The sequence below is a fragment of the Fistularia commersonii genome, chromosome 1, assembly GCF_037954325.1.
Source record: "Fistularia commersonii isolate RoL2024-O1a breed Wild chromosome 1, RoL_Fcom_v1.0, whole genome shotgun sequence".
Taxonomy (NCBI): domain Eukaryota; kingdom Metazoa; phylum Chordata; class Actinopteri; order Syngnathiformes; family Fistulariidae; genus Fistularia; species Fistularia commersonii.
This window is the reverse complement of record NC_141284.1, coordinates 1,669,176-1,949,278: the sequence shown is the minus strand read 5'-3', so window position 1 is coordinate 1,949,278 and position 280,103 is coordinate 1,669,176. Positions and strand designations below refer to the sequence as shown.

At 47.7% G+C, this 280,103-nt stretch overlaps 17 protein-coding genes and 1 long non-coding RNA gene across 31 annotated transcripts in view; 12 read left to right on the top strand and 6 right to left on the bottom strand.

Moving 5' to 3' along the window:
* Positions 1–4,796, bottom strand: part of cdc14ab (cell division cycle 14Ab) — an 8,511-nt gene extending 3,715 nt beyond the window's left edge. For all 3 annotated transcript variants that reach the window (XM_086140732.1, XM_086140898.1, XM_086140812.1), the window contains exons 1-9: positions 4,549–4,796; positions 3,126–3,216; positions 2,964–3,039; positions 1,620–1,712; positions 1,394–1,473; positions 668–734; positions 427–489; positions 265–352; positions 1–96 (exon numbers count right to left, since the gene is read on the bottom strand). The exon at positions 1–96 is cut by the window's left edge and continues 135 nt beyond it. In XM_086140732.1, coding sequence (XP_085996858.1) covers positions 1–96; positions 265–352; positions 427–489; positions 668–734; positions 1,394–1,473; positions 1,620–1,712; positions 2,964–3,039; positions 3,126–3,216; positions 4,549–4,645 — 751 coding nt within the window. In that variant the 5' untranslated portion in view covers positions 4,646–4,796. The remainder of the gene's footprint in view (positions 97–264; positions 353–426; positions 490–667; positions 735–1,393; positions 1,474–1,619; positions 1,713–2,963; positions 3,040–3,125; positions 3,217–4,548) is intronic.
* A 3,432-nt stretch (positions 4,797–8,228) lies between these two features.
* On the bottom strand, positions 8,229–11,815 carry rtca (RNA 3'-terminal phosphate cyclase). The gene is made up of 11 exons (XM_086140479.1): positions 11,654–11,815; positions 11,391–11,491; positions 10,702–10,845; positions 10,330–10,453; positions 10,195–10,253; positions 9,970–10,111; positions 9,562–9,683; positions 9,271–9,329; positions 8,858–8,952; positions 8,673–8,777; positions 8,229–8,558 (listed from the first exon to the last, which is right to left on the bottom strand). The coding sequence occupies exons 1-11, from the start codon at positions 11,696–11,698 to the stop codon at positions 8,460–8,462; spliced, it is 1,095 nt and encodes a 364-aa protein (XP_085996605.1). The 5' UTR covers positions 11,699–11,815; the 3' UTR covers positions 8,229–8,459.
* A 990-nt stretch (positions 11,816–12,805) lies between these two features.
* Positions 12,806–17,582, top strand: dbt (dihydrolipoamide branched chain transacylase E2). Its single transcript, XM_086143543.1, has 11 exons — positions 12,806–12,868; positions 13,925–14,054; positions 14,134–14,209; positions 14,304–14,485; positions 14,574–14,701; positions 14,781–15,027; positions 15,811–15,977; positions 16,052–16,129; positions 16,248–16,439; positions 16,558–16,629; positions 16,748–17,582. Exons 1-11 carry the CDS (start codon positions 12,824–12,826, stop codon positions 16,913–16,915), a joined length of 1,485 nt encoding a protein of 494 aa, XP_085999669.1. The 5' UTR covers positions 12,806–12,823; the 3' UTR covers positions 16,916–17,582.
* On the top strand, positions 17,561–20,937 carry lrrc39 (leucine rich repeat containing 39). 3 transcript variants are annotated; one of them, XM_086143568.1, is made up of 8 exons: positions 17,561–17,773; positions 19,019–19,225; positions 19,399–19,507; positions 19,586–19,742; positions 19,823–19,959; positions 20,042–20,187; positions 20,256–20,408; positions 20,597–20,937. In XM_086143568.1, the coding sequence occupies exons 1-8, from the start codon at positions 17,700–17,702 to the stop codon at positions 20,775–20,777; spliced, it is 1,164 nt and encodes a 387-aa protein (XP_085999694.1). In that variant the 5' UTR covers positions 17,561–17,699; the 3' UTR covers positions 20,778–20,937. The 3 variants fall into 3 exon arrangements, with proteins under 3 accessions (XP_085999694.1, XP_085999702.1, XP_085999711.1); XM_086143576.1 differs by having other exon boundaries at positions 17,707–17,771; positions 19,013–19,225; XM_086143585.1 differs by having other exon boundaries at positions 17,707–17,772; positions 19,025–19,225.
* On the bottom strand, positions 20,913–26,077 carry trmt13 (tRNA methyltransferase 13). The gene is made up of 12 exons (XM_086143555.1): positions 25,730–26,077; positions 24,188–24,328; positions 23,579–23,625; positions 23,318–23,384; positions 23,107–23,163; positions 22,933–23,002; positions 22,755–22,861; positions 22,475–22,678; positions 22,315–22,387; positions 22,175–22,246; positions 21,252–21,603; positions 20,913–21,184 (listed from the first exon to the last, which is right to left on the bottom strand). Exons 2-12 carry the CDS (start codon positions 24,296–24,298, stop codon positions 20,992–20,994), a joined length of 1,353 nt encoding a protein of 450 aa, XP_085999681.1. The 5' UTR covers positions 24,299–24,328; positions 25,730–26,077; the 3' UTR covers positions 20,913–20,991.
* On the top strand, positions 25,837–36,341 carry map1sa (microtubule-associated protein 1Sa). The gene is made up of 8 exons (XM_086143528.1): positions 25,837–25,978; positions 29,142–29,243; positions 30,022–30,104; positions 30,186–30,326; positions 30,824–32,666; positions 32,777–33,661; positions 35,120–35,343; positions 35,421–36,341. Exons 1-8 carry the CDS (start codon positions 25,837–25,839, stop codon positions 35,574–35,576), a joined length of 3,576 nt encoding a protein of 1,191 aa, XP_085999654.1. The 3' UTR covers positions 35,577–36,341.
* A 654-nt stretch (positions 36,342–36,995) lies between these two features.
* Positions 36,996–41,259, top strand: palm1a (paralemmin 1a). 2 transcript variants are annotated; one of them, XM_086143505.1, is made up of 10 exons: positions 36,996–37,049; positions 38,306–38,351; positions 38,476–38,556; positions 38,823–38,947; positions 39,016–39,079; positions 39,384–39,405; positions 39,481–39,549; positions 39,636–39,701; positions 39,994–40,125; positions 40,272–41,259. In XM_086143505.1, the coding sequence occupies exons 1-10, from the start codon at positions 37,045–37,047 to the stop codon at positions 40,895–40,897; spliced, it is 1,236 nt and encodes a 411-aa protein (XP_085999631.1). In that variant the 5' UTR covers positions 36,996–37,044; the 3' UTR covers positions 40,898–41,259. The 2 variants fall into 2 exon arrangements, with proteins under 2 accessions (XP_085999631.1, XP_085999641.1); XM_086143515.1 differs by lacking the exon at positions 39,994–40,125.
* Positions 41,260–43,935: 2,676 nt separating this feature from the next.
* misp (mitotic spindle positioning) lies at positions 43,936–47,646 on the top strand. 5 transcript variants are annotated; one of them, XM_086143492.1, is made up of 5 exons: positions 43,936–44,089; positions 44,907–46,236; positions 46,306–46,496; positions 46,567–46,605; positions 46,682–47,646. In XM_086143492.1, exons 2-5 carry the CDS (start codon positions 44,958–44,960, stop codon positions 46,769–46,771), a joined length of 1,599 nt encoding a protein of 532 aa, XP_085999618.1. In that variant the 5' UTR covers positions 43,936–44,089; positions 44,907–44,957; the 3' UTR covers positions 46,772–47,646. The 5 variants fall into 5 exon arrangements, with proteins under 5 accessions (XP_085999618.1, XP_085999584.1, XP_085999599.1 ...); XM_086143458.1 differs by having other exon boundaries at positions 46,567–47,646; XM_086143473.1 differs by having other exon boundaries at positions 44,067–44,103; positions 46,567–47,646.
* A 443-nt stretch (positions 47,647–48,089) lies between these two features.
* Positions 48,090–54,612, top strand: tmem259 (transmembrane protein 259). The gene is made up of 12 exons (XM_086143379.1): positions 48,090–48,199; positions 50,035–50,417; positions 50,636–50,923; positions 50,987–51,092; positions 51,154–51,264; positions 51,357–51,479; positions 51,548–51,648; positions 51,723–51,780; positions 51,860–51,943; positions 52,025–52,157; positions 52,231–52,330; positions 52,408–54,612. The coding sequence occupies exons 2-12, from the start codon at positions 50,199–50,201 to the stop codon at positions 53,086–53,088; spliced, it is 2,004 nt and encodes a 667-aa protein (XP_085999505.1). The 5' UTR covers positions 48,090–48,199; positions 50,035–50,198; the 3' UTR covers positions 53,089–54,612.
* Positions 54,613–55,814: 1,202 nt separating this feature from the next.
* plppr3b (phospholipid phosphatase related 3b) lies at positions 55,815–62,509 on the top strand. Of its 2 annotated transcripts, none has more exons than XM_086171699.1 (8): positions 55,815–55,951; positions 57,571–57,670; positions 58,637–58,822; positions 58,901–59,027; positions 59,105–59,300; positions 59,386–59,443; positions 60,895–61,068; positions 61,187–62,509. In XM_086171699.1, exons 1-8 carry the CDS (start codon positions 55,947–55,949, stop codon positions 62,486–62,488), a joined length of 2,148 nt encoding a protein of 715 aa, XP_086027825.1. In that variant the 5' UTR covers positions 55,815–55,946; the 3' UTR covers positions 62,489–62,509. The 2 variants fall into 2 exon arrangements, with proteins under 2 accessions (XP_086027825.1, XP_086028177.1); XM_086172051.1 differs by lacking the exon at positions 55,815–55,951 and adding an exon at positions 56,881–57,354.
* A 2,163-nt stretch (positions 62,510–64,672) lies between these two features.
* On the top strand, positions 64,673–71,295 carry med16 (mediator complex subunit 16). Its single transcript, XM_086140356.1, has 16 exons — positions 64,673–64,951; positions 65,310–65,526; positions 65,596–65,703; positions 65,773–65,942; positions 66,014–66,295; positions 66,358–66,507; positions 66,606–66,711; positions 66,931–67,086; positions 67,174–67,400; positions 69,020–69,226; positions 69,297–69,507; positions 69,577–69,710; positions 70,236–70,428; positions 70,509–70,722; positions 70,798–70,881; positions 71,048–71,295. The coding sequence occupies exons 2-16, from the start codon at positions 65,388–65,390 to the stop codon at positions 71,172–71,174; spliced, it is 2,508 nt and encodes an 835-aa protein (XP_085996482.1). The 5' UTR covers positions 64,673–64,951; positions 65,310–65,387; the 3' UTR covers positions 71,175–71,295.
* Positions 71,296–73,005: 1,710 nt separating this feature from the next.
* Positions 73,006–84,889, bottom strand: grin3bb (glutamate receptor, ionotropic, N-methyl-D-aspartate 3Bb). The gene is made up of 9 exons (XM_086164789.1): positions 84,410–84,889; positions 78,419–78,972; positions 76,991–78,086; positions 76,499–76,644; positions 76,291–76,406; positions 75,867–76,018; positions 75,632–75,796; positions 74,978–75,036; positions 73,006–74,898 (listed from the first exon to the last, which is right to left on the bottom strand). Exons 1-9 carry the CDS (start codon positions 84,887–84,889, stop codon positions 74,223–74,225), a joined length of 3,444 nt encoding a protein of 1,147 aa, XP_086020915.1. The 3' UTR covers positions 73,006–74,222.
* A 344-nt stretch (positions 84,890–85,233) lies between these two features.
* On the bottom strand, positions 85,234–92,769 carry wdr18 (WD repeat domain 18). The gene is made up of 10 exons (XM_086140190.1): positions 91,821–92,769; positions 91,500–91,610; positions 91,275–91,408; positions 89,419–89,560; positions 89,194–89,337; positions 89,039–89,103; positions 88,373–88,497; positions 87,174–87,337; positions 85,482–85,550; positions 85,234–85,402 (listed from the first exon to the last, which is right to left on the bottom strand). Exons 1-10 carry the CDS (start codon positions 92,064–92,066, stop codon positions 85,274–85,276), a joined length of 1,329 nt encoding a protein of 442 aa, XP_085996316.1. The 5' UTR covers positions 92,067–92,769; the 3' UTR covers positions 85,234–85,273.
* LOC147237038 (uncharacterized) lies at positions 87,365–90,919 on the top strand. The gene is made up of 2 exons (XR_015104282.1): positions 87,365–87,713; positions 89,151–90,919. It is a non-coding gene; the product is annotated as an uncharacterized LOC147237038 (long non-coding RNA).
* Positions 92,770–93,631: 862 nt separating the features above from the next.
* kiaa1614 (KIAA1614 ortholog) lies at positions 93,632–100,057 on the top strand. Of its 3 annotated transcripts, none has more exons than XM_086139657.1 (8): positions 93,632–93,726; positions 93,811–94,937; positions 95,518–95,637; positions 96,986–97,644; positions 97,716–97,788; positions 98,481–98,682; positions 98,770–98,858; positions 99,162–100,057. In XM_086139657.1, exons 2-7 carry the CDS (start codon positions 94,879–94,881, stop codon positions 98,854–98,856), a joined length of 1,200 nt encoding a protein of 399 aa, XP_085995783.1. In that variant the 5' UTR covers positions 93,632–93,726; positions 93,811–94,878; the 3' UTR covers positions 98,857–98,858; positions 99,162–100,057. The 3 variants fall into 3 exon arrangements, with proteins under 3 accessions (XP_085995783.1, XP_085995868.1, XP_085995691.1); XM_086139742.1 differs by having other exon boundaries at positions 93,669–94,063; positions 94,837–94,937; XM_086139565.1 differs by having other exon boundaries at positions 93,669–94,937.
* stx6 (syntaxin 6) lies at positions 99,366–102,540 on the bottom strand. The gene is made up of 8 exons (XM_086140071.1): positions 102,356–102,540; positions 101,655–101,824; positions 101,481–101,575; positions 101,322–101,378; positions 101,120–101,227; positions 100,923–101,029; positions 100,757–100,851; positions 99,366–100,275 (listed from the first exon to the last, which is right to left on the bottom strand). Exons 1-8 carry the CDS (start codon positions 102,388–102,390, stop codon positions 100,199–100,201), a joined length of 744 nt encoding a protein of 247 aa, XP_085996197.1. The 5' UTR covers positions 102,391–102,540; the 3' UTR covers positions 99,366–100,198.
* A 617-nt stretch (positions 102,541–103,157) lies between these two features.
* LOC147237034 (ELAV-like protein 1) lies at positions 103,158–110,074 on the top strand. Of its 2 annotated transcripts, XM_086139946.1 has the most exons (8): positions 103,158–103,308; positions 104,272–104,325; positions 104,398–104,463; positions 104,552–104,717; positions 106,981–107,084; positions 107,734–107,887; positions 107,984–108,209; positions 108,869–110,074. In XM_086139946.1, the coding sequence occupies exons 2-8, from the start codon at positions 104,290–104,292 to the stop codon at positions 109,185–109,187; spliced, it is 1,071 nt and encodes a 356-aa protein (XP_085996072.1). In that variant the 5' UTR covers positions 103,158–103,308; positions 104,272–104,289; the 3' UTR covers positions 109,188–110,074. The 2 variants fall into 2 exon arrangements, with proteins under 2 accessions (XP_085996072.1, XP_085995989.1); XM_086139863.1 differs by having other exon boundaries at positions 107,734–108,209.
* Positions 110,075–151,315: 41,241 nt separating this feature from the next.
* Positions 151,316–276,757, top strand: LOC147237033 (contactin-associated protein-like 4). Its single transcript, XM_086139442.1, has 24 exons — positions 151,316–151,565; positions 175,769–175,879; positions 192,977–193,170; positions 197,261–197,408; positions 202,353–202,547; positions 217,580–217,755; positions 218,801–218,947; positions 220,998–221,265; positions 224,018–224,164; positions 228,805–228,976; positions 239,893–239,999; positions 243,691–243,810; positions 244,728–244,925; positions 247,428–247,590; positions 248,859–248,986; positions 251,104–251,274; positions 253,273–253,491; positions 259,174–259,413; positions 264,588–264,812; positions 266,752–266,885; positions 269,232–269,319; positions 273,981–274,196; positions 275,252–275,323; positions 276,415–276,757. Exons 1-24 carry the CDS (start codon positions 151,481–151,483, stop codon positions 276,609–276,611), a joined length of 3,921 nt encoding a protein of 1,306 aa, XP_085995568.1. The 5' UTR covers positions 151,316–151,480; the 3' UTR covers positions 276,612–276,757.
* Positions 276,758–280,103: the final 3,346 nt, after the last annotated feature.

Here is a 280,103-nt window from a genome sequence, read left to right as displayed (position 1 = left end):
GCGCGTCGTAGATCTTCTTGTTCAGTCGAATGATGGCCTCGATGTTATGCTTCCGGAAGTAGGGGAAGTAAGCTTCGGGGGAATGGAGGGGGTAGCCTGCAGGGAGGGGGCGGAGCCACAGGTCAGGTGGTCACTGACATAAACCTGCAGCTTCCTGCAGGCTGGTTATCCCTGAAGCTCCAATCACTTCTGATCTGCAGGATGTTTCTTCTACTACTTGGTTCTCTGGATAGCACAGCACCAGGGGGATCCTGTCCCACTCACCGTTCTCTATCTTGGTCTTGGGATGGGGTCCACTGAAGGCCAGGAACTTTCCCGGGACGATCCAGTTCAGGTCTCCGTTCTCCACACGCTGCAGACACGAGAGCAGGCTGGAGTTTCACCCAACTCAACCAGGTTACAATAACCCAATGTACCTCCGCTGACCTCGTAGTGCTCGTACTCGTCCACGTCGAAGGTCTCGAAGTCGAAGAACCCGTGCTGCAGCGCCTGCAGGACGGACAGTCCCGCCGGGGAGTGTAAAATAACCTTCCTCTTTCATTCGTAGAAGAGTATAACCACCAAAATTATTTCATTTTAAGAAACGAATGAAAAGCAGAAACATCTGACGAGCCACATCACACCAGGAGTCCATTTCAGCCGCCGGCTGATCATCGAACCCGCTTACCTTCCTGATGCCCTGCAGACAGTCCAGCACAGTCAGGTTGAAGGTGCAATTCCCGAAGGAGGCGTCCCTGCAGGATCAATGACATGATGTCACCTGGGCTGGATTGCGTCTCATTAACTAAATGATTGGCTCTTGGAGCTTCGGCCATCAAGAGGCCGAAGCTCAACCACCAAAGATGTTCATTGCATCAGCGGCGTCGGTCTCGGACAGGCGATGAACTTCTCGCCTCCCTGCCAGCTTCATCGAGAACATCACACCCTCCTTTATAGCCCCCGACTGGACACAAGGTCAGGCCCGGTGACCGACGCCGAAAGAGCTCCGGCTTTAGCACAAAGATGTTTTCCCTAAAAATTGACGCTCATCTCTGTATCTGTGTCAGTCAGACAGTGGGTGAGGGCGTCCGTGGGGGCACGGCCTCGGGCACCATGTTTAGTCCAACAGACACAGCAGTTGCATAACAGTCTGGACAACAAAAGGCCCTTTATCCCTGAAGACACACACACACACACTCACACAAACACAGTGGCAGGAAGAAGTCCTTCAACTGGACAAACTTAAGGAAATGTCCAAAACATTTCATATCTATTGCAACAGGAGTAGTACCTAAATAGCAGGTCGTAACTGCAGATGTGCTAATGGTGGTACAGGGTCAGCAGTAACTGAAGGATGGGTATTACTAGTGCAGTAGTAGTGATACTACTACAGTCGCAGTAGTAGCGGTGGTACCTGAAGGGCAGGTAGGCGGCGTTAGAGCCTGAGATCAGTGCTCTGTAAGCTTCCTCTGGAGTTTTCTTCAGGTAGATCACCTGACACATAGACAGGACAACGTCAGGAGCTCCAAACACAGCATCCCAGCAAAGGTTCATCATACTGAGGATGCTGTGTGTGTGTGTGTGTGTGTGTGTGTGTGTGTGTGTGTGTGTGTGTGTGTGTGTGTGTGTGTGTGTCTTACCGCGTAGCCTCCAATCAGCACTGCAGCATTGGATCTCTTCCTCTGGTCAAAGCTGGTATAATGGACAATCCTTTTCCTGGTCAAAGTGAATGACTGCACACACACACACACACACATACACACACACACACACACATACATCAGTGACAGGGAATGTGTGTGAAGAGGATGAGGGTCTAACAGGGACCTGACAGGGTGACGCAGACAGTGACAGAGAGCTGAGAGTCCTCCAGATCTCATTATCGAGGGTCTGGAACATGTCACCCTGCAGGATGAAGCTTCTTCTCTGCTTCTGAGTCTCTCCTATTGTTCAGCCATCATTTGTCACAGGAACATTCTGGACATCAGCACTGATTATCTTCTTTGTTGATAACTTGAACCCACCATGAAGTATTTATACTTTGATACATTTAATAAAAGTAATATAGTCGGACATGTTTGTGAATACATATATTTGTTCTAAATTCCAGATACTTTGGTGTATCTTCACTGTGTTATTTATAACTAGGTAAATTGGCGATCTGAAATATTAAGAGTCTGAATTATGACGTCTCAACAAATGACACTGATTACACTGCAATGCCATTAATGTTGATATCTATCCAAGTCAAAAGTTTAGCTTTTTTTTTTTTTTTTTAATCCATTTCTCTGGTCTTGGGCAGAAATTCAGTGAAAATCAGTATCCATTTGAGGGTCAGTCACAAACTAATGTATCCTAGCTCATTGCACTAGAGGCTGCCAATATGGGACATTTCACCGCAGCATTCACATGACCTCGGAATAATCAGCTAAATCAATTTCCAAATTCTCGTGTCGGAAAAGTATTTGCTGCATGAGGTCGGACTCGCACAAACATCGGGCACGTGACCGCACTGCAGCAGGAAGAACAACTCCTCACCTCTGGAAAGGGAAGCATCCCAGAAGCGTGTGAACGCAGCAAAAATGTCCCACCGTATCGATAATAAGAACACGGGGAAGAGATGGTCTGGACGGCGCCCCCTACAACCATCACCTTGGAGGTGGTGATGATTCACTTCACAACCCAGGACGCAGGTGAGGAAACCTCCGACCCCTTGTGCTGTCAGCCAGGCAGGGTGTTACACAACAGCCGAAACTTGCATTCGAGATACTTAAGGGAATCCAGACCGGTTGGTCGAGCTGTCCCCATGGCAACGGACAACACTACAGCTGAGGAATGTAATCACCGCAGTGACACAACCCACAGGCGCATACATCTGGAGGTGTGACAATGCCACCGTGTAGTACATCATGAGTTTACACACTGGGGTTCACATTGTAACTCCTCCAGCACGAGGGGTGAGAGGACGCTGTATCTATGTGTACCTTCAGCTTCTTGTTGAGCTTGCAGCAGTATCTGAACAACATGGCCAGGTTCAGGGGTCCAAAATCTGCATAGAAACTGGACACAAAAAAAAAGAGCATCTGATAGCCAGTAGCAGACAGGAAGTGATGTTACATTCTGTTTTCCTGCTGCACAACACTTACTTTTCGTAGACAAACTCGTCGTCGGTGCAGAAGTAGTGCGTGTTGGCCGTGCTTTTGGGTTTGCTGCGTAACGTGGCGAAGTATAGCCGCTCTGCGGTGGGCATACAGGTTTAGTCAGACCAGTGTCAGGTCAGGGATGACCAAGAGCCCCGAGGGGGGAGAACCACATGGAAAAGACACATTTACAAGATTTATTTAACTGCATTTCAATCACAGGCTCGGTAAAGCCTCTGATGGCCAAAAGTAGCATTACATGTAGGGATTAGACCAAAGCAGATCTTGACTGTGACTACCAGCTGAATATAACAGGCTGGAGGATCAGTCCCCGTCTGGCTGTCACACCGCGAGCTCGGTCGTGTCGGGGCAAACCGGAATACTAGTCGGGAAAGCCACGTCTACTGAAATAAAACCCAATTATGACTGCGGGACAGTAAATGAAATACAGCAGAAAATGAGAGGACAACACTGGAAAATTAGAAAAGGACAAAGAGGAATAAGAAATAACATAGAAAATAGATGCTACAAGACACTGAACCCCTGACCGCTCCCTGCGACTCAGGTGACTGCACCCTGATCAGGGTCAAGCCTTGCCGGGTCAATGGATAATTTGCTGCAAGGATTTACAAGTATTCAACCCCCCCTTCAAAAAATAGGGAAGTAAAGCAGTGAGCAGTCTTCCTCACTGCTCAGATCCACCGGGAACATTTAATTATTTTAAATCAAAATTAGAGCCTCATCGCGTCTTTTTTTCTCTTTATTCCTACCATTCAGTTTCAGTCAAAAGCCGAAACATATGAATTTGAAGACATTGATCATGATTGGTGTAAAAATGTATTTTCTGCCGTGGCATTATAAAAATTGATTATTAAATCCCACAGGTTTGCTAGAATTTGAAACTTCTGGCTTTTTGTCACTGGCTTTTGACCAGGTCATCGCTCGATCCCTGATCAATCGTCAAATCATCCAGTTTGCTTCTGATATTGATGATGCTTTGAATCCCTGCTATGATTCAGATCAGGCAGTTAACGATCAATCAACTAATAGGTTTATGATAACAACTGCATGAAAATAAGAAAAAAGAAACGACTGCCTGCAATCAGTTATTTTTTGATAGTTTATTTAGTTTTACTTAACGCTTTACTCATTTAATGTTTGAAAATGTGAACTGAACTATAGTCTCTTGCTATAACAGAAAATGAGGGTTTCTCCAACAAATTCTTATCCGACCCATTTTTTTTACTTTTTAATTTCAAATAACTGATGAATTAGCATAAACAACTTTAACGACTAACCCAAACTAGCCATGTTTAACCACCCAGTAATACTGAAACTTCCCCCCCACCGTTCACTTCTCGCTGGATTTTTTTTAAATTCCGGATTAAATCCCGCGGCGCTGTAACGCTTTTTCTCCGGCTTTCCGTACCTCGGATAAACTCCGCGGCCGCCAGCGGCTCGACGTCCTCGGCCATCCTGAACAAGGCGGACAAGATCGGCGAATGTCTGACTCCCTCCACCGTCATGGATCCGTCTAATTCCTGGAAGCCGCGGAACTTTTCCACCTGCTCGGCAACCCAATTAGCCGTTAGCCGGCTAGGAGGCAGCTAGCGGGCGGCCGAGCGGACACTCGTTTAAAAAGTTGAAAAACTTGGTCCTCAGTTTCCCATTTTCTTCCGCGACGGCTGCTCCGGCGCGGTGGGTTTGTTCTCTACCGCTTTCGTCGGTTAATTTGACGGTATTTAACCGGTAAATGGTCCCGGTTTAGCATGTTAGCACCCCACCGCCACGGGCGGCTTGACGACGCTCCGAAAGTCTGAAACTCTGATTGAGTAAGTCCCTCCTTGAGAAACGTTGCCATGGCGACGGGCGCGTAGCAACCGCAGCCAATCGCGGGGCAGCTCGGGCGGCGCTGCCCTCACGCGCCGCTCAGGCACGAGCTCGCGCACACAAACCAGGAAGTGAAAACGAACAACAACAAAACCGACTTGTCCGGAGATGGAATCATGGATGCAACAAACAAACAAACAAATAAACAAACAAACCCAACCTGAAATTTGTGGATTCTCTACGTGCGATCGAGTCCAAGTCAACTTTATTGTCAATACTGCCATATGTTAACACATACAGAGCATTGAAATTGACCCAAAAGTACAAAGAATTATACTTAATATGTCACAGAGATGTGACTGGCCAGGGGGTGCGGTATGTGATTGAGGAAAGGACTGTGGGATGTTGGATGCAGACTGGGGGTGTTTTATTTGTTTATTTTTTGTTTATCATATCTCAGTAGAAGCAGTCGGACAGCTCTGCCAAGCGGCCACTATTTGTCTCTCATATGAAAATTAAAGCTATTTTTGTATCAGGTCGTCCATTAACGCGTAACTGTTGCCGCTTCTGCTATTATTAGTATGAGATTGTTTGGTCCTGTTCCTCACAACCCTCATACCCACCTCTGCCTCAGTCACACTCTTGCACTTTTACCTCTGTCCTCTCTTTCTACCCCAACCGGTCGAGACAGAAGGCGGCCCACATTGCGCTTGGATCCGTCCAACTTTTCCATCCCGTTAAAAGCAGTATTGCCAGTTCATGGGGCGGTGCTGGGTTTCTGTAGAATATCTCAAGAGTGCGATCCCGACCCGCTCTATGTGAAAAGTGTCATCAGACGACTGGATTGTGATTCGGCGCCATGTAAATAAAACCTGACTCCACATGACTTGATAGTTTAATCGGATTCAGCCGTAGTCATGCAGTCCGTGTTCATCTTAAAATTCAGACTGAATTGCCCCGTTGCTGCAAAAGAGCATTAACCCATACCTTTTTGGCATATTATATCAATGGATTAGGAACAGAAATATATGAATTACAAGAAAATAACTGAGACAAAATAAATCCAAGTATTTTTCTTGATTGTTTCACAGTCAATCTTTTAAATAGAAGTATAACTGATATGAATGACAAGTATAATGTTGTTTCAACAAAGTTAAAAATATATATTTTTTTAAAATGTACTCTCTTATATAAACCGATATATATTTAATCCAGTCAAAGTTGTGATTCACTGAACTTTTCAGCTAATTTCCTGATTACTTAGGCCTGCAACTGCAATTTCCTGATTACTGAGACCTGCAACTGCACGGGATCCTTTTCAAAACTCCATGAGCGACAAATGACATGGAAACTAAACAGCTGTTTCAAGAAAAGGAAACAAAAAAAAGAAAACAAAAAAATCTAAATAAAAAATACTTTTGTTATCAATCCCAAATAAGGTGTGGACATTAAAAAAAAAACATTTAGACATTAAATTTTGTGATTTATCTATTGACATGTAATATAAGTGTCACGGTAGCGAGAGGCAGGGCTCAACCAGGGCGGGTCGGCTGTCAATCATGAAGACATCCAGCCATTCAGTCTTGCATCCACAGACAAAGACATTTTAAAGTCTTCAGTTAACCTACTGACCAATTTTGAACTGTGGGAAGAAGACTGAGAACCTGGAGAGAACCCCGGCAGGAGAAAATGGAGAAAGCACACAGGGAGAAGCCAGTCCATCACTGAATCAGAACCTGGAAGATTTCCTCTGTGAGGCAGGAGCTCGACCACTGATGTGCCATGTTGACCCTCTGTTGATATTGGAGGAGTGCAACAGTCCAGGAGGTCAAAGGTCACTCATTCTATCGGCCCAGTGGTTTAATTCTAAATTATATTTTTAGTTTTCCGTTTGTTTTATAGTTCCAGTCAGTCAATAACATTTTCCAACAAATAAACATTTTTGACCAACGGACGTTTTTTTTTCATCATGGCGGTCCGTCCAGGTGGACTGGGACGCTTTTAAACATGAGACAGCGAGCCATTACCTGTCCGCGGGGGGGTTGATGCCACACTCACCCGCAATCAAGGAGATCCAAACACAGTTCTGTACTGGTCCAGGTGCGAGTGCAGGTCCCGGTCCCCGGTCCTGCTGCAGCCTCCAGGCCCCGTCCTCCATGCTGCAGGGCCAGCGGCGGACTGCGGGACCAGGACCTGGCCTGGGTGTCAGGTGACCCAGCTCGGGTTTCTCTTGGCTCCAGGTGTGACTTTACAGACACTCGGGTTTCAACACACTTCCAGGTCACAAGTCTGTGATGTCACGGAAAAAGGGAGGGGCCAAACCAGAGGTCACCTGGTTAACTCACGCAGACTACAAAGCATTGACTTGAACATGTGGACGGAAAGATGGAGAGAAAGAGAGGACCGTCTTTATGGACCTGTTTTCAAAATATGAGGTTTATCTTATTTACTGGGTGATTTCATGAACAGTGCCCCCTCAAGATACAAATCATTCTATACACAATTTTATTTTAAGACACAAAGCACAATTCAAACAAACTTTATTCTTGAAATACAATAAAAAGTGTCATGATACAAATACTAAAGTGAAAAAAAAATCAAAATTGGAAATCCGCATGGTACATGCCAAGTAAACTTGAGTACGCTTCATGACACCAGTGCAGCTTCTGAATTGGCGCCACTCATCCCTCTCCTTGAAGAACTTGGTCCAGGTAGTTGGTACAGTATGCAGATCTCGTGTTGTCTTCCTCTCCCTAGTGTGGCATCATTTTATATCTTTTGTGGTTATTTTTTTTTTTAATAATGATCACAGGCCCTAAGAAAGAGTGATGAACCTGGAAAGAAGATGCTTTCTATGGAAATTAAGCACAAAATAATGGTGAAGCACAAACATGGTGTACAAATGATTGATATTGCGCGTGAATATAATTGCTGGTTGGAACAAATTAGTTTGTTTTGTTACTTTAAACAGGGAAAAATCATTCAAAATATGAAAACAAATGAATAATAAATTACCAAACATACAAACCCACTTCTGGAAGGAATTAAATTCATATCTTATGGGACCACTGTATTTCCATTTAAAAAATAAAGGTTTGTTCATATTTGTATTTCTACAGATTCCAGTTTTCCAGTTTGCACTTTCCCTTGTATTTCTTTTTTTTTGTTTTAAAGAAAGTAGACGGAAGTCACTAAACAAAAATAACCTGAAGGAAACAAAGAAACTGTAGAGACAGAAATATAATTGTGAGATCAGAAATGAAGCAACACACACAGATCCATTAATTGATCAGTTTATTGATTATTACACTTGGAAAAAAAAACCCTGAGACACAGAGGCTGAGAGGGTCAGTTATGTCGGAGCAGCTTCCAAGGGTGTGTGTGTGTGTGTGTGTGTTCCTGTTTGACGAAACAGTGGAGACTGAAGAACAGGAGTACCTTTAAGGGAGTCGAACATGCTTTAATGGTGTGTTTGAGGCATTGTTTGTGTGTGTGTGTGCATGTAAACATCTACAGGTTAGGGTTGACCACACCTGACCCTTGACACTCGATAATGTAGGTGACGTTGCTGCTCAGCTCGTCCTCACACTTCGTTATTGAGAACTTTGCCTTAAAACAGAAAAAAAAACCAATGAAAGTTGATGACATTAGACAAGGACACACACACACACACACACACACACACACGTAAACATCAGACCCAGACAGCCTTGAATCACAAACCTCCGTCAGCTGCTCCGCCATGTGGATGGCCGTCTGCGTGTGCAGCGTCACGGCTCCTGTCCGGATCCGAGACGTCCCCTTCGCCAACGCCATGAAGACGATGAGCTGCGAGGGGTGGGAGCGGGAGGTCAAAGGTCAGGTACTGCTGGAAAAGTAATCGTCTAGTCCGAGTCTCCGAAACACACCTGGTCCTGCAGGAACTCGTCCACGCAGCCGTGATGTCGGATGTTCCTCAGTAGCATCTCGGCAGCTTCTATCCCCACCTTGTCTGCATACACACCTGACACACACACAGGGTTAGAGATGGGAGCCGCCTGCTGCCAAACACTGATGATGGAATGCCGAGTAGAAGCTGATTCCGATCGATCAGCAGGTAGAGTTCCCTGATGGAGATCTGACTGATAACAGGAACGTCCGGTGAGAAGCTAAACTACCACTAGAGGGCGCCGATGCTCTTCTTCAACCCAGAAACAAAGCGTTCCGATGGGAACTTGGAGTTTGTTTTGGTGCTCACGCTCTAGAACCAGTTATTGTGTGTGTGTGTGTGTGGCCGATTACTGGAAAGCCACGATGCTGAAGCAAGGAGACTCTCGCTCACCTTTCTTCCCGAGAGCTGAGCCAGCGAAGAGACATCCTGTGGACGACTCAGCAATAATTCTAGAAAAAAAACACACACACACCTCGTCAACACAATGAAACAAGATGGTCGCACCTCCAACGGACCCATGCGTAGAGGCCGAGCCACACGAGCCGAAATGATTTCATGGTGATTTTCCTTTCAATAACGTGAAATCTCTCCTTCCGAACACAAGACCGATCTTTCTCATGAACAGATTAGCATGTTAGCTTTAGCGCCATGATGTCAGGAAGTGCTGTGGGCGGAGCTTACATGATACCGTTGCCGTTCCCGTAGGCCTTTTCCTTCTCCTGCAGAGGCTGAATATTGATGTACAGCTCTTTGATTTCCTTCCTGATGGTTCTCACGGCGGCCGCCGACATGTCCTTCGCCAGCTGGAGAAAACAACCGGCGTCAAGCTTTCCCCGTCTACAACGCTCCCAGACGGACTGGGGGGCTTCTATCTCAACATCAGAGGGGTTCTGCTCTACATGGAAAGTGAAGCTGACAACATCTTGACCTGACACTAATCTGGGCTCTGATGAGGTTCTGCTCATTCAAAATGTCACCCGCCGCAGGAAATCAGAAGGTGTGAATGTCACGAGGTCCCGGATCACCATTGGCTCAATCTGCCCGTGATGTCACAGAACGCCGAGATAAAGGAATGAGAAGGAACTTTACTTTGAAGGGCAGGACGCCGGCCACAAAGGCCCGACCGTGGATCTTTGTGATGGTTCCCCTGTCTGTCAGCGAGATGGGCTGCAGCTCTTTGACCGGGGTTACTGTCACCATCAACTCACCCCCGCCTTTGGGGTAGAACCCCCTGAAAACACACACACACAGTCGCAACATTAACACACACACACAGATGTGTATGACTATATTGCGCAATGACTTTTTGCTGACCTCATTCTGATGTCACAGTCAAAGTGGACTCCAAACTTCTCCACTATGGGTTTGAAGACCTGAAGAAGGAACCGAAATGAATCACCGCGGCGATCGTGTTTGGTGTCACCGTGGAAACGGCAGAACGCGCAGTACCTTCACAGTGTAGTCGATCTGTGGCGCCATCTCGGCGTTGGTGCCACCTTTCAGGCACAGTTGTGACGAGGCGTCGGCATACAGAGCACACGGTAGGGCGACCTGTAGTAGTAGACACACACTCCTGACACACACACACACACACACACACCACAGTTAGTGTTTTAGGTCGACAATGTTTGCTCATCACTTCCTTTTAGGTCGATTTACGACAAATACATCTTGGAGGAATGAACAGGTAACGCTCTGAACTCCTTTCTCATGAAAGTAACACTCGTCCTTTCAAGTGTTTCCTGCTCTGATGTGATTGATGATTTTTCTGAGATATGAAGCAGATTAAATTTGGTTTTAATAACAGACGCTCCCACTCACCCTGCCGTCTGCGTATCAGCCGTGTGGTTCCCGGATCTGATCTTCCCGGGCGTCAGGCTGACATCGGTGGAGCCAATGGTGGCACCCTGCAGGCTACCTGAGCACAAGTCTGAGACCAGCTGCAGGCCACTCAGGTGCTGCGGTCTAAACACACACATTCACCCCATTATCAGCAAGTTTCGGGGTGAAAACTCTGCAAGAATTCAGAAACTAACCAACTAAATTCAGATAACAGACAAACATTAACTACACATTTGATTTACAAGACAAAGAGGGAAAGTGCTCAGTCATTACCAGAGATGTACGAGCCAGGGTGTTTGGCGTTTTGAAGGTAGCCTTTCAAATAAACTCTTTTACAAATGATGTTTAAATTCCAGGCATTAATAAGCGGAGCCATTTAGAGCTTTATTGGAAGTGCAGTGAGCCACGAGTGGGAAGGGGTGAGACTTGTGATGCTAACAAAAGTCTGTAGTAGTTGTGACTAGGCTGTTTGCAGGTCAGAGAGAATCCCTTCATCGTGGGTGGGGAGATGTTTTCACACTTTCTCTTGCTCCTTTTCTCATTTTCACGCTCTTTCCGAGATCATGTGTTCGTTCAGCCTCGGTGAAACCAGGTGGCTCCCCATTAGCAGCTCCGTAATGAATAGGCTAATGACCGTTAGCCTGCTAGCCGGGGTACCGCTAACTCACCTCAGTCCCGGCGTGCTTCTGCCGGCTCGGATTTTGGAGATTTTAACAGCAGACCCAGTGATGCAGCTGAGCGCCGCGGAGACTCGCAGGATCTGCCCGCCCTGTGGGAGGGTAGAGGGGAGGGGACGCCGGTCGGAGAGCCGACAACAGTGAGCTCGGAGCCGGCTGGTCGCGGCTAGCCTGTCTTAGCATGTTAGCATCGCGGAGCAGCACGTAGTTAAAGTGCCTTCGCCCCGGTGGCTAAAGTGTGATGGGGTACTCACTCCTTCCATCACGCTGCCGTCGAGCTCCACCGCCGCGGACTCCATGTTCCCTCGGAACCGTTGCTGTGTCGTACCGGTGTGTTTCCTCGTCGCCTGCTGCCGCCGGCACTTTGTTTTTGCTTCTTCTTTGCAGGCAACTTCGTCAAGTCAAGCTACGTGACGAAGCCGAAATACTTCCGGTCCCCTTCAAAATAAACCCTACGTCACCGCCACCATTATCATCATGCCAACTTTCTTTCTATTTATGTCGAGTCATCTATTGTTTTCCATCTGACAAATCATCCAAAATTGCATGCATGTTTGAATTATTAAATTAGATTAAGGTTTGGTTTCATTGCACATGGACATGTGTAGGGCAACGTAATGCAGTCAAGCATCTAACCAGAAGTGCACAAGAGCAGCAGGTGCAGATCTAAAAATATATTAACATATTTAATAACATTCTTTGAAATAACATTCTATTCTTTGCAACTATACACCTACGATCTGTCTATATATATTCCGATTACTTGTTTATGTCTGCTTATCTTACAGCACATTGCACTAAGTGGATTGCACATCACCTTAATTGTGAACAGAAAAATGAGGATATTTGACGGTGCAGTTAAACACGTTTCCACGTTTACATATGACAAGGAATCTTCTAATCTTGAATTAAACACAAAAAATGTATTGAGAAAATTAATTTCTATAAAAAAATGTATTTTTTTAAACCAAAATAATATGCCTTTAAGGGCTTTTTAAACTTGATCCATAAATCTAGTCAATGAAGAAAAAAATCCCCAGCTTGTTTATTTATAAAGAAATACAGACCATATTTCTTGTTGTATCAGTTCTGGTGACCTGAGTGAGGTGGCAGCACAGTTGCTTGTTTTTCCCTGAGAAAATGATCTTATTCATTTATTCATCTGTAAATTAAACAATTCAACGCCATACTTCTACGACTGATTTGTGTTTTTCACTAAAATAAACTGCAGAGTGTATTACTGACAAGAGTGAGAGATGAAGTCCCTCCAGTGCAAGCTATGATTGGCTGGGATTGAAGTGCATGCTGCTAATCCTCAATTGGCCGCTAGAGGGCGCTGTCCACAAGTTGCAATCCGCCTGGAGGTATCTGCGCGCTGATTGGCTGCTCCCAGGGGCGTACAGGCGCCGCGTCACAGAGGAAAGATGGCGGCGGTCACCAGAGCCTCCTTCGCCGTGTTCCGCCGGCTGGTGAGAAAACAAACACTTTCTCATCCTTTAGCTTGAATCTGCGGTAGTGTTCGGCGCGGAGGTCGTTGTCCTATCAGAGTGCGGCCGCGGCCGGCCTGACGTCACTCTACTTGTCTCAAATCCACGCTAGCTTAGCCGTGTTAGCCATAGTAACTTTCTTTGCTAGCGCTTTCTGTGCAAAGCGAGCCCCGTTCAAAACAACGAGCTGGTGGAGTGTTAGCGTGAGGCTAGTTCCGGTTAGCTCCTGCAGGAGCAAACCTGCTAACAGCAGGGCTAACAATAGGTGGTTGCCAACTCTTATCGTGGCAAGTGGACTTAGTTTTGCCTCTTGAAGACTTTGCACATCTCAACCTCCAGTTGTCACCATAAGATTTGCAAACCATCATCCATGACCTGGATGACCGAGAACCTTTATAAATATCTAACAGGAGATGCACGAATAAAAAACCTCACAGAGAAAAAAAATTGAGTGACATCTGGTCTCAATAACCAAAGATGAACAGACCAGACTGGACAGATGGTCGATGAATATCTACACTGCGTTATGGATGGACTGCAGCTCCAGGAAACAATTCGGATTTTCAAATTCACCTGAAACTAGAGTTTCCAGGTGTTCTTCCAAGATTGTCACCCCTCACTTCCTCATACAGGAGCAGGCCTGAGCAAATAGCTCCAAGAGCAATGAATGCCAGTGTTGCTGCTTTTGAGCATATGGAACCCAGACTAGAGCAATACATTATAGTTCATTATATATATTATACCCAGTGCCTGTCCAGAACAGCGAGGCGGCGCTGTGGTGTAGCCCAAGCCCATTTCAGACCAGCCAAACATGTTCTGTTACCAAGGATAAAAAACATATAAAAAAATATCCACTTTTGCATCAAGTGAAGATAGTTCATTGGATTTGGTTGGTGGGTGTGAGAGAGAGGGAGCTTGCAAATATAGGCTCAGGGTTATTTTGGATTTTCTGTTCCGAAAAAAGGTCAAAACAACAACTTAGGGTGGTTGCAGTTGTATCGTGGCTGCAGGATGTGTTTAACTTACGTGTTCTCTCAGCTCAGCCAGCAGCCTCGCCGCCGCTGTTTACGGCTGCTGAGTGTCCGCGGCGACCGGCGTCCGCAGCCACTCCCCGTCCGGTGGGACCGAACCCTGGCGCTCCGCAACCGAGCCCTTCACACCGCCATCGGTGAGTCTTGCCCCGTCATGTCCCAGCTTCGGTTTGACGGCGTCACTGATGACGTTGCTCTTCGTGTTTTGTCCCACAGCGAGTCATGGACCAATCGTCCAGTTCAAGCTTTCCGACATCGGAGAAGGGATCATGGAGGTGACGGTCAAAGAGTGGTACGTAGCGCAGGACTGTGTCTATCAAGAGACTTCTGGAGTCCTGCATGCCGACCTTGAGACACCCGAGACCTGTTTGCGCGTTCTCTGGCAGGTACGTCAAGGAGGGTGACAAGGTGTCTCAGTTCGACAGTATCTGCGAAGTCCAGAGCGACAAAGCGTCCGTCACCATCACCAGCCGCTACGATGGCGTGATCAGAAAGCTGTACTACGACGTGGACGCCACCGCCCTGGTGGGCAAGCCACTGGTGGACATTGAGACGGAGTCAAGCACAGGTGGAGAAGTACAAACCGACACGTCTCGGGTCGGGCGGTGACAAGTGACCGCCGACCGCTGATGAGCCGCTTGTCTCTGATTGGTTAGAGGTCATCCAGGAGGAGGATGTGGTGGAGACGCCCGCCATGGCGCGCGAGGAGCACACCCACCAGGAGATCAAGGGCCACAAAACCCAGGCAACACCCGCTGTGCGACGCCTTGCCATGGAGAACAACGTGAGTCTGCATCCCGTCTGTTCTCCGGCCTGATCACCCCAGCCTCTGTCCGACCCGCCCGTTTGACCTCTGACCTCAGATTAAGCTCAGCGAGGTCGTGGGTTCTGGAAAAGACGGACGGATCCTGAAGGAGGACATCTTGAATTTCCTGGCCAAACAAACGGGCGCCATCTTACCGCCGGCGCCCTTCCAGGAGGTGCAGCCTCCGCCGCCCGCCGCTCCGCCGTCTGCCGTCAAGCCCGTGAGCGCACCGCCTGTCCTGAAGGCCCCGCCCATAATGCCCAGGCCCGTCTTTACCGGCAAGGATGTGACCGAGCCCCTGAAAGGTCAAAGTTCACTGAAATCACAGATTACATTCAGTCTTACTACATCAATAAGCGTTAGCATCAAAACATGCCATTACCACTTCAAGGCACATACTAGCATATTAGCATAATGACATTCTCACAGATGTAATGTGTGATATTAGCGTGTCATGGTAGCCTGTTAGCATTAGTGTTCACATGAAATTTGTGACCGAGCCTCTGAAAGGTCAAACTTCACCAGAATAACAGATTTCATTCTGAGTAATGTAATAATAAAGAGTTAGCATTGAAACGTGTTATTACCACTTATAGGCATATGCTAGCATATTAGCATTATGACATTCTAACAGATGATATAGACGAAGTGGGCTAATATCACCAAATAGGTGATATTAGCATGTCATGGTAGCCTGCTAGCATTAGTGTTCACGTGTTGTTAATAATGCCACAAATTAGGCATTTTAATACAACAAGGATGTGACAGAGCCTCTGAAAGGTCCAAGTTCACATTAATAACAGATTACGTTTTACGTAATGTAACGATAACCCGTTAGCATTAACATTCACATGTTTTGTTAAAAATGCCACGTGAAAGTTAACATAAATAACACTCTGAAAGGGCTATCATTGAAACATGCTATCAATACTAGCGTATTAGCATTTCACCATTCTAATTGATGTGACGCGTGATTAGCATGTCATCGTGGCCTGTTAGCATAAATGCGCATGTGCTTTGTTCAAATGTCACACTAGCGCGTGTGTCACGTTAGCCTGACCAGATGTCACGTTTATCCTGGCTCACAGGCTTCCACAAGGCCATGGTGAAGACCATGACGGCGGCGCTGGCCATCCCTCACTTTGGCTACTGTGACGAGGTGGACCTGAGTCGCCTGGTGACCCTGCGGAAACAACTCCGGCCCATTACCGACAGCCGCGGGGTCAAACTGAGCTTCATGCCCTTCTTCATCAAGGTAGGGGGAGCCGGCACGGCGGGCGGGTTGTTGACGGATTTGTCGGCGCTAACGCCGTGCTCCTATTGGCTCAGGCCGCCTCCCTCGGTCTCCTCCACTTCCCCATCCTCAACGCCTCCGTGGACCAAGGCTGTCAGAACATCACGTACAAGGTAGAGACGATTCCCCGGCACACACACACACACACCTAAAATTCATATCAAACCTACATCTATCATCTAGATGGAAGCAGATGGACACACTGTCTCGATGTCACCCCCCCCCCCGCAGGCATCACACAACATCGGCCTGGCGATGGACACCAGCCAGGGGCTGCTGGTTCCTAACGTGAAGAACGTCCAGCTGCTGAGCGTGTTTGAAATCGCCGTGGAGCTGAACCGGCTGCAGGCGCTGGGGGCCGCCGGCCAGCTGGGGACGGCCGACCTGAGCGGAGGGACCTTCAGCCTGTCCAACATCGGCTCGGTCGGTCCAATCGAACCTTGATTTTGTCAATGAAAAATATTGTATCTCAGCCAAATGCTCGAATTACAATCATGCATAAAAGGGGAAACACAATATTTGATCTGATAAACCGAAACAGATCGGCGGGACGTACGCCAAGCCGGTCATCCTGCCGCCGGAGGTCGCCATTGGGGCGCTGGGGAAGATCCAGGTGGGTTTGCTTCCTGTCTGCCATAACACTGACCTTTGACCTCCACCTTGATGAAGTTTCTAGTTTGTTTTTTTTTTTTTAAATATCCAAAATATCTGCGGTAACACCCCTCCCTCAGGTGTTGCCTCGGTTTGACGCCGCCGGCCAGGTGGTCCCCGCCCACATCATGAACGTCAGCTGGTCGGCGGACCACCGCGTCATCGACGGCGCCACCATGTGCCGCTTCTCCAACATGTGGAAGGATTACCTGGAGAACCCGTCCAGCATGGTGCTGGACCTCAAGTAACTGACCCGCCAACCCCCTCCCCCCCCCACCACCATCCCCACTTCCACGCTGCCTTCCAGCTGGACGACGAGCCAGTTAAAATCACGAGGTGATTCGATTTTCATGCTTCCGCGCCAAAAAAAAAAAAAAAAAAAAAAAAAAGAGGCCCGGGACGCCGCCACAGCAAGCTCACGACGGACGGATCTCCGAGCGACGACGTCACGCCGTGTCGGCCGGGGTGTGAGCTCTGATTGGCCGCGGACGCAGGAAGTCTCATCGGTCGTAAAGCCATGAGAATTGAATCATCTCGGATGTTTACTAAATGAAGAGAGAAGGCCGGGGGGGTGACGTAGTTCCGTTTGTGGCGCTGCTGACTCGATCACTACAAGCAGATGAAACGATGACATCGTGGCGGGCGATGGCGTGGTGGGGGGGAGGGGGGGGAGCGTCGAACCGGCCGCCATTATTGACATCTTCTCTGTCTTCTCACCGACTGTACTGTACCAAGTGAAATCTTAGTGAAAAGTTGAAATATGGAGGAGGAGGAGGCTCCGAACCGCTCATTAACAACCGAACCATCTTTTGCCGACTGTTACTGACCTTCCTCTTTACTTTGGTCACCTGTTTCTTTTTTTCTTTTTTTTTTTCTGGTGTTGGTTTTCTTTTGATTAAAATGAGAAAAGTCCTGCTTTTTCCCTCCCGTCATTTTGGATTTGATAGTTCTTCGGTTTTATTATAAGTGTGTGTGTGTGTGAGAGACTGGAGATCATGTGACCGCGGTGTCAGCAAAGGTCATGTGACTTGTATGCTAAATTTACCATTGGATTTGAGGTCAGATTTCAGCTCCAGACACAAAGGACGGGACCCCAAGGAGCAAGTGAGTACTATTACAGTAACACCAACTAGTACTACAATGAGCAGGAGGAAGCCGGGTAAAAGTTAGTACTTCTACTAGAATACAGAGATCTGCTGCTGAAGTGTTACGACTCACATGGTGTGGATTTGCAATCCTGCGGGTACTTTTTGTTGTGTTTCGTCATTAGAACGCGGTAAATGAATGCGACTACTATAACTGCTGAAGTACTGCGACACGGGCAGAGCAAAGCACTGAAATACTGAGGTAGTACTCCGTTTCTGGTCTGTAGTACTGCAGAAGTGGAAGCAGCACCTTCTGCTGGACACCATAAGTATTATTTGATGAATCAGTCCAAGTATGAATATGAATAACTTGATTTATCCCGAAGGAAATTGTTGTGCCAGAGTTTCAAAACATAACAATAATAAATAATAGTAGGAAATTGTATAAACAGTAAAAAAAAAAAAAAAAGGGCGGGGGGGGTAAGAAATACAAATAAAACTATAAAGTGTCAAAGTCAAGGCTATAAAGTGTTTTAAGGTCTTAAGTGCAAAGATTTGAAGATTCCCTGCAGCTGAAGGAAGAGGAATTAAGTACAATACCTTGATTGTCAAATCCTGAGCTTTTAAATAAGAAAAATAATAACAAAAAATATATGAAATATATAATTATGATAGTTACCTGCCAGTTTCATTCAGGGCTCCGTCGCTAGGCTTACTGGTTACACACCTAATGCTACAATGTGTTGCTAAACGCACACTTTGCTGCACTTTATAGCTAAACTTCATTTATAGTCGAAGTGAAGCCGCACCTCTTTTTTAAAAACCATGTCACCTTCTCCGACCCGCTTTGCACGACTCGTCCGTCGATGTTCCTTCCGTCCAACACACCAAATCCCCATAAAAGACTCCTGCTTTCTCACAGTTATCCATCAACGTATCTCACAACTTCTCCATCCGAGAGAAGTTCCACAACATGCACACCTCGCTCATGTTTTTCCATGATTCCCTCCGGGCTAGCTAGCGGCGGGCAGCACGGGCAAACGCTCGTCCCGCTCGCTCCTAACTTAGATCTCGGCTCAAATCGCAAAGCTAGAGATCCACCGAGCGACGGCTGGGATCTCGGGAAACACTCGAGGTTCTCCTGAAATGAACGCCCTCGCTCGGGATGGAAACAGGAGGATACCGGATCGTCACCGTCTCAAACGGGAAACCAGTGAGATCCGAACTGATGGTAACTAAATCCCGGATTTGATTCATCTGATGGGTTTTTGGATGCCGTGGCCCCTGGCGAAACGGATGGCGCCGCGGGAGCCGCAGGTCAGAGGTCGCCGGGCGCGTCCGTCCCGATCCCTGTGAGGCGATGGCGGTCGTGGTGGCGAGCGGCTCGGTCCGCTCCATCAAGGCTCTGTGGGAGACCAGGATCCGGAGGGTTCGCGAGGAGGACGAGGAGCAGAGGCGGAGGACCCCGGGCAGGTCAGGCTCCGCCCCCTCGGTGAGGCTCCGCCCCCTCGGCGAGGCCCCGCCTTGTTTACATCAGCTGACTCTTCGACGTCAACGACATATGAGGGAGGGCTGGCGGCGCCCCCTAGTGGTCGCTGTGGAACCTCAGGCTCTGTGTGTGTGGGTCTCTTGTGGTTCTGATCCAGACTGGGCCTGGGGGTCTGGGAGGACCGGGCTCTTCTGGCCCGACTCAAGGAGAAGCTCAAGACCGAAGAGGGCCGTCTGATCCTCCTCATCGAGCAGGAGGAGTGGAAGGTGGGGAGGTCTCTCTTGCCGGACCGGAACCTGACGGGTCCATCAGAGTGTTCTGATGAAAGTTCTGACCCGCCGCAGGTCCTGCCTGGCTGTCTGATCCAGCTCAGCCAAGTCCAGGAGTGGCAGATCCACCGGACCGGACTGCAGAAGATCCCTCACTTCATTTCCAGCTTCCAGAACCTCCTGATCCTGGATGTGTCCCGTAACGGCTTGACGGATATTCCCGAGCAGATCGGTCGGAACCGCCGCCCTCGATGCGTCTCCAGGACGAATCCAGCAGCTCTGAGCCCGGTCTCCTGATTCTGGTCTTCTCAGGAAAGCTGACCCACCTCAGAGAGCTGCTGCTGAGCTGCAACCGAATCCGGCGGGTTCCCGAAGAGCTGGGCTGCTGCCAGAGCCTGGAGCGGCTGGACCTGGCCATGAACCGGGACCTGGACCGCCTCCCGGACCAGGTGACCCCCCGACTCCCCCCCCCCCCCCCCCGTGCAGATTACCTGGGTTCTTCCATCTCACGCCGCGTGGATGTTCTCCCAGCTCCGGGGTCTCCAGCGCCTCCAGCGCCTCGATCTGTCCATGAACGATTTCCAGGACGTCCCTTCCCTCCTGCTGGACCTGCCGGCGCTGGAGTGGCTCGACATGGGCGGGAACCGCCTGCGGGCCCTGCCGGAGGACATCCACAGGTCAGCCGTCACCCGACACACACACACACGCAGGCAAACACACACCGACTCGCCATCTGCGCCCTCAGGATGGCGGCCTTACGCGCCCTCTGGCTGCAGAGGAACCTTCTGGAGCAACTTCCTGCCACCATAACCAGGATGGCGGCGCTGGACACGCTGGTGCTGAGCAGCAACCGGCTGAGGGACGTCCCGCCGCTGATGGAGGCCATGACGGGCCTCAGGTGCGTCCAACAACCTCCCTGACGTCCCACACACACACACACACACAGGATCTCATGATGGAGGTTTTCATTCCTAATTCCCAGAACTGATTATTATCAGATCACTGCGTCGAAGCCTCGACTTCCCGCGTGTAATCAGATTACACCCAGCTCCGCACAAGCCCCGAATCGGATTTTTTGTTTCACAGGTTCGTGAATTTCCGGGACAACCCCCTGACTCTGGACGTCACGCTGGCGCCGACGGAAGCCGAGGACGAGGAAGGAGAGCGCGAGATGTTCGGACTGGAGTTCATGCTGGCGTACATCCGAGAGGCGCGGCGGCGAACGCGCGGCGCCGGCCAGGACGCTCGCACGGACGCCGAAATGTAACCGCTGGAGGCTGATCTGAGAAGAATACTTGGACATTTGAAGCGTGGACTGAAAGGGACAAAAATGAAATGATTAAATCGATGAGAGCCTCATTGGCTGAGGAGTGGGTCTGTAAATGAACGGAAACATAGATGGAATCAATAAAAGGAGTTTATTTGACAGGAAGTGAGTAAACGCAGCTCGGTTCGTCCGCAAAAGAGGAGGAACCCGCGAGTCAGAGCGGGACGGGTTTTAGGTCGGAGGAGGGGACGGCCGTCAGCAGGACGTTCTCCAGCGTCACCTTGCTGTCGACGTAGCGCCTCAGCCGCCCGTCGAAGCCTCGGCCCCGGAGGAAGTCCAGCCGGCCGCGGTCGATCAGCAGCTTGCAGAGGCGGCCGACGTGCCGGCGCTCCGACGGGGACAGGAAACTGCGGGGACGACGGGTGGCGGGTCAGCGGGTCGATCGGAACTTACAACGATAACGTTTTTGTTCACCTGTTGACGGCGTCCGTCTCCTTCGCCGGCTCGTGCTCCTCCTCCACGCCGTCTTCTCGCCTCTGGTCGGCGGGCCGGGCGCCACATGTGGCCCAGCTGGACATGCGGCAGAAGGCGGAGAACTCGGCGGCTCCCAGGTTCTTCTGCTCGAAGAACCGCCGCCCGACGTAGTGACGCCAGTCGCAGCGGTGGTGACAGCACAGAGCCACCGCCAGGCCCAGAACCGGAGAGCGACCCGGATCCAGATCCGGACCTTCAGGCGGTGCGGCGGTGGCGGCGGAGGGTTTCAGGCGCTTTCTCGACGGCTCGTCCGGAAGTTCTCGTGTCTCCAACAAGCAGCGCAGAGCCAGATCTGACACACAGCATGGGTAGCATTGTAAGTTAGCATCTCAGCTCATCTGGGAGTCAGCGCATAGATGCTGATGCTAATGCTAACTGCGTGCAGTAATACCTTGACTTAAGAGTGCAAGCCTTATCAAATTAAATTTCTGCATTGAAATGAAATGAAACTATTAATCTGATCCAGAACCATGGTTTTGTTGTGTGTTTTGAATAAGAAATATGTGTTATATAAATCGCAAATAGTGTATAAAAATGATTATACATATGTGATATATATGATTATACTAGACTGAGGGAGTTTTTCATGTGGTGCTCTGTCGCTTAGCTTAGCTTAGCTTACTGGCTACACACTTCATGCTAAAATGTCTAACTTTGCAACACTTTACGTCTACACTTAATTTATAGACAGATTGAAGCCGCTCCTCTTTTTAAAACCATCAAGGGCTTTGAATGATTCTTCCAGTCCCTCATCCCTCGATATTCCCGTCGTCCGCCGCATCAAATCCCCGCAAGGTCCCACTACACGCTATCATTTGTTTGCGTTCAGCTTAAACACAATCTCCTCTGTCGGCGACTCTCACCTGTCGCCGCCCCGCACAGGTGCTTCCCGACGCCCACGAGCGGTAGCTGCCGCTCAAGCAGCTGGACTTTACCTGAAGACAGAAAAGCGATCAGCTGACAGCCGCGGTAGAAACATGAGGCCGCGAGACCGGTCCCTTACGTAAATCCAGGTGCTGGATGTCCACCTGCAGTCGCCGGAGCTCCACGCCGCCGTCCTGCTGCTTCCCGTCCACCTGCTCGCCGTCGCACAGAGACATTCACTTTCCATGGGGAGGGAACTCGCTGAGCGGGGGCGTGTTTTGCCGAAGGCGGCGCTGCACCTTGAAGCGCGTGCTGCAACGCTCCACCAGCAGAAGCTGCAGTGGCTCCGGAGCCTCGGCGCCACCCGCCGCCGCCGACGCCTCCCTCCCCTTCAGGGCCTCGTGGATCCAGTGGGACAGTTTCCCGCGGCCCGCTCCGAATTCCACGAAGCACCGGCTCCTTGCCAGCAGCCCCAGGGCCTCCAGGTTAGCGAGGATAGAGGACTGGAGGAGGTGGGACGGGTGAGACACCGGGGGGGACAGAGATCTCCCAATCTCTACGGGGGTCGGGTTTGTTTACCTGCTGCCTCAGGTGTTTGTGGGCGGAGTCTCCGTTCTTTGGGTTATTGAGTTCCTCCTGGAAGACGGGGTGAGACAGGAAGCTGTCCTCCAGCTCGGACTCGAGCTCTGAGACAGTCGGGCGGTCAGATGGATGGACAGACGGACGGGTACACAGATGGATGGACGGACATACAGACCTGCCGTCAGCGTCTTTAGTTTGTCCACCAGGCTCTCCAGGTGACTCCGGCTGCATTCAGACAGACTCACCTGTTGAATTTAAACACACTTGAGTGAAAGGCCAGAATCTGACTGGCGAAGGCATTTCCTGTCAGGTGACCCTCTTCCATCCAATCGGGGGGGGGGGGGATTACCTGCGGCGTCTCGTCTCCATCAGCGGATCCTGCGTTTATATCGTCCACGTAGTAGGCCTGCCGATCAGACAGCGGAAGTCGCAAATCTTTTACGGGAGGTTGATGGACTGACATTTACTAACATTCACATCTGGTTCCCGGCGATGTTCTGATTAGCTGTTATTTAAACTTTTAAATCCAATGGCTAGACAGTTCAGGAAGTAGAACTCACGGGTTTGGGTTTCTGTCTGGAGTTGCATTTCTTCAGGTGTTTGTCCAGTTTGTCCTCACACACAGTGCTGGAAATACACACACACACACACACAATCATGAATGCTAAACACTACCTCAGTTGGCTAATACTAACCGCTAACACAGTGTGAACTTGTATAAGTGGAACGACAATGCAGGTGAATGTAATCTAAATTTATGATTATTGGACTGTTTATAACTAACGTGTAAATTAATTATCCACTGATGCATAATGCCTTACTGTTTGGGGTCGAGAGGACAGGCGATCCTTTTGCAGCTGCCTTCCTCCTGAAACAGGAAACAGGAAGCGGTCAGTCATATATATCACATGCATTACTGCAGTCAGAAATGAACTAACAACAAACCAAACTTCATAGTCTTTTTACAGGAAATGCATCGATACAGCAGCGACAAAAATGGACTTCAAAACCCGAAGGCAGTAAAAAAACGCTTGTGTAAAATACTTGCGTGTATGTGTATACGTGCAAAGAAATTATTTCAGTTATACTTTCTACATGGCTTTTTTGTTGTGTATATAAAAAACAACAACAAACAAAAAACTGCAGTCAGCTAGCTAGTTAGCTAAGCCGCTGCCTGACTGTGTTTAGATGAGAAATTCATGTCCGGACCTGAATGATTAATTACAAACATAACATGCAGGGGAGCAGAAGCAAACAATAATGACATTAAAATTAAAAATATAATAATAACGGGAATTATTTTTCCCTTGCTGGATGCACGCGTCAAGGGAAGACGCCCCCTGGTGGCTAACGATTGACTCGATTTTTCTCCTTCCCGTCCTCCTTTCTCCTTCTCGCCGTTCATCCATCGCCGGTAACCAGGCACTTACCATGTGTCCGTGTTCCCCGCAAAACCGGTTCCCTCTGGCGACGATCATTTTGCAAAACCGCTTCTTCTTCTCCACGAAAAAGCCACATCTCCCGGGCACCGGCGCCGCCATGTTTAGCGGAGCTGTTGCGTTCAGGAACACCTGGAAATGTGGGAATATTCATTCTCAGTGGGAGGATCTGATCTCATGCTCCAGGGTCCGAAATTATTTTGACAGCAAAACGGATTTAGTTGTAAAAATGTGTTTTTTTCGGTGCTGCTGAAGTGTATGGCAAATCAAGACGCTAAAAAGACTTTCAAACTGGATTTAAAAAGCAAGAAATAAAAGACAGGTTTATTTTCTCTGCAGGATTTCAAGTGAGAAAGGCGTCGGTGGTGGGTTGTAAATCTGAACATTTTCATTGTAACATATTTGCACAGGAAAAATAACAAGTCCAAGCTATTAAAATGTTTAAAAAGAAACAAAATCGCAGCAGTTATCAGCGATAAATGTTTTTTCTGCATAGACAAATATATATATATATATGTATAAATAAACATGGCAAGGTAGAATCGAATGTCAATGAAACAACCGGGGATGAGGAAGCAATCTGTATGTAATCAGAAGTTAACATTGTTAAAGGTTTGTGAGAAATGTTTAATGCTAGAAAAAAATGAAAGTAAAAGAAAATAATTATTTCTTTTTTTTTTTTTTTTTTTTTAATTAAAAAAAACCTGCAAGGGGAATATAACATGTATTTAACTTGGTGGTTCACAAGGAATCTCAGACATCAAACTGTATATTTTTTTGGTTTATGGATTTTTCCATAAGTTTTAAGGATTTTTTTATAATTCATAATCGTTTATAAAGAACGTAAAATTGGGGGAACACTTTTGGATTCTGTTTTTGTGAATGAAGAACTTGGCCAGGCCTAAAATAACATTGACACAAAGTTCATCTCTTTTGTTGCTTAAAAGCAAACCAAATGTTATATCATCTCTTGAGAAGGAAACTGGTGACGATGGAAAATTGTCTTTAACCCATTTTTGAGTTTTAGCCCAAAAGCCCTGTACTTTTTTGCATAAGAAAAATACATGATCAGCGGTTTCAACGTTGTCTTCATAAAGGTACGAATATTATCTTCAATATTAAAGTGTATCCTCAATAATTCCTTAGATGGGTAGATGTCATTCATAATTTTGAAGTGTGTTTCTTTTGCCTTGGGGGGGATGGGTAGTAAGTATTGGCAATAATTATACATTTATATAATTTAATTTATATAATTTAATTCCTCTTCCCTCAGCCGCAGGGAATCTTCAATCTTTGTAGTTAAGACAATTCATATTTCATTATATTTCTTATTCTTCCTCCTTTCTACTATTATCTATTACTGTTTTTTTTTTTGTTTTGTTTTTTTTACTTGAAACTCTGGCACAACAACTTCCTTCGGGATTAATAAAGTTGTTCTCATCTCATCTCATATAAATATACTCGTCTTCAGCAGGACGCGAACGCATCCTTGTGCTCTGATTGGCTGACTTTACTTCCTGCTGGACATCTTACCGATCTGATTGGCCAGCCTCCGTTCGTCTACCAGCCGCTTGTGGAGGGGGAAGGGGGCGTGGCTTGTGAGACTGTCCCCGTGACGTCACCTGCGGACAGTCCATGCCATGATGGCGGCGGAACGGGGCGGCGGTCCCGGTCCCTCTCCCGGTTCCCAGCAGGAGGCCGCTGACTACTCGGTGCTTGTGGTGGTGGGAGCGCGGCGGCCGGCCGGGCTGTTGGAGTGGCTGCTACGGCAGGTCGAGTCCGGTGAGTTCGCCGAGCCGCAGGGGCGGGAAGTCCGCGGCGGGGTCTTTCACAATAAAACCCGGGTCGAAGCGTGGTGGCGCCGCTACTTCCCCCCCCACCTCTCCCCCGGACAGTTTCTCCCCTTTCCCAGTCCCTCTCGTCCGGTAATCACGTCAAAGCGAATCAGGTGGTATCTGTATCGTTAGCGGTCACGGAATTACTGAGGTTAGCGGGCTAACGGTACCGACTCGTTTCCTCTTTTGGACTTTTTTTCGGCGGTTCCGGTTTGAGCACGAGGAGCGCGCGCTTCCTCAAGGGCTCACATGGGAACAACATCCGGTTGCGTCCCCCCCCTCCCGCCCGCCGGTGGCAGCTGCTCGGCTTTAGCGGTTAAATTTAGCGGTGAGATCACCGAAAAGTCAAATCTGTGAGGTCTTCCAAGCCCCTGTCCGTTTTCCCCACCCGTTTCAGCCGAAGCTCAAGTTTCAGGGGACATTTGGTCACCCCGAAGTTCCCAAATAACGGCTTTTTGGGGCTTTTATTTTGATAAGCGTCCCCCTTCCCGGAAGTGTAAACACCGTTAGCTTGACATGTTTTCATGTGGCTGCAAGGAAAGTAGGTTAGCGGCGGAAAAAGAAACAAAGCTGCATGAAAGTTTAATTTCAGCTCCATTCTATCCTGGATATTGCGATTCAGCGAGTCTGTTTAGAAGAATTCGACAAAAACACTGCAAAAATGAAGTGTTATTTCTATCTTGGGCCTGTCAGGGCCTGTCATGTCACAAAATTTGAACATTTGTAAGAAATGAGTTTAAAAAGGGACCAATGATCCTCAATCTTAAAACAAATTCATCCTCGCACCTGTGGGGTGAAAACAGGAAAGAGAGGAAATGTGATCATTAGCCTCAAACTGGAGTGTTTGCTGGTCCCCCTGTGCCTTCCCCCCCGGACGGAGGCAGAGGTGCGAGGAAGTGGAAGCTGGACTACAAACATGGCCGACAGCGTCGCCTCACCAGATCAGCAGCGGGCCAGTCGTCCCACGGCGCCCCTCCCGGCCTCACATGCACCCTGGTGTGTGAAATTACATCGAGTCAATTTACATTAGACCTTTTAAATGCTCGATTCAGATGTCTGAGCAAAACTTTTCGGTTTGAATTGGAATCGGAGATAAACTTCACCCAGGATGTGCATGTTTGTTTGTCTTGAATCCAAGGAATTGTAGGTTCTGTAGCGAATGGTAACGTCATGTGTCTGATCAGCCGTGTCACGGATATCCGTTCCCTCTCCACGCCTCTGTCCCGTGTCATTGATCGGTTTTGGCCCGAGGCGTTGACGCGTTACTCTTTGCTTCTTAATACTTCCACCGCTGGCGAGACCGGAACAACAACAACAACAACGCCGCCTACTGGCCAGTCTGGTTTCGTCAAGGGAAACACCCTGATTTCACGTCTGATGATTGTGAACTTCAAAAAGGTCTCAGGGGAGAAGATCTGGTTCGAGTGACGGATTATAAAGGGGTTTTGTCACCGTCTACCAGGAGCTCAGATCAGAATTGAAAAATAAAAACTGAGAACGAATAGAACTGCCGCCCTGTTCAGAAGCATCTAGAATATTTTTTTTTCTTGACTACAGCACTGGACGTGAACCTGAACCTAAACTAAATCTAAAGCTGCTAAAGTGTCCAGCTTGAATCCCGTTCCAGGAAATAGCCTCCTCCCACGGGGTCCTTGTCGCTTTTTCATTCCCTCTGTTATTAAGGTCGACCTTACTCAAACCACTGAAGAAGAAGAGGAAGAAACACGAAGGACTCGGAGGTGGAAGACGCCACAGCGCTCGTGGAATAATAACCATGGACTGTCAGATGGTTGAAGTGTTTTTATCCTCCTGCACCGCTTCGCCCGGTGAAGAACAGCGTTAGCCGTTAGCTAAAGCTAACTCCGCACTTGTTCTGGTCCAAACTGTAGATGTTCCTCTGCCCTGGAAACCCCTCTGAGGCGCAGCAGAGCTCGGACCACTCGGTCACTCCATTTCTTTTCATGACTTTCCATTTTGGAGAATTCAAAAATGGTGCGCTGCAGTCTGCAAGTATCTGTATGGACTTAGCAGTCCCACCAAGCAACTACCTTACACGAGTTCCCATGGATCGGAGAAGACCATGCCTCGGAGCAGGCGCTCCAGAGCTTCTCGGATTTTAAGGTCCACCTGACGCCTCTTTCCCACAAAGGTTCTAGCTCAGTGGTTCTTAACATTGTTGGGGTGCCGAACTCCAACAGTTTCATATGCACATTCACCGAAAACTGAAACGTGATTTTTATTTTTATTTTATTATTTTTTTCAAATTCAAGACATAGATATGTTTTACTGGTGCACAAAATGAGCCGTGCATCAACATCCCCGTGTTAATATCAGCCGCTTTTCCTAGCATGATATTCGCCATCTTTAACACAACTGATTTTATGCGGGTTTCACCAATGATGTGCGGTTTGGCCCGCTTTGCGATCAGGTACGCAACTTCGTACGATGCCGTGAGGATCGGGTTTGTCGACGGGTACAAACCCGCGAACAGTAGCCTTTTCATCGAATCTGTCTTTCTTCACCTCGAATTCAGCCAGTGTTGTGGTCTTGTACCCTCGTTTCCATGCAGCTTAAGGAAGCGTAACTTTGCATTGAACATGTGAATCTATATAATACATATTTGCCCAACTACTTTTTTTTTTTTTTTTTTTTTTTACGATGATGTGGAGAAGAAGCGGGAAAAGGGTGGATTCGCCGTATCGGCGTCAGGAAGCAAAGTCCGAATGGACTTTGTGTGACGGCGGCGCCTCATCATCGCCGTCACGCGCATTCCGGCCAATCGGACATGATTTGTGGGAACGGATGGATTTCATAATGTTAGTCTTCTCTCTGAACGGCTCAGTCTGGAGTCCCTCCTTTCTCCGAGCTGCTCTGCCGGGTCGTCGTGGTTGCTAGGCAATGGCGTCCGAGAGTCATGTGATTTTAAAGTAACCTAGAATTCGGCCAATCAGCCGCTCCGCTACGGTTTCTTCATCTGATTTTAGGAAATAAACTGGTTTGACTCGCTGATCTTCCATCACACAATAGTCATAAATCAATCACAATGATCCTTGTAATAACGTGTGTGTGTGTGTGTGTGTGTGTGTGTGTGTGTGTGTGTGTGTGTCCAGGTGTGAGATGTTGGCCCATGGACCTGGACGTGTCCCTCCTGGACCAGCAGCTGAAGCTCTTTGTGTCTCGTCACTCGGCCTTTGTGTCGCAGGACGTGCCAGGTGAGTCTTCTGGGGTCAGAGGTCACAGACTGTGGGTCAAAGGTCATAGACAATGAGGGGTCAGGTGTCTGGATTATGTCGGTAAAATGTTTTGACCTTGAATTTGAGAATCAATCCGTCTTTGGTGACGACGTTGGAAAAGGTTGTGATGATGATTGATCAGCTGTTTCAGTCTATTCAGGGGTCAAAGGTCAAGGCTCGGTACGACCTTCTCCGCGGAGAGGTCGTTTTCCCGGCTGAGGTCGGTGAATCGTTTTTATTATCGATCGTCTGGGATCAGCTGATCGATGAGCGCCGTCTCGCCAAAAAGGGTCCAATTGCCATGAAGGTCAAAGGTCACGTCCAGACAGGCCTCGGGTTGTCTGAGTCACACAAACACTGATCAGCTGAGAGTCTGCTGAAGAGCCAGGAGAAACATGCGCGCATGCACACACACAAACACACACACACACACACACACAGATATGCAGTTGATTATCGGTGTGTTTGGTTGTCACGGCAACTCAGAATCCCTTATGGATGCTCGTACTTGAAGGCAGAGAAGGAGGTTGAAAAGCTCTCAGGCTGGAAAAGGTCAGAGGTCAACCGTGAAGGGTTGAGCGTTCCTCCGTCCGTCAGACGTGAGAAGTCTCCCTTTTCCTTTCGCTTGTGTGATGACGGGTTCGATTTGGAGTTTAGTCAAGAAAGTTCTAAGATCTGAGCGACTCCAGTGTGTGTGTGTGTGACAGCCATGTTGAAGCGACTGTGTGTGTGTGTGTGTGTGTGTGTGGATGGACAGGTCAGCGCACGCTCCTGCACCATGGCGACCTCCTGGACACGCAGGTGGTGGTGAACCCCACCCATGAGCTGGTCTGCTCCGAGGTGAGTCGATCTGGAATTGGGGGTCGGGGGGTCACGCGACTTGAGGGGCGACTAACGCCGACTCCCCTTTCCGCCCCGGAGGTGCGGCGGCTGCTGGGCGCCGCGTCCCGCCACAAGCTGCTGGTCCTGGCGGGCCAGTGCGTGGAGGACGGCGGCGACATCGTGCTGCAGACGGGCCGCTTCTCGCCACACGACCTGACCCAGATGCTCTCCGACGACGAGGTGAGACGGCCGGACGGCGGATTTAGCGAAAGGAAACGGGGGCGCGCTAGAACTCGGAGACGATGGAGGAAGTCCCCGTGACCTTTGAGCTGACGCGTTACATCCTGCAGGAGGCGCGTGACCTCACTTCCTGTCCCATGTACGCGAAAACGCTGTGACTTCACAACATCACAGCTGCCCCTCTCGCCCTACAGGGGGGCGCCCCTGTCTGACATCATGACCCCCCCCCCCTCCCCGTGTCGCATCACAGCTTCCGCCCCTCCACACTTCCCCTTATTCACTTCCTGTTTGTTCTCGTTCGTCTCGGTCGCTCTTGTCTCGCTTCGTGCCGGCTGTCGCGATGAAGTCGGAGAAGCTCTAGAAAGAAGAAGAAGGTAGGTTTATGTATTTTTTTTCCCAGCAACGTCGAAGCGGATCCGGAGCAGCGTTGACGGGCATACAAGTCTGGCGCCCGATGCTAGAAGTTCTGCCTTAAAGCAGCGGCGTCTGATCCGCAGGTGGTCGAGGTGCTACGTCCGGCCGACCCGACGGCAAAGGCCCGTCTGACGGTCAGCTGCCCGGACGTGGGGCGCTGGAAGGACGCGGCGCCGGACATTCGGGCCCTGCGAGACGTCCTGGACGTCCAGATCAACCCGCCTCCGGTCCTCCCGGAGATGGAGGGCCTGCAGGAGTTCACCGAGTACCTGTCGGAGGCGCTGGAGCCCGAGTCGCCCTTCGACCTCCTGGAGCCGCCCAGCACCGTCGGCTTCCTCAAGCTCTCTCGGCCGTGCTGCTACATCTTCCCCGGCGGCAGAGGGGACTCGGCCTTCTTCGCCGTGAACGGCTTCAACGTGCTGGTGAACGGCGGCTCGGACCCGAGGTCCTGCTTCTGGAAGCTGGTGCGCCACCTGGACCGGGTGGACTCGGTGCTGCTCACCCACATCGGGGTGGACAACCTCCCCGGCCTCAACAGCCTGCTGTGGAGGAAAGTGGCGGAGCAGGAGGAGGAGGTCGCCGGCTGTCGGGCCGAGGAGGACTGGACCAAGAACCTCGTCTCCCCGGAGATCGGGGTGGTCTTCCTCAACGTCCCCGACAGACTGCGCTCCCACCGGGGGGAGCCGGCCGAGCTGAGGAGCACCGACGAGGTGGCGCTCACGCTGCAGCACCTGCAGAGACTCTCCATCAAACCCGAACCCCTGAGCCGGACCAACGGGCCCGGCATCGAGCCGGTCATCCTGTTTCAGAAGATGGGCGTGGGCCGGCTGGAGCTCTACACCCTGAACCCGGTCAGCGGCAGCAAAGAGCTGGAGGCCTTGATGCAGACCTGGCCCAAGACGACGGGCCCGACGGGCGCCGAGCTTCCCCTCCCCTGCCTGGTCTCCATCTGCGCCCTGCTGGTGTGGCATCCCTGCAGCCCGGAGGAGAAGATCATCCGCGTGGTCTTCCCCGGCTGCACGCCCCAGCCCAAGATCCTGGAAGGGCTGGAGAAGCTCAAACACCTGGACTTCCTCAAGGCACCGGCGGTGTGTCTGAAGGACCTGGAGACGTCCAGGTCGGAGAGGCAACCGAAGCGCACCGAGAGCAGGGAGAGCCTGAAGTCGTCCAAGGAGACCAGGCCCGGCAGCGGAGCGGCGAAGGAGAAGCTCGGGCGAGCGGAGGCCGTCAAGACGGAGGGAAAGGTGAAACCCAAAGCCGCGGGAGACAAGAAGGACGGAGACGAAAAAGCCAAAGCGAAGGACGCCGACCCAAAGTCGAAGCCGCCGAAGCCCGCGGAGAAGCCAAAGAGGGAGCCGGCAAGAGACGAGAAGAAGGACGTGAAGAAGAAGGACGAGAGGGCGCCTGCGGCGAGGAAGGAGGAGAGCTCTGAGAAGAAGGAGGCCGCCAAGAAGGAAACGTCAAGTGCCAAACCAAAGAGAGACCTGAAGCAGGAGCCGAAAAAGGAGGTCAAGAAGGAGGCGAGAGCGGAGGAGAAGAAACCCAAAGCGGCCGTCAAGGAGCCGAAGAAACCCGGCGGCGGCCCGGTGGCGCCCGCCGACGCCAAGAAGCCGCCCGGGAAGGCGGGGATGCTCAAGAAGGACGGGAGTCTGCCCAGGAAGGACGCCGCCGCCGCCGCCGTCGCCAAAGGCGGCAAAAGCAAGCCGGAAAGCCAGAAGGAGGCGGAGCTCTGCAAAGCGTCCTCCCCCGAGGACGCCTCTGCCGACGTGGAGCGGGACGACAACGGGAACCGACGGCCGAACCCGCCCGACGCCGGCGGGAGTCGGCTCTCCAGTCCGAGGAGCGCGGCCGCCAAGCCGCCCAGGGGGGACCTCAGCGTGACCTTTGACCTCTGCGCCCGCCAAACCCCCGGAGGAGACGCCGGAGGTAAAAGAATCGACCCGATGTTTTAACCCCGAAGCAAAAGAACCGTCGGTTTATTACGAACTCGACAACGACGATCATCCGAATCCTCCGAAATGTGTTGTTTTCTCCAGGAGGGGCCGTCAGAGCGTCCGTCCGGAGTTCTGCCGGCGACGGCCCGGACGTGGAGAAGCACCCGGGAGCCCTGAGCCCCGGCGCCTTCAGGGACGTGGCCGACTCCTCGCCGTCGCTGACCTCCATGCCGGCCGAGGTCTGCTCGCCGCATTCCACCGAGGTGGACGAATCGCTGTCGGCCTCGTCGGAGCGCCACTACGCCAACGGGCACGTCGGCGACTCGGACTTCCGCGTGAACGGTCGCTACGACGACGGCATCCGCGTCCTCTCCGAGCTGATCTCGGACGTCCCCCACGACGTGGACCTTTGCCTGGTGTCGCCCTGCGAGTTTCAGCACCCGAAGGTCCCGGAGAGCCGGCAGAACGCCGACGTCGGCGCCGCGCTCGACCCCGGCGGCGGCGACGGCCCGTCGGCCTACAGCCAGGAGACCCCGCCCACCTCGGTCAGCGACTCGTTGCCCACGGCGACCGACTCGGACGTCCCCCCCGGGACCGAGGACTGCCCGTCCCTCACCACCGACTCGGAAGACGACGAGTCGGCCGGCCTCTTCCCGCCCCGCCGCCACGGCCTCCCGTACGCCCACGACCCGCCGCCGGCGCCCATCAAGGACCTCCCGCCGCTGCCGCCCCAGCCGGGAGCCTGCATGGCCGACGCCGACGCCGACCCTCTGAAGAACCCGAAGCTGCCCGCCGCCAAGAGCAAGAAGGCGTTGGGGTCGGGCCTGAAGGCGGCGGGGGCGGGGAGCGCCGCTCTCCAGAACGGGAGGTCCAAAGCGGGCGGCGCCACGGGGTCGCTGAGGACCACCACCAGCCTGGACGCCAAGCCGTCCTCCAGAACCTCCCTGGGCGGGTCCAGGATCGGGACCTCCAAACCCCCCGCGTCAGGTGGGTGACTAAGATCTAGAACGCACGCCGCCGCTAAACATCTCACATTTACATTACATTACATTTGGCAGATGCTTTTATCCAAAGCGACTCACAATAGAGGCCATAAGGACTGCAAATAATACAAGATGCACAGGAAATATACAGAACAGTAAGCTGGGGTTAGTGAGTTTATTCATGTATCTGTTTTTAATTTTTTTAGTTTATTTTATTTTTTTAAATTTATTTTATTATTTTCTTTATTTTTATTTTATTTTTTTTTATTATTATTATTTTTGACAAACACATATACACACTGCATAGCCTAACTTGCTGCCTAACCTGATCTGGGGCATCAGCGCAGTAAAAAGTCCTGAAAGAGAAAAGTTTTTACCTGTTTCTTGAAGGTTGAGAGAGATGATGCTCGTCTCGTTGCTTCCGGAAGTTTGTTCCACCACTGAGGTAGTAGAACTGAGAACAGTTTGGCCTGAGATCGCTTAGAGCGAGCAGAAGGTCCTGCTAGCAGGTTTGTATCAGAGGAACGCAGCTCTCTGCCAGGAACAATACTTTATGATTTTCACATTATTTCCAATGTTAGTGGCCTTTGACATTTTTTGAACTTTTGACATACTTTATAGTTTATTCATGTATATTCATGAAAATATTCATGAAAATTTTGAAAAAAAATTGTCAAAGGTCATCAAATTGGAAAAAAATTTGAAAACTATAAAGTATGACGAAAATTTGTAGACAAAGTGAAAAATATTGGGAAAAGTTTAAAAATTGACAGAATGTGAAAAATATGTATAGTCATTAAAATTTTTACCAAAAAAAGTCAAAAGGTCACTAACATTGGAAAATATGTGAAAATCATAAAACATTGAAAAAATTGTTGACAAAGTGAAAAATGTCTAAGGTCACTAATATTGGAGAAAAAAAAAGTTAAATAATAAAATATTGAAAATATTGTTGACAAAGTGATATTCATGAAAATGTTGGCAAAAAAGTCTAAGGTCACTAATATTGGAAAAAAAATGTTAAATCATAAAGTATTGAAAAAATTGTTGACAAAGTGAAAAATATTGGGAAAAGTGAAAAGTTAGTAAAATGTCACAGTAAATTTATTCATGAAAATGTTGGCAAAAAAGTCTAAGGTCACTAATATTGGAAAAAAAATGTTAAATCATAAAGTATTGAAAATATTGTTGACAAAGTGAAAAATATTGGGAAAAGTGAAAAGTTAGTAATATGTGACAGTACATGTATTCATGAAAATTTTGACCAAAAATGTCCAGGGTCACTTATATTGGAAAAAAAAACCATGAAGTTTGGAAAAAAAATTTGAAAATGTAAAAAACTCTTGGGGAAAAACTAAACCGTTTTGCCTGAGATCGCTTAGAGCGAGCAAAAGGTTCTGCTAGTAGGTTTGTATTAGAGGAACATAAGGTCTTATCATTTCGTTCACATTTAATCCCTCAGCGTCCAGAACCGGAGCGCCGCCCGCCTCGGAGTCCTCGGCCGTGTACGTGGATCTGGCCTACCTGCCGTCGGGCTCGGCCTCGCCCACCGTCACCCCGGACTTCTTCCGGCGGCTGCGCTCGTCGCACTACATCGTCAGCGGCGACGACCCGCTGAAGGAGGCGGTGATGAGGAGCACCTTGGACGCCCTGCTGGAGGGCAAGAGCAGCTGGGCCGACGTGCAGGTGGGCGCCGCCGCCGCCGTTCCCGCCGCCGCCGTCCCTCCCGCCACCCGCTCACCCGCTTCCTCCTCCTCCCCCAGGTGACGCTCATCCCCACCTTCGACTCCCTGGCGATGCACGAGTGGTACCAGAGCACCCACGAGCGCCAGCGCCAGCTGTCCGTCACCGTGCTGGGCAGCAACAGCACCGTGGCCATGCAGGAGGAGACCTTCCCCGCCTGCAAGGTGGAGTTCTGAGCTCCCGTCGCCACGGTTACCGCCAGGTCCAAAATCCCGGGAGCGGCGGACGGTTTTTTGATTATTTTTCCCCCTCGTTCACCTTTTTCCACAATCCGTCGATCTCAAGGATGGAAGAGTTTTAAAACACTAAGCCCCCCTTCGCAATATGGCGGCGACGTCCTCCTCTTCAGCTCCGCCCGTCCCGTTTCCACGGGAACCGCCGTCAAGTCCCGTCACGGACGAATCGCGAAACAGCCGATTGGACGACGGCGCCTTCGGGGGCCGTCCCGCCCCCGCCCCGCCGCTCGCCCGGTAATTTATTGATCCCCGTGAAGCCGCACGTTTTATTTCACTTTTATTCCACTCCCCTCGCCGACCAAGAAGAAGAAAAGCTTTTTTAAGTTATTTAATTTATTCTGAGGGTTTGAGGTCCGTCCGTCCGTCCCCCCGTTTTTCCACCGCTTTGGTACGAGCCAAAAAAAAAAAAAACCTCAACTTTGAAGCGGTTAAAGTGATGCTCGGCGCCCCCTGCTGGCCAATCAGCGTGATTTAAGAAAAAAAAAAATACAGGAAATTCGGTTTCTGTGGAAAATTATTTCCCGTCTCCAATAAAAACCTAAATCGCATAATCAGATTTGTGGATCATCAGAACTCCGGATGGAAGCCATGAACTGTATTTGTGACTGTTTACACTCCAACACACACACACACACATGCACAGCTGTTTTTATTAAAGATTGAAACACTAGTTTTGATTTTCAAAATAAATTTTTCCCTTGTTAATTGTCCCGTGTCATCTCTGCTGAAGGTGCACACACACACGCACACACACACACACTATCATTCATTTGCTACTCTCTTGCTAACGTTCAATCAAATTAAATTAAATGCAAAGGAATGGATGAGCCAATCAGAGCGGCCACCCGGTGCAGGAGGCGGGGCTTAACCTGAAGGGATCAGCTGTCAATCATCACTCCTTCACACCTGTAGAGTCTGGGATGAATGGAGTCTCCATGTTCTCCCTGTATCTGCGTGGGGTTCCTCAGGGTTCCTCAGGGTTCTCCAGGTTCCTCCTGCAGGAGGTCCAGCGGAGACCCTGAATTGTGAACGACTGAATTTTATTAATATTTATATATAAGGGTGAGCCATCTGTCCATGTGACACGGAGTGATTTATTTTTATTTTCATTTTTATCCTCTTATTTCTCATCACCTTTTCTTCCTGCATCCAACTGCAATCCAGCTGTGTGTGTGTGTGTGTGTGTGTGTGTGTGTGTCCTTATCATCATCAGCTCTATCTTTTTTTTTTTAAAATAAACTTCTCCCCCTGCTTCTGTTGGGTTCCTGCGTGAACCTTATTGTGAAAAACTGATCCCTACTTTTATTCTGAAACCCCCCTCCCGCATCCCCCGCACCTCCCGCCCCCTCTGCGGTGGGCGTGGCTCCGGTCCGGTCGGGCATCAGACGATCCGGTGCGGCGGACCGACATGGAGTGAGTCCTTCATCTTCTTCTTCCGTGATTCTGTGTGTGTGTGTGTGTGTGTGTGTGTGTGTGTGTTGTCGGTGACGTAAGCGTGGTGGAACCGCATGCGGTCACCCACGCTGCGGGTCCACGCGGGTCCTCCTTCCTTGCATTAAAAAGTGCGATTGCGGGTTGGGGTGGAGTTGCGGGGTGGGGTCACTGCGGGGGTCTGGGGCCGGGGCGGGGCCGGATCGATCCCGCTATCGATCGGTTTGCGTCACTGATCGATACGGCTGCAGGGCTTCAAAATAAAAGCCTCATTTCTGCTCAGTCATACTGCACGTGTTTCACCAATATATTGATCGGCGTATTGATTCTTCACGGGGTTAAAACATCCACCTGATGAATTTCTCAGATATTGATCCTTTTTTTTTTGTTTTTTTTAATGTCTGTTTAGTTTAAAAAAAAAAAAATCGTTTCTTTGCTTATTTTAAAATGAAGGACATGAAAATTTAAGTGTGTTTGGGGGTCAAAGGTCACAGCTCAGGTGGTCCAAAGGAGAGAGGCGCCCGTCTTTCCTGCAGAAAATCCCCGCCGGCCCGCTGAACCCCTTCCAGAGTTTTTCTCCTCAGATGGTCTGTTTCTGCCTCTGGTCTCCATGGCGACGGGCAGCGGCTTTGTCCTGCGTCCGGCTGAGTCAGCTGGACCGGCGGGAACCCACTGGGACCAGTGTGTCTCGCAGGCCGGAGCCCTATTATCTGCCCCGCTTTCAATTTCAGCAGACAATCAGATCCAGAATCACTTATCTGACTTTTGACCTTTAACCCCCGCCCCGTCCCGCCGGAACCTGCAGCAGCATCGAGCTTCCCCGTATTAAATAGTAAATAAAAATAGGCTAAAAGTTGCAAAAAAAAATTGTTTTGAAGATATAGTCATGTGTAAATATTATATTAAATAATATCCGTCCCGATCAAAATCCAGTCTTTGAATTCAGGTTTAATTAAGCCTGAATTAATCAAAACATATGATTATATCAACCAAATAATTGGAATTCTCAAGGGAAAAGCCCAGTGGGTCGATGGGGTTTGACCCTTTCCATCGCAACGCTCGACGGAGGCAAGTGATTGTGAACAGGAGAGAAAGGGGAGGGTCTCACACACACACACACACACACACACACACACACACACACACACCACGTTATCATGCGCGCCCTACACGTGCATACATGGTGTCCTGCGGTGTCGGATCTGTGAGACGCTCTTCTCGCGCTTGGCTTTCTGCAGGACGGGCAAACACGGCGACCAGCAGGAGCGACGTCAGCTGATCTCCGTGAGTAGTGACATCATCAGCGTGATCGCCTCCACTTCCTGTCGGGGCGAGCTGTCAACCAAATGTTTTAACATTGAGATGGGTGTGCGGAGAAGATGACCTTCTCTTTCCCGTGATGCCCCAGGACAAGAGGAAGTGGCAGATGGAGATGGAGAACAAGCGGCGCCAGTTGGAGGACGACCGGCGGGCCCTGCAGCACCTGAAGGTGAGGCCGTCGTCACGGCGACAGGTCCAATGGCGGGGCGGGGGCCTCCCGAGGGCGTGGCGGCGGCGCGGACAGCTGCAGATTATAAATACCGGGGCGCTTTCAGCCCAGGAACGTCAGAAACGCAGCTGCTTGAAAATAACCTGCGCGCTATTCCGGGCAAACAGCCGTGCGGTCACGCGTTCTGTCTGGAAGGGTCAGAGGTCAAACTGAAATACCGCCGGCGAAGTCGTGATGTCATGGCGGCCGACCCACTTCCTGTTCAGTCCAAGGCGCTGCGGGAGCGATGGCTGCTGGACGGGGCGTCCGCCGGGCCCGAGCAGGACGAGGTGAGGACGCGGCTGGATCTGGATGAGGCCAAGACCAGGACCCTGGAGGACGCCATCCGAAGGTCTCGTCCCGCCTCGGGGGTCCGGGTCGCCGCGCAGAGCGGGTGTAATCCGGTGGTTTGCGTTGCAGGCTGGAGAAAGAGCTGGTCTATCTGGAGTCTGGGGGTGTGTGTCACACCGTAGTACACACCACTGTGAGTACACCGGAACCCACACACACACACATACACACACAATAGCTTTTAGCTAACCGGGGTTTTATTAAAGCACGCACTTAAAGCAAGCAATCGATCGATCTTTAGCGTGCTTAATGCAGTGTGTCAAATAGTTTCTCACAGTAGTCAGACTACCTGCTATATTTAATACTTAAAATACTTTTAAAAATAATGGGTGAAGTGTTTAATTTCATGTGGGTGTGATACCACGTGTGTCCTGAAGGGGGCGCCAGAGGGTCGCAGTCCACATCCTGACGCTTTTTCTGTGTCTTCTTGTTTCCAGGTGACATCCGGACCTGCTGAAGGTACCGCTCTTCCTCTCGATCTCCATTTTCCGTCCCGCCGCTCCCTCCTCCTTCTAACCCCTTGTGTCTGAGCAGGTCTGGAGGTCAAAGGTCACACCCTCCGTCTGCAGGACCAACCCCCGCCGTTAGCTCAGCTCGTGGAAGGTGGGCCTCCAGGATCTTCTACCAAGTCCTCCAGTAATCAGATTACAGTCTCTAATATTCATTTGTCCCCATGATTCCCCCCGCAGAGGTCAAAGTTGAAAAAAGCCTCGGATTCAGTGACGTGACCGAAACTTCGGAGGAAATGAAGCGAGGTGAGTCGTCCGTCAGCCTCCACGGCTAACAGGAAGTAACTCGCTACCCACTTCCTGTCCGTGACGGGAGAGACTCCCAAATTTGGTGAAAGTTTCAGGAAGTAAAAACGAAGCCACCCCGAGGTGGCGTTTCTTTTCCACGCTCTTTAGCGTGAGCTAAAGGAGGAGGGATGGCTTGCATGAACGTCTGCATGAAAAGCCTCCATGTTCACTAACCGGCTAACTAACTAACTAACCGTCTGTCTGACGCTCCCCCTTCCCCGGTGACCTCTGTGTGACCTCTGACCTCCAGCCGTGTACTCTCTGGAGATCACGGTGCAGCGGGACAGAGCCACGGGGGAAACCAAAGTTCTGTCTTCTCACACCAAACTACCGGTCGACCTCTCCTGCCAAGGGGTGAAGGTTTACGAGGACGAGCGCAAAGGTGATGTCGTCACCCCCGAGCCGTGACCTTTGACCCCGATGCAGAACCCCGTCGCGGATCTTGTCCGATAACCTTCGCCTCCCCGGCGTCGCTCTCGCTCTGTCCAGCCGCCCGTCCTGACCTCGGGTTTGGTTCTGTCCCTCCAGTGGTCCACGAGATGAACGGCGAGGACGGCGTCCACCTGCTCAGCTCCTCCGAGGTGGACGACCTCATCCACAAGGCCGAGGAAGCTTCCATGATGACGCAAACCTCTCCCGAGAAGGCGGAGGTGGCCGAGGAGGCGGAGCCGACCCGGCCCGCCGTCCGGATTTCCGAACCCGACGGCGGGCCGGACGTCCCGCCGGGCGTGGCGGAGGCGAGCTCCGACAAACCGGTTACCATGGTGTTCATGGGATACCAGAGCGTGGAGGATGAAGACCAGACCAAGAGAGTGCTGGGCGTAGAGGGGTCGGTGAAGGCGGAGCTGGTGGTCATCCCCGACGCCAACGGCATGGAGGCCGCCGCCTCGCCCGCTCCCACTCCCACTCCCACTCCCACTCCCACTCCCACCGAGGCGCCCGCCGCCGGGAAGACGGCCGGAGTCGTGGTCAAAGCGGGAAGCGGCGAACCTCCAGGGGAAGCGGCGAGCAACGGAGGGAGCGGCGGGGCCGCTAACCTAGCGGAGGGCGAAGCGGCGAGCGGAGGGACGGAAAAAGCGGCCGGAGAACCGGGCGGAGGAGCGGCGGCCTCCAAGAAGGACAAGCAGCCATGTAAGTGCTGCACCATCATGTGATCCCGAGGCAGCACCACTTTGGGATTAAACCATACAGACGGAGAAAAATATCACCCCAAAAAAAAAAAAAACTACAGGAACTAAACTCCGCCCACTGACCGCAGCCCCGCCTCTCATATGACATCACTCTGTTTCTTCACACCGTTTTTATATATATATATATATAAAAAAAAAAAACCCCGATTTCCTTTTTCTATTTTTTCTTGAAGCTTTTTACTTTTGTACCCCTCACTCACCTCAATGGTTTTAGCTTTAGCATTAGCCCAGGCCACCTGTTAACCTTTGACCTCTGCTTCTGTAAGTTCCCTCAGACCCATGTTGACATTTTTGAACGAGCCAATAAAAAGTGAGCTGACGGACAAGGCCTCCGATCTCGTCCTGTGACATCACATGCTGGCAAGGTCAGCTGACCAATCACTACAGAGCGTTAGCACGACAACATTACTTAGCAGAGTATTTGTCAGGAAGGAAAACATCATGTATATAAACAATAAAATGTTGACGTGGCTGTGCTGTGCCGCTAATGTTGCTAATCAGCAGCTATTAGAATCATCAGAGCTAGCTCATCATTAGCAGCTGGATCGACTCATCATTAGCAGCAGTTGCTAGCAGCCTGCTGTTAGCCTTTCGAAGCTAGCTCATCATTACCAGCTTGATCAACTCATCATTAGCAGCTGTTGCTAGCAGCCTGCTGTTAGCCTTTCGAATCTAGCTCATCATTAGCAGCTGGATCGACTCATCATCAGCAGCTGTTGCTAGCAGGCTGCTGTTTGCCTTTCGAAGCTAGCTCACCATTAGCAGCTGGATACTCATCATTAGCAACTGTTACTAGTAGGCTGCTGTTTGCCTCATTTGGAGCTAGCTCATCATTAGCAGCTGGATCGACTCATCATTAGCAGCTGTTGCTAGCAGGCTGCTGTTAGCCTCATTAGAAGACAGCTGCTAATAACAGGACTCATCGAAGTGACCTTAAAATATCCACTGATTCGTCTGCTCCTCTGTCTGAATTCTGATTGGTCAATAAATTATCAGCCAATGAGTGGGGGCTGCAATACCGCCGTCTGCCAGCAGGGGTCTCTGGTTGACCCTTCGACTTATACGAAAGGACAAATATATAAATATTTTATGTCTGCGGTAACTTTACAACAACAGACGCTAAGAAAATCTAAAATTGTTTTTGTACCACTTTCATTTTTTTGAATGAAATTTTAGTGTTAATCCTTTTTAATTGAACTCAATTAAATTTGAATTAATTTATGTATGTTTTCTAAGAACTTACGTTTCTTTTAATTTGTTTTTCAAATCCCCTTTGTGTATGTGTGTGTCACTGTGTGTGTGTTTGTGTGTGTCTTTTCCTAGTTCTTGACATCAAAAAGTAAAGTTTTGCAAAAAATATTAACAACAAGAAACGCACCTTTTAGCAGCTGCAGTAGAAGTAGTAGCGCTAATCACAACATTAGCAATAGTAGTCGTAGTATTAGCAGGGGCAGTAGCAGTAGTAGCAGCAGTTTTACTAACAGTGACAGTAATGGACGCAGTACTAGGAGCAATAGTAGCAGCAATAGCAGTAGTAGTAGTACCAGTATTTGTAGTCGCAGTAGTAGTATTATCCGAAATAGCAGCAGCAGCAGTAGTCGTTCTACTTGTAGTGGTAATAGCGGCAGTAGTAGTAGTAGTAGCAGAATTAGAATTAGCAACAGTTGCAGCAGCAGCTACTAAACAGTAGTAGTAGTAGTAGTTGGCATAGTAGTAGCACCAGTCGTAGTAATACCATAATACCAAAGTCGTACTAACAGTGGTAATAATGGCAGCAGAAGTAGTAGCAGAAGTAGTACCAGTATTTGTTGTAGCAGGAGCAGTAGTATCAGTAGTAGCAGCAGCAGCAGCAGTAGAAGTACTACTCATAGTAGTAATAGCAGCATGAGTAGCAGAAGTAGTAGCAGCAATAATACCAGCACCAACTGTAGCAGCAGCAGCTACTAAGTAGTAGTAGTAGTAGTAGTAGGCATAGTAGTATTCAGTTAAAGGCTGGTGAGGCACTAACTTCATCACAATCAGATTTACGAGTTGCAAGAGGAATCCCTGGTACCACGAGCGCCCCCTACCATGAGGCAGGAGGACTGCGTGCCTCCCTTAGCGACTCTCAGCAGCCATTTTATGATCCGTCAGCACAAGAAACTAGTAACACAACAAAAAACACTGTACATTGGAAATGTACTTCATATAGCAAGTGTTCATAGTTCATAACTGCTTATGTAGTTCATGAAGCAAACGTTTTAATAGCAACATACACAGACATCATTGCGTAACCTACATTGAGGCTCAACAATCCGCAGCCTCACCACACGTCTTCTCTCAGTATTTGAACAGTATATGTGAAAATCCAGCCATTTTGAATGCAAAACAATCTAAAACTAGTGAAGTCAAATGAAAAATACATTTATAGTGCGAATCACTGATACATATAACCATTTAATTCTTTTCATTTGACAGATTTTTCTTTCCAAGATTGGCAAGTGAGGCACGGGGCCCTCCTGCCTCCCCTAACTGCATGTCACCGGTAGTAGAAGTAGTAGTAGCGGTACCAGTAGTTGTACGAGTAGTAGTAGTGGTAGAATCGGATGTTCAAGAAAATGTTATTGTGCCCAGAAGCTCCTCAAGGTCATGTGACTCCCAGCGTGAAGCCTCATTGGTCAGCTGATGTCATCAGTCACATGACTAGTCAGGTTCACAAAACAGACCCGAGTCCCCATCCAAGAACCTGAAACACACACACACACACACACACACACACACACACAAACACACACACACGGCAATATTCGAGACTAAAACAAAATCGAGACGAGACGGTTCATGAAAAAAAAATGATATTAACAGTTGAAAGACAAGAAAGAAAAGCTTCAACAAAGTCCGTTTCCGTGGTGATACATCCATACTGACTGATCAGTCATTGACTCGCAAATTCTGGATTCCCCTGTACTTTGACCTCAGCCACATGCAGAGTCAGTGTGTGTGTGTGTGTGTGTGTGTGTGTGTGTGTGTGTGTGTGTGTGTGTGTGTGTGTGTGTGTGTGTGTGTCAGGATGGGCGGGGCCAAGCCAGGGGTGGGCGGGGCCTCTGAGGGGGGAGAGAAGCTGAACTTTGCCAATGCAAGTCAAGATTTATTGAGCCGCTGCTGGAAACTGATCAGGTAGGAACATGAAGGTGAAGTTCAATATTTTTAATATTTCATAGATTTTATAATTTACTCATCATTATCGCATTAGCCCTGAATGAATAATAATGAATTTGAATGCTAAAACACTGTCATTTATGTTATTCTCTTACATTATAAACATATCAGAATCACAGTGTAATACTTGCGCCGCTTTATTGTTATTGTTGTTATCTTCGATTGATTGGTTTTGGTGTTATTGGTAAACGACGGCGTGCAGACGGTGACCCCTGACCCGCTCGCCGTCATTGCTGCGACGCCGACGAGTGTTATCACCTGACCGCAGGAGGGAGGGGCGGCTTATCACCCGCACACACACATGCACACACTCTCCTCCTGCTAATGCTAACGCTAACAGTTGTCATGCGTTCATTATCGTTGAAGCTAAGGAAAACGACCGTCAGCTGAGCCATTTTTGACCAGCACTTCCTATTTGATCAGGATTCAGTTATCGATTTGACTTTTTTATTTTTTTTAATAGCCAATCGGAACATGTAATAAGGAATGAAAGGGTAATTTCTTCTAATATCGATCGATAAAACGCAGACAAATCAAAATAAGATGGTCCGTCTGTCCGGCCGATTGACGAGCCTCCTGTTCGGGTAAGCTGATCAGCTGATCAGATCAATAAACATATTCAATCGTCAGCAGGAGTCTTTATGGCAGTAGTTAACCTGCCATAAACTTTACTGGTCTTCCCGATGACGCGGCTAAGTTTTTCTTGGCAACCGGACCGGGCCGATCTCTTTGTCGCCATGGTAACAGCTTCCCCCATCTCCACCCCGTCTCCCAGGCCGCATTCTCGCTCTGAAAGTCTCCTCGCCGGAGGCTCCGCCCACACGCCATGGACAGCGTTCCCCGGAGATGGGTGCTGAAGCCGATGTCGCCGCCCCTGCAGCCGTCCGACCTGCGCTCCATCGCAGGCTCCGCCTCCTCCTGGACGGACGAGGTCGTCCGAGCGCAGCGGGTCACCTTGCCGTCGGACGGCGGCAGCAGCAGCAGCGGCGACGAGTTGCGCGCCGTCAGCCCCGTTTCCACCTGCAGCAGCTCGGGCTCCGTCATCGGCTTCTACTCCTTCGTGGAAGACCCGAGCAGCCAGGAGGCGCAGCTCAACGAGGAGTGGATGCTGTCGCCGCTGCGGCGCGCTCAGCTAGCCACGCTAAAGGAGGAAAAAGCCTTCACGCTGCAGACGTACGCCGGCGACAGGAAACCCGGGAGCCTTTTCGACGACCGCGACGACGAGGTCTCCTACCGGGTGGACGGCGCCGGCCTCGTCGCGCAGGAGGCGGAGGAGCAGCAGCTGCGACGCGACATCATCCGAAGCCAAGCGCCGAAGGTGAAAAGCGCGCCGGAGAGCGCGGATTCTCCGGATTCTCGCCGCCTCGCCGACCCCGATGCCGAGGACCAGATCGACTTCAACGCCGCTCGACAACAGTTCCTGCAACTGGAGCGGGACAGACCGAGCTTCGCCTCCACCCTCTCGCCACCGCCGATGAGGTCGACGGCATTCTGGGGCTCCTCCTGGCAGAGCGCCGCCGCCATGTTTGGACCGTCGACTCGAAGCCAGTCCGGCGAGTCGAAGGCGAAGCAATTGTCCGTGGATGTTTCCCCTGCCGATGAGCGCCCGGTGGAGGCCGTCGCTCAAAGGTTAGGCGACGGCTCGGAAACCCCGATAGAGAGGGAGGTCCGGCTGCTTCGGGAACGCGAGAAAAAGCAGCGCCGCTTGCGAAGCCTGGTGCCCGTTGACCAAGACTCCATCTTCAAGATTCCAACCGTACGTCCGCCGAGGTCCATCTGGAGGAACGGGGAGAACGGCGCCGTCCGACAGGAACGCACCCGGAACAACTCCGAGGACGAGACTCTGCCCTGCTGCCCTCACCGCCATGCAGAAAACGGCCCTCTGGGTCACGTGACCCGAAACACGACCTCCTCCTCTGACACGCCCCGACCCTCGTCGCCGTCCTGGCGGGACTCGGCCGGCCTCCAGCCCCGAGGGGGCGGAGCTTGGGATCTGATCGAGCAGGAGATCCAAGAGGCTCTGCAAAGGGAGGCGGAGCTACAGGTGCTGAGAGCGGAGACGCTCGCCTCGGTGACGCTTCCCAAGATGGCCGCCGGCGAACCGGGTTGGTGTTGTTTACAAACAAAATAGCGATTTCAGAGGTCATCAAGGTGACGTCATTTCCCTCCTGTAGTTTCATGTAGACCCGCCAGACCGTCTTCCCTCTCTTCCTCGGATGGTTTATCTCCCGGACCGCCTCTGGCGGCGACGCCCCGCCGACGGACGGACGACGGACGCCCCTCCCCCGCCCTCAGTCGCCCCGCGTCGCGAGACCTGTCCGAGATGCTCCTCCAGGACCGGAGGCTGAAGCTCGGCGAAAGCGCGGTGAGTTCGGACGCTCGGAAAAATTACAACAAAGATCCGCGACTCGAACCGACGCGCTTTTGTCCTTCAGTACGCAGGAATCCAGCCCGTGGACGACATCAACAACCAGGTAAGTCACCCGCTGCTTGAAGGCACGACCCGGTCAGATGGTCCGGGTTCAGCAGAAGCTCCTCCGTCGTTTTCAGGTCGTGGAATCAACTCGGGTCGCTCGACACAAAAGCCAGCGAGCTCTCCGCTGGGAGGCCGGCGTTTTCGCCAACCGGGAGGACCAGTGATGGCAAGAGAACCAGGACCAGAGCCGGGACGAGGAGAACACAACGATCTCCCCCCCTTCCATCGGACTCCGAAATGATTTTCACTCCAGACTCGGTCGTGGACAAAATGAATGATTGAATGAATGACTTTTACTTTATAATGATTGGGACCAAGAAGAAAACTTCTGATTGTTGCGTCCTTCAATAAAATGGACATTTCAAACACCGTATGGACAAGGTCAGGTGTTTTGGAAATTTGGTTTATTTTCGGTTTATGTTTCTATTTTTTAATTAAAAATAGAGCGAAATGACAGACTTCAAATTGATAAAAATAGTGCTAAATAGCTTTATTTACAGCAAAGACAGGCTAAAAAACGAACGACTTTCGGGATTTACTGACATCTTGTGGTCATCTGGTGAACTGCAGTCAACATTCAATTGCAGACTGTGCGGCTAAACACTGACCTCGAGTGGCAAACATGGGTAAGTAAATGGTATCCTGCATAATTATATTAGATGTTCTGGAGATAAAGTCAAAGATGCTTTGGACGTGGACAGTGGAGGGATGCGGAGGTTGGAGATGTGGAGTCTTATGCATGGATGGAAAGAGGACGGGGAGTCCAGAAGATGATGCAGAGGAGAGGGTTTGGTGGAGGATCCTGAAGGGAGCAGCTAAATGGAAAACAACATAATATCAAGAATATCCAAGCTAATATGGCTGCAGGGAGGAGTGTTTATATGTAAACACATTGTCCCGGGGAGTGATTTGATTCCTTCCACCCACACTACATTTAATATATTCTATATTTGTATTTTAATAAAATAAATACTTATCCCCGGGGATGTCGATTTGCAATATTATTTCTGCATTAAACGGACTCGATTTTACATTTAAATGTTGTAAATTGTGTTTTTTTCCCCACAACAACAAGTGCAACATAACAAGACCGTCTCATTGGTATGCGATATTATTTTTTTCCCAAAAAATATATCAAAAATAAGGATAAGGACAGCTTTATTTATGCCGAAGGCAATCGTTGTGCCAGAGTTTCAAGTAAAACATAACAATAATAGATAATAGTAGGAAGGAGGGAGAATAAGAAATACAATAAAATATTGAGTGTCAAAGTTAAGGCTATCAAGTGTTTTAATGTCTTAAAAAGCTCCTGTTTCCACAGAAATTATCCAATGTATAGCTGACCGAGATTGATCATTCAAGTAACAAAAATAAAATAAAACTAAATAAAGATAAATCTGTTGTGGTTCCGTCGCGTTGCCTGCCAGACGGAACTCGGGGTAAAATTCACCCAAGTTCCTTGGGACCCGGATTTCCGGTGTGCTGTTGGGTTCCGTCCGATAGCGATAGCCGTCAGCCAGCCAGCCAGCCAGCCGTCTGCCGCCCCGGAGTTCATGTCGAACCGCCCCGAGGAACCAAACCGAGACCGCCCGGTGAGACGCGACGCCGCGGCCCGCTGTCAGCTTCCCCCCGCCGCCGGTCGGGTCAGCTAGCTTTATCCGTTAGCCCACCGCTTTCCTCTTCTTGAGCGTGGCTAGCCGTGCTAACGGCGCTAGCGGCTAGCTGCTAACTGCTAGCTGTTGCGTTGGAGTCTTCGCTTCGGCTCAAAACATCGCGGCGGTAAAGCGAACCCCCGGTAACGGGATGGAGGGAGGCTGCCGAGCGGACGGCTGAGTCACCCGGGCGCCTGGGAGAAGGGGGTTAGCGTCGGGATGGCGGGGCGTTAGCAGCGGAGCTACCGGGGTTGTTTACAGAAGAACCATTTCGACTGCGGTCACACGACCGTGTCGTCGCTCCCATGTTGTTGTACCGCCGTTTCAGACGAGATGTTCGGACGAGGACATCCTCGAAACTCCTTCTCCATCGACATGAGAAGAGCTAAAACCACCAGGGTTCGACTCTTAAACGGTTAGACTCTGAAAACCTCCACGAAAGGGGTGAAAATGAGCGATGTGTGCAGGGGGGAGGTGAAGAAACAACGAGGCGTGAAGCTGTGAAGCTGCTGGGAGGAGCAGGTGTTGTGGGAGATGGTCACCTCGTCCATCTGATGGACCGGAGATGACCTGCGGATACATCGGCTGACCTCCCTGAGAAGGTCTCTCTCTGTCGGGGTCAGGGGTGCAGAAAGGGGGCGTCAGCCGTGGAGGAAGAGGAAGGGGAGCAGGTACGAGAAGGGGTCCGAATGCATCGGTTCTCCACGTCAGCGTCCAGACGGCTATCGATCTTCTCGGTCCGATCCCTCGGAGAGTGACGTGGGCTGATACCCCGTGGCGTTTATGTGGTTCGACATTTTCAGCGTCCGCTCGGCCGAGATCCACCGGTAAAGGCCTCGGAATAAAGAAATCAGGTTTGAAGAATGATTAGATAGGAGCGCGACAAATCCAGACCGCGCGACACGTTACCCTAAAGATTAAACCCACGGGCTGCGCAGACGAAAACAAAGGTCAGAAGTAATAATAGCTCAGAGCTCCCATTGATTCGGCGCCACGGTGAGTTGCACTTTTATTTGTTCTCATATCGACGTATCGTATTATTCCACCATGTTCATCCGCGACACCTTGAAGCTCAGTGAGAACATTGTTGATGAAACCGGGCGTCCATCTGCAGAACGTCGCCGAACCCCAAGACACGGGTTTCCCACGCACCGTGAAAAAATCCCGGATAACGATGTTATGGTAAACCAGGATAAAGATGTCCTGGAAAATGGGTGCAAAAAGGGGCGGGAGGTGTGGAGGAAGAGGAGAGGGAGCAGGCAACATGGAAAATGATGGACCATTTTCGTCTCCTATAAAAGAAAATCGTCTCTCCTCCTCCTGCCTCTCCCAGCCTTGTGGGAGAACTCCATTCTGTGTGTGTTGTTGCCTTCAGTGCAAGACGTGGACCTGCACCATCTGCACGTCCCCTCAAGTTAGCATGTCCGTCGGACTTTGTCAAAACTAGTAACTCTCAGACAGAAAGCGGCGCTTCTTCCGGTGATGCATTTGTCACAATTATGGGAGTATTTCATCGATAATAAAGAGACAAGTCGGGTTAGCATCATAAAGAGAATTGAAGTGTTTGGAAGAACCAGAACACAACAGACGCAATGTTGTCTGCCACTTCCTGGTTGTTCCTGATTGGCCGACCATTTTGGACAGCGTGGCGGTCACCTTTGACCCTCGCGGATCAAAGTAGAGGAGACACTTTGGACCGTCTGTGCCTCTGCTCGGTCACATGGGTTTGTCATGTGACCTGAATCCCCTGCTGATAGTTTGTTGTTGTCTTTCAGAGCGTGACCTTCACCCCTGTGACCGCCGGAGGTCACCAACGGACAACCCTTCACCCCGAGCGTAGACGGCGGCAGCCATGCTGACCTAGGAACGGCTTTCTGATCGCGCAGTGACCTCTGACCCCCCTCCCCCTCCCCTCCACGGCAGCCGTTAGCCAGAGACCATGTCTGAGAACCAGGTCAACAACAACAACATCCCGCTCAACAACAACAACAACAACATGGCGCCGAACCGACTGCGCAACGCCAACGTCAACCAGAACCCGCTCATCAACGTCCGCGACCGCCTCTTCCACGCGCTCTTCTTCAAGATGGCCGTCACCTACGCCCGCCTCTTCCCGCCTTCCTTCAGGAGAGTCTTCGAGTTCTTCGTTCTGCTCAAGGTGAGCGTCACCCGGGTCCGAAGAGCCGCACCGGCGTCGGGTCTGCGAGCCTCTGCGGTGAAAATTCCCGGCCGCGTTTTTTTCCCGTCTGCGGTTAATCAGATTTAGGGTCCGGTGTTCGGCCGAGGGTCCGTAATCCGCAGCCGACGGGATTAACGGGTCGACCGCGCTCGGATTCAGGACGCCTTCAAAGCGGACCTTCCTCTCCTTCCACCCAGGCTCTTTTCGTCCTCTTCATCCTCGCCTACATCCACATCGCCTTCTCCCGCTCGCCTATCAACTGCCTGGAGGGGGTGAGGGAGCGCTGGCCTCGCGACGGCATCCTGCGGGTGGAGATCCAGAGGAACTCCAGCCGGGCGCCCGTGTCCCTGCAGTTCTACGAGCCGGGGGCCTTCCAGGACGAGGCGGAGCCGGAGGGGGCCGGGCCGGGCCTGAGCCTGGCGGCGCTGCAGGAGGAAGACGAGGAGGAGGTCACCCTGGAGATGTTCGACAACAGCTCGGTGAAGGTGAGCGCGCCGCGGCCGCCTCGGGCCCGCCGCCCGGCCCTGACGTCTCACCGTGTCCTCCAGTTCGAGCTGGACATCGAGCCGCGGCTGAAGCCGTCCCTGATCGGCGGAGGGGTGGGAGTGGGAGGAGCCAACGACAGCCAGGACGTCTCCTTCAGCCAATCCAAAGGTAAGAAGCCCGGAGCCGCCGCGACGTCTTCCGACGCTAACCGGCGACGGTGTGGTTGCAGTGTGGCCCCAGGAGGAGTACATCGTGGAATATTCCCTGGAGTACGGCTTCCTGCGACTGTCTCCGAGCACCAGGCAGCGCCTCAACATCCCCGTTATGGTCGTCACTTTGGGTGAGACGTGGAGGCGTCGAAGGTCACGTGACCCCCGGCGGCGGACGCGCTTCAACTCGGCGCGCGCGCGTGTGTGTGTGTGTGTGTTTCAGATCCGATGAAGGACGAGTGTTTCGGCGACGGCTTCAGCCGCTTCCTGTTGGACGAGTTCCTCGGCTACGACGACATCCTGATGTCCAGCGTCAAGGCGCTGGCCGAGAACGAGGAGAACAAAGGTAGAGGTTCTCGCCGGGTTCAGGCCGCGGGCGTCCCTCAGATCGACCATTTGATCGGTTCTCCGCAGGCTTCCTGAGGAACGTGGTGTCGGGAGAACATTACCGCTTCGTCAGCATGTGGATGGCCAGGACCTCCTATCTGGCCGCCTTCGTGATCATGGTCATCTTTGTAAGTCCAGGTTTGGAGATCGAACACCCGACGGACCGGCGAGGACCTTCTTGAGCTCCGTGTTTGTCTTCCAGACCCTGTCGGTGTCCATGCTGCTCAGATACTCCCATCACCAGATCTTCGTCTTCATCGGTTAGTTTCCTCCCGTCCGATCCGATCGACCGATATCCGTCCGGTATTGATCCGGTCCCGTGTCCTCCCGCCCCCTCAGTGGACCTCCTGCAGATGTTGGAGATGAACATGACCATCGCCTTCCCGGCGGCGCCGCTGCTCACCGTCATCCTGGCGCTCGTCGGTGAGTCACCGGCGCTCTGACGTCGAGTCGGGCCGGGCGCTTCCTAAGCGTTGACCTCGCGGGGTCACTTCCTGCCCGCAGGCATGGAGGCCATCATGTCGGAGTTCTTCAACGACACGACCACCGCCTTCTACATCATCCTCATCGTCTGGTTGGCCGACCAGTACGACGCCATCTGCTGCCACACCAACACCAGCAAACGCCATTGGCTGAGGTGAGTCACCTGACCGGAAGCTCCCGGCAGGACCCGAAGGTGAACCGGCCACCTGAGGTGTTGATGTTTCCAGGTTCTTCTACCTTTATCACTTCGCCTTCTACGCCTACCACTACCGCTTCAACGGCCAGTACAGCAGCCTGGCGCTGGTCACGTCTTGGCTTTTCATCCAGGTAAAGCCGCCGCCGCCGTTGCCGTCGCCGCTCTGGAGACCCGAACCGACCCCGACGTCCTTGTTTCCCCCCCGCAGCACTCCATGATCTACTTCTTCCACCACTACGAGCTGCCCGCCATCCTGCAGCAGATCCGGATCCAGGAGATGCTGCTGCAGAACCAGCAGGCGGGTCAGGCCAACCAGACGGCCCTGCAGGACAGCCTCAACAACAACACCCCCGCCGCGACGCCGCCGGCTGACGCTGCGCCGCCCGCCCCTGGCTCCGCCCCCGCCGCGCCCCCGCTCCTCCTGCAAACGCAACCGGCGCCCGCCGCCGCCGCCGCCGCCGCCGCCGCCGCCGCCGCCCCGGCTAACGGGGATGTGAGGGCAGAGCTGAACTGGGTGGCTCAGACGGCCGCCATCATCACCGAGGCGCTGTCGTCCTCCGCCCAGCAGGGGGCGGCGGTCCTGGACGGCGTCCACGGCGGCGGCGGCCAGCAGGCGGCGGGCGCCGCCGAGATCAGCGTGGTGGCGGAGTTCTGGATGGGAGGCGGAGCCTCCGGAGCCGCGGGGGGCGGAGTCGCCGGACCCGAGGGAGGCGGAGCCACGGGAGAGGGCGATCCCGGAGAAATGATAGCGGCCCGAGAGCTTCCCGCGGAGGGGGCGGGGCCAACTCAGGCTCCGCCCCCCGAGGAACTAGCGGCGTCCCCGCCTTCAGACTGCCTTCCCTCACAGAGCTCAGGCACGGACTGCAGAGAGCAGCAGAACACGTCCTGAGAGGCCCGGTGGCCTCAGCACCCCGACCGCTCTCGCATCAGACTGATTGATTATTGATCGCGCTCCGGGAAAAGGGTGGGGGGGGGGGGAGGGGGTTCTCGTCGATCCACATCACCTGATCGGTTCCGGCCGGACGGGGATTTGGGGGAGAAAGTCTCCAAGCGACCTGTAAAAAGTTCTCTCGAGCTCCAGTCGTCTTTTTTTTTTTTTTTTTTTGCCGTTCCGTTGCTTCTTTGACCTGAATGGCAGCCGCCGCAGGTCATGTCATCACTTCCTGCTCCAAACAGGAAGTGGAACAAACGTGATATATATTCGAGTGGACACGCAGGTCACCAATAATCAATAATCAACATCTCGGGAGTTCCTCTTCGGGTCTCTGATGCGGATCTATATGAACCCTGAACCAGGAGGGACACCCGCCTCTGTATCATCACTGATCAATCAGCCGATTGATCGATCGGCTCGACCACACTGACAATAATCAATGTATTCCCCATGTTTTTAAATAAAAATGGACTCGGTGTCATGCTAGAAGTGAAAGGAGATCACGGATTAATACATTGACGAGTTCACGTGTCGGCCGTCCGTCGGTCCAGCTTTCCAGCGATCAATAATCATCTGCCAGTCATCAATCAATGATTCTTTGTGGCTGTAAAACAACAGCACGTTGGCGAGAAGTTAAATCTGCCGATTAGAAGTATTGATTTCACGGATACATGATTGCTCCGCAGCGTTTTAGAAGAAAACTGATCAGTTTTAGTATCCTATAATGGATTAGTAACAAAAAAAAACAGCAAAATCAATAACGTGATAACTGATTATTGGAGAAAAACTGACTGACCGGCAGCTGCTTGAACTCGACTCGGGCGATCGGTTATTGATTAGACGTTAATCCGTGCGCAGCCTTTGAATTGTGTTGTAGGTGCTTTTATTTTGAAGCGGCGCCCGATAACAGGAAGTGGCCGGAGGCGCCGTCGGACGTTCTGCTCTGAACTTCCTGTTTGGGCGAAGGAGCGAGCCGATGATACGGGCCGCTCAAACTTTGGTTTGACGTGAAGAGTACGACGGAGGGAAAAAAAAAAATCCGGGATTATCCAACGTGATCCCGAATCTCCTCGCTTAATCCGGAACGTCTCCCGTTTAATCACGAATACTCGAACGCTTTGACAGGTTTTGTCTTTTAAAAGTCACGGTGTCTTCGATTATAAGACGCGTATTTTTTTTTATTTTGTTCGTTTTTTTCTTATTTTGGTTTGAGATTAACGGCTTTATAATCCCGGATTACCGCGGCGACTCACTTCCTGTCCTCTGTGATGATGTCATTAATAGCAAATTCAGAAATTGTAAATCTGATTGGCCAAACGCCCCGCCCCGCGCTCTCTCATTGGTTGGGGTTTTGAGGGGGCGGAGCCTGTTTTGACAGACAGGCTTCTTTCTTGGTGCCGATCTGTCGCGCCATTGGCTCATCGAACTGTACTCCGGTGTCAGGATAAACCAATAAAAAAACAACAACAAAGAGGTTGACCTCGGGCCATTTAAGTCTTTTTATTTTGAAAATAATATTTTCTTTCCCCCAGTCACGTCTGGAGGTTGTCAGTCATCCAGGTCGTGGTGAAATCTTGTCCAAATCTTCTTCTCTTGGCAAACGAAGACGTTTCAGCCGCTTCTCCCGGAGTTTCAGAATATTACTTATATTGTTAGTTATATGTTGTTTCCAAAAATAATTTATATTGGTAGTTAAATATATTGTTTCCAAATACAACTGCTATATTGTTAGTTGTATTTAGTTTCCAAAAATAACTGTTATATTGTCAATTATATATCGTTTCCGAGTATAACTAATCTTTTGTTAGATATTTAGAGCTTCCTAATATAACTGTTTGTTATATTGTTAGTTACATACAGTTTTCAAATATAACCATTCTTTTGTTAATTATTTATAGTTTCCGAAAATAACTGTTATATTATTAGTTATATATTGTTTCCGAATACAACCATTATATCGTTAGTTCTATAAAGTATCCGAAGATAACTAATATTTTTAGCTTTATACAGATATATATAATTTCTGAGTATAACTGTTATATTGTTAGTTATATAGTTTCAGAATATAACTTATATTGTTGGTTATATATAGTTTCCAAATATAACTGTTATATTGTTCAGTATGAGATAAGATGATGAGATGAGAACAACTTTATTTATCCCAAAGGAAATTGTTTCTAATTATTATGCTTTATTATACTTAATTATATTTAGTTTCCAAATATAACTATTATTTTGTTCGTCACATAGTTTCCAAATATAACTGTTATATTGTTTAATATATATTGTTTTCTGAATATAACTCTTATATTGTTTTTTAAATATACTTTCCAAATATATCCGCTATATTTGGAAAATATGGTCATGAGAGGTGAAGAAACCTCTCGGAAACATCTTCAAATAAAGAACATCAAGTTTATTTACCACGACAAGAAGATTTTCAACAAGAATCCGCCCCTAGTGATAATTAATAATAATAATAATAATAATAATAATAACAATTAGCACTAATTCTCCTCGCTGCGCCCCCTGGCGGGCGGGCGAGTGGGCGGGGCTTCGAACCCGCGTCGGTGACGTCACCGGCACGAAAACGTGACTCGGGGGTGTCACGTGGTCGCGTCGAACTCATCGATCACGCGGGAGGGGGGGGGCGGGGGGCGGAGCCAGACGGCCACCTGACACCTCGCGCGCGCGCACCTGACGCGCACGCCGTGCGGAAACCTAACGCGCGGCCGCAGCACCCGCACGCACCGCCGCACGCATCCCGCACGTCCGCCGCCCCGCATCCCGCACCGAGGAAGGGACGCGCGCGCATGAGGTGAGAACCGGCGTTTTTTTTTTTTTTTTTTTCCGCGAGACACAAAGACTGCGGTCCCTGCGGTGCGCGTGCGCGGGGGAGAACACACACACACACACACACACACACACGCACACACACACTGCATTCCGTGTAGTCGGGTCTCCTTGCAGCCGTCGAGATCTTCTGCTGGTTGTCAGTGATGGATGGAGGTGGAGGACATCCCATAATGACAGCATCCATCCTGCTTGATTGACATCTCTGTCTTCTGTGGACCTTGTCGCCGCGGCGACGGAGGTCCGTGAAGGTCGTGCCTCCCTGAAGGTCTGGGGCTGATGGAGGCGGTGGGTGGGGAGCACAGGGAGGTTCCTGGTGGTCCAGGGAGAAGATCAGGTTTCTTCTGGTGGTCCAAGTAGAAGATCTCGGGTTTCTCCTGATGGTTAAAGCTTGAAGATCATCTTCGTTTTTTCTGGTGGTCCAGATCATCTTTGGTTTCTTCCGGTGGTCCATGCAGAGGATTGTCTTTGTTTTTTTTCCGGTGGTCCAAGTAGATTTTCTTTGGTTTCTTCTGGTGGTCCAAGCAAAAGACCAGGTTTCTTCTGGTGGTCCAGGGAGAGGATCAGGTCTCGTCTGGTGGTCCAGGCAGAAGATCGTCTCTGGTTTCTCCTGATGGTCAAAGCTTGGAGATCGTCTTCGATTTTTTCTGGTGGTCCAAGTTGGTTATCTTAGGTTTCTTCACCACCAGAAGATCAGGTTTCTCCTGGTGGTCCAACTAATGGTTATCAGGTTTCTTTTGGTGGTCCAAGCAGAAGATCATCTTTGGTTTCTCCTGATGGTCAAAGCTTGAAAATCGTCTTCGATTTTTTTCTCATGGTCCAAGTTGGTTATCTTTGGTTTCTTCTGGTGGTCCAGGGAGAAGATCAGGTCTCGTCTGGTGGTCCAGGGAGAAGATCATCTTTGGTTTCTCCTGATGGTCAAAGCTTGAAAATCGTCTTCGATTTTTTTCTCATGGTCCAAGTTGGTTATCTTTGGTTTCTTCTGGTGGTCCAAGCAGAAGATCAGGTTTCTTCAGGTGGTCCAGGGAGATGATTGTCTCCGGTTTCTCCTGATGGTCAAAGCTTGAAGATCATCTTCGTTTTTTCCAGCGGTCCAAGTAGATTTTCTTTGGTTTCTTCACCAGCAGAAGATCAGGTTTCTTCTGATGGTCCAAGCAGAAGATCGTCTCTGGTTTCTCCTAATGGTTAAAGCCTGAAGATCGTCTTCGTTTTTTCCTGGTGGTCCAAGAAGATCATCTTTGGTTTCTTCTGGTTGTCCAAACAAGAAGATCATCTTCAATCTTGGACATCCTGATTCCAGGTGAAGGAGAGCTGTGAATGCAGGACCAACGTTTGGAGACCTGGACCAGGGCTCGGGTCTGATCTCGGGTAGGTTCGGTCTCCAGGCGTGAAGGTTCTCCTGCAGGTTCTCCAAAGTGAAGATCCTGTCGAATCTGATCGGCAAATAAAATCTTCCTGGTGCTTCTGGTTCCTCTTGATGCTCTGGAATCAACTTTAATTTAATGGAGAAAAAAACCAAAACAACAGTAACAATAACAGCCGTGTGTGTGTGTGTGTGTGTGTGTGTGTGTGTGACTCCACCAGGACGAAGATGATGATGATGATGATGGATTCTCCAGACAAGATGAAGAAGAAACCGGCGAAGGACAGTTTGACGCTGCTGCCTTGCTTCTACTTTGTGGAGGTGAAAGACACACACACACACACACACACACACACACACACACGTACACGCAGTGTTTCCATGGTAACAGCGAGAAGATCTTGTCCGTCTCCGCGTGGAAGATCGTTCAAAACGAGAAATAACCAACATATCTTTTATGGATCAATTAGTTTCAAAATTGATATCAGAATAAAAATCATATCGCGTTTCCATGACGACCGACGTCCGAAGACCGATTCCAAAATAAGCTCTTTCGAAAACCGCGGAAAAAAAAAAAAAAAAAAACCTGCCGGATGCGGCGTCGCCACGGAAACCGGTTACCGGACGGCGTCCCGTTCGGGGAAAAAAAAAAAAAAACGAAAAAAAAAAACCTGCCGGACGCGGCGTCGCCACGGAAACCGGTTACCGGACGGCGTCCCGTTCAGGGAAAAAAAAAAACGAAAAAAAAAACCTACTGGATGCGGTGTCGCCACGGAAACCGGTTACCGGACGGCGTCCCAATCGGGGAAAAAAAAACTAAAAAAAAGAAACCTACCGGATGCGGCGTCGCCATGGAAACCGGTTACCGGACGGCATCCTGATCGGGGAAAAAAAAAAAAACGAAAAAAAAAAAACCTACCGGATGCGGCGTCGCCACGGAAACCGGTTACCGGATGGCGTCCCGATCGGGGAAAAAAAAAAAAAAAACGAAAAAAAAAACCTGCCGGATGCGGCGTCGCCACGGAAACCAGTTACCGGACGGCGTCCCGTTCGGGTAAAAAAAAAAAAACGAAAAAAAAAAACCTGCCGGATGCGGCGTCGCCACGGAAACCGGTTACCGGACGGCGTCCCGATCGGGGAAAAAAAAAAAAACGGAAAAAAAAAAACTTACCGGATGCGGCGTCGCCACGGAAACCGGTTACCGGACGGCGTCCCGATCGGGGAAAAAAAAAAAAAAAAAAAACGGAAAAAATCCGACTTCCCGACGTTGACGTTTTCCGTCCGCAGCTGCCGATCGTGGCGTCCTCCATGGTGTCGCTGTACTTCCTGGAGCTGACGGACGTGGTGCGTCCGGCTCACGTGGGGTTCCGTTGCCACGACCGGCGCCTCAGCATGCCGTACGTGGACGGCGGCGACGAGCTGATCCCCTTGCTGATGCTCCTCAGCCTGGCCTTCGCCGGACCGGCGGCCTCGGTGAGTCCGACCCCCTTCCCGTCGCCGTGGCGATCCCGTCGCCGTCGGGGTCACAACCGTGGTTTTTCGTCCCGTCAGATCATGCTCGGGGAGGGTTTCCTCTACGGCGTCCAATCGCGGCAGCAGCTTCGGCGCTCGGAGAGGAGCATCAACGCCGGAGGTTGCAACTTCAACTCCTTCCTGCGGAGGACGGTGCGCTTCGTGGGTACGCCGACGCCGGTTTGGAACGCCGCCGGGAAGCCGTGACGTGGGGTTGATGTCGTCCGTGATCCTTGTGTGCAGGCGTGCACGTGTTCGGACTTTGCGCGACGGCGCTGGTCACCGACATCATCCAGCTGTCGACGGGTTACCACGCCCCTTTCTTCCTCACCGTCTGCCAGCCCAACTACACCCAGCCGGGCGTCTCCTGCGACACCAACCCCTACATCACTGCCGACATCTGCGCCGGACACGACCAGCACGCCATCATGGTCGCCAGGTAGCCGCGACAAACGCGACGGGAGCGATCGAACGAGCGCTCCCGGTACTTATGGTCTCTTCGCCGGGTTTGTTTTCTTGGACAGGAAAACCTTCCCTTCCCAGCATGCAACGCTGTCAGCCTTCGCTGCTGTCTACGTTTCTGTAAGTTCACGTTTCCGGGGGTTGCTGTGGTGGCGGGGTGGCTGGGTCAATGTTGGGGTCACTACTGGATCACTGGGGTTTGCAGTTTTTGGCAGAGGGTCACTAACAAGCTGTTGGAACATTAGTGGACCGAAAGGGGCTAAAAAAAGTCTGGCAGTGAAGGAGATGGGCTAAATGTTAGCCCCTCACCCTAACTTTTAGATCACCCGTGTCAGGGTAATCACCGGCTCTCTGGGGTTTGCAGTTTCCGGTAGGGGGTCACTAACAAGCTGTTGGAACATTAGTGGACCGAAAGGGGCTAAAAAAAAGTCTGGCAGTGAAGGAGATGGGCTAAATGTTAGCCCCTCACCCTAATTTTATTGAAGGGGAGGGGCTAAACTTTAAACTACAACCCCTCCCTCCACTGCTGGACTTGTTTAGTCCCTCTAACTTCCAGTCTGTCCAATGTTGGAGTCACTGGTTTAGGACATTAGTGGACTGAGAGGGAAATACAAGTCCGGTAGTGAAGGAGATGGGCTAAATGTTAGCCCCTCACCCTAATTTTATTGAAGGGGAGGGACTAAACTTGTTGGGGTCAATGTTGGGGTCACCACCTGGCTCACTAGGGGTTGCAGGTTCAGGCAGGCGGTCACTAGCAGACCGGTTTAGAACATTAGTGGACCGAAAGGGACAAAACAAGTTCGGTAGTGAAGGGGAGTGGCTAAGCTAAGCCCACCCCCTAACTTTAAGACCACCCGTATCAGGGTCATCAGTGGCTCACTGGGGTTTGCAGGTTCTGACGGGGGTTCATCAACGGGCTGTTGTAGAACATTAGTGGACCGGAAGAGGCTAAAAAAAGTCTGGTAGTGAAGCCGAGGGGCATAAGCTTAAGACCCTCCCCCTAAGTTTGTGTCCACCCAATGTCGGGGTCACCGCAGGCTCAATGTGAGGTCACTATTGGGGTTGCAAGCTCTTGCAGGGCCTCCCTATTGGGATGGAAGCCCCCTTCCCCCAACTTTAAGAATGCCCACTGTCAGGGTCATCGTTTGCGCACTATGGTTGCAGGGTCACTTACGGGTAGCACCAGAACACGAGTGGACCGAAAGGGACAAACCAAGCCCAGCAGTGAAGGGGGCTACAATTTAAGCCCATCCCGCTAACATTAAGACCAAACTTCTCAATGTCCCGTCAATCCGCAACAGAAGAGCATCACATGATCTGGATGGAACTCAGGAGTCGAAAAATTCAGGAGAAAAGAAGAGCGAAACCCAGGAAGGTCAATCGATAGTCGGTTTACTTGTGATAGCAGGCAGCCAATCCGAAAGAAGCCGACACCAGAGCTTCCGAGAGGAACAACGAGATGTGAACATTAAATTGGATGTTAAAGTTATGGTGAAACCCGGTCAGGACCCATCCGAGCACCGATTGGTCGGACTCTGGTTCTCCTCTGACCGCCCCTCTCTCGTCTCCAGATGTACTTCAACTCCACCATCTCGGACAGCACCAAGTTGCTGAAGCCCGTCCTGGTGTTCGCCTTCGCCATCGCGGCGGTGCTGACCGGCCTGACTCAGATCACGCAGCACCGCAGCCACCCCGTCGACGTCTACGTGGGCTTCCTCATCGGCGCCTTCATCGCCGCCTACCTGGTCAGTGGATGATGACGTCCGCTAACGCTGCTATCGTGCTAATAGAGAAGGCTAACAGCCGCTAGTCGACGCGCGCCGAGAGTCGCAGACATCTTGTTGACGTCCGGTTCCTCCGCAGGCTTTTCACGCGGTGGCCAATTTCAAGTCGTCGGATAGCGTGGCCATGGCCCCGCCTCCTCCACCCCCGAAGGAGGACCCTCTCCGAGCGCTAACAGAGCGAGGACACGAGTCCGTCTACAACAAGGGCCCGGCCTCCGCATCCGAGAGCAACGACGAAATCGCGGAGGCCCCTGGCCCCACGCGGCCCCTGCAGCGCGAGTCGGGCTCCATGGGGAGCCTGAAAAGGGCGAGCGTGGACGTGGAGCTGCTTGCGCCCAGGAGCCCCATGGGGAAGGAGACCATGTTGACATTCAGTAACACGCTTCCGCGCGCTAGCATGAACGTCACGGGAGCCGGAGAGGGCCCGGGGGACCCGGGGCCGCCGCCCTTGCAGCAACAGCAGCGCCGACTGAAAGCCGTCCAGGTTCCGATGGACCCGGTCCGCTCGCAGCAGCTGGTGTCCGAGTGGAAGCAGAGGTCCACGGAAATGAGGGGCCACGAGGAGCGCGAAACCAGCGAGGACGGTTCAGAAGAAGGGTCGGCGGGGTCGGAGGGCAGGGGGCCCCCGGGGCTAATCTACCCCCCGGCGCTGCAGGGCAACAGATCGGGGGCAAACCGGAACCCGACGCCGCCTCCGGGAGGCGCCAAGGCGGTGGCGATCCCTCGCCCCCCGCAGATCCCCGAAGCCGGACCGCCGCCCGTGTCGCCCAAGAGCGCGCTGACCCGCGCTAAATGGTTAGCCATCCGGGAGAAGACGACCGGTGACGCGTCGGGGCGCGGCGGCGCCGGCCAGCCGAGACTCATGCACGTCATCGCCATGTCCAAGCAGCAGGGCCTCCTGTCCTCCTCCTCCGGCGAGAGGTCGTCCGAGAGCACCTCCGTCTGCTCCGTCTCCTCCTCGGCCGCCGATTCGCCGCGCTATCGCCCCGTGTCGGACGTGTCGGGGATCGTCACGGTGGACGCCCACGCGCCCCACCACCCCGTGGTCCAAGTGCCTCCCCCTCCTCAAGCTCCGCCCCTCACAGCCAATGACAGTTCGTACGAGTGGTTGTCCGGCGGGAGCGACCGGCGGGAAGCCTACGACCTCAACAGCCTCCACCGGGGCGACCTCGCCGCCCGGGGCAGCAGCTTCCGGCCGCGCCGCTCCGCCTCGCCGGACCTGGCCATGCCGCCGCCGCCGCCGCACGACATGGCGGCCGACGCGCAGCGCAGGGAAACGGCCATGAGGCGCAAAACGGCGCTGGTTCTATTAGAGCAGGAGAACGTTTACAAAAACCTCCACGCGCGCAGGTTCAAGGAAGAGGCCTACCTTTCAAAATAAAGCCTTACTTTGAAACTAAAAGCACAATATATGAACAACATGGGGGGGGCAACTTATCGGGATCGGGACGTCCTGACGGCGCTGATGTTTTGTGTGTCTGTGTGTGTGTGTGTGTGTGTGTGTGCGTGTGTGTGTCGTCGCTGCATGTCAGTGTTTCGTCTTCTGAGCTTCTGTGACCGGAGATGTGAAAGCGTGATGAAGATGCAGGCGGCGCGGTGATCAAAACACGCCTTGATGGTGATGAGGAAGAGGAGGGTGATGAAGCTGCATGCTCTGAGGTCGTCTCATCGGATGTAAAAATAAATCTTTTTTTTTTCCCCTCCCGGGTTTCGCCTCTGGTCTGAGATTTCAATCCGTGCTTGCAAAGTCCGACGGAGAAGAAGAAATAAGAACAGGACTTTTCACATGGCGGCTACATGCTAGCCATGTTAGCATTGCATTGATCTCACACACACACACACACACACACACATATAGTTTCGACCAATGATATGAGCTAAACCCATCGGGTTACTGTGTGTGAGAAATAGGGAGTTAATTACCCCTATATTGCATGGCCTCTTCACACACACACACACACACACACACACACACACACACATATACACATGTTAAAATATCCTTTATCTTTTTGCTCCTCACAAAGAAGTTGAGCAAACAAAAAAAAAAAAAAAACAACACACCTTCGGGCTTATTTTGCAGTTTCCATGGCAACAGTGTTGATAATAAGCTTAAACCCACCCACCCATACACACACACACAAACACAGACACACACACACACGTCTGTTGTTTGGCAGTTGTGTGGACCATCTAAAACCATATTTGGCGCGGAAGAAAAACTTTCCCAATGAAGTTACACAAAGACAAACAACACACACACTGAAGGACAACAACACACACACACACACACACACATACGCACAATAATCTGCTCTCCGCTTCCCAGAGGCTTTCCAACAGCACTGTGTTGCCATGGAAACAGGGACCAGAAATATTTGTGTGTGAAGTGATTTATCATTGAAGAAACCTGTGTATGTGTGTGCGTATGTGTGTGTGTGTGTGTGTGTGTGTGTGTGTGTGTGTGAGTGACCCGATCAGTATTCATTGTTTGCATGGAGGATGAAGCTGAAGGGAAGGCTCTGACTGGATGCCAACAGACTCCCGCAGTCTGAGCTTCATCACCATCCTCATCATCATCATCATCAGCATCAGACACACCTTCCTGCAGGCCTCAAACACTTGCGAGGACAACACCGTGGGACGGTCGCTATGGTAACCATCGATCGTAGTAGGCTGGAGGTAGGTGAAACTCTTCGGCTGCTCGGCGCGGATTCGCGATAAATCCAGTGCCCTCCGTCCTGGACCTGCACTCTGCCTTGCAGATCCTTCACATCATCTAATCCCCCTCCCCTGCAGGATGGAGGTGTAAGCCATCACTCTGCTCAACACATTAATCCTCTAAACATCTCACACGCAAACACCTGTGCCGGATCATTACCTCCTCCATTTGGATTACATCGTCAACAGAATACGGGGTTTCTATCATCTCGTGTCAGCACACACTGTCACTATCCGCTGTGCAGACTGTGACACGCACCCCTGATATAAATGACATGTACATACACATAGTTTTGTAGATTTTTATCCCTTTGCTCTGGCATGCTGACAATGTTACGACATTTGCGCTTTGTTTCCTGATGTAGCGTTTTAGGTATGGAAACACCTGGGTGATGGTAAAACGTCTGTTAAATGAGGAGTAGCTGTTGTTGGCAACGGCCACGCCACAGGAGCCTGCAATATAACTAACTGTTCCTGCTCTATTAAAAAAAAAAACGAAAACAGAATTCATTGCACCCTCAAACCACATCGCATCATCAACCCCAAAATCACACAGAAAACAAACATCAACATAAACACCAACATGTGTGACTCGCTACAGAATTGTTTTGTGTGTCGTTGCTGAAGATGGGACTGAAAATCAAAAATTATATTAGTTTTGACTGGCCGTTTCTTCGTCTTATTATTTTTTTAAATATTTCCTTTTGGTATTTTCTAATGATTTGTTTGTATCAAGAGATGCATTGTTGTGACTTGCAGGACTCCATTGCAGGTTTGAGCGTCAGTTCGCAAGGCGGCCACTAGGTGGCGCTAGTGAGCCTCTTCCCGGGTGGCAGCCGCTCATTAAGACCAACGAAGAAGAAGCCGCGGCTTACGTATGTTTGAATTTCGTTCCGCGTTAATTGAAAAGAGCACACCAATTAAAGACTTAACTTTAACCAGACAATTATTATTTTAGAAGCACAGATTTTTACTTTAATTTATACATATTTTTTTTATTTAGCCTTACCAGACCGGAAGCTGGAGCGGGGTAAGCTAATGTTAGCGTTAGCCGACAGCTCAGAGCTACTCTGCGTTGTTGCTTTTTGACAAACACAGAAGAAAACAAGGTTAAAACTCTCGGGTATGATTTTGTTTTCTCCACCAGAAACCTCCGTTGTTAATTATTTTTATTCTATAATCGATTTCCCGACACGGACCTCCGTTTGTATTCGCCGCGGCGGTGGGTCAAATGTTTATTTTATATCTGCAGATGCATGAAAGCATTGACTGTTTTTGTTTTTTTTTTGTTCATCTGTAAAATGCGAAAGAAATGATCAGAAAATTGTTGAAACCGAGTAGAATCTCATTCATGGTGTTCAGCAGCATCGCTTTAAATTAAATTAGGTAGTATCTGTGATCCAGGTCCTGTCAGATGTTATGATGGCTGTTATGATGTTATGATGCTGAAGTTCCTCCTCTCATCCCAAATTCTCCTTCAGTTCCTGAATCCGCCGCTTGCGGTTTAATCCCAGGGCTGCCGCCGCCGCCGCCGCCGCCGTCTTCCTCCGTGTCAGGACATGGAGCTGGCGTACGTGTGCGAGTGGGAGAAACGTCCAAAGAGCACGCACTGTCCATCCATCCCGCTGGTCAGCTCCTGGTCATGTAGGAACCTGGTGGCCTTCACCACGGACCTAAAAAACGACCACGAGGACAAAGGTACGACCACGAGCGTCAGGTGGTCACCCCTGTGTCAGATCCGCCGTTTAACCGTCTCGTCTGTTTCAGATGTCAGTCACATGATCCACATCATCGACACGGAGCACCCATGGGATGTTTACTCCATCAACTCGGGGCACACCGAGGTCATTTCCTGTCTGGAGTGGGACCAATCGGGTGAGATGTTGTATCAGACGAGCGTTTTTACTTTCACTTCCCCGGTCCAATGTGCGTTCTCGCCTCCAGGTTCGCGGCTCTTGTCCGCCGACGGCGACGGGCAGATAAAATGCTGGTCCATGTCGGACCACCTGGTGAACAGCTGGGAGAGCGTTCTGTCCTCCTCCCTGGACGGCGACCCCATCGTGGCCCTGAGTTGGCTGCACAACGGCGTCAAACTGGCGCTGCACGTCGAGATGGTGACCGACTAAACGTCCCCGCGCGTGACCGTCCGTCAACGAGCCGTATCTCACGCCGTTTTTTCTTTCAGTCGGGTTCCACCAACTTCGGGGAGAAGTTCTCGCGGGTGAAGTTCTGCCCGTCGCTCACGTTGTTCGGCGGGAAGCCGATGGAGGGCTGGATGGCGGTGACGGTGAGCGGCCTGGTCACCGTGTCGCTGCTGAAGCCGGGCGGCGCCCTGCTCACGGCGAGCGAGAGCCTGTGCAGGCTGAGGGGACGCGTGGCGCTGGCCGACATCGCCTTCACCGGAGGCGGGAACATCGTGGTGGCGGCGAGCGACGGCAGCAGCTCCTCCCCCGTCCAGTTCTACAAGGTGAGAAATATTTCGGTGACTTCTGACCTGATGAAAAGCTGACCTCTGACCTCCGCGTCCAGGTGGTCGTGAGCGTGGTGAGCGAGAAGTGTCGCATCGACACGGAGCTCCTGCCCTCGCTGTTCCTGCGCTGCACCACCGACCCCCTCAGGAGGGAGAAGTACCCCGCCGTCACACACCTCAAGTTCCTGACGCCGGAGAACTCGGAACAGGTAACCGGACGGATCGCCACGACCGCCAAAATACCGCCACAACCGGAGGAAAGAACCACGGCGGCCTCTGATCGGCTGTCGTGAACCGTGCGCCGCAGGTCCTGCTGTGCGCGTCCAATCAGAACGGCAGCATCGTCGAGTGCTGGTCGCTGAGGAAGGAGGGACTTCCTGTCAACAACATCTTCCAGCATCGATCTCCAGTCGGTGAGCAACGATTCCGTCGATTCGATTTTTTTTTCGATACTTAAAAAGGCCCCGCGATTCGATTCGATACGATTTTTTTTTTTAACCACGAGCAGAGTAAACATAGACGGGTAAAATGCATACATGGATCGATACTCTTGCGGACGTGTCCATGCGATATATCGATATATCGATTTTTTTTTACACCGCTACTGCTGACCCGTGTTTGACCCCGGACAGTCGGGGAGAAGCAGCCCACCATCCTGAAGTGGAGGATCCTGACGACGACCAACGACCTGGAGAGGGTGTCGGCCGTCGCCCTGCCCAAGCTGCCCATCTCCATCTCCAACACGGACCTGAGGGTGGCGACGGACACCAAGTTCTGCCCCGGTCTGGGTGAGAGACCCGAGCGACCTCGGCTTAGTGGCGCCGCCCGATTTTTTTCCCCCCTTCCCCGTCCTGACCCTGGAGGTTCTCCCTCAGGTCTGGCCCTGGCCTTCCACGACGGCAGCATCCAGATCCTCCACCGCCTCTCCCTCCACACGATGGGCGTCTTCTACGGCTCCTCGGCCGCCGCCGGCCCCGGCCAGCGGTCCGGCGAGGACGGCGCCATCAAACGGCAGAGGACCGGAGGCCCCGGCATCTACTTCAAAACCCTGCAGTTCTCCTGGACCTCGCTGGCTCTGGCCGGGGTCGACAACCACGGCAAGGTGACGCACGCAGATGTACAGTGGACCCTCGCTGCTTCGCGGATTGTAATTCGCCTCTCGCGAGTTATCGTTCCTTTTTGCAGCATTTGACGGTTTTCAAAGAAACAGTAAATACAGTAAACCCTTGTTTTTGGCGGGGTTTACGTTCCAAAAAGAACCCATGATAGGCAAAATCTGTGAAGTAGAAACCTTTTTTTTTTTTTTTTTTAATTATTATACAATTAAATACTCTATTATACATTGAAAAGAAAGAACAAATCATTTTACATTTGACGGTTTTCAAAGAAACAGTAAATACAGTAAACCCTTGTTTTTGGCGGGGTTTCGTTCCAAAAAGAACCCATGATAGGCAAAATCTGTGAAGTAGAAACCTTTTTTTTTTTTTTTTTTTAATTATTATACAATTAAATACTCTATTATACATTGAAAAGAAAGAACAAATCATTTTACAGGCTCAATCATTTGTTTCACAAATAAAAGTACTGTACTTTAGAAACGTTGTTTTCAACAAATAACTTCTGTACTGTACTGTCAAATGATAATTTTAATCATCAATGTGAACAGAAGGCTTCAAATTGCGGAGATTAGCGCCGACCACCGCGACCTTATTGCTGCTGCGAAACTTATCGCTGCTGTCGTCCTTATGTTTTTTTCTTCCTTCTTTATGGAACGAACGGAAGATTCATTCATTTCGTAATGCCGACCTACAGCCGCGTAGCTTTTAGCTTCCCTTAGCATGTCCAGAAGTTTAACTTTATCTGCGATAGATAGCATCTTCCTTTTGTCGCTCCAGAGCGTTTTGTCAACATTATGGGTTTTAGAGAAACTCGAAATCGCGAGAGAATTTGCACGTACGTCATGTAAACTTGGCAAGCTGTTTTACGTACGTGTACATATTAAACTGCATCGTTATTGACGCACAGGTAGAGAAGAAGCGGAGTGACTTTTTAGCCAATCAGAATGCAGAACACAATGCACCATGCTAATCCGTCAAGTAGCGAAACCGTGAAAAGTAAACCACGTTATAGCGAGGGATCACTGCGATATAGTAAAATTCAACAAAAATTCATTTTATACCATAAATAAAATACAAGATCTCCTTTGTTAAACACGGATACCAAGCATCGCGAACTCCGCGATACTTCCTAAACGCCCAGCATCTACTCAGAAGTCTGGTAAAGACCCCAAGCGTAGCAGGAAGATGCTGTTTATTGCTCAAAAGATAAAACTTATATGATGTTAAATCGCCATAACTACTGCACAGCAAATTCATCCTTCAGGTTTCGGCACAGCAAAGTATTTTCAATGTGGAGTATTTCAATCTTTATTGTATGTACGATTATCCAAAAGAGTTTAGTGTACTGTATGAGTGTGCGGGACTAGTAATCCAGTCGATTTGGGGTTGATAACAGTTTCCGAGAGGTCGGTAAAGGTCGAGTGAGGTTCGTCGGGGGTTAAAATATCTGTAAATACAGTCAAAATCATCATGTCGCGGAAATTCACTTTTCCGCGTGGGGGTCTTGGAACGTAACTCCCGCGAAAAGTGAGGGTCCACTGCTTTAATACAGCGTTGCCGTGGCAACGATGGGCCCCTAACACGGAGGTTCTCGTCCCGGCAGCTGCACATGCTGCGCGTGTCGCCGTCCATGGGTCAGGTGCTGGAGATGAACACCACGCTGCGCCACCTGCTGTTCCTGCTGGAGTACTGCATGGTGACGGGCTACGACTGGTGGGACGTCCTGCTGCACGTGCAGCCCAGCATGGTCCACAACCTGGTGGAGAAGCTGCACGAGGAGTACATGAGGCAGAACCAGGAGCTGCAGCAGGTCGGAGGGGTTCGCGTCCAAAGCCGAGGGGAACGGCCGAGAAGCGTGTTTTTAAATCCCGTGTCTTCAGGTTCTGGCGAAGAGGATCGTGGCGGTGAAAGCCTCCCTGTGCAAACTGTCGACGGCGACGGCGGCCCGCGCCTGCGACTTCCACGCCAAGCTGCTCCTCATCGCCATCAGCTCCACGCTGAAGTCCCTGCTGAGGCCTCACGTCCTCAACACGCCCGACAAGAGTCCCGGCGACCGCCTGAGCGAGATCTGCTCCAAGAACATCGACACAGGTGAGACGCTCCCGCCCCCGTAGCCGGGCCGGTGTTTCGCTCTTCGCTAAAACGCCGCCGTGTCCGCAGACATCGACAAGGTGATGATCAACCTGAAGACGGAGGAGTTCGTGTTGGACGGGCCCCCCCTGCAGTCTCTGCAGCAGCTCATCCAGTGGGTGGGAGACTTCGTCCTCTACCTTCTGGCCAACCTGCCCAACCAGGTGATCCCATGCTAATGGGTAAACTAAGCTAACGCTAATGTCCTGCTCTTTGTCGTCTCCTTTGGGCTTTTCCCCCTTTTTGTCTGGCCTGACAAACAATTTTCTTTGAATATTTTAGTATAGTATTTTCAATCAATATTGAATTTACAAACTCCTTATTTTTTTCCTTTTGCTCCATTTTGTATGGACGATCACAAACAAAATAGTCTGTACATTTACATGATCACTAATGACTTTAAAGCTGGAATAAAAAAATTACATTTCAATTTTCATTATGTTCAACATGATACCTAAAGGGCCCGCGGATAAAAATTAAATAAGAAGTGTGGCCCGCCAGGCAAAATAATAGCCCGCCCGTGCTGCGGGCTGTTGATGTGGGAGCTAGCGGCAAACCAAATATTAGCACGTCCATTTAAAAAGCTGCACGATCGCAGCAGCGTAGGTTTGTGTCCAGATGAACGACGGTACCTTCTGAGGAGAACCTCCGAGAACCCGTGGGATTGTGACCGCGGCTTGTGTCCGTAGGGCTCCATGGTCCGGCCCGGCTTCGGCTTCATGCGGGACGGGGCGTCCCTGGGGATGCTGCGCGAGATGCTAGTGATGATCCGGATCTGGGGTCTGCTGAAAGCCGGCTGCCTGCCGACCTTCACCGCCACCTCCGACAACCAGGACAGCATGCAGCTGCTGTTCCGCCTGCTCACCAAGCTGTGGCTCTGCTGTAAGAACCCCTTCGCTCCCCTTTCCCCCCTCCGGGCAAAGCGGTCGTGACTCCGACGACCTCCTCCCTTCCTCCGTCAGCCCGGGATGACGGACCTCCCCAGGACCCCGACGAGAGCCTGATCGACGAGTGCTGCCTGCTGCCCAGCCAGCTGCTGGTCCCCGGCATGGACTGGCTGCCCGTCAACGATGGCGTCATCGTGAAGCTGCAGGGCAAACACCCGCTCAGGTTGCAGTTCGGAAAGTCCCTGATGCTACCCGGCCACGGCGCCGCGCCGCTGGACGTCTTCACCAGGTAACGGAAGCTGCTCCGCGACGGCGGTCGGCCCGACAGGGGCGCAAGTCACCGACCGGGTGCGTTTGTCTCCAGGGGGCCCGGATCGCAGAAGATGGACAACCTGCGTTGCGTCCACATGGGCGTCTGTCCGACCGAGGAGAGCAAGGCGTGCACCAGGTGAGCCGGTCTTCTTCCTCGCAGCTGACTCGCCGCTTTTTCAAAACGGAATCGATAAAGCTAGCGGCTCGCTCGGCGAGGGCGACTCCGGAGTTCCTCTCATCAGGACATCGGGTTCTGGCTTCGGCTCGAGCAGGACGTGAGCGATAAATGCGCTTGTGTTCAGGTGCGGCTGCGTCACCATGCTTCGTTCGCCCAACAAGACCAACGCCATGAAGCAGTGGGAGCAGCGCTGGATAAAGAACTGCCTCTGCGGGGGACTCTGGAGGAGGATCCCCCCTACTCACACCTGAAGGCCCCTGGACTGACCGACCCCTCCAGGTCCAGGTCCTGTATGACTCAGTTGAACCAGTAGTTTTTTTTTTTTTTTATTCCGTTTTTTTTAATTAAAATTGTTTTTTAAAAAAAAAAAAAGAGTTTTGTTGTTTATTTTTGTACAAAAGTTGTGGTATCAAGAGAAGCCGCAGGCATTAGTCGTGCGAGTATCTGCATTTTGGCTCCACGGCGACCCTCAAGGTGTCGCCCGTCGTCACCCGGCAACTCGGAAAGGGATTCTTCTTCTTTGGGGTAAGTTTTTAATAAATCTCCTATTTTCCAGACTAATACAAGGAAAAACAAAGGGCCGTAAAATAAACTCTGACTCGAAGGGGCTCAAAACCGAAATCGAATCTGATGTCTCGACCGCCAAGTTCAGTTCCGAACCAGGAGGCGTTTTCCGTCGTCACAATGCAAACATTTGATTCAAAAAAAAAAAAAGAAGCCTCAGAAGTCAATTTCCATGGTCTCGTCCAAGCGGAGCTGGATCTCGATTTCTGCCGGAAACGACGCCAGAAGGTTTTAGAGGAAAGGTGCCAAACTCTGGCCCGCGGGCCAAATGTGGCCCGCAGTGTAATTATATTTGGCCCGTGAAGCTAAATCAAATGACCATTAGAGCTAGCTTGCCAGTATGATAGCCTACAGTGCATGTACCACTAATACTCCAAATCCCAGAATGCTTTGCTGGAGTTTCGGCACAAAAACCACAACAGGACCCATAAAAGCCCTTTCCCCTGTTGACAGTAGTCATAGCGACGTTATGCTAATACTAGCAACATGCTACCCCTCTGAAAAACGGCAAAGAAAGGCAGAAAACAGGCGCATTCCGGACAGGCGGGAGGCAGAATATCCGCATGTTTAAAAGACGAATCTTTTTTTCTTGTATGTGGAGCCAGTTCGGCTCGAACCAAGGAGGACAACAGTAGACGACGCTACGAAACCAAACGCCGAGAAAAGTCCGAGGACCTGGACGTGACTCGAAGGCGCCAGAAAGTAGAAGAGATGGAAAGAGGTTTGGTTTCACGGTTATATAGTGTACAGTATTACTTTATTTTGCGCGGCATAATAGAACATACGGTATTTTAAGCCAAACAAAACAAGTCAGGTCAGTCGAACTTTATTCGCTTCGACCGACTTTTACACGACGTCGCTTCCCAAAGTCGCACGAAAACATCTCGACAGATGTTTGAGCGTAGCGTAGCACATAAAATCGGTCGGCGGTGAGTAAGCACAAGAATTCATACATAAGGCGATTTTTGAGAAGGATCTCGGTATGCTCCGCTTGTTCAGCTTTTAAGCAAAACTTGTTTGGGTTCATTTGAAAAGGTTGATTGTTCTATCCGGAGGAGGATTTTTTTTCAGTAAATATCAATGTTGGCCCGCAGCTTTGTCCCAGTTTTGAATTTTGGCCGACTGTGTATTTGAGTTACTGCCTTACGCGTCCCGCAGATTTAGAGGAAGTAGAAATCACGTGGACGTCTTGTATCCAAAAACGACGTTCCGATGCCGGATCGTCTTGTCATTTCTCGTTAAGTTACAAGAGAGTAGCCTTGGATTTTTAACGAGTTATTTAATTTTTTTAAACATTGTTCAATAAAACATCTCACAGTGTTACAATGGCATCAGGAAGAAGGTTACGACATCATGCGAGATCTTTTTTTTTTTTTTTTTTTTTTTTTTTTCCCGTTTTGAGGGAGCGTTTCCTTTTGGATTAGTGGAACCAAGTCCTCTGCCTGGAACGCGCCTCACTCCTCACCTGAGTTCTGTTGTTATTGCTGATACCAGGACGAGATCCCCCACCCCTCCCCGCGCTCTTTTATTTTGAAATTTCATCACGGCACGACGTCACAATTCTCGCCTCCGATTCCCGTCTCTGAAAAAAAACGAAGTACTTGAGAGAAGGGATTTAGGGAAAACAAGTCCCGGTACTCCTGAGCTACTTCACTAGCTATCAGACGAACACTTTACACAAAACTACAAGGTTCCCCGAAACGTCTTCATCAACATTTTGCACCAAACTATTGAAAACATCAGACAATTTAACGAAGTTTTTAAAAAAAACAGTTTGCTTTCCTGCTCCTGTCATGGTAAACAGCTTTGAATGTCTTTAAATTTACTCACAGGTTCTCACTGCGACCCGTCCGTTAGTGCAAAATAAAACTCGTCACCTCAGGCTTTAGCACGCTCGTCACGTTAGCATAAGCGTTTTTTTTTTTTCTATGTAGCCCACATATGGTAAATAGCATCTTCGCTCACCGATAAGAGGTCGGGCGGGCTCTTTGGGGTCGGACCGGTTCCCCTGCTTCTAGTCTTCATGCTAAGCTAGGACTAAGCTAAGATAGCGTAGGGTTCTCACAATTGTACACAAGATCTCCGCATGGAAAGTCCTTTGGGCCTGTCGCCGTCTTGACATATCGGGCAAAAGAGTAGCGGGTCGGGTCCGCGAGTCCCGCGCTACCTCAGGGTGAACGTCCACCTCGGGGACTCAAATACCTGAAAATCCCCAAAGTCGAAAACAAAAGGAAGACTGATGAGGCCGATAGCCACATTTTTCTGACATCTTCTAAAGCACCTCCGGGGAAACTGGACCGGTCTCTTTGCGACGGATAAGTTGTCGTCTCTCCTCTCTGTGTTAGCCGGAGGCTAGCCTCCTGCTAATTAGCTTGAGGCGCTAAACCGCATCGCTCGTTGATAATCGCGTTGACATCTCGCAGCTTCGCGGCTCTGCTTGTGACGCGAATGTTGACATTTTGTTTTTTTTTTTTTCCCCCAAACGAAACGCCGGCAGCGGTGATGTCACAGTGATGTCACCTTCTCAACCGCCCAGGTCGGACTGCGACAGTGCGACGGTCACGTGGCGGATGGAAAATATCATTATGGTCTGTTTCTGATAGAGACACTTGTTATTCGTCTTTATCTAATTATTAACGCTGTTTTGGTTGTAAGCTCTCGTCGGGGAACGGTGACGAATCGGTGATCGCGTTTCACAAATTCCCTGAAAATGGCGGCGGGTCACGTGACCCGCATCAGCTCCTCTCATTGGTCAGTTTTCGGGGGTAGGGTCGGACTTTGGACAGGACTTTGTGAGGCGGATCAGTCATGGTCGTTACGCACTTTGTATTGGCCGGCAGGGGCATCGCCATGGTGACGGGGGGGGCCGCCGTTGTCGCCGCGTCGGTCGTCGCCATGGCGACAGGATGGTCCAGGAACGTCTGGATCTCCGCCCTCCTGGCGAGCGCCGTCCTCAACTGCTGTCTCATCTCTTTGATCTGCTCCTGCAGCTCCAGCAGCTCGCCAGGTTGGGGCGGTGCCACGGGAACCTGGGCCTCAGGGGGCGGAGCCACCGCCGCCGCCGCCGCCGCCGGGACGTACCCGCCGGAGGAGGAGGAGGCGGGGACGGGCCGAGCCAGGCTGAAAACCGACGCCGGCGGCCCTCCGTTCTCGCATGTCCGACCGGTAAGCCCCTCCCTCTCCGGTTTCGTCCCGCCCGCCTTGGCGTCCGATGCGGAGAGGCGAGCCAGCAGGCGTCGGGTGTTGAGGGTTTCCAAGTAGAAGTGGACTCGTTTGAAGTCCTGGCCCTCCTTGGCGGCCTCCTGCTTGGGTCTGGCGTTTAAGTCTGCGATGGTCTGCGATGCTCGGACAGCCGGCGTGGCGGCGGCGCCGGGGGGGCTCGGAGAAGGCGGAGACTTCACCGGGTCGCCGCTGGAAAGGTCAACAGAAGAACCGGTAAGGACACTGGAAAGACTCATGTGGTCTGACGGTGATCTGGAACGGAACTGGCCTTTTCTCTCGCCGCCGTTTCACGTCTTCGTAAGTCGCGTTCAGCGCGCGGTGGATCTTCTGCCGACACACAGACATGATGGTGTCACTTGGACATCACCGTTTTGCTCAGAGCCTGACGACCCCTGGAGGGTCAAGCACACTTGCCAGAAATGCCCTTTTCTGTCCGGGTATGTCCCGGAAAATGAGTTCGGTCTGGAATATTCCATGACCGTCGGTGGGCTCAAGGGATTGAGTGACCCTAAAGGTCACCGATGATTCCCAGAGGAAGCTAAATAAGATCCAGTGCTTGACATTCCTGAGTGGAAGCCCGTGAAGGGCATACAATACCGTAATTTCTGGACTATTGGGCGCACCTCAATATAAGCCGCACCGGCTAGCCGATCGCTATCTCGGGCTTCCCCCTGCGCGCTAAAACCGTCAAAGTCGTCTTCTTCGGTGTCGGAGTTGGACGGACTGAGAATTTCCCGGTCATTTCATCGGTCCGACATGACGAGGATAAACGTTTTAGCGCCGTGAAGCTCGTTAGCCCCGCCCCCCCCAAAAAAAGTGCATATATTAGCCGCAGCGTTGTTTAGGTGAAAAAAGTCGCGGCTTATCGTCCGGAAATTACGGTACTTCAGTGTTGGCACGGGTGAAAGTTTGTCGGGCTGACCTGCGAGGTGTGCAGCCAGTACTTCAGGTTTTGGCGGCGGCGGATGTGCGGCAGTACGAGTTGGTAAAAGCCGTGTTCGCCCATCAGAGTCAGCAAGGCTCCGCCCACTCCCACACAGAGCAGCACGAAAAGACCGGAAAAATGGTGGACCCCCATCTGAAGAGTCTGAAGGAGAGAGGATGAAGATAGAAGAAGAGGAGACCCACGTACCGTCGATGTCCACGACCCCACTGACCTCGGTGACGGCGAACACTCGCTTCCCACATGGAACCACCTTGTACCACTTGTCGTGCAACAGGTCCATGAAGCCGTCCGACTTGTACCTGCTGATGAACTCAGACAGGTTGGAGGTCAGTGGGGAGTTCTGAGGGACGCCGATCCCATAACCTGGAACACCAACCAACCAGAAAAAATGAACAGCAGCAAGTCAACCAGATAAGGATAGAAGAAGACCAACACTGGGAACGGGCGGCAGTGCCATCAGACTCGCGGGCGTCTCAGAGGTCCAGATGTTGTGACTGCTTTGGACATGAAGGTTCAACAGCACCCTCCATTCCCAAGTCCCACCTCCACATGGAGAACTGAGACCCGACCCAAAGATTCCTCAATCTCCAGCATTAGGTGAGGGGTCCACCTTCAAGACCAGGGCTACCGTGTACCTTCAATGGCAAATGGTTTTCCGATAGTTGCCAGTTTACAGTCGGCGTCGATGGAGACCTCGTAGTCCAGCAGAGCTTTGTCCATGATGAAGGCGTCAAGCTGCGGTGGGTCAGTCCTGCAACAAGAAGACACTGTTTAAACACTACAACCACAGTAACTCCCGCCCCACAACGCAGCCGGGTCGTCCCTTGCGGCCGTCGATCTTACATGAGCATGGCGACCCCTGTCGGCGTCGTCGGCTCATTGAAGCGCCTCATGTAATCGTGCATCTCGGGGAAACTCTTCTTCATGTAATCCTCAGCGCTGCTCTCTCTGACAGTCCCGAAGCGGAAGCCCTGTGAAGGATGCTGTAGCTGGAGGCGCCAAGAAGGAGATCAGGAAAAGGACAGAAATGAAAAGGTGTCAACATGACCTTGTTGGGATACGAAAACTCCGATCCTGTTACGGAATTCGGTTCCCGCTCTAACGCCCCTGATTCCGAGTGCCGTCGGGAACCAGAATCCAAATCAAGAACTGAACAATCGGGAGCATTCATCTTCCCAAGATACGATGTTAAGGTAGTCCTGATCCAAAATGTGGACCCAGGACACCAACGCTGATCCGCTTAATCCTAAGCCCTGATCCTGACCCTGCCGTACGGATGACTGCCTCTGGATTCAGTCGGGAACTACAGAGACGGGAGGCGACGTAGCAGTTGACCTTGGCATCGTGGATTCCCGAGACCTCCTCAAAGGTCTTCTCTCCCACCATGACAGCGGCGAGGTTGGCGGTGTAGCTGGACAACACCAGCAGGCAGAAGATGGCCCACAAGTTCATCAGGAACCGGCCCGTCCAGCATTTGGGCGTTTTGGATGAGACGGTCCGTCCGAACAGGATGGCGTAGCAAAGGTTGAGCGCCGACGAGTAGGAGAAGACCCGCATGCGGTTCCGTCCGTGAGGCGTCATGCCGAACGGACTCTTCCACTCGTACAGCGTGAGGAAGAGGGCAGTGATGTGCAGCGTGAGGAAGATGCCCACCCACATGGACCAGTGTAGCGGCCACATGAAGGCACCGATGGGCGCCGCCGTGTCTTTGCTGCGCACTAGGATTCCCAAGCTGGTGGAGAAGAAGGGCGAGGTGAAGTCGATCACTCGACTGCGAGCCGAGTTGATGCTGAAAGAAGTGACCGCCATGTCCGCTAGACCTCTCAGAAGATCCCCCACCAGCCCCGTCCAGCGCCCGCCTTTCCAGGCTCCGTACTTCCCGTCGCCGACGATGTAAAGGTCAAACTGGAACTCCAGGTCCTCCGACAGCTTCTCCAGCATGTCGATACAGTAACCGTAGCAACACTTGCTGTATTCCGTCGGCAGGAAGCTGCTGTTTCCGCGGCCCACCTCGCTGAAGTAACGCTCCAGCATCTCTGAGCTGTTGGTGCCGGCGTCCAAGCAGAACTGACCCGCCGGGCAGCTGCCGTCTCTGTCCACGTCTCGGGTGAAGACAAACGGATGTTCTACCAGGGTCACCACCCGCAGGCGGCTCCCCGCAACTGGCATCCCTTCCCGCCAGATCCCCCCGGGCCTCTTGCCCCCCGGATGGTCGGTCTTGAAGCGAGGCAGGGGGCCATGCCAGAGGCCGTGGTCCTCCACATGGAGCTCCCCGGCTTCCCAGCTGCCAACGGTCACCCAGGTGGGCTGCCCCACCGCGTCCCGCTGCAGGCTCCAGATGTGGAAGCGCTGGGAGGTTATCACAAGCGAGTGGTCCAGTTGAACCCCGACGGGACCCGTAAGGCCGGGAAATGACACGTTTGAGAGGAACCTGCAAACAAGACGCCAAAGTGAGGGGTGGTGATATCAGCCGGGTGTTTTCGAGACTACTCGCTTACATGTTGACAACCCGTAGCTATAGCGCAAGATCATAATTGCGCTAAACGTGACTTAGCTTACCCTTAGCTCAGTGATCTTTGAGAAAATGTAGAGACGATATGAAAGAAATTTTGGGTGACCAAAAAATGGGACAGTGCACTCCTGTCAAACAATTCTGTGACCCGCGTCACGCCGGTCCAGTTAGCTAAGGGAGCACCATCCAAAGGTTAGCTGCGTCGGAACTGAAGTGAAAAGACACTCGGAAATCTTGGAAATCGCATTTACCTGGGCAGGAAGTGTCCAGGATTAGGCACGAGCTCGGGTCCCTTGTCGTTTGCGGCGGCGGCTGCTTGGACGATGAGCTGCAGGGCGTCCGAGATGTAGTAGTCCAGCGGCTTCCTGTCCACCGGTCCGTAGGCCAGCAGGCCGAGCGGTAGCCCGATGGTATGCAGCGCCTCGGGGCTCAGGGGCTGGCCCAGCACCCAGTGCATCAGGGATGAGCTGAGGCCGAGGTCGTGGGCGCTACGCAGCACCGCCGCCGCGCACAGCGGGTCGGTTCCAAACAGCAGCACCGACTGCGGCAGCTTCAGCCGGAAGTGCCGGGCCAGGATGTCGTGGATTTGCGCGTGGTCTCGCGCCGACCGCGTCAGGTTCAGGAGGCCCTGCAAGTGCCAGACCGGGCTGCTCTCCAGGAACCGCAGGAGACCCCGGGCCTCCTCCCAGCCGCGACACAACACGGCGGTGCCTTCGCTCCAGCCGGACTGTCGCAGCACCGCCAGCAGCAGCTCGGACAGACCGGACTCCGGGACCTCCATCACCATCTGAAGATGGAACTGGTTCTGCACAGAACGGGCAATCGAGCGAACCAGGAAGAAAAAAGGTTAGCGCTTGAGCATTAGTGAAGTTCAACGATGAATAAAGCTGAGTTCTAATTCGTCAGATGACTCTTGACCTTTCGCTCCCCCGGAGGTCCGAGTGGCTTCGTCTGAATGTCAGGAGCACTGAGCGATGCGACCGACAGGACCTACGTCAGCCGGTAAACCATCTCTCACAGGGGGGTTGTTTTCCCTCGGGCTCCTCTGGCCAAGACCTCCGCTAGCTCGTCTGATATTTATCGATTCCGTGACCGTCCGAGTCAGATCTGTTCCGAAATGTGTCCTCGAACCTCGATAAGGTGGTGATCCACATGAGGCTGGAGGTGTTTGCTCCGGACCTCCTGTCCGGTCTCTGCAGCAACTCATCTAGAGGGTGTCGCAGACTTTTGTCCTATGTCTGACAGCCAACCTGCCTGACCGGGTGATTACCAGCAACTAATGCGAAGTTGGTTAATTGCTACTCATGCTAAATTGGTAAAGCTCAGTTTGTTTGGCTACTGTTAATCCCAACTAGGGATGATCAACCACATGCAGTCTGCTTTGTAGATCCAGCACCGACATTGACATCTCCATTCAAAAAGCTGCTGGAGTTCCATTTGTAGCTCATGCTAACCTAACCTCGGTTTTCTCAGCTAGAGCCAATATGAGGCTAAAGTGGATCCCAACGAAGAAGCTGGCTGAAGCTAATGCTAACAAATCGCATGCAGTCTCCTCTGTAGCTCCAGCACAAACATCGACCTCTCCATTTAAAAAGCTGCAGCAGTTCCATTTGCAGCTAATGCTAACTGAAGCTCGGTTGGTTCATGCTAATTTGGAGCTAAAATGGATCTCAAATAGGGAGCTAACTCCAGCTAATGCTAACAAACCACATGCAGTCTCCTCTGTAGCTCCAGCACAAACATCGACCTCTCCATTTAAAAAGCTGCAGCAGTTCCATTTGCAGCTAATGCTAACTGAGGCTCGGTTGGTTCATGCTAATTTGGAGCTAGAAGGGATCTCAAATAGGGAGCTAACTCCAGCTAATGCTAACAAACCACATGCAGTCTCCTCTGTAGCTCCAGCACAAACATCCACATCTCTGTTTAAAAGCATTAGCTGGCTCAGCTAATGCTAATGCTAATGTCAAGCTCAAACGGACCCGCCCAACCCTAACCCCCCCTGCAGCAGAGTGTGGCATCGCAACAGCCATGATGTGTCTTCCTGGAGGTGATGTCGCTGCACACACACACACACACACACACACACACACACACACACACACACACACACACACACACACACACACACACGCCAGTCCTCTTGACAGCTGAATGTTACGGATCAAACTCCTCTACCCTCCACCACCTCCTTCCCCATCCTACAGAGTGGGAATATTTATCTGTTCATTACGAGAATTTAATTGGCAGCAGACTTAACGAGGGGCTTCAAAGGTTCTCCGGTCTCCCCGGATTTCTTTTTCTTCACTTTTTTTTTTATTGATTTCATCTTTCCTGACTTGAAAGTTATTTTTAAATTTTTTAAAGAGTGAGACCCTCAGGTCACAGTTAATTTCTCCTTGTGTGATGGGTTTTACCCTGCTGTCCCTGTCCTCGTTTGTGTGTGTGTGTGTGTGTGTGTGTGTGTGTGTGTGTGTGTGTGTGTGTGTGTGTGTGTGTGTTGGGGTGGAGGGGAGGGTGGGTGCTTTCAGCCTGGCTCCAAATTCCAGTATTATTATTCACGTGAAAACACAGATGAAAAGGTGCAGGCGGTCTCATTTAAAGCTTTATCATTTTGACGTTGCAAATTCATTCATTCATTCATTCATTCACTCACACATTATATAGAGAAATATAACCTTTCACTCATTCATGTGGATCATGTAGACATACAACCATTCACCCTCTCATTCACATGTCATGTAGGGACGCACAGCCATTCACTCATTCATTCATTATTAAAACGTACTATAGAGACATACAATATCCATTCATTCATTCACACATTTGAAAGAGACTTATTATTCACTCACTCATTTGAATCATGTAAATAGACAGACATTCACCCTCTCATTCACATGTCATGTAGGGACGCACAACCATTCACTCATTCATTCATGTTTTTTTCTAGACTCAACCATTCATTCATTCACATGTCATAAAGTCACACAACAGTCATTCATTCACACATTATATACAGACATACAGCATTCATTCATTCATTCATTATTAAAACGTACTATAGAGACTTACAACCATTCACTCATTCACATGTTATGTCGACCCATACAAACATTCCCCCTCTCATTCACATAGAGTCATATAGAGACACACAACATTCAAGCATTCATTCATTCATTCACACATTTTATAGAGACACACAACCTTTTGCTCACTCATTTGCATCCTGTAGACACACAACCCTTCACCTTCATTCACACATCTGGTCTCCCATGAACCTCCTACATGTGTTTGGTCTGCAGGGAGAACATGAAGGCTCCACCTGTGGGACCTTCTCGCGGCACCATTAGAATCACATTCTCACGGATATTGAAATTCGCAAAGCAAAAAGAAACAAGGTGAGCAGGCCCGACCTCTTCTTTGTCTCTTCAGCAGAGCATACATGTCTGCACCAGTGTCCACCTCAACTCCCGGAGCACGACTCAGCGGGAAACAGCTTCTCACCTGCTTCTTCCCACGAATGGAGAACATCTCATCCCATCCCGAGTCTCCACCCCTCCCCGCCAAGAGGTAACGTCTGGATAAGCCCGTCGGGTATCTCCTGCCAGGAACGGCCTCCGCTCGGATTATTTAGTCTCGCCGCTCTGCGCTTGGACCTGAATGCGGCGACGGGTTGGGTTTGGGGTGGGGGGGGGGGGGTGGGGGGGGCTCGGAGCTACCAGCCAATCACGCGGCAGAATTTGGCAGCGGTGTTCGGTTCCGGGCGAACAAATTCAAATCCTTTTCATGGCCTCGTAATCGTGCGTTCTGTGGCTCCGCCCCTTGTCATGTGACATCATCGCCTTGCAACCTCTTCACGACGCTCCTGCAATTTGAGTCTGTCAGTATTCACTTCCCTCCGAGTGTGTGTGTGGGTGTGTGTGTGTGTCCAGTGTTGATACGTTATCAGCTGTCTTGTTTATCAGCCCGCGGGGACCGAAAGCCTCGGCAGCCAATTATCAGCCCATTAAGCGTCACGGCAGGAGGGTCCGCACCGAATTCTCCGCCTCGTCGTCTCGCAATTATTCGCCCCCCGTTTGACGCCGTTTCGGTGATTTAGAAAAAAAAAAAAAATGGCGTCGGGCAACTGTTTTTAGTCTTCTGGAGCGCCGCTGATTTCCTCGCTTCTGATTGGTTCTCCCGCGTCACCTGTTGAGTTGGTACGCCCCGGCCGGGACGTACCACTCTCCACGCCGCCTTCATCTGTTTTAATGTTTGTTTACCCGATCAAAAACATCCGATCCGCCGTCGTCATCCGTGCCTCGGTTCGTGTTGGCATGGCAACAGCGACGGTGCGGTCGGGGGGGCGGAGGGGGGGGGTTCAGGTGTCACATGACGACAAACGCAACCGAACTTTCACCGAGCAGTGGTTTTGACGGGTTTGATGAAAGGGAATCGCTGAGCGGTGTGTGTGTGTGTGTGTGTGTGGGGGGGGGGGGGGGGGGGTTCATAGGGAGAGCCTTCAGATCAGCGCACACACACACACACACACACAGACACACAACACTCAGAGCAGACCTTTAGCAGACACACAATAGATTCACAACACACACACAACAGCGACGCAAAAGACTCACATCACTCAGAACAGACCCTTAGCAGACACACAAAACACACACACATACGCACACAAACACACAAAACAAACGCACAACAGACACACAACACTCAGATATCACTCTCAGAACAGACCCTTAGAAGACACACAATAGCCTGACAACAGACACACAACCGACTCAGTATACAGACCCTTAGTAGACAAACAGCAGACTCACAGTGGACTCACACACACACACACACACACACTTACAACAGATATACAAAAACACAGAACAGACACACAACAGACACACAATAGACTCACAACACTTGGAGCAGATCCTTAGCAGACAGACAAAACACACACACACACACACACACACAACAATCTCACAACAGACACACAACTCTCTCACAGCAGTCAAAACAGACCCTTTGTAGACACACAAAACACACACACACACACACACACACAACAAACTCACAACACTCAGAACAGACCTTTAGCAGACACACAACACACACACAATAGACTCACAACACTCAGAACAGACCCTTAGCAGACACACAAAACACACACCCACACACAACAAACTCACAACAGACACACAACAGACTACCATCACTCAGAACAGACCCTTACTAGACACACAATAAATTCGCAACACACACAACAGCGACACACAACAGACTCACAACATCCAGAGCAGACCCTTAGCAGACACACAAAACACACACACACACACACACACACAACAGACACACAACACTCAGACATCACTCTCAGAACAGACCCTTAGCAGACAAACAGCAGACTCACAGTGGACACACACACACACACACACACTTACAACATACAAAAACACAGAACAGACGCACAACAGACTCAGAAAAGACACACACACGTACCACAACAGACACACAACCGACCCCCTTCAAAGCGGTCCATTCCGAAACCCGGGCGGGAAGAAACGGTCACCTTGAAAAGTCCCCGCCGCGCCGTTAGCTTAGCATCAGTCGCCCAGTTCCTATTGCGAGAAGCCCAAACGGGAAGTGAAGCGGAAGGTTTTAGCCCAATCACGTCGCTGCGAGCTCCAAAGGATTTGCGTCGGCGGATCAAAGAGAAGCTAGGCTCCGCCCACCGAGCCAGACTCCGGCGAGCACCTGTCCGCGATTTACCTCCGCACTCCTGTTCAATAATAGATGAGCGGAAGTCTAACCGGAGCCGCCTTCTCTGCAGGTGTTTCGTCCGACCGGCGGGAGGCCGGAACAGAAACACATCTTCGGCGAATCGCCGTGCGGCCGAGATGCCGAGATCTTCCTCCCGGGAAACGCCAAACTTCTCGCTTTGCCCGTTTCCAGCAGCTTCTGCGACGAAGCATACAACTCCTGCCCCGGAAAAGACACCGGGGAAAGAGTTGTCTGGAGACAGGGGGCGGGGCCTCTGGGTGTGGACCAATCGGCGGAGCCGGAACAGAGCGCGTGACCTCCTCGCAAACAAACAAACAAACAAACAAACAACCTCTGAAGATCAAGAACTTCCGTCTCCGGCAGAGCGGCATCACTTCCGCCTCCAGACAGGTCAAGGTCAAATCGCATCCGACGGCACCGGCGTCCAGAACCGGAACCGGAAGCGGATGGTTCAGGGCGTGCAGCAGGTGACTTACCTGCGCGCGCAGCGGCTCGTCCCGTTCGACGACGCTGAGGAACGGGACCCGCAGGACCGCGGACAGGAAGTCCACCTGGACCAGGTCCCGGCGCGTCTGCGGGAAGGCGAGCACGGCGGGAACTCCCCGCACCAGCACGCCGTCACACACGCACCGCAGCACGGACTCCGGGTCGGCGGCCGCCGGGTGCCCGGGCACGAGCTCCAGGCTCACGTTGGCGGGCGGAAGCGCGGAGCTCGCGGCCGGAAGCCGGCTCGAGGCGCGGCTCAGCGCCGCCTGGACCCGCGCGCGAGCCGCCCGCTGCGCCGGAAGGAGCGCGCCGACGCGCAGCGCGTGTCCGGCGCGCGGCGGCACGCGACACGACTGCGGGTGGAGGAGCAGCAGCGGCGGCGGCGCGAGCAGCAGCACGAGCTGCAGCAGGATCAGACCGGAAGTCCGGGACCCGGACCGGGACCGGGACCAGGACCAGGACGGAGTCATCCCGCCGCCGTGCTGTCCGCATCGCTCCACCGCAAACGCGAGAATGAAGATCGGAGGGGAGGTGTTCCTCCTGCCGGGGAGGAGAGGAGGAGGAGGAGGAGGAGGAGGAGGAGGGAGAAGAAGAAGCGGAGCTGAAAATTAACCAGAAAATGTTGTCAGAGAGAGAGAGAGAGGAAAGAAAGAAAGAAAGAAAGGAGGTGAAGATCCTCCTTATTTCTTCTGGAAATAAAACCAGAAAGGAAGGAGCTTCTCCTGAAAGTCCTTCCATCTCACATCAGCCCGGTTGCAGCCGAAGTTGTTGAAGGTGACCTCGGCGGGAGACGAACGCAACGGACGAGAAGTTCTTTCCTGACGAAACTTTATTTAGAAAAATCAAACGTGCGTCTACGTGTGCTTGGTGAGCAGCTGGCTGGAGAAGTCGTAGAGATCTTTGTTGACCTTCTTCAGAGTTTGCACCTCCTCCTCCAGCTCCGACACCCGCACCTTCGTGTTCTCGCCGTCCCCGAACACCGACTGGGGGCGAGACGGCGTCCGTTAGCCGGCGGTGTCGTCGGAGCGGGGACGACCTCCTCGCTAAGCCCCGCCCACTCACCTTGTCCGTCACGGCGTTCATCAGGGAGTTCAGCCTCTGAGCTTTCTGCAGGTACGTCTCCTCCTCGTCCTGCAACGCCCAAACAAATCGGTGCGTCAAAAAGAAAAACGTCTTTTCTATCTCCTCGTCGTCGATGCTAGGTTGCTAAGCTAAGCCACGCCCCCGATGACGCAGGCTACCCAATCACCGCGCGGCGTTGGACGTCCAAGTCCCGGGGACGCTTTCTTCAAACAAGCTACGTGGAGGTCCTTGCACCCAGATCTGGGAAGCTAGGACTTCAACTGTAAACTGTTGCTAATCTGCGTTAGCTTGCTTAGCTTGGGCTATGTTAGCAAGGACGTTTCCTGCGGAGTCTCCATGTTCTCCCCATTGCTATCGATGTCTTGATGCCCAGCTTTTAGGTATTCACCATTATGGCTTGCCGTCCGCTAACGTTAGTAGCTCTTAGCTAGCTGGCTAAGCTAACAAATCCAGAGCTTGTGAAGCTACGTGGAGGTCCTTGCACCCAGATCTGGGAATAAGAATAAGAACAACTTTATTAATCCCGAAGGAAATTGGAGGGAAGCTAGGACTTCAACTGTAAACTGTTGCTAATCGGTGTTAGCTTGCTTAGCTTGGGCTATGTTAGCAAGGACGTTTCCTGCGGAGTCTCCATGTTCTCCCCATTGCTATCGATGTCTTGATGCCCAGCTTTTAGGTATTCACCATTATGGCTTGCCGTCCGCTAACGTTAGTAGCTCTTAGCTAGCTGGCTAAGCTAACAAATCCAGAGCTTGTGAAGCTACGTGGAGGTCCTTGCACCCAGATCTGGGAATAAGAATAAGAACAACTTTATTAATCCCGAAGGAAATTGGAGGGAAGCTAGGACTTCAACTGTAAACTGTTGCTAATCGGTGTTAGCTTGCTTAGCTTGGGCTACGTTAGCAAGGACGTTTCCTTGCGGTTTCTCCATGTTCTCCCCATAGCTTTCGATGTCTTGATGCCCAACTTTTGCTATTCCCCATTACGGCTTGCCGTCCGCAAACGTTAGTAGCTCTTAGCTAGCTGGCTAAGCTAACAAATCCAGAGCTTGTGAAGCTACGTGGAGGTCCTTGCACCCAGATCTGGGAAGCTAGGACTTCAACTGTAAACTGTTGCTAATCAGCATTAGCTTGCTTAGCTTGGGCTATGTTAGCAAGACGTTTCCTTGCGGAGTCTCCACGTTCTCCCCATAGCTTTCGATGTCTTGATGCCCAACTTTCAGGTATTACAGCTTGCCGTCCGCTAACGTTAGTAGCTCTTAGCTAGCTGGCTAAGCTAACAAATCCAGAGCTTGTGAAGCTACGTGGAGGTCCTTGCACCCAGATCTGGGAAGCTAGGACTTCAACTGTAAACTGTTGCTAATCGGTGTTAGCTTGCTTAGCTTGGGCTATGTTAGCAAGACGTTTCCATGTTCTCCCCATAGCTTTCGATGTCTCGATGCCCAACTTTCAGGTACTACAGCTTGCCGTCCGCTAACGTTAGTAGCCCTTAGCTAGCTGGCTAAGCTAACATAGCCAGGGGGTCTTTGTAAACAATTCCAGATTGCAAGGTTAGATCCAGTTCAGGTAAACCCTGAAACCGGCTGCGGCGAAGGCTCGTCGGCCTTAGCGACGGTAACTAAGGGGGAAGGGGCGGGGCTTATCGAGGGGGGGGGGGGGGGGGCGGCCTCACCTGCGCGTAGAGCCCCAGACGGACGCACACGTCCCCCGAGTCGCCGCCGTCGCCCTCGGAGGCGTGCAGGTTCCGGCTGAAACGCGGCAGCGGGATGGCGGGTCGGCTGTCGGGCAGGAACATGTTCGCCGGCGCCACCATGATGACGGCGTTCGTCACGGGGCCTGCGGAGCACAAACCAGAGGGCCGGCGGTTTCCCGTCACAGTTCAGGTGAGATTCAATAACGTCCCCCCGGTTCCGAGGCCGAAACGATCAACGAAATCGATCGATAACCGTCCGAATCGATCAATGAGATTCCCTTCCAGGCTGGAGGTTGTGCAGAGCGCGGAAGAACAGCCGCTTCCGTCGGGAATCAAACCGGATCAAACCGGAAAACCTGGCAATCAGAAAGTGTGTGTGTGTGTGTGTGTGTGTGGAGGCAAATCACACAAACACACTCGACCCAGAAGCTACGAGAGCCTTCCAGCAGGGACCCTCATCTTCACCGGCATCACGTAGTCGTCGTGATCTTCATCTTCATCATCGTCATCCGCCTCAAGGTAAGAAGCCACTCCAGCTTTCGGAGACGGGGAAGCGATTCCCGACCCGGGTTCGTTGCCGTGGAGACGACCCGGCGGCGGGAATCCGGGTCGCCGAAGACCCCCGATGGTCCCCTGATCCTGGATCTGCGCGGACCCTTTGAAGTGTCGGGGTGGATCAGCCGCGGTCCTTTCAACAACGGTTCGTGTGGAGAAGCTAGGACAGCGCGTGTGCGTGTGTGTGTGTGTGTGTGTGTGTGTGTGTTCGGAGGATGTTTAATTACAAAGTGCCAGTCATGATCACGGCGGCCGCTTCTTCCCCGTGTTCCTGTCAGACCTTCTCTGAACACGGGAGTAATAACTCTTTAATCAAGCGGCGGCGGCGGCGGCGGCGGCGGGGGGAACGCCGCCTGGCCGCGGGTGAACCCGCCACAATAAATCACCGGCCAATCGGCTCGCCGATCCGTGACTGATATACGCCGCCGGCCAATCAGACGCCTGGCACTTTGTCGTTGAATTATTCCTTATTTCGCGGCGAGGGGAACCCCCGGGTGCTCTTATAAAAATTGTCCGTTTGGCTTTTAACGCGCTTTAATTTGTTAAAGCCGTCTTTTATATATTTTTTTTTTTTTTTTTTACCGTCGGAGAGTTTTTAAGTGCAAAGGTGAACGAGCGCTGACCTTTGTGGGAGAGGCAGCGGAGGCTCTGCTTGCTCTGGACGTCCCACAGACGCACAGATTCGTCGTGGGAGCCCGAGAGGAGCAGCGTCCCGTCCATGGAGACCGACAGGCAGGAGACCAGGTTCCTGCAGGGGCGGAAATCGATACGTGAGAGCGATCGGGGAAACAAAACGTGGATTTCTTTCCACGGGTCACCTTGTCCTGAAAGGAAACCCTGGAGTGTGACAGGCTTTAGAGTTGGGAGGACGAACACACACACAGATGGACCTCACGGGTCACTTTGTTCCTCGACCTCTGGAAGTCCTTGAACGCTTCGTCGAGGATGAAATATGGATTTTCCTCCCCTTCTCCCCCCAAAGGGAGTCTTATTTTGGGGATAGGGGATGCGGGAGCCCATCCCGGCTGTCAATCGCAATCGCAGGTCCAAACGACCATTTTTTTCCCTCACTTTTTCAAATGAACCTGCAGATTAAACCGAGAACATGCTAACTCGGCACAGAAATGTCGGAATCGAACCGGCGAGGCCGAAGCGCTGACCACCTGACCTAATCTGTCCATTTTCAGAAAAAAAAAAACAGCAAAAACAAAATCAGCATCCTACCAAATGCATTTCAAGTGGTGGTACCTCTCTGTCGCCATGACAACGGGGATTTCCAGAAGGCTCACCTGTGTCCTCTGAACACCTGGTTTCCGTCGCCGTCGGACTGGAAGGACTTCTCCCGGCCGAGGCTCTGCGTTGGGCGCAAACCGTCAGCCGTTTTTTTTTTTTTTTTTCCAGAATACCTTCTCAAACATCCGAGCAGGACCTGGACCGCACTTGCCTGGTTGCACAGCGAAACCTGGAAGATGTTGCCGTCGCCGCCGCCGCAAAACAGGAAGTACTCGCAAGGGTCGAGGGTCACCGACATGATCTCCACGTCGAACAGGACCGAGACCAGCATCTCGCCGGAGGACACTTCCCACAGCTGGACGGGGACGGAAGAGGGGGAGCAAGAGGGGGTCACGGGAGAGCCGGAAGGAACCCCGAGCAGAAGGGAAGTACTCACCTTGACCGTTTGGTCCAGAGACGCCGTGGCCACACGGGCCTGCGCTCCCATCAGGCCGCAGTGAAGGTCCGTTATTGGCAGCGAGTGACGGGATAGGATGTGACGAGGCTCGGGGGTGTGGCTTAAGTCTAGCTGGATTACACTTACACACACACACACACACACACACACACACGGTACCAACAACGTCAGACAAACATGTGATAAACATGGCCAACAAACATGGCCGTCACAGCTGCCTGCTCTTTCCTCCCTTCAACTAACCACACCCAATGTGCTCGACTAGCTACACCGACTGTCCAACTACTTACGGCCAATTAACCAACTAGCCATGCTCACTGTACCCTTAACTAGCCACACCCACTGTACCCTCAACTACCAATACCGACTGTCCCCTCAACTAGCCGCACCGACTGTCCAACTACTTACGGCTAATGTGACCAACTAGCCATGGTCAATGTACCCTTAACTAGCCACACCCACTGTCCCAAACGAGGCTCGCTGACCGTACCCTCAAAACACCGTGTCAACTTTACCTTCAACTTGCCACATCCGCTGTACCCTTAACTAGCCGCGCTCACTGGCCTCAACTAGCTATTCCAACTGTCCCCAACTAACCATGCTTACTGTACCTTCAACCAGCCACACCCACTGTACTGCCAACTAGCCACTTGCTGTACCCTCAACTAGCTGCGTCCACTGTTCCCAACTAGCCATGACCACTGTGCCCTCAACTAGTCACTTGCTGTGCCCTCAACTAGCCACGCCCACTGTACCCTCAACTAGCCACGCCCACTGTACCCTCAACTAGCTATTCCAACTGTCCCCAACTAACCATGCTTACTGTACCTTCAACCAGCCACACCTACTGCACCGCTGACTAGGCACTTGCTGAACCCTCAACTTGCTGCGTTCACTGTTCCCAACTAGCCACGCTCAATGTACCCTCAACTAGTCACTTGCTGTACCTTCAACTAGCCTTGCCCACTGTACCCTCAACTAGCCACGCCCACTATACCCTCAACTAGCCACCCCTACTATACCCTCAACTAGCCACGTCCACTGTACCCTCAACTAGCCACTTGCTATAGCCACAACTAGCCACGCCCACCGTACCTTCAACTAGCCACGCCCACTATACCCTCAACTAGCCACCCCCACTATACCCTCACCTAGCCACATCCACTGTACCCTCAACTAGCCACTTGCTATAGCCACAACTAGCCACGCCCACCGTACCTTCAACTAGCCACCCCCACTATACCCTCAACTAGCCACGTCCACTGTACCCTCAACTAGCCACTTGCTATAGCCACAACTAGCCACGCCCACCGTACCTTCAACTAGCCACGCCCACTATACCCTCAACTAGCCACCCCCACTATACCCTCAACTAGCCACCCCCACTATACCCTCAACTAGCCACGCCCACTATACCCTCAACTAGCCACCCCCACTATACCCTCAACTAGCCACGTCCACTGTACCCCCAACTAGCCACTTGCTATAGCCACAACTAGCCACGCCCACCGTACCCTCAACTAGCCACGCCCACTGTACCTATAACCTGCCACACTCACTATGCCTCCAACTAGCCACTCACTGTACCTTGAACTGGCAACACCAACTGTCCCAAACTAGCCGTGCCCACTGCTCCAGTAGCCCACTGGCGTAGTTAACCGTTCCCACTGTTCCCAGTTACCCGCGCCTACTGCGGCATCAAAATAGCGACTGGTCTCCCAGAAACAGCGGTACCATCCCTCTCAACCAGTGACCTCCTCGCCAACCGTCGCGATGGACCCCTGTGACATCTGATTGGCTGGTTTTTAGACCCCGCCCCCTTAGGCGTGTCATACCCGGACAGGTTCCAGATGAGTCCTAGGTTGTCTTTCCCTCCGGAAACAAGATGGCTGCTGTCGTCCGTGAACTTCAGACAGGTGATGTCTTGATAGTGACGGCTGAGGACGGACAGGAGCTTACCTGTGGACACCTGACCAATCACAAGGCAGGAGACAGACAATAGATATATATTATCTTGAGATATATATTGTTTTGACGTTTTGAAACGACGTGGCGCTCACCTCCCACAGGTAGATGGCCTCGGCCACCCCTGCAGCCAGGAAGAGCCCATCGGGGGAGGCACTCAGACAGGTGACCACACCCGGACACACGATCTTCTGCTGCAGCTGGTCCTGGTGGGACGTCAAACGGTAAGACTTGCGATCGCACGTCCACGATTCGGAGATACTTCTTAGAAAACTAGTATGTTTTGCTTGTTTGCTTTGTTTTGTAAAGCCTTCTAAGGCCTTCTAAGCTCTTCAAAACTGCTCCCTCATGTAGCCGAAACCTACACAAAGGACTTCCTAAATTCGGGTCTGTGTGTCCCGGTGTTCTCCATCTACCTTCCTCTGGATCTCCCACACGTTGATGAAGTTCTTGCCGAACTGCGCGGACAGCAGGTATCCCCCGCCCAGCACGCACAGCGTGCGGGCACCGCTGTTCCCGCCGCGGTAGGACAGCAGGCTGGAGCCGCTGTGCGGGTCGAACACCGTGCAGTTCCACAGCTGCGAGCCGGAATCGCTGCTCAACACCACCTCCAGGGGCGCCGCCATCTTGGCTCTGATACACAGGAGGGGGCGAGAGCGCATGCGCGGGAGCGGCGTCACTTCCCTCACCCTTCCTATGCGCCTCTGGGAAATGTAGTTTTGATCCGCAGCTCCGGAAGCGGCTCAGAAAGACTAGGAAGACTAACTTTATCGATCACTTCATTTAACTTTATTTGTCTCACCAGCTAAGAGATATAGAATCAATAAATATACATATAGATATAAATAGACATATAAAGACTTGTTAATTCCTCTCCCTTCAGCTGCAGGGAATCTCAAAATCATTGTACTTAAGACCTTAAGACACTTTATAGCCTTGACTTGTTACTTTGACACTTAATAGTTTCATTTGTATTTCTTATTCCCCCCCCCTTTTTTATACTGTTTATACAATTTCCTACTATTATTTATTATTGTTACGTTTTACTTGAAACTCTGGCACAACAATTTCCTTTGGGATAAATAAAGTTATTCTCATTCTTCTTCTTATTCTTATGAAATAAATAGACAAACTTTATTGATTTCCATAGGGGAAATTCTTTTGTCTCACCTGCTGAGAGCTATAGAATCAATACATTTAAATATACATATACATATAAATCTAAATAGAGACAATTAGAAGATAGCAAAAGACATTCACAAATAAATAGGCTGCAGAGAGAACAACAACAACAACAACAACAACAACAACAACAACAACAACAACATCAAGACATCAAGACATCAAGACATCAAGAATGGACAACAGAATTAAAAAAAAAAAAAACAGCCAGGGTGAAAAGAGACAACCAGAACAACTACAAGGATAAGAACATAAACAGGGTGACAAAAGTAAAGAAAAAAATAAGCCAGCCAAAGAAACAGGTAACACACATACCGTTTTTGACCCCAAAAAAAAAGCACTGTACATTGGACATGTAGTTCATATAGCAAAGGTGATTTTAATAGCGCCATTGCGCGATCGACATTGAGGCTCAACAGTCTGATGCTCAGTATTTGAACAGTAAAGGTGAAAATCCAGCCATTTAAAAAACAACAACAATGTAAAGCAGGTGAAGTTAAATGAAAAATACCTTTATAGTGCAAATTACTGATAAATAAACCGTAATTTCTGGACTATTGAGCGCACCTCAATATAAGCCGCTAGCCAATCGCTATCTTGGGCTTCCTTCTGCGCACTAAAACCAAAAAAGTCGTCCTCTTTGGTGTCGGAGTTGAACAGACTCGGTCATTTCATTGGTCAAATGTGACGAGGATAAATGTTTTAGCGTGAAGCTCATCAGCCCACCCCCCCAAAAAATCCATTTATTAGCCGCACCGTTGTTTATCGTCCGGAAATTATGCTAATCACTTAGTTCTTTTTTTTCATTTGACATTTTTTTTCTTTCCAAGCTCTGCAAGTGAGGCACAGTCCCTCCTGCCTCCCCTGACTGCGCCTCACTACTAAAGAATAAAAAATAAAATACGGGGCGAAGGCGGGAGTGCAAGTTGACGGTTGTTGTGCAATTTCCGATACTATCTTCATCGCGGCGTGAATTGTCGGCCAGTTGTTGTTTACCCTAGCGGTGTAGCTGCACGGCAGCTGTTTACGCGGTTCGTGTTTGTTCCAGTTCCAGTTTCTTGGCCTGATTCGGAGCAGCCGAACGCTGCTCTGGGGGGAAAAAGCCGCTCCTCAGTCTTGCTGTGAGGCTGCAGCGGCCGGGTAATGTACTTCGGAGGGGCTCCGCGGGGGGAATGTGACATTTTCTGGTGGATTTGACCATTTTTATTTATTTTTTCCCCACAGATTTGAACGTCTTTAGAGCCGACAGTGCTTCCGCCTCACATCAAGAAGGTCCCCGGTTGGATCCCGTTAGTGTGGAGTTTCCATGTGTTTGCCGGGGGTCCAAAAACATGCAGGAGGTTCATTGGAGACCCCGAATGGTCCTTGTGTGAATGAGTGAATGAGTGGTTGTACGTCTGGGATGGATCCAGTGTGGGACAGCTGGGATAGGCTCCGCGCGATGCAATCGGATTTTCATTGAGCACACAGTAAAAAGGTATGTTTATAAATGGTTGGGTTTTATACAAAACACACTTGTATAAGGCGCACTGCATTATAAGGCGCAATATCAATGAACAGGTCTATTGTCATACATAAGGCGCACTACGTTATAAGGCGCATGATAAAACATATGGTATGTAAAGCCAAACAAAACAGTCAGTTTAGTCGAGCTTTATTCATTTCACTCATACACACAAATGTACAACAGTGGCGGGCTGTGCATTTCACACCTAGGCCTTCAGTAGTGCACCATTTGCCACTCCACTCCTCAATAACTTTTATGGCTATAAAGATGACCTTTCTTAACGTTTTCTTGAAAAGTCCGTCTTGAAAATGGCTCCTTCAGCCATCATGGGTTGACAAATTAGCTATTACATCAACACAACTATATTTGCGTTCATGTAGCGTGCTTTTGATGCATCCTGCTAGCTCTGGCTAGTACATTCTCTGACTATCCAATCAAAAGTGACACGCTGACATTAGCATAGCCTTCTAGAAGGCCTCAGTGTCACAACTCAAAATCGGAGCGGTTGAAGCAACAGTTTCATAGACAGTAGTTTTTGCTTGAGCGCCTGCAAATCGGATTCTGCAGGCCTCCAGGCAGATTTCTTTGACTTTGCCCCTGCCTGGCAACAAGTAATGGCTGAAATGTGATTGGCTAAATCCTTTTACATGAAAATACATGCCTATAAGCAACACAGACAGGGAAAAAAGCTAATCATGGACAAATTATAAAAAAATCAGTCTGTGATTGTGATATTTTTTTAGGCCAGCACAGAAGGCCTTGCAGGCCCTGATGGCCCAACATTGATGTACAGTAATATTCTGCTGAAGCGCAGTACGTACTGGTACGACAAAAAGTGGCGGAGGTAAGGCACTACATACTGTTACCAAAGTCGCACGAAAACATTTTGATGTTTGAGCGTAGCGTAGCATGTAAAATTGGTTTGGAGGTCAGTTAGCACAACAAGAATTCATACATGAGGCGTGCGGCCAATTTTTGAGAAAATTTAAGGATTTTAAGTGCGCCTTAATGTGCGAAAAATTTGGTGTATATCAGCCAATTTGGAGGAAAATGTTGATCTAGCAAATATGCCGTCTCTTTTCAGACACTTTGCATCAAATTAAATTACTTTAACGCGATTTTGAATCCATTTAATTAACACTGACATAATTATTATAAGGCTCACAAGCAGCCAAATAAGGTTATGTAAAAGAGTGGAAATAAACACAATTGCACACACACACACACACACACACACACACACACACACACACATGCGATACTGATGTCACAGTTTACATCAGGTTAATTAATCCTGACAAGTGTCTGCGTTTAATCCTGCTCTCCGTCTCCTCTGCCAATCAGAGCGGCCATTGTTGTCTTTCCCCGCCTCCGCACTGTGTGTGTGTGTGTGTGTGTGTGTGTTGTTATTGGTGTGTGTTCAGACTTTGCGTCAGCCTGTTGCAGCAGCGGCGGCAGCAGCGTGAGGACGGAGCTCGTATGAGGCGTCACTGCGTTCCTGTGCGAGGAAACCACGACCTGCTGACCCCCGACACACACACACAGTGAGTGTATCAACACACACACACACACACACACAGACACAGACACACACACGCGTGCTGAAACGTGGTTGCTATCTCTGCTGGTTGTCCGACTGGAATGTATCCCTGCTGTGATAGGCCGAGAAGTGGGGTTCGCCCTGGACCAATCACAGGGCGGCATGTAGGGACGCTCAACCAATCACTCGCTGGTTCACAGGTTTTTAGAAATATTCGAAGGATTTAACAAAAAACGAAAATATGGTTTTAAGGGTTCATGTAGGGTGGAGATATCCAAGTCCTTTATGTGAAGAACCGTCTGAGATGGTCTTCATGGAAGGTGGACCAACACCTGCTTGGTCTTCGGTGGACTTTCCAACGACACTCGTCCGACTTTCAGTTGGAGGGTCGGGTTCAGCGTCAGGTTTCGGGTTTAGGCGTCGGGTGAGGGTTAGGATTAGGATTAGGGATCAGGTTAAGATTAGGTCTGGTTTTCCATTGATACCACCATCATGTTTGGGGATTTATTACCTTTACACTTTTTATAAACAAGCGTGTCGCCTCTGAAATTCATAAAGAATTACGGAAAAAAATTAAATTTTATTCATGTAATGAACTCATTTTGAGCTTTGGGCTTTCAGAGTGTGTAGCGGAGCCTTGACCTGAATTTTAAAAATAAAAATCACTGTGTCAGTAAACAATAAAAAATAAATATTTGCAAAATATCTTCGTAAATATTTATTTTACCTGGTTTATGGGACTTCTGCTCCTGAACACAGCATCTGCAAATCGGGACTTTACCGGCTTCCACTAGGGTGATGTTATTTTGAGCGGCGAAAAATAATAAATATAATTTCATTTAATATTTCAAGATCACTTATAACTTACAATAAAGTCAAAAAAAGGAATTAAAACAAATGCAATACACTTCAATTTAATATTTATAATTTATAAATATTAATATTATAAATATTAATTTATAATAATAATTTATATAATAATTCATAATAATTTATTTAAGGAACCGAAGTAAAGCGTCTGTTTTGTTTGTTTGTTTGTTTAGAAGTTTATTAGGACGGCGTACAAATCCATTAAGCACAGACGCAGAGATGTTTGTACCAGATTATTGTTCATAGCTAATTTCCATCTGTAGTCCTGGACAATACAAATATAAAACTGTATAAAATAGACAATATATATATAAAATATACAGATAGGCAATAAAATAACTATACAATATATAAACAGGCAATAAAATATGTATTTTGCAAGTTGAAAGTGCTATTGTTGATATTTTTCAAGGTTACTTCTAGACGATCAACATGTGAAATGGCCCTCGGTGAAGAACACGTATCTCTTTGCGCCTCCACAGGTCAGGGGTCAAATCTCGTCCCGTCACCCGGTCGGGGTCGGGTCCGACGGAACCGGAAACCGGACCGCAGAGCCGACAGTCGGCGTCTCTGACTCGTCGGCTTCGGTTCGAGGATGAGACGGAAGTGGAGGCGGAATATCGTTACCTGGAGCGGCAACAGCAGCGGCAGAGGAGATGGATCGGACAAGGGGCGCCAGAAGTTCTGGTCTCCAAACCCATCTTGATCTTGGACACGGGCAGCGGGGCGGAGGCGGGGCCACGGGACGGGACGATGTCGGAGACGGGGAGGACGAAGGCGAAAATGAGGAAGGCGACGGGGACGACACCCGTGACGGGGAAGAAGGTGGAGCAGCAGGACTTCCCGGAGAAGGTCCAAGGACTGGACCGCGACCTCCGTGTCCGTCTGGCCCTTTCAGACCAGCGGCACTCCAGACTCAGCATGTGGACCGAAGCAATCAGAGAAACCTACATCGGCGCCGTCGCGCCGTCTGATGAAGAACTGCCGATCAACCCCTACGCCCCCGAGCGGTGGACCGACCCTAAGCCCATGAAGGTACAGGGTGCCGGACGCACGAAAGAAGACCCGAACAAGCAAGAGCTGAAGGGAACCTGCAGAAACCTGCTCACTGAGAGCGACACGAGGCTGAGGACTCAAACAGGTCAGATGGTTTCAAGTGAGAAACATCGTGACTCGGCAGCTTTGGCTAAAAGCTCTTCTTGTATCATACAGATCCTCAAGGTCAAGGTACACTAAGACAACCGATCGGTGCAGAGCTCCAAGGCGACGCCGATTGTCCTGAACGGTGAGTTGAAGGTAGAGTGAAGAACCGATTGGGTGGACCAGAGCCCGCTGGGAATCCAACGAGGAACCGTCTCGCTGTGAGGTGGAAGCACCGACCCCAAGATCTGGTGTTCTCTTGATCAAATACCTCGACTTGGGAGTGACGGTGTCCCATTTGCTGCTCTTTCGCTTAACTTAGCTTACCGGCTACACACTTAATGCTACAACGGGCTTCTACATGTAACTTACGCTACATTATACGTCTAAACTTCATTGAGCGAACGAGTGAAGTCGCTCCTTTTTTCAAAACCATCCATCCAAAGTGAAGCAGGTGGCTTCATTTGTAGAGTCAGACTTGGGAGTTTCCCCGAGATCCTCTTTAACAGCGTCAAACCGTCCCAGACCGACTTTGGACGCCTTTTCAGGCGCCACGTTCTCGCACCGAATCCCCTGTAAATGTCCTGCCTTCTCACGAAGAAGCTCTCCAACAACTTCTCCATCTCTTCGTGGACGAGACCACGCCTCGCTCATGGTTTTCCGAGATTCTCTTCGGGCGAACTTTGGCCACTTCGCCGACAGAGGTGGCCATGTTTTTGACTCGTATCACAAAGCGACGGCTCGGATCTCGGGAAACTCCGAAATCGATGCGCTCGGACGTCGGCTTAAATTTGGAGGCGTCCACAAGAGGTCCTACCGTATGTCTGTTTCCCGCAGGCTCTCCAGAGATGCTTCTTCTCGTCATTCCCTGCGTCATTTCTTCTCTACCGTGACGCTGAGCAGGACTCGAGCCGGAAGCCTGGACCGTCTCACTTCCCAGCTCCGCGCCTCGGCGCCCGACCTCCTCCCGGGCCGCTCGGGTTCCGGCAAGTTCCCCGGCCGGCGTAGAACCTCCTCGCCTCTCCGGCCGTTCACCACGGTGAGACGTTCTTGGACTTCTTGGTCATTGGCGTGTCAGGGCTCGATGCTCACTGACTGCTAATGGTTTACCTTCGGTGGCCAACAGGGGGCGCCGTTCCCTCAGCTCAGGAAGTCTTTGTCCATCCAAAACTTCTCATCGCAACAAAAAAAGGAGGATAAAGTCGTAATATAAAGGTAAAGTAAGACATTAATACGATGATTATTGATGTGAAAGGACGGGCTAATGTGCTACTGATAAACAAACGTTCCTGCTTGAAAAAAAAAAAAAAACTAGTATAAATACAACCGTATACCTTGTATAACAAGTACCGAATTTCCCCGATTATGAATATAAGACAATAACAAGGTAGTACATTATGGTGAGTACGACCAAATATGGTAATATACAAGCTTCTTTTTTAATGAAATCAAACAGTCGATGGATGATCGGTTCACGTCTGTTTTTTTTTTTTTTTTTCTTTCAAATTCTTTATTTAGATACAAACAGGTCACATGACTCGGCTGTGGACTCGGACAAAGACACATCTCATTCATCGACGCTTTATACTTTATAAAACCGATAGTCATTCGATCGACAGCAAACAGTGTAGCTCTTTCAGTGGTACTCAACCATGGAAGGTCCTACAGCATTGAAACTTTTCAACCGGAGTTTCGTCAAAGTGGTTTCTTCTTTAGTCTTGATTTATTTTATTTTTTTATGTAATTGTTTTTCCAGGTCCTGTTTAAATGAAGGTTAGTGAAACGTGTCAAGACTTGGCCTTCGGTTTGTAACCCGGGGTGTCTTGAAATGTGAGGCGGTTAATACTTAACGGCTCAAATGTAACCAAAACACTGACAGTGTCAAAGAAATGTTGAACTGAAAGAGCCGACGAATTATTATTATCATCATTATTATTATTATTATCACTGGTTTAAGGGCTGCTTGATGGGTTAAAGCTATTGAGCGGCATCATCAGCTGGTCGATGGGACGATGTAACATTTCAGGACAACTCAACTGAAATGTGGAGGAATCCAAATGTGTGTGTGTGTGTGTGTGTGTGTGCGCGCAGAGATCGGTTCAGTCAAAAGGTTGTAAACAACAAAAAGTGGTAGTGTTTTCACGTCGTCAAATATTGTCAGCTCATTTTCACACAAGTAGCGGTTTTTCGGTGCAATAGCAGGGCGTAACATGGGTTTAAATAACGTGAAGCTGAGTTTAAATAGAGTTTAGTTTGTTTAAATAAAGTTAAGCGGGGTTTTATCCAAGTTAAACTAGACTTGATGGGTTAAAAGTGAGTTTAAATAAGGATAAACCGACAGAAAATGATGTCATAGTGAGTTTAAATGACGTTATACTGGATATAACAAACAAGAACAACGATATGTTCGACCCTGCTGACCTTTGACCTCCACGGGATTAAACAGATAAACACTCGAAGAATCAAACAAAGTGCTTTTTTCAGTCTAGTAGAGTTCAGTAGAGTCCGGGAGGGACCAGCAGAGTCCAGCAGGCTTGAAACGCTTCCGGCGTAAATCAGAGGACGATGAGGAGGATAATGACGACGAAGAGGATGGCGAGCAGCACCCCAATCGCACACCACTGCCGGCGATCTGCGGAAAAACACACACACAAACACACACACAGTGTAAAATGGACCTGTACATACATACAGAGCAGAAATATTTAATATTAGCTCCGTAAAAGCCACATAGGACCTTAAATCTGGGTATTTCAATAAACATGGTCTCGATTTTGCATTGTGTTTAACAGTGATTGATGTGTGTGTGTGTGTGTGTGTGTGTGTGTGAAGCCTCTGAGCTGCTTTCTGTTCTTAACTGGTGTTTACATCAACCGTGGCGAACCTTGTGCGCGTGTTGTGTTCTCTCTAGACATCGCAGTTGTGATGGCATGCTAACGTGCTAAGCTAACTTTGCAATGGTGTTCAGAACAGGGAGGAGGTTTCACTGAATTCCCCGTCATTCGCCGACGTGTTACCGTGAGAATAGCTGCGTTTTTAAGTACAGCTGATTTTATATATTTATCTTTTATAAATACGATGGGGGTGATGTCAGGTGTTGCCGGGCAGATTACCACTGTTCATGTGAGACACTTTGGCCAGTTTCTTCATCACGTTGTCCAGTCGGGAGTGGGTGTTGTCCACCTCGTGGCTGAAATCGTCCAGCATCCTGAGGAGAACAGGCCACATGAGGACCCTGAATCTCACAGGAACCTCGGATGGAGAACGATCTGTTCTTACACGGCCTGTTCGTCCAACTCCATGCCGATCCTCTCCGACATGTTCTTCAACACGCCGATGGTTCCCGACACCAGCTCCAGCTGCTCGTCCTGCTGCTCGGCGATCAGCTGACAAACACACACGTCGGAGTCACGCGCCGCGAAACAGCTACTGCTCTGTCCACGGCGACATGTTGCAGGCGTCGTCCGCAGACGTACCTGCTGCTGCACCTGCTGCTCCTCGATCAATTGAGAGTTGGCGTTGTGCAGCTGCTGGTCCAGACGGCTGTATTTATCGGAGCCCGAAGCGCCGACGCCCAGCAAAGACTGATCGGCGTGACAACACGAGCACAAGGTGTGACACATCGCCACCATCGGAGGCCTTCATCCCATCGGTTCCTTCACGGCCATCGCAACTCACCTGTTTGCTCTTCCTCTCAGACGTTACGGCCGGGCTCGACATCTGCTCTTTCATCTCCTGCAAGACAAGAGATGCAAATGAACCCCCTTTCTGGAAACATTTGTCTGACCCCATGGTGGGAAATGGATGGATGGATGGATGGATGGGGTGGTGGTGCACCTTGATGGAGAGGCGGGTGCTTGTGATGAAGGACTTCCTCTTGGACAGCTCAGCTGCATCCAGGTTGAACTTCTTGGGGTTGGACTCCACGATGCCTTCACTGACAGTTAAGAAAACACCACCGCAGCCACGGCGACGGCTGACGCGGCAGCAGTTTTGGACCTCAAAGGATATTGATGGTCTCGTCCAGGTCCTCCAGGTCCCACTCGATGGAGCGCAGACTGTTCCGCAGTTCATTGGTGGTCCAGTCCATCTCCTCCTTGGAGGCTCCGCCGCCCTCCTGCAGCAGCTCCCGCCATCTGTGGTGGAGGCTCTGAGCGGCGTTCACTGCCTTCTGCACCTCGCTGTCAAACCCGCAAACCCATCACTCACAATTATATCAGCGAGTGCAAATCTCCTCGCGTTAAAAGATCTTGAATTTTACGTAAAACAATCCCTCCCTTGGCGTAATATTTACATTCTTGCAAAGACTTTGTAACCCTTAAAAGTGTCTCCTGAAAAGGACAAATTGTGCATTTTTCCCCAATACCCCTGATAGCATGAACTAATATTTGTGACTTATATTTAAAGTCGAGCCTTTTCCTTTCCTAGCGTTATTTCGTGAAGGATGATGACGAGTGAAAGTCATCCTTCGGCGTTCATAACAAAGCAAGCGGGCTGCATGTGTGACTACCCAGCTGTGGACCTATGAAACGCCTGAAACCAGGTGTTACTTGTTTACAATAGTCTTTAAATGTTCAAAATAATCCAATTTAACAAACAAAACACCGCAGTGACGCGGTAATATGTTTGGAATCCGACCGGTTCCGTGCATTCACACCGACAGGCGGCTAGCTCCGCCGGCTAACGCTAGCCGAGCCGGGAGCGGTTCTGACCCTTTCACGACGAAGAACGGGTCTTCCATGGACATGTTGCCGGTTCCGGTTCAGTCCGCGCGGGGCTCCATCACACGGATCGGCAGATCCGGATCCGTTTCGCCGGTCCTGAACGAACCTGGATCCAGATTGAGAAGTTGCTTCCCTGCTTTGTTTACAAGCTGCTCGGGCTTCCGAGGCGGAAACGGGAGTGTGACGTCAGGACCACATGCGCGAGGACAACCGTACACGTCAATCATTCCCGGTATTTTTTTTTTTTAATCCTTATAAAAATCTTTTTAAAGAATACCAATTTCTAAATGTTCTACTTTTATTTAACTCTAGAAATAAAACAAAAAAATAAATCTATGAATGTGATAATCAGTTATTGAGGCATGTAGATAGATAAAAAGTTCTTTATTGATCCCCAAACGGTAACATTATAATTCCATTTCTGAAAAAAACAAAATTGGACGGGAGAGGTAGATAAGAATATTTTCTTAATCTTATTTTTATACATTTTGTTCATTTTCACAATACTTTCGTGAAATTGAATGATAAGGTCCGATGCGTGACTAATATATTTCTGCGTCAATTCACAATTTATAACATAGAAGTAACACTATAGTCCCTTTATTGTCAACTTAACATGAATGAAGCGAATTTAAAATACTTAATTTTATTTTGAGTAAGTGCTTTGTCAGAATGTTTCAATTTTTTAAATCCCCGTCGCTGGAAACGGGTGCACTTCGTCTCCGAGCCGCTAGGGGGCGCCACTTTACCTCCGCGCTGTCTTGTCGTACGTAAACCGCGCAGAAAAAGAAACGGCGCGTCGCCGCGACATTGCTCTTTGTGAACCCCTTTGTGCGAATCCGACGGTTGCTACCAGTTAGCCTTATATCGGATCGACCGACAGCGGCGGATCGTCTTTCGAGAACTTCCCCCCGCTCACCGAGCCGTTCACCACCGAAGAGGTGAGAAATTATAGCCAGTATTTTTAGCCTCGCTAGCAGCGTTAGCTCCCGCCATTAGCGTCTTTGTTCGAGCCGCAAGCTAACAGGCTCTTTGCTAACTGTCGTCACCGCAGCCCGCACGTTACTCGGTTTTCAATTCGTTAACGACCGATTTCCTCCGATTTGCCTCAATATTCAGCTCGGGTTTGATTTAAACACTGATAGTGTTATTTCTACTGGACCCCATATAAGCACAGACAGCTGGAATCGTAACGTCGGGCTGCGGGGAGACAGCCCGGTTAGCTCGCATTTTAGCGGGGCTCCTGTGTTTGGGTGCGGACGCGTGTTCAGGGCCTTTTCGGGTCACTGTTGATTCGTGTGTGTGTGTGTGTGTGTGTGTGTGTGTGTGTGTGTGTGTGTGTTTATAAAATGAGTGGAACGTATTTGTGTACATCTTGAGAAGATACTCAATCATCTCTTCATCTTGGACCTGGCCCATTAACGCACCATTCAAACAAGGCAATATTCCAAAAGAACCCTCATCCTTCACTGGTTTCTGATCAAATTGGAAGTTATTTGAATTTTTTCCAATATTGTATTAAAACTAATCGATGGTGTTTTGTGAGCGTTTTCACTTTCGTGAATCTCATTCACGCTTAAAAGAAGACATCCGAATGCATAAAATTGTGATGAAATGCACAATAAATTAATGACAGTCATCACAACTTAAGTGCTCAAGTGTAGATAAGTCTTTGAATTGCATATCTGTGGAATTTTGCTTTCTTTGTCAAAACCTGACGGGAAATTTTCCTCGGAAACTTTTGACTCTGAGGTGACCGTTAATATCCCCCGCGCAACGTCGCAAACGTGCAACAAACAGCTCAGTAACTTGTTCGGTTTAGACGATCGAGCCTCAGTTACGAACGTGATCACTAACCTATTAGTCGTGACGTCTCAGTAACTTGTGCCACTTGTCTCCTCCAGATACAGGAAACCGTCTCCATGGCGCTACGACGAGGACACATCCGCTACTTGAAGGTAAGATCGTCCGTGACCTTTGGAAACAGCCCCATCGGCAAAGGATGAACAGGAATGTTGTGTGTGTTTCAGGTGTGTGAGGTGCAATCGTCTCACAGTGATGATGGGCAGCATGTTTCCAAGGGAGGTGTCGGAAAGGTGACCGCTGCTGTTCGATCGGCCGCGACTCTCGACGGCGAAACGGCCCGCGCACGTGTGCATGATGGTGTTCCGTGTGTGTGTCCAGGAGCTGTACGACAACGGCTTCGAGCAGATGATGGAGGACGAGGACAGCCGCACCAACCTGATCGTCAACTACCTGCCGCAGAGCATGAGCCAGGACGAGCTGCGCAGCCTCTTCAGCAGCGTCGGGGACGTGGAGTCGGCCAAGCTGATCCGGGACAAAGTGGCAGGTAACGGGTCAGGGTCGCTGCGGTGCAGGACAGCCTTGCTTCTGTCGAGCCCCTGGTGCGAGCGCCACGAGGACTGGTAGCTGTAAAAAAAACCCAAACTGAGAAGGATCTTCGGGATAAAAAGCCACTGTTCTCTTTTGATTGTAGCCGTTTATTTCTTGCTCTCTCCTTCTGGGCCGTCGACCCGATCAGTGTCGGTCATTTAAACACAAGAAATCTGTAGATTAGAGAGATCACGATTGTCAATTTTAATGGTTTTATTTTCCTCTTATTTATTTATTTTTGTACTATTTGTTTCTTTCTCCTTATGTTTGTTGTGTTATTTGTGCTTTTTTTTTGTTGTTTTAATACGCTCTTTTAGGAAAATGGCCTTGTTTCTTTGAAAGACCCTGGAAAAGTTACCGTTAGCATTGGCGTTCCTGAAAATGTCTAGGAAACCGAGCTACCGATTGAGTATTTCAGAATGTTTGATTCATGTTTGTAGTTCGAATCCCACGTCATGTTTGTTGTGTTCAAACTTTCTTTTAATCTGGAACAAAATTTTTTTTTTTTCTCGTTACATCGCGGAAGACCCTGGAAGGACCCCCGGGTCTCCGGGCCCGTCCCCCCCCCCCGCAGGTCCCGCGTCGATTCCGCGATCGAAGAAGAGTTTATGGAGGTGTTAACGCGGGGCGTTTGTGCTCCCGCCCGCCGGCGGGAGTCTTGACAGGAAGCCAAGCCGGAGTCCAGAGCGCCACCAGCAGGTGTCACGCGTGAGCCGCCGTGTCGTAGCGGCTCGAGTCCACCGGGCGGCAGCAAGGCACCTCTGAAAACCAAAGACGTCGTCGAGCGGCTTGTCTTGTCACGTCAGCAGGATCTGTTTACTTTTCTTTTTTAAAATGTAAAACGTTTGGACGCGCGGCCTTCCCTCCGAGTCCGGAGCCTTTGTTTTTCCAGTCGGGACCCCGACACCGACAGATCGGGAGCAATTTGAATTTTAAAGGAGAGTAGAAAGACATATGATAGCCGGGCGGGCGCAGAAAGTGTGAAAACTATCCAGTTCTCGCGCTGAAGTTTGACTTAATTATGGGCGGATTCGACCTCCGCGTCGCCTCCTGGGCCAAACGATCGGAAAAATCAAAATCACATTTCGCTCGGTTTATGGCGTCGGGGGAAAAAAAAAAAAAGAGTCTTTCTAAATTCCACGGCGTTTGAATGCGACCAGGATTTCGGTTTTAGGCTTCAAAACTAGAGTTTGATTTTAAATGTCTTGTTTTCGAAGTGTTCAGACTGCCTTGTTTTCCTGGAGACCAGGGGTTTTCTTTGAATGTTTCCTGAACCCATGTCTTGAAGGGCGCCTGTGATTTTTGTTTCCTGCTTTTATAACTTGTCTGGTTTTTGACTTGTTTATTTGCTTTATTTATTTCACTGACCTCAGCAGGTGTCTGACGATAACTGCGAATCAGGCCGAGCGATATGTAGCTAATCCCGATGTTGTCGCGGTCGCTGGCCGGGGCGAACGAAGAACTCGATGTCCCAGAGTCGGTTTAGACGATAATAACATTTTATCGGTTTGATTCCGAAGAGTGGTAGAAACGTCGGCTAGGATGGGGTGTTTCTGCCCCCCCCCGGCCTTCCAGGTCCGCAGCTCGTTCTGCTTCGAGATGCGAGACAGGAAGTGTTGAGACGGTGTCCGAGTATCCCCCCCCCCCCCCCGCGGCGCTCTGGCTGGACACGAAAGCATCGGCGCCGCTTTTATTCCTGATGTTCTTATTTCCAAACGCCGCGCTCCGGAAGGGCCGGCCCGTGTCACTATGTCAATGTCTCCATGCCTTTTTTTTTCACCTGTTTGTGTTTTTTGATTTCAGGCCTTGAAATGTGTTTGATTTTGAGAAACGCGACTGGAGGTTTTTTTTTGTGCTGATTGATTTTTGTGCAGCCGGGTGTTTCCTCGCCGCCGGGTCGTCGTAAAATCAAACGTCGGATCTGAACGCGAGGGAAGCGGATCCGGGAAGCGAGGTCAACCCCGGCGACCTCGAAATGTGGGGGGTGGGGGGTCGAAGGAAGGATCTGCAAAAACAACCGCGGGTCGGAGACTTGCTCGCTCCGCAGGAACCGTCGGCTTCACGTTAGCCGACGGTCGCGCCGACGCGCCCGGCGGCGAGGACTCACCGGCTGCCTCTCTCCAATGACTGTACAGATTTTGACCTCTGACCTCCAGAATGTGTGGGCTGTAACGGACAGTTTTGTTCTTTTATTTTGTTGTTCCTTTGTGTTTCTCTAGGCCACAGTTTAGGTTACGGCTTTGTTAACTTTGTTAACCCTAGTGATGCAGAGAGGGCTATCAGTACCCTCAATGGCCTGAGGCTACAGTCTAAAACTATCAAGGTAAAGTGCCACAGGTGCTCTGTGATTTTCTGTCTCACCTGTCAGATGTTTGTTGTCCCGGGCAGCAGGGGGCGCTCTCCCCGCGCCCTAGCCGACCAAGGTACTTTTGTTTGTTTTCTTTTGGCGCCTGTTGCCGCTGAGTCTGACCCCCCTCCCCCCCCTTCCCCCCCGCAGCTCAGTGTGACCCAGTCCGTGCTTTTATTTTGACACGGCGATGTCCTTTATTTTTTTTAATTTTTTTTTTTTTTTTTTGGTACAACAGATGTTTTTATTTTGAACAATTGATGCTCTTATTTTAACCAATGGATGCTTTTTAGTATTTATTTATTTATTTTTTATAAAGTGATGCCTTCGTTTATTTATTGATTTATTTATTTTTTAGATGCTTTTATTTTTTGAAAACTGCCCTGTTTTGGCCACTTTTGTTTTTTTCCTTTTTTGTTTGTTTCTTGACAAATCCAAAGAATGTCTTTTATTTTCGTAGTTTTTTTTTTTTTTTTTTTTTTCTTTAAAAAAAAAAAAAAAAAAAAAAATCAAATTTCCTGGATGTCTTTTTTTCTAAAGACTGTTGACTGCTCATTGTCTGTGCCTGACTTGTGACGGCCGTCGTCGTCGGCGACGCACTGAGATGTCGTCCCCTCCCTCGCAGGTCTCCTTCGCCCGTCCGAGCTCGGACTCCATCAAGGACGCTAACCTGTACATCAGCGGGCTGCCGCGGACGCTGAGCCAGCAGGACTTGGAGAACATGTTCTCGCGCTTCGGAAACATCATCAACTCCAGGGTGCTGGTGGACCAGGCATCTGGTGAGGTTGACCCGCCCGGCAGGAAGAAGCGCCGCCGACCCCTTAAAAAACAAAAGCAGACAAATAAACCCTGTGTTGACGCTCCTGGCTACGCAGGTCTTTCCCGGGGCGTGGCGTTCATCCGGTTCGACAAGCGGGCCGAGGCGGAGGACGCCATCAAACACCTCAACGGGCACACGCCGCCCGGCACCTCCGAGCCCATCACCGTCAAGTTCGCCGCCAACCCCAACCAGAACAGGAACTCGCAGGTCTTGTCGCAGATGTACCACGGCCAGTCGCGGCGCTACGGGGGGCCCCTCCACCACCAGGCCCAGAGGTTCAGGTATTTGCCACGCCGAAGCGATCGCCCCACGATTTAGAGCGGGTGCGTCAAACGTACGGCCCGCGGGCCCGTCCTGGTTCGCAAGGGAGCCCGACCCGGCCCGTGGATTAAATCCGCAATATGAAAAAATATGCAGTTCTTAGATTCCTATATTGTCAGCTAGAGGTGGACTGTGCCAGTCGGTGTTAGCAACATGGCTCAACCGTATGTTACTCAGAACCTACAGCAGATGGCAGCAGTGGGGCTTCCTGGTCCACACGTAGCATTTTTACTTATCGTTAGAAATGTAGCCGCTTTTCCGTCGGACCCGCCGCCCTCATCAGCAAGATGTCTTTGTCAAAAAAGAGAAAAGTGGGCATGGAGTGTAGGGTTTTCCAAGGCAAACGGCTCCCGTTTCTCTGTTGAGGTAAATAAGAAACCAGTACAGTCGGTTTGGTTGCAGCAACTATGAGACTCAACGTGGCAAAAATCTTAACAAAATGCACAGAAAATGGCGACGACAGAAGAACTGAGGCATAGTGGTGTTGAAATTGCACGAGTCACATGAAAATATTGGATTAGTGTTACTTCTAGGTATTTGCGCTTCGATTTATCTGATCCAAATGAGTCCGTATGTGACCAAAGTGACGAAGATGTTTGGGGGTTTTTCCCCCATCCAGGTTTTCCCCCATGAGCGTCGACCACATGGGCGGAGGCGGCGGCGTCTCGGGGAGCTCGTCGTCCGGCTGGTGCATCTTCATCTACAACCTGGGGCAGGACGCCGACGAGGCCGTCCTCTGGCAGATGTTCGGGCCGTTCGGCGCCGTGGTCAACGTGAAGGTCATCCGGGATTTCAACACCAACAAATGCAAAGGCTTCGGCTTCGTCACCATGACGAACTACGAGGAGGCGGCCATGGCGATCCACAGTCTCAACGGGTACCGGCTGGGCGACAAAGTCCTGCAGGTGTCATTCAAGACCAGCAAAGGACACAAGTAGAGCCGGGTTGTCGGGCGCCGGCGGGCGGGCGGGCGGGCGGGTGGTGGTGATGGTGGTGTAGCTCAGACTTCTCCTTCTTCATCTTCTGGACAGCGGTCTGAATCAGACACTCATTTTGACGCCATTAAAATCAGGTCCAGAAAACAATCAAAACAAAAAAAAAACAAACAATATTCATTCAATGTCTTTGCTCCGTCAAAATTTTCCAGATGGTGTTTCCCCGGTCGGGTCGGCCTCCTCGGGACCTTTTAAACTCTTCTTTTTTTTTTTTTTTTTTTTTTTTTGGTGGAAAATACAAATAAGGCCAATCACATTGTCTAGTCATGGGTGGGCGGGACGGAGGTTGAGGTTTTCCTCAGCACCTAATAATGGGGTTAATTTACTTAATTAAAAAAAATGCACGCCTTTCCGAAGAACAAAGTGATGCCGGTATGTTTTTTTTTTTTTTTTTTTTTTTGTTTTTGTTTTATTTTAGCACCCGAACAGTCGGTCTTCGGCGCGGTCCAGAGCGTCGGGTTCGGAGGCGCCAGGAAAGGATCACCGACGAGCAGCCGAGTAAATCCGTCAAAATGCGAGGACGAACTGTCATCCTTAAAAAAAAAGAAAAAAAAAACGAACGTAGTTTTAATTATTGAACTTGTGAATCGTGGGAAGGGTTTCTCTGCCCTTCCAGTGAGTGTTGGAACCCGGTGGCCTCTCTGGGTTGGATTTGTTTTTAAGGGTCAAAGTTCACTGAAGTTCAGTTTGCCTCAGTTGGAGATTTATATACTGATTTTTTTTTTTTTTTTTTTTAAAGGTGAAAAGGTCAGCAGTCTTGTTCTGTTTCTGTGATGACGTCACAGTGGGTCCTGTGACGCAATAGAATAAAAAAAAAAAATGCCATTTAAGCCCAACTGTCCCGTGTCTTTGTTTTGTTTTTTTGGGAAAATCACGTAAATCGGCTTTCGGTACAGATTAAAAAGGAAGCGGAAAAAGGAAGATAATGGTATCGCCCATCCCTGGGTCAATATTAGCCATTCGTCATTGGTCACGAAACTACCTGATATCCAATCAAATCGGACGCCCTCCAAGTCCCGCCCCCTTTTGGACACCAATAAGTTAATATCAAACAGTTGTTGCCGTCATGGCCGCCCAGCAGGCGCTCACAAATTAAAACTATTTCACCCGGATTCTGTTCCAGGGCTGGAAATGACAGGTGAGTGTGAGAAATGTGACTGGAAGACGGGATATTTTGTTTGCTAATACTATTAGATATTTTGGGGACGCTACTGCGGAAAGGAGTGTCTGCACCACAATGACTGCACTGCTTTACGATTCAGTGTGAAAGGTGAGGGAACTTAATTCTTTCTGTGGATTCCAGTTTATATAAGTCACCTGGAAAAGGGAGTCAGATTTTTCACTGTCAGTCCTGTTTTCTGTGAAGGGTGGCTACTCTTAAGCTACTGATTCGTTTGTTACGAGGTGAGTCGTTCATTTCGCCAGTGGGTTGGGCTACCCTGAGAAACTTGAGTGATTCTTTTGTGGTGTGACTGGGTGAGTCGTTTGTTTGTAAGTCATGATGGCCGCTGTGAGCAAATGAGTGAGTCGTTCGTTTGTACGTGGGGAGGGCCTGTGTGAGCTCATGGGTGATTCATTGGGTTACTGAGTGATTCGTTCATTAGTAAGTTGCAAGGTCCTCTGTGAGCTATGCAGTGATTCTTTAATTGGGTAACTGAGTGAGTTGTTCATTTGGAAGTGGAGAGGAGCTTTTGAGCTCATGGGTGACTCATTGAGTTACTGAGTGATTCGTTCATTAGTAAGTTGCGAAATCCTCCGTGAGCTACGCAGTGATTCTTTAATGGGGTTACTGAGTGAGTCGTTCATTTGGAAATGGAGAGGGCCTCTTTGAGCTACAGAGTGACTTCTATGATGAGTTACTGAGTGAGTCGTTTATCTTTGAAGTGGAGAGGAGCTCTTTGAGCTCATGGGTGATTCATTGAGTTACAGGGTGATTCGTTCATTTGTAAGTAGGGAAACCTCTGTGAGCTACTGACTGATTCTTTAATTGACTTACTGAGTGAGTCGTTCACATGGAAGTGGCGAGGCCCTCTGTGAGCAAATGAATGACTTCTTCGATGATTCACTGAGTGAGTCGTTTGTTTTGGAGTTGGAAAGGGTTTCTGTGAGCTATTGAGTGATTTGCTAATTGAGTCACTTAGTGAGTCCTTCGTTTTGCAAATGTGGAGGGCGTCTGTGATTCTTTTTATCACAGCTATCAAGGAGGGAAAGGGGAACATGACTTCAACAGCGCTGATCTACCTTTATATATATATATATATATATATAGAGCGGCTACTGGCCCAGCGGCAGCCCGGAGGAGCCACAGCTTCCCGGTAAAAGTTAGCATTATTTCTTCCTTTTGTGTTCTTTCCTTTCTGCAACTGCGAATTATACCTTTTTTTTTTTTGTGATTTATTACAGCGCGTGCATCATCGAAACGCCCCTCACGCTAATTAATGCTAATGCTAATGCTAATTATGCACTGAAGCCTAAATTTTTTTTTTTTTTTTTTTTCTGGGGAGTTTTTAATTCCCACTTCACGACAGACGAATCGTCGCTGGAGCGCAACGGAAGTGTATTTCTCAGTGTTTATGCGAGATAAAATCTAAAGTGTCTGGAGAAACACGGCTGGTAGGGGAGTTTGGTGCGACAAAAAAAGGCGAATTTTAATGTAAAGAGTTGCCCGTTTCAATAATAATGCGATTATTATTCCTTTTTTTTTTTTTTGCTCAATTTGTATTATTTTTTTCTATACATCAACATGACAGGTACATTTAAACCACATATATGTGCCTTGACACTTTATAGTTTTATTTGTATTTCTTATTCCCCCCCCCCCCTTTTTTTTTTTTACTGTTTATACAATTTGCTACTATTATTTATTATTGTTATGTTTTACCTGAAACTCTGGCATAACAATATTCCTTTGGGATAAATAAAATTGTTCTTATTCTTATTTTAATGAGATGTCATGACATGAGGTATGAACAGAAATATGTGGGGGGGTGAAAAAATTATAAAATTATTGAATTATTTGTATTATCATTTTTATTATAATTATTAAAATTATAAAATAAAATAAAATAAATAAAAAAAATCCCACTCCACATAGGTAATCTAAAAGGATATGCTTTTTTTTAGTAAAGTTTTAGTACAAATAGGCCTCTGACGTCTTAATGAATATCTTTCAGATCCATATATTATATTTAGGGGGATCTGGTTTTAACCACCTGATAGCAAAATATTTAGGAGGTATTTTCCACCCTTTCTGTCTGCACACATTAACGTAGGCATTTAAATATCCCATTTGAAGACCGCTTTGACAAAACGTCAAAAACCTCCTTCCAAAATAAACCTACTTTGGGTGCAAAGCCAAAATAGACGTGTATAGTCGCTATTATCTTTACCACAATTCCTCCAGCAAGAACTACAACGTGTCGGTCCCAAATCTAATAATCACTTTCCACTTGAATTTCCCTCCGGGAGTTTAAATTTATGATCCCGGTGTGCCTCAATGCAGATAAGATAAGATAAGATAAGATAAGATAAGAACAACTTTATTAATCCCGAAGGAAATTGTTGTGCCAGAGTTACAGAAAATATAACAGTAATGAATAATAAAAAGAAAAGGCAGAATTAGAAATAAAATAAACTATAAAGTGTCTCAGTGAAACTATAAAGTGTCTTAGTAAACAAGTGATGAAACTATAAGTGTCTTAGTAACAAGTGAGGTAAGGAGTGCACAATAGTATGATAAAGGAAAAATTGTCGTGTAGCTGTTATGAAATGAAATATTGCACAGTTTTTGTTTTTTTAGGTTAAAGATAGGTTTTTATGGTTGCCGGCGGCTGAATGGAGATCTTCTCCCAGGTGTCCACTGATATGTCATTTTGGACCATCTCACTGTGTCCCATGGTTGGTCATCTAAGTGTCCTAACCGGCTGCCGAAGAGTCCGTCCTGGAGTATCAAGTTCTTTGGAGGAAGCCACAATGGACAGACTCTTGCATCCCATCCGGTTTCTTGCGCTCATTGGGGTCTTCAACCGTGAGAAGTTGGACCGAAGTACCGAATCGGGGTAGTCGATGCGATTTCTGGGGGAAAATTCGTCTTTTTCCGACTCTTGGATGAACGAAGCCGCCGTGGGGATAAGGAGTCCACTACATTCATACAGCATACCCATCATTTCCTTTTCCCTTATTAGTTCTTTTAGGAACCTTTCTTTGGAAGTAGAATTGTTTCTCAGGTGTAGCAGCAGACTGCCGGTGGAGGAAATTAAAGGAACCAGGGAAACAGCAGAATTTCAGAATTTCTCGTGACGCTAATTCGTGACATAGCGGGCCACATTCGGCCCGCGGACCTCGAGTTTGACGTGTCCTTCCCTTCTTCTGGCTGATGATCTTCTATCTCATGGAACCCCTGACACTTTTCCCCACCCGTTTAGATGCACCGATGGAAATAGCCGTAGTTTCTTTCTAAAACGTTTAATTTTGACGATGCTTGTCCTTCATCACGTCGTCCCTTGCAGGTTCTGAGGGCGACCACTCGGTGGCAGGAGAGTAGGGGGAGTCCCCGTATCCTCTCGGATTAAACAACTCCCTCCACTTCTTGCCGGAGGCATTACGCTTCCGAGCCGTCCGTCCGTCCAATTCTGGTGAACACGTCCTCTCCGGACCACCTGGGAGATATTTGATTATTTCTGTCCGCTCGGGCTCAAGGGTGAAGCGTCTTATTTTGTAGGTCACCAAGCGTGTTTTTAAAAGCGCAGCGCGGACAAAAGGTTTCACCTGGAAAATGAAATGTAGTTTTTTTTTTTTGTGTGCCTTTGACAGAAGGCCAAGGGAGGCTTGTCAGTCGCCCGCTGGAGACGCTTTTCCCCCGAAACAGCCGGAGTGAATTGAGACCAACGCTACTTCGTCTTCCGTGAAGCTTCCATCCAAAAGCCACGACGGAGTAATTCCACTTTCTGCCGCCGCGGCTGCATTGCTTTCTTTCTTTTGCGCTTTGAGGCTTTAACCACTTGACCCGTTGGAGCCATGCTTTTAGCCGACCAGCGCTAGCGTTCGCCGCTATCCTAATTTGCTAACAACGTCAACGCTAAACTTGCGGTAGAGAGGAAATCAGGGTTTGTCAATCTGTCTTTTGCGCTTTGAGGTTTTAACCACTTGACCCGTTGGAGCCATGCTTTTAGCCGACCAGCGCTAGCGTTCGCCGCTATCCTAATTTGCTAACAATGTCAAAGCTACACCTAAGGTAGAAAGGAAATCAGGGTTCGTCAATCTGTCTTTTGCGCTTTGAGACTTTAACCACTTGACCCGTTGGAGCCATGCTTTTAGCCAACCAGCGCTAGCGTTCGCCGCTATCCTAATTCGCTAACAATGTCAAAGCTACAGTTGAAAGGAAATCAGGGTTTTCATGCTGCAGGTGTCCGAGTCAATGAGCTGTGCGCTGATGGATTTCATCGTGCTCCGAGAACCGTAAACAAAACCTTTTCATAACCTTTTTAGACGACGAATGAATGGATTTACCCCGTGTCCTTGTTACCGAGGAGCCGGGGTTGGAAAAAAAAAAAGGTGAAGTGAGCTTCCTGCCGCCGTCCCGGTTCAAACGAGGTCAAGAGAGAATTAGACGGAGGCAAGGTCGGAGTCGCGGTCGATGAGACGTTATGCTAATGAGAGAGCTGTTCGGTAATAAGGGGGGAGAAACTCCTCCAGATCCCCGGCTTTGTCTCGCTCAGAAACTCATTACCGAGTCGGCGCCGTAGATAACGGCGCGCCATTTCCACCGGCAACGACGGTTGGTCATTGAGTCGACTACAGTGACGTGCGGGGAAGTTCGTGGCCGGTGAGGCGCCGATTTCGTCACGATCGGATTTACGTGTCGCAAGGAGAATCCTTGGAATCGACCAGCGCCCCCTAACTTGAGGCAGGAGGACTGCGTGCCTCACTTAGTAGCTCTTCACAGCTGTTTTACGGTTGTTCAGTTCAACAAACTAGCATCATATCCGGACGATAAGCCGTTTTGTTTTGAACACTGCAGCTTAAACAAAGATGTGGCTAATTTATGGATCTTTTTTTTTTTTTTTTTTAAACGGCGCCAAAAGATTTAGCCTCGTCACATCGGACAGATGAAGTTCTGAGGCCGTTCAATTCTGACGGTATTTATTTAATTTAAAATTTATATTCCTGTGTAAATATCTCATATTACAACGTGGACACCTGCAGCTTATAGACAAGTGCAGCTTATATATGTACATATATTTTAATTCACATATTTGTATCCAATGCGGCTTCAATTCGATTCAATTACGGCAGTAAAACACATACGGTTGTTGACAAATTGGAAATATAGTTCTAGCACAAACAGTTTGCTTTTTTATCAAGCCTGTCAATATTCTTTGAATATTTTAATCGGTATTTACAATCAATGTTGACTTAAGAAACTCCTAACATTTTCCTTTTTGTTTAATTTTGTGTGGATGATTTTTTGATCATTTATGATTTTAAAGTTTTTGAACAGTAAATGTGAAAATCCAGCCATTCTGACTTCAAAAGTTAAATGAAAAATACCTTATATGGTGCAAATCACTGATAAATATAACCATGCAATTCTTTTTTTTGCCATTTTTTTTTTTTTTTGTCACCATGACTGGCAAGTGAGGCACAGGCCTCTCCTGCCTCACCTGACCGCACACCACCGGTTCAGGACAAAGGCCGGCTCGGCAGGAGGCCATTCATTGTCCGAACTGACGGCCGAGTCATTTCGCGAGTACCATCACCCGCCGACATGAATGGGGAAACATGAAAGTGACATCTTTGGGTTTGAACGTTTGAGGGCACGCCGTCCCCTTCGGCTGTATTTCCGTCGGGTTTCACCCTTGAGCTTCTTTTTGACTTTAACTGTGAGTCGGGGATCTACAAAAATATCACCGGGTACGCCGGAGCTGCGCCGAGAAGCGCCGCAGGAGGTGGAACTGTAAACCGGTGAAGTTAGCTATCGCTAAATAGCCTCCGGCTCGTAGCTTACATCGGCGTGCATCTAAATTTGGGACATACCTTCGCCCTCTCCCCACGTGGCCGAGCTCCTCTCGGTTTAATGTTGGTCAGCAGATGGAAGCGGCAGATGGAGGCGTGAAAATATAGTCTCGAGACAACGGTGTTCGTCAAAAACATAAATGACTTCAGAAGATACAAATGTCAAGTTTGTAGATGGTTTACAAAATCCATACCAGCTTCCTGAAATCCAAAAGTAAGCTAGGAGGCTAAAGGACATCTTACCTTGTGCTTCTACAACGCAAGTTGGGTTCTCAATTTTGGGGTTTCCATCTCTGACGTCCATTGGACACCTCTGGAGGACAACCTTCACCATCCAAACCATCTCCATCTGGTTTTTAAGCCGTCCCTCTGATGGCCCCATCCACCTTCTCCCCTCCCAAAGAGAACATCTACATCTCCATCTCTGCTACCTCCTGTCTTCTCAGTGCCAAAAGGTCAATGCGAGGATTCTGATTATTTTTCCCGGAGGGGGAAACGAGCCGGGGACAATTAATTGATTGTGAGATGCTCTGTGAACATTTTGGTTTATAAACAAATTTGACAATTAAAAAGGAATATTGGGGCCTTTGGGGGGGAAACACAATTAGCATAAAAAATGAGAAACAGACCTTTTATTTTGGTTTCTGTATTAAGAGGAATGACAAAGCGTAAATAGTTTGTATGCTTGTATATTTGACCTCTAGTCTAATTTGTATTCGTCTGAAAATGTAGCTTTTGGAGAAAATTCAAACTGATGGAAAGTGAAATAACTTTTTGCTGTGTTTTTCCGTTCCCTTTTTATAATGTGGCATTTAAGTCGAGGTTTTCGCGTCAGGTTTGCGTTGTGTTTTTTCTAGTGTGAATCTAAACTCGCTAAATAACTTCTGGTGCAGACTGGACTTCTTTCAGAAGCGAGCACAATTTATCGGTCACAAAAAGGACCAAACAAAGAAAAGTTCAATGCGGCTGGTTTCTTCTTCTGCGACTGAATGATTCTGGGCTCGTCGGAGGTGTTTGGGGAGGTTTTTTTGCTCCGATAGAACCTTCTTCCCCTTCTCTCTCTCCTGGTCCCACCAACCCAAGTCGTTCTACCCCAAAATTTCACCTGGAAATACCGTATATGGAGTTGTTTGCCAAGAGGAACCAGAGGAACATGGCCCGAGCATACGTGTCTTACGTAGTTGCGATGATACTTCCGGGTATGTTTGCAGAACAAGGTTCACTTCCATGCCTTGCTCCGCTAACTTAGCAGCTAGCTGTAGCCGTTGGATGGGAGCAGGTGATGCAGAACCTTCACCGAGTGGCTCCCGACCACAACACCATCCAGTTGGTGGTCCGACAGCGAGTGGCTTGCTCACTGCCAATCTCAAGCCTCCAGTCCGCCACCTCTGCCTTGCTTCTGGCCCTGCTCATCCAGGCCTACAGCTGATCGCAAAAGCATTGCTGACTTTGCTGAGAGGTCTCCAGCCCCGATCTCCACAGGGAACAGCTCTCGTCTTTGCAGTCCTGAACTTTGGTACTTTGCGTCCTTCCTCTTGTGGGCCTCTTCGCAGCCCTTCCTCCCACGGCACCGTCAGTTCGGTCCGAATTATCATCTGGTCGGAGGGTTGCTTGGACCACCTCTGGAAACTACAGCCTCCTTCCCATGTTGACACTCATCTCCTAGGAGAATGTTGGACTTGGTTCTTTTGGCGGAAATGGGCCCAGCTCCTTCCTGAAGGAAAGATCATTATCGTCATTATCGGTTCACGCTGTTTGATGCACAGCATGACCAAGAGCGTCTGGCGGTTCCCATCTTACAGATCGCTTGGTCCAACTTTTGTAGATCATCTCACCAACGACCCAAGACCCATTCCTGTTGTTGGACTCCGGCTTACACTAATATTCCCCAATGCAGAAGAATATGCATACATGTCTGGGGTGTCGCTTCCACCTCACAGCAACAAGGTCCCTGGTGGAGAACACATGTCAGAGGTTTCATGCCATTGTCCAAAACCATGCAGCAGGCTCAATGGAGACCCTAAATTGACCTCACGTGCACAAGATAGTGACCGCTTGTTAGCCCACGTATGACTCTTGAAGGAAAAAGAGGCTTATTTGATGGAGTGAAAGGGAAAAAAGTGGAACCGACAAAGATAAGAAGGTCCTGGGCGGAGGGTCGGGTCAACCGGGGTTTTTTTTTGGGGGATATACCTATTTTGTTTTTGTTTATGTTTCCCTTTTTTCCTCGCTTCCACCAACCATACATATTTTATACCGCTAGTTTTCTGTCTGGGGTCTCGCGGAGTTGGGGCTCCAAATCACGGCGAGCGGTTGTGAAATATATGTCCTAAATATCCAATTTCATGGGGTTTTATTTATCCATTTCGCATCGCGCTCTCTCCAAATCATTCCGAGTCCGGAGTTCAATACCAAATTATTTATCGCTCCCAGTTTTTTTTGTTTTTTTTTTCGGCGTTGTACTCATTCCATTTGTGTTTGCATCTCTGATACTGAAACAAATTAGTTTTCCTTTCAACCGCCTCCAGCCATTGTTTTATATTCGAAGACGTCGATTGGAATGGAAACGAGGTCATTAGCTGCGCGACGACCCCCGCTTTATGATTGTTTGGGGCGGGGAAGCGGATGCTAAGTTTTGCGCAAACAGGTGACATTTATGAAACCTGTTAATCTGATGGTAAAAAAGGCATGAATCCTGTTCTCCACGGGAAGAGGAGGCAGGAAGTTTGCTGGTGTGGGAGAAGAAGGAGATTCTGGAAAATCAAACAAAGTTCCACTAACGCCGCTTTCGGACAGAACAGTTCCGATTGTCTCCGAACCGTCCGGCTGGGACTTCCTTGAAGGATCTGCCCCACTTCTGGGGAACCTCCTAGTCAGGTATGTCCACAGTAGAGGACTTGTACCTTAAGCTTCACACTCCAAAACAAACTTCTGCAGAAGAAGAGGAAGAGGAAGACAACATTAAGACCATGGAAGTGGAAGTCGCCACAGTGTTCATGGAGTAACAATTAAAGTACCCCGTTAGCCATTAGCTAAACCCCCTTGATGTTCCTCTGCGAACCCTAGAGACCCTTCCGAAGGTGAACATCTAGGACTTCCTGGTCGCTCCATTTCTAGTTGCTTCGGTCCATTTTGTCGCAAGAGAACATCCAACCTGTGGACGCGGTAGCTCTTAAAAGTGGTGCTCATCAGTTTGCAAGAAGTACCTGATGTTGTGCGAGGCTGATGAGGTCCACCGAGCACTGAGCGCCTGTGAGGCGCTAGTGGACCGTGGCCTCGGAGGAGCAGCTAAAAGGGTTTGAGGAACTGTTTCCTCAAAGACTCTTCCTGAACAGGTTCTTGAAGATCCACGTGGCTTCCAGGATTAAACTTGAGTTTCCTTACTTGAGAATCCTAGGAAGACGTTTGGAGAAACTGACGAAAATCTTAACATCAATTATCTATACTAGATAGAGCCGCCCCTTAAGACACAAATTTAATGCCTTCCAGAAGTGAGTTTGTATGTTGATTTTTTTTTTTTTTCTTTTTCGATCTCTTTCTCCTCCGTCTCCTACATCAGAAGTAATTTTTCCATATCGTTGTGTACGGACGTAGTCGTAGCGCCCTTGGAAAGCTTCGTAGCCTTTATACATTCTCCTTTTGCTTTAGGAAGGTACATATCGTGGACGCATTGCCGTACGCTGCCTTCGCGCTATAATTTCATGCTTTATATCCATTGAAAACCTCTTCTTTCTCGGTTCACCGCTCACTTTCTATTGGCCCGTGAAAATTATTGAAAGGAATGTAGAAAGATATAAAATGTTAAGCAAGAGATAGGAACCGTGTACCAGCTATGCTAACCGTGCTACCACAACCTCACTACCTTAGCCATCCCTTCACGTGTTATGCTAACTCTTGTCTTCTTTTAATCCTTGTTGGTCTCAGCCCACTCGCTTCCAGCTTATTTTTGTTTATTTACTTTATTCTTGTCATCGCTATTGCCACTTTGTTTATGTTGTTCTTTAGTTTTGGTTGTTTTTTAGTCTTGGTTGTCTTTTTTTTTTCCACATTGTTTCCATTCTTATCCTTGTTTTTGCTGCTGTTGTTCTCTCTGCTGTCTATTTGTGGATTTTCTATTTATTCGACACTTATAACTGTTTCGCTGCTGTGACAAAAGAATTTCCCCTATGGGGATCAATAAAGTTTATATTGCTTTCCCTGGACCAAGTAGCTGAGGGATGCTAGAAGCTGCTAGCCTTTAGCGGCGTCGTGAAGCGGGATCTCGCTTAGCACGTACCACGCCAATTTTGATGTTTTTTTTTTTTTGATTTTCTTTGATTTTCAAAGATCCCGAATCGTGCTTCGCATCTTTAAAAAAAAAAAAATTGGATAAAAAGCGATCTGCATCTAGAAGTTGTCGTTTTTTGTTTTTTTTTTTCGCCAAAAAACCCGACTGACCTCCAACAAAGCCGCGCTTCGGAGAACGAAAACACCATTTATTTGGGAATCTGTTTTCCGCAGATGTGTTTATCCCCGGCCCGGTTCCCCCGGGAGGTCCGGGTGGTGAAGGATCAGTCCGACCAGGACGGAGGGTCCGGACGCTGATCGACGTGGCGGCGAGGAAACGAAGATACCAGAGCCGGCGGGGAAGGAAAAGAAATAACATTTACCGAGGAGAACTCGGTTGATGAGGTTACGTAGCCGGAGGCGCCAATAAGTGCGTTAAAATCCACCGAGCAGCAAAAAAAAAAAAAAAAAAAGTGGCCTGATTTGATAATTTTCAATTAGTCCTGTCTATTATGGGTGTTTTGCACAGAAGATCGCATCTTTATCATGATAGCATTCTAGCTAACAAGAAAAAAAAAGAAAGAAAAGCCAAACGGTGGTTTGAACCTGAAGGATCAGGGTTTGAAAAAAGTTTTCACCTTCTATAAATCGTACCTGAGACTTCATTTTTTAGTAGAATAGAAAAGAATTTTATAAATCCCGGAGGAAACGGTCGTGCCGGAAGGTTCCGACATGACATCCGTGATATGGATTTGGTTGCTGTCGGGGAGAAGATCTGCAGTTTGATGACCTTCTGAAGGTTGGACTTCCCCATGAGCTTATTTAGTCAGATGGTGCTCTGCAGATTTTTGGAGCTTCATGGCGGCGTTTTCTTCTGCAGCATTTGTTCCGCAGCAGTCGTTCACGTACGACCGTCGGGTTTTACGTTAGCGAAGTGACTCGTAGTCGTAGTTTGTTTGTTTATTTGTTCGTGCCGGGACGTTTTTCGGTCTGAAAACCCGTTGAGCCAATTTCAGATACAGGACTGTCTCAGAAAATTAACAATAAAGTTCTTTATCCTTTGTAATGCAATTAAAAATATCATGAAAAAGTATTTTTTGTTTTCTAATTTTTTGAGATAGGATTTTTAAGTTTTCTCAAGATATAAGCTGTAATCAGCAATATTAAAATAATAAAAGGCTTGCAATATTTCAGTTTATTTGTAATTAATCCAGAATGTGTGACATTTTTGTTTTTTTGCAATTGCATTAAAAAAAACAAAAATTACTTTTTTATGATATTCTAATATTTTTGTTATTTTTTTTGAGTTTTCTGAAGATGTAAGCCGTAACCAGCAATATTGAAATAATAAAAGGCTTGCGATATTTCAGTTTATTTGTAATGAATCCAGAATGTATGACATTTTTGTTTTTGTAATTGCATTAAAAAAAACAAAAATTTCTTTTTTTTATGATATTTTAATGTTTTGAGATAGGATTTTTGAGTTTTCTTAAGATGTAAGCCATAATCAGCAATATTAAGATAATAAAAGGCTTGCAATATTTCAGTTGATTTGTAATTAATCTAGAATGTGTGACATTTTTGTTTTTGCAATTGCATTAAAAAAAACAAAAAATACTTTTTGATGATATTCTAATATATATATATTTTTTTGAGTTTTCTGAAGATGTAAGCCGTAACCAGCAATATTGAAATAATAAAAGGCTTGCGATATTTCAGTTTATTTGTAATGAATCCAGAATGTATGACATTTTTGTTTTTGTAATTGCATTAAAAAAAACAAAAAATACTTTTTTTATGATATTTTAATGTTTTGAGATAGGATTTTTGAGTTTTCTTAAGATGTAAGCCATAATCAGCAATATTAAAATAATAAAAGGCTTGCAATATTTCAGTTGATTTGTAATTAATCCAGAATGTGTGACATTTTTGTTTTTGAAATTTTCTACATTTTTTTAAAAATTCTATTTACTTCTTCTGACTTGTTACTTTGACACTTTATAATTTTATTTGTATTTCTTACCTACCCCCCTTTTTTTTAAATACTGTTTATACAATTTCCTACTATTATTATTTATTATTATGTTTTACTTGAAACTCTGGCACAACAATTTCCTTCGGGATAAATAAAGTTCTTCTTATGTTCCCATATTTGTTTTTTCCCGTCCCTTTCAATTTTGCAGTCCATTTCCCGGCTCCGATGGATCATTTAAAAAAAAAAAAAAGACTCTTTACCCTCACGAACCACCAAAGTATAGCAGCGCATATTCAAAAAGCTGTTTACGCCTCCTCTCTTTCACGGGGAAATAAACACCGGCGAACCCGCAGTCGGCTTAAAAATAGAGAGATCCCTCGGATAGAGATGTTATTTATTTCTTTCCTGGCAGCCGCTGGATTTAACGCGACGCAGCTGAAATGTTTGAGGGCGGCGCCGCAGCTGCAGCAGCGCCGCTGAGATTACAGGTCATTTTGCACCGTGACGCATTTTTTGTCATTTTTGATGCGGCGAAGGCGGGAACTTAGGGTTCGGCGCGCCCGGAGACGCGTCCTCCTTCGTCTGGACGGTCGGATCTCGACTCACCAGGTCGTTCGTTTCACGAGATCCCCTTTAAAACCGTCGATCCGTCCGCGAGCGACGCCTACGTAAATGTCTACCGCCTTCTCGCAGGCCTTGTCGAACGTTCGTTGATTTATGGTGTGAAGGCAGAGCGCGCTCACTTAGTGGGAGCAATTCTGTTCAGTGATACTGTCAGGAATTGTGCATAAAACACTCGATTGTATTTGTGCAAATACACTCAGTGTGTGTGTGTGTGTGTGTGTGTTTTTATATATATATGTATATATATATATATGTGCATGTGTGCCTGTGTATGTGTTTATATGTGTGTGTGTGTGTATGAATATATAAATGTGTGTGTGTATGTATATATGTGTGTGTGTACGTGTGTTTATATGTATGTGTGTGTGTGTGTGTTTATATATATATATATGTATATATATGTATGTGTGCCTGTATGTGAGTTTATATGTATGTGTGTGTGTGTTTGTTTATATGTATGTATGTGCGTTTGTTTATATTTATGTGTGTGTATATGTGTATATGCATGTGTGTGTGTATGTATGTTTCTGTGTGTGTGTGTGTGTTTATATATAAATGTGTTTGTGTGTATGTATATATATATATATGTGTGTGTGTGTATGTGTGCTTATATGTATGTTTCTGTGTTTGTGTGTTTATATATAAATGTGTTTGTGTGTATGTATATATGCGTGTGTGTGTGTTTATATGTGTGTATGAATATATAAATATGTGTGTGTGTATATGTGTGTTTGTCTGTGTGTATGTGTGTGTATATGTATGTATGTGTGTGTGCACATGTGTGTTTATATATGCGTGTGTGTGTGTATGAATATATAAATGTGTGTGTGTATATGTATGTGTGTGTGTATATATATATATATATATGCGTGTGTGTATATGTATGTATGTGTGTGTGTATATATATATATATGCGTGTGTGTATATGTATGTGTGTGTATATATATATATATATATGCGTGTGTGTATATGTGTGTTTATATATGAGTGTATGTGTGTGTATAAGTTTGTTTATATGTGTATAATTGATTAATTTAATTTATCATTTTATTCTTTTTATGTTCACAGTTTCATGCCGCCCCCCATAACAAAAAATTGTTTTTTTTTTCTGATTTTGAATCTTATCCCGAAACTTCGGCGGTACAAATATAATCACCAGCTTCGATTGGGAGGAAGTTTCTGCAGGAGCTCATCGCCGGTCCAGGTCGCAACGTATTCCATGCTCTTATCTCAGATCCGAGCTCGTATCTCAAAGCAAAAAAAAAAAAAAAAAAAAAAGACCTGAGCGACGGCTCGTATATCGGAAATTTCACAAAGTTAATACGCTCGTAAGTCGAGGTTCTACCGTTACATGACGTTTGTCTTTCCCCCGCGTCAATCCAAATTAGATAATACTGATGGTGAGACTGACCCTCGAATGCTGTCCCTTGCCTTCCACTTTGCCATTGTCTAAAGTGTACTGCCCTTAGGTTACCGTAATAGCCGAGCGCCAGCTGTAAATTTAATATTTACGGGCTGAAAATTTAATATTTTCAGACTTTCGCATTGTTAAAAAAGGAAAAGGGGGAGGGGTTGTGAGATCTGCTGTGGCCAAAATAGAGTTTGAATTCAGGCATACCGTTACAGGACTGTTGAAAAGGAGGCTAGCAAACAGAAATACTGTCTGCTCAAAGGCATCAAGAAAAATCAAGAACAGCTTTATTATTAAAAGGAGCAAGAGTGGCAGCATGGTGAGCGGTCCAAACTTGTATGTCTCGTTCATCCCCTTGCGGAAAGACCACACACATCGCCCACTCTTGATTTTATAGTTTCTGGCCACGTTTCATTTGCAGTCGCCATTTTCAAACAGGTCAATATGCCGACAGCGTTCTTGAAGTAATCCCTTGGACGAATCGAGAAACGCTGCAGTACACATGCCTGGCCGGTGGTTGGCACTTCAATTTAGTGATGAACTACTCAAAGCAGGTGTAGAAACAATTCCTGTCTGGGCGCACTCTGAAACTGGGGTACTACAGCGAGTGTAAATATCAACAATGGCGCCCAAATGGACCAACGGTGAGGCGGAGGTGCTGCTTAGAGTGACCACGAGGGCATTTAGACTGACCAGTCATGGCAGTCAACTTACCCCGGAGTACTCCGGAGTACCCCGAAGTACCCCAGAGTACCTTGGAGTACTCTGAAGTACCCCGGAGTACCCCAGAGTACCCCGGAGTACTCTTGGGTACCCTGTAGTACTCAGGAGTACTCCGGAGTACACTGGAGGGCACCATTGTTGTAGTCTACCCATTTGCGCAAGGCTACTGATTGCAGCCTTGGTGAGCATACCCCATTTTCAAAGTGTTGCATTCCCCTTGTCTCCATGGAAACAAAGGGTTTTTTTTTCAAATCTTTCTTTGTACTTTGCCACAGATGCCGTCCTTGTGTAGACCCACGGCCAGAGTGTTTTTTCTTTTTGTTTTCGCCCGACAACATTGTTGCATAAACAGGACCTAAAAGTTATTGTCTATGTTTCTCATTCCCTGAGAAGCTTACTTTGGAGGAACCTCTTGAAATAGAGGTTTAATTTATTGACTGGACATTTTAATGTGGCGATTAAGAGGGGAGTCGGGTTAAAAACTATAAAAGGTATTAAAGCGGAACGTATGTGATTACTCCGATGTTAAGTTTAAGGACGAAGGACAAAGTCAATCTAGCGGGTGTTAGGAGTAGGAGGCGGGACACGGGTGCAAATGCAGGGATAAAACAGCAGTTGTGGCAAACAGAGGAACAGATGGTTCACTTTAGAAAGAAAAAGACAACAGCGCAAAAATATTAAAAACAAAAGCAGAGCTTAGAAGCAGGTACAAGAATGAAGAGAGATAAGACTGAAGCTAAAAAAGAAAAAAGGCAACAAAGTACAAACCAAATGAGGATCTATAATCACATCTAGACCGAGGAAGCAAGAGCGGAGAAACAGCAGAGGGGAAGACCGGGACCGCGGGTGAAAAGGAAAAACAAACTCAATCTACTCCCGGACAAGAGACCAGAGGGGGACATACGCCGACAGGCTGGAAGCTGATTGGAGGAACGAGCCTGACGGGACTGATAAGACCGAGGATTACATGAAAAGTTCGGGGGAAAGCATACAAGTCAGAGACAAAGAAGCCAAGGAAACAGGACACACCCACAGCACCCAAATAAGGACGTACCATTTCTTTTTACACTGCACTTTCGTGCGGTGAGAAAACGGCTTCATCCTGCACCGTTCTCCAGTCCAGCACTTGGAGACATACAAGTCCTCAGCCTCTCATGAACACATCATGTAGTCCATTCACCTTCTAGAGGCGACGCCTCAGAAGTTAAAGTACCTCAGAAGTTAAAGTACCGAAACTTTAGTAAAGAGTTTGAAAGCAGGTGCAGGCACGACCAGGCGGCTCTGTAGAGGAAAGACACATGTGTGGTTCACCGGTTTTTGCAGAGGACCAAGAGGGCCTCTCGGACCTTCGGGTGACTTCAGTTCCTTCCGTGCTTCACGGTCCGGGATGTCCTTTTGGGTTGAGTCCAATCGTAGACAGCCCAGGTTAGGGTTAGGGTTCGGGAAGACCGGATGTTACATGTCCACTTTGGCCCATCTCTCCCTCTTGGACCTTATGAGGCATTTGATGAATTGTTCTTAGTTGAGGTATATCGCTTCAAGTATCTATTCATGTTTTACATCGGTTTTACATCAGCATACCTGGATCCCTAGTGGATCTTGTTATTGTACATATCTCCAGCGCACCATTTCCTTCAGGACGACTTCTACTCCATTTCTTTTCCCATCATGACCATGAGAGTACAACTCCAGACCCGCTCCTAAGCTTGCTACCTCTCCAGCTGCTCTCGTGGACACGAATCATGTCAACCAACCGTTCCAAAACCCATTCTCTGTCCCTTCTCTGCTTCTGAACACGCCTTCGTTGACCCACAGTAGCCCGATTTCCACTTGCTAACCCCGGGCCTCAACCGATCCGGTATGATTTGTTTTACGCCCGATGGCCATCCTGGCGAAACCAGAGGCTACATTCGGTGTTAGTCTTTCCGTAAACCCACCACATCATGCACTTTTAATTCTACTACCGCGTCTCTCCGGGTTTTATTCTGCACCACAGCTGGCTCGGTGTGCTGCAGTTTGCTGTCAGTCAGTGCCCATGGAGATTGGAGGGTATTCTGGAGCACGGATACGGAAACACCCCCACATACTGACAAGGAGACGGATGCCCTGACAGGATTTTGACAAGAGGATAAGTACGGGTTTCATATCCTGAGGCCAACCGCCGGGTAAGATGGAGGCTGACGAACCTTTACACGAACCCCCGGCGGCTTAAGCTCAACAATATTCCCCTTCGTTTGCCGGCCGCCGCTTCGTCCTGTTTGTCGCTGGCAAACCAAAAGGGGCAAGAAGGGGGAGTTGCTGAGCGGGACCCCTTCGGAGAGGCGACTGCCGCTGGGCAACGTTCCTCTGGTCTTATCTAATCTTGTTCAAGAGATGACCAGGAGTTCAGAGAGGGAATAAATAACATGTCAGCGGGGAGACGGCGAAGAGGCGCCATTGTTGTTGTCTTGTTGTTACCTCTGGGCAGAGCCAGAAGAAGAAACAAAAATGCATTTCTGATGAAAGGTGACTCTTTCTTCACCGGATTTTCTGCATTAGCTTGAAATCCTGTTTGTAATTTTGGGATTGCTTTGAAGATTTGGATCAAGTTGACCGGGCGTGTGACCTGTGCACCAACGCAGGATGCTAAGCTAGGCTATGAGGCCACGGGAGGCCACGGTAGTCCAATTGGAAGGTTGCTGGTTTGATTCCCAATTCTCCTGCATTGGGAATGCAGTCGCCCCTGACTTGTATGCTTAGCACCTTGCACGGCAAGAACAAAAAGCGCTTTGGAACCGCGATGTAACAAAAACGGCGTATACGTAGAGACCGTTTCCATAATCTCCCATTAAAAAGCAAAAACGGTGAGTCGAAATGAGCCATGGGGAGGAGAGAAGTATTCAACAAACGGAAAACAAACAATCAAAGTTTGGTTTAAAATAGATGCAGAAACCCGTGGGACTAATGCAATCGTGACGGTAAAAGCTAAGATAAGAGTATTGTGGTGTCTGACAAATAAATCTGGGAGGTTGTCGAAGGGGTGGGTTGAAATTAAATCAAAAAAGGGTTTTTCCTCGGATGTTTGGCAATTTCTGAACAACTCGACGGGAGGTGGAGATAGACGCTCCCCTTTCAGCTCCCCTGGAAAGAAACAAACAAAAAAAACGTCTAGAGACTTGGATGAAGACTTCATCCGTTGCAAAATGAAATTCAGCCTTAAAGCGTAGCAAAGTGTGCGGGTTAAGCATTGTAGCATGTAGCTTGTAGCCAAGTAGCCAAGTAGCGTGTAGCCATGTAGCCAAGTAAGCTGCGGTGCTAGAGGCGAGCAAGCAGCGCAGCTTACTTGTAGCCAAGTAGCGTGTAGCCATGTAGCCAAGTAAGCTGCGCTGCTAGAGGCTAGCAAGCAGCGCAGCTTACTTGTAGCCAAGTAGCGTGTAGCCATGTAGCCAAGTAAGCTGCGCTGCTAGAGGCTAGCAAGCAGCGCAGCTTACTTGTAGCCAAGTAGCCAAGTAGCGTGTAGCCATGTAGCCAAGTAAGCTGCGCTGCTAGAGGATAGCAAGCAGCGCAGCTTACTTGTAGCCAAGTAGCCAAGTAGCGTGTAGCCATGTAGCCAAGTAAGCTGCGCTGCTAGAGGCTAGCAAGTAGCGCAGCTTACTTGTAGCCAAGTAGCCAAGTAGCGTGTAGCCATGTAGCCAAGTAAGCTGCGCTGCTAGAGGCTAGCAAGCAGCGCAGCTTACTTGTAGCCAAGTAGCCAAGTAGCGTGTAGCCATGTAGCCAAGTAAGCTGCGCTGCGAGAGGCTAGCAAGCAGCGCAGCTTACTCGGCTACGCGCTAGCGAGCTCTCCGAAATGAAACTAGCATGGCGTCGAGGGCAATCGGGACGCGGCTTGTTATCTTTGTGTTTTTTCTTTTCAAGTTATTTGTTTTTGCGTGCATTCGGGGCTCTTATTAGGGCGATTGTGATTATATTACCCGGCGGACGACGGTCCCAGGGAAGCAAATTCATGCTGACACTCCATGAATCAAAGTTTCTGTTGGCGGGCGGGAGCGGCGAGGCGATGATGACGACGAATAAAGCGGTAATGAATGAAGCTGCGCAGGAGACGGACGATTATTAAGAGCGGCTATTTGTATATATATGAATACTTCAAGGATGGGAAGAATACCGATGTCCTTTGCCCGTCCTTGCTTCTCAAGTCCAGTCTCACCAGTGACGCCTCCAGGCTGGGTTTGTTTTCTTTACAATGACAGACAGAAAAACCGTCCAATGGATACACGGATACATTTATTATACCGCTCGCTTTAATAAACGCGCAAATTAAGCCACACGAGTAGAAATAAACCCGCTTTCTGTGACAAAATTGGCTTTTCGGCGGCTTAAAGCGCTAAAATCTGTTGGGTGGTGTCAGCAATCCAGGAGGGGTCGAGGATCCAACGACAAAAACATTTTCCAGTCGTCAGTGGAGCTGATGAATATTCGATATTTTATGCGCTTTTACTTCCCGGTTATTACGGTAAATGATAGCATTTGCCCTTTCGCCGTTTGAGACGCGAACCGGCGTCTCCCTTAAGGACACTGAAAGTCGGGAATCGACTGAAACCGCTGCCGCCAGGGAGCTGATCGGTTGAAACCCGCCTCCAAGTATCCGACAACAGAAGAATCTCCGCTAACTCCAATTTAACTCATTAAACTTTACATCAAACTGTCATTTCCGGAGTTGCGTCCAGAGTCGGGCTTCATCGCAGCGAGCGCACAGCGCAAACTGTAGGTTATCAGATGCTATCAAATGCTAGCAGATGCTAGCAGATGCTATCTGCCCCCCTTTGGAACCCCATGTTACATGCTATGCTAACGTACCCCCTCCCTGGTGGACCTACGAGTATCTTGGGATTCACAGAAACCGTAAACTGGACTGGACACAGATGCCTTCTACAGAAGGGGTCTCAGAGTCGATTTGAAATAAAATATTTGTTTTTTTCTCACATGCGTCTGGAGGTTTTAAACAGTGGGTTTAAAAAAAAAAAAAAAAAAAAAAAAAAAAAAAAAAAGCAAGGAAAAAATAAAAAAGTAACTTTGCAATGTATTTTTTTTAGCTTAAAAAAAAATTGTTTGAGAAGGAAATTAATTTTTGATGAAAAAAAACGTCTGGTGATGCAGTTAAAACGATCTTTAATTATTTCTATGATAATCACGAAAACAATAGCAAAAAAAAAAAAAAAAAAAACAGCCAAAATTAAAATGATTGATTTAATAGCCTTGTAAACATTATACCTCCTCTTATACACGCTATTATTAAATTTTTTAATAAATTCTAGTGGCAAATTTTCCCACAATGACAAGATTTTCTCTTTTAACTCAACACAATTTTTAGAGTGTAATTTCATCCTTTTTTAATATTCATTTTTAATATTAACTTAATTTAATTAATTTATTTGTCATGTTTTTTTTTTTTTTATCGAAACAGATTTTTAGAATTTACCCGTTTACCCCCTTTACACTAAAACAAAGGAAAACTTTGTGTTAATTCTAGGTAATGATATTTTTGCTATTGCTGTTGTCACTCTGTTTACGTTCCTATCCTTGTTGTCGTTCTCTGCAGTCTATTTATACGTGGATGTGTCTTGCAAGCTTCTCATTGTCTCTCTATTCATATTCATATTTATTAACCCTACAACTGTTACGCTGCTGTTACAAAAGAATTCGATAAAGTTTATCTTATTTGGAAAGGAAAAGGACAATCGGTTGGAGGACCTGCAGGCGGAAAGGGGAAACTCCGGTTGCGTCGACCCTCCGGGTAAAAAGTAAGATACAAAGTCCTTTGAAATGATCTTATAGAAGCCGAATAGAAGGAAAAATTTGAGAGATAAACACGCCGGAAAAAGTCCTAAACGTCTTCACGTTTATGATAGGAGAGCACGGTGAAGATGCGCTGCGGAGTCCGAAAAAAAACAAAAATAAAAAATAAAATATTAATAATAAAAAAAACAAAAAACAGGGCTTAAATAAAAAAATAATAATGATAATAAAAAAGGGCTTAAATTGAAAAAAAAAAAGCAATAATGATAATAAAAAATAAACGGGGCTTAAATTAAAAATAAAATAAAATAATGATAATAAAAAAACAGGGCTTAGATAAAAATAATAATAATAAAAAAAAAAAAAAACACGTCTTAAATAAAAAAAAACAAAACAAAAAAAAAACAGGGCTTTAATAAAAAAATAATAAAATAATAATAATATAAAAAGGGCTTAAATTGAAAAAAAGATAAAACAATAATAAAAAAAAAATAAACGGGGTTTGAATTAAAAAAAAGATAATAAAAAACAGGGCTTAGATAAAAATAATAATAAGAAAATAATAATAAAAAAAACAGGGCTTGAATAAAAAAAATAAATAAAAAAAAACAGGGCTTAAATAAACAAGGAAAAAAAAAGCCAGTTTCATTGGAATAATGCTCCGCTTGTATTGTGTTGAGTATATGCAACCACGGCGTACACCTGTGTGTGTGTGTGTGTGTCTGTGTGTGTGTGTGTATGTGTGTGTTGCAGCCACAGCGCGGGTAGCTGCATCTGTTTACACATTGATATGCAAAAAAGATTTCGGCATCAAAGTGAAGCGGATGTTTGGATAAATGAGGCAATTATTTCCACACACTCCGCCGGGACTCGCCTCGCGTTGTTCGCTAACCGTAGCTAGCAATCCTCTCCCCCTCACCAACCACACACACACACACACACACACACAGGCACCTATCTGACACAGCATCTTAGCTTATGTGCATCATGTTCTTGCCGGAGAGAGAATGTGATTTTCCCCCGGACGATGTGATCGCGCCCAAGAGTCGTCAACAGAAACATAAAATAGCAGTAATACGTTTAATTTGAGGCGCCTTAAGCTAACCGTACGTCGCTGCGGTGCGGTGAGGCTCATGGCTGGTGAGGAACTGATTTCTTGTGGATTAGATTTATGAGTCGCGAGAGGAATCCCTGGAATCAAGAGCGCCCCCTACCTTGAGGCAGGAGGACGGCGTGCCTCACTTGGCGGCTCTCGGCAGCCGTTCTATTATTTTGGGGGGGGCTAACTAGCGCCACGCCGCTAAAACATTTAGCTTCGTCACATCGGACCGATGACATGACCGGGAAATTCCGAGGCCGTTCAATTCCAACAATGAAGAAGATGAATTTAACGGTTGGATGGAAAGATGGATGGATGGACTCTACCTTGACTTTTTTATTATTCGTCTTTTTCATCGTTCGTTTAACAGCCACTGTTTGGGGGGAAAAAAACATTTGCAGTACGTCTTTGTGGATGTTACTAGTGCAGGACTGTTTCAGAAAATTAGAATATTGTGATAAAGGTATTTATCTTCTGTAATGCATTTAAAAAAACAAAAATTATTTTCATGATATTCTAATATTTTGAGATAGGATTTTTGAGTTTTCTTAAGATGTAAGCCATAATCAGCAATATTAAAATAATAAAAGGCTTGCAATATTTCAGCTGATTTGTAATGAATCCAGAATGTATGACATTTTTATTTTTAATTGCTTTACAGAAGATAAAGAGCTTTATCACAATATTGTAATTTTCTGAGACAGTTCTGTATGTGTTTAATTAAAAATATATATTTCTGTGTAAATATGTTACAACGTGGGCACCTGCAGCTTATTGACAAGTGCAGACTTTATATGTACACATATATTAATTTACTTATTTTTATCCGGTGCGGCTTATAATCAGGTTCAGTAGTTTGGAAATTACAAACTGTGTGCCAAACTTTTTTATTTGAATATTTTAATCATTATTTTCAATCAATATTGAATGTAGAAGGTCTTTATCTTTCCTATTGTTTAATTTCGTATGGATGATCACATACAAAAAAATATCTGTGCATTAATACGATTTTAAAGTTGAAATAAAATGACCCAAAACTTAAATATTTAAATTGCAAGTTTCATTTGGTTCACGATACCTAGTCGGTGAGGCTGGACAGTCCGCAGCCTCACCGCACATCTCTTCTCAGTATTTGAACAGCAAATGTGAAAATCCATTTGTCAAACATGTAAAGTTTAATGAAAACTGTTATTTGTACCGAGAAAGATTTTCAGGGGGACGGGGGTTTCGGGGACCCTGTCCTGGAATATGATTTTACCCCTGAGTTAGCTTTGGTGAGTATCCCGGTTGCTAATGTACAGTACCTGAGTTCCGACTTAGGGTGAAAAACTGCGCCAAAACCACCTCAGTCGATCAATATTTCGTGAAAGTACCGCATCTAACCTCTTACATTTAGTAAATGCCAGACAAATGCGGCAGGAAAAGGCATATGGGCGATACAGTAGCTTGAAGAAATGCAAATGCAGAGTTTGGGTTAAGAGCTCCAGGCAGTCGTGTCCTCTGGGAGCATTTCAGCCTTTAATTGTTCAAAGCATCGTTTTTCTTTTTTTTTTTAGATTTTCTCCTCGTTCACCTCCAGGCACTGAACACGTTCATGCATCACACTTCCAGCGAGCGTTGGCGGATTGGCAGGGAGGAGAAGATCTAACCGGCGGATGAATGAAAATGCGGTGTTCAGTAGCGTTAAGCATACATCTCCTGATGTATGCTCAGGTGAGGGAAGTCTGAATGAGCTCTTTCGCTGTGAATACAAGTGACAGCAAAGGCCGAGGAGCTCCTGGAGGAAGCTCAGAGTATCCAGATGAGGTGCTTGCTGGACGCCTCCCTGGCCAGGACTTCAGGGTACGTGGAGACTCAGGACAACGCCGGAGGGACTACATCTCCTGACTGGCCCCGGAACTCATCTGGATTCCTCGCAAGCCCGGGAGGGAAGTCCGGGCCTCTGACAAGCGGCAGAAGACGGGTGAATGGATGGCTGATTTTTCGGAATATTGTGCTCACGTCCGCGACTGAACTCTTTTTAGACCCGCAAGACATTTTTCCCATTTTTTAAAAGAAAAGCCCACCTGTGCTGTGCTACGTCTAACATGTAGCCTAATGCCAATTGTCCAATTTGGTGAGATAACACAATTTAATTGTCCTTAAAGTAAATGTTGTTGTTCTCTTTGGCAGTGGCAAAGATGGAAAGGATCCATCGGAGGGACAGCACATGTTAGATGTTTCGGACAGAAGGTCTGAGAAGCTAGACTGAGATGGTTGGGTCACGCACAGAGGAGGGATAGTGAAGATACCGCCAGACAGATGCTGGAATTGGAGGGTGTAGAGGAAGACCAAAGAGAAGATTGAGGGGTCTAGTGTGAGAGGATATGAAGTTAGTTGGTGTGAGAGAGGAGGATTCAAAGAATAGGGTTAGATGGAGAAGGTGTGGAGACCCCTGAAGGGAAAAGTCCAAAGGGACAGAAGAGGAAGACAAACTCTGGGACTCTCTAGTGCCGAAACTCAAGTTTAATCCTGGATCTCCAAGATGGGCATCTAAAGGTGGTAGATTATTCACTACCGGTGCCAGATATCATCAGCCCCTTTCGCACTGCAAGAACTTCTTGCAGTTCCCAGAACCTGCTCAGGCTAATTCTTTGAGGAAACAGTTCCTCAAACCCTTTTGGAATTGGAGCCGCCGGGCAGGAGGTCCAAGTCCACGGACGAAGAAGAACAAATGGATGACTTCCATTTCCTTTTTTTAATTTCGATCTAAATCGAACGATTCTGGAACCCGTGCCGGTTCTGCGTCGGCTACTTTCCCACCATCTGTACAAAACCGACAATTCTGAAGCCGTGGACGTCGTGGAAACTGTCAGCTTTATTTCTGCCTCACTCTGAAAAAGTGAAGCCTCCTCGCCGTGCAGCACCGTATTATTTCCTTTCCCCCTTCCTTCCTGGAAGCCTCCACTCCATTGCGTCCGCTAATTGAAGTTTGACACTCCCTCCAGAGCAGCGCCGCGTGGCAGGAGGTTAGCATCGCTAATGAATTCAGAGCAGACGCGCAGAAACCAGCGGATTCAGACGGACGGGCGGCGGATGCGAACCCGGCCTCCAACCCTCCCGTCGAGCGAGCGGACCGATTCGAATCGGTCCGTCCGCCTTTTTTTTTTTTTTGGCATTTAATCCCGAGATGAATGCAGAACATATTCGTTGTGATGAGGCTCGCGGCTAACAGCGAGAGCGCCGGTACCTCATTGAATGCTAATGTCTGGGAGGGCTTGAAGAAGTGAAGAAGTCAGCTGGCCGAGATGAGAAAATGCAATTTGGGGACACACACACTAAAAAAAAAAAAAAAAAAAGACGAGAGAGAAATTATTTTTCTCATTCGTCTACGGCGGAATGGCTTTACGTCCCGTCGCAGCTGCGAAGCACTTTCATCAGATCCCCTCCTTGATGCGGCGACAAATAATCGAGGAGACGCGTAGCATCTATCCGATTTTCGGTTTTGTTTTTTTTCTCCGATGATGGAGCCGTCGGCTTCCCGTTTGTGACACCGAGTCCGACGGTTCCGCGAGTGGGACGGGTGGCGGTGGGTAAAGTCCTTGAGGGGGTTGATCCATGAAACCAGATTAGAACGCGGGAGTGAGACTACTTAGTCTTGACACGAATGTTCTCTCTGTAAAGGTTTGATATTATTGTAAATCTACACTGACAGACGCTAATGAATGGAATGGCTCGCGCTCCAGAATAAGCGCTTATTTACCGACCGCGGTAACAAGGCGCCCCAAAAAAACGGTCGCCGAATTTCCATATTGATAGCAGAGCTGGAGATCTCCAATCCCCATCCGCTCGGCGTGACATCATTTCTTCATAATTTTATCGGCGTGATTTCGATTTTTTTTTTTTTTACCAGAATGCACAGGCGATGTCGGAGAGGCGCTTGGTGATTGACTTTTCCAACCCCCTTCCCTTGCGTTTTAAGAGCCATTACATTCCCCTACATTATGATCTGTAGTGAGAACAGGTAGAGGAACATCTAGAGAGGTGGAGGTATGCTCTGGAAAGTTAGAAGACAGAATATATGTGTGTGAATGAGAGGAACTCGGGTGGAACGGTGAAGCTACAGGGAGTGGAGACCAAGAAGCTGGAGGATTTCAGGTACTTGGGGTCAACAGTCCAGAGCGTAGGAGAGTGTGGAGAAGAAGTGAAGAGACGGTCCAAGCAGGTTGGAATGGGTGGAGAAAAGTGTCAGGGGTACCAAGAGATAGAAGAACATCAGCCAGAAGGAAAGGAAAGGTGTACAAGACAGTGGTGAGACCAGCGATGATGTTTGGACTAGAAACTGTTCCAATGACCAAAAGACAGCAGGCAGAACTAGAGGTTGCAGAGATGAAGATGTTGAGGTTCTCTTTGGGAGTGACCAGGATGGAGAGGATCAGGAATGACTGGTGAATGGATGGCTGATATTTTGGAATATTGTGCTCACGTCCACGACTGAACTCTTTTTGGACCCGCAAGACATTTTTCCCATTTTTTTAAAAGAAAAGCACACCTGTGCTGTGCTACGTCTAACATGTAGCCTAATGCCAATTGTCCAATTTGGTGAGATAACACAATTTAATTGTCCTTAAAGTAAATGTTGTTGTTCTCTTCGGCAGTGGCAAAGATGGAAAGGATCCATCGGAGGAACAGCACATGTTAGATGTTTTGGAGAGAAGGTCAGAGAAGCCAGACTGAGATGGTTGGGTCATGGACAGAAGAGGGATAGTGAATATATTGGTAGACGGATGCTGGAATTGGAGCTGCCAGGCAAGAGGTCTGGAGGAAGACCAAAGAGAAGATTCATGGACGTAGTGAGAGAGGATACGAAGGTAGTTGGTGTGAGAGAGGAGGATCCAGAGAATAGGGTTAGATGGAGAAAGTTGACTCGCTGTGGCGACACCTGAAGGGAAAAGCCGAAAGGAGAAGAAGAATCTGTCACAGGGGTGCAAGACATGTATGACCAAGACAAAGTGATGATTGAGATGTTTTGGACATGAACAAAGGAGTGTTCATGTCCAAAACATGGTGAAGATCTGGGTAGAAGGTTGCTGAAGGTGGAGCTGCCAGGCAGGAGGTCTGGAGGAAGACCAAAGAGAGGAATGGATGGACGTAGTGAGAGAAGATATGAAGGTAGTTGGTGTGAGAGAGGAGGATCCAGAGAATAGGGCTAGATGGAGAAAGTTGACTCGCTGTGGCGACACCTGAAGGGAAAAGCCGAAAGAAGAAGAAGAAGAAGAAGACATTTCCCCTTGAGCGAAGGGTTAGGGTTAGGGCTAACCCTAACCGAAACTTGTTCCGGTTCCGAAGCTACTGGCACTCGCAGTTCAAATGAAGTCGCCCGATGCGATTTGACCGCTTTTATTTCGGTCGGCATTTGAACCCGCGGTCACGCTCAGATTACCCATCGAGTGGCGGCGTGTCGGAGGGAGGCTCGCAAACGGACGACCGCGGTGCAAACAGGGTGTATCTAAAGGTTATCCAGGATGGATAACCGCTGGAATCGTAAAAGCAATAAAGACGGAACAAGGATAAAAGCTGAATAAAACCCAAATCACCGCCGCTGCTGCTGAGCGGTCGGTCGCAGAGAGAACCAAGGTGAGACACAAGCAAATATTCGTGCTCAACTGCGACCCGAGTCCATAAAGGTCGTCCGCCTGAAAGGTCGGGGCTGTACTTTAGCACGAGTTAGCATCGTGTTACGCAAAAGGAAAAGGTTGAACCCGCCTCCGCCGAGTGACAAAACTCGCCATCCGAATGGAGAAAGGCGTTCATCGGGGGGTTTGGGTTTGTTTTGGTTAGAAAGAGTCGCCTTCTCTGAACATATGGGTTTCAAAGAAGCATCCTAGAGTTCCGTTGTGTCCGAATGTCCTTGGGTAGCTCTTGGGAAGGATAGGAATAGTTCCTGTACCGGAGCTACCAGGTTGAGGACTTCCTGCCCCTGATGTCTTCAGGAGAGCTCCTGGGACGAGACTTGTACCTTCTGAAAGGGCATCATGTGGACATCACAGGGAGGAACCCTCAAGCTTGGCAAAGGTTCAGGCATTTATCACCAAGATATACCATATTTTCTGGACTATAGGGCGCACCTGTAAATAAGCTGCATCCACTCTATTTAAAAAAAATAAAAATAAAGAAATATACAAGCCGCACCAGGCTATAAGACACAGATATCTATGTTGAAAAGAAATGTCCTCCAGGACATTTTCAAGTTCAGGCCACCTGCTTTTATGTCCTCTGAAAGCTTTTTTCGACTTCTGGCATTGCATGAGCTCTTCCCGCTGCCTCCAACGTCTCACCATAGATTCATTGATGCTAAGCTTGCGTTTCCTTCATGGATAGCAAGCTCAATGGCCTTCAACCTAAAACTTGCATCATACCAGCTTCTTCTTGTGGTTTCCATGATGAAGCGGCGAGGTTTTGAAAATAAGTACCAGTTAGTAATTTGTCGTGCGTGTTCTATCTGCTTTTTATCTGCTCTTTCTGCTATTCTTCTTTGCATTGATTCCTACGTCTTATCTTCTTTTGGATTCTACTTCCGCCCCCTTAGCGGCGGAAGAAAAATCCACGGAGTAGCCGCACTTTTGTATACGGCGCATGGTTCGAAACCTAGGAAAAAAGTAGCGGCTTATAGTCCAAAAAATACGGCATATATATAGCAAAGACATCTTTAGCTGCCCGAGCTAACACCTAGCTAGCAGTCCCATCTACCTTGCTATACTGCCTGGATCTGCGGTACTGCCGTAAGATTGCACTCCAAAGAACGTCTGCTAAGCAAAACCCAAAGGAGAAGGACAACCTTCATCCCCAGAGCCGTCCAACTCTGCAACCCTGCAAACCCCTCACTGCCATGCCAGCCCCCCTCATCTGCCGAGTGGAATGCTACTCATGATTTATTATTTACAGAAATGCAGAGCGAGATTACTTGCAATTTGCACAATTTGGTACAGTCATTTATTTGTATACATATTTATTAGTATTTGTTTTTTTCAAAATGCAGCCTCAGGGCAGCACTGGCCGGCGACCCCCATTGGTACCCATGACCTACAGGGGACCAATGGACACTAGGCTACCGTAGGTCAAAGAAGGAAAGGAGGAAGGCCTGTTTGGAAGCAGAAAGAGAAGAGGAATGAATGTAGTGCAAGAGGATAGTTAGATGGAGTAGGTTGATTCGCTGTGGTGACCCCTGAAGGGAAAAGACCAAAAGGAGAAGAAGGATTTATTTCTTGATGCTGCTACCCCATGTGTCCCCCAATTGCCCTTTGGGGACGAATAAAGCTGTTTCTGACTCTGATATAAGCAACATTTCTGTGCTCCGCCTGGATCGCATATGTATGCTCTCAACTCCCAAGTCAGACGCTCCACTCTTATAAGACTGGCCTTCACGGCCAAGAGCCAAGTTCATCACCGACGAACTGGAGATGCTGGGAGTTAAGAGCACAGGAATGGACATTTTTGGTCTCTCGGGGCAGGACTGGACTGGCTTGCGCCAAAAAAAAAGGGGTCTGCGAAAACAAGTACTGCTTTGGAAACCATTCGTGACGGAGTTGTCCAAAGAGCGGATAATCACCTCACCTTCGCTGCTGCATCCGTCCAACGGAGTCAGTATCTCCAAGCGAGACCCCGACATCGCCGGATCCTCCTCGGCAACCCGTTGGAATTTATTTTGTGATCATTGAAATGCGTCTCTCTTTACCTGCAGGTCAAGTCTGAGGCTCGGCTCTCTTCGCAGCTGGCATTTGAGATGCGAGACATGTATGCACGAAATCAGGATATTATTCTGCCGCACAAATGAATAGATGGGATAGATAACAGAATTAATAGGACTGGCTGGGAATGTGCAAGACCAGAGGGCGAGGTATGCACGGCATGTTAGCTTGTTGGATAATATCCACCGACTTTCCTGTGACTCCTCATGTATGTCCACTAAAGGTTGGACCTGGTAGATGTTCCAGAGTTGTAGATGTTCCGATGTTAACCTTATTGTCGTCTAACGGTCAGCAAATAAAAACAACAGAATTATTTGTTCTCCAGCCTCAGGGAACTGGCCGGCGAACCCCTGCGAGCGGTTTATCATGATTTAGCATCATTTATTGGTGTTAAATTTTGAAGCAACAGCTAAAACCGCTAGCGTCCATGTTTGTGAGCGGGTTACCTGCTGTCTTAAATCCTTTCTCTTCCTTCTACAACCATCTTGAATCTGTTTCCACTTCTTCTTGGGCGACTTCTTGTACATTATTCTTTTTTTCTACTACATATTTTTTTCAAAGTTACTCTTGATGCCTCACTGATTTGCCCTCCCCTTCGCATTAAGAAAATTGGTAACGGGAGCTCTTGCCCAGGATTCAAGACTTGTATTGTCGTTACACAGAGTGCAACCAAATTTCCAGATAGCGGCTCTCGGGTTCAGTGGAATCAAAACGGACAAAAAAATAACCAGAAAAGAAGGACACGGCACAACAATACAACGATAGCAGCATCTCTGGGTTAGCGATGTAAGACAGAAAATATAAAAAAAACATCTAAAACAGGGGTGGGCAATTATTTTGGGGGCCAACAAAGTATCATGTAAATTGAACAAAATGAAACTTGCAATTTGAATATATAAATTGCGTGTTTTTTGACATTTTATTTCAATTATAAATGATCGTATAAATGTACCGACATTGTTTTGTATGTAATTATCCATACAAAATTGAACAGAAGGAAAAAATGCTCCAAATTCAATGTTGGTTGAAAATACTTAAAATATTCAATATTAAAATATTAAAATATTCAAAGAAAATAATTTGGCAGGTTGGATAAAAAAGCAAAACTGTCTGGATGTGGCCTGCGGGCCGTAAAATGCCCGGGTCTGATTTAGAAGAATAAATAGATAAAGAAAGAAAAAAGTAAATGTAATTTGTTTTTCTCTGCAGTTGTTCATTGCAACACATTTTGTTTATACGTTCAAAGCATTTATGGTCAAATGCAGCGTAGAAACTTGTTTCCCTGTACAGTGAAATTCCTACTTTGTTGTCTGCGGTGCATTTGGATAGCATAAAGGCGAAAAAAACAAACAAAAAACGTGATATGCTGTGGTGATTCATTTTAAATGTCAAATTTCGTTGATTTTTTAGATTTAATTTAAAAAAGATTAAATTTAAATTTTTGAATTTTTTTTTTTATTTAAGTTTCAACATTTTGGAAATTTAAATTTTAAAATTTTGGAAATTTAAATTTTTTGCTACTTGGCTGTCCGCGGTGCATTTGGTTAGCATAAAGGTGAAAAAAATATAGCGTTATATGCTGCGTTGATTCATTTTAAATGTCAAATCTTGTTGCTTTTTAAAATTTAATTTAAAAAAAAAAATTGAATTTAAATGTTAAAATTTTGGAAATTTAAATTTTTAAAATTTGGAAATTTAAATTCTGAAGTTTTAAAATTTAAATTTTTTGCTATTTGGCTGTCCGCGGTGCATTTGGATAGCATAAAGGTGAAAAAAAAAGTCATATGCTGTGTTCATTCATTTTAAATGTCAAATTTTGTGGCTTTTTTTTAAGTTTAATTAACAAAAAAAAAAAAAGTATTTTAAATTTTTAAATCTTTTGAATTTCAATTTTTTTTTTTTTTAATTCAAATTTTAAAGTTTTGGAAATTTAAATTTTAATATTTTTTTAAATTTAAGTTGCCGACCCCTGATCTAACCCTATCCTCCGGATCCTCCTCTCTCACACCAACTCACTTCCTACAAAGACATTTTCCTTTCATTTCGGCAGAAAGTATGGTTCGGCACCTTCTGCTCAGGTCCGAGTAGATTTGTATCACTTTGAACAAAATGTGATTTGGCATTAGCATGTGGAAGAGCTGGTTAATGACTTTGTTTTTGTTTTTTGGGGGGAAAAGAGCAACGTGAAGGATTATGATCCCTGTATGCTGGTCCACCACAACAGGACTTTTCATGCCCAGAATTTCGATTCCCGACTTTGTAAGTAAAGGTGCATTTCGACTGTTTTCCAGGAAAGTAAAAATTCAACGCTCTGCTGTTTTTTTTTTTTGTTTTTTTTTTAACACCACCGGTTATTGATCACACCGCTGTTTAGATGGTTTCCTCCAGAATTTCTGCACAGGTGTGGATGAGTCTCCTACGGGAATATCCTTCAATAATCAAGTTGTACTTGCGGTCTGACTAATCTGCACAAGAAAAAGCAAAACACGGGGTCTCCCCGGACACGCAACTATCGATGTGCATGAATATTTACGACAACAATCCAAAATGCAAAGCCGCGGCAGCAACTCGTGGCCCTTTAAGATGAAACGTATCGTTCTTGAATGGCGCCGAATGTAATTTGATCTATTTTATCCAAACCTTCTCTTAGCGTGTCAGCAAGTGAATCCGAAGACGCTAACAACGTTTTGATAAATAATGCAGGGCGAGAGCGAAGGATTATCCGAGTACCACTTCTGTAAACTCTCCACTGAACCGACGTTGTGTTTGAGGGATCAATACCGAAAGCCTACCCTTGTTCAGAGAAGCCCAATTCTGGGCTTTTTAAATTCACGCTTTGAGGAAAAAAACTAGGAGGCCCAGTTATCGTATCTCGCCCAAAAGAGTTTTCTGTACTCTCATTGAAAGTCAGATTTGATTTTGTTTATCGCTTCCTCTGAATTTGTGATGTTTCGTTTAACAATCGGCGCAAGACCACGGTAGCCTCCTGCGACAGGACGTGGTAGATGTCCAAGTAAGAGTGTCTAAGATGAAGAGCTGGACGCCAACCAGGTGCACCTACCGGCGCAACAAGCTAACAACCGTGAACAACGGATCGCTAAGATCGTGGTTGACCCACTCTGGAAAGTCTTGATCAGGAAGGGCGCAGAGAAGATCCCGGTACCACCCGACTACCTCCCCAGGTTCACCTGGTCCACCACGCAGGACCCAAAGTACTGCATGGATCGGTGACAAGAAGGTCCATGACTCGATGACACAACCGTGGACTCTGACATTCACGGCTGGTGAGGTACTGACTTCATCCCAATCAGATTTACGAACATCTGAACCCCAGAGAGTAGCTTGTTGATTGGCAGGAGTTAACGGGTTAATCATGAGGCAGGAGAACGGCATGCCTCACTTAGTGAATTTCTTCACTTGAAGACATCGCACCCCTCATCCAAGAGGCTTCTCAGAGAATTCACCAAGACCAGGGTGACTGAGAACTTCCACAGACATGTTTGGGATGACTGAAGAAGCCTCTGGGATGAGGGGTGAAGTGTCTTCAAGTGAAGACATTCGAGTCAAGTCGCAAGATTTTAACAAGGAACTAATGTTGCACCAAATCAAGGTAGAAGGTGATTCAGAACCACTGAGGTGAGACTCTGTGGAGGTTCATTCCAGGTAGTCAATGATGGACCAACCAGACTCAGGACTAGAGGTGGTGGACAAGTAGCAGAAGACAGCGTACGAGAGGCCGGATTGCCTGAAGCTGGAGCTGGACTGGATGGACGCTCAGGAGATGGTGGTGATCAGCAACCCTTAGTTCAGTGGAGGGTTCCAGCAGAAGAAGAGCAACAGAGGTGTCCATCCAGAAGAAGTGCAATCCAGGGACCAGTAAACCCTTGTTTTTCTCGGGGGTTTCGTTCCAAAAAGAACCCGTGATAGGCAAAATCCGTGAAGTAGAAACCTTTATTTTTTTTTTTTTCACAATTATTATACAATAAATACTCTATTATACATTGAAAAGAAAGAACAAACCATTTTACAGGCTCAATCGTTTGTTTCACAAATAAAAGTACTGCGCTTTAGAAACGTTTTTTCAACAAATAACTTCTGTACTGTACTGTCAAATAATAATTTTAATCATCAATGTGAACAGAAGGCTTCAAATTGCGGAGATTAGCTCCGCCCACCGCGACCCGAGTAACTGGATTAAACGGGAGAAAATTAAAAATGATTATGAAAAAAATTGCGGACAGTTGCAACCCTTTTTTGCATCCTTATTAAAACTTATCGCTGCTGTCGTCCTCATGTTTTTTTATTCCTTCTTTATGGAACGAAAGGAAGATTCGTTCATTCCGTAATGCCGACCTACAGCCGCATAGCTTTTAGCTTCCCTTAGCATGTCCAGAAGTTTAACTTTATCTGCCATAGATAGCATCTTCCTTTTGTCGCTCCAGAGCGTTTTCTCAACATTATGGGTTTTAGAGAAAATTGCAAGAGAATTTGTCATGTAAATTTGGCAAACTGTTTTACATACATGTACAGTGATCCCTCGCTATAACGCGGTTTACTTTTCACGGATTCGCTACTTCACGGATTTGCATGGTGCATTGTGTTCTGCATTCTGATTGGCTAAAAAGTCACTCCGCTTCTTCTCTACCTGTGCGTCAATAACGTTGCAGTTTAATATGTACACGTACGTAAAACAGCTTGACGAATTTACATGACGTACGTGCAAATTCTCTTGCGATTTCTCTAAAACCCATAATGTTGAGAAAACGCTCTGGAGCGACAAAAGGAAGATGCTATCTATGGCAGATAAAGTTAAACTTCTGGACATGCTAAGGGAAGCTAAAAGCTATGCGGCTGTAGGTCGGCATTACGGAATGAACGAATCTTCTGTTCGTTCCATAAAGAAGGAAGAAAAAATCACAAGGACGACAGCAGCGATGTATAATAGAGTATTTAATTGTATAATAATTGTAAAAAAAAAAAAAAAAAAGGTTTCTACTTCACGGATTTTGCCTATCGCAGGTTCTTTTCGGAACGTAACCCCGGCGAAAAACAAGGGTTTACTGTACATATTAAACTGCAACGTTATTGACGCACAGGTAGAGAAGAAGCGGAGTGACTTTTTTAGCCAATCAGAATGCAGAACACGAGGCACCATGCAAATCCGTGAAGTAGCGAAACCGTGAAAAGTAAACCTTGTTATAGCGAGGGATCGCTGTATACCATATGTGGTATAAGGTATGTATGCTACCTTTCATGGCGCTGCCTCCCTGTACCTTGTACCTTCTACCGCCTCTGAACAGGTGCCGCCTCTCATTTCTGCCGCCAGTTATCATTCCTTACCTCACATGCTGCGTTGAATATGATCATGCGGCGGCTTCATCAGTGTTGGCAGCGCGCTTTCGATGGGGAAATGAACCGGAGGCCGCGCGGCTCATTCTGGCTCTTGTTAGCGTTGGTTTCAAGGGTACGGTAGAGCAGAAAAAGCGGCGGCGCTCAGACTGGACGGTTGCCAACATGCAACTTTCTGCACCCACATGATTATGATTATGCAAACTGTATGTAAATGTCTTTACTTTGGTCGTATTTTACCATTTCATAAGAGAGGCTCACTTTCAAAACATAGCCTGCCTCCTGACTGAATTTTAAAGGGATTGTAAAGAGCTCAGAATGCTAGCATGGCTTGCAGTCATAAAAAAAAAAAAAAAAAAGGTTATAGCCAAGCGCAATTCATTTTCCGCAGCTGTCGTTCAGAACTTTTAATGATGTTGAAAGCGCTTGTCTTACCAGTGGCGGTGTGGAACGAGCTTTCTCATGGCATCAAATACGAGGGCTTGTGAATTTACTTTCCCGGATAAAGGCCGTGCCGCGATACTTCAATCTGACAATAAAAAAAAAAAAAACAACCTGTAATCTTATGTTATTTTAGACCTAGAAAAAGCACACGGCAAGGTACAGTGAGAGGAACTCTGGAATTGTATGAGCGAGTGTCAGAGAAGTGGCGCAGGACATGTATGCTCGCTGTGAGACAGTGGCGAGGTGTGCTGGCGGTGTCGCAGAGAAGTTCAAGGTGGAGGTGGGACTCCATCAGGGATCAGTTCTGAGCCCCTTCTTCTTTGCAGTGGTGACAGGAATCTCCATGGACCATGATGTTCGCAGATGACATTCTGTTGTGAGAGCAGGAAACAGGTTGAGGAACATCCAGAGAGGTGGAGGTATGCTCTGGAAAGGAGAGGAATGAAGGTTAGTCACAGCCAGAGAGAATATTTGTGTGTGAATGAGAGGAACCCTGGGTGAAACGGTGAGGCTACAGGGAGTGGAGATCGAGAAGTTGGAGGATTTCAGGTCCAGAGCGTAGGAGAGTGTGGAAAAGAGGTGACGAGACAAGTTCAAGCAGGTTGGAATGGACTATCAGTCTTCTAGCCAGAAGGAAAGGAAAAGTTTCGGAGACAGTAGTGAGACCAGCGATGCTGTACGGCCTACAACTAGGGACAGTGTCCAAAAGACAGGAGGTAGAGCTGGAAGCTGCTGAGATGAAGATGTTGAGGTTCTCTTAAGGAGTGACCAGGATGGAGAGGATCAGGAATGAGTCCATCAGAGGGACGGCACATGGTAGATGTTTTGAAGAGAAGGTCAGAGATGGTTGGGTCACGGACGGAGGAGGGGTAGCAAACATATTGGTAGTCGGATGCTGGAATTGGAGGTCTAGAGGAAGACCAAAGGAAAAGATGAAGAAGAAGAAGAAGAAAAAGAATCTTCTGTTAATTGGTCGTAACGTTGATTTTTCTCCATTTTATTTCCCCGTCGCAAAACAAAACAAAAAACAACAAACCTTCGTCTCGATGAAACGCAGTGTGCGGTTCAGAGTCAGGATCAAAAGTTGTGTGGGTGAACGCGAGCAATGCTAAGCTACCGGCGCTCCATTTGATGATCTTCACAGGGAACATGAAAAAGCCTCGATCCCGATGTTCTCCGTTTTGAAGGTCATCGATATATTTGGCTTTGTTTTTTTTTTCGTTCGCGTTATTAGCCGGAGACCGACATTAGTGGGTGTCTGAAGGCACTCCAGAGTTTCACATGGCGTTAATATATGCAGAGCAGCGCATGCATAATGGCGAACGCTACTTTGGCTAAACAACGTAATTGGCGTTTCACCTCTGTGGAGGATATCAAAATGACTGATGAGGTGTGTCACGCTAGTCCACTCATTATTCTGAGCGCTAACTAAATATTCAGAGTGAGCGACGCGAAGGGGGACGGTTTGTTCAGTTGACAAAAAGGGTCTTTTTTTTTGCTGAGTTGCAGCCGCGAGGTCGTATGCTTTCGGTACGTCCTGTAATCGGCTTTTTTTTTTCGCCGCTGTTCATCAGCGAGATAATGTTTCGAGGGTCGCCTCCTCGGAAAAGTGCGAAAAGGTGCTCCCCGGAGGAGATCGTCTCTCGGACGGGCCTTTCCGCGGGGTATCCGGACGAATACCTCAATATGAATTATGCAATCGGCACGACCGCCTACCATAAATCCATACTTCGGAGCGTGTCTCTGAAGAGTAACGAGGATTCGATTGAAGTTTGCAGATTCCGCACAACATCACGGCTCCCTCACGTCAGATGTTCCATGCCGGTTTTCTTCGTCGGGAAAGCAAACACCGAAAAGCCCGAGAGACGGTTCCACTGTTTGGCAAGTCTCCTGATGCCCGACTCTGTCTTTCACCTGTCCCGACACCTAATTCCCCCAGAGGAGAGATTTCCTCAATGTCTAAAAGTCCAGCAGGTGAAGGAGATGGCTTGATTATGCCTGAAACGATACCGTGATTGCCGTTTTTTTCTGACGGGCGGGCGGCACCAAATTCCTCCGCGAGCATACAAGTGTTGGTTCCACTTCGTTAACAATGTCGCCCAGGTGTAAGGAGCAGGCTGGGAGGTTGATAAGAGGTGTGGGATAGCGGCGGGATGGAAATTATTTTCAAACACCTCAGCAAGCCGGAAATCAGCGGATTAAAATCAATTCTAACCTGGGAATATCCCAGCGATGGGTGTCTGCTAGCAAACGTGAGTAAGAGGTCACTATGGTGACAAATGGTTACAGTCGCCGAAGGGGTTTCTTTCCTATTGGAGGCTTCTTTAAGAAAGTCTGTGAATGACAAAGCGTGATCGGGACGGTCCCGGGATATTTATTTTGAGGCCCCAAAAAGCACAAGTCTCACAGAGTACAGAGTAGTTTGCAAGTGAGTACAAAGAACAAACGGCAAGAGTAGCTTATTATGCATAAAGAAGAGGCACCATCTTGAAGGTCACAGTCAGGGGATGTCGGGTCACGATGGCACAGGACAGGAAGTACACTCCATATATGGAAGAAATTCACCCCTGCTTCTTCTCCAACTCCTGCTCCAGGTTCTTGTCAGCATCACAACCAACCTCTGCTCATCACCACTGTTCTTCACGGGTGACCCATGTCTTGGTCATAGTGCTCTCGTGAAGTGGTTCACCAAGGTAGAGTCAGTTCCCCTCCCCGCCTGTAGATGGCGTTAGCCGTCCCTGGATAAGATAGTTGTTCTCTCCTATTTTGTTGGCATCATGGGGTGAGGTGGGTCACGGGCCTTTCGGTAACCCTCCCACAGGAGCTGGGAACGTCACCTCCAGCTTCGGGTCGCGGAGTTCGAAGTTCTGCAGCCATGGGAACGAAGCTCGCGGTCCCGAAGGCCTCAGGTGGGAACGGCGTTCACGCCATTTTATTCACCTTCTCTGTGTGAGGTGGATCCTCTCGGTCCACTGTGCTCTTGTGCTGCTTCTCTTCCGCCGGGGTTCAAAACGGCTTCCCGGAGGGAGGTGCCAAAAACAGATGGAAGGACGAGGAGTTTCAGGCCTCGCAAAAATATTTGTCCAAGAGCAGGGATTCAGGGGAGGTCGCCCTTCTCACCACCTCCTACTTAGCATGTCGTGCAATCCCTCCCCATAATGTCTTCGGACAAATGTATATAATCTTTTTCTCTCTGGAGTTACCGGCTGAGGTGGTGGGGGATGCGGCGGGCCGCCGGAGCCTTTCGGTCCTTTGAAGAAAAAAAAAAAAACCTGGAACCAAATGTTCGAGGTATTTGAAATCCGCCGAAAGAAAGGCATCAAAAAATAGACTTGGAAATCCGGCGACAATTGGCCGCCAGGGTGCAGGACTCAAAGGCTCGTCAAAACTAGCAGTTTAGACGAGGCTAGCTTTTGATGAGTTTCGTCAAGTTTTTTTTTTTTTTTTTCATTTTTATTATACGCTTTTGCTCCGCTTTAAAGATTGTAAATATTAGAAAAAAAAAAAAAAAAATCAGCATCGGGAGGAAGCCAGTAAACTCTGAATATCCAGGAAAGGAAAAAAAAAAATCAGGCTTTGATAAAATGAAAAGCATCAGGAACTGACAGCGCAGAAGCAGGCCGTGTAGAAGATTCATGAGAAGGCTCAGCGGCAACGACTGGCGCTGCAGACGGGAACTACTGGAGTTTCTCAAAAACGGGGTAACCGCTAGATCACTGAGAAGTTACCTCCAGCTTCACCGGGTAAACTTTGTCAAACCCTTCGGGGCTGTCGCTTTGCTTCCAGCTCCACCGTGACCCCGAGTGCTAGAATGATGAATGAATTAGTGCTTTTTTTTGGTTAATTTGGTTAAATATCTGATAATTAGGAGGCATATCCCAGACTTTGGATCCATCAAGGGGCCACAAATGGAGACATACAAGTCACTTCTGGGCCATCTCCGATGAAGCTCCTGCATACTTTTGGGCCGTTGGAACCTTCTTGCGGTGAGGCCCAAGCGCCGAGCGGTATGTCCGTCTTTTTTAAAATACAATTATTTTGTCAATATCCTGACTTTGCTCTGAACTCCAGGCCCTCAGGTTCTCTATCATTTGAAAAGCCCTCTGTTTCCTATCATCCCGATAAAAGCCCAAAGTGCAGATAGTGCAGAGTATTAACTTTGGATTTGTCTGCAGGATGAGCCTCCGTCCATAACGTCCTTGAAGTTTAAATCAAGATGATTTCTTTCTCAAACGGCAGGGTCACCTCCGTGGAGTCCGCCGAGCACTTTGTATTGCCGGCCAAAATATTTATAAAAAGGCCGGCTGAGGGACTGAAGATGGGGTTCAAATGCACAAAGAAAAAGAAACTTTCTCCAAAAAATGGAGCCGTCATTCAAAGTACACTTTCCTTTGGAGGTCTCCTCAGGGCGAGGAGAAGGGTTCGCCCCGGATCCATCACCGGGCCACTTCCTGTGAGCATACAAGTCTTCGAACCAGGACAATGCGGGGACTCCAACGAACCTCCTGCAGGTGTTTGGACTGTGGGAGGAGCCCAGAGGGACCCCATGCAGACACGGGGAGAACATGGCGACTCCAAACATCTCCTCTGGGGACTCTCTCCCGGCAAAGTGCCGACCGCTTAAAGGTGTCATCCCTTGCGGACCTACGCTTCACTTGTGAAATGGTGATCAGCACCCAAAAGTGATGCATTCTTTCGATTCTATCGGTTTGGTCCGATGACCTTCTCGCAGAGGATGTTATTCCATCACGGATCCCGTCGTCCGGTGCGGGTTCAGCGGCCTCTCGTCGGGTTTGTTCAGCGGACCCGCGGCGCAGAATGCTAAACATTGACATCCGCCGGTGTTTAATGGAAAGGCGCCTCCCACGCCGCTGTAATCCCTCGATCAGCTACTTATTAAATTAGCTTTCTTTTTCCCACATAGATACTCCCTTCTCGCTTTTAGCTCCAGGCTAGCCTGGCACCTGAGTCCCAGTTTCGGTTCTGTTTGAGGTTTTTATGACATCGTTACCGTCCTCGGGCGCCCCGCTTTTCAATTTACCGCCGCTGTGTTTCTAATGGAGCCTCCATGTTCGTCCCCCCCGAGTCTGCGCAGGGTTCCTCGGGTTCCTCCCACGGGAGCTTCATGGAGACCCTAGGTCATGGAAGAGTACAAGTACTCTTCAAGAAATTGGACTGGACTTGCGCGCCAGAACGAGGTCCTACCACCGACGAGCTCCATAGAAGGTCTTCCTCACCCGCAAGAAGGAAACCTGACAGCAACAACATCATGTTGGAGTGATTGGATGTCATGTTGGACGTTGCACGTCTCTATAAGCGGCCCCCTGATTGGTCCGGGGCGATCCCGGCCTCTCGTCCAATCACAGCCGGGATGGAACTCCGGCACCCCTGGAAGCGGTGAAGATCATCAACGACTGAATTTTTAATTTCTAACTCCGTTCTGATATCAAATCACTTATTCGATCACTGAACGTTCCCGAACACGCCTCCTCCTCCTCCAGATCCATCCGAAAAAGTCCAAGCAGGACGGCGTCGACGGTTCGACCCCCCCCTGAAGATCTCCAGCAGAAGAAGCGCAAGGAGGGAGGCGTCGGACCTCCACCTTCCCTCCTTCCTCATCTCCAACCTCCTCCTCCTCCTCCATCACTCGGCGGAGGGCAGGCGGCTGTGAGAGCATCCTCCAGCCCTCCTCCTCCTCCTCTTACTCAGCAGCTGAGAGGATCTGGAGGAGAGCACAGGAGCGAGCAGGACGCGAGAAGAAGAGGACGGACCTCCTCTTCTTCTTCTTCCAGCCGGGGTTTCCTCCCGCAGCCTCCCCGTCCCTCCAGGATGCCTCCGCGGGCTGCGGGTCTCGCCGGGATGACGGCGCTGCTCGCCTCCCTGCTGCTGGTTTCCGGCGGGACGGCCGCGGAAGGTGAGCACTCCACGCACTCCACGCACTCCACGCACTCGTCACGCCAACTCGGACCCGCGACCGCGTTTTTTTTAATTTTTTTTAAAATATTTTATTTATTTATTTTTTTTCTCCTTTTTTTTTTTTTTTTTTTTTTTTTTTTTTGCGCTTCAGTTGCAAAGTGTGCGTTTTTTGCAGCCGCGATCCGTGCATGTGCGCGTGCAACACCCACCGGAACACTCGAAACTGTTTGTTTTAAATTATTATAATAAAAAAAAATTTTTTTTTTTCTCCATTTTTTTTTTTTTTTTTGCGTTTCGCGCCCCGCACGCGGTGAAGCAGTTGCAAAGCGTGCGTTTTTTGCAGCCGCGATCCGTGCATGTGCGCGTGCAAGACCCACCGAAACAATCGAAACTGTTTATTTTAAATTATCATATATTACTTTTTTTTTTCTCCATTTTATTTTTTTTAATTTCTTTGCGTTTCGCGCCCCGCACGCGGTGAAGCAGTTGCAAAGCGTGCGTTTTCTGCAGCTTCGATCCGTGCATGTGCGCGTGCAAGGCCCACCGGAACACTCGAAACTGTTTATTTTAAATTATTATACTTTTTTACATTATTTCATTTCTCCATTTTTTATTATTTTTTTTAATTTCTTTGCGTTTCGCGCCCCGCACGCAGTGAACCAGCAGGTCCGCTTCAGTTGCAAAGTGTGCATTTTCTGCTGTCGTGATCCGTGCATGTGCGCGTGTAAGACCCACCGAAACACTCGAAACTGTTTTTTTTCAAATCATTATAATTTTTTTTATTTTTTATTTTTTATAAATCCTTATTCTCAGCACCGGTAGAAGTTGACTTCCGCAGCCGGGGAAGGTGAAGGAGTTTAGCCGCGAGTGACGCGACCTCCGCGGGGTTGGAGACGGTGGAGGAGGAGGGTGGAGCTCCAGGGCTGTCAGCTTCTGGGCACAAGTCACCCAAGTTGCATCTTTAGTTTAGCAGCTCCAATAGACTGTGAGAGAGATGGAGATGATGATGGAGGTGGAGATGGAGATGATGATGGAGGTGGAGATGGAGATGATGATGGAGGTGGAGATGGAGATGATGCCTTTGGGTTTCGCCTCAGTGTTTTAGCTCCGTGTTTAGTTGCAGAGTTGCAGGGAAGATGAGGAAAGGTTGGAGCAGGTGAGGAGGTCACACACACACACACACACACACACACATGTACAGACACACACACACACACACACAGAGTTAAAGTGGGACTCAGCAGGATCTGATGAGCATCCAGGTTCTAGTCCTGTAATTACTGCTCTTCTTTAGATGAATGTAGTAAATAACACACACACACACACACACTCCACCACCACCATGTGACATTATTGTTATTCACTGCCGAAAGAGAAGGATGGGCGGAGGAGGAGGGGGAGGGATGGGTTTCATGCATGGTGGGTCATCTGTGCTCGGCGTCTGGATGGCAGCCTCCTGGAAGGAGGTACCTGCTGACAGGATTTTATTTACGCGTTCATCCATTCATCCGTTCATCCCGGAGGAGCCTATTCTGTCTGTGATTGGCCGAGAGGCGGGGTTCAACCCGGATCCATCATACGCGAAGACATTTACATGTCATGTAGAAACTTACTGTTCGCTCATTCATTCACACATATAGAGATTTGCCATTCAGCCTCTCATTCACGCGTCATGTAAAGACATTCTATTCACTCATTCATTCACAAATTTCCGGATATCCAACCATTCACCCTCTCATTCACGCGTCATGTAGAAACATACGGGCATTCACTCATTCACACATCTTATACAGAAACACCACATAATCACTCATTCATGCTTTGTATTGAAACAAACAACCATTGACCCTTTCATTCACATCCCATAGAAACATGTTATTCACTCATTCATTCACACACCATGTGCAGACACGCAACCATTCACTCATATAGGCTCCAATTTACCATCTGCATTCATTCATTCATTCATTCATTCATTCATTCATTCACCCATTTATATATTAAACTCAGAGATCAGGATGGCATTGATGCACCATCTATCTATCTATCTATCTATCTATCTATCTATCTATCTATCTATCTATCTATCTATCTATCTATCTATCTACCTCTGTTGTGTTTATCCCTCTGCACCTTCATCAGCCGATCTGCCCCCTCTGCAGACCACGCCTGCCAGGGGACATTTACACACTGCTTGTGTGTGTGTGTGTGTGTGTGTGTGTGTGTGTATGTGTGTGTGTGTGTGTGTGTGTGTGCGAGCGATAAACTCCTGTAACACCTGCAGACATGACGGGCTTCTGCTCCGTCTGCGTTCCCATACTTCTGCAGAGTTTGTGCAACGATTCGTAGCTCGATTTGAATAATACTTAATTCATAGATGGTGAAAAATACATCTATATATTTATTTCTTTTTTCTTTTTTTTTAATGACTCGAAGAAATACAGAATCTTGGTGATCGGCTCCGTTTGTTGAAAGAAAATGCAGGAGGAATAAGTTTTTTTTTTTTCCCCCTCTTCTCCCTCATTTTTTTTTTATATTTTATTTTTAAACACACTATTTGCTCATCCGGGGCAGGCGGCGCTTTAGAGATTATTCAGGAGCTTCAGATCCACCTAAAGGCCACATTCAGCCTCTCATTCACATGTTCTCCCGAGACACACAACCATTCATACTTCATATTGACAAACACAACCAATCACCTCGTCATTCATACTTCAAATAGAGACATGCAACCATTCATTCATTCATTCATTCATACTTTAAATATTGGAATATATCCATTCACCCTCTCATTCACATGTCAGGCAGAGACATACAACCATTCACTCACTCATTCACATGTCGTATAGGGACATACATCCATTCGCTCACTCATTCATATGTCACATTGAGACGTACATCGATTCACTCACTCATTCACACGTCGTATGGGGACATACACCCATTCACTCACTCATTCACATGTCGTATAGGGACATACATCCATTCACTCACTCATTCACATGTCGTATAGAGACATACATCCATTCACTCACTCATTCACATGTCGTATAGGGACATACATCCATTCGCTCACTCATTCATATGTCACATTGAGACATACATCGATTCACTCACTCATTCACACGTCGTATGGGGACATACACCCATTCACTCACTCATCCACATGTCGTATAGGGACATACATCCATTCACTCACTCATTCACATGTCGTATAGAGACATATATCCATTCACTCACTTATTCATATGTCACATTGAGACATACCACTATTCACTCATTCACACATCTGGGTTGCTCAGGTTCTCCGGTGCTTGTGTTTATGCTGTGGGAGGAGCTGGAGAAGCCGCCATGGAATTGAGCTAGCGACCTCGTAGCATCGTAGGGGAATGTAACCCGGACCGTACCGCTGCGGCGTGGCGTCGGTTCTCCGGCTTTGCTGCAGAGAAGCTCTCCCTTGGCACCCGATTATATTCCGACGCTCAGATTGAACGCTAATCAGAAAATCGTCCCGGGTCCAAAAGTCATCATCGACCAAATTAGAGCCATTCTGGGCCAATTTTCAACCCGGTCCAGCAATTAGTCCGGGCCCGACAATTTGGGGGTTAATGGTGCACAAAGTGAAGCCTCCATTGTCGAGTCTCCAGTTCAACAATTACGATTTGTGCCTTCAAAACGAGACAATTAATCAGTTTAACCAACTCAGTGTTATTTGTTTAGAAGCAGCAAAAGCGTGTCGTGTCCCTGTTTTTTAGAGTTTCAATAAATCATCGCGTTATTTTGGAAAACAGAACTTTGACTTCCGCCTAGATTATCGTCCCCCCCACCGTTAAAAATGATATTTTCTTTATATTCTGCAATACAAGAGATTCAGTGTTTAAAAATATAAAAATATGGCCATACCTTGACTTAAGAGTTGACTTTGTTCGTATATCGAGTCGAGTTTGCTCGTATATCAAATTAAATCTTCCTGTTAAAATGAATCGAAACGCTATCAACGCGCTATTAATTAACGCTATTAATTAAAATGTACTTTATAAATAACAAGTAATGTATAGGAAATGCTAAAAAAAGAATACAAAGAAATCAGTTATTGAGTGTAGTTAAGATCGGACGAAGATGTTTTATCCTGAGCTTAGCATACCGGCTACGACCTTTATGCTACAATGTGTTGCTAAAGATAGCGTGCACACTTTGCTACACTTTAAGGCTAAAACTCATTTAGCGACGGGGTGTAGCCGCTCCTCTTTTCAAAAGTAACACACAGAATTGAAGCAGATGGCTTCATTTGTACAGTCGGACCTTGACTTACAAGTGCATCGACTTGAGCGTTTTCCGAGATCCTTTTTAAAACCATCAAATTATCCTCAGCCTGTTTTGAATGACTCTTACAGCGCCTCGTCCGTCGACGTTCCTGCTGTCCACCGCACCGAATCCCTCGCAAATGTCTCACCTCTCCCCCCCCCCCCCCCCCCCCAAAAAGTGAATTTCTGATAATTTTGATGGTATTTACAGATTCAATAACCCCGGGGTCTAGGACATGTATGCTAGCTGTCTGAGACACTGTTGAGGTGTGTTGTAGAAAAAAGGATACGACAGGGTGTAGGGAGAGGAACTCTTGTGTTGTTGTTAGACTGGTGCAGGACATGTATGCTAGCTGTGAGACACTGGTGAGGTGTGCTGTAGAAAAGGCATCCGACAGGGTACAGAGTGGTACTGGCACTGGTATCGTATGAGGAAGTCTGGAGTGTCAGAGTAGTGTTACACTGGTGCAAGACATGTATGCTAGTGGTGACCTGTGCTGTAAGGGTAACAAGGTGGAGGTGGGACTCCATCAGGGATCAGTTCTGAGCCCCTTCTTGTTTGCAGTGATGATGGACAGGCTGACAGAGGAGGTTAGACAGGAATCTCCATGGACCATGATGTTTGCAGATGACATTGTGATCTGTAGAGAGAGCAGGGAACAGGTGGAGGAACATCTAGAGGTGGAGGTATGCTCTGGAAAGGAGATGAATGAAGTGAGCAAGACAGAATATATGTGTGCGAATGAGAGGAACTCGGGTGGAACGGTGAGGCTACAGGGAGTGGAGATCAAGATGAAGGAGGATTTCAAGTACTTAGGGTCAAAAGTCCCTTCTCAAATGGAGAGTGTGGAAAAGAGGTGAAGAAAAGGGTTCAAGCAGGTTGGAATGGATGGAGAAAAGTGTCAGGGGTACGAGGAGATCGAAGACTATCAGGAGACAGTGGTGAGATGGTCTTCAAACAGTAACAATGACCAAAAGACAGGAGACAGAGCTGGAATATAATAACAAAAAAAAAAAAAAATCAGCAAAGTAGCGAGGGTCCAGCGTATATGCTAACAGTATGCTAACAATTTTTCCCATGAAAAGCTGTCCTTCCTGCATCGGAGGCTAGCGCCGTCTCGGAGATCCGCAACGAGACAAACAAAACAAAACAGGGTTTTGGAAAAATCATCCCCACTTTTTCTTTTTGGTGCACTTTGTGTTCGGCGTCGGGGTCGGAAGCAGGAGGACGGAGGAGTCAAGGTTGCGTAAAGGTGGCGGCCGTAGCCGGAAGCCCCCGGAGCTGCCAGTCATGAATCTCGATTTATTAATCCAGGGACGAGTAGTTAAGCGATAAAAGTGACAGAGAACTGCAGTCCATCCATCTGCCTTTGTGACCCGTGGGATTTTATATTTGCCCAAGGCCGGCTCCCCGCCGAGCGTCTGCCTCCCTAAAAACAGACCCATTCATCAAACCGGCCCATTATTATGAGACGGCTTGTTATCGGACGGAGGATCGGCCGCGGCTCGTTTGAATCCTTCGCAAAAACGCCGGTGTTTTGGCAACCGCGGACGCGGTTAATAAACAATCCCTGCTGATTCCTATTAAATGAAAATAACATTCTGCCGCCTCACATGGTCGTTTTTATCGTGACGTAACGCAGTACATTGATATACCCTGCGATGGACATTGATTTCTAGTTTCCTACCGATTTAGGCTAATGTGAAGCACATTTAAGCTAACTGGAAATGCTAAATGAAAGCGTTCATTTACTTTCCCAAATACAGTGAAAGCTTGTTTTATTTTTTTATTCATTCATTCATCATCTACGCCGGTTATCCTGCGGTCAGGGTCACAAGGGGGCAGATTCTGTCTCAATTGTTATTAGGCGAAATAAGAAATAAAAAACTATTCACCCTCTCATTCGCACATTTTATAGGTTTATCGCCATTTACTCACTCATTCACATGTCATATGGGGACATACAACCGATTGCTCTTTCATTCATACATGCTCTAGATTTATGGCCATTCAGCCACTCATTCACATGTAAAACGGGGACATGCAGCCATTCACCCTTCATTAACACATTTCATAGATTTATAGCCATTCGCTCTTTCATTCACACATTTTATACAGACTGCAATCATTCACTCACTCATTCACATGTCAAATGGGGACAATCAGCCATTCACCCTCTCATTCACATGTCAAATAGGGACATGCAACCATTCAGCTTCACATTGACACATTTTCTAGATTTACAGCCATTCTCCCTCTCAGGCATACATTTTATAAAAACATGCAATTATTCACTCTCTCACGCAGCTGCATATAGGGAGAAACAGTCATTCGCCCTCTCATTCACATGTCAAATGGGGACAATCAGCCATTCACCCTCTCATTCACATGTAAAACAGGTATGTGCAACCATCCACCTTCTCATTCACAAATTTCATAGATTTACAGCCATTCACCCTCTCATTAATACATTTTTTAGATTTATAGCTGTTCACCCACTCATTCACATGTCAAATAGGGACATGCAACCAGTCACCCTCTCATTCACATGTAAAAAGGGGACGTGCAACCATTCACCTTCTCATTGACTTATTTTCTTGATTTACAGCCTTTAACCCTCTCAGGCAGAACTTTTGTAGACACATGCAATTATTCACTCACCCGCATATAGGGAAAAACAGTCATTCACCCTCTTATTCACATGTAAAACGGGGACATACAACTATTCACCCTCTCATTCACAGATTTTCTAGATTTATAGCCATTCACCCTCTCATTCACATGTCACATAGAGACATGCAACCATTCAGCCTCTCATTCACATCTAAAGCGGGGACGTGCAACCATTTACCTTCTCAATAACATATTTTCTAGATTTACAGCCATTCACCCTCTCAGGCAGACATTTTATACAGACATGTAATCATTCACTCACTCATTCACGTCATATAGCGACACACACCCGTTCATCCTGTCATTCACACATCATGCAACCATTTACAGACATGCCACCGTGTCATTCACAGCCTCCACCTCCAGTCGTCCCTCACCGTAAGACATTTTTACACTGCGGATGTGCAGTATAATTCTATTTCTATAAATCTATTATGTCTATTATTTTCATGGCAGCACAAGCGTTTTGTAGCGACCAACCCGAGCGTGGTGTTCTGTATCCTGGGCTCTGATTAGCTTAGCGACGATAGCATCGTTCTCTGCATTTGCGGCGCCTCACATTTATTCAGTCCATTTCACATCCACCTGTAGCTGCAGGGTTGCGTTGAGTGAATGATACAGGAACTGTTACAAAAATCTTTATATATGTAAATAATTAAGTGAATTATGGCTGCTAATTTGTGGATTTTCATTTATCGCGGCCGGTTCATCGTCGCCGAAGTCGCTCTTTCTGGTAATTTAGTCAGGAGCCGTCACTGCCTGAACACCTGACCGCCCGCTGAGATCATTAGCGACTGTTTTTGTTTTCGTTTGTGCACCTGCACCTTTTTTTTTTTCCAAATGCAAAAACTGTTTCAAGAATGCACACCTCCGTTAAATAACAAAAAAAAAAAAAAAAAAAAAAAAAGAAAAAACATGCAAAGCTTGACACGGAATCAGACCCGCTTTCTGGCAGTTTGACTCACGCAAAAAATGACTCGTATTATGATGTCAAACTCACCAGAAAACACACGAGGTGTGAACAATGATGCTTTTCATCTACTTTCCGATGAATGAGGAACTTTCTGTCAGACGTTTCAAGGCGCGGAATAAAAGCAGTCACTTGTACGTCGGAGTTTTAGAGCGTTAGCTCTCCTGCACGCTTAAAAATCCATATTTTTGTCGGACTTTCTATCTTCCAAAAACAGTCCAAAGACATGCAGGGGCTTTAAAGGAGATCCGGTACTGTAACTGGGAGAACTGGGGTAACTGGTGCAGGACATGTATGCTAGCTGTGAGACACTGGTGAGGTGTGCTGTAGAAAAGGCATCCGACAGGGTACAGAGAGAGGAACTCTGGTTCGAAGTCTGGAGTGTCAGATAAGTGTTAGACTGGTGCAAGACATGTATGCTAGTGGTGACCTGTGCTGTAAGGGTAACAAGGTGGAGGTGGGACTCCATCTGGGATCACTTCTGAGCCCCTTCTTGTTTGCAGTGATGATGGACAGGGGTACCGAGAGAGGCCATACAAGCCAAATATATCTAAATATATTTCATCGAGAGCCATGTAGCATTTTTAAGGTGTAATAAAGGTGTTGTGAATTAAATATGTCTTACTTTTAATGCGACCTCTGTTGCTGCATGGATTTGTCCGAAGTGGCCGTTTCATCGATGCAATTTTATCATCACATATTAGTCATACCGCTGATCCAAATGTAAATTTGTCCGTCCACGCAGCCCGGATTGCACGGTAATCATCGTTCATCATTTTTTTTTTTTTTTCCTTTTCGCCATCTTTTCCATTACAAGGGATGAAGCGGATAAACTAGCTATCTGGTAAAATTGATTTCGTCACCTTCGCAACGACCCGGACGTGCTCGGAAGCCGTCGATTCCCGTGGAATTTATCTTCAAAACTAATTTACTTAAAAATGACAGTTTTGTAAAGATATACCACGAGTATTTTAAAATCAGTTCCAAACTGATTAAAATCATCTGGAAGCCATAAACCGGCTTAGGTTCCCGAGCGCTGAGTTATATGTCTGTATTTGTGAATGAAAAGGTGAAAGGTTGTGTTTCTCCGAATATGGCGAGTGCATGGATAATAAATAGATAATAAATGTGACCTAGTAGTGCTTTCTATCTTTGAAAATATAGACATTCATTAGCATTTTATCCAAAGCGACTTACAAAAAGTGCAATTCGGTCACCGAAGATCCGAAGCATCAGTAGCCGGAAGTCAGAAGTGACCGTTCAACCAAGTAGCCAACTCAGAACCATATACATACATTCATTTTATGTTTTTTTTTTTTCTTTTGCTAAGTGCGATTAGCATGGTAGTGCTCGGTGAGAGGTATGCTTTTAGCTCAAGGCGAAAGACGAGCAGCGACCCCGGCTGTTCTGACCTTTTTCGCGAGTTCGTTCCACCACCGGAGAGCCGAGGCAGCAGATCGGAAGGGACGGCTAGGGACTTGTGGGTTAACCTACCCGTTCACCGCCCGGTAGGCGACCACCAGGGACTCGGGGTACCGTGGTACCTCCAACCGGGTACCATCTCCACTCGGCCCCGATGGCGGAGTAGCGACATTCCCCGGGTTCAAGACGTTTCTAAGCTAGCAAGAAGCGCTAAAAAATCTTAGCGGGGGATTTCCTGGATCGCGCGTTGAAAGGGATACCCGGGCGAAAAACTCCCGACCTGCGAGGGAGATAAAGAAAGGAAGGCGAAGTGAAGAAAAGAAGGTGAAGAAGTGGATGGAGGGGTTTGGTTCACTGCTCTGTGTGGACGTCCATTGTAGTCGCCCTCAGTCTTTTAACCGAGCGGTGACACTCCCAAGTCCTTCTCTCATTTCACCCATCACTGGGTTTTTCTTTTTGTTTGTGTGTGTGTGTGTGTGTGTGTGTGTGTGTGTTGGTAGATTCATTCTCTTGGCAATCCCCATCTCACCTCCACGCAGCTGCAGTTTTTCTTGGATCAAAATCTTTCTTTTCTTTGAGCTCTGCAGTCCAGTTTTTTTTTCTTTTTCCCCCCGAACACTATCATGTTTATTTTATTTTTTTAAACCTTCCTATCATGTTAATTCACTTTTCTAGCTATTCTATTATATAAAAAAAAAAACGTCAAAAAAAAAAAATTTTTTTGCTCATAAATACGAACCCTGATGTGATTGATAGTGACATTTGTTTATTTTATTTTTTTAAACCTTCCTATCATGTTAAATCACTTTTCTAGCTATTACAAAAAAAGTTAAAAAAAAAAAAATTTTTTTTTTGCTCATAAATACGAACCCTGATGTGATTGATAGTGAAATATTTTATTTTATTTTATTTTTTTAAACCTTCATGTTCATTCACTTTTCTAGCTATTCTATTACAAAAAAAAGTTAAAAAAAACATTTTTTTGCTCATAAATACGAACCCTGATGTGATTGATAGTGACATTTGTTTATTTTATTTTATTTTTTTAAACCTTCCTATCATGTTAATTCACTTTTCTAGCTATTCTATTACAAAAAAAAAACCATCAAAAAAAAAATAATTTTTTTTTGCTCATAAATACGAACCCTGATGTGATTGATAGTGACGGCAGAGATGGAAAAGTCAAGGTTTCTCCTCGGAGGATCAAGACGGAGTCCATCAGAGGGGTTTTCTGGTTTTGGACGCCGACACAGAAGGGATGGAGATCCGGTTGGAAGGACGCTCAGGTTGGAGCTGCCAGGAGAAATTCCGAGTTGTTGTTTCGCTTTTATTGTTTTCCAAACACTTGTCTGGTCTCCTCCGGGCGTCCTGCCACCGGTCGTCCGCAATCCTTCAACCGAATTCTTAAATAATGGCCGCCTCCCTTTGAAACTCGCTTATCTGGTCCTCTCAGAAGAAGATTACGGTTTTATGAATAACTCGCTTCCGGACGACGATAAATATAATCATTTTATTCATTCATCGATTGGAGCTTTCGTTGGGCGTTCAGCTCGGATCCGTCGCAGGGACGACGTCCGACCGTTCGCTCGTTCATTCACATCTCAGATACAGAAATACAACCGTTCGCCCTCCGAAGCTTTTTTTTTTTTTCTGTATTTCTTGCGTTCCCCCTCCTTTAAAAGCTCCAGACGCGAAGAGATGCAAGGATGTCTTTTCCAACGCCAAAAAGAAAAAAAAAAACGGCGTCTTCTTTCGATCTCGCTAACCTTCCCATGGGCGAATGCTAACTCGGATCCCCGGAGGACGACCTTTAGCGTCCAGATCTTCGCTTCTTAAGAAGGGCGATTCTGTTTTTTTTTGGAGTGGGAATTTCATCTCCGATCTGTGGCTTTCGCGGCGGAAGTTCTCGTAGCACCGCGTCTTTAAAAAACTTCTAGAGAAGTTAGCGTAGCATGCTAAATCAAATGTCTTACACTCCTCTCTTTCCCCTGGAACTTTAGTGTCTGAGTAGAGAACATTATGTTTCGCCTTCTGTTCCTCTAAAATGCGGCGTCCCTCAGGGATCAGTCCGTCATCCAGCCCCCAATATCAGCCCGTTATTCCTTTTTTTTCCGTTTACGTGTTAGATCTTTGCGGTATCATGGGTCGTTGTGAAAATCCTCCTCTCTGGTTCGCCCGTGATGAAAGTCTCTCCACTTCCAACTTGTATCTGCTTCCCCAACCGCTGGATTTCCGCCGCCGGGAGCCGAGCGTCTGATTCTGTCCTCCAAGTCAGTGGGAAGCTGAGTTTGAAGTTACAGATAGTTTGCCGGCGACTTGGCTCATTATCTTCTTCTTCTCCTTATTCCTTTGGGCTTGGCCCCTCAGGGGTCGCCCACGGCCAATCATCTGCCTCCATCTAACCCCTCTCCTCTCGCACCAATGAACTCCGTGTCCTCTTTAACTTCTCCTCTTCCGGCCTTCTTGAAGGCCTCTTGCTGGGCAGTTCTAACCTCTGCATCCATACCCCTGCACATGTATGCTTCATCTACAGAACATCTACCATGTTCTTGATCCTCCCTAACCTCCTCACTTCCAAAGAGCAACCTCTGCATCTTCATCTCCACCTCGTGTCTCTTAACCAAACAACATGGCTGCTCTCACCTCCGTCTTCTCCGCCCTCTCCGTTGACCCTCGGCATTTAAAGTCCTCCAACTTCTTCTTCTCCGCTCCCGTTAATCTTGCCGTTCTACTCGAGTCCCTCACGTTCACGCACGGGTGTTCTATCTCGCTGCAGCTAGCCTTCAACCCTTCCTTTCCAGAGCATACCGCCACCTCTCTAGATTTGTCTTCCACCTTCTTATCCATGATACCATTGGCCTCTTGAGAGTATCCGGTAAGACGGTCCATCGTCCGGGACATGGACGGCGTGGTATTTCTGGACCTCCGAGAACTTCCTGCACGAGCTCTATCAGGTTCCTCCATCGGCCGAATGATCCAGAGTCTGAGCCTCATGCATTGAGAGGTGGTTTAGTTCTCTATCGGGTTTAGTTATTATGACTCAGCACTCTATCTTTGAGTAGCCCCGGGTCTTGGCCGGGCTGAAAAACTCGAGCGCAGGGGTTCCAAAAGAGAAATATGGTTTTGAAATATGAAATGTCTCTTTAGTAGAAAAAAAACAAAACAATAAAGGTACTTTCATTTCCGCTCCCGGCTCGGAGGGAATGCCGAGTTCTAAGTGCTTGAGGGGAAAAAACGTAAAAGAGAAGGCGGAGGAGGAGGGGGGACGGTTCACATTTTGGGATTTTTCGTCTTTTTTTTTTTTTATGTTTTGGCCGAGGATCCCTGCGAAGTTGCCGTCCAATTTCGAAATGCAAATATGGTCCATTAATGCTATGCTACTCGCGCACTCCTCACATCTCCTCCGGGGTCACTTAGCGGAGGTGATGAAACCTGCAGCAATTCTGCATGACTGACAATGTAATTGTGAATGATTTGGGATCGCTGCTCTCATTACTAATGTGCCGCGTCTGTAATCATGGAGCCTTGATTATTGTTTCAAATGGGAGAACAAATTTGGAAAGTTGCATAATTGGCGGCGGTTAGCGATGGCGGCGGCGGCGGCGGCGGTGGCGGCGTTGGGGGAGGCGTTCATCAGCACCTGAAATTAATAATGTGATCACTGAGAAGGGTTTCCGGAGCTCCAACGTCTGATTGCGGAGTTCACAAGAGGACAACGATGTTCTGCATGTCCAGGGAAGTTGGGCTAGCTAATCAAGCTAGCTCATCGGTTGCCTAGTCAGTTGGTCGGTCAGGTGCTTCGTGGCCCACGTGTGAAGGTACGACTTGGTAGGACACCTGAAGAACGTCGTCACGACTGGCCTGATTGGTGCTCTGGCGCAGCCTGATTTCATTTGTGGTTAGACACAGCATCGATGCTCTCCAGAGAAAAGGTCAGTGCAGAGACTCAGGTCCTTTCCCAAGGACCTTCTTACCTTCTTCCAGGGCATCAGCCCTTTTCTTTGGAGTCGTCCGCTGGAGCAGCTGATGGTGAGAAGATTGACAAACAGTCGAGGAAGGTTAGTTCCATCTTGGGGGGGGTTACCGTGTTTGGAGAGAGGGGGCTGGTGGCTAAGCTAGCTAGCATCTGCTCAATGCAGAACATCATGAGGGGACTGAGTAGCTACTTCGGGGACACACTCCTTCACCCCAAGTGTGTGAAGGAGACATTCTGGAGGTCCTTCCTACCAGCACTATTTAACACCAAGCTCTGCTTTCATTCATTCATTCATTCACTTTCCTCCACAACCACTCACTCGGACACCATAGGTGCCACAACTTTTCTGCTACCACTGCAAGTATGGACCTCCAGAATGTCTCCTTCACACACTTGGGGTGAAGGAGTGTGTCCTCGAAGTAGCTACTCGGTCCCCTCATGATGTTCTGCATTGAGCGGGAGGCGTCGCTAATCAGAGATGCTAGCTAGCTTAGCCACCAACCCCCTCTCTCCAAACACGGTAACCCTTTGTTGTGCTCTTCTAGTCACGTGTCCTACCCTTTTATATATATTGTTAGCACTGTTTGTTTATGCTTGGTTTCTGTATTTTTTGATAGCTTTTCTTGCACTGTCCATTTTCTGCTGTGAGCGGTTGAAATTTCCCCACTGTGGGGCAAATTAAAGGAATATTTTATTCTGTTCTAGATCCCTCAACGAGGCAAGTGTACATGTCCTGCTTCTGCAGCTAGCCTTTACCCGCTCCTTTCCAGGGCATACCTCCACCTTCTCTGTTTCTGCTTGTTACCACTGGCCTCCTGAAAATATCTAGTCAGATTCTTCGTCTTCCAGGACATGGACGACGTGGTATTTCCGCACCTGCAAGCACTTCCTGTACGCGCTCTATCAGGTGCTTCCATTGGCCGAAAAATCCGGAGTCTGAGTGCAATGTGTTGCGAGGTGGTTGAGTTCTTGTTGGGTTTAGTTGTCATGACTCAGCAATCTGTCTTTCAGTAGCCTCGGATCTTGGCGGGGGTGAAAACTTGAGCACGGGGGTTCCAAAAGACAAATATGGTTTTGAAATATGAAATGTCTCTTGAGTAGGAAAAAAAGAAATTACATCCACACTGTGTGATTATTAAAGGAATTTTCTATTCTAGATACCTTAATGAGGCAAGTGTACATGTGCTGCTCCCCCCGCCCCCTCACAAAGCCTCGCCACCTTTTGGTTCCTGCAGCCACATCCATCAACGCCTTCGCACCACAAAGCATGAGAAACAGAAATCACTGGTGACTAAATCAGGGGGGCTTGTGAGAAATATCAGAGCATGAGCAGCATGAGTGACCATATTGGTGACACCGCGATGCAGAAGTCAGTGAGACCTGTCAGTGAGAGGGTCAAGAGTTGTATGCTTTCTTGTGACCCTGGCTCAAGGCAATCCCTGGTTGGATAACCCCACGGGTGGGCCAGGGTCTCCATGTTCTCGGCCAACTGTAGGGCACTGACCTGTCAGTGAGAGGGTCAAGAGTTGTATGCTTTCTTGTGACCCCACGGGTGGGGCAGGGTCTCCATGTTCTCTACATGGGGTTCCTTTGGGTTCTCCAGTTGCCTCACACAGTCCAAAGATACCGGAGGTACATCGGGGACCCTAAAATTGTCCGGACATGTGCGAAAGGGTGAATAGTTGTATGTCTCAGGGTGACCTGTCAGTGAGAGGGTCAAGAGTTGTATGCTTTCTTGTGACCCCGGCTCAAGGCAATCCCTAGTTGGATAACCCCACGGGTGGGCCAGGGTCTCCATGTTCTCGGCCAACTGTAGGGCACTGACCTGTCAGTGAGAGGGTCAAGAGTTGTATGCTTTCTTGTGACCCCACGGGTGGGGCAGGGTCTCCATGTTCTCTGCATGGGGTTCCTTTGGGTTCTCCAGTTGCCTCACACAGTCCAAAGATACCGGAGGTACATCGGAGACCCTAAAATTGTCCGGACATGTGCGAAAGGGTGAATAGTTGTATGTCTCAGGGTGACGTGTCAGTGAGAGGGTCAAGAGTTGTATGCTTTCTTGTGACCCCGGCTGGGACTGGCTCCAGCCCACCGATAGCAGGATAAGAAGTGTAGATAATGAATGATTGAATGAATGAATTCTAATATCAAGGGGAATCTCAGTGTCTGCACTGCCAGTTCAGAGGAAAAGCAAGCGTACACTCCAATAACTCCACGTCAAAAGAGTTGCGTACCTCAGCAACAGATGCGCATGGCGCCATTTTCTTAGCCGGCAGGTTTTAAATTTGGAGTTGACAGAAATGCTGGTCCGTCAGTCTTGCCACCCAGAGATGAAGGTCCTGGAAATTAGAAGCGATGGCTCCTCTCTTTGCTAGCAGTCGGCCTGGCAACCGGGCGCCTCGGTTAAGCTGTCAGACTGTCAGACTCGCGGCTGGCAGCCCAAAGGAGACGGAGGATTTTCTCCGGTCTCGGCCAACTGTTGGTTTGCTTAAATCTGACATTCACAAAAACACAAGTTATGGATTTTACTCGCTAGGCTACTTTCAGGTCAGCTTTCATAATTACGGCACAAAACAGGAAGACGACGTCACTGAAAACCGGCACCAGTGACCTTTGTGTTGTAGTTCTCAGGAGACGGAAGTGCATTAAAATGTTCATGCTAACATACGGGATCAGATCCAAGTCCGTAATTGGCTTTGGGCGTTTTGTAAAAGAGGAAACTACCTATTTTGGGACACGACCGTTCCAAGAACTCTTGAACTTTTGTTCCAGGATGTAGCCTCCTGCAGGGGAACCTTTTAGTTTTGCATCCTTTGGGCCAGAAGAGGTTCTGCCCGTTCTGTCCAAAGATATCAGCTGACCGGTGACCGCCGTAGATTTTAAAAATGTTCTGAAAGAAGTACCGTGGTCCCCTAAGATACAAATTTAATTCCTTCCAGAAGTATGTTGATTTTTGCGTATCTAAAATGAAATTTCCCCTTTTAAAATGAAAACCAATTAATTTGTTCCAACCTCCCCAACTCACAAAATTAGGATATTAATATCGGAAAAACCCTGAAAAAGAAGGATATTAATAATGTAAGTGACATCAAAAAGATAAAATTATCCGCAGAAAGCATCTTCTTTCTGGGTTCACCACTTGCTTTCTTAGGGATCATGATGATTATTAAAAAAGAATACAAAAAATAAGCACAAAGATATAAAATTTAACCACATGACATGAGATAGGAACTATCCGGACCACGTGGCCGAGGGATGCTAGAAGCTGTAAGGCGTTTTCACGGCGCCAACTCAATAGATGCAGCGGCGTCAGGAGGTTTAGTCCAGTCACAGGAGCTCGCTGGGCACCAATTTCGACTTTTAATTGAATTTTTTTTTCAGATTTCATGCATAAAATTTGCTGGAATCGTACTTGGTGATTCTTGTCTTAAGGGGGGGGCACTGTATCTGGCAAAGGCCTCGAGTTCCCCCCTGATCATACATGTCACCGGAGTTCACAAGGAACCCTAAAAAGACCCCGACTGTCAGGGACCTTCGGACCCTGACCCTGCGAGACCCCCTTGTGGACCAGGCCCCCCCCCGGACCTTCGGACCCTGACTTTGTGAGACCCCCTGGTGGACCACCGGACCTCGAGTGTAGACCGGGACCCCCTGGTGGACCACCGGACCCCGACCCTGCGAGAACCCCGTTACGACCGGACCCTGGCGGCCGGTGTAACATCAGACCCTGACCCTGCGAGACCCCCTTGTGGACCAGGCCCCCCCCCGGACCTTCGGACCCTGACCTTGTGAGACCCCTGGTGGACCAGCCCCCCCCCCCCCCCCCCCGGACCTTCGGACCCTGATCTTGTGAGACCCCCTGTTGGACCACCGGACCCCGAGTGTAGACCGGGACCCCTTGGTGGACCACCATCGGACCCTGACCCTGCGAGACACCCCTTGTGGACCAGGCCCCCCCTGGACCTTCAGACCCTGATCTTGTGAGACCCCCTGTTGGACCACCGGACCCCGAGTGTAGACCGGGACCCCCTGGTGGACCACCATCGGACCCCGACCCTGCGAAGACCCCGCATCCCATGGTTAAAGATAAAACATCCGAACATACTCTAGCCTTGGTGTGGTTCCCCGCTCGAGTCCGACCCCGGACTCAAGGCAGGAGGTCCCGTCCCCCTGGTTTCCAATGCTGTCCGAGTTCACCGAGTTCCTTAAAATGTCCCAAGAACTGGAAAAAGTTCCCACAGTGAGAAAGGGACTATAGAAATACTCAAAGAGTAGTTCTTATTTGCATACCCATACCTGCTCCGGGCCCTGAGTTTATTTTCCCTCCATCACTACAGGAACCCTCCGATATGAACCCAGAGATGCGGAGATGACAAATTAAAGTCTGCCGGCGTGCGCCCAAACCTCCCGGAATTTTTATGAGGAAAAAAACACACATTTGAATTTTGACCCTGGTTACGACCCTCACACCGTTGCTTCAGAAACAAATGAGACCGGAGGGAATCCCGCTCAAGTGTTGATGGGTTTTTATTCACAGAGAGTAACTCCGGTATGAGTTTCTTGGGCGTTGGAAATGATTTACTTCGGTGTTCCGGCGAGCCGACGCTCGAGCTCTCCGACGACTTATTTGACAGAAAACGGGAGAACGGTGTTCCCATATGTTTGTGGACGTCAGGCGGAGAGAACAAGGCCGGACGATGCTTTGCGGCGCAAACAAGTGTCACCGGGCCTCATTATCCCGCTCTTTCTCGGGGAAGGAGCGCAAGGCTCATCTGCAAGTTCTCCAGGACTGTCGAGGAACGTTTAAAATGATCTGAATTCTAATGGCGTTGGACGGTTGAGGAGCCTCATCTCCGGCATCGGTACTCAGCGCTTTCTCCGCTTTCCCTGAATATAACAATGTGACGGCTACAACTTTGTAGCGTTGTGGTTAGCGGTACTGCCTCACAGCTGAAAAGACTGTGTGGTAGCTTCATGTGTCCAAAAACATGCAGGTAGTCATTGGATACCAAGGTGTAAGTGAGTACTTGTATGACTCTTGAAAACTTCTTGTGGTGGCAACTGGACTTCTTCCCTTGAAGATGTTTCTGCCCTCATTCCAGAGGCTTCTACAGTTCAAATGAAGAGGGAGTTTCCAAATTTAACTGCCAGGGTTTTGGGCGGGTCCAGGTTATGGTGGCTTGTTGTGTAAATGGAAGAGCTGGGCAGAAGCTAGGTGTGAAGCATGCTAACCCAGAAAAAAAATCCATAAATTAGCCACATGGTCGTGTTCAAAGCGTGAGAAAAAAGTTGCGGCTTACAGTCCAGAAATGAACTTTGGATCGTGCCACTTTTAGCGAGCGCTAAAAAGCATACAAGTCTTGTTTCTCTGCTTGGACGAACGCGAGCGCTAAAAAGCATACAAGTCTTGTTTCTCTGCTTTGACGAACGCGAGCGCTAAAAAGCATACAAGTCTTGTTTCTCTGCTTTGACGAACGCGAGCGCTAAAAAGCATACAAGTCTTGCTTCTCTGCTTTGACAAATGTTCCTTTGACTTGAAGAGTCTAGAAAGCTGCAGGCCTCCTATTTTTAATTTTGCTTTAAGCTGCCCACATTTGTGCTCGAGGGTCGAGGACTACTCCCCTCCCCTCGATCCTCGCTCACCTTTAAAATGTCACGCTCCTTCGAGGAAGGATCGGCCCAGACGCCTCCGAACGCCCTTCGCTTTTCCCTTCCGAATTTCCCCTCCGAGGATTTGCGCCGTTCCTTGCGCCCTCCCCACGCTCATTCGGCCGGTGTTTCCTTCGGTCGTAATCCGCATCCCCGGGGCGCCGGAATCCACTCGAGCTCAGATTATTTATTTTACCTCGAAGGATAATGAAAATCTTGTATGGGTTTTTCTGTTTCAGACAGCTCATTAGAAGGAGGGGAAAAAGATTCGGGCGGATTTTGTTGCAAACAAAAATCTAGTCGGCCTCTCTTGGATTGTTTTTTGACTGAGGCTCCGCCCCCGGCCCAAGAAGTACATTCATCTCTATCAAAACAGGAATTAAGAGTTTTTCATCCGGAGAAATCAGGCGGATGCAAGAATGTTTTTCCCATTTCTGTTCAAATGCGGGTCAAGGTTTTACTGGAGAATGATATTACCCACCCTGTTGGAACCAAAACCCTGAGAAGGCCACCTGTAAACGGCTTATCGAACCCTGTTTATTCTCCTGAGATGTCAGTACTGTTATGAAACCACTGGAGTGACCAATGGGAAACCCTTTTTGTGTTAGTTGTTGATGGACTTCTCCGTGGAAGACCTGCAGTCTGAGCCCCCCTGGAGGACTTGACTGATTTCAAAATTATCTCCATATTTTGCCGGAAGCTAATATTAGCCACTTTTGTGCTGAAAGGGAAGTGTTCGGCTTGAATTGCGTAACAGGAAGTAGCTTCCTTCGGGGGCTTTAGTTTTGCATTTCCACGGGCAGTGAGGGACCACGTTGGAGCTCGCTGGGACATGTATGCTTACGCTTCACACGCAAAACAAAACCACCAAGTGGAAGAAACGGAACAGCAAGAGGTCTTGGCGTTCATGTTCCGCACATCGGCAATTCACAGATGGGTTGAGGTTTTTATCTACTCCTTGTACGTGTGAAGAACCTCTTTAGCTGTAAGCTAACTCTGACCTCATTTGGGCCAGAAGAGCTCAGCCCTGTCCATCGCCTCTGTCCATTTTATTGCGAGGAAACACCTGACCAGTGAGCATGATGGTTTTTAAAAATGGCACTCCACAATCTCTAAGAAGTTAAGAAGTATGTGCTTAGGGGCGTGGCTTAGGAGTTCCACCAGTCGCCATGTATCTCCAAACCCTTCCACAGTGTCCTTGCCAGCACTTGTTGATTTTTTTGGGGCCCATCCCAACTGTCATTGGGCAAGAGGCGGGGTTCATCCTGGATCCATCTCCGGGCCACACATGCAAGCATACAACTATGGCCCCCTACTTGTTGATTTTTATCCCCTCACACCAAACTTGAAACCCATCCAAATTTCCGCTCACTTCATGAACTCCTCCATATTTTGGAGGGACTGGATAGTTTTTTTTTCACCGCGTTTCCACTTCAGTTCAGCTTATTAGCACAACAGCGGGATATAAATTAATAATACTCTGTCGGCAGCCCTTGTTCTTTGATATCTCCAAGGCATTAAGTTAAAGTGAGTATTCCTTTAGGAAACGTCATTTACCCCGCGGCAAACCAGACCCAGGACTTGGGCGATTCACCAAAAATATCCGGCGTGTAAAAACTTCCAACCAACTCGTGTCCGTTAATGGTATTCCTTCTCACGAGTCCAAACTTTGGAGCTAATCTGCTCTGTCGGAGCAGTGGCAGGGGTTTTTTAAAGGACGCCGTCTTCCGACACAGCGTGGGTCCGCGGAGACGACCGACGGGAGACGGACTTGAAACTAAAAGACGGATAACGGTTTGCAATCGTGGGGAATGTTTGGAATACTTTTAAATATTGATTCGGAGTCATACGGCCTGGATTTGCAGTAGGTCAGGCAGGTTTGGACACATTACCGAGGGATGATGAAAGAAGATGGAGAAGAAAATGAGGGTTTAGAGGAGCAGGGCAAGGCGGACCATCTCAAACCGAGATGCTTTTTCTATCCCTGAATTCTTTGAGATTGAACGTTAACGTAGTTCCTTGTGTTGATATTGACGTTGTGTTTGTGCGGCTTTAGCGGCTTCTCTGAACTTGGAATTGGCTTGTTGTTGGAGTCCATTGTATGCAGTGAAGCTCCTCGCCGCGCCCTCAGTGGACAACGCAGACGAACAATACCGAACCAAAGCCTTTCCAATCATGGTCCCTGAACAGTGACGTGCATTGAGGTTCAAGGGACTTCACTGACTCTTTCAAAGTCACTTTTACAAATATTGTCGATTATGTGTCCAACTCAAGGCTTGCGGGCCAAATGTAGCCCGCTATTTCATTTTATGTGTCCCGCAAGAACGTCTTAAAATAAATGCAAACATGCATCGACCGTAAGCTACATTTCTCGGTCCGATTCCGAGTCCGATTTTCGTTGACATTTTGACACCAAACAAGGCGCTAAGTATGCTAAAGTTAGCCTTCCAAAATATTTTTCTTGATCCAGATGACCAAACTTATAATATCACAACAATATCACTTTCAACTTGGGTTTCACTTACCGTAATTTCCGGACTATTGAGCGCGCCTCGATATTAGCCGCACCGGCTAGCCGATCGCTATCTTGGGCTTCCTCCTGCGCACTAAAACCGAAAAAGTCGTCTTTTTCGGAAAAAGTCGGAATTGAACAGACTCGGTTATTTCATCGGTCAAATGTGACGAAGATAAATGTTTTAGCGTGAAGCTCATTAGCCCACCCCCCCCAAAAAAAATCCATATATTAGCCGCACCGTTGTTTAAGTGAAAAAATCGTTCGGAAATTACGGTATTTTATTCCCTGTTTATATATTGTATAGTTATTTTATTGCCAATTTGAATATTTTATATCTATTGTCTATTTGTACAGTTTTGTATTTTTATTGTCTTCCCAGGACTACAGATGGAAATTAGCTATAAGCTACAATCTGGTATCAACATCTCTGCCTCTGTGCTTCATGTAATTGTACACTGTCCTTATAAACTTTTTAAACTAAATTCACTTGCATGAGGGTTTCTTAACCTGACAATTTAAAAACATTTATGTTGTAACAGAGCAAACATATATTTATTTTACATCTATGCAAATACATATGTAGCATTGTGGATTTGAAAGTCATAAATTCAGTTATTTAGTTCAATTTATTAGACGTTAGGGTTCATTTAGTTCCATTTATACGGTTACCGTGACATGTGGCAACCCTTATGCGGATGCGGCATCGGTGAAAATCTTGTTGTCTTGGCAACTGGACTTGAATTTCTTCACTTGAAGACATTTCAGCCCTCGTCCGAGCGGCTTCTTCAGCGCTAATGACCTGTTGGGAGTCTCCGAATAGAACCGCCATGGTTTTGGTGGCTTGTTGTGTGACGGGAAGAGTTGACTAGCTGTAAGAGGGGTTGCTATGCTAATGGACGTGTCGTCCAAAAGAGCAGCTTTTGTGGAATTATCTGGACCGGAACGTGAAAAGTTAAGCTAATAGGAGTGAAACCTGTTGGATCACATGACCTGAGGCTCCTGTGGGGCTACCAGGGTTTGTGGTGGGTCTTTGGAGGGTGCAGAAGGTCCTGGTCCAAGCTTCAAGAGTGTCTTTCCGCCATATTTGAACAGGAAAATACACAAATTCAGGGATGTTGACTATAAAAATCATTGGAATGATTGGATATATGATTGGAATAACACAATTGTTTAATAAATGTATGACTGTACAACAACCCCTACTTGTATACATGCACTGTAAATACACATGTATATTACTACATATATTTTTACATACCTTTAACATTATTTTTATTTCTTTTTTTTCCTATGTTTACTGTTTTGTTTCTGATAATGTTGTTGTCAGAAGTAAATATGTTGTCCTTTTATCTATTTTCTTCCTTGCTGTTTTGTTGTTGTCACTCGTTTCTTCTATTTATAAGTCTCTTGTATTTATATTTATTTTAATATTTATTGATATTGTAATTATTGCGCTGCAGTGACAAACCAATTTCCCCGATGAGGATCAATAAAGTGCGATCTTATCTTATCTTATCTTATCTTACAAACACAGATCAGTGGACGAATATATAAAAATATATTTTTTATCACCACTTGTTTTTTATGATGACAGGTGAGGCAGTGGAGGAACTGCCTCACTTGGTATTTATTTTTTATTTATTTGTATTTTTGTTTTAAGGACATTCAACAACAACAACATTCAACAACCTCGTTTATCCATTGCTGGTAACAAAAGTTAGCAAGGATCAATAAAGTACTATCTTACCTTACAAAAATTTACATCACAGATGGGTGGACAAATATTTGCAAATGTATTTTTTATCGTCATTAGTTTTTTATTAACTTTATTAACTAAATTAACTAAAAAAGAAATGACGATAAAAAAAATAAATGCCAGGTGAGGCAGTGGAGACGCTGCCTCACCTGGTATCATAAAAAGCAAATGATGATTAAAAAAATAAATGCCAGGTGAGGCAGCGCCTCCACTCATAAAATGCAAAATGCACTTGCAACTTTTTTATTCTCTAGGAAATGTAATAATTTATAGAATATTCTCTGTTAATGCAACCTTTGAATAGTGTACTGATAGTAATTGCTAAGTACTGCTACTAGGCTAATACAGTGATGCTAATAATAGGCCTAGCTTTTACAAATACTTTTAAGTAAAATAAAATACAATTAACAAACTTATGCTTTAGAATTGTTATTACATAATGCACCATGTTATTACAGTTCCTAGAAAATAAAAAAAGTTGCAAGTACATTTTGTAATAATCTTCTCAATATGTAATAACTTATTACATAATGCGGCAAAATTTATTACAAAATGCGTTTGGGGCAGTTTATTACAAAATGTGGCTTTATTACAAAATGAAATGAAAAAGTTATTACATTTTGGACGTTTATTACAAAATGATGAGATGAGATGAGAACAACTTTATTAATCCCGAAGGAAATTGTTGTGCCAGAGTTTCAAGTAAAAACATAACAGTAATAGATAATAGTGGAAAGGAGGAAGAATAAGAAATATAATGAAACATAAATTGTCTTAGCTGTTAGCAGTAACTACAAAGATGCTACCAAATGCTACAAGATGCTACAAACTACAAAACGCACTGTTATTACAAAATGGGGCTCAACACACCTCAACATCTCCGCTCCCTTCAGCAGAATCCAACCCTCACCCTTCTGTTCCTCTCGATCCTTCCGCAGATGTTTGCGACAACCCTCTGGTGTCCAACCTGCCGCCGTCGTCGTTCAGGAGCTCCTCGCAGCTGTCCGCCAGCCACGGGCCGGTGTTCGCCAAGGTCAACCGCAGGGAAGGTGAGTCGCCGTGAAAGGAGATACACTCGGTGAAGGCCTTCGCTCCCGGAAATCTTCTTCTTCTCCTTTTGGCTTTTCCCTTCAGGTGTCGCCACAGCGAGTCAACTTTCTCCATCTAACCCTTTTCTCTAACCCTCCTCTCTCACACCAACTACCTTCATATCTTCTCTCACTATGTCCATCCATTCTTCTCTTTGGTCTTCCTCTAGATCTGCTGCCTGGCAGCTCCACCCTCAGCAACCTTCTACCCAGATCTTCACCATGTTTTGGACATGAACACTCCTTTGTTCATGTCCAAAACATCTCAATCATCACTTTGTCTTGGTCATACATGTCTTGCACCCCTGTGACAGATTCTTCTTCTCCTTTGGGCTTTTCCCATCAGGTGTCGCCACAGCAAATCAACTTTCTCCATCTAACCCTATTCTCTGGATCCTCCTCTCTCACACCAACTACCTTCATATCCTCTCTCACTACGTCCATAAATCTTCTCTTTGGTCTTCCTCCAGACCTCTTGCCTGGCAGCTCCAATTCCAGCATCCATCTACCAATATATTCTCTATCCCTCCTCTGTCCATGACCCAACCATCTCCGTCTGGCTTCTCTGACCTTCTCTCCAAAACATCTAACATGTGCTGTTCCTCTGATAGACTCATTCCTGGTCCTCTCCATCCTGGTCACTCCCAAAGAGAACCTCAACATCTTCTTCTCTGCAACCTCTAGTTCTGCCTGCTGTCTTTTGGTCATTGGAACAGTTTCTAGTCCAAACATCATCGCTGGTCTCACCACTGTCTTGTACACCTTTCCTTTCCTTCTGGCTGATGTTCTTCTATCTCTTGGTACCCCTGACTCTTTTCTCCACCCATTCCAACCTTCTTGGACCGTCTCTTCACCTCTTCTCCACACTCTCCTACGCTCTGGACTGTTGACCCTAAGTACCTGAAATCCTCCAGCTTCTTGATCTCCGCTCCCTGTAGCCTCACCGTTCCACCCGAGTTGTAGCTCCCGGAAATACATTTTCTTTAAAAATCCGTCCCCTCGGACGGGAAGGCGTCCGGTAATCTTTGACGGCCTCGGAGGATCGACAGTCTGAAGGCGGCAGGAACTGTTTGTCACCGCCGTGTGACAAGTTTGTTTTTTCGGGCGCGTTTTTAAATTCTCTTTTTCATTTTAGCTACTTTCATAACAGGGTTAGGCAGTCGCGCAGGATTACAGCGATGCGCGTTGTTGTGGAGCTTCCCTCCCGGGATGATTGTGCGACATCAACCGTCATTTCCGGAATATAAGCCGCTCTATTTTTCACTCGCTTCCAACACAACCATCGCCGCTAATTATTGTTTTTTTTTTTTTTTTTGAGCCGACAAGAACAGTTAGCCTCGACACATCAAGCATTTCCAGTACGTATTTGTGGATGTTACCGATATGTATTTAATTTCTGATTTTTTTATTTTTTATTTTCATAATTCTAATAATAATTTAAAACAGTTGAAAAAAAAAATAATTTAAATTTAATTACATTTTTCTGTGTAAATATCTCATGGTACAACGTGGACATCTGTGGCTTACAAATATTTATTTACATGTTTTTAGTTTAGCATTTTTAGCCGGTGCAGGTTATATTCAGGTACGCTCTCTAGTCAGGAAATAATAATAATAATAATATGAGTAATTATAATGAAAATGAATGTCCTCAGATCTGCTGATGGAAAATCTCTATCTCTATTTTCTCGGCTTGATTTTTTTTTTTTTTTTTTTTTTTTCATCTTGCGTCAAAGGCGAAAAAAAAACCCAAAAAAAAACCATTGCACTTCGTCTTGTCACGCCGACATTCTGTCATTTTTACGGTCCACGATACGTCCTCGTTTTCCCGACACCCGCCCCGTCTTCTCCACGCCGGGCCGGCCGAGTGTTCTCGGATTATTTTCGTCCATCCATGTCAAACAGTAATGTTTCATCGGATTCAGAAGCGTGGGGGGGAAAGACCTGGGGTGACTTGAGTAGCGTTTGCACAGCGGAGTGTGAAGGAAAGGAGGTTTATGGACGGAGGGAAGGAGGACGGGAAGATGATGGCGAGTTTGACCAGGAGATATGAGAGGACTGGATGGTATCTGGTGTTTTTTTTTTACATTCGTTCGTTCATGATGTGCAATTACAGTATCGATAAGAGACAATTAAAAGATAGCAAAAGAAATTCACGAATAAATAGAGTGAAAAAAAAAAAACAGACAGCAAGGGTGAGAATAGAGAAAATAAACTTTAAGGAAAAATAAACGGTATTCGAAAATACAAATTCATTCACTCATCCTCATGTAGAGGCGGACAACCAGCAACCAATCAGCTTCTCATCGATGTATCAGACAACATGCAAGCATTTACACGCTTGCAGTTCGTTCAATCATTCATTCATTCATTCATTCATTCATTCATTCATTCATTCATTCATTCATTCATTCATTCGTGCACCTACTTATTTAAGTGAGAGACCTGGACGGCATCTTTCTTCTCATCCTATCCAGGAGTTGTCGTTCACCCTCTCATTCACGCCTCAAAAAGAGACACTCAACCATTCGTTCACTCATTCACAACTTAGATGACGACAACCATTCCCATGGCACAGTTTAGGGTCTACAATTAGCTTCATTCATTCATTCATTCTATCCAGTTGCCATTCAGCCTCTCATTCACACCTCATTTCGAGACCATCAACCATTCAGCCTCTCATTCACACGTCCGGGCGGGACGGACGTCCTCGGACCGCCGGAGGAACCCGGAGAACTCCGAGGAACCCCGCGAGATCATGCAACCCCCCCGTGTCTCGTCGCTATATCGCCGCTTGAAAAACCCGAAGCTAGCTTGCGCGTTGAGTCCCACTCGTGCAGGTGTGTGTCCTCACAACGCCTCGCAGTGTGCGACGGAAAAAGATTCGCACTCATACTTCAGCGACTTCATCGCTTGGAAGCGATTATCCGGAGCTTTAGCGCCATGACGTTAAACTTAAAGACTCGCCGTGAGTCGCCCGAGGGGCCTCGGGGCCGAATTTCGTGTGATTTGTCGACCGCAAGGAAGCAAGCATCGGAACTCCAAATTCTGTGTGAAATGTGCAAGCGCCACCTCTGGCCACCTCGACTCGCCTCGACGGGCGACGTCCTTGTCCCGATGGGTATTTTTCGGATTTTTTTCCCGACATCGTTCCCGGCGGGCGTTCGCCGGATTGCGTACCGAAGCCGATCATCCGTCTGCCGGATTGATTGTCGATTATAAGCGTGAGAGGCTCGTATTTGAGATTGAGCTCTTCCAGCGGTGACCTTTCCCATTTTTCACAGCTGTATTAAAGAACAACACCACCAAAAAAGAAAAAAAAAGAAAAAATTCTCACAGCGTGTAAACTTTAGATGGACTTGGGTCCTTTTCCCCACGGAAATAACAGAAAGTGAATGTGTTTTGACACATGAACGCATGTGACAGATGACACATGAATGAGAGGCTGATTTTTTTTTTTGTCTCTAAATGTCACACAAATGAATAAATGAATGTCTCTATATGACATGTGAATGAGAGGGTGAATGGTTGCATATCTTTGTGGGACACGTGAATGACAAGTTGAATCATTTGTTCGTCTCCAGATGACACATGAATAAGTGAGCGAGTGGTTGCATGTCTTTATACGACGCATAAATAAGAGGGTGAATGTGTTTTTATGTATCTATATGTCACAGAAATGGCTAAATGGATGTCTCCATATGACATGTGAATGAGTGAGTGAATGGTTGCATGTCTTTGTAGGATGCGTGAATGACAGGGTGAATCATTCGTTTGTCTGTTTGACACATGAATGAGTGAGTGGATTTTATAAAACACATAAATGAGAGGGTGAATGTGTTTTTATGTATCTATATGTCACACAAATGAATGAATGAATGAATGTCTCTATATGACATGTGAATGAGTGAGTGAATGGTTGCATGTCTTTATATGACATGTGAATGAAAGGGTGAATGTTTGTATGTCTATACAAGTCATGTGAATGAGAGGGTGAATGTTTTTATGTCTCTATATGTCACACAAATGAATAAATGAATGTCTCTATATGACGTGTGAATGAGTGAGTGAATGGTTGCATGTCTTTGTAGGACACATGAATGACAGGGTGAATCATTCGTTTGTCTGTTTGACACATGAATGAGTGAGTGGATTTTATAAAACACATAAATGAGAGGGTGAATGTGTTTTTATGTATCTATATGATACATGAATGAGAGGGTGAACGGTTTCGTGGGTCCATATAATGTGTGAAAGAATGAATGTCTCTGTATGACATGTGAATGAGAGGGTGAATGGATTTTTACATCTCTAGATGACACATGAATGAATGAGTGAGTGAATGGTTGCATGTCTTTTTATGACACATGAGTGAGAGGGTTTTTTATGTCTCATTCAATGATTGAATGAATGTCTCAATATGACATGTGAATGAGAGGGTGAATGAATGCACGTCTATGTAGGGTTTTGAAAAAATCCGCACACCAAAAATGCTCCAAAAAAAGGCGATTTATATTGCATATAATATCAAAAAAATATTTTGGTAAGCATATTTTTTTCAAAACTTTTTTTTTTTAATTCAGGTAGCGGATTTGTGTGTTTTTTTCTTTTCTAGCTGCACGTCTTTATATGACACGTGAATGAATGAGTGGATGCTACACCACAGATGTACAGCTGATCCAAAAATATTGGAGTCACTTTTTCACATCATTCTTTTCAGAGTCTAATTTGATCTTATTTTTATTTGATTCTCATGTTCTTGGTGGACGTTTGTTTGTCTCTGGCGCCGGATTAGCCGAGTAGCTAATGAATGGCGGGATGAATTCTGGTGGGGTTTGCAGGCGGCGAATATAAAAACATCACATCTGCGAGAAGCGCCAGACTGTTACGCAACATGAGGCATTTCACATGGAAGAATCTGAATTTGAGATTTAAAAAAAAAAAAAGGTTTTCCGCGACACAAACGTTTCATAATGACTGTACGAATGGAGAAAAACCCGGAGGCCAAAACATGAGCGGAGGGCTAATTTTCTCGAAACTTCTGCGCAGTTTAAGCTCCGGAGGCGAATGTTTTAAGATACGAAGCGCGATTTTCAGCAAATTTTATCCTTGAAATATGGAAAAAAAAAAAAATTCATGATCCGAAGAAAAGAGCGAGAAATTCGAAATTGAAATTCTTCTGAATTGGCTTTAAAAAAATCTTTATTTTAAACGGGGAAAATTCATTTAAGATGCGGAAAAAAATTAACTTATTAACCCATCAACCCATTAAATTAACCCATTAAAATTCACATCTTAAGAGACAACTGTATTTTCGAGACACACAAACACATATTATTTTCATTTCAATAGATTTGGGCTCCAAACTCATTTAAATTTTGGGAATTATTGTAGTTATAATGAGAATTTATTCATTCATTCATGCATTTATATAATCCCTCGGCCGTCCCTTCTGTGATTGGACGAGAGGTTGCTTTCACATACATCATTTAAATAATAATAATAAAAAAATCAAGATAAATGAACACAGCTTGTAAGGTTTTTTTTCTTTTATATATGAATAAAATATGTGTTGCTTTTTTTGTAAACGAAATGACATGTTTGGATGCAACGAAACATTTTAAACTCTGGTTGAAAGTTACTTTTAAGCAAAATAGTCAATGGCTATGTGAGTCCTTCTTGTATCTATGAGAAGAAAAAAAAACGAACTTAAACAATCCATTGGACGATGTGAGGAACCTGTTCTCCAGGTCGAATTCTTGCCGAAATCTTCTTCTAGTGACCTACATCTAGTATACCTGCCTGGGTTGTGGGCGGGTCCAGGTTATGATGGCTTGTAAGAGTTGAGTGGCAGAAATTTGGGGGTTGCTATGCTAACCGGGTATGTCCTTCGGTGGGGATGAAGGTCCAACTTTTGGGGATCTACCTGGAGTTCACCCTGAAAAGGGGAAGCCAAACTTCCCAGATGAAACCTGTTGGTCCACATGGACCGAGGCTCAGGTGGAAGTTCTGGTGGATCTTTCCGGTTTGTGTGTGCTAGGCGGAGATGCTAACCACCGCCGCGACATGAGACCAAACAACCGCACAAATGTCCTTTTTGGGGATTTCATTTGCACGTCACTGCAGGTGGACCTAGAAGAAGAAGAATGAAATAGCATCGTGAAATAGGCTAATTTTTTTGTTTTTAGCACTTTAGCATTGGATGAGCTCTTTAAGCTTTGTGACGTCATATGGAAAATACAGAAAGTCACAGTGTTAACATCTATTCATCACAGAAATTGAAGCTATTAGCCTCTGGAGAAGAACAAATCGGGCTGAGTTTTCTGTTGAAAGCACTATAACAAGTTCAACCTCAACGTTCTTCCTCTCTCCTAGCCTTTAGCTTGAGGACCACCAGCTTAGCCACCGCGCCCCCTGTTAGCGGTCGTCCGCCCGATCGAAAACTCTTGGCCAATCCCGTCGGTCAATCACATCCTTCTTTTCTTTCCCGCATTTCTCTGTTTGCAGGGCTTCCCTTCTGCCGAGACAACTTTGAGATAACGCCGCAACTCCGTGCGGCGGAAATGTTAACGACGGCCCTTAACATTTATAGGGAAAATGTTAATGGCCGTATTTGACATCCGAAACGGCCCGTCTTTTTAATCTGACCGCGCCGGTGATTTCGGCAGGAGGGCCCCTCCCTCCTCCCCGTAAGGACGCCAGAATTGTCCTGGATCACATTATCAACCCCCCTCTGGAGATCATTTCCTGCGAGTGCCAATTTGGGTATTTAAACATTAGCATGGAGCTTCGGGCTCCGAGTGAACGGCGTCGCGCTGAAGATGAGCACCACTTGCCCCGATCTGCGTACCAATACCGTCGCTATCACACGGGTTGGATCGGCGCTTTTATACCCCAACGTTCCAGGCAGTAGGCCCGCGGTTACCCCATGTTTTTCCACCATTTGGGTTATTGTGCTGTCCACAGTGAAGCCAGATGGGAAGCAGTAAAACCCCAAACAATCAATAATATGTGGACAAAGTGTAGACTTCTTAGAAGTTGAGTACAGCTTGAGTGTGCAGACTTGTATGCTTGGTATATGATGTGACAATGAGAGAGTGAATGGCTCTCAGTCTATATGACTTGTATGCTTCTCCATTTGGCCCCTTGAAGGATCCAAGGTGAATCCAGCTTCTCGCCCAATGACAGCTGAGATATGCTCCGACCCGAACGAAGAATAATTCAGATAGAACTTGCTTTAAACTCCACCTCAGCCCACTCCGGGTCGGTGAGGAGGTCCTGCCACAAGTGGAGAAGGTCAGGTATCTCGGGGGTCTTGCGTACGAATGAGGAAAAAGGTGAGCCAAAAGGCCTCACCTATGGCCACCGACTCTGGATGGTGACCCAAAGAACAAGGTCACAGGTCCAAGTGGCTGAAATTCACCTTCCCTGCAGAGTCGAGTCGCTGTTCCCCCAACGTGGAGCAGGGAAGGGGTGAGGTGGCCCGGGCATCTGGTTAGCATGCCTCCTGGACGCCTCCTTGCTGAGGTGTCCGACCGGGACGAGGCGTCAGGGAAGACCCAGGAAATGATGGAGGGACGATGTGTCTAGAATTGGTCAAAGAGTCATAGGTCAATGGGTAGATGGAGGTTACCAGGTCATCCTCGGGCCAATCAGAGACGCCTTAGCTCCATCGTCTACTTCTGTCATGATAAAGAAAAATCCGACCTACATTTTAAGGGATTGTTTTTTTTTTTTCTTTTAATGTACCTCCAGAAGAGTTCCTGCTGGTTCCACTTTGCACCACCGGGGTAGAAAAGGTGTCACAACAGCAAGTCCAGTTCCTGTTTGGAGGATTACCAGAACACGGCTGATTTTTGAGAAGTACTAAAAGGAGTCTGGTGGGGAAGGAACTTCCCTCCGACTTTCTCCTTCACTTCCAACCCCTGCCGCTATAGAAAGGTCACGATCCAGGCCTGTCGCCCTTGGCCGGTATCCCAGCGCAAGGCCAGGAGGAGGCATCAAAAATAACCAGACTGCGACGGTTTAATGCTAACCTAAATAAATCCCTGTCTGAACAGCGGAAACGCTTCATACTCATTAATTTGGAGTAAAGTGTGTTATTACGGGAGGCTTGACTAAATCAGAACAGGGTCACAATAATCCCTGGCGTTCCCTTGGTGGCTTGTCTCTAAGGCTGGAACTCGTTGGCCTTTTCGTGACCGGCATGCTCGCTAGCACCGGTTTTAAATCCGATTTTACTCCTTTGCATCCATGGAAAGTGTATTCATGACTGGCTGAAAGAGATACCGCTACGTAACGATAGTAAAATTGATAATCCTGCCGCTCATCTGGAAGGGAACTTGGGGTTTCTGTAGTCACAGTGAAAGAGACCCAGTGAACCTCAAAGTGAGATCACAAGTCGCAAGTTAATTTCACAAACATTAGCATCATATCACTTTGGAGCCAAAGGTCAAACACCGCAGTGGACTTCTTGGAAGATCCCCTCTTGGCGCTACATCCCAGGACCTCGGTGATCACGGCCTGATACGACTCTCTTTCCTCAGCTTTCTTGATGCTCGGTCGTCCTTTCTCAGCACGTCCCAAAAGTCTCACCTCGCAGATTAGCTTCGTCTCTTCGTAGCGCCTCCTTGCTACTCGCCTCAACCATCCGAGAAGTCCTCGACATTCCCCTTGAGGACCGCACTTCACGACCCTTCGAGGAGACTCGGGGTGTTGCTGACCGAAACTCATTTCCGTACATCAACACGGAGCAAACATGGCGATAAGGTACCCGCTCCCCGGTCGGCGTACTTAGCGTACCGTTCCTGAGAACGTCTTCCAGTTTGGGTGGTACCGTCTCTGGGTCCAACTCCCTCTTCTAGTCTTCTGTGGAACCCCCACTGAGGTGAATGAAGGAAGACACCTGTGATGATACCATCTTACTCCAAGGTTACATCTTGGAACTTCTTTCTTCCTGGACATTCTAGGAATCTCCTTTTCTTAAGCTAACACATCACGGTGCTGTAGCCAATGGTGTTCACACCAGGAGGTGACTCGATCAACACACTTCTGAGGAACTTCTTTGCTTCTGGACCGCTCCTTAGAAGCCATTTGACCGACCACCATGTCTGGAAAGGTTATGATCTTCTGGTGAAAGAAGAAACTTGTTTGATAATCCGATCTTCCATTGCAAGGGTACATCCTGGAGCTTCTTTCCTCCTTGACAGAAGAAGAGTCTTCTTGGAGAACGTTGATAACCCCTTCCTCTTGTTCTCTAACCACTGCATCAAGAGGTCTTCATAGGTCCTCTGCTGGGACCACAGTGTCGTCTACACTTGGTAATGTTTTGCCCTCAAACATTCAAACCTCTTTCATCAATCTTTAGCATTCTGTTTCACTATGTACCTTCTTCTCATAAGCCAGCGCTTCACAGTGACATGGCCAGTGTTGCTTGCACCAGGAGGCGACTTGATCAACACGCCGCTGAGGTCACGGCTTCCGAAGACCGAACCAGTCCCTTTGCAGGGGAAAAGCTTCACCTCGGTATGTCCGTGGATCTGAGAGGTCCACTCCTGGATCCTTTAGCCGTGATTTAGTCTAAAACGCGAATCGTTCACCTCCTTGTTTTGATTGCCGCTTCTTCACATACGTCTCCACCTCTGCTCTTTCCCCCTCCCGTCTCTTGCCCTCCTGTTGATATTCATCTTATCCGTCTTCCCCTCCCCCCCTTTCGTCTTTCCACTTTCACCCCATCGCCAAAAAAGCGTCTGCGGCGAGTAAAAGGTCGGCGCCTCTGCTCTCTCCTGTCGTGCTGTCAGCGTCCACGTCCGTTACCGAGATACTTGTTAGCTCTGGCCTTTAGCCGAGGCTCTAATGAGCAGGAGGCACAACAAAGAAGGAGACGGCAGAGGAATCGAGGGAAGGGAAGCGTTGCTCAGACACTCGGCTCATTTATTTCTGCCCCTCGAATACCTTAAATAGTCAGAAATGACAGAACAAAACACACCGATGACACTTTCATTCATTAATACACAGGATTAGCTGTTACCCTCCCTTGCGCCCAATTCTGGCTGGAGAGAAGCTATAACAAGCAACAAGCAAGCTACCAGCAGGCTAACACCTGACCAAACAGACACCGTTTACCTACATTAGCCAACAGCAGCAGGTAGCATATCATCGGGGTTTTCAAGTGGGTACCTTCCTCCGCTGGTTCTCATTAGTGTCGTCGAGGTAGTCCCACAACACCTCAAGAAGGCTTGATGGTGAAATCCAGCATCTTGGAACCACCATCCTTCATGCTACATAGCGGATCCACCCCAGCTAGCATGTTTCCTCTTTAGCGTCAACCATTCACGTTCTAATTCTGCTGCCTGAGACACGTTCCTGATCGCTCTGGTCGTAAACAACGACAGACTTTGCCACGAAGCTACGTCAGACCTCGCTGCTCTACCTCTGCTGAATCTCAGCGTACCTAGCTTTTTTGCGCTAACTGGCCTCTTCACCTCGATCCTCCGAGGGGATCGTAACTTCGATAAACTACGGTATCCTCTGTACCCCACACCACGGCAACATATCTGGCCGTAGCCGGATGCTAACTATATATGCTAGCTTCCATGCCACTTAGCTGCTCTGCGCGGTGCTTGGTCCTAAACGGTCTAACCTAGCGGTCCACAACCTTTTTTGCGCCACTGACCGGTTTAATGTCAGACAAAGCTTTCGCGGCCTTGCCTTGAAAGCATGGCGGATAAAAAAAATAAAATACGACCAACACAAAAACTGTGGTATTTTGTAAATATGATAATAAACGTGAATCCACTGTGTATGTAACTTGATTAGCAGCGTCCTCCTGACCCACCCCAACAACTTAACAGGAGTAACGGTCTCTCTGGTTGCTATGGTAACGCTTAAACATATCTTCAAAATAAAATCCATCACAAAACAAATTTAAAGTGCAACTCAACAAAGGAAAAGCTGCAAGGAAAAGAAGAAGAGGAAGATTGCTAGCTTGTGGGTTTCATATTAGCGTAAATATAGCACATGCGTCAATGGAGAGAATTCAAAATAAAATATTATTCAGACTCGGATAATAAACAAAACAGAAATAATGTAAGTTATTTATCCTTCCTACTAAACCACCCACGGACTGTTAGCGGCCCGCGGTTTGGGGAACGCCGGGCTAACCTTTCCTCCCTCGCATATAAATTTGATTCAATTCTCGTGGTTACACTGAAATCCAACGTAGCGACTTCTTCTCACCTCACGTCCGCTGTTCTGCTTCAGGAAATCCACGAGATGTTCATTTTGATCACCTCTCTGTGGAAATCGCTTGTTCGGTATGCACTCCCTGGCGAAATCACTGGCGGTCCAGCTTCTGCTGAGGGAAACACTCCCTGTTTGGATTCCCTTTCTGTTCTCCCCGTGTCGTCATTGGGTTCTCCGGGTTCTTCCGGGTTCTCCGGGTTCCTCCCGCAGCCCAAACACATGCAGGGAGTTCATAGGCGGTGTGAATGTGAATGAGGGGGTCAAGACTTGTATGCTTGCAAACGTGGCCTTGAGATGGAACCGCGTGTGAACCCTTGCCTCTCGCCCAATCAGAGCACGGTAAGGTTGAGATATTGTGGCGTCTCTGGCGACCTCTTTCTGAATGAAGAAACTATGGGATGTAGGATACAGCCCAAGGAACTGTTCCATTTGTTTTAAAGAGGCAACATCTATTCAACTATGCTGTGATTGGGCTATCAGGTGTTAGCTAGCCGTTGCTAAAAAGCTAAAACCCGCGGCTTGCCGCGAACTGTGAACTAAAGCGCGCGAATTACATAAACTCTCAGGCGGCAAGAGATTGCTGTCATGGAATTCAGCCAAGTAAAGCCTAATGGACGCCTACGAGCACTTCATTTCAATGGCCACCTTCCACTGTCCGTAAATGCATCATTTAGCTGCTGCGGCGAGTTCATCGTGGACGCGAGTTCAGGCGTTTGGAGAAGAAACGAGCGACAGTACGAGGCAGCGCTTTGGAGTGCGTGAGTCAGAAACACCACTTGATGCATCTGTCGGCCCGTTTAATTCGTCATATTCTCGAAGTAGTCAAAGTGAAAAGCGCCCTTTGTTGACAAAAACCTCACGGCTAGAAGTGAATTCATCTTTTTTTGTTTTTTCTTGAAAGGCATGAATTCGATTTGTCGTTTTCATACTCGTGGAGGTAGAGCTCGGGAGTCGTCATTGTCAAGAACATCTGATTCTCTTCACACCCTTCATGGACCTAATTTCTTGGCACCTCCAGGGGGTCGAGGGGATCCGGTATGCTCCTTTTTTTTGCAGTTGATGTGGTTCTGTTAGCTCCTCCCCACCGCGTTCTCCGAGTCGGGGACGAGATCTTGCTCCAAGTGGAGAAGCTCAAGTGTCATCGGAGTGTCTTGGTGAAGAAGATCCACCTTCCCTTAAGTCGCCTCTGCTGAAGAGGTGGTGCCCAAAAAGAACCAGATCAGGAGTACAAGTGGCCCAAATGAAGCTCCTCCCCAGCATATCTGGGCCTTCTCTTGGAGATAGGGAGCTCAGTTGTCCAGGAGGAGCATCCATCGGAGGCGGCTCCATCGGGTCCAGATGCCTCCTGGACCTCCCTAGTAAGGAGTTCCATGTATGTCCCACCCAGGACACTCTGGAGGCCCTCTTGAAGATCTGGATGAAGTGGCTGGCGGGAGGAGAAGCAGTCTGGGCAGTGTGAAGATGCATGAAAGAATAATTCATCTCCAAATACTATAATCAGGATGTTCTTACAACGATAACCCCAACCTGGAGGCAATGACTTGTATGCTCTTCGGGGACAGTCGTGCCAATTCGGAGAAATGTCTGGTCCTAAATGCATCTCCCCGTAGATCCTTCAAGAGAACTTTTGTTTCGTAATTTCCGTTAAAAATGCTCCGTCGCAGTCGTGGAGATGTTTCTTTCTCTGCCGTCGGCAGGAATCGTCTTCGAAACCAAAACAGCAGGGTTGGTTGGACTCTAGATAACGGGTGTCTGAAGTGTGTCGGTATTGATTGGATTGACCGCACCTGTAGTCTGTGTGTGTGTGTGTGTGTGTGTGTGTGTGTGTGTGTGTGTGTGAGGAATGCCGTCTGCCGTAAAGCGCTGTAGAAAGCTGTACAACGTGTGAATGAATAAGTGAAAAGTTGCAATTCTCTATATAACATTTGGGTGAATGAGTTAATGTTATTGTCTTAATGACGCGTGAATGAGTGAGCGAATGGTTGCAATTCTCTTTATAATATGAATGAATGACTCAATATTTGTAATTCTCTACACAACATGTGAATGAATGACGGTTGCAATTCTCTAAACACGAGTGAATGTTTATTATCTTGATGATGTGAATGAGTGAATGAATGGTTGTAATTCTGCAACTCATGGAAATGAATGAGTGAATGATTGTAAGACTCTAAATAACATGTGAATGAATGAGTGAATTGCTTTGATTCTCTAAATAACGCAAATGAGTGAGTGACGGGTTGCAATTCTCTATATAATATGAATGGACTCAATATTTGTATGTCTCTAAATAACATGTGAACAAATGAGTGAATAGTTGCAATTCTCAATATAATATGAATGAATGACTTAATATTTGTTAATCTCTACATAACATGTGAATGAATGAGTGAATGGTTTTGATTCTCTAAATAACATGTGAATGAGGGAGTGAATGGTTGCAATTCTCAATATAATATGAATGAATGACTCAATATTTGTATGTCTCTAAAGAACATGTGAATGAGTGAGTGAATGGTTGTATGTCTCTAAAGAACATGTGAATGAGTGAGTGAATGGTTGCAATTCTCAATATAATATGAATGAATGACTCAATATTTGTATGTCTCTAAATAACGTGTGAATGAGTGAGTGAACGGCTTTAATTCTGTTTGTCGTCCCCGAAATGAGAATTCAACAAAAGTCGTCTGGAATAAATGAAGTTTTGTCCTTTCCGCTTATCAAAACAGATAAGATTACAAAAAAAAAAACAACAAGTGGTTTTGTTTGTCAAAATAGTATTCGTAACAAAATGTTCAACGCGTGATAATTCCACGTCGGTCAATGTCGTCGTCGCTCGGCAACCGCGCTTGGACTCTCCGGAGGATGCCGGCGGCCATCTTGGCGTCCGCCTGGGAATATTCCCCTCTGGCGCGTGTCGACCGGAATAATCCCCCGCCGCCGTCGGACGTCCGCTCCAGCTGTTGTAACAGCTGCCGCCGGGAAAACATAAGAAGGACGTCAGCCAGGCCGTTTAAAAAGAAGATTCAAGCGAGCTGCCGAAATCGCGTCGGCGTGGAAACCCCGAATGAGCCGGCTATTAGGAGTTAATGGAATACACGGCGTGCGCTCGTAACTTCTCCGCACAGACGGGCCCGTAAAAAAAGGACCGATCCGTCCAATGGCCTTTAACGGGCCGCCCGATGTCGGCCAATCACGGTCCTTTGCATTCGCGCGAATAAAAACGCCACATCCAGCGTCGCCGTCCTTCGTTTTCTGTCGTCGATTTCTCGTAACCCGACGGCAAAACTAGGTTCGGAAGTGGCCAATCAGAGTCAGTGGGCGGAGCTTATTTGCGGTCGGTTGACGACTCGCGCAAACACGTCGTCCGTTATTATTGCGTTTCCAACTACGATTTTGAACCGAGGGGACGAATTTCGCAGATTGAATCGAATTTTTTTTTTTTTTTTTTTTTGTATCCCGTCTCTCACGAGACCCGGCGAGATTCAAACGCTTAAAACAAACCCGAACAAAAACAAAAACCAACATAAATAAACATTAAAATCACTTTCAAAAATCTAACCCGTGTTTCGCGAAGCTGACCGATAAAGTGTCGCGGAAATTTGTAACAATTCCAGAAACGCTGTTTCCCGAAGTTGCGCGACTGAATTATTTCTTTGCCGTCAGCACCGTAAGCTGTAGCCTAGCAGCAACATTAGCGCTGTTAGCACTTTAGCACCTCGGGAACTTTTTGCAATTCCAAGAAACTTCTTAGGAAGGAGGCAGCAGAGGAAGCACGGACCTTCAGGACATTTCAGCTCCTACGCAAATAACGTAGGTGCACGGTGATTGGTGGAACTCCTAGCCAGATACTTCTTGTGGACTTTTCTTGCCAAATTAGCCGTCAGAAGCGTCGAGGTCCGAGCTCTTCTGAGCCTCAGAGGGGTTTACCGGGCTCGCGGAGGAACGTCAAACTTTTGGACCCAAACGAGTCTGGAGTTAGCTAACCGCTAACGGGGTTCTTCACAGCGCGGGTAGACGCTAAAAACAGCTAACCATCTGGTTATTAACCCATGTACGCTACGGCGGCTTCCAACTCCACGTCGATTCCTGTCTTCTACTTCTTGTTCTTTTCCGTTTGTTTGTTTTTTGGGGTGCTGAGCTGGAGGTACACTGTGGTTCCCAGGTACACTGGTTCTGCGGGAATGCAAAAGCAAATCCCCCCCCGGAGGAGGCTAATTCCTGGAATGAAGCCGGAGCCGAATGCTTTTTCTGAACTTTTCTGTCCGGAAGGAGTTCTGTTTCGAAACTTAAATTCGTAAGAGAGAGTGCAAGCTGAGTTAGCATACTGGAGATACAGGAAGTGGAACCCATGAGACGAGCTGTTGGCTGTTGAGCTGTAATGAGTGCTTCTGCGGCAAGTAAACTTTTTCTTTTCTTTCTTATCTTTCAAAGTTGTTTGTGACAAAATGGTCTGTTTAATTGTCCTGAAAAAAAAAATGTCCGCGTGAAAACGAGGCCCATTAACTCCTCTTAAGATCCTCTCATCGCTCATTAGTTTTTTAGTTTTTCTTCGGGTGGGTGTGGGTGGAAAAAACAAAGTCGGATGAAAGTTGTTTTTTTTTTCTTTTTTTTTACCCCTGAAAACAAAATGCGGGGAAACGCGGAGGCGGCGTTCGCTAGCGATCGTCCCACCGCCGCCTCCAAAACTGATGCGTCGTTTCAATCAGTCGTCAGAGACGCCACGCGTTACAGAAAGTTCGTCGACGTATCGTGATATTTTGCATCGCCCTCATGCATCCGCCCGTTCGTTTATACATTATTGATAACGCTTTTGCGTTCAGATCAGCCGCCAGACGTGGACCGTTCACCCTCTCGTTCACTCACCTCGTCACGCTAAAGCATACATTATCAATATAGCTTGTACCGCGCTAAGGATTCGTTCGTTTGCTCGTTCGTTTGTTCATTCGTTCATCATCAATAACGCTAATACCGCACTCAGGATTCACAGTTCAAAAAAAGACTTGCTCATTCGCACATCATGTTAAAGCGTAACAACCCTTCAATCATGCACACCTCACCTATGGACATCTTGCAACGCAAAAGCATGCATTGACCTCATCCAGCCACCCGTTTGTTCGTTTGTTTATTCGTTTGTTCGTTTGTTTGTTCGTTTGTTCATTCATTCGTTCGTTCATTAGTCATCAAAAACGCTCATACTGCACTCAGGATCAGCCGCCCAACATCACCGGGCCACGTGGAGAGACAAACAACGGTTCACCCTCTCATTCACACATCAAGTAAAAGCCCACAACCCTTCACTCATTCACACGTCATACAGAGACACTCAACCATTCACTCATTCATCCTTCAAATAGACCTGCAACCATTCAGCCTCTCATTCACACGTCATGAAGAGACACCCAACCATTCACTCGTTTACACCTCACATACAGAGAGGTCATTTTGCTACGCTAAAGCGTGCATCGACTTCATCCCGCCAAGTGTTTGTTTGTTTGTTTGTTCATTCGTTTGTTCGTTCGTCATCAAAAACGCTTGAGACAAACACCATTCACCCTCTCATTCACACGTCATTCAGAGACACTCAACCATTCACTCATTCATCCTTCAAATAGACCTGCAACCATTCAGCCTCTCATTCACACGTCATGAAGAGACACCCAACCATTCACTCATTCACGCCTCACATACAGACACAGTTTGTCGTGCATCGCCCTCATCCAGCCACCCGTTCATTGATCGATCGATTGATTGATTCATTCATTCATCTTATGACGGCGTGAAACCAAAAGTGACCGTCTTCCTCCTCTGCAGGGGCCGGAGGTTGGTCCCCCCTCATCTCCGACAAGCACCAGTGGTGGGAGGTGGACCTCGGCCGGAGGACCCGGATCGCCGCCGTCGCCACGCAGGGACGCTACGGCAGCTCCGATTGGCTGACGGCCTACCTGCTGATGTTCAGCGACACCGGACACAACTGGAGGCAGCACTGGCAGGAAGACAGCCTCGGGGTAATTATCGTGGATTCCCTTTTTTTTTTTATTTTGCTTTTGGATGCAAATGACACGTGGGACTCTTTTGTTTGCAGACGTTTGTTAGCATCCGAAAACCGCGGGTTTGTGTCGCGAGCAGGGGAACCTGTTTTGCTAATTTAGCAACTCCGTTGCAAACCCAGACCTTGTTTGCGCGCCGCGAGGAGCTCATGTTGGTTCCCGCCTGCCTTTATTTCAGGTGTTTTGTCTGGAGTCCTCCACCGGGGGACGGCTCGGGTGTGACCAAACTCCAGTCGAGCATATTAGGCCGTCCACAGGATGACGGATTACGTTTGGAAAACAATTCGGTAAAAGGGCTGGAGGCGGTTGTGATGCACCGGCTTTCCATGCAAAATCGACAATATCGCCGGTTTGGTTGGTCCGTGAGCGCAGCGAATGACGTTCTGAGACCGCAGGGATACGCTTAGCAACATGCTAGCGTCCTGTTTGGTTAGCAGCTGCTAGAACCCCCCCCAAAAAGCGATAAAACCTCTCAACATATCTTGTTTTTATAGGCTACCATCGTTGTTTACGTCGTGACGACGTTGGCCTTTCGTTTCGTTTTACCGCACGGTGCTACAACATCCGCGCGAAGTAGATTTAGCGCCATTGCGCACCATCTGTGAGATAAGGAGTGGTGAACGAGCCAATCGAATCCAAGCCTCATCGGTTTCTCCGTGGGTTCGCCGCCCTCAGCTTGTGAGATACTCGGTAATCTGAGCTTTTGTCCGGCTCGCGGTCCATCCAGGTCATGGCGAATTCTTGTCCAGATCTTCTTCTGGTGGCAACTGGACTTGTATGCCTTCACTTGAAGACGTTTCATCCCAGAGGCTTCTTCACTTCTAATGACCTGTGGGGAGTTTCTGAATATACCTGCCGGGGCTCCAGGTTACGGTGGCTTGTAAACGTAAGAGTTGACGGGCAGAAACTTGGTCTAAGGGGGTTGTTATGCTAACGGCGTGCTCTTCCTTGGAGCCCAAAAGAGCAACTTTTGTGGGGATTAAAAGGACTGGAGTGCGAAAGGTAAAGCTAAACAAAGGAACGATCACATGAACTGAGGCTCGTGTAGAAGTTAGCGGGGTCTGGTTCTGGTGATGGGTCTTTCCTGGTTGTTTGGAGGGTGCAGAAGGTCGAGGTAGCCTAGACCCGCAGGAAAACTCAGGCGGTTAAATTGGGAAACTCAAGTCCGGTTGCAACGACAAGAAGCTTTTTTTTGTTGGCGGGGGTTGGAAACATTAATTCACTCGCTCATTAGAGGGTTTTTTCCTTCATCATTTATCTGTGACACGTGCAGGTCAGGGATTTTCCACTCGACTCCGGAGGGAATGAAACTCCCGAGGTCTTTGAAGATGAAGTGCGGCGTGATAAATATAATTTACATTATCTGCCGGCGCTGATGCTGCCCACGGCGCCGAGGCTCCTCGCCGCCGGGAGCCTTTCGTATTTGATTAACAACGCGTGGAGGAATGGCGGGAACCCGTGCAGGGCTCCGTCCGCGGCACGCCGCCGCCGCCGCCGCCGCCGTCAGACGGTTTAACCTCCGCCGACAGCCGCCGTCAGGGAAAGACTGCCCGCTTTACAAGAAGAGAAGGCGATTTTTTTTAGGCGTCAAGAGCGGCGCCGCGGAGGGCTCGAAATGGAAAACGGAGGCGAGAAGTTCCACCCCTTTGCAGAAGCGAAGAGATGCTGCGCAAAAGGTTTAGCATTTGTGCTAACTTTGTAGCTAAATGCTAATTTTTTCTTTTTTTTATTCAACGACATGCTCAATATGTAACATACATACCGTATCCGAGGATCCGGATCCAGCCTTGCGTTCATTTATCTTAAACAAGAAGAAAAGAAATGGTATTTGTGATGTATTTCCTGGATTGGAAAGGCGCTTCCGCTCTGCGCTTCAGCGATAGTTTAATTGTCTGAAAGCTGTGAGGAGTTTTACAGCGCAATAAAATAAAAAGGAGACCACAAACTCTGGCGGCTCTCCGATGCTTTTCATGATTCCCTCGCCATTCGGGAGGACGTCGGGTCGCTCTCCGCAGCTACGACTTTATAAAAGTAGTAAATAAGCCCAACGGCGTGGATGAACATCTAATAAACGTATATTGGATATATTTAGTTTCCTGATTGTCTTTTAAAAAAAATACATGCTGGATTTGAGAAATTGCGACGGCAGCCACTCATCGTTGAAAAGTCATTCATTCATTCATTCTTTCTCTGGACCGTTTATCGAGGATTCATTATTTTATCATTTTTTTTTCATTTATGGCCATTCACCCTCTCATTCACACATCCTGTCGAGACATACAACCCTTCTTATTCTTCCTGTCATTTAAGTGATTGAATTGAGTGGAAAAAAAAATAAAAATGAATGGACACAATATAAAAAAAAATAAATAAAAATAACATAGCATCAAGTCAAAAAAAATTTTTTTTGACTTGATGCTAAAAAAAAAAAATCAATGAAATAAATTGAAATTAAATTTCTAAATACTCAATGTCTATTTGACTCCTTGTATTTTTGAAAAAAAAAATATATATACGTATAGTTTTTTAAGATTTATATTATGTGCAATATTTAAAAAATATTTTCTATTTAAAAAATAAAATGGATTTTTAGCATAGCTCTGGATTGTCGGCCTTACATTTTAGACGTCCACATAATGGACCACGTGGCCTCTCCTCCTCTTCAACCCCGCCGGCGCTGACGGGCCCGTCAGAAGCCGCTCATATTTCAAAAAAGATGCTTGCCGAGCTAACGAGACGCCGCTGTCCTCGGCGGGAAACGTAGCCGCTCGGCGAGCGCCGCTATCCGCCGGCCCGTCCCCGGCTAAGCCCTTCAAAGCGTCGGAGAAGAAGGCGAGATCACAATTATGCAGAACCGGGGAAGCCAATTTCCCCTCACGTTGCGGCACATCAGTACACACTCAGACACACACACCGGTAATCTCACACACTCAGCCTCTCGAGCGCGGAAAGGAAAGCACTTGCATTTGAACGGAGATATTAATGCTAGCGTCCACCTCCGTGTCCTCTATTTTTTTCCGTTCCTCACGGTCAACCATCTCAAGAGGAAACCCCCCCCCAAAAAAAGCTATTATTTTTTTTTTTTTCCCTCAACAGAGGCTTCAAACTGGCACTTCAGGTCCCAGAGCTTCTGGATGAATGGGATGGGAGAAAGCCTGAGAAGCGAATAGCTGTTAGCGACTCGAGATAGCCGTTAGCGAGATTTTGAGGTCTTTTGTTTTTGGTTCGCCGTAAAAGTCAGCGTACGTTCGCTCGCTGGACGTTCATGCCGGATGGCTGTCGGACCTTGAGGTGGACTTCGAGAAGCTAGACACGGCTAGCAAAACCAAAACGGCGGCGCAGAGGTTAGCGCTTCTGCCTCACTGCTAGAAGTTCCCTGCTTGGATTCCCATTTCTGCATGGAGTCTCCGTGTTCTCCACGAATCTGCACAGGGTTCCTCAGGGTTCTCCGGGTTCCTCACGCAGTCCGAACTCATGCAGGAGCTTCAGTGGAGACCCTGAACTGCACCAACATGAAAAAGAGAATGAATGGTCTCATATCTCCATGTGGTATTTGGATGAGAGGGTGAATATTAGCATGTCCCCATGCGACGTGTGAATGAGAGGGTGAATGGTTGCGTGGCTCTATCTGATATTTGGAGGATTCTACTTGAGGTTGACTTCAGGTTGTTCTGGACTTTGAGCTGCATAAAAATCCGATGACGGCATCGGAATAAATCCAAAAGCAAGCGGCATCTCTATTTTACAAGAATCATCCCTCGGTCGGAAGATGTGATAAGTATAGACGCCGACCAATCACGGATTCCCCGTGCACAGACCGGCAGCCGCTGTTTTTCCGTAGGTTGTGCTTTGAATAAAATGTCGGGGTACGATTCCAAAAACAGAAAAACAAACAAAAAAAAAAAAACAAGGAAGGAATACAAACTCCAGTTAACCGTCGGACGGTTCAAGAAAACAACAACTATTAATGTTCAGCCGCGGAGACGTCACATCTCCCGGCGAGTAAAAACAAAGATGGGTTGAAACAGAGATGCTGGTGTGTTTCCAGGCTTTTCCGGGCAACAGTAACGCCGACAGCGTCGTCCAGTACAAGCTGGAGCAGCCGGTGACGGCCCGCTACCTCCGCCTGGTCCCGCTGGGCTGGAACCCCAACGGGAGGATCGGACTTAGACTGGAAATATACGGCTGCCAATACGGTACGTGGACGTCCGGACTGATTGACGATCGAAGATGCAAAGATCGATGATGTTCATTTATGCGCCCGTAAAGGCGTCTGGTATGTTTCGCCGTCTTGACGGATCTGGATTTTATCTGCTAACCAGCGTCGCAGGGTTCGCAAGGACGCCGCGGCTTCACATCGCTCCGATCGGACGTTATTGAGCGCGAGGCCGAACCCGAGATCCGGACACGGACGAGCGAGTAGACCTTTATACGGCGTAAGGAGGATGTTCATCCCGCGAGATTTATCGGCGGGCGGTAGATCAGGGACGGAAGCCGGCTGTGCTTCGCTGGCAGTTATTGAGCTCAGGAAGTGCGGGAGCAGAACCGAGGGAATAGCCGGGCCGGTTTCGGAGTCCACGGCAGAAAAGGAGCTCGGCGAACGGCGGATGACTTTCCTCCGGCGTGCAAAAACAGCCGCTTGAAGTGACTGAAACCCGACAGCGTTGATGTCTGACAGCCGACTCGTGTCCACGCGAGCATACCGACTTGACGGAGGAGACGGAGAAAATACCGAAATACAGACTTATTGAGGCCAAAACTCGTGGGACGCAAAAAACACTGATGAGCTAGTTTCTAGCGTATTCCCCTGTTTGCCGTGACGCCCGGAGCCAGATGAAGAAACATCCCCTTCTTTTCAAAGTCTACGCATGGCAGAGGTAACCCTCCCCCTCCCTCCGGTTCCTTCGGCGTTTATCTCCCTTTGGCGAAAGTCATCAAATACACACTCCCACAAATTTAAGCTACTGTAAACGAAATGCTGCGATTCACCAAGAAGGTTCCTGCGAAGGTCCTCAGACATACACTCGCCGGCCACTTTATTAGGTACACCATGCTAGTAACGGGTTGGACCCCCTTTTGCCTTCAGAACTGCCTCAATTCTTGGTGGCATGGATTCTACAAGGTGCTGGAAGCATTCCTCAGAGAGTTTGGTCCATATTGACATGATGGCATCAAACAGTTGGCGCAGATTTGTCGGCTGCACATCCGTGATGCCAATCTCCCGTTCCACCACATCCCAAAGATGCTCTATTGGATTGAGATCTGGTGACTGTGGAGGCCGTTTGAGTCCAGTGAACTCACTGTCATGTTCAAGAAACCAGTCTGAGATGATTCCAGCTTTATGACACGGCGCATTATCCTGCTGAAAGTAGCCATCAGAAGTTGGGTACATTGTGGTCGTAAAGGGATGGACGTGGTCAGCAACAACACTCAGGTAGGCTGTGGCGTTGCAACGATGCTCAGTTGGTACCAAGGGGCCCAAAGAGTGCCAGGAAAATATTCCCCACACCGTTACACCACCACCACCAGCCTGAACCGTTGATACAAGGCAGGACGGATCCATGCTTTCATGTTGTCGACGCCAAATTCCGACCCGACCGTCCGAATGTCGCGGCAGAAATCGAGACTCATCAGACCAGGCGACATTTTTCCAATCTTCTATTGTCCGATTTCGATGAGCTCGTGCAAATTGTAGCCTCGGTTTCCTGTTCTTAGCTGAAAGGAGTGGCACCCGGCGTGGTCTTCTGCTGCCGTAGCCCATCTGCCTCAGAGTTGGACGTCCTGTGGGTTCAGAGATGCTCTTCTGCCTACCTTGGTTGTAACGGGCGGTTATTTGAGTCACTGTTGCCTTTCTATCAGCTGGAACCAGTCTGGCCGTTCTCCTCTGACCTCTGGCATCAACAAGGCACCTCCGCCCACAGAACCGCCGCTCACTGGATATTCTTTCTTTTTGGGACCATTCTCTGTAAACCCTAGAGATGGTTGTGCGTGAAAATCCCAGTAGATCAGCAGTTTCTGGAATACTCAGACCAGCCCTTCCGGCACCAACAACCATGCCACGTTCAGAGTCACTCAAATCACCTTTCTTCTCCAAACTGATGCTCGGTTTGAACTGCAGGAGATCGTCTTGACCACGTCTACATGCCTAAATGCACTGAGTTGCCGCCGTGTGATTGGCTGATTAGAAAACAAGTGTAAACGAGCAGTTGGACAGGTGTACCTAATAAAGTGGCCGGTGAGTGTATATCCTGGTCGGTCCTTTTCATGGCAACTGGACTTTATTTCTCTGCTTGAAGACATTGCTCTTCTCGAGTGCTAACAGACCGTTTTGGGTACATACCTTCTACCGTTAGCCGTCGGTCCAAGTCGAGAGGGTTCGTGACGCTAATGGACGAGTTGCTTTGCAGCAACAAGGATGAACGGGGTTGTTTGTCAATGTGTTCAGAATTCCGGGGACTCACCTGAGTTGGAATCTGAGTGGCTAATCCAGAGGCTAACCTGCGGGATTGAGTAAAACAAATGTAGTTCCCTCGGGGTGAGAACCAGATGGTAGCCTGTTAGCGCTTCCTTCTCTGACGGCCTCTCCAGTTTGACAAAAACCGGCTCCGGCCAGAGTGCAGACACCGAGGCCTTGCAGGGAGTGGCCCTTGTCGACGACGAGGTTCGGCAACAAACCAATAAAGATATTTGCGGTATATGATTACATGCAGTGACGTGCAGTCAGGGGAGGCAGGAGAGGCCGTGCCTCACTTGTCAATCTTGGAAAGAGAAGAATGTCAACTTCACCAGTTTTAGATTGTTTTTTATTCAGAATGGCGGGATTTTCACATTTACTGTTCAAATACTGAGAAGAGACGTGCGGTGAGGCAGCGGACTGTCGAGCCTCAACATAGATTGCTGTAATGCTCTGCACGAAGACCATATCCCTGTGTTAAAATGTTGCATCACTTTTGCTAAATGAGCTACATTTCCAATGTACGGTGGTTTTTTGTCAACAACGGTACGGGATTTACCAGTTTCTTGTGCTGAGCGATCAGAAAACGTCTGCCAAGAGCCACTCGTCAAAGTCAATTTCATTGTCAATACTGTCATGTGTTCACGCATACAGAGCATAAATAGAGCGTTACTATAAGACGCACAATGTAAAAGTACAAAAATTATAAATTATTTGTCACAGAGAACAACAAACAACGAGAAGTTATGCTGAGGTAGATATGGTAGGTTTGATTTTTTTAAAGTGATAGCAGTTATAGCAAGTGCAGTTGCAAGTGCCTTAGTGAGGCACGCAGTTCACCTGCCTCATGTTTAACCGCTCACAATCAAATGGTGAATAAGCGACGCTGTACGGTTCATATGTTTTTAAATATGACCTTAAATTAACCACAAATCACTGATTACCGTCATTTCCGGACTATAAGCTCGCTTTGAATGCTACGGCTTAAACAACGATGCGGCTAATTCATGGATTTTTTTGGGGCTAACTAGCGTCACGGTGCTAAAACATTTAGCCGCGTCACATCTGACCGATGAAATGACCGTGACATTCCGAGGCCGTTAAACTCCCGACACCTAAGAAGACGACTTTAACGGTTTTGGTACGCAAGAGGAAGACCAAGTTAGCCATCAGCTAACAGCTAAAAAAAATTTTCTGTGGGAATATCTCATGTTACAACGTGGACACCTGCGACTGATGGACAAGTGCGGCTTATTTATGTACACCTTTATTTATTTAGCTATTTTTAGCCGCCGCGGCTTATAGTCAGGTGCGCTCTATAGTCTGGAAACGATGAAGTGATGGAAAATGCCCATCCAGTCACGTCTGCGAATAAAACAGCAAAACTCCTCTCAGAAAACCTCATTATCCGAGTCGAGGTGAGGTTTTTTTTTTTCTTTACAAGCAGCGAGACTTCATTTTGGAACTGCTAACCTATGAATTTGAGCCAGATGTCCATTATTTAAGCTGGCGCGTGTGCAGGGCAGCCTATTTTCTTGGTACATTTCCCAAAACAGTGCTCGATATATAATTCCAAGGGGGCCAGAGTAGGATGCAGGGGAAGGGAAAACCAAACCATATCATAATGCGATTTTTCTTTTGGGGACGACGACAGCAAAATAGGAATTTCACCGTACGGGGAAACATGTTTCTACACTGTGCATTTGACCATAAATGCTTTGAATGTATAAACAAAATGTGTTGCAACGAACAACCGCGGAGAAAACCAAAAGCCATTTCTGCATTCAACAGAAACATTTTGAACTCTGAAATATAAAAAAGACGTTGGGTTGAAGGTTGCTTTTAAGAAAAACACTCCATTTCTATTTGAGTCCTTTTTGTATTTCTAAAAAAAAAAAAAAAAAAATCTAAACTTAAATGATCCACCGGCAACAAACCGAAAATGCCGTCCTCTCTCCTTTTACTGGCACGTGCAGTCATTTATTAAAAGCGGCAAAAATATTTTAACACATTTAATTTAGATATAACAAGATCGCCATAATCTTCAAATTTAAAATGACGATTTAAAAATGAACAAACTAAAATAGAATACATTTTATTTGAATACTCGCTGATTAGGGTTAGCCGCGGGCTAGCTAACGCTAACCACGCTAACGACGCTAACTTTGCCGTTCTCTTTATGTACAAGCCACGATTTATACACCGCTCAAAAAAACAAATCAAAATGAATCATAGTTGCTTCCTAAGTGAACATTCCTGGCTCCTTTTTTGATGCGTACCGCTTCTACGGTTGCAAGGGCCGGAAAATAAAAACTTAGCTTATCGCTTTCCTACCGGGATGCTTGTCTTTAACTCACAAAAGTTATTTTTCTTCCTTTTTTTTTCCATTAAGACTCAAGGTACTCCTCTGGTGATCCACGGTCTAATCTCCCGTACGCTCAGGGGTCTCCATTCCACGATGTCGCGCGACAACATGGGCGAAAAGACGAAACGCTCCACGTTTGAGTTTCGGAGGAATTGAATCTTTACTCACCGCGGTCGAGGAGAACGGCCGTAATAACTACGATACGTTTAGTACAACAGACCTGCGGCACGTTCTTCCTCCACCGGGGTTATGATGTTCATCCATATTTGAACCTACGTTTGTTTGCGCTGACTTGTATGCCCTCCCCGCCCCCCTCTGTAGCTTCTGACGTCGCTAACTTCGACGGTCACGGCAGCCTCGTCTACAGGCTGAGCGTGAAGCCCGGCCAGATGACTTTTTCTCTGAAGTTCAAAACCCTGAAGAACTCCGGGACGCTGCTTCACGCCGAAGGACAGAGGGGTCACAGCCTCACCCTGGTGCTGGAGAAAGGTAGACTACTGCTGTATCACCAGCAAGGTAAGGACCAAAAGGTCCGATTGTTCACTTCGATGATATCATTTTAATAGCTGTGGATATTCTGATGTCCGATTGTTGCGTGTTTGAAGGTGGTGGTCATGTCGCGTTACATTTTTTTTTTTTACATTCCAGTCATTTAGCTTTTATCTAAAGCGACTTACAAAAATTGCAATTCGGTAACCGAAAATCCAAAGTACCGGTAGTCGTTATTCAGAAGTCGCCACTCCGCCAAATAACCATCTCAAAGCTAAATACACTGCTCAAAAAAATAAAGGGAACACTTAAAAAACACATCCTAGATCTAAATGGATGAAATATTCTTATGAAATACTTTGCTCTTTACACAGTTGAATGTGCTGACAACAAAATCACACCAAAATGATTAGGACTGGATTAGGAATCACACTCCAAATTTAAGTGTAAAAACAAACTCCAGACTGATCCAACTTTGATGTAATGTCCTTAAAACAAGTCCAAATGAATCTGTGTTGCTTCCTGAGTGGACACTATGATTTCACACAAGTGGGATTGACTTGGAGTTACATTGTGTTGTTCAAGTGTTCCCTTTATTTTTTTGAGCAGTATATATACATACATTCTTTTTTTGGGGGGGGGGGGGGCGGCTAAGTGTGATTAGTAGGGTAGTGCTTATGAAGAGGTACGTTTTCAGATCACGGCGGACCTTTTCCGGGAGTTTGTTCCACCGCCGAGAAGAGCCGAGGCCGGTTGGATCGGCAGCCGGGGGCTCGGAGTGACGGGGTGGACGGTCGCCCAGAGGTGGCAGATCGAAGGGGACGGGAAGGGACATGTAGCTTGACACGTAGCTTGACCATATCCTGAAGATAAGACGGGACTGTCCCAGTCACCGCCCGGTAGGCGACCACCAGGGTCTGGGACTTGATGCGGGCGGCTACCGGGAGCAAGTGAAGGTACATAAGAAGGGAGGTTGTTCCGCTTTCTGAAGAAGCTCCAGAGGCCTGATGGTCACGGCTGGGGCACCGGCAAAGAAGGAGTTGCAGTCGTCCAGACCAGAGATGACTTGAGCCTGGATGAGTATCTGCGCCGTACCTTCCGTGAGGAATCTGCGAATCCTCTTGATGTTGTGAAGGAGGAATCATCAGGAACGTGTGACTGCCGTGACGTTTGCTGAGAACCACAGTTGGTTGTCTAGGACCACACTCAGGTTTCTCGCAGTTGTGGTTGCCCTTACCAGTGGTTGCCGATGGTGATGACCAGGTCTGTATGTTCACAATGTTTCCACGGGAGAAAGAGCAGCTCAGTCTTGTCTAGGTCAGAGCTTTTCAGCGTTCACACGTTCTCCAAGGTTCTTCTGACCATGCAGAAGGTCACCATGGGCTTTTCCCTTCAAGGGAAGGTCCATCCAACCCTCCCCTCCTACACCAACCGACTTCTTGTCTTCTTTCCCCTTCCATCTTCAAACCACCTCCAGACCTCAGCATCCTTCTACCCAGATCTTCTCCATCCCTCCTCTGTCCAAACCTTCTTAGTCTGAATTGGTCTCCAGAACATCCAACATCTGATGGACTCGTTCCTGGTTTCCTCAACATCTTCATCTCTGCCGCCTCCAGCTCTACCTCTGGTCTTTAGTCTGACGTTGCAAAGCAGATCCGAAACCGTAAATGTTGTAACACCGACGTTAGCATAGCCGCTAGCTACTCACACCACATCTCCACTGCCTTGTTGTGACCAACCTTCATCCTCTCCTTTCCAGAACATGCCTCTTCTTCTCGAGATGCTCCCACAGATCACAGTATCGTCTGCAAACATTGTCGGGCAACATAAAGACTAAATTTACTGAATGACAGCGTGAATTTACGGAGTCGTGATGTGGACTGGCCGGCTGTCCGGGGTCTAACTCCTTCTCTTGAAGACAATTTAAGTGGTATGGACAAGTTAGCGTGAAGACTTTCTGGCAGCGAGTCCGATCTTCTCATCTGTGGATGGAAAATTTCAAATAATCGTTCAGCCGGTTCTATATTTACTCTCTCTCCGAATGAAAGTAGCGCGATAAAGCCCTTCTCTTATGTCAGATCAATCCCAATTTACAATCTCAAATTTCTCTTTGCTTTCCCTTCTTTGTGCTAATCTTCATCCGAAATGCGAGGCTTTGTCTACAAGCCTGCAGAAACCGGCCTCTGAGATAACGTTCCGGCCAAGGTATGCTCCCTTTTTTTTCGGATTTCTACTTTTATTGCCAAATTGGAGCAAGTCGTTTGTCTCGGCGCTGTTTGTTCTTTCTAAGGTTGCAAAAATCAGGCGAGAAATGCTGAAACTCTTAATTTCCCCGGAAATTATTTGGCTCTGTTTTGTTATTCAGCACAGTGATAGTTAGGATCCACGTTTTAATTCAACAGTCATATCGAAGATAGTCACCGGAGTCGCCTCCCGTTCCACAGTGGAACCATCAGTCCTGTCTTTTGTGACATCGTTATTGGATTATTCCAATGCCCTCTTATCCAGGTAGCCTAAGAAGAGCCTCCCTGGTCTGCAAACGGACTTTTCCCCGCTGGCAAGCCGACTTTATGACGTAGCTCCTCATGTCATGACACCATCTTATCGTTCCGAATTTGTGAAGTCATACTCGCCGCGAGGTGGTCAGCACTTCTGCCTGACAGCTCAAAGGTCCACAGCGCAAGGGTGTCTTCCTGATACTCCAGTATCCAGACCCTGAAAAGTGGCTACCTGTATGTCTTGATGTGAACAAGAGGGGGGATTTTGATGTCCATTGGCTCTTGACCCAATGACAGCTGGGATAGGCTCCGCCCCCCCAGTGGCTCTGGCTGCAGGATGCTAGGTATAGATAATGTACGAATGAATTACCGAAATTTCCAGACTCTAAGACGCTACTTGAGGCACTGACTTCATCACAACCAGATTAGCACACATGTGAACCCCTACAAAGTAGCTTGTTCACCATTTGGCAACAAGTGATAGGTTAACCATGAGGCAGGGGGACTGCGTGCCTCACCTTGTGGCTCTTCGCAGCTGTTTCGTGATTGGTCAGCACGTGAAACTACCATCGTTTCAAGACTACATGCAGCTAACGTTTTTTGGGGGCTAATGAGCTTCACGCCGCCAAAACAATTAGCCTCTTCACATCTGACCAAAGAAATGGCCGCGTCTATCTCATGTTTCAATGTGGACACCCGTAGCTTATGAACAAGTCTGGCCCATATACGTACACGTATATTTATTTGTTATTTTTAGCCGCCGCGCTTATATTCAGATGCGCTCAGAAGTCCATAAATCACGGTGTTTTATTACAACCCGACAAGGCAAAACCAGTTTACTTTTGAAACCGCTTGAAAAGGCGCTTGACGGTCTGAAGAAAAAGGACTCAGGGACGGGGACTTTATAACTTTGACTAAATGAAGTATTAGAAAAGTTCCTTGGAAAAACATTGTTGGCAAACTCCGCTGCTTCTATCTCCTCACACGTTGTTCATTATTCTGAGTAAATGTCAGCCTGCCGCCTTAAACCGTACAGTGCAATTATGCACTCACTCAGCCTCCAGAGCCTGCACAGTCCTGTCTCTTTATAAAGAATTCAATATCTGCCATTTCTTTTTTTTTTTTTTGTTGTTTTCAGAATTAAATGGATGGAGCTTTGAATAAGCTGCCGTCCGTCTGCCGGTCCGCCCGTGCCTTCTTTTTCCGATTCGGCGATTTACAGAACTCCTCGGGGGAACTGCATCGCTACCTTTTTTATTTTTATTTTTTTTGCAGCGGTGATTAGCTCACCATGCTGTGTTTACTAGCTTCTGCACATCCACGGCAAATTTCGGTCCAAACACGGCGGCGCTCGTACCTTTAAACCGACTGTGACGGGGAACAGGGTGAATTCTTCGGGGCCACCTTGTTGACTCTTTTCTCGATTTTTCCACGCGTTTTTTTTTTTTTTTTTCCAGACCCTTCCCCTCGGCTTACCTTGATCCACCTCTTTCACGCCCAGTTTCTCTCACAGCTTGACGCCCCCTCGCTCTTTAAATCCGCGATGGATGCTGCAACGGGTGTTAAGAAACAAACCCCGGTGACCCTTGGATGGAGTCGGGTACCGCGGCGCCCGCTACCTTTGCTAGCGTGGGCATGTTGTGAGTCTAAATGGGATCGAACCCGAGTTGCTGCCAAGCAGCTGTAATTTCGCCATATGCTCAACCCCCTCTTCCGCCACGCCATCTGGCAGCCGCGGGACTCGGTTAGCTTTCTCCGATGTCGCGGTTGAAAGATCGCCTGCGTGTTGCGAACCGTGCCAACGAGCTCTCCATTATGCTAAAAGTAATGGTGCTAAACAGTGCCGTTTTTTTGGCTAAAGACCGCAAGCGCGAACCGCTCCGGTATGAGTTCATGTCCTTGGGTTGTTAGCGCGAACCGGCTACATTGAGTTATTTTTGATTTTTACAAATCCGCATTAAATTTGGTGTTCCTCTGAGGACAGTCGGGGTGAAATTGGATGAAGATTGGACGCGTGTCCATGTTTTGGCAACAAGAGATCGTAAAACATGATCCGTGTCCTTTTGGAAGTCACCGTAATTGCCTTTTTTTTTTTCTCTTTAATGCTCTTTAATGCCGTTGCCAGATACATCTGATTTATCTGAATTTGAGAAGTCACATGTCCCCGAACATGCGCCGCACTCCGAGGATTCTGGAGAAAGACCTTTTCTGCGGAGCCTCCTGACATCAAGCAGGGTTCCTTCATTTATTTTGGAGGAATAAATGAAGTGGTCAGCAAGTCCACTTCCCAGCGAGGAGGTCCCAGATTCCTTCCACAGCCCAAAAGCATGCAGAAGGTCCATCGGGGATCCTGAAGGTTCATTGCGAAGGTCCACTGGCTCCTCTGAGGACACTCCTGGGGAACTTGGAGGAACATTGGACGCTTCTCTTGGTGGCATCTTCCTGAAACTCCAGTTTCCTTCCACAGTCTGAAAGCATGAAGGACCCTAAATGTTAATTCGCTGTTCCTCTGAGGACAGTCTGGGTGAACTTAGACGCAGATCGGAGGCACGTCCATGTTTTGACAACAAGATAACATAAACCATGATCTGTGTCCTTTTGTCAGTCATGATATTTGCCTTTTTGCTTGCTATTATTAAATACCTTATAGTGCAAGTCACTGATAAATTTAACAATTTCAGTCTTTTCTTCATTTGACATTTTTTCTTTCCAAGATTGTCAAGTGAGGCACGAACTCTCCTGCCTCCCCTGACGGCAAGTCACTGAGTAAAAACCAGGGGAACGTTCACTTTCTCTTTTGCCTTGATGGCTTGTATGAACTGTTTTCTTGATCTGGAACAAAGAATCTGCAGATGGAGTTGCACCCACTTGTATGCTTAATTTTTAACACGTTTTAAGACAAACAGATATCGATCATTCGCTGGACTACAATGTTTGCAGATGATATTGTGATGTGTGGTGAGATTGGCAAGTGAGGCACGACCTCTCCTGCCTCCCCTGACGGCAAGTCAATGAGTAAAAACAAGGGGAACGTTCAGTTTTGCTTTCGCCTTGATGGCTTGTATGAACTGTTTTCATGATCTGGAACAAAGAATCAGAAGAAGGAGTTGCACCCACTTGTATGCTTAATTTTTAACACGTTTTGAGACAAACAGATATCAATGTTTGCAGATGATATTGTGATGTGTAGTGAGATTGGCAAGTGAGGCACGACCTCTCCTGCCTCCCCTGACCGCAAGTCACTGAATAAAAACCAGGGGAACGTTCACTTTTCCTCCTGCCTTGATGGCTTGTATGAACTGTTTTCATGATCTGGAACAAAGAATCAGAAGAAGGAGTTGCACCCACTTGTATGCTTAATTTTGAACACGTTTTAAGACAAACCGATATCGAAAAGAGTCAGGGTTGATAAGGGAGTATGAAAGGTGGAGAAGATAGATCAAAAGGATGTTGAGGTTGGGGGAGGACGACCGGAGAGGAGGTTTATGGAAAAGCACAGGAAATGAGAAGATCACATGGAGGCAGATGATTGCCTGTGGAGACCCCTCAAGGGAGCGGCTGAAAGAAATAGAAGAATTCACCGTATCAGGTTCCTCTGCACTTAATCAAATTTACCTTTTAATGACAGAATGCTTTTCACCTCCTCTTTGTCTGGAGTCAGAAGGAACCGGCCCTGGACGGTGACTTTGCAGGCTGATTTGGCACATCGATCCGGCCGAGAAGTAACTTGTTGTGCAAAATCCCTTTGATCAACTGGAGAAAATCACTGCTCGAGAAGAAAAACAGAAGAGAGCAGAGCGGCAACCAAGTTCACAGAAGGCCTGAACAAAGGATGCTCTAGCTTTTAGTTAACTTATGTTCATGTTTGCCCTAATTCTGCTTTTAGAAGTTCTTCTTTCACCGCACGGACGTATTAGTCTGAGACTACAAGTGCTGTTGGTCCAAAAGGACCTCAGCAGGACCTCAGAAAGCGGCAGATGTAATATTACTCCTTTGTCATCACGCACCACTTAGCAGCTTTCAGAAAAATGAATGGAAGCCTCGCCTCTCAAGCTGTACTCCCGTTTCCGTGAAGCACCCACGATTTATCAGACGCTTATTCTCAATTAGAGGTACCTATATCGCAAACCCGAAGGGAATGGTGGCCAGAAGGCAACCAAACTCCACCTTGTTTGATATGTGGTGTCTGACGACTGGCTTCTTTTGGAGCTCCAGAGACGTACCGTCTCCACATTCGCTAAAAGCCAAGTTCAATCAGATGTTATTTATGTTTTAAGTGTCCGTGTAGAGCAGGTCAGGACTTGGCCACCTTTCGGACACCCCGAACGGGGCGGCCTTCTACCTCGACTGGCCGGGGTCAAAAGAGAGGTACCGGCACCGATGCTCCATTCCTGCTAATCCCCGTAGCGCTGACAGCTACATGCTCACAGCTGATGTGGTATCATAACATCAAGTACCTGCAAAATCAGAGAGCCCAAGCACTCACGGGATGACATGGGGTTACTATCAGACATGATAGCAGGACCGGGAGTGGCGTATCCATCAATGAGGAGGTCGAACTCGGGGCTACCCTGGTGCTAATTATATACTTTCTCAAAAAGAAAGCTTTTAAGCCTCTTCCTGAGCAAAGAGAAGGGGTCTGCCCCCCCCGGGAGTCATTCCCTTTAGAGTGGGAGCAGAACAAACGTGTGCGTCCGTCGACTTTGTTGCAGTGCCTTTTCAGGGAAGGGCATCGAGCCTTCTTTGGCGCGACTTCTTTGACTTTGGTTCCCCCGGTTCAATGCGCCTTCGGGCGGCAGCTGTGGCTCGGTCGGTACCTCGGGCCTCCCTCCAATCGGACGGTTGGCGGTTTGATCTTTGGCTCCTCCTGCCGAAATGTCCTTGGGCAACTCGCTGAGCCTCCTTGTCGCCCCCGGTGGTCCGGTTAGCGCCTTGCACGGCAGCTGTGAATGGCTGAAGAGCTTTGAAAGCGCCGGTTGATGAAAGTGTCACGTGTGGACCGTATACCTTTTTGAAAATCCGCCGAGGAGCCGCTACGGGAATGTCATCGGCTCCGCCGCTTTGAAGTAAACCAGACCGTTGACCCCTAAAGTTTTGTGAAAATGCTTTTAAAATTTAAAAATAACCTTCCGCCGTTGCTCAACATAAGGAATCTGAAAGTACTTCATTGTCGGATTAAGGTACATGTTTATGCCTTCAGCATACTTCAAACTTTGATCCCTTTTTACGGCGCAAGGATTTTTTCAAGGCATGAAAGTTCATGTTTTTGAAGTCGCACACCCGCTCAGGTTTCTCCTCTTTCCGGTCGCTAAACTTCACCCCGTCCCCGGAGCCCTCTCTTCCCCTTTTTTTTTTTTCTTTATATATCGATCGGGTCTCTACAGAAGTTTGCGCCCTTATCTGGCACAGAGAAATCAATGAAAAAGGATCAGGTTTTGTCGAAAGTCTTGATTCCCCATATGCAATCCGAGTTTATATCTTCCCCTCCTCAAGTCCCATTCTTCAAATAATCCTCAACTGGCCTTTTGTCACTCCTCAGACAGCAGCGCCGCGAAAAAACAGAGCGCGGCTCGATTCTTCTGGCTTCCGGATGCCGTCGTCGAGGAGCTTTAATTCCCAGACGCCTCCGTCTGCTACCCGTCCTCTTTGGAAACGTCGTCCGAACGAGCCGCCGGGATCGACGCCGGCTTTCCGGAGCGATATCTGTCGCGTCCGACCCCCCCCTCGCCCAAACCCGTAAGGCCAGAAGTTGATTGTCGGCGGGCGGCGCATGAAAGCTCCGGGAAGTGGAGGACAAAAACAAACATCACCTGCTGTAAAAGGAGGCGAGATTAGATTGAGCCGCGATAACGCCGCCTGGCAGCCGACGCCAAATTAAAGGAGAAAAAAAGAAATGTCCGACTCAATCACGGTAGCGTCGCCGAGCCCCCGACATCTCTTGGCTCGGTTTTCTTGCTTGCCCCTTCTCCTGAGGTACTTCAGGGCCTCTTCGGCCTCCAAGAAAGGGTACATCATCTCAGAGGCGAGTCTACTTATCGGCAACTCCATCATCTCCTCGCTTTTGACTTTTAATATCGACGAATGTCGCGTCTCGTGGCGAGGCGTCGGTCGTCGTAAACGCCGAAAAGACGGACGACTCAGGAAGGGTATGTTTGTGTCCGATAGCATGTTAATGACGTGTAGATAAACGGAAAGGCGGACGGGCGAACAAACGCGCCGCCGCGCTTCCTGTCGGACGACAACGGTCGGGTTATTAAGATTTATGCCCGCTATCGAAAACCGTCTCATTTCCCCCGACCGTTTTGCATTTATCACGATGTCGGTTCGCCGTTTGGCGGTCCACTCTTCATAATTCAGCCCGTCGCTGACCTGTCACCGGGAAACTGTAATACACGAGCGCATACGTGCCGCGGCTTCCTCCGGCGCTCCCCGAAACAAACGGTGTTCAGCGCCGCCGACTAAATTTGGACAGCGGCGATGGATTCCCTAATGAGGATTTGCTGCGGTTGGTTAGTCGAGGTCGAGGCTACGTGGAAAATGTAGACGCATGGGGATGGATGTTATTTAAAACGCTGCTTACCCAGCTCTGGTTGGTCCTGAACAACCACATACGTGAAATGGAATAATCGTCATCATAATCTCAGCCTTGGAACCTCCCCTTGCTATGCTGATGACACCCAGTTCTCCTTCAATCCCAATGCTAATAGCTTACAAGTGCTAGTTTCTAGCTGGTTTCTTGTACCCAAGAATCCGAGCATACAAGTCAGAGCGACTTCTTGCAGCATCCACCTTGTAGGTTCTTCCTTTTCAACATCCACAAATGCAGCCGTTCCTTGCACAGAAAGGGTTTTCTCCTAGCTTGGATGCCTTGTGTTGCTTTTACGACATAATAATAATAATAATAATACATGGGATTTTTATAGCGCTTTTCATGACACTCAAAGACGCTTCACAAGTTAAAAACAGAAGGAACTGAACATACACAGAATCATTGGGAAGAAGTCCATGATTGCAGAGTTTGGCGATGAGCGCCAGTCCAGGGACAAGCTGGAGGAGCTTCGCCGGTGTGCAGCTGAGTGTCGCGCTGCTGTGAGGAGGCAAGTGTTGGAGCTGGATGTCGGAGATGGATTTTTGCTGGAGGGAGAGATGGTGGAGCAGGAGGAGCAAGAAGATTTCGGCCGATGGAAATGCCGTCTTGCTAGGCGCCATCGGGATCCGGAGTTTCGAGAGGCTAGCTAGCCAGCCAGCCGGCTCAGGTCGCCGGCTAGCTAGCTAGCCAGCCAGCTCAGGTCACCATCGAGATCCAGAGTTTCGAGAGGCTAGCCGGCTAGCCAGCCAGCCTGCTCAGGTCGCCGTCGGGATCTGGAGTTTTGAGAGGCCAGCTAGCCAGCCGGCCCACTCAGGTCGGCAAGCTAGTTTGTTAGCTTGCTAGAGATTGTCCAGGTGAGCCTTTGTCTTTGGTTTATACATATTCATTGCATATTCATAATGCCGCTACTAGCATAAATCTCTTCTACTTTCACCTTGTGCACGACTACTGAGTGAGAGTATATTGCAGTCGCAGGGTGAGGTCCTGATCCCGCCTCCATCCCCCCTCCAATCCTTCCCCCCGGCGGCTCGTCTTGCTCCTACATCACCTAATTGGCCCTGAACTCACTCATCCATGTCGCAAATCTTTGAATCTTTGGCACTTCAATCATGGAATGAGCTTCCCTCGCCCCCCCCCCCCCCCCCCCCCCCAACCCCGTCCGGTGAGCACACTTAAAAACCCATCTTTCACCGATGGCTCGGCTGACGACGACCGCGATGCGACGCCGATTCCAACGTGGAAAAAGGGTACCAATGCGGAAATTAGTCAAATGTACTGTAGTCTAATACGGGGGCCACAAGTCCCGGTCCCCAGACCGGTAACGGTCCGCAAAGAAAATCTTTCTTGGTCCAAATGGTAGTTTTGTTTTTCATTAAACCTTTTGGATCTTATTTTGAAAATCGACTGTTTCTGCTTTTGCCTTACTACTCCGTTGCGCCATTTCACACCATTGGCTAGCACAAGCTAGCCCTTGAAAAAAAACGGCCGTAAACCAAAGTCGCCGGAGACTTTTTTCGGGAGGAGCCGAGCAAACCATGAGATCGCAGAAGCAAAAAAAGAAAGCTGCATTTAAAAGAAAATAGCAAGATTCCAAACCTACGGGTAAGGTCCGGGTCCACTCGGGCAGGTGATCTGCACCCGCTATGCGTTAATTGTGGTGAACAACTAGCGAAAGAAGCTATTAAAACCTCAAAACTGTATTTATTATTCATTTGTTATTATTTATGTTTTTTTTTTTTATTATAGTGCATGTTATATGGTGATGTGGCATGTTTGTATTTAACTAAAAGTTAAAATTTAATTTAAAAAAATGTATTTAAATAAAAAAAATGTTTGTATATTTCACTGAGACACTTATAGTTTATTTTTATTTCTAATTCTGCCTTTTTCTTTTTATTATTTATTACTGTTATTTTTTCTGTAACTTCCTTCGGGATCAATAAAGTTGTTCTTATCTTATCTTATCTTATATATCTGTGGCTTATAGACAAGTGTGGCTAATGTATGTACACGTAGATTTGTTATTTTGTTATTTTTAGCTGGTGCGGCTTATATTCAGGTGCGCCTTATAGTCCAGAAAATAGGGTACTCTTGTAATTGCCAAATATAAAGTGTAATGGTTGTATTTCCAGATTAAATACTGTTTTTATGTTTGAGCCCCGGCGACTCTAATCGGTCCATAAAACCAGTCCTGGTCCAAAAACAAGTTGGGGATCGCCGGTCTAACAAGTTGGGGGCGTCTATTGAAACGCTCGGTAGAAAAAGCCAGAAAAAGAAGGAAACATTAAAAGGCCGCGTCGGACTTTCCCTGTCTGATTCCAAAACGAGCCGCTTTCTTCGGATTCTTTTTCCCTGATTCCGCGGCTCTGCGAAACGGCGCTTCACGGAAGGAATCTCGCATTTTCCCGTCCGGCCTCATCGGCGGTGGGATGGATTTCTAAAGCTGACCTCTTAAGACTGGATAATCATCCCCTCTTTTTCCTGCTCTTTTATTTCCCATTTTATGGACTCCATTTGGAGCTAAAATGAGATTCCGCGTAGTAACGTGGGTTCGGGAGATTAAGGTTTATTGACTCGTTCGGGTCGTTATTTCACAACGGATTGGAATCTATTTCAAGTTGTAATAATGCTCATGAAATGTGAAATAATATTTCATTTCCATCACGTTTATTTTTTAATACTTCACCGTGAGTCTGTTTTTTTTTTTTTTTTTTTTTTTTTAGCCGGTTGGTCTGATTATTAACTTCAATTAGCGCAATGTGTGAGGGTTTTGCTTTGTTTCTTTTCTTCCCTTAATGGAAACGTCATACCAATAAAAGCCTCAATTACCTCAAATGACTAGACTGTTAACAGGCCACTTTTCCAAAGCGGTTTCCCCACCACTTTCTCTTCTAATAATAACTTAATCCCCAACTGTGACTAAAGCTTAAAATTGGTTTAGAGAAGAACATTATTTGTACAGTCAAGCAGTATTTCAAGTGCCAGCGCGACGCGGCAATGAAGTGCCGATACAATTATAGCGGTCCGTCTCCTGATAAGACCTGTCATTGTGGTGCTTCATAAACAGATTTAGAGCTGGAGTGAGGAGCCGTAATGGAAGGCAGACAGAGTATGATTAGGTGATATTGCCTCAGGGATATGTCTGGATCAGGAGTGGAAACCTGGGTTTCTGTCGTGTAAAAAAAAAAAAAAAAGGGAAAAGAAAAAGAAATTGAAGGCCGGCTGATTCTGGACTCCTCACAGGCTCCCCGGAAACATCTAGAGACACTTGTAGGGTTGATTCGTACATGTAAGATAGAAACAAAGGTTTTGGATTTTTAGCGAACTAGCTAGTCACGTGTCTTGGGATTTTTGGCCACCTAGCTTGTCAAGTATTTTGGGTTTTTGGCTACCTAGCCTTCTGTGTGTCTTGGTGCACTGGTAACCTAGCTTTGACACTTGTCTTCCGTTTTTGGGTACCTTGCTGGTCATGTGTCTTGGGTTTTTGGCCACCTCGCTTGACACATGTCTTGGCATTTTGGCTACCTAGCTTGTCACATTGCTTAGGTTTTTGGCTACCTAGCCTTCCATGTGTCTTGGTGTTCTGGCTACCTAGCTAGACATGTGTCTTGGGTTTTTGGCTACTGAGATTGTCACGTGTTTTGGGTTTTTGGCTACCTAGCTTGTCAAGTATTTTGGGTTTTTGGCTACCTAGTCTTCTGTGTGTCTTGGTGTACTGGTAACCTAGCTTGACACGCGTCTTGGGTTTTTGGGTACCTTGCTGGTCACGCAACTTGGGTTTTTGGCTACCTCGCTTGACACATATCTTGGTATTTTGGCCACCTAGCTTGTCACATGTCTTAGGTTTTTGGCTACCTAGCTTGACACGTGTCTTGGGATTTTTGGCTACCTAGCTTGTCAAGTATTTTGGGTTTTTGGCTACCTAGCCTTCTGTGAGTCTTGGTGTTCTGGCTACCTAGCTTGACACGTGTCTTGGGTTTTTGGCTACTTAGTCTGTCACATGGCTTGGGTTTTTGGCTACCTAGCCTGTCACATAGCTTAGGTTTTTGGCTAACTAGCTTGACACACATCTTGGGTTTTTGGTTACCTTGCAGGTCACGCATCTTGGGTTTTTGGCTACCTAGCTTGTCATGTGTCTTGGGTTTTTGGCTACATAGTCTGTCACATGTCTTGGGTTTTTGGCGACCTAGCTTGACACGCATCTTGGGTCTTTGCTACTTAGCTTGGGTTTTTGGCTAGCTGGCCTTTCACATGGGTATCTTGCCTAACTAGTCTTTTGCATGTCTTGTTTTTTTCGCAAGGATACCTCCTCTCTGGAGTCAGCAACTCCTCTCATTGGGCAACTTGTTTTTCATTTTCTAGCTGTTTCTATTAATGTGTCCCCGTGTCCCATCATGCCTCTGATCTTGCTGTTACTTCAAGTTTTTTTTTTTTTTTAATCTTTCTTTATTGGCGTCACCCATCTTTGCGCTTAAGCCCCTTTTGTTGCCTCCAAAAAAACAGATACTTGCACAACTTCATTGCAGTGATTCCCAGCATTCCCTCCACACTGCTTAGCTTGGGTGCAAGACAGTACAATATTAGCGAAAGGCATTTTGTGGGGGACTTTATGTTCAAAAGGGGAATTCTTTTCTGCTCAATTTAAGCTAGCCAGAACAGTATCCGGGACAAAGCATCTGGAATTTTTAACAGGAGCCTTTTTTTTCTTTTTAATTTTTTTTCAAGTAATATAGCGGTGCTTTCTGCTCTGCTATTAGAAGTGAGAAAAATACCACAAAGGCAGCCGCCTACGTGGACAAAAACAACAGTAATAATGGGGGACCTTTAGCAGCCAAATGGCACAACTGGGCGAGATGTTTAATGAACCCGCGCATGCTGCCGAGGTTTCGTCCTGCGCTTTGCTCAGGTCAAGAAGGGGCAGCGTTACTTTTTTTTTTTCCCGTTCCCCGGATTGTTTTTTGCATCACGGCAACCCGAAACGACTCCACACCCTGAAAGTCGTATCCAGGAATGCTAGTTGCCGCATTCCCAGACGCTAGTTTTTTGCGACGTGCTACTCGTCTCTTCAAGCTGCAATGATTCTGATAAATTCTCCCGTCAGCTGTCCTCCGCCCCGGTGGATTTTGGCTCCGGTGGTCTTTCCGGGCGGAAACCCCAGAATCCGTGAAGCCTAAACGACTCGCTGATTAACATGTCCGTCTGCCAAATTAAGTTCATAATTAATACCTGAGCTTGCAGCTCCTTTTTGTCAGCATAAAGTGTTAGCATCCCTCTGGGGAATGCTAGTTAGATGGAGCTGCTGGTCAGGACCTACTGATGTTGGTCCGGTGATTAATTATGGTCTGTTATCCTCTTGCTGCATCATCATTATTCACACTTGGACCTTCTGGTTACCAAAACACACACACACACACACTCATGTGCAGTGTGTGTATTCCTTTCTGTCGGAAAGGCATCGCCGACGGACACTTTTTCGGCCCTCACGGAGAACCTCGAGTGTTTCTACACTGCTCAAAAACATAAAGGGAACACTTAAAAAACACATCCTAGATCTAAATGAATGAAATATTCTTATGAAATACTTTGCTCTTTACACAGTTGAATGTGCTGACAACAAAATCACGCAAAAATGATCAATGGAAATCAATTGTATCAACCCATGGAGGTCTGGATTAGGAATCACACTCCAAATTAAAGTGTAAAAACAAACTCCAGGCTGATCCAACTTTGATGTAATGTCCTTAAAACAAGTCCAAATGAATGTGTGTTGCTTCCTGAGTGGACACTATGATTTCACACAAGTGGGATTGACTTGGAGTTACATTGTGTTGTTCAAGTGTTCCCTTTATTTTTTTGAGCAGTGTATATTTTTTCTTTCACTCTTTATACCGTAACACTAGCTAGCGCTACATTAGCCACGTCGCTAACTGAAGCTCCAGCACCCCCTCACCTTCTTTCCTTTCACATCCCAGGTGTGAGTTCGTCCTTCAGCGGGCAGCTTCTTGCGTCTCTTGGAAGTCTCCTGGACGACCAGCACTGGCACCACGTGAAGCTGCGACGCCACTGCAACCACTTCAACCTCACCGTGGATAAAGACGTGCAGCAAGTCCACGTACCGGAAGAGCTCAGCCAGTGGGACATTTTCCGGGTGAAAAGCCGAATCTCGCGTGGCTCGACCGACCCTTTGTCTTTGCAACAGCTAGCGAAGGCGCGATGATCGGAAGGGATTCAAGCTCAACCCAAAAAGAGGTTTTCATCCGGTGTTGTAAAATCTTCTGAAAATGAAACAGTCGTTATAGTTAACCGACCGTAAACGTAAGTCTTAATTTAACCCTCGTGCGATCTTAACATGTGTTTACTCCCCTCGTCCTACAGGTCAAAAATGACCCATAAGACAATCTTTGTACCCTAGTGGTGTACAGCCGACATGGAAACATAAACAAAAAAGAAGTATCACTTTTTCTAATTATGGGGTCTCTTTAGGAAAAGTCATAAAATTTCAAGTTGGAAAAAAATAGGTTAAGGTGTTTTTTCTACAGCTAAACATGGTAGTGGGTCACTTTTGACCCGCAACACAACACAAGGGTGAAGTGAATCCATAGGATCCTCGAGGTACGTTGGTACGTAAAACGAAAGTGAAAGGGAGAAGATGAATCTGGAGAGGCGTCCATTTTTTTTTTTTTTTCAGAATATTAAATTTTTCATAATTTTATTATGCACCACTTTCTGGCTGGGTGTCGTGAAGGAACGCGATTTCTCCTTAAAACACAAATACTAACTCTGCTTGATTAAATAAAATAATTAAAAAAATAAAATAAAATAAAATAAATAAATAAATAAATAAATTAAAAAAAAAAAAAAAAAAAGTATTATTATAAATAAATTGCTGTGCAGATTTAATCATTTTGGTTTTAATTTTAATAATTTCCGAACTATGAGCCGCTACTTTTTTCACAGGCTTTTAACACCTCAGCGTTAACAACAATGCGGCAAATTTATGGATTTTTTCACGAAACTCCGTGATTTAATTTAACGCAAAATACATGCGTTGATAATTACGGACGAGCCCAAAGTAAACAGGCAGTACACAGAGAAAGAGGGGTTGTTGACGTTAGCCATCTAGCTATCGCAAATTTCCTTTTTAAATCCACGAGTTTCGAACGAGTGTGAGTTGGGTTTTTGTTTTCGTGCAGATAAGCCTGGGAGCCGTCCAAAGCCCTGGACTTCAGAAACCCATCCTGACCAGCAAGAACCTTCAAGGGTGCCTGGAGAACCTGATCTACAATGACCTCAACCTGATCGACCTGGCTAAGAGGAGCAGCCCCCAGGTCACCGTGGTGGTATGTTTGACTGGCTTTTCCCGCCCTTTTCGAAAGACGACCATTCACGCGTTGGCGTCCGAAGAAGCGGCGACGGTCGACGCGAAGCGAACGTAAAGCTGTCACTTGTGACACCAAACATATGTGGGGGCGTCAAAAAATTTGAATCAGATTAATCATAAGACAAATGTGGACGCGGTGAGATTAATCGTGATTAATCGGGAATTAATTTCACCCATCATTTGGACTCAACCCCCCCCCCCCTCCAGAAGCCGATTCATTAAAAAATTTTAATCAGATTAATCATAATGCAAATGTGGCCGCATTGAGATTAATCGTGATTAATCGGAAATTAATTTTACCCATCATTTGGACTCAAACCCCCCTCTTCCAGAGGCTGATACAGATTTTTTTTTTTAATCGTGATTAATCATAAGGCAAATGTGGCCGCAGTGAGATTAATCGGGATTAATCGGGAATTAATTTCATTCATCATTTGGACTCAAACATCCCCGGAGGCCGATATGTCAAAAATTTTTAATCAGATTAATCATAAGTCAAATGTGGATGCAGTGAGATTAATTGTGATTAACTGAAAATTAACTTCACCTATTATTTGGACGCAACCCCCCCCCCCCAGAGGCTGATTCATCAAAAAATATTAATCAGATTAATCATAATGCAGATGTGGCCGAATTGAGATTAATCTGATTAATCGAAAATTAATTTTACCCATCATTTGGACTCAAACCCCCCCTCAAGAAGCCGATTCATTCAATTTTTTTAATCAGATTAATCATAAGGCAAATGTGGATGTATTGAGATTAATTGTGATTAACTGAAAATAAACTTCACCTATTATTTGGACTCAACCCCCCCCAGAGGCCGATTCATCAAAAAATATTAATCAGATTAATCATAATACAGATGTGGCCGCATTGAGATTAATCGTGATTAATCGGAAATTAATTTTACCCATCATTTGGACTCAAACCCCCCTCTTCCAGAGGCTGATACGGGTTTTTTTTTTAATCGTGATTAATCATAAGGCAAATGTGGCCGCAGTGAGATTAATCGTGATTAATCGGGAATTAATTTCATTCATCATTTGGACTCAAACCTCCCTGGAGGCCGATATGTCAAAAATTTTTAATCAGATGAATCATGAGGCAAATGTGGCCGCAGTGAGATTAATCGTGATTAATCGGAAATTAATTTCACTCATCATGTGGACGCAAACCTCCCCTCCAGAGGCCGATACATTGCGTGGAGTCGGAGCTGCAGGACCAAATCACGGAATGGTGCGTTAGAATTAAAATCGAATTAATCGACACAGTTAATTTTGATTTTGATTTAAGACGAATTTGAATCCAAAGATTTTCAGGCAGCGCGGCCTGAAAGCAACCCTTCCTTCTTCTCTACACAATTTGTTTTTTTGTGTTTTTGTTTTATTTTAACAAACCAGAAGTAAACCCTTCTCATTTTACCATCCGCTCAAACGAGTTTGCCCCCACATAATAAAGCCGTCGCCCCTGCTATCTCGCCATCGAGTCGATAATTCATTATGTTTGTCCGTCGTTTACATCCGTTATCAGCAGAATTAAACGCCGCCCAGATAAGAGAATTTACAAACTTTGTCGCCCCCACGCTTCGGTCGCTTCCCTTCTTCCCTCCTTTTTATTCTTTCGATTTCACGATCGCCGTTCGCCGCCCCGATCTTCTTATCGTTTTCGTCGGCGCCAACGTCATTACGGTCGACCTCATTATCGTCGCCAATGTCGACGGGTTCGGGGAAAAAAAAAGGAGGGTTAGAAAAGAGCGTCATGGGCGTAAATGAGCGCCGAAAATACATTTTCAATTAACTCCCGTCGTCCGAATCTTCGGGTTTTTCCGACATCTCGCCTCCAGTTTAACTCCCGAGACCCGTTGTTTTTTTTTTTTTTTTTGTCTCGACTTCGCTGACTTGCAGATGAGACCTCGGCGCAAAGAAGTCAAACCGATTCACCCCTGATTAATATTCATGTTCTCCGAAGCCTCGCGTAATCGCCTCCCTCCCGATTCTCATTCCCAGGGCAACGTGACCTTTTCTTGCACCGAGCCGCTTTCGGTCGCCGCGACGTTCACCGACCCCCGGAGCTTCCTCCAGCTGCCGGGGCTGACCGCGCGGTCGTCGGGGTTGGTCTCCATAGGCCTTCAGTTTCGGACGTGGAACAAGGAGGGACTGCTGGTGACCTTTAACCTCCTGGGGCAGCAGGGCGGGGTTTGGATGTACCTGAGCGAGGCCAGGTTGCATCTGCAGATCAGCACGGCCGGAAGGGGCGTCCTGGAGCTCAGCACAGGTATGCTAACCGCCGAACTGCAGGTATGCTAGCCGAACTGGTAGCATACCTACCAGTTCGGTATGTTAAGGATTCATGGAGCTTTTATTGTCATACCGGCTCAGATTACAGTATGTGGTACCACATTTGTACCCAAGATGTTTATAAAAGAGCAAAAAGAGCAAAGTTTGAACATGTAAACAAGTAAGAGCGAGAATTTTGTTGTTTTTTTGAAGTTAGCGCTGTTAGCACTAAATTTGGTGGTAGTCCGCACCTATGATAGTGAAATATTGCACCTTGATTGTTTAAACCAGAGTGCAGGTGGACTGAGTGTGTGTGTGTGTGAGAGAGAGAGTCTTGTTAAATCAAACAATTATTGGTTGTTTTGCCGGTTAAGTTCGACCTGGATCCATCACAGGGCCGCACATGGAGACATGCAACTAGTCAGCCTCTCATTCACGCATTGGATGGGACAGAGGGCCACGCAAGGCCATACGTCCCCTGGGGTCTCTGGTGAACCTCCTGTTGTTTTTGGACGGCGGGAGGAACCCGGAGAACCCTGAGGAACCCCAACCAGATCATGGAAACTCCGGAAAGACCCCCTTCTGTAAGAATCCAACCAGGGACCTTCTTGCTGCGAGGCAGCTAGCATGTACCGCGGCGCCTCCCTCTTAAAATATCACCAAATTAAGCTGCTTTTTAAACCATCTGTTTTTCCAACGCGCCCAACGCCGTGTAGTTGAGCGGAAACACGAAAACAAGCGCCGACTTCGGAAGCGCCGCCCACGCAGGCTGCTCCCATTTGTCGGAGTCGTGCCATCCGAGGGCTCGGATTAAACCACCGCGGCGCCCCAGGGGTGACCGCTTTTGACGTGCCCCCGCTCTTCCCGATTTACACTATAAAAGCCGCGGATTTTGCACAGATTTGTAGCCAAACACGTAACTTCTCGCTCTCACGGCTATTTGTCTTTTAGATATTGTCTCCTAAAGGTCGTCCCGCCTCCAAATGCGGACCGTTTTTACATTTCGCCCCTGCGAAACGGCGATTTTGAGGATATCTCGCACCCGTGACTTCTGTCGAACCGACTGCGGCGCAGCACTTGTATCTCCCACCGGGGTCGAAGTCTAATTCACGTTAGTCAGAAGGTTTTTTACCCATTTCCATTTCCTTTCTGGTCAAAGGAGGTTCGTCGGAGACTCTAAAAGGACTCGCAGTCGACGGTTTTGTGTGACGTCCGAACGAGACGGTGAAAACGGCCGTCCAAGTTCCCCAGTCGGATGCCATATTTGTGCTACGTGAGCTTTCTCTCCTTAGGTTTGTTTTTTTCGGTAACCTTTTATTATGGCGCCCCAAGTCTTTTTTTTATTTTTACTGTCCTAGATTAGCATTTTACCCCCGCGTTAGCGTAGGCGGGTGACATAGTTACAGCACGCAACTTCCGAGTTACGGTGAAATCGTGTTTCGTGGCACCGTAGGAAGGGGATTCTGAGGTAAGCCGAGGACCTGCTGGAGTTGTACCTCCCTACATGACATACGCTATGTGGCCAAAAGTATTAGCTCACCTGCCTCGACTGGCAACTCGAGTGACTTCCCTTTCCTGGTCCATAGAGTTTGACATGACGTGGGTCCACCCTTTGCCGCTAAAACAGCTTCGCTTCTTCTGGGAAGGCTGTCCACAAGGTTCAGGAGTGTGTTTATGGGACGTTTTGACTCTTCAAGTAGCGTATTTGTGATGTTGGACAAGAAGGCCTTGCTCTTGGTCTGCTCTTGTTCATCCCAAAGGTGTTCTATGGAGTTGAGTTCGGACTTTGTGCAGGATGGTGAAGTTCATCCCCAGCAGGACTCTGTCTTCCTTGTCTTTATGGACCTTGCTTTGTGCACTGGTGTCCAAACTGTTCGCACAAAGTTTGGAGCACGGGATTGTCCAAAATGTCTCGGTATGCTTGAGCTTTCAGAGTTGCGGAAAGTTGGCGACCTCTCGGCACTTTGTGCCTCAGCATCCGCTGACCTCGCTCCGGCAGTTTACGTAGCCTTTAGCTGACCTTCCCAAACACTTCCATGTTCTTGTAAGACAGCTGACAGTTGAAGAAACTTGGTAGCGACTGGATTTGCAGCACGGGTGACTCACTGAGCTCCTGTAAGCGACCCATTCAGACTTCAGCTGGTGTGCAATGCACACCTGCAGATCATGAAGCTTCATCTGGCTGAGCTTAAGAGGAGCTTCTTGCCAGCCCTTCGGTGCCAGATAGTAGCCTAGTGTAGGTACCGCCCAGTGGACCTCTCTCCAAGATTCCAGTCATCCCTTTGTCACCTAAGTAAGATCCGGTATCTCTATTTCATTCCTGAGTCCAGAATTTGGCGTCCCCGATCTGGCTTCTTCCCACGTCCAGAGGTCGACGCTTCTCCTCGCCGCCCCCTCGTTCCTGAGACACCCAGACAACCGGAACCCTGCACAACCCTCCGTTCATCTTCCTTGTAAAATAAACCCTTTAAAACGCCTTACCTTCTGAGTGTCCTTACGCTTCACCTCCGAAATCGGGACGTCTACATGATTCCCATTATTTGGACGGGTTCTTTTGGCCATGTAGTCCACGTCTCCATATGTGGCACCGGGATGGATCCAGGGGGAACGCCACCTCTACGTCCCCTGACTCGGGGATCCAGCTCACGGCTGGCGTTGTAGATGAAGAATGAACAAGTGAAGCAAAAATTGTCCACATCCTCTGGTTGATCTGTGTGTGTGTGTGTGTGTGTGTGTGTGTGTGTGTGTAGGCTCAGGTTTGAATGACGGTCAGTGGCACTCGGTGGAGCTGAACTCCAAGCAGGATCATCTCAGCGTCACGGTGGACAAAGACGAGGGAGCCACCGCTCACATCAGCATCCCCCTTCCTCTCACCGACCGGCAGCTCTTCTTCGGCGGTAAGATGTCAAGAGCTTAAAACTCCCTCCGCATCCACAACGTTTCTATTTCTGCCTGCGTCTTAACAAAAGCCATGGGTCTGAGTCATGAAGAAGTGAAGGAATTAAAGTCCAGTCACCACAGCAAAGATTATGATGTCAATTTACCACGAGCTGGATGAGTGAGACCTTTTTTCGCAGGTCCGTTCTTCTTTGTCTCGGTCATACATGTCCTGCACCCTTGTCACAAGTTATGTTCCTCTTGGGCTTTTCCCTTCAGGGGTTTCCACAGCGAATCAACCTTCTCCACCCGGGCTCGAGTGTAGGAGAGTGTGCAAAAGAGGTGAAGCTACCGGTTCAAGCAGGTTGGAATGGGTGGAGAAAAGTGTCAGGGGTACAATGAGATAGAAGGCAATCAGCCAGAAGGAAAGGAAAGGTGGAGGAGACAGAGGTGAGATGGTCTACAAACAGTGACAATGACCAAAAGACAGGAGGCAGAGCTGGAGGTTGCAGAGATGAAGATGTTGAGGCTCTCTTTGGGAGTGACCAGGATGGAGAGGATCAGGAGTGAGTCTATGACAGGGACAGCACATGGTAAATGTTTTGAAGAGAAGGTCAGAGAAGCCAGACTGAGATGGTTGGGTCACGGACAGAGAAAGGAGAGTGAATATATTGGGAGACGGATGCTGGAATTGGATTTCTAGAGACCAAAGAGAAGATTTATGGGCGTCGTGAGAGAGGAACCAGAGAATAGGGTGAGATGGAGAAGGTGGATTCCCTGTGGCGACCCCTGAGGGGAAAAGCCCGAGAGGAACATAATTTATGACAAGGGTGCAGGACATGTATGACCGAGACAAAGTGACGACCGGAGATGGTTTGGACATGGGCACTGCTCTGCTCATGTCCAAACCATTGTGAAGATTCCCTGTGGCGACCCATGAAGGGAAAAGCCTAAGAGGAACATAACTTGTGACAAGGGTGCAGGACATGTATGACCGAGACAAAGTGACGACTGCTCATGTCCAAACCATTGTGAAGATCTGGATGGACGGTTGCTGAAGGTGGAGCTGCCAGACAGGAGGTCTAGAGGAAGACCAAAGAGAAGATTTATGGACGTAATGAGAAAGAATATGAAGTTGGGTGGTGTGAGAGAGGAGGATGCAGAGAAAAGGATTAGATGGAGAAGGTTGGAGGGAAATTTTGGGGGATGTAAAAAGAACAAAACAAACATTTATCAATACTCCATCTTCAGGTTGGAAATGTGAAGCAAATTCCTGGTCGCTTTTAGAACATTTGTTTTGCAGATGCTATGATTCTTAGTGAAAAGCTGAGGAACATCTAGAGGGGTGGAGAAGGTGGAGGAAAGCGGCAGGGAAGTTTAGAAGACGGGAGGTGAAGATGCTGAGGTTCCTCTTCGGCAGTAAATAGGACGGGAGAAGATCAGGAAGGAGATGCATGGCAGATGTCCTGGAGATGGTTTGGAAAATGAGCACTAGGAGAGGGTCAGATGCAGGCAGATGATCGTCCACCATCTCCTAGAAGAACGAATCCCCTCCGGCGGCGTTGAAATGTATTTCTTTTGGCTCTTAAAGAGACAAATTGCTTAAAACGGACGTTTCAAGCTCAATAATTACCATCTCCGGATCTCTTCTGGAGCTTCAGTGCCACCCGGAGAGACGGCGAGGGAAAGATGAAGCTTCTTCTCTTTCCTCTTTGATGTGTGTGTGTGTGTGTGTGTGTGTGTGTGTGTGTGTGTGTGTGTGTGTCATCCCTCTTCATCTTCCAGTTCACAGATCTTTGTTTTCCACCTCCTCCTCCCCATGCAGGGCTACGCTCTCCATCAAATGGATTCTAGCCTTTCTCGCCCAAAAGTCGCGCGTTAAAAAAACTCAGGTGGATGGCAAAAAAAAAAAAAAAAAAAAAAAATGGCGTCCCGGTCGCTGGCTTTGCAGGACGCCGAAAAAACGCAAAGCGAATAAATGAGTCATCTTCCGCCTCCCGCTGCTCGGAGGTGTCAAACTGTGTCTAATGGGCTGACAGTAATTAAAGCGATGTGAAGCCCGAGGCTGGAATACTGTATTTAGCCGTCAACCTGCAGCAGCAACATCTGATGGAAAAGACCAGGAGGTTGTTCTCCAGGTTTTTTTTAAAATTATTTATTTTGATTAGCTGATAGACTCGGCGCGGTGTCGAGGAAATTGAAAACGGACGGGTTACGAGGGAAGAGGGAAGGTGAGGCCGTGGGAAGAAGCGGGAGATGCTAGTTTGATGTTTTTTGAAGAAAGTTGTGTGGAGATGGCCGGGAAACTCAAGTGTGCGGCTCTGAAAGAGCTACTGGGAAACTACAGATAGAAAGAAAACAACCCATTTACCATCTTGTTCACGTGTATTATAGAGTAGTATAAGAATGCACCCTCTCATTCACATGAATTATAGAGACATATGAAAATTCACCCTCTCATTCACATGTTTTATAGTGACAAACCACCATTCACCCTCTCATTCACATGTATTATAGAGACATGTGAAAATTCCCCCTCTCATTCACATGTCTTATAGAGACATATGAAAATTCACCCTCTCATTTACATGTTTTATTGTGGCAAACCACCATTCACCCTCTCATCCACACTGTAATTAGAAAAAAAACAACAATTCACCCTCTCATTCACATGTTTTATAGTGACAAACCACCATTCACCCTCTCATTCACATGTATTATAGAGACATGTGAAAATTCCCCCTCTCATTCACATGTCTTATAGAGACATATGAAAATCCACCCTCTCATTTACATGTTTTATTGTGGAAAACCACCATTCACCCTCTCATCCACACTGTAATTAGAAAAAACAACAATTCACCCTCTCATTCACATGTTTTATAGTGACAAACCACCATTCACCCTCTCATCCACACTGTAATTAGAAAAAACAACAATTCACCTTCTCATTCACATGTTTTGTAGTGACAAACCACCATTCACCCTCTCATTCACATGTATTATAGAGACATGTGAAAATCCACCCTCTCATTTACATGTTTTATTGTGGAAAACCACCATTCACCCTCTCATCCACACTGTAATTAGAAAAAACAACAATTCACCCTCTCATTCACATGTTTTATAGTGACAAACCACCATTCACCCTCTCATCCACACTGTAATTAGAAAAAACAACAATTCACCTTCTCATTCACATGTTTTGTAGTGACAAACCACCATTCACCCTCTCATTCACATGTATTATAGAGACATGTGAAAATTCACCCTCTCATTCACATGTCTTATAGAGACATATGAAAATTCACCCTCTCATTTACATGTTTTATTGTGGCAAACCACCATTTAACCCTCTCATCCACACTGTAATTAGAAAAGAAACAACAATTCACCCTCTCATTCACATGTCTTATGGAGACATATGAAAATTCACCCTTTCATTCACATGTTTTATAGAGACATGTGAAAATTCAACCTCTCATTTACATGTTTTATTGTGGCAAACCACCATTCACCCTCTCATCCACACTGTAATCAGAAAAAAACAACAATTAGCCCTCTCATTCACATGTATTATAGAGTCATGTGAAAATTCACCCACTCATTTACACGTTTTATGGTGGCAAACCACCATTTAACCCTCTCATCCACACTGTAATTAGAAAAAAACAACAATTCACCCTCTCATTCACACATATTGTATAGACAAACAACCATTCAGCCTTTCATTCACATGTCAACTGGAAAAAAACATCCTTTCACCCTCTTATCAAACGTACCATAGAGACTTATGACAATTCACCCTCTCGTTCACATGTACTATAGTGACATAAAACCATTCACCCTCTCAATCGCACGCCAGAAACAAAAAACATTCACACGGAGTTTAGAAACAGGAACCATTCACTTGTCATATAGAGGACTTCTGTTCCTGTGGCGCGACGTAACCTCAGTACCTTTGTCACTCAGCTATGCTAACGTTGGGGTGAAATCATCATCTGGGACCCAAAAACACTGTAAAAATAAATAAAGTTGTTTTGGGGCCTTTTTGAAGGGCAAAAAGTCTCCAAAAAAACAACACAAACGATAAGAGGCTAACATCGCATAATCCAACATGGCGTCCAGACGGCAAATGTAAACAGAGCTTCGTTGAACAGCGTCACAAATTTGTTTTAATGTCACAAAGCTGGACTTTCATTGAAGATTTAGGAGAAGTGGCGGGAAACTCGGTCGGTCCAGAATGCTGTAACCGAGAAAAAAAAACAACACAATAAAAAACTAACATTGCACCATCAAAGATGGCGTCCAGGTGGTGTCTGGAAACAGAGCGTGACGCGTCGAAATTTGTTTTAAAGTCGGACTTTCTTCAAAGATGTATGGGAGACGGCGGAAAACTGCATTGTGGATGCCGTCAAACGGGGACAAAAACAAAACAAAACAGCGCTAACATCGCGCGATCCAACATAGCATCTGGCCGGCTAATGCAAATGGCGCCGCAAAGATGGACTTTTCTTGAAGATTCACGCGAGATGTTGGGAAACGCCGTAAGTCCAGAGCCGCCGTAAAACGAGGACTACATGTCCTGCGCCTTCCCGTCGCGCGAATGCTTTACTTCGCCATCGGCCGCCAGAGAGTCACCTGTATGTTCCCCCCTCAGGTTGTCCAGCCCTGCAAGGCACCGAGGACTGCCACAACCCCTTCAGGGCCTTCCAGGGCTGCCTTCGCCAGCTGACCCTGGACAACCGGACCGTGGACCTCATCCAGGTCCAGAAAAAGCTGCTGGGGAATCACAGCCACCTGCAGATCGACATGTGCGGCATCGTGGACAGGCGAGTCCCCGGCTTTTTCACGACTTTGCCTTCGGCGCTCGTCTTTTCAGCGCCTCTAGCTCACCGGCTAAGCTCTGCTGGTGGGGAGGAGGCCGTGTGCCGTGAATACCATCCTTTTAATTAGCCGTTGCATGTTTTAGCGTTTACTTGCACGGATGGCTGCGACGTAGGCGGAACACTTTCTTCTTCCCCCACATGAGACAGGGTCGTTTATTGCCATTGTTCAGTCCTCTACTGCAAAATGTATCCGACAGCAGTCCTTCTCTGAGCGGCTGAGATGAGGTTAGTGATCCCATGCTTGGGAAATTGTTTAGCAGATACATACAAGGACAAGACAGTGGCAAGCTAGCCAAAAATACAAGAAAAAAAAAGAATCTTCTCCTTCATTACCTTTGGGCTTTTCCCTTCAGGGGTCTCCACAGTGAATCAAACTATTCTCTGGATCCTCCTCTCTCACACCAACTAACTTCATATCCTCTCTCACATCCATAAATCTTCTCTTTGGTCTTCCTCTGGACCTCCAGCCTGGCAGCTCCACCTTCAGCAACCGTCTACCCAGATCCTCACGATGGTTTGGACATGAACAGAGGAGCTCATGTCCAAACCATCTCAGTCAACACTTTATCTCGGTCATACATGTCCTGCACCCCTGTCACAAGTAATTTTCCTTTGGGCTTTTCCCTTTAGGGGTCTCCACAGTGAATCAACCTTCTCCATCTGACCCTATTTTCTGGATCCTCCTCTCTCACAGCAACTAACTTCATATCCTCTCTCAAATCCGTAAGTCTTCTCTTCAGTCGTCCTCTGGACCTCCAGCCTAGCAGCTCTAGATCTTCACGATGGTTTGGACATGAACAGAGGAGCTCATGTCCAAACCATCTCAGTCAACACTTTATCTCGGTCATACATGTCCTGCACCCGTGTCACAAGTTATTTTCCTTTAGGCTTTTCCCTCCAGGGGTCTGAACTCCTCTGTTCATGAAATCCTCCAACTTCTTCATCTCCACTCCATGTAGCCTTCTACATGGGTTCCTCTCAAACTCCGAAGTGTACAAGTTTAAAGTATAATCTATATAATCTATAAAATCTATGAAAGTTCTCCATCCTGAGACCAAACATCTCTCCTGATGACCCTGATGATAAGAAAATAAGTATCAGCCGGACAATTTTAAGATCAAGGAATTAACCTCCTGCATGCTTTTGGACACGGAGACTCCAAGAAGTAGTTCATGCATACATTCATTCATCACGTGCACAGCTTATCAAGCGCTCAGGGGAGCAAGACACTGAAGCCCTAACTGCTAATAAAGTATAATAACTTTAAAAATTTGGTGAGGGTTCACTTCGGACCGGTCCCAGCTCCGCATCAAGAGACATACCGCCATGACGGGTCTCCAGTGGACCTCCTACATGTTTTTGGATGGCGGCAGGAACCCGGAGAACGTTACATAGAGAAAGTCCGGCTCCAGAAGACGGGATGCGTTACGAAAACTACCAAAAATCAGTGATCGATCGGGTTCTCGCAGTGTGGAAACTCCTAGTTTTCATAATCCGTTGCCTCCCCTTACAGCTCCCTTGTTGCTGACAGTTGCATCTTGGAGGTCCGCAGCCCGGAGCTTGTTTGTCTCCGAGGCGACGCATTGATGTACAGTTTTATGTTCATGCGCTCGCTCTTTAACGGCCTCGTCGTGGATTTTTTTTTTTTTTCTTCCCCCCCTGTAATATACATTGACGACTGGCTTGCGGGCGCCGCCGATAGCCGTTTTTACGCCATCGTCGAGGAGTCGCGGCTAACGCGTCGATAGATATATTTCGCTTAAGGCTAAAGAGCCGGAGGAGGGACGTCCAAGTCTGACTCAGCTCGAGTTGAAAAGTATCAGAGGTTTGTAAAAGCCTTGCAGAAAGAGTTAGTTGCAAAGTAGATGAGCCGATTCCGCACTGGATGAGGAGGCGATTGTTTTTCTTTTTCGCCCTCCTCCTTCCCCGCGACGGTGAATTTTGTTTTGTTTGTTCTGTTGTTGTTTTTACGAAGCGGCGCCAGGCTGTTTTTGCCGTCGCTGTTGTCGCTCTCCGGCGCAACGGCTGACGAAAGTGACGGCAGCTGTTGTTTTTTTTTGGTTTTTTTTTGCGACGAGGCAGACAAAGGGAAGACGAGACGGTTCGTCTGCGGACGGCGGGAAGTTTTGACGGTTTTAACTTCGACAAACTTCTTTCTCGGCGGCTTTGTGACGCGTCCCTGGAATCAGATATCTCCCAAACGTTGATATTTTTGGCTTTGGATGAATCACGATGACCCTAAATTTCCTTTTTTTCTTTCTCTTCCTTGGAACCCGAGGGGGAGTAAACAATGAACCCCGATATCAAGCATCAGTGTGTGAATGCGCGGCAAGGGTGTGTCCAGTGTGAAAGTGGAGACCGTCTACTTTATGGTCCTTGCGAAGGAACTTCTATTATCCAGGTATAAAGACGTACATTAAATGGTACCCGGTGCATGACTTGTATGCTTTCTTTTACCCCTTTCGGTTTCAACACGCTAGATCAGTGGTTCTTAACCTGGGTTCGATCGGACCCCAGGGGTTCGGTGGGTCAGTCTCAGGGGTTCGGCGGAGGTCAAGACACACATTGGTGATGACATCACTGGCTGCTACATAGCTCGGCCTATCCGTGCTGCAGGGATTTTGGCGCTCAGTTGTAGTAACTTGTGACTGTCGTGATGGTACGTCATGTGATTTCTTACTTAATATTTTAATCCCTTCATACTAATTATGTCGGGCAAAAAAAGAAAGCGGTCGGAAGAACACGTACAATACGGATTCACACGTATGACGGAACGTGATTGGAATCGATGTCCTAACTGCATGATTTGCAAAGACAAGATGAGCAATTCTAGTCCGGCACCGGCCAAACTAAGGGAAGGCTTCCTTCAGCTGCGTGGAGATGGGAGCTACAAGAACATAGCGCTTGCTGGATTCAAGGTGAAGGGAGCCAGATTCCATGAAAAGGCTACTCCGCCTGTTCTTTGTACCCATCGACGAAACGATCCTCCATCCAATAAAGAAGGGTTCGGTGAATGCGCATGTAAAACAGGTGGGGTTCAGTACCTCCGACAAGGTTAAGAACCACTGCGCTAGATGGTATTCACCCGTGCCTTGACCGAGGTCACGTCTGTAAGCGCAGCCGAGGAGCCGGCAATCGGGAAACTCCCTTTCGGAGGGACGCCGGTAACAATCATTTGCCCCGAAGAGGAAGCTCATCGCTGTCATCGTCACGATCCTCATCATTGCTATCAAACCGCTGACGTTTGCTCTCAAGAGTCCTTCCCGGATGCAGCACTCGTTAGCACTTAGCGCTGCTCTCCCTCTTTGTCTCCCATGCAGACAAAGAGTACCCAGATGTGCACCCTTCAGAGCTATCAGTAATGCTGGTCTGGAAAACAAGATGCAGATTTCTGGGGTAGGGAGAATCAAAATAAAATGACAAAAATCAATTAACAATCACTCAGCTGGAGTGTCCCAGTTTATCCAGGAAGCCGTTGCCAAGGAGTCTGAACGGAGGAAATATATGGGTTTGCCTGCCGCCCTCCCAACCCCCTCTTGCAGTTCAGTGGCTTGCAGCTGATTGAAGTCTTTGTCAGGCGTTCTGGACTACCTGCCTGGTAATCGTGTGCGGACAGAGGAGGAGCTGGGCTGTGCTTGTTCAGCCAGAGGCGGCTGTAGAAACCGGCCAGATTGGATGCAAGTCATGTGATCCGAGTTAGCGGACCCTGCCGGGGCACCTGGACCCTCTGATCCGAGGGGCGCTCCATGACACTCTGGCAGCACATTGCTGATTTTTACATTTTTTTTTTTTTCCCAGCCAGGAGCCGTTGAAGACGTATGGTGAAGAAAAACGTTTGCAGAAGTAGAAACCTAGCCTTGAAAGGATTTACAGTGGATTCAGTGATTGGGCTGACGGTGCCGCGGGCTGTTGTTTCTTTGAGTATGCGGCAGGAGGCTTCCAACAGGAACTGTCGAGGAACCCGTTCATTCATTATCTGTACCGCTCACTCTGCATTCGGAGTTGCAGGGGGGCTGGAAGCAGGGTTCACTCTGGTCCGGTTGTCAATCACAGGACCACATGTAGACACAAACATTCACTCTCATTCAGACGTGATATAAAGGCATACAAGTCACCTTGAGTCGTACGGCGAAGTTAAGCATACAACGTTCATGCTTTTGTCCACAAGTCATACGGACATGCAGTACAAGAATTTGCACTTCTTGGCAATCCAACGGACCCTCTGGATGGGTTTTGGACTGCTGGATCAAACCGGAGAACACGGAAAGCGCCCTTTGTTTGGAGCCAGCGCGGAAGATGCAAGAAAAACCGTTTTGAACGAAATACTCCCTTTTAAGCGCAACGTGATCGAGGTTCACGTACCACTTTGATCGGCTCCATGGTGACCCTAGACTACCTGTATAAGTGCACTTGTGACATTTTGTCGCAAAAGCCACAGCATGGTACCTCTTTCAGCTTTGGACAAGAAGAGTTTGCACACATTTGCATACGACGGTATGCACTACCTCGCCTCCCGGATCCCCATCTCCCCTTCACTTCTCTCAAATCCCCTTGTCCTTTGACTCCGTCCATAACGGGGTCAACGTTCGAAGAGTCGGACGCTGCCTCCGTCTCACCGCTTCCCCCTCTTCGCTCGCCCTCGGGCCTCCCGCCTTAGCCTTCTATCCCCCCGCCTCCCGATGTGTTGCACCCCTCCTGCGTCGCATCTTCGCCCTTGTGCTTTCCAAAATATTCATTTTAGACCGTAAGAGCGAGGTCGTGTTTGAGAGAGGATTAATGATCTGCTGCTCGGTTGTGATGGTGAAGGTCGGAGCTCGGAGATGAAGAATAGGATCGTGTCGACGGCGTCTAATGCTCTCCCGCGGGACCGCTTTTATCACCCGAGGCTCGGCAAAGACAAAAAAAGAATTGTTCACGTCCCAGATTTCATAAAAAGAAAATAATATATCTACTCAGACGATGTTTCTTTGATGAACAGGGATCAGGTTTTTTTTTTTTTTTGAAGAATGGGATTCCAATGATGTACTGCTCCGGGCCAACTTTGGGATTCCATTTTGAATCCTCCCTGCCCTCGGCTCGCTCCCCGAAAACGGGGGCATCACAAGTATATGGTGCAGGCTCGGCATCAATCACGTGGGATCCGACTGCTTTATCTCCCATCTGTCAAACGGGCGCTGCTTTTTTAATGCTGCAAAGTCGGAGGTTGGTGGACTAGAAACTGTTCCAATGACCAAAAGACAGCAGGCAGAACTAGAGGTTGCAGAGATGAAGATGTTGAGGTTCTCTCTGGGAGTGACCAGGATGGAGAGGATCAGGAATGAGTCCATCATGTTAGATGTTTTGGAGAGAAGGTCAGAGAAGCCAGACTGAGATGGTTGGGTCATGGACAGAGGAGGGATAGAGAATATATTGGTCGACGGATGCTGGAGTTGGAGCTGCCAGGCAAGAGGTCTGGAGGAAGACCAAAGAGAAGATTTATGGACGTCGTGAGAGAAGATATGAAGGTAGTTGGTGTGAGAGAGGAGGATCCAGAGAATAGGGTTGGATGGAGAAAGTTGACTCGCTGTGGCGACACCTGAAGGGAAAAGCCCAAAGGAGAAGAAGAATCTGTCACAGGGGTGCGGGACATGTATGACCGAGACAAAGTGATGATTGAGATGTTTTGGACATGAACAAAGGAGTGTCCATGTCCAAACCATGGTGAAGATCTGGGTAGAAGGTTGCTGAAGGTGAAGCTGCCAGGCAAGAGGTCTGGAGGAAGACCAAAGAGAAGATTTATGGACGTCGTGAGAGAAGATATGAAGGTAGTTGGTGTGAGAGAGGAGGATCCAGAGAAGAGGGTTGGATGGAGAAAGTTGACTCGCTGTGGCGACACCTGAAGGGAAAAGCCGAAAGTAGAAGAAGAAGAAAGTCGGAGGTGGGTGCTTCTGCCTCACAGCAAGGAGGTCCCTGGAGCTTGGAGATGGGAGTCTGCATGGGGTTCCTTTGGATTCAAACTAGCACAGGGGTGTCAAGCTCATTTCTCATGGCGGCCACGTACGGCCGAGGTAGATGTCAAGTGGGCCGGACCGTTAAAATGATGGCAAACTCTGCAATAAATAACCAAAATATCATGTCTTTCCTCTGTTTTGGTGTAAAGAAGTACAAGAACATGAGGAAAATCTTGGAATTTCATGAACAATCCTTTTACAAAACATGAAACACCTCATGTTTCCTTAGACAAACGTGAAATTCACTTCTATCATTCACATGTTTGCATTGCAATATGTGATCATGTGATCCCACTGATCGCACAAAGGCACAAAACTTTAACAAGTAATTGGTATTGAAAAATATAGTAATGCACTTTAAGATTAAATGACACTTATAAAGAAAGGGATTTTTAAACCATTTCATGTGCATATAAAATCTAAATTGAATCCCTGCCTACACCTTACAAACTAAAAAGGGTGCTATTAAGTGTGTGAGGAATAAAGTGTAAAGGTGTAAACTTCATACATGAAACATGCAAACACATACAATACATACTGAAAATGCATGGAGTTGCATGAAAATAGAATTCCACCACTCTTTTATAATGAAGCTGCTGACTAACTTTAAATTGCACATATTCGCTAGCAATTAGCTCGCTGGCTTTTACCGCTGCTTCGCTGATTTCTCAGCTCTGGGTGAAAGTGGACGCTGTTTCCTCAGACCCGCCAGCGATTGGTTGATCTTATCTCTTCTCAGTTTCTTTGCAAGCTGTCATATTTTTCGCTCTGATGAGTCTCGTAGTGGCGGCAAATATTATATTCCTTAAATACCGAAACTTGTTGCAAACACGCCGAGCACGAAGGTTTCCCGTGCGTCTCCGTAAATAAATAGGACGTAGTCCGTTTTTCTTTGAAAATTCTACACTCTTTAACTACTTTTCTCTATTTTGATAACATTTTGGCTAGTGATGGAGTAGCAGGAGGTGGAGAACAGGGTAGAAAAAACGTCATAACAAGCAGCAGGTGGTGTATTGATAACGTCTGCTGATTGGTCCGTCTCAGTGATGCAGATGTGCGCCCTTAGCGGAAAATTCTTGAATTGCATTTAATTTTAAAAAAAAAACTCCTTGGCTTTTATGCATTTTTTCACTTTCAAAATGATCCCGCGGGCCTGGTCGAACCCCTTTGCGGGCCGGTTCGGTATGTTTGACACCCCTGAACTAGCAGGAGGTTCATAGGAGACCCTGAGTTGTCCAGACGTGCTAATGACAGGGTAGCGGTTTTAGCTTTTCTATGCGGATGTATGCTTCAGTTGTATGCTTCTATTTGATGTGAATGAGAGAGTCCCTATATGTGGCCATGCGACTGACTTGCAATGGGTCCAAGGTGACCCCCAATGAGTCGGGATATACTTTGGCCCCTCCCCGACTCCGGCTGCAGGGTTAGCGCTATAGCTAATGAATGAATGAGTGAACTGTCCAAATATTTGGATAGAAGTTAGGAGGAAAAATGTCTTAGACAACCCCGCCCTTCGTCTGGCTGCCTTATCTAAAGGAAAAAAAGTCTTGCTAGCGAGATGTTATTATAGAATCGGAGTTGCCTTTTGATCTGAAGGTTACCGAAGTGACGCAATCTTGCTTTTCGCAACCGAGACGGCTCATGTAATTCCGGTCGTTGCCGCAAACGGAAACGGAAAGGTCACGCGTACTTCTGATTGTACCAGACTCGACTAATGCAAGAAGCAGTCGGTAGACTGTTGAAAAGGGGAGTTGATGGTGATGCTAACGGAGATGCTAACAGCAGACTACTAAGAGAGGCTACCGTATTTCACCTGTTCTTAGGTTTTACGATAGATTTTCAGATGTTGTTGCTTGACATTAAACCCCTGAATAGTTAGGCTACAGCTTATCCCTGTAATCTGTCAAACCCAAACCTGCCCCGTTTTTTTCTTGATGCACGCATATTCAAGAAGGTAGTATGTTCAAGACTTCAAGATGAGGTTACAAGAAGGCGATACTGATGGATCAAATATGAAGAATATCCAACATTCAGATACAGTGCCTCTTGTACTGGATACAGTGTTTCTTGTACTGGGTACCATAGTCTTGTACTGGATAGCATGTTCTTGTACTGGATACCGGGGTTTTGTACTGCATACCATGTTTCTTGTACTGCATACCATGTTTCTTGTACTGGATACCCTAGTCTTGTACTGCATGACATGGTCTTGTCTTGTGTACCATGTTTCTTGTACTGCATACCATGTTTCTTGTACTGCATACCATGTTTCTTGTACTGGATACCCTAGTCTTGTACTGCATGACATGGTCTTGTCTTGTGTACCATGTTTCTTGTACTGCATACCATGTTTCTTGTACTGCATACCATGTTTCTTGTACTGGATACCCTAGTCTTGTACTGCGTGACATGGTCTTGTGTTGTGTACCATGTTTCTTGTACTGCATACCATGTTTCTTGTACTGGATACCCTAGTCTTGTACTGCATGACAAGGCCTTGTGTTGTATATCATGTCTCTTGTACTGCATACCATGTTTCTTGTACTCAATACCATGTGTTTTTGTACTCCATACCATGTTTCTTGTACTTCGTACCATGGTCTTGTGCTAGATGCCATGTTAGCATAGGGGCTAGCGTGTTCTTGTTCAGCATCCCATGTCTCTGCGCACTCTTACATACCTTTTCAATGACTTTCTAATTTGTACGACCAACGTTTGCTCAGTTGACGCCGCAAGTCACCTTCACTATTGCACTTTATAATACTTTTGCTGCTGTGTATTTTTTGATATACTTTATATTCAGTTCTCTGCTGAGACACTGGCGATGACATTTTGCCCTCAATCCAAATCCAAGTGTTAGTCTAAGAATGACATAACAGAAACCAGAATTGTCCTTCCAATATATAGCAAATAGATTTTCTGGGTACACAGATGGGAATTACGGTACACTATTAGCACCGGAGTTGAATAATATGCCGTCTGTACAATAAGTATGTTGCGACGATACGAGCAACACTCACTCAGAGGCCGTGAGCGGTGAGCTGGCTAAAATCCATGCTAACAACAGAGTTGATTAAACAGCATGTCAGGTGTCGGTGATCAATGCGTATAGATCGAAAAGGCGGGGGGTGGATGAGTCTGTGGTGGTGGCGGGGAGGGGGAAGTGGAGGCAATCACGTTCAAATCACCAGGGAAGATGGAAGGACACATAAATGGGAAGATCATTAGAATCCGAACAGAAAATGAAAACGACTGCGCGTTCAAACAAGCGGAAAGTAGTCGACTTCCTCGTTTCTTTCCTCCCTTCGTATCTTTGAGTTCTTCGAGCGCCGATCTGCCGTCTAACATCGCCGTAAGCCGCCGGCTCAGTCGGCGAGACCCCGAACCCCTTCCCGCCGGTATGGTTGGCGGCTAGCATAGCTAGCGCACGCGTGAACCTCCGAATGTAATTCAGCGATGACAGCATCATAAAAGCGGAGACCGTATGTGGATTTATTCTCTGACGCACTCGCTGATCTTCCGTTCTGTAAGGTCACCTCGAAGCTATTGTGACAGGAGAGCTACCAGACCTGAGTATATGAGAAGGAAATGTCAGGCTCATTAAACGTCCCGTTTAAAAATGTCACACTTTACAATAATGTCACCAATTACCGCGATTTAAGTGTAGTATAACTGGTGGCTTTGGTTATCGAACGGCATTATCTTATTGAAATGCCGCCATCCGTGAGTAAGTCGGACTCGAGCAAAACGGAAAAACTGCAAATAAATATGGAGTCTGGAGTTTTGGAGGGCGAACTCCTATTTATTTGCATTTAGTTGAGCATGGGCAACTTCAGGGATGTACTTCCCGCCTCCGGAAGCACATTTCGGGCACAAAAGTCGTGAAAATCGCACTCCTATCTGCCGTCGCTTTAGAAGCGACAGCCTCCCGCCGAGAGACGGTAACACGCCCCGAGTGCTTTCGACGCTCCAGAAAAAAATGGTCCGGGCCATTTGCTCTGTGGGTAAACATGAGCCGCAGCGGCGATTTTGCTTTTTCATAAATGATGACTCCGTGGCGTCGGAGTTCTTTGCGAGTTCTTTGCCGGTGCTCATTTAAATCCCGTCACCTTGTGCTACCAGGAGTAGCCTATCAATGAGCGTTAGTCTACATGTGAGGTACATTCTGCCCGGCGACTGTGAACGCCGATAATCCCATTTAGCGACTATGCTAACATCGGAGCCATAGCGCCTTCTCACGTCTAAACCATTCATTGCTTTGGATCTGGTTTTCAATGCCGGATAAAAGACCAGAGGCAGAGCTGGAGGCAGCAGAGACGAAGACGTAGGGGTTCTGGAACAAGATCAGGAACGAGTCCATCACAGAGATGGCTGGTGCTAGACGTTCTGGAGATGGAGTTGGACCGAAGTGGTTTGGGCATGCACAGGGCAGGGATGGTGAAGATGGTGAAGAGGTCAGGAGGAGGACCAGAGAGGAGGTTCAAGGGATGTCGTCCAAGAGAACAAGAAGTGAGAGTTAGCAGGAGGCAGATTAGTGGCCGTGGTGACCCTTGAAGAAGTTCTAGCATTCAGACCCCGTCCAGCGCAGACCAGGAAATGGCGACAGCAGTAACAGAGCAAAACTACCTTTCATGGTGATCACTTAATTGTCACTTAAAGCGAGAAAACAAGAAGTACCATCTCGTACCCGGATCTACAATGGGCTCTAAAAATCTGGAGCTAATCAAACGTGACTCGACACTCTTACCTACGTGACGATACAATCTCGGTGAACAACCCCAACAAATGGAGGTCGCCCAAAGCGTCCCAGCGCACCTTTAGGACAACTCCACTTTCTCAAGCTTCCCCTTGTCCTCCCTTGTCTCCTAGGTGTTCCCCGAGCCACTGCGAACACGGCGGAAGATGCACCCAGTCCTGGAGCGCCTTCCACTGCAACTGCTCCGACAGCGGCTACGGAGGAGCCACCTGCCACAGCTGTAAGCCCACCCGGACAACTCCCCTTCCGTCGGCGCCGCGCGCTAAAACTCTAACTTTTACAAATACGCTAGACGAGTTTCCTTTCCGTGTCCATGTTCCCGGTGGCGCCGAAAGGGTCTTTACATTCGATTGCATTAATTAAGGTTTTCGCACCCTCTCGGGGAGGAGGGGGCAAGGAGGCGTTCTGCAAAGACTACATTAGCATACGCTTAGCTTGCAAACTCACGCGTCGGGTCGTTCGGCTGATACCGTGCTCGCGGTCGGGAACTTCCAGTGCCGAAACCGATCACAGCGACGACGGGCGTCGGTTTCATCTGGGAAAAATGACACGTACGTCCGGTCGTCGGGTTCCCGCCGGTCGAAGTACAAACCGAAAAGCTAGCTAGCCGTCGGGCGATCTGCGGCTGAAAACGCGGAGAACGAGGTTGATATTCCACACGTGTTTTTTTATTGCGTCTGCTGTAATAACGCCGAGTCCCCCAACACTCAATTATCTTGTGCCTTTTTTTTTTTTTTCCTTATTTCTTTGTTTCAGAACTTTAATTACCAGCGTTCAGTCGGGAATAGAGTAAACAGATCGGCGCTACTTTATTACCTTGAGCAAATTAGACCCCCCGTTTAATTTCAGAGGCTTATGAGGTTTTATTTCACACTTTGTGGCACCTGCGCGTCGACCAGCGGCGCCGCGGGGGGTTCGTCGCGTCCGAGAGCTGACGCTCGCTCACATGTCACGCCGTGAGAAGCCGCCGCCGCCGGAAACGAGAACGTAAAACTCGCGGGATCGTGATGAATCCCACGTGTTGAGATGCTCCGTTTCTCTTCTCTGAGGTGGGCTTCGAAACTGAATCGGACAAAATGGATTTGGTGAATCAGGCTGAGATACAAACCCCCAAAGTATTTACAAAACAAATCAACGTCAGGGAGTTTCCAACCCCGAGTGGAGAAGATTAGCTACATTAGCCAATGCTAATTCATTAGCGTTGGTGGGTCGGTGGGGGGTTAAAAAGTACCGTCTGAGGAACATTAGAAAAGAGTAAATACTTTTCCATTCCGCTAATTGATTTTTAGACAAAACCAAAGACGCGCTGCTTTCATTCATTCATTCATTCATTCATTCATTCATTCATTCATTCATTCATTCATTCTCTGTACAGCTTTTGCTGCTTTCAGGGTCGCACCTCAATGGAACACAACGCCTTTTACAGATAAACAACCATTCACTCGGTCACTTGCGTATCATTTAGAGACGTAATATAGACATTTAGACGATTCACCCTGTCATTCACATGTCATATAGGGACATACAACCGTCCACTCACTCGTTCACATGTCCTATAGAATCACATGGCCATTCACCCTGTCATTCACACGTCATATAGGGACAAACAATTCACTCACTCATTCACATGTCAAATTTGATATACAACCATTCACCATCTCACTTCCATGCCATACAGATGGACAGATAGATGCAACCGTTCAGCCTCGCATTCACATGTCACATAGGGGCATACAATTCACTCATCCATTCACATGTCAGATTGGATATACAATCATCCACCCTCTCATTCACACATCCAGTGAACCTCCTGCATTGTGTTTGAGCCTCGGGAGGAACCCGGAGAGCCCTGAGGAACCCACGCAGACACGTGGAGAACATGGAGGGTCCAACCAGGGACCTTCTGGCTGTGAGGCAGGAACTCTGCAAATTCAGACAGGAATAGGCAGGGAGTAACTTTGGAAACACCTGCCCATGTTCTTCTGAGGTCTTTGCAGTAGTAGTAGTAGTAGTAGTAGTAGTAGTAGTAGTAGTCCTACTGCTTGAATCCAGCAGGCACTTCCACACAAAGAGGAGCATCAGAAGCACATCACATTCAGAGAACCTTTTCTTTTCAAAAACCTGAACCTGCCAACCCGCCGCCCGACCATCCGCGGCTCGTCTGAGATGTTTTTTTTTTTTTTGTTTTTTTTTCGTAAATATCGTTTGAAAACATCGGAAATCCCGGATCAAACCGGCTAAACGCCTCCGAGGGGGCGGGAGGGGAGGATCGGTAGAAGATGCCGAGAAGGTTTTTCACGACGGGGTTTTGGAGGTCAGATGATCCCCGGCGCCGAACGCTTGAAAGGGACCCTTTTTTTTCCCCCTTATTTCTTTTCTTGTTAGAAAGCGACGTTTTTCTTTGATGTCAAACGCCATCTTTTTGTTTTTGTTTTTTTTCCTCCCCGATTTCTAGGGTTTTCTTCCAAATTCAGAAGTCGTTCCTTAAAAAAAAAAAACCCGATGTCGCCGTCAATAAACGGCGAGCTAATATTCCGCCGCCTTCATCTCTCAGCCGAAGCGGGAAATAAAACGAAACTCCCTCCGTCTCCCTCGCGTGGATTAGAATTGATAATGGATTCGGACGGACCCTAATTATAAGTTCATCATTATCAGAAGTGACAGACGCCGAGGATTTATTTCCAAAGAGGATTTCGTCGCCGGGATCCTCCGTCGGGCCGCTTTGATTCCGGCAGGTGAAGTCGATTCATTAGCGTTGGTGGGAAGGGAGGTTTAAAAAGTACCGTCGGAGGAACATTTGAAAAGAGTCAATAGTTTTCAGCTGATGGACGCTGGATTTTAGACAAAACCAAAAACATGAGCCGTTTTCATTCATTCATTCATTCTGGACTGAGATGGTTTGGACGTGGACAGGGAAGATGGAGGTCCTGGAAGAAGGATGCTGAGGTTGGAACTGCCAGGAAAGCAGGAGATCTGGAGGAAGATCAGAGAAGAGACGTATGGACCAAAGGAAGGAGAAGGTGAAGTTAGCGGAGGGTTCGATGGCTGTGGCAAAGACAACGTTGAAGAAGAAAAAGAAGAAGAAGAAGACGATGTAAACAAAGAAGAAGACGACCAAGAAGAAGATGATGACGATCACAGGATCAGTGGAAAAGAAGACAAAGACGACGAAGAAGAAGAAGAAGAAAAAGACGATGATGCCGAAGAAGACGACGTCAAAGGAGAAGATGAAGACAACGTAAACGAAGAAGACGACTTAGAAGAGTTGAAGAAGAAGACGAAGACGATGAAAACGAAGAGGAGGACAACTAAAAAGACTAAGACTAAGAAGAAGAAGAAGAAGAAGAAGAAGAAGAAGACCAAGACAAGGCCTTTGGACATTTTTTGGGGAGACAAGATTCTCATCTTGGAATAAAAACCAAAGATACATCTTCTCCGCATTCCATCAACACCACGACAAGAAGGATCACATCTTCTGAATATTCATTCATTCATTCATTCATTCATTCATTCATTCAGAGACATACAACCATTCACCCTCTCATTCACACGCATGGGGAATTCAGGGTCTCCATGAACCTCCTGCATGTGTTTGGACTGCGGGAGGAACCCGGACAACCCTGAGGAACCCTGAGGAACCTTGAGGAACCCATGGAGACACGTGGAGAACATAGAGGTTCCACACTGGAAGGCCTCCGGCGGGAATCAAACCTGTGACCGAAGGAAGCGCTAACCATCTCTTATGCTAACACCTCCGCTTCTCTGCTGATTTCTATCTACGGCTCACACACACTTAATTACAGCAAAACAGGATATGGTAGTTATCTGAAGCGCGTCGGGAAGAAGAGCGAGGGATCGTGTCACGCCATGATGGCGTCGCGGTGATGACATCATGTTTTCCCTCCACGCAGCGAGTCACGAGCAGTCGTGCGAGGCGTACAAACACAAAGGCAACGCGTCGGGGTTTTATTTCATCGACGTGGACGGGAGCGGACCGATCAAGCCTCGGCTGGTTTACTGCAACATGACAGGTACCGCACACACACACACACACACACACACACACACACACACACACACACACACACACACACACTTACAGGTGGGTGAGAGGGTGATGGACAAAGGAGCGATGAGGGTTGAAAAGGACGAGCGCTAATCGGCTATCACTACAAATAGCAGTAGCGCTAGCAGCTACATGCTAATAGATGAAATGATAGATCAAGCCACGGCTGGTTTACTGCAACATGACAGGTACAGCACACACACACACACACACACACACACTCACAAAAGTGGGTGAGAGGGTGATGGACAGGGGAGCGATGAGGGTTGAAAAGGATGAGCGCTAATCAGCTATTATTACAAATAGCAGCAGCGCTAGCAGCTACATGCTAATAGATGAAATGATAGATCAAGCCACGGCTGGTTTACTGCAACATGACAGGTACACACACACACACACACATACACACACACACACACACACACACACACACACACACACACACACACACACACACTTACAGGTGGGCGAGAGGGTGATGGACAAAGGAGCGATGAGGCTTGAAAAGGACGAGCGCTAATCAGCTATCACTACACATAGCAGTAGCGCTAGCAGCTACATGCTAATAGATGAAATGATAGATCAAGCCACGGCTCCTGGGAACACGGTGCATTATGGGATGTCTGCAGGGTAATGGGAGCATCACCAGGGGCTAGCTTAGCGCAGGCTACCTTCTGAAAGCTTTCAAAGTGCCGGGCAATTACACCAGTCTGTTGACAGCATCTGGCGAGGAAGGAGCCTTTACATTTTTCAACTGGCGCTAATTGCAATCACGTCTGCGGGATTCATGACTTAATTACTTCCCCCGCTCACCGCCGTGCCGCTCCCATGTTTAATAATCGTGATTAAAACCTGATTTCCGCTGTCCGTCTCCATCCCAAGACAGAGCATGGACGGTGATCCAGCACAACAACACGGAGCTGACCGCGCTGCGCTCGTCCCCGGAGACGGACCGCCACTCCGTCCACTTCGAGTACGCGGCCGACGAGGAGCAGCTGGCCGGGATGATCGGGCGGTCCGAACACTGCGAGCAGGAGCTGTCCTACTTCTGCAAGAAGTCCCGCCTCCTCAACACTCCAGGTGAGGACTTCCACTCGGGTGCATCTCGTATTTCTAAGCTACACTTCTCAGAGCAAACCTCCACCTGACTAGATCAGGGGTGGTTTTATATACAATCCACGGCCACGCTTCCCCCTTTAACGTTCTCATGGTGTTCTCTACTACGTCCGCCTTACAACAACACACACACACACACACACACACACACACAAGGCGCACCGCACGTTTTGAAGAAAATCTTTGACTTTTATGTGCGCCTTATGGTCGTGAAAATATGGTATTTTAAGAAGTATTTTCAATCAATATTGAATTTAGAAATTTTTTTCCCCTTTGTTTAATTTTGTGTGGACGATTACATATAAACTAATGTCGGTACATTTATATCAGGGGTGGGCACTTATTTTGGCCGGTGGGCCGAATGTCTTATTTCATTTTTATGCGCGGGTCAACTCGGTACCGTGTAAATCGAACAAAATGAAAATTTCATTTTAATTATTTACATTTTTTGGCATTTTATTTCTTTTTTTTTACTTTAAAATCATGAATGATCATATAAATGTACCAACATTATTTTATATGTAATCGTCCATACAAAATTAAACAAAGGGGAAAAAATAAGGAGTTTCTAAATTCAATATTGATTGAAAATACTTCTTAAAATACCGTATTTTCACGACCATAAGGCGCACATAAAAGTTCGGTGTGCCTTGTGTGTGTGTGTGTGGCCGTGGATTGTATATAAAACCCGCGCCCTATCATTTGTTACGCCTTATATGTGTGTTAAATACAATAATGGCACTCATAACCGAGATTGCGCCTTTTAGTAAGGTGCGCCTTATAGTCGTGAAAATACGGTATTAAAAGAAAATAGTTTGGCGGGCCGTATAAAAAAGGTAAACGGGCCGGATGTGGCCCGCGGGCCGTAAAATGCCCAGGTCTGCTCTAGATGTTCCTCCACCTGCTCTCTCTGGAGGTTCTTGTCCGTCATCTTAGCAAGCAAGAAGCAGCTCCCTGATGCTCTCGCACCTCCACCTTGAAATCCCTTGTCTCACCTTTGTCGCACTCTCTTATAGCAGTCATACATGTCCTGCGCCGCCCTTACATGGTTCTTTGCCACTCCAGACGTCCTCATACAACCACGGTTCCTCTCTCGGGACCCTGTCAGATGCTCTTTCAAGATCTCCAAAGGCGCATTGCGGCTCTTCCTGACCTTTATTGTCCTTCGTGGTCAATATTCTCAAAGCAAATTGATAAATAAAACATGAATATATGTAAAAAAGGAAAAATCCTTACAGAATAGCGACAGGTGAAAATGGCCTCACGTGTTCATGAGACTCAAAAGAGTGTGGTTTTGAAGGAGAGTTAAGGAGTTTCCGGCCTCTGAAGAGCCGTGAAGCAATAAACGCTAGCGAGCGACCGACAAAAACGGCGACGGTTTCAACGGTTTCTCGAACGAGGCGACTCGACGGCGCGAAAGGTGCTAAAAATCTGCGGGTCTGAAGGAATTTTTGATGGAGACCTGCCAAAAGAAAAAAAAGAAAAAAAACTGTCTGTTGAAAATATTCCAGGCACGCGGAGATAAAAGCAGCCGCAGCCCTCGCTTCATCTCTCAAACTTCAAATGAAACTTACTTTCGCAATGTTTCTGAGGTTGGAAATGTGACGCCGGACAAGAGCCGTGACACGACGCGCGAAGGAGAAGATGCCGCCAAACGCGCTCTAACAAACGTCAAGGGTCTTCCACGTAGCGGCGCCGGGGTTGTCAAAGGGGAAAAGGTAGCGGTGACAGGGTTCTTTGCAAATCAAGTTTGAATCTGAAGGGTCTATCTCTGGAACTGAAGCTGTTTGAATTGCTGATTCGGGATTTTTTTTTAACAAAATCAATAATTGATGGTGTTGAAGCTACTTTGACAACTCAGACTCTTTGGACAGCGAGTTTTTTCGGACTGTGACTTTGGAGATGTGAGCGAGTGCCAAATTTCGGTCGGGATTCAGAGCTTGTGCAGCAGAAAGTCACTACCTCGGAGTTTCACTTCGCATTAGCCCTGACATCTTTCGGTCCGATTCCCCTTTCCGATGGGAATTAGCATCAAAATGACGAAGGGGGAAGACAAAGCGAGAGTTGCTTTACGCACCTGCCATGTAGCAGACCGGGTCTATTATCATACAAAAGGCGCACCGCCAAAACAATCAGTTTAGTTGCACTTTGTTCCCTTGGAAACTCTGTTTGCTCTTCTTTACTTGGCGTAGATTCCTTCATGTTGAATTCTTTCGCGGCTGCTTTATTACCATGAACAACTGCGTGACTGAAAGCCTTGAGTCTCTTTGGTGTCATTTTTGGGGGTCCTCAGTACCGCTATTAGTAAAAGCGGTGCAGGTAAGACTTTAAGTGCACCGTATGGCGCAAAAAATAGGGTACAGTACAATGGGTACATTCAGATGAGTTCAATTTGCTGCTCCTGGATGTTGTCGTTGGCCTCAAGGAAAAGCAGCTAGCAGTCAGAAGACTATCTTTGTGTTCCAGAGGGTGCTCCTCTCAGCTGGTGGGTTGGAGGTCCCGGTCCAGGCCAGGTCCAGACGTACTGGGGCGGAGCTCTTCCGGGGAGCAGACAGTGCTCCTGCGGCCTGCAAGACAACTGCCTCGACTCCAGTCACTACTGCAACTGCGACGCCGATTATGACCACTGGTATTTAGATTTACCGACGACTTCAAGTTCTGTTCGCGCAGGTACCGTGTCATTTTGGGTTTTCACGGGCCGACGCGACCACGGACCCTGCGCTACATACTCCGCGAGTTCCCTCTGGCCGTGACATTTCTTTAGGAGAAACAGGTGCAGAACTCGAGGTCCTCATTGGCCCCGCCCACATGTAGTCCCATAGTTCGGGCACCGTTTTCAAGAATTACCCCTCACCTGTATGCCTTACCTGATAGGCTACATCAATTTTCAAACATCATTCTTCCGTTGGGCACCATTTTCAAGAATTACCCCTCACCTGTATGCCTTACCTGATAGGCTACATCAATTTTCAAACATCATTCTTCCGTACTTTCATCTCTCCGACCGCCAAACTAGGACAAACTTCTCGCTTCCCACGGACGATGGTTACAGACCTCCGGCAGACCAAAATCCACCCGACTGACCCATACCCGTTTGATTTTTCCTGCTAATATAATCTACCTAAAATCCAATTCCCTTCCAAAGACAAACCTTAGGGCTAATCCAAGTGCGATTAGAAACAGGCTAAAGCTGTGCCGCTATCGAGTCATACGTGTTTCTCGTCAGCGATCCGCGATATCGGGCGACTGCAAGTCCTTCAAATTGGTCATGATAGACCAGATCGGTGCTTAGTTTCTTTGGTTTCTGCCGCATCCTGCCCCGTTAGACGGAACGAGACGTCTGGGAAAAAAAAAATCCAGACACGCTTTGCATGTTACCTAACCCCTTCCTTCGGATCCCTTTATCCGCACTCCAAGCTATATTCTATTTAGGTCACCTCCCCCAATCCCGTGGCCAATCCTGCACAGTTTAAGGTCCTCTTTCTATTACTCGCCAGAGTTACAGGAAGTTCTTCATATCCCCTTTTTCCCGGCGTCAACACCAGGCGTTTGTGCCCGCGGTCGCAGATTTATTCCTCGTTCGAAAAGCTACAAAGCTTCGGAGTTTTGAAAGACAACATTTACCGAGGAAACGGCGTCGGCGGCGCGTCAGCGGATTATGGCCTTGTTTTCTACATCTACCTGTAAACCCGAAAGAAAATAAAGCAGGAGATTTGACGTGTGAAATGTAAATACGCTTAAGAGTTCAGGTGAGTACAAGTTGTACGCCGAGTCTCCTCACCGTCCTCCTCCTCTGTTTCTTCTTTGTCCTCTCTTTGCTCGTCTTCAACGCCGATGTGTCCACGATCCCCCCTTCCTCAATCATCCCTGCGACCTCCTCCTCTTCACCCTCCCCAGGGCCAACGATTCAGGGCTTCTGGTCCACAAGGAGAGCCTCCCGGTCAGGTCTCTGGTTGTGGGCGACATCCAGCGGTCGGGGTCCGAGGCCGCCTACAAAGTGGGACCTCTTCGTTGTCACGGCGACAGTAAGTTTAACGTGTCCGACGAGGAAGTTGGCTTCCTGTAAGGCGACCATACGGATAGGTCAATGGTAGCCTACGACAGCGGTCCCCAACTTTTTTTGGTACCAGGGACCGGTTTTATGCATGAAAATGTGCTGGGGTTTAAATAATAAAAACACTAAATTAAACTTTATATTAGGCGATAACAAGATTACCGTGTATTCTGGACTATTAGGCGCACCTGAATATAAGCCGCACCGGCTAAAAATAACGAAATAATCAATGTGTTCGTATACAGGCCACCCCATTGTAACATGAGATATTTACGCACAAATATTTTTCATAAATTTTTAATTAAATACATACTGGACATTTTTATCCAAACACTGACTATTTGAGCTGATGACAAAGATGAATAATAAATAAGACAATGAAACGTCCATCTATCCGTTTTCTATCCCCAGTTTTTCCTCCTCCAGCTAATGGCTATCTTGGTCTTCCTCCTGCGCGCTAAAACCGTTGAAGTCGTTTTTCTTGGTGTCGGAATTCAACGGCCTCAGAATTTTATCGATCCGATGCGACGAGGCTAAATGTTTTAGCGGCTTGAAGCCTGTTAGCCTGAAAAAATATCCATAAATTAGCCGCATCGTTGTTGAAGCCGCGGCGTTCAAAAGTAGAGCCTCACAGTCTGGAAATTATTTAAATTAAAACTAAAATTTAAAAATCTGCACATTAATTTATGAATATATTATTATTATTATTATTTATTTTTTATGTTTTTTTTTAATTTTATTTTATTCTTTGATTTTCACAATTTGATAGCGTTTTTTTCTGATTCCGATTACAATAAATGCAGCAGTAAGGCGAAGGTCGTTTTTCCGGAATGGTCCTTCTGGAGCAAAAGATCTGGAAAGTTCTGGAAGGACCGGTACCGGTACCGGCGATAGGTAACGCTCGAACACACAAGCTGTGACTCATCAAGCTTTTGGAAATTAGCGCTCCCTGGCTTGGTTTTTGGGATATGATCGGATCTACTCGATACAAGACACAGTAGGTGTTTGGATGAGAAGGACCAGAGAAGAACCCTGAAGCTGCAGGAGGTGGAGATAAAGAAGTCGGAGCGTTCGAAGTACTTCAGGTCCAGACCGACGTAGAAGGTGGAGGAAGGTTGTTTAAGAGTAGAAGAAGAAGAAGACGACCAAGAAGAAGATGGTGACATCACAGGAAAAGAAGACGACTTAGAAGAAGACGACCAAGAAGAAGATGAAGAAGAAGACAATGACGTCGAAGGAGAAAAAGAAGACGATGTGAACAAAGAAGAAGACGACCAAGAAGAAGATGATGCCGATCACAGGATCAGTGGAAAAGAAGACAAAGACGACGAAGAAGAAGAAGAAGAAGAAGACCACCGAGAAGAAGATGAAGAAAAAGACGATGATGCCGAAGGAGAAGAAGACGAAGACGACGTCAAAGGAGAAGACGAAGACAACGAAAACGAAGAAGAAGACGTCTAAGACGAAGTTGAAGAAGAAAACCAAGACATTTTTGGACATTTTTTGGGGAACTGAGATGAAAACAATCCACATGATTCTCATCTTGGAATAAAAACCAAAGATCTTCTCCGTATTCCATCACCATCACGACAAGAAGGATCACATCTTCTGAATATTCATCGGCGGTTATGAGTTGATGGTGTATTGATTCACCGGGGTTTTATGGAGCTGCATTGTAGCCTTAAAACTACATAAATCTCCACAAAAAAAGTACATTGCAGCTAATTGGAAAACAAACGGCGAGGAGATTTATTTTATCTCCGCTAATAACTTGTAATGAAAAGATATGCTGCATAATGGACTAATCTAAATGATACATGTGACCTTGCATTAATTGCTTCTAATCCCAGCCTTCAGCCGGAGTGGTAGCCAAACAAATGAATATACAAATAAGTGACTCGCCAGAAAAATCAACATAAATGAGAGCGCGTGGATGAAGTCGTGCTTTTGTTCTTCGCTAATTAGCGGAGCCGCTACATTTGTCTACTCGGGATTTAATCGCGTCGTTTTCCTTTAGCGGGTTTGGTTCCGGAGTTATATATTAACCTCGTAAGGCGACGTCAACAGGAGGCCTCGTTTGTTTCCCAGGAAACTTCTGGAACGCGGCGTTCTTCGACAAGGAGACGTCTTACCTCCACTTCCCCACCTTCCACGGCGAGCTGAGCGCCGACATCTCCTTCCTGTTCAAGACTACGTCCTCCTCCGGGGTCTTCCTGGAAAACCTGGGCATCAAAGATTTCATCCGGATCGAACTCGGCTGTGAGTTAGCGCGAACCCGAGCGCAAAAGCTACTTTTTTGTTTATTCCGGTGCAGGGACGACTCCTCGGGGGGAAGCGCGACGCGCCGGCGTCCTATCTTTCTTCAAGCTTTCTGACAGCTGGTGTTGGAGCGGCGCTATATTGCTAACGCCGCCGCCGCCGCGCTGGATTCGGGCCATTCAGCGCGATTTCTCCAAATCCAGTCATCATACGGCCTCCTGCTCCCAAAGCCTCCTGAAGGATGGTGTTTGTGCTCTCGCGCAGATGTCACCCGTCCGCTAGCTACGCCTTAAAAAACCCGCCGGCGCTAGGTAGCCTCCGGCGCTAGCTAGCCGCCGCCGCCGCTAGCTAGCCCGCGGCGCGCTGATGGATGACGGGACTCCTCCGGCCCCGGAGTTCACCCCTCTTCATTGTAGGTTGCGGTCTTAAGCTAATTGAGGTGTGTAGGTGCTCCGAAGATAAATGGGAAGACTCTTACCCAGATTAAGTTGGGAGTTTTGAGTCTCGGCGCATATTTTCATGGCGTGGCTCATGAATAGCAATGACTTGGATTTGTGTTCATTAGACGAGCACTTCATTTAAATTGCTGGCGAGTAGCATGTTCTCTTTATGTGCTAATAAGGGGGGCGAAAGCGCGAGGAGGTCTCTATTAAAGCCGAGGCGTTCGGGAGCTCGGTTCCCCCCGGTGGACGAAGCCAAAAGTCAATCTCGACTCGTATACGAAGAAATCGCGTATATTTAAGACGAGTCAAGGCGGATTTTATTCCACAGTTTCCATTCAGAGCTTGTCCGGACCGCGCTCTCGAAGGTGACGCCCCGCGTTCTTTCAAAAGCAAGCGGCGGCGGCGGCGGCGAGGAAACGCTGCCGGCTTTCTGCCTCGAGCGATGAAACATCATCCAGAAGCTGTTTCAAGAAAATCCAGATAAATATTTGGGATGGATTCTGCAAATGAACGCTAAAGAAATCCATCCGTCCATTAGCTGCGCTACTTATCCTGCATCTCAGGGTCGCATATGGAAACCATCCACCCTCTCATTCATGCATCTGGATAATTCGGGGTCTCCAGTGAACCTCCTGCTTGGATCTGGACTGTGAGAGGAACCGGGAGAACCTGGAGGAACCCGGGAGAACATCTCGGGAAAGGGAGCAACCGGGGACCTTCTCGCTGGGAGGCAGGAATGCTAACCGCTGCGCCGCTGCGCTGCCGACCACGCAAAATTAAATATGGAAAATGATTAATTGAAAAAAAAAAAAAATCAGAACCCTGCAATGAAAATGTGCAAAGTCAGTATTAAAATTAAGCTCGTAGCAACATTTATTTCCAGCAGGAAAAATTGGAGTTTTAAAAATCAGCCTGTAGAGCAGAGGTTGGGAAGCTATGGCTCGAGAGCCATATGAGGCTCTTCCGGTGACAATTTTGAGTTTGAGTTTTGAGTTGAAAAAGAAAAAAATCAGGTCGGAACTGATTTTAAAATATATTTCTTCACAATACTGTGTCATTTTAAAGTAAACAGAAATTAGTTTTAAAGATAAATGTCACGGGTCGCCCGTCGGTCGGGTCGGGAACCGTCGGCTTCCGAGAATGTCCGGGTTGTTGGAAAGTTGAAGAAATTAATTTTATCAGATAGCCGACTAGCTTATCCGCGTCAAAAAAAAAAAGACGATGATCACCGCGCATTCCAGGCTGCGCGGACGGAGAACTTTGCATTTGGATCTGCGGTATGTCTAATATCCAATGATAAAATTGCATCGATGAAACGGTCAAATATAAAGCGACACTTCGAACAAATCCATGCAGCACCATTATACGCTAAAAATACTATATGGCTCTCGATGAAATATATTTAGAAATATTTTCTTTTATGGCTTTCCCAGTCGAAAAAGCACGCGGCTACCGCCTTTTTTTTGTTTTTCGCGGACGCCGAGTCGAACCGGCGTCCACATGCTAACCACTTTAGCCTCCCCGTTATGCTAACCCTCCCGATTTCGTCCCGCAGCCTCTTTGGAAGTCCTCTTCTCTTTCGACGTGGGTAACGGCCCGCTAGCGGTGAGAGTGACGACGACCTCGCCTCTGAACGACGGACGCTGGCACAGCGTCCGAGTGGAGCGGAACATAAAGGAAGCGTCGCTCCGCGTGGACGATTTCCCGCCCGCCACGCGGCGAGCGCCGTCCGACGGACACATCCATCTGCAGCTCAACAGTCAGCTATTCATAGGTGAGATGCTAACGCCCGCGCGCGCTAAACATGAAAGTATTCGGAAGACTTTGCGGACTTAGGACTCGGCTTAGAGGAGTCGGGGTCGGCTTTTAGGAGGGATTATGATCAAGGATGTGGGGAAGAGGGTTATATTGTTCATTAGCGGCGGAGCGGCGAGGATAATTGCCGGCAGGTTTAATCCAGTCTTATCTTGGACGGCGATTCGAGCAACTCTGACACTCGATTACACCCGGGGATGCAAATGTTTCCTCAAGCACGGACACCGAGATCTATTAAGGGGAAGGAGTGGAAAAAAAAACATTTAACACGGAGATCCGTCTTTTTGTCTCATCTTAAAAAGTACGCGGTTATTCAGAGGAGTTTTAATCTCCGCCGACGTCCTCGCATTACGCGGCAAACCGGGGGATTTTCGTCTCCCTTTGAATCGACGGCCTTCGGATAATAAGACGCAAATCACCGATAGGCAGCCGTCCGAGAGCCGACAGCTCGGCTCACTCGTGGTTTATATTCCGAATTACTCGTCGTGGCGACTGGACTTGAATTTCTTGACTTTCAGCTCTCGTCCCAGAGGCTTCTTCAGTTCCGTTATGTACCCAAACTAGCTGGAGGTGCAGAGAGGTGGAGGTATGCTCTGGAAAGGAGAGGAATGAAAGTTAGTCGCAGCAAGACAGAACATATGTGTGTGAATGAGAGGAACTCGGGTGGAGCGGTGAGGCTACAGGGAGTGGAGATCAAGAAGCTGGAGGATTTCAGGTACTTGGGGTCAACAGTCCAGAGCGTAGGAGAGTGTGGAGAAGAGGTGAAGAGACGGATCCAAGCAGGTTGGAATGGGTGGAGAAAAGTATCAGGGGTACCAAGAGATAGAAGAACATCAGCCAGAATGAAAGGAAAAGTGTACAAGACAGTGGTGAGACCAGCGATGATGTTTGGACTAGAAACTGTTCCAATGACCAAAAGACAGCAGGCAGAACTAGAGGTTGCAGAGATGAAGATGTTGAGGTTCTCTTTGGGAGTGACCAGGATGGAGAGGATCAGGAATGAGTCCATCAGAGGAACGGCACATGTTAGATGTTTTGGAGAGAAGGTCAGAGAAGCCAGACTGAGATGGTTGGGTCATGGACAGAGGAGGGAGAGAGAATATATTGGTAGACGGATGCTGGAATTGGAGCTGCCAGGCAAGAGGTCTGGACCAAAGAGAAGATTTATGGACGTAGTGAGAATAGTTGGTGTGAGAGAGGAGGATCCAGAGAATAGCGTTCGATGGAGAAAGTTGACTCGCTGTGGCGACACCTGACGGGAAAAGCCGAAAGAAGAGGAAGAATCTGTCACAGGGGTGCAGGACATGTATGACCGAGACAAAGTGATGATTGAGATGTTCTGGACATGAACAAAGGAGTGTTCATGTCCAAACCATGGTGAAGATCTGGGTAGAAGGTTGCTGAAGGTAAAGCTGCCAGGCAGGAGGTCTGGAGGAAGACCAAAGGAAGATTTATGGACGTCGTGAGAGAGGATACGAAGGTAGTTGGTTTGAGAAGAGGATCCAGAGAATAGGGTTAGATGGAGAAAGTTGACTCGCTGTGGCGACACCCGACGGGAAAAGCCGAAAGAAGAAGAAGAAGAAGAAGAAGAAGAAGAAGCTGGAGGCATGTAAACAGACGCCATTTGCGTGCTGCCCCTCCTGTCTGCATGCCGAAGTGTCCTCGGGCAAACATGCTGAGCCCTCAGTCGCCGCCATCGGTTGAAACCGCGATCAAACGGAAACGTCATATAAGTTTAGCACGAGTACAATCCAGCGGTTTAGCGCTGCTCGGTCAGTGCGACGTTGACAGTTTGGCAAATACCCACCGCTTCTGTTATTACCGTTAATCCTCGTCTGCGGTCGGTAAACGGAGTAATCGCGGCGCGGACGTAATCCTTGTTTCTCATAAGGAGCTAAATGTCAGCAACACTCGCTAGCGAGATCGAAGCTTACTCATGTGCTGGATAGCTTACGGGCAAAACTGAAGGTTCGATCACGTCATCGCAAGCTACTCCTCGCTATCGCTATCGCTAGCTGCACTACAGCATACACAAGTCCGTCCCTGGAATCAAATCGCAGTTACTCTGAAACGCAGCGCTAACATCGTGGCGGTGGACTAATGGACTCGTGAAGGTGCAGCTTCCAAGCTAGCAAGGGGCGCGGGTGTTTTGAACCAGCCGCAGAGCTACAGTTAGCTTCCGGCGTTGCTTTTAAGATCAAGAAAGAATCTCAGAACTCTCGCCGCCACTCTTGACGGTTCGTCTCTTTATTTTTTTTGTAAGTGTGCGAAGACGCAAAGAGAATAGAGCTGTCGCTCAGCCGGCCTTAGCATTTTAACGCGCGCAACCGCCGCACATCAAGATCAACAGCTAAAGTAATTAAATTGAATCAAAAGCATAAAGGATGTCACTAGCGCATTCTATTAACCGCCGCGCTTCCTTTAAGTCTCAGTCATGTTATCGCAATCCATTGTTCCGCTTCACATCGCATGTCGGCGCCGGATAACCGTGCTAATTGTCAAACGGACCCTGCACCTGCGACGCCGCGGTATCGGCGAAAGCAGCCGGGCGCCGAGCGAGACTCGGACGATCCTAGCGCTCGCTATCACAAACTCATCACTCCCGACTCCACAAATCTCTTTAACCTCCCAAACTGACCGAAGGGGAGGAGGTGTACTTTTTCTGCAAACGTTTGGCGAGTTCATTGATTTGTAGATGCACATTGCGGAGGATAAAACCAAGCGGTGGTTGATGGTGAAGAGGAGCAGGGAGTGGGAGGCTTGATTGATATGTTAAACTAATAATCCTCTCCGAACAAGCGGGAAGAGGTGAGGATGAGTCACGCCGCCCGATGCGGGCAGGACTAACTTAGTCTACCGAGGACGCTCGGCGTGTTTGAAGGAAAATGGGAACGGATTATGAATTTTAGAGGGGTCGCGTCTTTAATAAATACTTGATTGGCAGCAAAGAAAATCGGCATCTCGGGTTTTTCCTTTGTTTTTCGAGGCAACGAAGGGTTCCGTCTTTCATGAAGCCAAAAGCCGCATATGTTGTGTCATTTCTCAAAACAACGCGCCGGCGTCTCTTTTGTACCCCGGCATGGAGAGTGTAGCTCATTTGCGATATATACATTTGCGGCGGATGACTTAATAGGTTTTGAATTAATGAGCCGTAATATTGCCTCAGGTAAATTTATGATGCAAACAGATTCCGGTTCACCCTCATTTATTGCCAACATGAGAATTGATTTTGCATGCCCACGGTGAAACACATCCCCGTACCGCAGTTAATTAGTTATATTAATAAGTAAAATGTTGTGTTACATGAACACGTGAATGTGCTTGTCATCTTGCTCGGTCGCTGCGATGTGACAAAGTAAGCCAATCAACACCTGAGTCCAAGGCAACTCCTCTGTGAAATACCAAACTCCCGGAGCATACGAGTCGAGGTGCTGAGGCTGCGCCGTGCCGGGCTTACGCCTTAAGACTCGGGTGAAACTATCATCTCGCACCGAGACTTTGCAAAGATTTTGAAAAGACCGGTGGAAAACTAAAGCTAGACTCTTTTCCCATCGCGCCGGTACCAAGTTTCCTGAGCTCATCTGTTGGTTCAGTCTTCACGTAAGCCCCAAGACTAGGCAAAGACTATGGTACGACTGCGCTAAGACTATAAGACTACCAGCTCGAACTTCACGGCCGAGGTGACGGGCGCGCGGTACGACTCTGGTGAGACTCCCCCCATAATTTCCCTCCCACTTCCAGTTCCAAGTTTTTTTGAGGCACACTTGTATGCTCGTATGACTTGCTCGTTTCAAGTCAAATCGTAAAGTGTAAGCCTGGCATGAGTGTCTGGAGTCCTTATTGGCAAACATGCCTCCTCTTCAGAGTCCCCGCGGGGACATCTTGGTCATGTCAGTTCCACTTCTTTTACTTTACTTACTCCTCCGCCAACCGGGGTGGTGTTTGTCATTGGCTTTTTGGCCCGAGTGCATTAAGAATTCAACCCACTCCCCGTCAATCAGAAGCCAGCGGTGTCCTGAAATTCCAAACGGTATGCTCTGCGTAGCGTGCAGTACGATTCAACAGGCACAGTTTTATTGCTGTACTCGGAAACTACGGCAAAACGTCAGGCGCAAATGTAGCCTGTCAGCAAAAATTGCTTGCCCCGTATCGCATTCTAAGTACAGACCTCATAAAGCAAACCTAGCCGAGGAAAAAGAAAAAGCATCAGTTGCTGTTCAAGTGCTAGTTTGAAAGTTCAAGTTTGAAATGTATGCTTCACATTAAAAGTGCCCAAAAAAGTACATTCACGACAGTAAATTCATGAAGACCGGAGTAGAACGTCTTGCTCCCCTGACACTGTTGCCTAGCGAGGATTACATGCCCATTTACTTGATATTAAATGGGATCCAATTCCAAGAGCCGTTCAGATGATCTGAAACCAGATCAGGGTGGACAGTTTGAAGACTACCTTCTCAATTCTTTGGCCAGGAAAAAAACTCAAAACGGGGTTGAAATAGAAAATATCAAAATCCTCACCTTCACCTGATCCTTTAAACCCACATGGATGCACCTCCTCGAGTCTCACCATCTCACCTCGTCTTCTTCTGGAACTAAATAAAATACAAAGTCATTCTTTCATCGTCTCCCTTCTGCTTTCGGCTGCTGTCCTTGTTGGTCTCCATTGCCAAACCCCTGCTTCCATCCAACTGTCTACTCTCACACCTTCAAACGCCTCCTCTTTGGTCATCTTCTAGACCTCCCGCCTGGCCACTCCAGCCTCAGCATCCTTTCACCCAGATCTTCATCCCCCCTTTTCCGTCCACGTCCAGAACATGTGTTGTCCCTCTGATGGACTCATTCCTTCACTTGCATCTTCATCTCTGCTTCCTATCATCTCCTCAGCGTGTTCTTACCAAACAACATCTTCTACGCCATTCCTTTCACAGTTTTTATCGCCCCTGACACTTTTCTCCACCTGTTCCAACCTGCTTGCACATGTATTTCCACGTCTTCTCCACAGTCGCCATTGTTCTGGACTGTTGAAGCTCAGCGGTTCCTCCCCTTACTTCCCTGAAGCCTCACTTGGGTCCCTCTCATTCCGCTCCTTTCCAGGGCCATACCTCCATTTCTAGATGTTCCTCCTAGATGTCGCCTGCAAACATCGCAGGTCAACGTATCGACTAAATTGTCCGAATGAAAGTACGAAGGGCGGCTCTGTTCCTGTCTCAAGTCGAACCCCACAATTATGTCTGAAAGGTGCAAATTAGAAGTAAATCTCTTTGTGGCAGGCCACAATTTCAGCAACGAACAACTTTTGTCGAGGTGGCACATGCACAAATGCGGGGAGAATGGAGGGTAATTGACCCAGTTCACCCGCGGAAGAAAACCCAGCAGTTGTTATTGAGACACACTTGTATGCTCATAAGATGCGCTTGCACCTGTCGTGCCAACCCCTACCATTTCAACCGCCTGGTGTCTTTGTCAATGTAGAAATGCGCGGTAAACCTGATTTTCCCTTATGCTAGCAAGTGCAGCATTTCAGATTTGCCATATTGGAGTGTTTGCTTTGGGTTCGGTACTGATGATTGTCCTGATGGCTGCGCAGGGATGCAACTGAACCAGGGAGGAGCATTCATTGACGCCTTTATGTTCTTCTCAGGCGGCACAGCGTCCAGGCAGAAGGGCTTCCTCGGCTGCATTCGCTTCTTGCAGCTCAACGGCGTCACCCTGGACCTGGAAGAGAGGGCGGGGATCACGCCGGGCGTTCGGCCGGGATGTCCGGGCCACTGCAGCAGCTACGACTCGCTCTGCCAGAACCAGGGGCGCTGCGTGGAGAGACCCAACGGCTTCTCCTGCGATTGCAGTCCGTCCGCCTACGCCGGAGCGTTCTGCCATAAAGGTACGGCGAGTCGGACAGGCGTACATTTGCAGAACCGGGCAGAATCCATTTTCAAGTTCAAGGTAGAGGTGGGACTCCATCAGGGATCAGTTCTGAGCCCCTTCTTGTTTGCAGTGGTGATGGACAGGCTGACAGATGAGGTTACACAGGAATCTCCATGGACCATGATGTTTGCAGATGACATTGTGGTCCGTCGTGAGAGCAGTGAAGGGGCGAGGGAACATCTAGAGAGCTGGGAGGTATGCTCCGGAAAGGAGAATGAAGCTTACAAGTGTGGGAATGAGAGGAACCCTGGTGGAACGGTGAGGCTACAGGAAGTGGAGATCAAGAAGTTGGAGGATTTCAAGTACTTCGGATCAACAGTCCAGAGCAACGGAGGGTGTGGAGAAGAGGTGAAGAAACAGGTTCAAACAGGTTGGAATGGGCGGACAAAAGTGTCAGGGGTACAAAGAGATAGAAGACTATCGGCCAGAAGGAAAGGAAAGGTGGAGGAGACAATGGGGAGATGATCTACAAACACTGACAATGACCAAAAGACAGGAGGCAGAGCTGGAGGTGGCAGAGATGAAGATGCCGAGGTTCTCTTTGGGAGCGACCAGGATGGAGAGGATCAGGAATGAGTCCATACAGAGGTCAGAGATGGTTGGGTCATGGACAGAGGAGGGATAGTGACGATATTGGTAGACGAATGCTGGAATTGGAGGTCTAGAGGAAGACCAAAGAGAAGATTGATGGATGTGAGAGAGGATATGATGTTAGTTGGTGTGAGAGACGAGGATCCAGAGAACAGGGTTGGATGGAGAAGGTGGATTTGCTTTGGTGACCCCAGAAGGGAAAAGCCCAAGGAGAAGAAGAAGGGCAGAATTTATTCTCCCACCCATCAAGAGGGTTCAGCTATAGATCTTTCGCGCTGCTCCAATCACGTAACCATCATGTGTGAACCTAAAATCTGGCTTCCAACTGGATTATTTATTTCCGGACATGCACTTCGTGGGTTCTTATTGAAGGATAACACAATATCCATTTCAGTGGACGGTTCCACCTCCGGTTGCATCGTCAAACAGCCGTTGTAGGCCTGTGGATTCACGTCAGGTTTCACTTTTTTTTTGCCAAAAAAAAGAAAAGAAGAAGAAATATCTCCACCACATTTGCACTGTTTCATTTAGTTTCTTGTCTCTGCTGTTACCTTGGCCGTGACGTTCCCTTAGACATAAAAGAAAATCGGCTAATTCAGCATGAAGCTTGTGAAAAGGTACGCGTTTGAGACGAAGCGGAGGGGGAAACCTTTAAAACCGCTCTGCTAATCAACCAAAGGAGCATAATGGACACAAGGTCCACGTGAAGTATTCTTCTAAGTCTCACTGAACCAAGGCCTGTATAATGTCCTTAAGATACAGTCAGCATGTGACAGAACGCCATTCAAATATTACTTTGAATTTATTTCAGCTTTTATAACCCTGAACTGAATCGGTGCCTCATTGCTTCACCGAGCTCCTCACTAGTAACGGATTAGTCATCCGGATCTCCCATTGCTGTGAACTCTGTTGTCCCTTCAGATGTACGAGTGAAGTTACTGTAGTTTCTGGACTATTGAGCGCACCTGAATGTAAACCAAACCGCTGAAAATAACGAAATAAATCCATGTGTCCATTTACAGGCCGCACTTGGCTGTAAGACGCAGGTGTCCACATTGGAACATGTTTATTAAATAATTTCGCCTCATGGCTAAAAGGTTCCTGGTTGGATTCCATCGGGAGTCTCCATGTTCTCCCTACGTTCCTTCCAAAGTTCAAAAACATGCAATAGGCTGAATGGGATAGGGAATTTTTGTGTACATTGATGTGACATGTGAATGAGAGGATCAATAGTTGTATGCTTCTATAGGACATGCATGAGGGGATCAATAGTTGTATGCTTCTATAGGACATGAATAAGGGGATCAATAGTTGCATGCTTCTATAGGACATGTATGAGGGGATCAATAGTTGTATGTTTCTATAGGACATGTATGAGAGGATCAATAGTTGCATGCTTCTATAGGACATGCATGAGGGGATCAATAGTTGTATATTTCTATAGGACATGTATGAGGGGATCAATAGTTGTATGCTTCTATAGGACTTGTATGAGAGGATCAATAGTTGTATACTTCTATAGGACATGCATGAGAGGATCAATAGTTGTATGCTTCTATAGGACTTGTATGAGGGGATCAATAGTTGTATGCTTCTATAGGACTTGTATGAGGGGATCAATAGTTGTATGCTTCTATAGGACATGTATGAGGGGATCAATAGCTGTATTGTATTTTCCAAACTATTGAGCGCACCTGAATATAAGCCGCACCGGCTAAAAATAACTAAATAAATATATGTGTACATGTGTGGGCTGCATTTGTCTGTAAGCCGCAGGTGTCTACGTTGTAACATGAGATATTTACACGGAAACTTTTTTTTTACTTTTAATAAGATACATCCCAGTAACATCCACAAATATGTACCAGAAATGCTTTTTTCCGCACAATGCCTGTAAAAAGTAGTAGCTTTTTGTCCGGAAATTACGGTTAATAGCAAGGCGGCAGCAATGCAAGGAGGTCCCGCAGGGTGCTGCCTTTCTGTGTGGAGTCTCCATGTTCTCCCCGTGTCTCTTTGGGTTCCACAGGGTTCTCCAGGTTCCTCCCACTGTCCAAAAACACTCAGAAGGTTCACCGGAAACTGCCCACTGTGGATGGTTGTATGTTTCTGTATAAGGTACAGGGTGAACCCCGGATCTCGCCCAATCACAGCTCGGATAGGTGGTATTAATATTGAAGGCGATTTCATTTTAAGGCTGAAACTGCGAAGATACTTTTTTAATCGAGTACTTGAAAATTGACATTCTTTAGACGGTAGAATATCATCTCGGTGAAACCCAGCGTGGGTGACTTCACTTAGGAGGACAAAGTGGTAGGTGTCTGTCTGAAGATGGATATTATTGGGATTTTAAAAGGGTCCGCTCCTCAAACTAAAATAGCTTGATGATTAGATGAACAATCTAAACATGAATAAGAAAGATTCCTCTGTGGGCTGACAGGTTCGATGAAGTCACAGCCGCGTGAACTCCTTAAACCGCTGCCGTCTGCCGATTAAAAGGACGGAAAGTGCAAAGATTGGAGCTTCAGCTTTCTGAAGAGAATCCTTCAGATAGCAGACTGTAGATCGACCCTGTCCTGCGGCGCGAGCTGGCCTCTCAACACCGGCTGCGAGGGTGTAAAAATGAATGCTCTGTCCTGAAGGTCGAGCGTCGGAATAATGTTGAGGGCTACTCTACACCCGCCCGGCCGTTCCGATGGCCTTCGAGGACATCTCCGAGCAACGCTGAAAGTCAAATCCCTTGAATAGGAACGTTTGCGGTTTCTTACCAGGAGCTCCACTGCCAGGAGACAGAGCACCGTCACAGGAAGTCGTAAGGGGCAAAGTGTTACGGTATGCTCGGGAGAAACTGGCAAAAAAAACAGAGAACAAGAAGACAACATGGTGTCAGATCAACCATCTAACCCTCTCCTCGTGTTAGTGTCTGTGGAGGATCTCAGTCATCCAGCTCATGGGGAATTCTTGTCAAATCTTCTTGTCTCGGCAACTGGACTTTGTCACTTCTGAACTGAAGAAGCCTCTCGGATGAAGGGTGAAATGTTTTCAAGTGAAGAAATTCAAGTCCAGTTGCCGAGACAAGAAGATTACGACATGAACTCTCACATCTCCTACTTGCTGTCCTCCTTGCATCCATCCATAAACCTCCTCTGGCAGTTCCAACCTCAGCTTCCCTCTTCTCAGATCTCAGCTGCCATACGTGTCCAAACCATTTCAGTCGGACTGTATCTCTGTAACATCTAACATGCGTTGACCCTTTAATCGGCAAGTACTTTTACAACTACAAATTTGGTTAACACTGCTAAACAGACAACATGTAAGGCATTAAACAAATTACGAGGGAAATCAGGGCGATTGTGGTTGGTGGGCAAAGTGGCAAGTTGTGCAAGGCAGTCCAAAAAGTAGTGCAATAGAGGGGTTGGGACAGTGTCAATGGGGGACTGGGGCCTATTGATGAGGAAGGCTGCTGAAGTTTTAGTGGCGGGTAGCCTAGGTCCTGGTGGACCGCAACCTCCTGCCAGAGGGGAGTGGTTGGAAAAGTCCACGTCCTGGGTGGGAGTTGTCACCCGGGATCTTCCCTGCTGATGTGGAATCAGCAGCTCCCTCAAGTGGGAGCTGATGTTCAGATGATTGTTCCCAGAGTGTCAGGACTCAGCAGTGCCGGCTGGGGAGTCTCTCAGGAGGATGAGGAAGGGCAGGGTTGGGTCCACCGCCATCTGGACAGTCTTCAGAGCATTTAGCTCCAAGTTGTTACAACCAGGTCACTTGGTGGTAAACAAGCCTAAACGTGGACACATTTCAGATACATCTGTAGTGAGGACTCCACATCGACCAGATAATTCAAACTACTTGTGCTCAAACTCAACTTTTGGATTTTCCAATGAAACCATACCGGTCTCGGGTGCTTCCGGGCCTCTCTGGTTTTGACCAGAACATCCTCGGGGACCCACAAAGGTCACCTGGTCATTCCTAAACCCGTCGCCCAGGTGATACTCAGCACCTTTCATCCCCAGAACATTTGGTTTGTCTCAGATCATCAGTGTGACACCAAACTCGTACCTTGTTTCAACTCTCTCTCACCTGTTCATTGCTCAAACTCTGGAAATACCACCGGACTGAATTTCCCTGACGCCTACTTTGTACACGATATCTATTCAGCACAGCCCCTCCAGGTGAAAAGAAGTCTGGGGTATCACGAAGTTTAATTAAATCCGGAGAGACTTCTTGGAATCTTTTGCCTCTCTTAGCAATGTGGGGGGAAAAAAAGCAGTTCCAAAATTCAGCTTAGCGCTAGCAGAAGATGTGGTGCTGCTGCTGGAACGCCTCTAGAAACCAGCAGTGGGGGAATCAGATGGGATAACAACTCTTTCGTCGATGTGGAGAAACGTTTTCCGCCGGGTGCAATCATCTCCCACGGTCTCCCCGATTGCGTTCCTGTCGGTAAATGATGTTCCCGGGCCATCGGCGGTAGCCTGTTGTGCTAGCTACTTTAGAAAACCCAACGGAAGTCTTCGGCAGGTTGATCTAAAATCCCCTTAATTTCAGAGATTGCCGCCAGCTTCAAGTCGACAACATCCGTCGCCTACATCCTCAAGGATCCGTACGAACCGGGCAGGAACGGCACCTCCTTGCCTTCTCCGATGTACTCCGAAATGGGTTCCAGAGGAGAAAATATAACACTGAGCTTCAGGACGAGCCAGGCCCCGGCGGTGCTGCTGTACGTGAATTCTATCCACAGGAAGTACATGGCCCTGCTCATCGACAAACGCGGTAAGAACATACCGGTCTTCATACCGGAGCACTTTTGTAATTTCATCCAGTCTGCACTCGCTTAGAGCCGAGCCTCCTTCGCCTTTCTGCCCCCTTCGCCTCCCCGTGGAATGAGTCTGTCATCCACCGCTGCCTCTGTTTTCCTGCAGCCGGGCTACTTCTCATGCACCGTGTGAGATTCAAAGAGTCCTCGTCGGCGAATTGTATTCTCGTCGGAGGACCCGAGCGTTTTTGTTCTCGTCATTGCGTTTTTTTTTTTTTCCTTCCTTCTCCCAAACGTCATCTCTTTTACACTTTAAATATCGCTCTTCAGAATTAAAATGTCCGTCAACCGAGCCTGAACTTTGATAGAATCCAAGCAGCAAGGTATCAGCTAGTCGCAAACACGGAGCTAATGTCACGAGTCGCAGGGGCGAGTCGAGCAGGGAACCACACTTCAGAGCAGGGATCTGGATCCAAAGCGCTTTATTGCGTTGAAACGGCAGGTAGGGTGTCGCTGGTGGGACGGGATGCAGACGGGACTGCAGGCGGGACGGGAGTTGCAGACGGGACGGGGGTTGCAGGCGGGACGGGGGTTGCAGGCGGGACGGGGGTTGCAGGCGGGACGGGGGTTGCAGACGGGACGGGTTGCAGACGGGACGGGTTGCAGACGGGACAGGTTGCAGACGGGGCGGGAGTTGCAGACGGGAAGGGAGTTGCAGACGGGACGGGTTGCAGACGGGACTGCAGACGGGACGGGTTGCAGACGGGACGGAGGTTGCAGGCGGGACTGGGGTTGCAGGCGGGACGGGGGTTGCAGGCGGGACTGGGGTTGCAGGCGGGACTGCAGGCGGGACGGGGGTTGCAGACGGGACGGGTTGCAGACGGGACTGCAGACGGGACTGCAGACAGGACTGGGGTTGCAGGCGGGACTGCGGACGGGGACGGGGTCCGCAGACAATCCCCCGGCGGCAGGCAGCGAGTGCCGCTGCCCTTTATAGGGATCTTGATTAGCAGCATCTACAGCAGCAGGCGCTGATTACAAATCGGGATCAGGTCTGAAACCCTGACAGCTAACAAGAAGACTTGAAGAGCTTGGGTTCAGGTTCGCAAGACTTTTTTTTGCCCCCACCCCTCCCGCGCACATGTCAGGGTTCTTAGCTGACTAGCATCTCCGGTACCCAATCGTTTGTCTGCGGTTCAGCGGGATGTTGAAAACCACCGATGCCCGTCGTTGGATGCTGTCCAATACTGGGGGAAAACCATTCGGCTGCTCCGGCTGGAAAGCGGCGTCGCTTCAGTGGAGTTCAGCCAGAGGCGAATTCCGTGCCGTGGCCGCCCTCACGGATCCAATGTGCAGCTCGGTTAGCGCCGAGCCACCGGGAGTTCAAGCAGCCGGCGCGGCGCATCGGTGCGTTAAAAGAAAAAGTTCAGCGCGGGAACTCGGCCGGGAGTCCGAGCCCACGACCGGGAAAAATGGGAGCATGTCCAAAAGTAGACTTTGATGCTCCGGATGCCGCGGAAACAGATTTCCGAGTGGAAAATGGTTCAAAGATGGAGAGCGGGTCCTCCGGTTTGCAGGGTTTCTAATGTCGTACTTCACGCTTTGTAGTCGAGTTGTTGGAGGTTTCTGCTACCTTGAGTCACCCCGGCTGCTCTTCGCTCACCAAACTTCATCAGGGATCTGCAGCAGCACGCTTACTTTCACGCCAATGCGAGCTGGGAAAAAAACAAAACCTTTCACTTCCCAGAGTCATGAAGTGACAATATTTGGCTTAAAAATGTGACCCAACAAATGAAAAAACATCCAAATCCAGCTGAGAAACACCTCAAGATTCTTGTATCTTACCTCATTTCTCATCCGCAAAAGCCTCGCTGCGTCATAACTACTTCCCGAGTCCCGTACCCTTCGGCTTTTCGGCAACGTTCCTCACAGAAGGCATCGGTTGTTCTGTCCCAGGGGGGCTGGAACTGAGGTACAAGTTGCACAGCGGCAGGGATGTGGAGCGGCTACACAGCAGTGTCACCAACTCTGCCGACGGACGCCTGCACACCGTAGCCGTGAGGAGATTTGCGGACACCGTTTCCATCCAGGTACTCCCACACACACCTTCAACCCATCTCGAAACAAGAGCCAAGGCCTCGTAGGCTCTCCTGATTCTACGTGATTGGGTCATCTTTACAAAATGCTCATTTTGGGTTCCAATCCGATAGAAGCTGTTCCATGAGAACGAAACAATCGTATCGATATCTCCTTGTCGTGGCAACTGGACTTGAATTTCTTCTCATCGTTTCATCTCAGAGGGTTCTTCACTTCTAATGACCAATGGGGAGTTTCCCGATATGACTGCCAGAGTTGTGGGTGGGTCAAGGTTATGGTGACTTGTTATGTAAATAAAAGAGTTGATGGGCAGAAACTCGATCTAAGGGGTTTGCTATGCGAATTATCTCTTGTTCCTTGGACAAAAGAGCAACCTTTGGGGATTACCTGGATTGGAATGTGAAAAGGTAAAGGTAAACAAAGGAGTGAATTCAGTTGGATCACATGGACTGAGGCTCATGTTGAAGTTACCTCTACATCCAGAGGAGCCAGATGATTTGGCTCAGGGCATCTGGTGAGGGCACCTACCTGATCAGAGGTACGATATCTCTCAGCATGTCCTTGGTTTTCATTTGAAGACCGCAAGTTGACAGCAGTTGCCATGACATGAAGATTTGACAAGAATTCACCATGACTTGTATGACTGAGAACCTCCTCGAATACAGTCATACTAAGTACTCAAGTACCAAGTTCTTAACTACTCATATTAAGAGTGTGAAGGTTCACAGTCATCCAGGTCATGGTTGTCTAACCCTCTTGCCCCCCCCCCCCCCCCCCCCCCCCCCCACAAGGAACCACCAGAAACCTACAACCCATCAGAAACCCAAAACAGGTCCTTGTGACGACCGCCTGATCTTCACTTCCATTGTTTTACGCACTAGCCTTACAATTACCTTTCAGCATACCGACTCAGGTGAGTCCCCCCAAATTCTTAGCAATGGTTCCCTAAACGACGCACACATAAATACCCCATTCAGCTCAGTTGCTGCACAACAACATTCAACCTAGTCCAACCCCAACCCCAACCCAAACCCCAACCCCAGCAGGTGTGAACCAGGATACTCCTAGCATTCTGTCAGAACTGAAGAAGCCACTGGGAAGTCCAGTTGCCCTGACAACATTTGGCAACAACTATTGCATTCTCTTGTCCAGAGAAGAGATTTATGGTCCTGAGCAGTGCCAGCTGCCCAGCAGCTGAGCAGACAGCCTGCCGTCCGGTGCCAACATTCTTTTTCCTGTGGGCTGGAAATGTACCGCTAATAAGCTACAGAGCAGGTTCATGTTATCGGGGACGCTGACCTTCATCAAGAAGAACATATAAGACTGATATTCTATGAGAATTCTTTTGCTCCTGCTCTTTTTTTTTTAAACTACCAAACCAATAAATCCTGAAAAGTAGAAATAGAGATAGGGTCTTCTTCTTCTCCTCTGGGCTTCTCCCTTCAAGGGCTGCCACAACGAATCAACCTTCTCCATGGTTTGGAAATGAACAGAGGAGTGCTGATGTCCAAACCATCTCAGCACTCACTTTGTCTCGGTCATACATGTCCTGCACCCCTGTGACAAATTCTTGTGATTTGGGCTTTTCCCCCAAGGGGTCGCCACAACGAATCAACCTTCTCCATCCAATCTTATTCTCTGTATCCTCCTCTCTCACACAACTACCTTCATATCCTCTCTTACGACATCCATAAATCTTCTCTAGACCTCCTTCCTGGCAGAAATAGAAATAGGGTGTCCTATGGAGTTGGAGCTGCCAGGCCGGAGGTCTAGACGAAGACCAAAGAGAAGATTTATGGATCTAGAGTGAGGAAGGAGGATACAGAGAATAGGTGGGGGTAGGGTAGGGTGAGAACCTTGGCCATCAAGGAGGAACTTGGAGTAGAACCGGCGCTCCTCTACATCAAGAGCAACCAGATGAGTAGGCTCGGGGCATCTGGCGAGGGCGCCTACTGGACGCATGAGGTGAACCAGGACATGCTGGAGGAGGTACCGCAGTGTACCCTCACTTTTCACTGGAGTTACGTCGGTGTTGTTTTTTCTTCAGAAACATCGTTACAGGCGGTCGCTGCCTCTGCTCTTTTTTCTGACCGAACCATACCGTCGTCCCGATCTTGCGACGTAATTTGCAGGGCTTTTGCCGTATCGTCAGGAGTCATGGCGGTGAAGCCATCTCCTCCAAGAATGCGTGCTGGCAAAGGGGATCTCGTATTCAGATGGTTCAGATGTTTGCTTCTTCACAAACATCGCATGGGTTTCTTCAGAATTCACCAGAAACTCTCCGTCGGTTCGGTTTGTCTCGCCGTCATCGTCAGATTGACGACTCTATCGTCCCCCAGATCGATCAGAATGCCGGGGAGAACTTCAACTTGACGTCGGACGCGGAATTCAACGGCGTCAAATCCATCGTTCTGGGAAGAGTCCGCAGTAAGTGAAGCTTTCTCGCTCTTGTTAGCTCCACCGGAAGCTCTTGTTAGCTCTCGTTAGCTTGTTAGCTCATTTAAACGAGCTTTTAACGTTCATCTTCGGTTAGCAAATGCTAAAAACAAGAAGTTGCCAAGAGGTGAGGCTAAGCGCTCGAGTCTTTCGTTATGGCCCCGAGGCCACTTGGGCATACAAGGTAGAGTGTTATTCTATGAACGACAAAGACGACAACGTTTGCCGCTTGCGGAGAAGTTCAAAGATAACAGCATACTTAAGTCTGAAGTCTGGAGCGTAATTATCTTTATCCCTCATGGCCGTGTAGCCCGAGATGGGCCCCAAACAGCGATAATGATAATAAATATAGAAAAGGTGCTTCACTTTGTATGATAATAAGGCGAGATTGAAGAGAACAAATTACCAAGAAGATTGGAGTCACCACCCTGCCTTTCAGCTTAACAACGAATAAATAGCGGCTGATGTGGGAGGGGTCGAACCAAATCAGGAAGTCAGACGGCAGGAGTTCAACCCGTCCAAGCCGACGGAGCGACCTTCTCTCAAGCCGCCCACTCCGCGTCCTCGTCGAACGTCCGGGATTTTAATCATCCGTCGTCGACGCGCCTTCGCTTAAACGGCCGTTATTTTCCCTTGTTTCCGCTCTCGTCCGGTAGCTAATTATAAAACACCTCATGATCTTTCAAACAAGATCGTTGTTCTACTTTCCGACGACGCCGGAAATCATAAAAGCCATAAAAGAAACGGATCGAAAACCAGTTTTTTACCCCGGAGTGGTCGTCGCACTAAAATCGGAACGAGACAATCCAATAAACCCTTTTTTTTTTTTAACTGCTTTTCACTTTTTTGCTTCTTTATTTTTACTTTTTTCTTTCAACGCATTTCTTCTAGATGTTATTCATATTTTTTCAGCCTTACATCTCCAACCCAGAGACGCCGCCATCATTGTAACGTCGTGTCTTGTCCTGCTTTTTTTAAGGTTCTTTCTCTTTTTGCTTTTGCTATCTCAAAAACGTCATTGCGTTCTGTGTCATGATAATAAAAGTCTCGAATCTTAAAAAAACGGCGATCCATTTCGTCGTCCCACACGGGGCTACTTCGACCCTTTGCAACCAGGAACCGAGTACAAACCGAAAAGCCGCGATCCGGAACGATCCGAAAGGCCAAAAGAGAAACCCGCCGCATGTAGGAAACAGGTGGAAAAAAAAAAAAAGAAGCTGTTTTTCTAAGTCCTTTTCCTTGTTGCCTACCCAGGCGACGTGACCCGGCCACTTCAGCACCAGTCGGAGGACTCGGTTTCGGGGAGAAAGTTGATATACTGTCACTCCCCGCCGGTCCTGTCATCCATCAGCCTAACTAATGGACCGGGAGAGAATTGAGAGGCAGCATGAAAGCGGGAGGAATGGCAGCGTAGGTGGAGCGAAAGGGCAGCGTTGGAGGCCGGGTGGACGGGTCCTCGCTGGGGTTTGACATCTCCTGCAAACATCCGGCGTCGACTAACGGGAACCTTCCCGACGCCGGATTTGCAATCGTGCGTTCGGTCGTTCCCTTGGCTCCCGAGTTGTTTTCCTGGAATCCAGGAGGAATTTTCGCGCCGTAAGGCGCACTTAAAATCCTTACGTTTTCTTCAAAATCGTCCAAGCGCCTTATAATCCAGCGCGCCTTATACAGTGATCCCTCGCTATAACAAGGTTTACTTTTCACGGTTTCGCTACTTCACGGATTTGCATTGTATTCTGCATTCTGATTGGCTGAAAAGTCACTCCGCTTCTTCTCTACCTGTGCGTCAATAACGTTGCAGTTTAATATGTACAGTAAACCCTTGTTTTTCGCCGGGGTTACGTTCCAAAAAGAACCCGTGATAGGCAAAATCCGTGAAGTAGAAACCTTTATTTTTTGTTTTATTATACAATTAAATACTCCATTATACATCGCTGCTGTCGTCCTTATGTTTTTTTCTTCCTTCTTTACGGAACGAACGGAAGATTCATTCATTCCGTAATGCCGACCTACAGCCGCATAGCTTTTAGCTTCCCTTAGCATGTCCAGAAGTTTAACTTTATCTGCCATAGATAGCATCTTCCTTTTGTCGCTCCAGAACGTTTTGTCAACATTATGGGTTTTAGAGAAATTGCAAGAGAATTAGCACGTCCGTCATGTAAATTCGTCAAGCTGTTTTACGTACGTGTACATATTAAACTGCGACGTTATCGACTCACAGGTAGAGAAGAAGCGGAGTGACTTTTTAGCCAATCAGAATGCAGAACACAATGCACCATGCAAATCCGTGAAGAAGCGAAACCGTGAAAAGTAAACCGCGTTATAGCGAGGGATCACTGTACACGTACATAAAACAGTTTGCCAAATTTACATGATTACAATTTCTCTAAAACCCATAATGTTGACAAAACGCTCTGGAGCGACAAAAGGGCCCAAAAGTTAGCGTAAGATGCTATCTATGGCAGATAAAGTTAAACTTCTGGACATGCTAAGGGAAGCTAAAAGCTATGCGGCTGTAGGTCGGCATTACGGAATGAATGAATCTTCCGTTCGTTCCATAAAGAAGGAGGAAAAAACATAAGGACGACAGCAGCGATGTATAATGGAGTATTTAATTGTATAATAAAACAAAAAATAAAGGTTTCTACTTCACGGATTTTGCCTATCACGGGTTCTTTTTGGAACGTAACCCCCGCCAAAAACAAGGGTTTACTGTATTGGGTTCTTTTTGCTTTTAAAACAGTGTAAGGGTAAATGGACGTCTACCCAAAGAAGCGTAGAGACGTCTGTCGAGGTCTGTGTGATGTTTCTTGAAAGATCACCGTATTTTGCGCGCAATAAGCCACACTTAAAGTCCTTACATTTTCTCAAAAATCGTCTTATGTACAAATACTTGTTGTGCTGACTGACCTCCGACCAATTTTCTGCGCTACATCGCGCTCAAACATCTAGCAAAATATTTTAGTGCCACTTTGGAAAGCGACCGATTGATCGATTGTCGGCTTGTCGGACACGTGGACGTCGACTTAAAGTCGGTCCTCGGTTGAATATGGGTTGCATCGTCAGATAAATAATTATCTAGCGCTGGAATGCAACCTTGTTCCAACCTCACGCTAACTTCAGGTGTCCGCTATCACTGGCAACGATTAACCAATCAGAGAGCAGTATGTAGTATGCTTACCTCTGCCACTTTTTGTATTAGCGGTATGTCTGGTGCTTACTGACCCCTAAACAGAGGAGATTCAAACTCCGTGCTATCAGTAGATGATGGGAATAAAGCAGAACGTGAAGGAATCAATGGGCCGGAAGTGGAGATGAGGTGCGCCAAGGAAAGAAGACCATACAAGAGTTGCCGAGAGAAAAAAGGGTATAAAGTTCGACTGAACCGACTTTTTATTTCGCTTCATATACCGTATGTTTTATCATGTGCCTCATAACGCAAAACGTCTGGACCCGGAAACAGGACGGGTCTCCACCGGCCTCTTCTGTGCCATTTTGATAGAATCCCTTATCCATCCGACAGAGTGGCAACCCGGAAGGCCGTCGCAAGTGTAAATAAACCAGCTTTTATTGGTTCTTTCTCCGCCTCAGCCTTGCTAGCCGCGGGCCGTCCCGTTGACGGACAAACAAATCGACCGACGTAAGTTCAGGGAAACGAAGGACCTTCGTCGACTCGGGTAAATACGTAGCGGTAAATCTATAGTGAGCGAAAGCTTGACCAAACAAGCATTTGATCCGTCCGTAACCCGAAAAATCTGCCGGACGGTTCCCTTTCCTCCCGTCGAAACCTCTTCCCGCCCGTCCTTCTGGGTCAGTCGGTAGCTCGGGATCCGCCCCGACGAATCTATTTCGGTCAGAGGATCACGTTAGATGTGGGGAAAAGGTTATTTAACCACGGGCAGTAACTTAGACGAATGGCAACGATGTGTCGTGCGTTCAAATCGCGTTCGAACGATGCTTCACGCTGACATTTATAGTTACTCAAGACTGTACTTATCACCCGCCGCCGCTAGCTTCCAGAAGCGGGTTTATACTCCGGACTACCGTTGTCCTATCAGCGTCTGGAAATCGTATTTTATTTAAATCTTTTTGACGCACAAAGAATTCTCGTCCTCCTTCAAATGAAGCAACTTCCGCGCAAAGATGCTCATCTATGCCGACGATGCTCCTCTTTCTTTTTAGGTCTGTTTTTCCCCGCTCCCTTGGGATTACGGATCAGATTAAACTGACAAATATGAAATATTTACCCTGACCTGAACTTAATTCGGGACGGTACCGTGGCGCCTCACGGCACGAAGGACCTTCCTGCGTGGATCCAGGTTCTTCCAGAGTCCAAAAACATGTAAAAAAAAGGGAAAATCGAACGGTTGAGTGCAGGATAAGCAGCAGATGTTTGATGGGTGGATGGACCAACTTAATTTGGGCGCCCCTATGTCTCAGGTTTGTACCACATCCAGGAGTTTGTGGACACACCGGGGTCAAGCAAGGATCATTATTGCAAATATATCCTGGACTATAGGGCATAAAAGGAATAAAAACACATATGCTACTTGTTATTTCTTATTATTATTGGTCTACCGTTAGGATACATGTCAAGTGACCCAAGAGCGGTCAAACCCCGACCCTTGACGACTCTCCTCTTCTGCCTCCAGATCTAGATGATCTGGACGCCGAGCTCGCCACGTCGGCCTCCTTGGGCTTCACCGGCTGCCTGTCGGGGGTTCGCTTCAACGCCATCAGCCCTCTGAAAGCCGCCCTTCTTCACCCCGACGGCGCCGTGACCGTTGCGGGACCGCTGGTCCGGTCCGGCTGCGGTTCGCCCACCTCTTCGGATCCCTACGCCGCCGAAACGACGCACTCCGTATCAGGTAGAAGCGACGTGCCCTTCTGCGCTCGCGGTATGCTTCACCGCCTCGGCCAACGTGGGAAGATATCAAGTATTCTTTTGATATAATTCCTGGAGCTGTTCATTAGTCTTTTCACGGGCTCATTAACCACCCTGATCAATAAGCCGAGTGATGGCGCAACAACAGATGAGATTAGTCAGACAACTGTAGTGAAGTCCTCAGGGGCGTCTAACAAGCCCCTTCTGCACTCACTTGACTGATGGCTCTCGTGCAGAGTCGAACTCCCCTCCACCTCTGGTTCTCCTCATACTTTGCTACCTTCTCTCGTCTCTTTTGTCATGCCCCTTTACCCCCCGTCCAACCACCGGCGGCAGCCTCGACTGGAAACGCATCCGTCAAGTCCTGTTGACCGCCATTATCCGGTGGCCAATGCGGATTAGAATCAATTAGTTTCACAGGAACCTTGGGAGTACGATGGTCGTATGTAGAAGAAGAAAGACCTTGTTGTCACAGTCAGTTATGCAACTTCAGCTAAATTCAACCACTGCTTTTAAGCCATCATGGTTGAACCGTGAGCAGCCAAGGAGCAGCACCAGTGTCTTGGGAATCGAACCAGGACGACCGCTCTGACCCCCCCCCCAGGCCATGGCATGTGTCGGTACCGCTCGCGAGGATACCGAAACTGTTGGTTGGGTAGCTTGACGGTGTCGTTCCTCGGACTCCGCTTGCGTTTGCTCTTAGCTCCCGAATTTGTTTGCGGTTCTCTCTTTGCTTCTTCTACCCACGGTGGCCCCCTGAGGCTGCGTTTGCTTGCGGCCCATCCACAATTCTAGATTTACCCCAAAACAAGAGCAGGACACGTCCCCCTTGCCTAGTTGCCTCTTTGACAACCTAATATCTGGTGTGACACACTTTTTTCTGAGTCCCACGGGAACTGGAAAGTACTGAAGGCGCTTCAGAACCCGCCAAAGGCACGCCGGGTCCCATTTTGATTGACGTTTTCGCATGCTTTCATGATGTCGGACTGGACCAAAGACTCCTCAGCTGTCTTCTGTTGTTGTTTGTTGACTCTGCAGACCAGCCTGCTTCGCTAGATCCAGGTCAACCTTTGGTCAACGCCATCCGAAGTGACTCTGCCCTCATTGGAGGTAAGGAACTCGCCTCAGAAGGATGCGAGGGTGTTCGTTCTTCTCGTTTGTCAGGGAGCAAAAGTCTTAAAAGAAGAACCAATGGAAACCATTGGATTCCGAACAAGGGTTCCTTTCTGTGTGGAGTCTCCATGTTCTCCCCATGTTGGTTGGGGTTCCTCCAGGTTCCCACCAGGGGAGTTGGGGTTCACCCCGGACTGGTCGCCAGTGGATCACCACATGTAGAAACCCGGTACCATGTAGATCTAAGCTGAAGGCCCGCGGGCCAAATGTGCCAAATGTGTACCCGACTAATCGCACTCAGCCCCCAACTCCCCCGGAAAACAAAAACAAAAAACGACGTAAGTATGTATATGGTTCTTCTGGCCCGGGATATCTTGCTGTAGCCTGCTAGAAGGCTTTGGATGTCGCCAACTCAAAATCTGATTGGTTGAAGCAACAGCGTCATCGACACTTATTTTTTGCGTAAAGGGCTTGCAGAACTGATTGTGCAGCCCCCCCCCCCGTGACTTACCCTGCCTGGCAACAGATGATGGCTGAAATGTGATTGGTTAAATGCTTTACTATGAAAATGCATGTCTGGAAGCGGCACAACCAGGAGAAAAGCTATGTAAGGAAGTGAACGGACCATTTGGAATTATTTAATAAGCATTCATGGACAAAAAAGAATCAACGTTTCTGATTCAGATATTTTATTAGGCCAGCAGAGAAGGTCTTGCAGGCCCTGACGGCCCACCACTGGGTTCTGAGATGGCTATTCAGTCGAGTGATCACTTCTGACTTCCGACTACTGGTACTTCGGATCTTTGGTGACTGAATTGCACTTTTTGTAAGTCGCTTTGGATAAAAGCGTCTCCCAAATGAGTGTAATGTAAAATATTGTAGTGTAACATGGAGACTCCACACAGAAAGGGGCAAATCCAACCAGGGACCTTCTGGCTTAGGGGCAGCTAACCGCCACACCGTTATATTTATTCTTCTCATCATTCGTTCCGTAGAGCCATTTTCTCACACTCGATCAAACACGGCCGGGCGCAATCCGGTAAAGCTAAGCTAACAAGACGAAACCTTCCTTGCGTCTCTGTGTCCAGGGGTGATCGCGGTGGCCATCTTCGTCTCTGCCTCCGCGCTGGCCGTCATGGCCAGATTCCTCTGCGGCCGAAAACAGACGTACCAGAACCAGGAAGTAAAAGCCGCGCAGCCTCAGGACGACCGCGACTTCCCCTTCGGCAGCCAGACGGACTCCCCGAGCCCCCCGGACGAAAACCATAAGGAGTACTTCATTTAGCGGGAGCGCCGACCCTTCGGAGAATCCCGACCCGGACTTACCGGAAGCTTCACCGGACACTCCCTCCCCCCGACTCCCATCCGACCCCCTCGGGAGCAGAGTCCCAAAAAAAACTACAACGTTCGTTCCCTTTTTTTTAGTGCCGTTCGCTTCCCGCCCACTGGCCGGAGCGCGACGGGGACTCGAAGTGAGCTCAGTGATGTAATTTGCAAAAGGTGTAAATATCTGAAAGTGTTCCTGGTGAGTTGTGATGTGATTCCAATATATTTCCCCGCTGTACGGCGTCACCAATAACCTATCGGAGATACCGACGGAAAATTTCAAAAACGGGTGATGGGAGCGTTCCTACGCGCGAAGATCTCTCCGGAAAATACTTTGGAGTCGTTGGCGTGACTTCCTGTGCTTATTTATTTTCTTTTTTTTGGGGGTTTCTTCATTAAAACCAATTTTCCAACAAAGACATACGTACGTTTCTCGCTCTCGACTTTCTCGAACGCGCCACCTGTCCGGAGCAGGTGGCGCGTTCGCAGCTCCCGTTGCCGCTTTTTAACGGGAACATTATTTTAAGCAGCGGTATGACGCTAACTGTCAACCCCACATCTTTACCCTGCAGACGTTTTAAGTGTGTGTGTGTGTGTGTGTGTGTGTGTGTGTGAGGCACGGATCTGTGTTTGCCTGACAGGGTGAGGCTCTATTAATATTGCATATTCATACTTCACTGTCTGCGATTCTTTTGAACGTGGGCAGGGTTTCAAAAGACTCCATCTTAAAGGATTTAGATGTTGCATTATTATTCAAATATTGATGGATATTCACTTTGAGTACATGCGAGGTAAGACGATAACAAGCGGCTCAAAGCGTTTCGGTGATTTGCGGTTGAAACCCCGTCAAGGTCAAAGTACCGTCGAGTTTAAGTGTTTTGTCTGAACCTCGACTCGGCAGCTGTCTGTTAGAAAGACGGGTGGGGGAGGAAAAGGAAAAAAGAGATCGTTCCAGACGAACAAAGCCTCGTTGGTTGTTTGCGAACCGTCGGTGCCGCGCGACCGTGGAGGGATAAACGGAAGAATAAAGTTGATGAGCCGCGCAGTGAAGTTACGGGAAAAGGGGAGTGACGGCAGAGGTGATCGGCGGCAGAATGTGGTTTCATGCCAGATATCAGTGCTTTGAGGGCGCTGATATAAGGAGCATTGAGAAGGTCAGAGGGAAGCTGCACTGAGCCTCTGCAGATCTGGAACAAGCATAAAATACGGTGCCAAGAAAGCAATGGTGGTATCGGAGGAGGGGCAGGGATGGAGAGGGTGACACCGAGGCAGATCATCGACTACTTTACTTTTTCTGCTTTTCCGAGTCTGTGTTTTGCTCTTCTGTTGCACTTACGAACTTCATATCCTCTCTCACCACATCCATAAATCTTCTCTTTGGTCTTCTTCTGGACCTCCTGCCTGGCAGCTCCACCTTCAGCAACCTTCCACCCAGATCTTCACGATGGTTTGGACATGAACGGAGGAGTGCTGATGTCTAAGCCAACATGTACTCACTTTGTCTCGGACATACAAGTCCTGCACCCCTGTGACAAATTCTTTTCCTTTCCCAAGTCTGTCTTGGAGAGCCTCCGTTGTCCAGATGCGCGAATGAAAGGGAGCAGTTGTATGTCCGTTTGACATGTGTCTGAAGGTCCGGAAAGATCCGGAAAGACTCTGGCCTCACCGCGACCCTGACCGCTGGATTGGCTTTACGGATAACGGATCAATTATATCGACTATTCATCTCACCAGATTATAATCCAAATATTTTTTCGATCAGTGCCAAGCGACTCTCCCTGTTGAGGTCCTCAAAGACGTACTATTGCCAAAAAAACAATGCAGATTTGTGCAACTGGAACAGGGCAGAGAGTTGAAGGTTAAATCAATGCCTCTGGCAGCATCTCTGAAGATTCTCGCATGTTTTATTCATTTAATCAGCGTAAAAAAAAAAAAAGCAGCACAAAGGATACGTTTCAATTTTAATATGGTTGGATGTGAGGGCGGTATTGATCTCCTTGTTTAATTCTCTGCAGGAAAGCAAATTAACATATTTTCCCAAAATGACAAACTGCCCCCCGTGGAAGAAACGTGGAGCGGTCAAAATGTCCTCAGCCTCCGCAAACGCCCTCAACCCGGAACGCGTTCGTCCTCATCGGGATTGTAAAAATATGCACGAAGATAAACAAAAGCTTCCAAATAAAGACAGTACTCATGTAGTTTACATCGCAAACGAACTTGTCCGAGCACCAGGAAGCGTTTATTTGTCCTGACGGTATATTTACGGCGGACTAAAAGGCTCTTTTTGAGCTCCGGGAGTGTTTCTGCAAGTTACCCCGAAGAAAAAGAGCCTTTCCATCGCGGCCTTAAGTGGATAACGACTTAATGCTACGATGGGGACGGGCGGCTCTTTAGAATTAAAAGGTTCTTTCCTCATTTGAAAGGGACTCCTTAATCGAATAAATGACTGTTTATGTCAACATTACGGGACAAAGGAGGCTCTCTGGGAAGGCGCACATGGGTGAAGAATAACTCCTGACCCTCCGAAGTCCTCGGTAGAAAACAGTTACTCCAACATGCTAAATGTGTATGAACTGTTCTGTCCAAACACCGGGTATCCAAAATGGAGACCATTAGGAAAGCAGGAAAGAAGGTCTGCAGATCAAACCCTCAATCTTGGTGGATCCAGCATACATGTATGGCTCTGGCTGAGTCAGCAGAGCGAGCTCTTCCTGGAAGCAGAGGACCAAACAAACCGGCGTATCCCCAAGCGATAGGACGAGCACGTCGCTAAGCTGAGGAGATGCTTACAAAACCAGGTGAACCGTATCCATGGTTATCTTTGAAATCACCACGCAGGCCAGAATGGAAACTGGAATCCACAGGCATGGCTTAAGCTTCGGATTAATGTTCACCCGCCTTGTTTTCTGGTTCCGAAGCCCGAGGAGACACCTCTACACGCCTGTCACAGGTTGTATCGCAAAACATGTCTCCGGTATGCCTGGACCGTTCCCGATTGGTCAGAACATCCAAACCCTTGTGTCCAGAAAGCTATTTGCCAAATATAAAACATGTATGCTTTGAGTGATGAACCTGGGAAGGGCTCTACTTTGGAGAGGTATGTGGGATGTCTGGCTCTGTGGACCGACAGGTTAATGAGGCCTTATTAGGAGCACCTGGAAGGCGTATCAACTCCCCTCACGGTCAGGTGTGAGCAACTTTTGTGGAGGCCCTGGTCCATGTGCTGACCTGTCCTGTAGTCTGGGAGTGAAAGGAAGGAAGAAGGCCCTTTTATTTAGTCATATTCAGCTACTTAGCAAGGAGCAGTTAAGGATCCAGTGTCTTGTTCAACAACACTTTTGACAGGCTAGGAAGAGCTGGGAGTCGAACGAGTAACACTTCCAGGGTGAACTCCACCTCAGCTACAGTGCTTGAGAAAGTTGACCAACCCCCGTTCCAAGAGCCAAGTCAT

Bases quoted from the DNA above. Each gene is read 5' to 3' on its own strand.
- stx6 (XM_086140071.1), bottom strand. From the start codon at position 102,390: ATGTCCATGGAAGACCCGTTCTTCGTCGTGAAAGG. The intron at 101,379-101,480 runs GTGCACCACCAC...CTTGTCTTGCAG, and splicing joins GCACCCGCCTCTCCATCAAG to GAGATGAAAGAGCAGATGTC. The intron at 100,276-100,756 runs GTAATCTGCCCG...GTTTTTCCGCAG, and splicing joins AGTGTCTCACATGAACAGTG to ATCGCCGGCAGTGGTGTGCG.
- palm1a (XM_086143505.1), top strand. The intron at 38,557-38,822 runs GTGAGGCCGTCG...CTTCCTGTTCAG, and splicing joins GGGCCCTGCAGCACCTGAAG to TCCAAGGCGCTGCGGGAGCG. The intron at 38,948-39,015 runs GTCTCGTCCCGC...TTTGCGTTGCAG, and splicing joins CTGGAGGACGCCATCCGAAG to GCTGGAGAAAGAGCTGGTCT.
- grin3bb (XM_086164789.1), bottom strand. From the start codon at position 84,889: ATGACTCCGTCCTGGTCCTGGTCCCGGTCCCGGTCCGGGTCCCGGACT. The intron at 78,087-78,418 runs GTAAATGCGATT...TCTTGTTTGCAG, and splicing joins CCTGGACACTTCCTGCCCAG to GTTCCTCTCAAACGTGTCAT. The intron at 76,407-76,498 runs GTAAGATCGACG...TTCTTGTTGCAG, and splicing joins ACAGGGGTCGCCATGCTCAT to GACTGACCCACCGCAGCTTG.
- wdr18 (XM_086140190.1), bottom strand. From the start codon at position 92,066: ATGCGCTCTCGCCCCCTCCTGTGTATCAGAGCCAAGATGGCGGCGCCC. The intron at 87,338-88,372 runs GTCAGCGCTCGT...TGTGCTCCGCAG, and splicing joins CCGCTGCCTCTCCCACAAAG to GCCCCGTGACGAACGCCGTC. The intron at 85,551-87,173 runs GTGAGGCCGCCC...TGGGCGTTGCAG, and splicing joins GTCTGGGGCTCTACGCGCAG to GACGAGGAGGAGACGTACCT.
- rtca (XM_086140479.1), bottom strand. From the start codon at position 11,698: ATGGAGTCCGCGGCGGTGGAGCTCGACGGCAGCGTGATGGAAGGA. The intron at 11,492-11,653 runs GTGAGTACCCCA...ACCCTCCCACAG, and splicing joins ACGGCAGCGTGATGGAAGGA to GGCGGGCAGATCCTGCGAGT. The intron at 9,684-9,969 runs GTAAAGTTCCTT...TGTTTTCTCCAG, and splicing joins CCGGCGTCCTGCCCTTCAAA to CTGGCGAAGGACATGTCGGC.
- misp (XM_086143458.1), top strand. From the start codon at position 44,958: ATGGACAGCGTTCCCCGGAGATGGGTGCTGAAGCCGATGTCGCCGCCC. The intron at 46,237-46,305 runs GTTGGTGTTGTT...TCCCTCCTGTAG, and splicing joins GATGGCCGCCGGCGAACCGG to TTTCATGTAGACCCGCCAGA. The intron at 46,497-46,566 runs GTGAGTTCGGAC...TTTGTCCTTCAG, and splicing joins TGAAGCTCGGCGAAAGCGCG to TACGCAGGAATCCAGCCCGT.
- plppr3b (XM_086171699.1), top strand. The intron at 59,301-59,385 runs GTAGCCGCGACA...TTTCTTGGACAG, and splicing joins CACGCCATCATGGTCGCCAG to GAAAACCTTCCCTTCCCAGC. The intron at 61,069-61,186 runs GTCAGTGGATGA...GTTCCTCCGCAG, and splicing joins CCTTCATCGCCGCCTACCTG to GCTTTTCACGCGGTGGCCAA.
- LOC147237034 (XM_086139863.1), top strand. From the start codon at position 104,290: ATGGCGCTACGACGAGGACACATCCGCTACTTGAAG. The intron at 104,718-106,980 runs GTAACGGGTCAG...GTGTTTCTCTAG, and splicing joins GATCCGGGACAAAGTGGCAG to GCCACAGTTTAGGTTACGGC. The intron at 108,210-108,868 runs GTATTTGCCACG...TCCCCCATCCAG, and splicing joins CACCAGGCCCAGAGGTTCAG to GTTTTCCCCCATGAGCGTCG.
- lrrc39 (XM_086143568.1), top strand. From the start codon at position 17,700: ATGCTAAATTTACCATTGGATTTGAGGTCAGATTTCAGCTCCAGACAC. The intron at 19,226-19,398 runs GTCAGGCTCCGC...GTTCTGATCCAG, and splicing joins AGGCGGAGGACCCCGGGCAG to ACTGGGCCTGGGGGTCTGGG. The intron at 20,409-20,596 runs GTGCGTCCAACA...TTTGTTTCACAG, and splicing joins GAGGCCATGACGGGCCTCAG to GTTCGTGAATTTCCGGGACA.
- map1sa (XM_086143528.1), top strand. From the start codon at position 25,837: ATGATGGCGGCGGAACGGGGCGGCGGTCCCGGTCCCTCTCCCGGTTCC. The intron at 30,327-30,823 runs GTGAGACGGCCG...TCTGATCCGCAG, and splicing joins AGATGCTCTCCGACGACGAG to GTGGTCGAGGTGCTACGTCC. The intron at 35,344-35,420 runs GTGGGCGCCGCC...CTCCTCCCCCAG, and splicing joins GCAGCTGGGCCGACGTGCAG to GTGACGCTCATCCCCACCTT.
- dbt (XM_086143543.1), top strand. From the start codon at position 12,824: ATGGCGGCGGTCACCAGAGCCTCCTTCGCCGTGTTCCGCCGGCTG. The intron at 15,978-16,051 runs GTAGGGGGAGCC...CTATTGGCTCAG, and splicing joins TCATGCCCTTCTTCATCAAG to GCCGCCTCCCTCGGTCTCCT. The intron at 16,440-16,557 runs GTCGGTCCAATC...AAACCGAAACAG, and splicing joins GCCTGTCCAACATCGGCTCG to ATCGGCGGGACGTACGCCAA.
- LOC147237033 (XM_086139442.1), top strand. From the start codon at position 151,481: ATGCCTCCGCGGGCTGCGGGTCTCGCCGGGATGACGGCGCTGCTCGCC. The intron at 202,548-217,579 runs GTAAGGACCAAA...TTCACATCCCAG, and splicing joins ACTGCTGTATCACCAGCAAG to GTGTGAGTTCGTCCTTCAGC. The intron at 217,756-218,800 runs GTGAAAAGCCGA...GTTTTCGTGCAG, and splicing joins GCCAGTGGGACATTTTCCGG to ATAAGCCTGGGAGCCGTCCA.
- tmem259 (XM_086143379.1), top strand. From the start codon at position 50,199: ATGTCTGAGAACCAGGTCAACAACAACAACATCCCGCTCAACAACAAC. The intron at 51,265-51,356 runs GTGAGACGTGGA...TGTGTGTTTCAG, and splicing joins CGTTATGGTCGTCACTTTGG to ATCCGATGAAGGACGAGTGT. The intron at 51,649-51,722 runs GTAAGTCCAGGT...TTTGTCTTCCAG, and splicing joins TCGTGATCATGGTCATCTTT to ACCCTGTCGGTGTCCATGCT.
- kiaa1614 (XM_086139657.1), top strand. From the start codon at position 94,879: ATGTACAGTAATATTCTGCTGAAGCGCAGTACGTACTGGTACGACAAA. The intron at 97,789-98,480 runs GTGAGTTGAAGG...TGTTTCCCGCAG, and splicing joins GACGCCGATTGTCCTGAACG to GCTCTCCAGAGATGCTTCTT. The intron at 98,683-98,769 runs GTGAGACGTTCT...GGTGGCCAACAG, and splicing joins CTCTCCGGCCGTTCACCACG to GGGGCGCCGTTCCCTCAGCT.
- trmt13 (XM_086143555.1), bottom strand. From the start codon at position 24,298: ATGGCGGCGCCGGTGCCCGGGAGATGTGGCTTTTTCGTGGAGAAGAAG. The intron at 23,385-23,578 runs GTAAGGCATTAT...GTGTATTTCCAG, and splicing joins TGTCCTCTCGACCCCAAACA to CACTGTGTGTGAGGACAAAC. The intron at 22,679-22,754 runs GTAAACAAACCC...CACCTCCTCCAG, and splicing joins ACAAACACCTGAGGCAGCAG to TCCTCTATCCTCGCTAACCT.
- med16 (XM_086140356.1), top strand. From the start codon at position 65,388: ATGGAGCTGGCGTACGTGTGCGAGTGGGAGAAACGTCCAAAGAGCACG. The intron at 65,943-66,013 runs GTGACCGACTAA...TTTTTCTTTCAG, and splicing joins TGGCGCTGCACGTCGAGATG to TCGGGTTCCACCAACTTCGG. The intron at 69,711-70,235 runs GTGATCCCATGC...TTGTGTCCGTAG, and splicing joins TGGCCAACCTGCCCAACCAG to GGCTCCATGGTCCGGCCCGG.